The sequence below is a fragment of the Oncorhynchus masou genome, chromosome 6 (genome assembly GCF_036934945.1).
Source record: "Oncorhynchus masou masou isolate Uvic2021 chromosome 6, UVic_Omas_1.1, whole genome shotgun sequence".
Lineage (NCBI taxonomy): Eukaryota > Metazoa > Chordata > Actinopteri > Salmoniformes > Salmonidae > Oncorhynchus > Oncorhynchus masou.
In genome coordinates this window covers 20,076,867-20,365,224 of record NC_088217.1, presented here as the reverse complement: position 1 = coordinate 20,365,224, position 288,358 = coordinate 20,076,867, and the positions used below count along the sequence as shown (strand labels likewise).

The 288,358-nt window shown below is 44.8% G+C and overlaps 4 protein-coding genes and 1 pseudogene across 5 annotated transcripts in view; 2 read left to right on the top strand and 3 right to left on the bottom strand.

Moving 5' to 3' along the window:
* The window catches only part of LOC135541500 (ERC protein 2-like), a 76,912-nt gene extending 61,515 nt beyond the window's left edge, over positions 1-15,397 (bottom strand). Inside the window, exons 1-2 of the mRNA XM_064967817.1 lie at positions 15,331-15,397; positions 4,710-5,546 (exon numbers count right to left, since the gene is read on the bottom strand). Coding sequence (XP_064823889.1) covers positions 4,710-5,387 — 678 coding nt within the window. The 5' untranslated portion in view covers positions 5,388-5,546; positions 15,331-15,397. The remainder of the gene's footprint in view (positions 1-4,709; positions 5,547-15,330) is intronic.
* A 36,252-nt stretch (positions 15,398-51,649) lies between these two features.
* LOC135541487 (protein bassoon-like) lies at positions 51,650-220,553 on the bottom strand. Its single transcript, XM_064967797.1, is given in 13 exon segments — positions 51,650-55,138; positions 58,025-58,163; positions 58,281-58,336; positions 63,932-64,087; positions 64,977-65,091; positions 66,679-67,700; positions 68,092-70,201; positions 72,759-79,181; positions 81,663-82,499; positions 166,616-166,833; positions 166,836-167,922; positions 194,207-194,588; positions 220,282-220,553. Coding segments are annotated over 11 exon segments (12,570 nt in total). The 5' UTR covers positions 220,461-220,553; the 3' UTR covers positions 51,650-55,138; positions 58,025-58,163; positions 58,281-58,295.
* Positions 220,554-223,930: 3,377 nt separating this feature from the next.
* On the bottom strand, positions 223,931-241,569 carry LOC135541490 (ubiquitin carboxyl-terminal hydrolase BAP1-like). 2 transcript variants are annotated; one of them, XM_064967801.1, is made up of 17 exons: positions 241,339-241,568; positions 241,038-241,067; positions 240,873-240,927; positions 235,377-235,509; positions 233,642-233,761; positions 233,487-233,548; positions 232,020-232,162; positions 231,576-231,654; positions 231,359-231,482; positions 230,763-230,910; positions 230,348-230,520; positions 230,056-230,177; positions 229,431-229,903; positions 228,791-229,026; positions 225,435-225,527; positions 225,216-225,288; positions 223,931-224,906 (listed from the first exon to the last, which is right to left on the bottom strand). In XM_064967801.1, the coding sequence occupies exons 1-17, from the start codon at positions 241,373-241,375 to the stop codon at positions 224,773-224,775; spliced, it is 2,235 nt and encodes a 744-aa protein (XP_064823873.1). In that variant the 5' UTR covers positions 241,376-241,568; the 3' UTR covers positions 223,931-224,772. The 2 variants fall into 2 exon arrangements, with proteins under 2 accessions (XP_064823873.1, XP_064823874.1); XM_064967802.1 differs by lacking the exons at positions 223,931-224,906; positions 225,216-225,288; positions 225,435-225,527 and having other exon boundaries at positions 228,889-229,026; positions 229,405-229,903; positions 241,339-241,569.
* A 532-nt stretch (positions 241,570-242,101) lies between these two features.
* On the top strand, positions 242,102-275,973 carry LOC135541488 (helicase ARIP4-like). Its single transcript, XM_064967798.1, is given in 23 exon segments — positions 242,102-242,211; positions 246,708-246,877; positions 248,226-248,841; positions 252,493-252,626; positions 255,192-255,392; positions 255,871-256,106; positions 256,720-256,902; positions 257,065-257,198; positions 259,575-259,771; positions 260,240-260,582; positions 260,830-261,007; positions 263,238-263,462; positions 266,766-266,884; positions 267,078-267,202; positions 268,867-268,966; positions 269,391-269,596; positions 269,837-270,012; positions 270,172-270,368; positions 270,764-270,948; positions 271,390-271,479; positions 271,886-271,978; positions 272,172-272,827; positions 272,829-275,973. Coding segments are annotated over 22 exon segments (4,857 nt in total). The 5' UTR covers positions 242,102-242,211; positions 246,708-246,750; the 3' UTR covers positions 273,165-275,973.
* Positions 275,974-283,638: 7,665 nt separating this feature from the next.
* The window catches only part of LOC135541485 (ras association domain-containing protein 1-like), a 19,065-nt pseudogene continuing 14,345 nt past the window's right edge, over positions 283,639-288,358 (top strand).

Genomic DNA, 288,358 nt, shown 5'->3' with positions numbered 1-288,358 from the left:
CATGGAGCAGCCAGAGCCGTCAGTCAGCATGGAGCAGCCAGAGATGCCAGTCAGCATGGAGCAGCCAGAGCCGTCAGTCTGCCAGGATCCGTCAGTCTGCCAGGATCCACCAGTCAGCCAGACTCTTCCAGATCCGCCAGTCAGCCAGGATCTGCCGGAACCGCCAGCCAGCCAGGATCTGCCAGAGCCAACTACCTGCCTGAGCTTCCTCTCAGTGCCGAGCTTCCTCTCAGTCCCGAGCTGCCCCTCAGTCCCGAGCTGCCCCTCAGTCCCGAGCTGCCCTCAGTCCAGTGGGGCCCTTGGTGAGGGCTACTAGGCCAAGGTCGGTGGCGAGGGTCGCCTATCTAAGGACGCGAGGAAAATGGACTAAGACTTTGTTGGAGTGGGGTCCACGTCCCGCGCCGGAGCGTGGACAGACGCCCACCCGGACCCTCCCCTATGGGTTTAGGGGTGCGGCCGGGAGTCCGCACCTTGGGGGGGGGGGTCTGACTCTCCTTCACATGAAGAAAGCCGTTACACCTACCACACCCATGAACAGTGTAACCATCCTGCAACCACAACCACACAGGTACACACACACAGTAGATTAGTGGGCTCCATACAGACACACACATTCTCACAACCTGGGAGGAGGCTACAGGCTGGTTGGATCTAAGGAGCACTGAGGCTGAGCGAGGGGCCTAGCTGCTGGCCATTATAATGCAGAACTGCCGACAGGAAAGAGAACTGTTCCCCTGCTGTGAGACTAACATTGCCACTACAAATCTGTGTGTGTGTGGCTGTGTGTGTGAATGTATATATGTGTGCGTGCGTGTCTTCACGCGTGAGATGAGACGACTAACAAGATTACAGATCAGAGAAATATGGCAGTTTAGCAGGAACCAACAATCTCATCTGTGGAAACTGGTGTGTCTGGGCATAAACACAGCAGTGATATATCCACCATTTTGGGGATTGTGATGATGGTTGCTGACTGCCTGGCTCAGCAGCTCCGGCCCAGCTATAACAACACACACACACACACACACTGATGTTAAATAATGACCCAGAGTAGAGGCTAAATAATGACACGAAGTTGATGCTAAATAATGACCCCGAGTAGATGCTAAATAATGACAATGAGCTGATGCTAAATAATGACCATGAGCTGATGCTAAATAATGACCCTGAGCTGATGCTAAATAATGACCCTGAGCTGATGCTAAAATAATGATCAAAATGGTGAATGTTCAAAATGCTGTGGCCATAGCTGAGCTGAAGGTAATGATTACTGTAGATGCTAAGACCCACAGGGTGCTGCATGATTTGATGATAAGGTACCATTAGTAGAAAACTAGCATTTCAATGAAACAGATGTAGGCTAACTGTGAGTCGTTTGAGTGTGCTTGAATCGTGCGTTGAGTCATATGAGTGAGTTTTCTCCGCTACAACTCACGAATTCCACCGAAGTTGTTCCCTCTTCTTGTTCGGGCGGCGTTCGGCGGTCGTGTCACGTTCTGACCATAGTTCTGTTATTTTATTCTTTGTTTTAGTATGGTCAGGGAGTGAGTTGGGGTGGGCAGTCTGTGTTTGTTTTTCTATGTTGGTTTTTGTGTTGTCACGTTCTGACCATAGTTCTGTTATTTTATTCTTTGTTTTAGTATGGTCAGGGAGTGAGTTGGGGTGGGCAGTCTGTGTTTGTTTTTCTATGTTGGTTTTTGTGTTCGGCCTCGTATGGTTCTCAATCAGAAGCAGGTGTCGTTAGTTGTCTCTGATTGAGAATCATACTTAGGTAGCCTGGGTTTCACTTTTGGTTTGTGGGTGTTGGTTTCCATATGAGTGTTTGGGCCACACGATACTGTTTCGGTTTTGTAAATTCACGTCATCGTTTATTGTTTTGATTCAGTGTTCAGTGATTTCTTTAATTAAAGTCATCATGAACACTTACCACGCTGCGCTTTGGTCCGATCCTTACTCCTCCTCAGACGAAGAGGAGGAAATCCGTTACAGGTCGACGTCACCGGCTTTCTAGCTGCCAGTGATCCATGTTTCATTTTTCCTTTTGTTTTGTCTGTTTACACACCTGGTTCCCATCTCATGATTATGTTCCTTATTTAACCCTCTGGTTTCCCTTTCTGTTTTGTGCGTGATTGTCTTTCGTGTATTCCGGTGTGTTGTAGTTTGAGTCCTGTTTTGTCTTGTTTGGGATTTTGTTACGTTTTGGATTGAGTAAATCAGTGATTGTTACTCTTATCTGTGTCCTGCGCCTGACTCCGACGCTATCTTTTAGATCGACTCTGACAACAACGATGATGTAAGAAAGAACACATTGTATTTTCAGTATATAAATAATGTATAATATGTACTTTGGCTAATAGTGGGCTGCTAGAATAGACGGACTGAGCTAAAAGCAGACTGGATGTAATTTACTCTCTTCAGTCAGCAGCTCAACAAGTCTATTGGGCGAGGAATTCTTCCACCCTCCAGAACCATCGGACTGGAGGGGGGGGTTCTGTGTGTGAGTATGTGTTTGCCTTACAATACCCCAACCGTAACCCTGTGAATCAAAATACAAGTGAGCAATTACATTGGCAAGACACAGCTGCTTTTTATTAGCCAAACGCAATTCATTAATGTAGGCTAACTCTGTCTCCAGGGAGGGAGATATCATCCACAGCAATAAGAGCAACACTGTGTCAGAGAAGACAAACATTGAGAGGATTTACTCCACCTACACACACACACACACACACACACACATTGTAGATGTCACAAAATCTATAATTCATACACTGTATGTAGGCTCTGCCTCTTGTATGAGCTAAATCTATACATCATACGTGTCTTATCCCCTTATGTATACTCATATACTTTACTTCTCATGTGATAATGACAAAGTCACCACACACACCCTCAATGCACTGTATGAAAACAAGACATCCTGGATGTTAGATATACACTACATGGCCAAAAGTCGAATATTAATATGGAGTTGGTCACGCGTATGTTGCTATAACAGCCTCCACTCTTCTGGAAAGGCTTTCCTCTAGATGTTGGAACATTGCTGTGGGTACTTGCTTCCATTGAGCCACAAGAGCATTACTGAGGTCAGGTGCTGATGTTGGGCGATTAGGCCTTGCTCGCAGTCGGTGTTCCAATTCATCCCAAAGGTGTTCAATAGAATTGAGGTCTGGGCTCTGTGCAGGCCAGCCAAGTTCTTCCACACCGGTCTCAAAAAAACATTTCAGTATGGACCTCGCTTTGTGCATGCTGAAACAGGAAAGGGCCTTCCCCAAACTGTTGCCACAAAGTTGGAAGCACAGAATCATCTAGAACGTAATTGTATGCTGTAGCATTAAGATTTCCCTTCACTGGAACTAAGGAGCCTGAACCATGAAAAACAGCCACAGACCATTATTCCTCCTCCACCAAGCTTTACAGTTGGCACTATGCATTGGGCAGTGTTCTCCTGGCATCCGCCAAACACAGAATTGTCTGTCGGACTGCCAGATGGTGAAGCGTGATTCATCACTCCAGAGAATCCGTTTCCACTGCTCCAGAATCCAATGGCGGCGAACTGCCAGCCGAACCTTGGAATTGTGCATGGTGATCTTAGGCTTGTGTGCAGCTACTCAGCCATGGAAATCCATTTCATGAAGGCCCCGACGAACAGTTATTGTGCTGTCATTGCTTCCAGAGGCAATTTAGAACTCGATAGTGTCACAACCAACATACAGAGACACAGTGGGAAGGTACAGAGACCAATCAAATCAAATTTGGCTGTGGACATAGCCCTTACATCATCCATCTGTGGCTCAGTGGTGGCTGGTGTGCGGACTGTATAAGAATGTCTCATTGTAATAACTGAAATGGAATGAATGGAAAGATATCAAACACCACAAACACATGGAAACCATTCCATTCACATGGATACCATTCACATGGATACCATTCCATTCACTACATTCTAGCCATTATTATGAGCCAGTCCTCCTATATCTCCACCCACCAACCACCACTGTTGTTGCAAAATCCCTAAAATCAGCTGTGGCCGTACTGCAGCCTAGCAATCACTTGGGCACAATCTCTTGGGTACAATTTGGATAAAGCCTCCAGAAAAACAAACCAGGACGAACCAGGATGCTTTAACAAAGTGCAATTTTTTATATACTGTACAGTGTGTGGTGCGCTGCACTGAAACATAGAGTTGCGAAGTTGTACTTAATTATGATTTTACTACAGTAAGATAGATTATTTTAGAAGCTTCTTTCTGCATGCGTATCCACCTCGCTCCCCACCTCCATCCCTCCCATTCATTCTGAGAACTCCTCTAAAGGGAGGATGAGTGGGTTATGAAACATTTATGACCACCAACACCTCTTTCCAAAAAGGTTTCCACATGTATTAAATAAACATGACGGTGTGATAATTATTGGACATCAGGGAGTAGAGACAGAGAATATCTTGGGACAAAAAGAGAATAGTTAGAGTGATGAGACAGGAGCGAGAACAGGGAGAAACTGTGACAAGAAGGTAGAGAGATCCAGAAAAAAAAACATAGAGAGGGGACAGATGTCGGAGTGAGATGCAAAGGGAGATTGAGTTGTAGAAGTGCACACTGATCCTAGTACACACTATCAAGTGTGCACTTCCAACTACACACCACCAAGTGTATACTACCAAGAAGTAGCATAGGGGAGAGGAGGGGAGAAGGCATGTTGTGTTCTAACCTGGTTCTCCTCGTGAGTCACCCTCATCTGCTCCTTGAGGACGGAGGTACGCGCCGCCTCCTCCTTACGTATCATCCTCTCCTTCTTCAGCTCGGGGCTCCAGAAGCTCTTAATGCTGTTGGTGGACGAGCCCAGCTTGCTGTCCTTCAGGTCCAGCTCTCTCCTCAGCAGGTCATTCTCCCGCTGCATGTCCCGGAGTGTGGCCTGCATCTCCAGCAACTCCCCCCCACCACCCCTCACCGCCTGCCGCAGCAGGGCAGACGGCACCCCCTGGTGGTGGTGGTGGTGCTGCAGCATGGACAGGGAGCCTAGGTCACTGTAGGACAGCAGGTCAGTGTGGTGGCCCAGCCCCACCGTGGCAATGTTGGGGCTGCTGCCCATGCCCGTGACACGCCCCCCGTACATGGCCCGGTTGGAGGCACGCCCCAGCGTCATGGTGCCCTTGGGGTAGGTGGCGGTGGAGCCCACTCCCTCATGGTCGCTCAGATACATGGGCCCGGATGTGGCGTAGGCAGCGTTCAGCGACTGGATGTTCTCCATGGAGAGCGTCTTGCCCCCTCCACTGCTCCCACCCCCACTACTGGCCCTCCGGTGACCCAGCCTGGGGGACCTAGGCAGTCGTGGGGACCGTGCAGGGCTGCTCTCGATGTGGCCTACTGCTCGGGCACTGCCGTACATGTCCTGGGTGAGGGAGGTGTGGCCTGGGCTGGCCGGACGCACGCCACAGGGTCCTTACCAGGGGCGCGCTGCAACGATCACAGTGTACTCTCTCTCTGCAAGACACACAGGTGGCTCACTGCATGCCTGTGTGGGTGGAGGGCCTCAACGTCAACATATCTGTGGAAATGGGAGTAGAATTTGTCATCATAATGACAAGAAATCTGCTGCATATTTTGTGTTAGATAAAATAAAATAACTTCAAAAGCATATACAAAAACCATTCCTCTCTCTCTCACACACACACACACGCACACACACACAACCCCCCTGTAGGGTTTGGTGGGTGTGGTGTTGAAAAGAGCTGCTCTCCTCCTGTTCACATTGACAGCTGGGTGAGTGAGTCACCAGCCTGTGGCTCTGTGGGTTTATTTTACAGGAAGGGATTCCAATTCTAAGTGAACCCACTGGGAATCACAGCATCACCCTGGTTTCCCCTGGCCCAGGCACTCATCCCAGTCCTATTAGTGCTGACCCAGTCAGAAAGCAGAGAACACCTATCCTACTGTGCATAGTAGTACATAGTATAGCAACTATAGTATCATAAAGGCATAAAACCAGGTGCCATGCCCATCTGACACTCCGAGGCAAATTATATTCAACGAGGGGCTATGCGTTTTATGGAAAATAATGAACGACGTGGAAGGTGTGTTCCTCAAGGAACTGACCTTCCGTGGAGTTGCATTATTTTCCAGAGAACGCATAGAGCGCCGAGTTGATAATCCCTTTTATACCATGGCTATTTAACCTTTATTTAACTCGGCAAGTCAGTTAAGAACAAATTCTTATTTACAATGACGGCCTACCAAAACGCAAAAGGCCTCTCATATAAAAATATAGGACAAAACACACATCACGACAAGCGAGACAACACTACATAAAGAGAGACCTAAGACAACGACATAGCAAGGCAGCAGCAAATGACAACACAGCATGGTAGCAACACAACATGGCAGTAGCACAACACGGTAGCAGCACAAAACATGGTACAAACATTATTGGGCACAAACAGCACAAAGGGCAAGAAGGTAGAGACAACAAAACATTTTATTTTAAATGTAACCTTTATTTAACTAGCAAAGTCAGTAAAGAACATATTCTTATTTACAATGACAGCCTACTCCAAATCTGGATGACGCTGGGCCAATTGTCCCCTATGGGACTCCCAATCACGGCCAGATGTGATAAAGCCTGTATTCAAACCAGGTACTATAGTGACGCCTCTTGCACTGATATGCAGTGCCAAGGACCGCTGCCCCACTCGGGAGCCCCATCACGCAAAGCAGCCACAACTGTCAGCAAGAGTGTAAATGATTGAATCTTTGAATGAAGAGATTCAGATAAAACTGTCCAGTTTGAGTGTTTGTTGCAGCTTTAACACATTTGCCTCCAGAAATGTGTTCAACATCCACTGAAGTAGCTAGCAAGTTGACTAGATAGCTACAGTAGTTGCCGTGGTAACCAAACAAACAGTCCTACATTGCCATTTTGAAAATCGAATTCAACAATGCCAATAATGTTATGAATTTGACTTTTGTTGTCAAAAGCAACTCAAACATAGAACATGTAAGAATAAACTACAGGCAGGCATTGAATTCTACTGTGCGTTATATGAGAAATAATGCACACTCTAGAATGCCCCCTTCATGCCAATCAGAAATAAGTACTCAACAATGGCATGGTATAATTAAGCAATAAGGCCTGAGGGGGTGTGGTATATGGCCAATATACCACGGCTAAGGGTTGTTCTTCGGCTTGACACATCACAGAGTGCTAGGATACAGGTCTTAGCCGTGGTATATTGGCCATATATCACAAACCCTGAGATACCTTATTGCTATTATAAACTGGATACCGAAATAATGAGAGCAGTAAAAAAAAATGTTTTGTCATGCCCATGGTATACGGTCTGATATGCCATGGCTTTCAGCCAATCAGCATTCAGGGGTCGAACCACCCAGTTTAAAATAATATATAATACATGTCAATGAGCAGTCACCTTAGTGAGTGACTGGGTATCAGTTAGAGACTACATCCCCCAGAGTTGCGCACGCTTCCATTTCTTCTTCTGGAGCACTCAGCCGTATGTAATCTTATCCCTCACCTCAGGGTCATATTCACTAGACACCAAACGGAAGAAAATGGACTGAAACAGGGAGGGACTACCCTAATCTTGTTGAATAATAAACACCGGTATTCATTTTCCGTTGCAAACTGTTTTGCTACGGTTTGCACTAATGAACAGAAACCAGGGGAAGGCAGAATGCCTGCAAGTGTACCTCATCTTTTGTTCTAAAAATAAAGACAAATGGAGCTTCTGCTGTTGTATTAATGGCACATAATCAATGGGTAAAACAAATGTATTGTAATTGTCCATCTATAGACCTACATCATACAGCTGTGCTGTCATGGTATAGCTAAGGGCTCTATTCAGTCTCTAACGCTGAAGATCCACTTTATAGCACGATTGACAATTTAAGGCAATGTTCCCACGGTCACAGAGACTGCGTTCACGGTAAACGCTGCATATGCCGGCTCAATCGGAAATTACCTTTACATTTTTAGGCGGATCTTCCACGATACTTTGGCGATACGGATTTAATCCAGCCATTTAAATCTATGTTTCAAATGAATTGTAATTCCCACCTAGAAAACAGATTACAGAGCGGTGTGTGAACGTAATGCTTCCTACTGTAGGCTACTGCTAGTGTTTGCTGGACACACATTAGCATGCACAGAGCTCAATTCCATGTGGAGTCATTATACACCAGAGTCGTCAAAATGGCAGCCACGTTTCTGGACATCACATTTAGCTGAGTGGTTACCGCCTCCAGTATATGATCTTTGTCCCAAATGGTATTCCCTATATTGTGCACTACTTTTGACCAGAGCCCTATGTGCCCTGGTCAAAAGTAGTTCACTATATAGGGAATTGTTGCCATTTGGAATGCTCCCCCAGTGTTATCAAAGGGCTCTGGAGGTACAGGAAGCAAATAGGGTTCTGGTAGGAGAAAACCAAAGATGAATGGCTGTTTTAAGGGATGGTGGTGGTGCTTCTCTGTCTATGGGGATAACTGGGCTGTTTTAACTGATGATGGTGCTGTCTGTCTGTCTGTCTGTCTGTCTGTCTGTCTGTCTGTCTATGGGGATAACTGGGCTGTTTTAAGTGATGATGGTGCTGTCTGTCTGTCTGTTTGTCTATGGGGATAACTGGGCTGTTTTAAGTGATGATGGTGCTGTCTGTCTGTCTGTTTGTCTATGGGGATAACTGGGCTGTTTTAAGTGATTATGGTGCTGTCTGTCTGTCTGTGGGGATAACTGGGCTGTTTTAAGTGATGATGGTGCTGTCTGTCTGTCTGTCTGTCTGTCTGTCTGTGGGGACAACTTGTTCGTACAGAAACAATACATGTATTTGATCTCTGAAGGATTTACCAACATAATTGCAATTAGGGGGGGTAGCGTAATACTGTTTACACTACAGCGTGTTGGTCTGAGTGTGAATGTGTAAAATGGGCTCAAAACGTCTCCCTCTCTATACTTAGTATTTCTCCAATTCCATTCAACTGTTTTTGTTTTACACTGAACAAAATATAGACGCAACATGTAAAGTATTGGTCTCAGGTTTCATGAACTGAAATAAAAAATCCCAGAAAAGTTCCATATGCTCAAAAAGTCTCCCAAATGTTGTGCACAAATTTGTTCAGATCCCTGTTAGTGAGCATTTCTTCTTTGCCAAGATAATCCATCCACCTGACAGGTGTGGCATATCAAGAAGCTGATTAAACAGCATGATCATTACACAGGTGCACCTTCTGCTGGGGGAAATAAAATGCCACTCTAAAATGTGCAGTTTTGTCGCACAAAATCCCACAGATGTCTCAAGTTTTGAGGGAGCGTGAAATTGGTATTCTGACTGCAGGAATGTCCACCAGAGCTGTTGCCAGACAATTGAATGTTAATTTCTGTCCAACTGGCCTCACAACCGCAGACCAGGGGTGTTTCTCAAAATGTATACCATCGTGTTCCAGAGCACTCAAATTGGAGCATGAGACCATCGGAGCATGAGTCCAAATATGCGAAACGGAGCACGGAGGGCACTTCTCGAATGCGTGCTCCGTTTGTACAAATTTTGAAGCATGCATCGATGCAAGCTTCAACGGAAAGTATGCAATGAAATAGGATGCAACCAATTAAAAAATGAAGCACATTTTCTTGAAATCATTATTTGAGCTGAAGAGAGAGCAAATACACTCCTACTTCGGAATGAAATGCTGCATATTCACATCTCATATGTTGCCTGACTACAATATTGTATATTGATACGTTAATAAATACATGCTGTGTTCATTTTGGCATGGTTACCTGTCTACAATACCCACTGTAGTGTGTGTAGGTCGCAAGCCCATAGTAAGTCAATGAAGCTAACTGGCTAGCTACTACTGTTAGCTAGCCAGATAGCCACAACGAATTGTTAGCTAGCTACCCACAAATAATTGACATCTACCTTCGATAACATTGGTTTTAGGTCATTTTTGCCTGTTATACTATCTGGTTAGCTACATTATTACGATTCACATTTAGCTAGCTGATGGTTATGAAGTAAAACGTTTGCTTTGTGTATATTTTGTTTCATCTCTATTGCTACTGTCTTGGTTAGAAGAAGGAAGGTTCAGTAAATGGGTAAGTCCATAGTAAATCAATAGGGCTAATTGACTAGTCAAGAATAATTGTTAGCTAGCTACCCACGAAGAATTGACATCTACTGTACCTTGCATAACATTCGTTTTAGGTTATGTTTGCCTAGCTAGAGCTACAAGGATTTGCATAAATCCAGTTGATAATTATGAAGCAAAATGTTGGCTTTGTGTATATCTTGTTTGGTCTCTATCGTTGCCATTGTCTTAGCTGGAATAATGTTTGGCGAATGGGGAGAAGCAAGTGCTTCTCAAATGTAATGTGTTATCCGTTCTCCACACTCTCGTCCTGACAAGAACATACTCAAAATAACGTCCTCGGAGAATGCACTTGGCGCATGAGAGTGCGGAGCACCGTAGTATGTATATTGAAAAAAAAAACAGGTGTATGGCGTCGTGTTGATCAGCGGTTTGCTGATGTCAACGTTGTGAACAGACTGCCCAGTGGTACCTGTGGGTTATGGTATGTGCAGGCATAAGCTACGGACAACGAACACAATTGCATTTTATCAATGCCAATTTAAACGCATAGAGATGCCGTGATGAGATCCTGAGGCCCTTTGTGAGGCCCATTTTTTTTATTAGGTATGTGTATATCTGTATTCCCAGTCATGTGAAATTCTTATATTAGGGCCTTATGAATGTATTTTAATTGACTGATTTCCTTATATGAACTGTAACTCGGTAAAACCTTTGAAATGATTGCATATTGTGTTTATATTTTTCTTCAGTTTAGTTTGATGATCTTCTGGGAGGAAGTAATGATTATGTACATTTTGTGTACATGTTTGAATTTTATTAAGTTTTAGGTATCCAAAGTGGTAGTTATGTCTGTATGTAATCAGATTCTACAACTGAATATGAGAATATCTGTGTCCCGGGTAGAACCCTATTCCCTGTGTAGTCCACTACTTTTGACCAGAGCCCTGGTCAGGGGTGGTGCCCTATATGGGGAATGGTTAGGCATTTGGGACGTATCCTAAAATACCATTTTACAACAATCAAGTGTAACAGTATAACTTTAGACCGTCCCCTCGCCCATACCCGGGCGCAAACCAGGGCCCATCTGCACACATCAACAACAGTCACCCACAAAGCATCGTTACCCATCGCTCCACAAAAGCCACGGCCCTTGCAGAGCAAGGGGAACAACTACTTCAAGGTCTCAGAGCAAGTGACGTCACTGATTGAAACGCTATTTAGCGCGCACCGCTAACAAAGCTAGCCGTTTCACATCCGTTACACTCACCCCCCTTTTGACCTCCTCCTTTTCCGCAGCAACCAGTGATCCGGGTCACGGCACCAATGTAACAGTATAACTTTAGACCGTCCCCTCGCCCATACCCGGGCGCGAACCAGGGACCCTCTGCACACATCAACAACAGTCACCCACAAAGCATCGTTACCCATCGCTCCACAAAAGCCGCGGCCCCTGCAGAGCAAGGGGAACTACTACTTCAAGGTCTCAGAGCAAGTGACGTTACCGATTGAAACGCTATTTAGCCTGCACCGCTAACTAAGCTAGCCGTTTCACATCCGTTACACAAGCAGCAGCATCATCAGGATCTAGCACCATCAGTAGTCTTCTAAACACTTTAGTGTCGCACATTTCCAGCAACTTTCCCAAAATTCTCTGGTTTTCCAAAAATGCAGGGTTTCTGGAAATTTTGGGAAAGTTACTGGAATTTTGCAACACTTAGCCACTCCCAGTAGCACTCTCAGACTCTAGCCAATCATCTTTGAGCCACATGGTGGTTGTATGTAAGTGTTACGTAATGCAATGTTTTTAGATTTTAGATGTGTTATTGTTAGACCACTCATTTTACCTAATGTTAGGAGGCTGTGTGTTATACTCAGGCTCTTCAGTGTCAATCTAACATTGTATTTATTTGTACTTTTCTCCCAGTGCCAGTCTTTTTGTGCTATCATGCCAACTTAATGGAGTTGGCAAGAGCACAAACAGATCTGGGACCAGACTCATTTTGTTAGGCTCCAGTGTAAAAAGTGCAATATGTCTAAGAGCATTTTCCATTTTTCCTCCTCCCTCCCTCCCTCCCTCCCTCCCTCCCTCCCTCCCCCTCCCTCCCTCCCTCCCTCCCTCCCTCCCTCCCTCCCTCCCTCCCTCCCTCCCTCCCTCCCTCCCCCTATCTCCCTCCCTATCTCCCTCCCTATCTCCCTCCCTCCCTCCCTCCCTATAAAATTCTATTATCAAGTCAAACATTTAATTGGTTGTAGCTGTTCTTCATGGTCCCTCCCACTGCCCTTTCATTTTGATTTGATTGGTTGTATTATGACGGAGATGACTAAGATGTGGTTGTCCCACCTAGCTATCTTAAGATGAACTGTGAACTTAAGATGAACTGTAAGTTCCTCTGGATAAGTGTGTCTGCATTTAATTACTAAAATGTAAATGTATTATCAGAATAACTGGGTTGTTTTAAGGGATGGTGTTGTCTGTCTGTGATGATAACTGGGCTGTATTCTTCCTTCCGGGCCACACTTGCATCATCTTCTCAAAAGACATGGTTTCCATGGTGACTGCATTGTCTGGGCTTACAGCGATAAAGCACCTGGGTTGGCAGTCCTCTTACATCACGCTAACTTATGTTTGAAAAGGCAAGAAAAAATAGTATTGCTGTGAATTCCAGTGTGGGTGGATAGAGGAAGGAGAAAGGAAATGTGAGAGTGACTACAGATGGTCTGGTCACCTGTACCATTCACTCCTCCCTCCATGCCAGGGTAAGGGTGAGGACAAGATGGCCACTATCTTTACCGGAACCATTATGTGCCTGCCCTACAGCCAGACCTGACTTTGCCTATAGCACCACCTCTCCCTTTCAGAATCAGATAGTGATGTGATATGGCTGTATGTCTGTCTATGAAGTCCCACAAGGATATTGGAGGCAATGAAAGTATTTTACAGCCTGGTGTTTGGAAATTACAATGACCATAGGACTTGGCAAGACAGCAGAAACAGATATGGGTCCAGGCTAAGCATTTTGCGGACAAGATAGAAATATTGTAGAAATACCTGTGAGAAAATACATAAGTAGGCAATTACAACAACACGATGACAGACGTTTTCTGCAAAAATAAGCTTTAAAATGGGATGCAAGTGTTACAAATACAAAATGGCAGAGTGAATCAAATTTAATCCATTGGAAAGGGTGTAATATGTCAGCCTACATTAGCTGAGAGGACTGAAGCAGTTGTATTAGCAAAACAAGTTGCTTTTTCAGCAGCCAGTCCCTCAGAGGCTGTAGCTAATTAAGTTCAAACAAGTTATACAACATGCATATCAGGAGGCTGCCAATTCTTATCTTCAATTGGCTTCCAATGGCTACAATGTGTTTGTGAAGTCTGTAGTGGAAATGTTGGAAAAGCATCAAGAGCTGCATGTGGCCAGCTGGGTTCAAACCCCAGGTCTCCTGGGTGCAACAAGACTTTGCTATCCCACTGAGCTAAACGCCTGTCTTCTGTCTGTGAAGCCACATCAACACAGGAGCCTACAATCCTCTCCCATTAAAGCGGTCCGGGGTTGTGATGCTGAATCGAACCAACATCAGTGCTGAATCCACAAACAGCGTTAGCGCTAACTGCGGTGCTGTCCATGGTGCTGAACCAAGAGTCAAACACATTGCATATATTTGCATATGCAATCAACAAGCCAGACGATGATAATACTCTTAGCCTAATAAAGGCAGGTGTTATGTGGCAGAAAAGCGTAAGCAGCTGTGTTTGCGAGGGCCAAAATAACTACAAGCGAAGGACTGTGCAGAAGAAATTGTCGACCGAGATTCAGAGATGTGTCACGGAATCGGTCGCACATATGGGTGTTTCTGTGTAAATAAATAATGCTGCTTTTAGTTTTGGGGCTGTCTACATTTCTATAAGGCCATGTCATTTTCCTTTCATCAACCACGCGCAACCTTAGAAAATCTTTATTTTGGTGGCCTTTAAGGCATCAAAATCCACATAAGACCACAGCAGTCTCTCTCTAAATATCATTATAAATCACATACACACGCCAATGTGGCATCATTGTTCCAGTCACACATGTATGTAAATGGTGAATGTTTCATCCATCATGCATACTGTACCTTAGGCTAGAGTTTGAATACAAACATTCACACCTGGACATCATTTAAAATTTACTCAACATCGGCACAACACGTGCCGCACGAGGTCAGCTGCATAGGCTACAACTGTGCAGAATAATTACGTGGGGCAAATTATGTATATGGTCCACTAAGTAGGCTACATAATATTGAATGACCATCATCAAGCGTTACCATTGACAAGACACCAAACCCCACAATTGAAACCACTCCCCTTGCCTTTCATTATTGGTTGAGAGGATCAGATAGCAGAAAAACGTTTTTCCTAATGGCTGTCACCCTTGTCAGTTAGCCAACATGAAACGTCGATTTCTGAAGGGGGCTCATTAGTTTGAGGGGGGACATGTAGCTGTAGGGTTCTTCTCATATCGCTTTTAAAAAATTGTTGGAACATAAAACGATAATGTTTAGTAGCCTAATATCCTAAATGATATACAGTATCAATAAGATCCTGGTATCAATATTGCAAAATATTTCTAATTCATAATGACAGCATCTGTAAAATGCTTCCTCCTGAATTATTCTAACAAGGACATATATGACATAATGAAACCCTGGGGCATTACAGACGTTTAATATGTCGAATTGTCAGTGTTTAATATGTGATATTACGTGTTTCTCGGGACTATATACATTTTATCTAAATGCAATGTGATAATGTATGACAATTAGCCACTAGATGTATAAAACCGTATACATTACAGAGCACTGGGCCCTATTAAGATAAAATACGATTCTAACGCCCTCGAAATCCTTTATATTGAAAATTAAATAGACTTATATGCAATTCTTTCACTTTTCCTGGACACCGATTCTACTCGAAATGAGCCGACAAAAACAAATTAGATTTTCACCCGGATCGAATGAGTGAAATGGGCCTATACATGATAAAAACAGAGTGACTACAAATTACCTTGCCTACCGTACGTTTTTCCCATGCATGCATCTACAATACCTTCCAACGAAAGGATTGGGAGTGATTTTTTACGCACACATCGAAAAAAACTTCACTATTTACACATTTACTGAGACAGTACTGCTCTATATCATACATATCAGCATTGATCTTGAATAAATCAAATAGAAATGTACCTTTTCCTACAGTTAATTCCTCTCCATCACCTTTCAGAGACAGCAACTCCATTCACACCAGTCAAGCATCCTGCGCTGTCATTGGGCAGCGGACACGCGCTCTCTCTCGCTACCTACTACAGAGCAGCACAGTCTGATTTAAAGGGACAGTCAAAAGAGAGCAGAGTATTGAACCATCGAAACGTAACTGTAATCCCAATATAGAAATCTAATTTTTCAACTCACAAATTCATCAGACTTAATCATTAACCTCCCTGTGTTAGGCTTTCGTTGTGGGAAGGAGAGTCGGACCAAAATGCGGCATGTAGATTACATTCATGTTTAATGACAAACACACTAAACACAAACACTACAAAACAATAAACGTAATGAACGTAACGAAAACCGAAACAGCCCATACTTGTGTAAACTAACACAGAACAAGGACATCAGGACACTAAGGACAATCACCCAAGAAACACTCAAAGAATATTGCTGCTTAAATATGGTTCCCAATCAGAGACAATGATAAACACCTGCCTCTGATTGAGAACCACTCCAGACAGCCATAGACTATGCTAGATACCCCCACTAAGCCACAAACCCAATACCTAACAAAACCCCAAGACAAAACACACCACAATAAACCCATGTCACACCCTGGCCTGACCAAAATAATAAAGAAAACACAAAACACTAAGACCAGGGCGTGACAGAACCCCTCCCCCAAGGTGCGGACTCCCGGACGCACACCAAAAACCATAGGGGAGGGTCCGGGTGGGCGTCTGTCCATGGTGGCGGCTCTGATAGAATGGAGCCCACGTCCCGCGCCAAAGTCTTAGTCCCTCCTCCTCGCGTCCTAGGATAGTCCACCCTCGCCACCAACCATGGCCTAGTAGTCCTCACCCAGAACCCCACTGGACTGAGGGGCAGCTCGGGACTGAGGGATAGCTCGGGACTAAGGGGAAGCTCGGGACTGAGGGGTAGTTCGGAACTGAGGGGAAGCTCAGCACTGAGAGGAAGCTCAGCACTGAGAGGAAGATCAGGCAGGTGGTTGGATCTGGCAGATCCTGGCTGGCTGGCTGTTCTGGCAGATCCTGGGTGACTGGCGGATCTGGAAGGGTCTGGCTGACTGGCGGATCTGGAAGAGTCTGGCTGACTGGCAGATCTGGAAGAGTCTGGCTGACTGGCAGATCTGGAAGAGTCTGGCTGACTGGCAGATCTGGAAGAGTCTGGCTGACTGGCGGATCCTGGCTGACTGGCGGATCTGGAAGAGTCTGGCTGACTGGCGGATCTGGAAGAGTCTGGCTGACTGGCAGATCTGGAAGAGTCTGGCTGACTGGCAGATCTGGAAGAGTCTGGCTGACTGGCGGATCCTGGCAGACTGACGGATCTGGCTGCTCCATGCTGACTGGCGGCTCTGGCTGCTCCATGCTGACTGGCGGCTCTGGCTGCTCCATGCTGACTGGCGGCTCTGGCGGCTTCTTGCAGACTGACAGATCTGGCGGCTTCTTGCAGACTGGCAGCTCTGGCGGCTCCTTGCAGACTGGCAGCTCCTTGCAGACTGGCAGCTCCTTGTAGACTGGCAGCTCCTTGCAGACTGACAGCTCTAGCTGCTCCATGCGGACCGACAGCTCTGGCTGCTCCATGCAGACTGGCAGCTCTGGCTGCTCCATGCAGACTGACAGCTCTGGCTGCTCCATGCAGACTGAAAGCTCTGGCTGCTCCATGCAGGCGGGCAGCTCTGGCTGAGCTGAACAGGCATGAGACTCCAGCAGCGCTGTAGAGGAGGAAGGCTCTGGCAGCGCTGAACAGGCGGGAGACTCCGGGAGCGCTGGAGAGGAGGAAGGCTCGGGCAGCGCTGGAGAGGCGGGAGACTCCGGCAGCGCAGGAGAGGAGGAAGGCTCGGGCAGCGCTGGAGAGGCGAGGCGCACTGTAGGCCTGATGCGTGGTGCTGGCACTGGTGGTACTGGGCCGAGGACACGCACAGGAAGCCTGGTGCGGGGAGCTGCCACCGGAGGGCTGGTGTGTGGAGGTGGTACAGGGTAGACCGGACCGTGCAGGCGCACTGGAGCTCTTGAGCACCGAGCCTGCCCAACCTTACCTGGTTGAATACTCCCGGTCGCTCTGCCAGTGCGGCGAGGTGGAATAGCCCGCACTGGGCTATGTAGGCGAACCGGGGACACCGTGCGCAATGCTGGTGCCATGTAAGCCGGCCCAAGGAGACGCACTGGGGACCAGATGCGTAGAGCCGGCTTCATGGCATTTGGCTCGACGCTCAATCTAGCCCGGCCAATACGCGGAGCTGGAATATACCGCACCGGGCTATGCACCCGCAATGGAGACACCGTGCGCACCACAGCATAACACGGTGCCTGCCCGGTCTCTCTAGCCCCCCGGTAACCACAGGAAGTTGGAGTAGGTCTCCCACCTAGCGTTGCCATACTCCCTGTGAGCCCCCTCCCAAGAAATTTTTGGGGCTGACTGCCGGGCTTCCTTGCCAACCGTGTTCCCTCATAATGCCGGCTCCTCTCTCCGGCTGCCTCTGCTCTCCTGAGTGCCTCCACCTGTTCCCACGGGAGGCGATCTCTTCCAGCCAGAATTTCCTCTCATGTGTAGCAAACCTTGCCATCCAAAACATCCTCCCATGTCCATTCCTCATTTTGTTGCTCCTGCTGTCGCTGTTGCTTCTCCTGCGGCTCCTGCCTGTTGACACGCCGCTTGGTCCTGTTGTGGTGGGTGATTCTGTTACGGCTTTCATTGTGGGAAGGAGAGTCAGACCAAAATGCGGCGTGTAGATTACGATTCATGTTTAATGACAAACACACTAAACACAAACACTACAAAACAATAAACGTAATGAACGTAACGAAAACCGAAACAGCCTATACTTGTGTAAACTAACACAGAACAAGGACATCAGGACACTAAGGACAATCACCCACGAAACACTCAAAGAATATGGCTGCCTAAATATGGTTCCCAATCAGAGACAACGATAAACACCTGCCTCTGATTGAGAACCACTCCAGACAGCCATAGACTATGCTAGATACCCCCACTAAGCCACAAACCCAATACCTAACAAAACCCCAAGACAAAACACACCACAATAAACCTATGTCACACCCTGGCCTGACCAAAATAATAAAGAAAACACAAAATACTAAGACCAGGGCGTGACACCCTGCTTTTTATGGTCACCATCCTCACGGGTATAATATGGGGGGTGTAGGTTTAACAACTCATTTAGTTAATTGAGGAATTGTTTGGTAACTGGCTGGTGTAGTTTGCCAACCCCCACCATCCCCAATATTATCTAGTCTAATTTCACAGCCACTGTGCCATCAATCACCATTATGCACCATTAACTACTGTGTTCAACCAGAGATTACAGTTCATCCAGTGTCACGGTTTTCTTCTATCTCCTCCTCTGACGACGTGGTGTAGCAAGGATCGGACCAAAATGCAGCGTGGTAATTTGCATACATGTTTAATAACAAATAAACACGAACAATACAAAACCAAGAAACGTAACACGAAAACCGAAACAGCCTATTTTTTTTTAAATAATTTATTACATTCAATACCATTCATTCTTTACAACTAATAATTTTCATTCATACTTCAATAATGGTATTTTAATTTAACTAAACAAAAACCCCAAACAAAACCTCAGGGGAGCATCTTCCGTCATCCTACAAACTACCTTTCCCTATCTCCCCGTCCCTAATCTATCCCCTTACAAATCTAAATGACACCCAGACCTAAACCCCCCTTCCACCTCTCCCGGGCAGCATGCTGCCCCCACTTCCTCTCCTCCCTCTTCATCCTCCCCCTCAAATCTCCTTCCACCCTCCTCACTGTCCTTTCCATCCCCCAATCTCTCCCTGTCTTCACCATGTTCTGCCTGGCTTCCCACAGCCCCCGTTTAAAGAGACTCATGAGAAGCCAGAGCAGAAACCTGTCCCTATCCGTCCCTCTTGCTCTCCCTACACCTCTCTCTAACCTGGCCCACGTCAATACAAAATCCCCTCTTACCAAACCTAACAACAACCGTGCCCATAGTACTCCGGCAAAGGCACAGTCCCAAAAGACATGGCACACAGTCTCCTCCCTGCCACAAGAGGATCTTGGACAGGTGGGGGATTGCGCCAAACTATGCCGGTACATGATGGAACGTACCAGCAAGCACTTGTGGAGGCTCAACCAATTCAGGTCCTTGAGCCTGTTGTCCAGGCCCTGCGCCTGCACTCCGTCCCGGACCACTGCCGAGATGCCCACTATAGGCACCGGACTCCCTACCTGTCTGACCTCCTCGTACAGGTGCGTGTGATCTAAACCTACTCGGGCAACTTCAACCTCAGGGTGCGCACGCAACCACTTGGCCGCATGGCCAAAGTGCCACGGCAGCAGTTCCGCCCGAGGACCCGTGTTAGACCACACCATTACACTTCTCGCCTGATACGAGAAGAACACCCTCACGAGAGATAACCCCCCGGGCACATCCTGGCTGACTGGCGGTTCCGGCAGATCCTGGCTGACTGGCGGATCCTGGCTGAATGGCGGATCCTGGCTGAATGGCGGATCCTGGCTGAATGGCGGATCCTGGCTGAATGGTGGATCTGGAAGATCCTGGCTGACTGGCGGATCCAGAAGATCCTGGCTGACTGGCGGATCCTGGCTGACTGGCGGATCTGGAAGATCCTGGCTGACTGGCGGATCCTGGCTGACTGGCGCCTCTGGCTGCTCCATGCAGACTGGCAGCTCTGGCTGCTCCATGCAGACTGGCAGCTCTGGCTGCGTTGAACAGGCAGGAGACTCCAGCAGCGCTGTAGAGGAGGAAGGCTCTGGCAGCGCTAAACAGGCGGGAGACTCCGGCAGCGCTGGAGAGGAGGAAGGCTCTGGCAGCGCTAAACAGGTGGGAGACTCCGGCAGCGCTGGAGAGGAGGAAGGCTCTGGCAGCAATAAACAGGTGGGAGACTCCGGCAGCGCTGGAGAGGAGGAAGGCTCTGACAGCGCTAGACAGGCGGGAGACTCCAACAGCGCTGGAGAGGAGGAAGGCTCTGGCAGCGCTGGACAGGCGAAGCGCACTGAAGGCCTGGTGCGTTGTGCTGGCACTGGTGGTACTGGGCCGAGGACACACACAGGAAGCCTGGTGCGGGGAGCTGCCACCGGAGGGCTGATGCGTGGAGGTGGTACTGGATAGACCGGACCGTGAAGGCGCACTGGAGCTCTTGAGCACCGAGCCTGCCCAACCTTACCTGGCTCGATGCCCACTCTAGCCCGGCCGATACGAGGAGCTGGTATGTACCGCACCGGGCTATGCACCCGCACTGGAGACACCGTGCGCTCCACAGCATAACATGGTGCATGCCCGGTCTCTCTAGCCCCCCGGTAAGCACAGGAAGTTGGCGCAGGTCTCCTACCTGGCGTCGCCATACACCCTGTGAGCCACACTCCCCCCACAATAATTTTTGGGTGCTGACTCCTGGGCTTCCTTCCACGCCGCCACGTTCGTCTCGCCAACCTCATTCTCCTGTAACCTTCCTCGCACTGCTCCATCGAATCCCAGGCGGGCTCCGGCACTCTCCCTGGGTCGACCGACCACCTGTCTATCTCTTCCCAAGTAGTGTAGTCCAGATTCTGCTCCCATGTCCCAAAATCCTGACATCGCTGCCTCTCCTGCTCCGCGTAATGCCGCCTCTCTGTTTTCGCTGCCTCCACCTCTGCTTTGGGGCGGCGATATTCCCCAGCCTGTGCCCAGGGTCCTTTACCATCCAGGATATCCTCTCAAGTCCAGAAGTCCTGTGATCGCTGCTCCTCCTGCCGCTGCCTGTCACCACGCCGCTTGGTCCTGTTGTGGTGGGTGATTCTGTCGCGGTCTTCTTCTATCTCCTCCTCTGACGAGGTGTAGCAAGGATCGGACCAAAATGCAGCATGGTAATTTTCATACATGTTTAATAACGAACAAACACAAACAATACAAAACCAAGAAACGTGACACGAAAACCGAAACAGCCTATTTTTTATATATTTTTTTTAGAAAAAAATATTTATTACATTCAATACCATTCATTCTTTACGACTCATAATTTTCATTCATACTTCAATAATGGTATTTTAATTTAACCTCTTGAAACTCCCCATCCCGGATCCGGGATTGTGACTAAGCCTCAGGCTCATTAGCATAACGCAACGTTAACGATTTCTGAAAATCGCAAATAAAATTAAAATAATGCGTTTGCTCTCAAGCTTAGCCTTTTCTTAACAACACTGTCATCTCAGATTTTCAAAATATGCTTTTGAACCATAGAAATTGACTAATTTGTGTAAGAGTATGCAAAGCTAGCATAGCATTTTGTGTAGCATGTAGCACGCAACATTTTCACAAAAGCCAGATAACCAAATAAATAAAATCATTTACCTTTGAAGAGCTTCTGATGTTTTCAATGAGGAGACTCCCAGCCACATACCAAATGCGCAGTGTTTCCTGAAAGCGTCTGTGTGTAGGAGAAATCGTTCCGTTTTCTACATTGCGCCTGGCTACCGCGAACCGAAAATGCAGTCACCTACAACGTGAAACTTTTTCCGGATTAACATTACATGCAGTCACCTACAACGTGAAACTTTTCCGGATTAACTAAATCATAATATCTCCGCTGTCCTGGCGTCGTGAGGGAGTTTGTTCCACCATTGGGGGGCCAGAGCAGCGAACAGTTTTGACTGGGCTGAGACCTCAATGGTAGAAAGCAGGCCAGAGGTGGATGAACGCAGTGCATGTAGGGCCTGATCAGAGCCTGGAGGTACTGCGGTGGTTCCCCTCACAGCTCCGTAGGCAAGCACCATGGTCTTGTAACGTGAGAGAACTTGGGAAGGTTGAACACCAGACGGGCTGCGGCGTTCTGGATGAGTTGCAAACGTTTCTAGGTATTCCTTGAAGAGGGTGGGGTTTCAGGTGTCTGGAATCAATCCTCAAGGTGTTTTTTCACATATCTCTTCATTGACATGCAGTTCGTGGAAGCTTGCTTCTCTCTCTGTGCCCCATGGAAAAATACTGGCAGGTGACTTTTGCGCACCAATTTCGGCGCAGGACACCGGGCGGACACGTGGTAAATGTGGTCTCTTATGGTCAATCTTCCAACGATCTGCCTACAAATACGTCACAATGCTGCAGACACCTTGGGTTCACAGAAAGGCGACAGAAATGAGGCAGACTCATTCCTCTTGCGTTCACAGCCATATAAGGAGATCATGAAAGACAGAGCCTCAAAAATCCTTGTCATTTCCTGGATGCCAAGTCATCTTGGTTTTGCCTGAAGCTCACGTTAAAGGGCACGCACAGAGAAGATATTTGTATTTCTGGACACGTCAGAGTGTTTTCTTTCGAACAGTAGCAATTATATGCATAGTCGAGCATCTTTTTGTGACAAAATATCTTGTTTAAAACGGGAACGTTTTTCTTCCAAAAATGAAATAGCGCCACCATAAGTGTAAGAGGTTAACTAAACAACAACCCCAAACAAAACCTCAGGGGAGCATCTCCGTCCCCGTCATCTTACAAACTACCTTTCCCTATCTCCCCGTCCCTTACAACTCTAATGACACCCAGCCCTAAACCCCCTTCCACCTCTCCCGGGCAGCATGCTGCCCCCACTTCCTCTCCTCCCTCTTCATCCTCCCCCTCAAATCTCCTTCCACCCTCCTCACTATCCCTTTCACCCCCCAATCTCTCCCTGTTTTCACCATGTTCTGCCTGGCTTCCCACAGCCCCCGTTTAAAGAGACTCATGAGAAGCCAGAGCAGAAACCTGTCCCTATCCGTCCCTCTCGCTCTCCCTACACCTCTCTCTAACCTGGCCCACGTCAATACAAAATCCCCTCTTACCAAATCTAACAACACCCGTGCCCTGGCCCATACTACTCCGGCGAAGGCACAGTCCCAAAAGACATGGCGCACAGTCTCCTCCCTGCCACAAGAGGATCTTGGACAGGTGGAGGATTGCGCCAAACTATGCCGGTACATGATGGAACGTACCAGCAAGCACTTATGGAGGCTCAACCAATTCAGGTCCTTGAGCCTGTTGTCCAGGCCCCGCACCTGCACTCCCTCCCAGACCACTGCCGAGATGCTCACTACAGGCGCCGGACTCCCTGCCTGTCTGACCTCCTCGTACAGGTGCCTGTGTTCTAAACCTACTTGGGCAACTTCAACCTCAGGGTGTGCACGCAACCACTTGGCCGCATGTCCAAAGTGCCACGGCAGCTATTCCGCCTGAGGACCCGTGTTAGACCACACCATTACGCTTCTCGCCTGATACGAGAAGAACACCCGCAGGAGGTAACCGGACGGGTGTATCACTGGATGAGCAAGCTCCGTTAACAAGAAAGAAACAAAAATTGCATCCAGCTTGAGAGGGAGATGTGGTACCACCCTACCTCCCTCCCCGATGGGACAGAGCATGCGTGCCCTGGCGAACCACTCGTACCTGCCACTCCACATGAACTGAAACACAAGCCTCACTGGAGGCCTCCTCAGACAAGCCGGCAATGGGTAGATATACGCCAAATACAAAAGAGACGGCAACACATCCACCTTTAGGACCAGGACCTTGCACATAAAGACAAATACCTAGCCTTGCACATCGCTAGCTTCTTCTGTACCACTGCGATACCCATGTTCCAGTTCAGCGTCGCTGAGCCGGAGGTCTCAAAATGGACCCCGAGAATCCTCACGGCCCCCTCACAGAGAGATAACCCCCCGGGCACATCCGTTCTACCGCGCCATCTAATGTACGAATCCATCCTATGAACTTCTCCCCAAATCCTAATCGACCTAACACTCTGAATAGAAAAGATCTATTCAAGCGATCAAAAGCTTTCGCCTGATCTATCGCTGCTACCATTAAAGGCAGGCCTCTATTTTCAACCCAAGTGATGGAGTCCCTGATTAACTGTAGGTTCCATCTAATAGAGCGGCCCTCTACCCCGCACGTCTGATCCTCATGGACGATGTAGGGAAGGACTGTGCGCAACCGGTCTGCTAAAACCTTTGCAAGTAGCTTGTAATCTACGCACAGCATGGTCAACGGCCGCCAGTTGCCAAGGTCTGTTACTTCCCCCTTCTTATATAAAAGTGACAGCACACCAACAGCCATTGATCCCCCCCGGGACCCCCGTCTCAATGATGGCCTTCAAGACTTCGAGGACCACTGGTCCAAGTATAACCCAAAACTTGAGATAAAACTCAGCCGGCAGCCCATCCATCCCAGGCACCTTCCCTTTTCCCATCCTCCTCAGAGTGCTCTCAACCTCTTCTAGTGAGATCTGGGCCTCCATCACTTCTCTAATGTCCTCCGGCAACCGCCTGGACAAGTGTTCTAAAAACACATTTCCCTGCTCTACATCTATTTCCATTTCCTTAAATAAACCTTGGAAATGATCAGTTGTCACCCTGACCATTTCCTCTGGTTTTCTAACTATACTACCATTTTCTTCCCTAATGCCATGCATTACCTTCCTACTCTGTCTGGCCCTAACCGACTTAAAGAACATAGCAGAACAAGTCTCATTGTGTTCTAGAAAGCCACTATGCACACGCTCCAGGAAAGCTCCTGCCTTCCGCTCCTGCAACTCCCTGAGCTGCGCCTTTAGGGTTGCGGATCTCTCCCAGTCAAACGACCCGCCGAGGTTGCCTACCTCGTACTCGAGTTCATTTAACCTTTGGATACGATCCACCTCCCTCCTCTCCTCCCTTTTTTTCCTCTTACAATACCCTATTATAAAAGCCCTAATCCTCACCTTAACTAATTCCCACCACTCTAACACCCCCTCGCACATGGACCGGAGGCCTTCAAGCCTCCAAAAGAAACAAAAAAAAACGTCAACAAATGCCTGCTCCTCCAGCACCTACCGATCTAACTTCCAGTACCCCCTACCAAAGAGGCAGACTGGCGACCCCACCTGCAGGAGCATCCCGTCGTGATCTGAAAAGAAAACAGGCAACAGCCGCCCAGACAACTTACCCAAAGACCTGGGTACAAAAATATAGTCGAGCCTCCGCGCAACCCCCCTGGAGTTGCGCCATGTAGGACCGGCCATTTTCGGAGTAGTGTGCAGGCCACCATCAACCAGACCATGGCAAGCCATTAGCCCGGTGATGGCGCCTGCACTGCTATCCCCCCTATTTCTAAATCTATATTAAAATCCCCCCTATCACTAATTTCCTATTTGTGACACACAGGGGCACCAGACAGTCCACCATCTCCCTCCTGTCTGGCACCACCTGTGGCCCATACACCACCACTAATCTAAATTTACAATCCCTTATCGTGACATCCACCCCTATAACCCTCCCCTGCATCACCACAAATGAACCCTCCACTTTTACCTCCCTGTGCCCACACAAAATCCCTACCCCTGATGAGTGCACCCCCCCAATACCCCAAACCGACTCCCCCTTGTCCCACTCCCTCTTAAACCTACTAACATCCCCTCCATCCCTCAGGTGAACCTCCTGTAAAAAAACAAAAATCAAACCCCACACCCTCCAAATAACTAAAAACCACCCTCCTCTTAACAAAATCCCTTAAACCCCTTACATTTAAACGAACAAAAGTAAAATTAGACCCCATGAAAGAACAAAAAACAAACATGTAATACACTCAAATACTAAACCCAGACAGAAAAAAAAAACAGGAGACTCACCCGATGCTCCCCTGCTCCATATCTACCGGTGATTACACCATCCGTACTCCCGACGTCTCTTCCTCCATCTCGCCAACACAGGATGCAGGAATAGTGTTTGGCTCCGGGGTGCCCTGCACCCTGTGTCTACTCCCACACCCCTCCCCCTCCCCAGCGCTGCAGCTGGTTTGGAAAAAAATAGGGGAGGCTGAGTCCCCAAACAAAAAAACTCCCCACCTCCTCCTGTACCCAGTCCTGGGTCTTGTTAGGTGTGTCCCCACCCAACAGAAGTTGAGGGCCTGGGGAAACCAGCAGCAACCCAGATGTTTCTCCCACCCCCATCGCTCTCTTGGTCATCCCCTCTCTCTCACTGTCGGCCAATCGCACCCTCCTCTTCACTCTCTTCTTTGGTGATGGCGACAGTGGAGAGATACCACCCTTCCCCCCCACCAGCTCCTCCACCATACCCCTCATCTCTTCCACCAGGGCACTTTCACCCCCACTCCACTTGCTCTTCCACCGTCTCCTTCTCCACCACCCCTCCCTCGCTTTCTTCTCTCTCACGCTCATCCACTCGGTTGCCTTCTTCCGCCGCTTTCCTGGTTCTCCTACTCCCGTGCCTTCCGTTTCCTTCTCTCTTCCATCCTCCTCTTCTTGCTCCTCCTCCTTCCTTGCGGCCTTCCCCTCTGGACCTGTACTCTGGTCATGAGGCGTGCTTCCTTCCCCTCCTCTTCTTGCCCATCCCCCGCTCCTGCTCCCCCCCAGCCGCAGACGCGTATGACCTCTGACAAGCCAGGCACCCCCGCCACAGGTGTGCTGATGAGCCACACCCATGGCACGCCTTAGGCTTGTCACAATCCTTCGCCTCGTGCTCTCCAGATCCACAAAATCTGTATTGTCTTGTGCTGCACGAGGCGAAGATGTGGCCGTAGGCCATACAGCGCCTGCAAAATGGGGGCTGACGTGCATAAAACAACGTCCCCCTGTCAGCCCCTAGGGAGAACATAGCAGGAGGATGGAGGTAACCACCATGTCCCTTTGGGTTCTCCCTGAGGAGGGCCTGGAAGCCTCTCCCCCCATTCCAAAACCCAAGGGAGTCTTTGAGGTGCCTTGCTGAGGAGATATTATCCATGTATCTCCCCAGAAAGGCCCTCACCTCTTCGTCCTTCACGTATGGGTTGTAAATGTTGACAGTTACAACCCTAAAGTTGTTCCTCGCCAGGCTTGTTATTTCATAGTGGCTCATTGGCCTCTCACCTCCCACTGCTCTCGCCCTTCTCAGGATATCATCATGTTTCTCCTCTGTATTTAGTGCCACGTCGTATGCTCCCTCCAACGAGTTGCCTTGGAAGCAAAACACGTCCTTCACCGTCAGCTTTAGAATCCCCATCAAGATTATTCTTCCAAAAGTTTCCCATCCTAAAGGTTCCAACTACTTTTCCTCCCAAGCAAACCGAATCGTGTTGGCCAGCCCAATCCCAGGGACCGACCGTGTTGGTGGATTTTGCACCATCTCCGCAAGGAGAATGGGGCACCCGGCTCACGTTCTCTTCCAAAACCAGGAAAAAAGAAAATCCAAAGTGACTGAGCCTATACTGGTGCAAAATAACACAGTGACAGGAACAATCACCCACGAAACACTCAAAGAATATGGCTGCCTAAATATGGTTCCCAATCAGAGACAACGATAAACACCTGCCTCTGATTGAGAACCACTTCAGGCAACCATAGACTTTTCTAGATAACCCTACTACTTCACAATCCCAATACCTACAAAAACCCCAAGACAAAACACACCACATAATAATCCCATGTCACACCTTGGCCTGACCAAAATAATAAAGAAAACACAAAATACTAAGACCAGGGCGTGACAATCCAAGCTTGTCATCCCCTATAACTCTTATCATTTGTGTGCTGATTTTATGACCTTTTTTTTAGTGCGCTATATAGGGAATAGTGGGGCTCAGTGGGGAGGTGTGGGGAGGTGTAGGTATAGGGAGTATCCTCATTTCAGGAACATGCCTTTGGACGTAGGATTATCTTTTGTTCTTGAATGGAATAAAGCCATGTCCCTTGGGGGGAAACTTTTCAGTTGTTCTGGGAATGGATGGAGTTTGGATGAAGACAGATGTTTACCACCCACTGTAGCAGGGAGACCAGAGGGAGAGAAAATAGAACAGAAGAGAGTGATGCAGTGAAGAACAGGAATCTTCTCAAAGCAAGCCATGCCTGAAGCAGATAGAATTGTTCGGATAGGGTTATCTTTTTATTGTATTTACTTTTTTCATTTTAGTCATTTAGCAGATGCTCTTATCCAGAATGACTTACAGTTAGTGCATTCATCTTCAGATAAGTAGGTGGGACAACCACATCTTCAGATAGCTAGGTGGGACAACCACACCTTCAGATAGCAATGTGGGACAACCACATCTTCAGATAGCTAGGTGTAACAACCACATCTCCAGATAGCTAGGTGGGACAACCACATCTCCAGATAGCTAGGTGGGACAACCACATCTCCAGATAGCTAGGTGGGACAACCACACCTTCAGATAGCTAAATGGGACAACCACATCTTCAGATAGCTAGGTGGGACAACCACATCTTCAGATAGCCTAGGTGGGACTACCACATCTCCAGATAGCTAGGTGGGACAACCATATCTCCAGATAGCTAGGTGGGACAACAACATCTTCAGATAGTTAGGTGGGACAACCATACCTTCAGATAGCTAGATGGGACAACCACATCTTCAGATAGCTAGGTGGGACAACCACATCTTCAGATAGCTAGGTGGGACAACCACATCTTCAGATAGCTAGGTGGGACAACCACATCTCACATGTCTGGTGCTGGTTAAGTGTTCTTTTATTATTTATTATTATTTTGGGGGATTGGGTTGAGCGGGAGCTGCCCTCCCGTTGGGGTGGGACGGCCAAGAGACCTGAGGTGGCAGAACGGAGTGCTCAGGTTGGGATGTAGGGTTTGAGCATAGCCTGAAGGTAGGGAGGGTCAGTTCCTCTTGCTCCTTCATAAATAAGCACCCTGGTCTTGTAGTGAATGCGAGCTTCAACTGGAAGCTAGTGGAGGGTGCGGAGGAGCGAGGAGACATGAGAGAACTTGGGAAGGTTGAAAACCAGGTGTGCTGCTGCATTCTGGTTAAATTGCAGGGGTTTGATGGCACAAGCGGGGAGTTCAGCCAACAGCAAGTTGCAGTAGTCCAGATGGGAGATGACAAGTGTCTGGATTAGGACCTGCGCAGCTTCCTGTGTGATGTAGGTTCGTACTCAACGGATGTTGTAGTGCATGAACCTGCAGGAGCGTCACTGCTTTGATGTTTGCATAGAATGACAGAGTGTTGTCCAGGGTCACGGTTCTTTGCACTCTGGGAGGGCGACACTGTACAGTTGACAACCGTGATGGCGAGGTCTTTGAGCAGGCAGGCCTTCCCCGGGAGGAACAGCAGTTCTGTCTTGTCGAGGTTGAGCTTGAGGTGGGTCTACATCCAAGTTAAGATATCTGCCAGTCACATAGAGATGCATGTCGCCAACTGGGTGTCAGAAGGGGAAAGAAGAAAAGTAGTTGAGTGTCATCCGCACAGCAATTATATGAGAGACCATGTGAGGATATAACAGAGCCGAGTGTATAGAAAGAAGAGGAGAGGGCCTAGAACCGAGCCAAGGGGGACACCAGTAGTGAGAGTACATGGTGCAGACACAGATCCTTTCCACATCACCTGGTAGGAGCGGCGTGCCAGGTAGGATACAATCCAAGTTCATGGTGTCAAAGGCAGTGGATAGATCTAGAAGGATTAGAACAGAGGAGATAGAGTCAGCTTTGGCAGTGCAGAGAGCCGCCGTGACACAAAGAAGAGCAGTCTCGGTGACCCGTCTTGAAGCCTGACTGGTTAGGTTCAAGAAGATCATTTTGAGAGAGATAACGCGAAAGTGTTTTGGAAGAAAAAGAAAAAAGTGACACAGGTCTATAGTTTTTTGTGTGGTTCCTTGAGGAGGCACCGTATTACCTATATAGTGCACTACTTTTGACCAGGAACATTGGTGCCATTATGACACCGATGAATCACAATCAACACACAATACAATCGGGTTAGGTGGTTGTTAACGTGTGTGTATGCGAGGTGTAGCTATAGAATGGTGAAATAGGTGGTTCCTCTATGGGTCGGTGTTGGGTGTGTTACCTGGCTGTGGGGGTCTCCGTTCTATAACCCAGTGAATCAGCCAACGACTCTCTCTCTTAGAATCAAAGAGCCTTAGAGCCCTGCCTTCAGTGCCTTGGAATCATTAATCACATGATGGATTCTCCCATCATCATGGTGATGGCAGCCCAGGTTCCTTCATTCCTGTGTACAGCCAGCTCTGACTCGTAAATTAAGTGGCCATTGCCACGGCTACCCAGCACACTGTAAATCGATCTGAGATTTACATCGCACATCATGACATCACGATGAGGTGTGCATTCCACCCAAAGAAGAATAGCATCACTAAACCTTACAGCCTCTTCTGTGGATGTGAGTGATGTTAATGTTGAAAGAAAAAAATTCCCCTCAGTACAGCCCCACCCCTCTGTTATGACTCCTTGCTGTCCCCAGTCCACCTGGCCGTGCTGCTGCTCCAGTTTCAACTGAACCGCGGCCCTAGGACCATGCCCCAGGACTACTTGACATGATGACTCCTTGCTGTCCCCAGTCCACCTGGCCGTGCTGCTGCTCCAGTTTCAACTGTTCTGCCTTATTATTATTCGACCATGCTGGTCATTTATGAACATTTGAACATCTTGGCCATGTTCTGTTATAATCTCTACCCGGCACAGCCAGAAGAGGACTGGCCACCCCACATAGCCTGGTTCCTCTCTAGGTTTCTTCCTAGGTTTTGGCTTTTCTAGGGAGTTTTTCCTAGCCACCGTGCTTCTACACCTGCATTGCTTGCTGTTTGGGGTTTTAGGCTGGGTTTCTGTACAGCACTTTGAGATATCAGCTGATGTACGAAGGGCTATATAAATAAATTTGATTTGATTTGAAATTTGATTATAGACATGCACATGCTCGCAACTGTGCTGCAAACACTGATGATGAATGTGGGTGACAGGCTCAAGAGAGAAGATCATCAGAACCATTATGCACACACGAATGCGCACACATACATGCATGTACACACACATGGAGAGATACCTGTTCATTAATTACACATTCATTAATTCATTGTCCTGTTTCTATATAGTCAGGTCAGCTCCCCTCTATGCAGTGTGTGCATCCCAGATGGCACCCTATTCTCTATATAGTGCACTACTTTTGACCAGGGCCATAGGGCACTATATAGGAAAAAGTGTTCAATTTGGTACTCAGTGAGATTTTGCAGTGTACCCCTGATAATATTCAGTTATTTTTCCTTATCAACACATTACAGATGACTATCAACACATTGCAGAGGGCCATTGATCCCTCTTGCAGTCCAGACAGCAATGATTCCCATTTCCGAGGGGGTGGGGGGGGGGGCTCTTAAGAAAGTGTGGAAGAATGGGGAGAAGGGAGGGGGGTATTGATTATGCAGTCTAGAAGAATCTCACGCATGCCATGCACATTGGAATAGCCGGGGTCTGTGACTGGCAGGTTGGAGAGGAAAACCAGAGGGTGCATTCATTCATTTCTCTCTTCACCTTCCTTTTTCATTTGTCATCCCTTCCTTTTTACTTACTAATGTTAGTGTAACTGTAATTCATTTAGACATAATGCTGTGGGCTGATTCACAGTCTGTGGCTGATTCAATCTGCTCTCTGTTGGCCTCTGCTTGTTGACTGGGACACGCACCAGAACATCAACGACAGGTTCTTCTGAATACATTTTTCACAGAGCAATTCTCAGCAGGTTCTCTTGGGTCGAAATTATCTTTTAATTATTTTCAGTAATCAGTGATAATGAGGGGATAAACACTCAACTAATCACACATCTGAAAACTCATCTTCCTGGTTTCTCTTCTGCATCTGAAGCAAGCTGTTGTCATCCCCTGTCTCACTGTTGAAGAGGTGTGCTCTCCCGCTGTCTGAATTGTTTATTTGGGTTCCCATTAGCTTTTGCAGAAGCAGCAGCTACTGTTCCTGGGGTCCACAAAAAAAAACACAAAACATGACAAGTAACAAAACATTGATCCACTGATAGACATGGACATTCACACACATTTTAAATACAATGATATACAAACATTACAACTAAAAACAAATGTAAACAATACAATAAAACAATGGTGTGTGTTAGTGTCTGTGTCTCCCCTTACAGTCCCTGCCGTACATGAAATGTTGTTTCATATTTTTTTATGTTACTGTTTGCTGAGTAATTGGAAATGGAAGGATAGTTCTATGTGATCATGGCTTTGTATAAATCTGTGCGTTGCTGTGAATTTATTTTGGACTTGGGCACTGTAAAGAGACCCCTGGAAACCAGGAGAAATTGGCATGCATGTTGTGGATGTTAGTTCTGTATGTGCAGTTAAGGGCAAGCTGTGCTGCTCTGTTCTGAGCCAGCTGCAGCTTTGCTGAATCTTTTTTTGCTACACTTTTCTTTGCTGCACAGTAATTAAGATGGGACAAGACCTGAACAACTAATATGGTTGATTTTTGTGTCAAAAACACAGAACATACTTTTATAACAGACACACCCCTCCCCATATTTACAACAACTTTGCCAATATAACTGGACCATGATAATTGTACATCCATTGTCATACAGATGTTATAGGAGTTTAGCTTCCTCAAGGTTTGCAATGGTCATACCTGTCTTGTTTTGAACGCTTTGTACAAAATAATAAAATGCACTACAACAGGATATTTCTTAACGTAGCTCTTTATTAGCTAGATATAACTGTCATGTTCACTCGTCTCATACCATGATTAACTGACCATAGCCTCACCACCTGGGTGGTCTTAACCAATCATAAGCAGTAAAATGGACCAATTACAATTCAGTATGTTTACACATATTGATATCACACCACCCTTTATGCACAACTCCAGTAAGACCAGTGGCAAATCATTTGTGAAAATATAGAAGAGTAACGGCCCAAGGCAGCTGCCATGAGAGACACCACACTGTACATACAGTATCTGATGTTAGAGAACAAACCCTGGGTTCTATTGCATAAATAATTCTCCAACCATTTGATGGTAGGTGATGTAAAGCCAGAGCAAGTGAGTTTCTTCAATAACAATTTACGATCAGTAACATCAAAGGCTGCACTTAAATCTAACAATACAGCTCCAACTATCATCTTATTATCCTTGTATTTTAACCAATCATCTGTCATCTGAGTCAGTGCAGTACAAGTTGAGTGCCCCTCTCTTTATCCATTTTTAAAGTCAGTAGTTAACTTCCTTCCATGCCTGTGGGCACACACTCATTTAGGCTTAAAGATAAAGCAAATAAGGGTGACAATACAGTCTGCTACCATTCTCAATAGTTTCCCATCAATGTTGTCTATACCTGGTGGCTTATCATTATTAATGGATAACAATAGTTTTTCCACTTCTTCAACCCTAACTTGACCAATTTCAAAACAGCCATTTTTGTCTTTCATTATTAGATAATTTTTTTAAAAATATGATGGTTCACTGAAATAGTAATTGACATGATTGGCAATATCGAAAGGTTTCGTTATAAATGACCCATCAACTGACTCATATAATTTAAGCTACTCAAAAGTCTTTTTCCATTGTGTTTTATGTCATCTATTGTCACGTTCTGACCTTAGTTCTTTTGTTATGTCTTTGTTTTAGTATGGTCAGGGTGTGAGTTGGGTGGGTTGTCTATGTTCTTTTTTCTAAGATTTGGTATTTCTGTGTTTGTCCTGGTATGGTTCTCAATCAGAGGCAGCTGTCAATCGTTGTCCCTGATTGAGAACCATACTTATGCTTTCACCCTTGAGTTGTGAGTGATTATACACTGCTCAAAAAAATGACGGGCTGTAAAATAACACATCCTAGATCTGAATGAATAAAATATTCTTATTAAATACTTTTTTCTTTACATAGTTGAATGTGCTGACAACAAAATCACACAAAAATTATCAATGGAAATCAAATGTATCAACCTATGGAGGTCTGGATTACAGGCTGCACTACAGGCTGATCCAACTTTGATGTAATGTCCTTAAAACAAGTCAAAATGAGGCTCAGTAGTGTGTGTGGCCTCCACGTGCCTGTATGACCTCCCTACAACACCTGGGCATGCTCCTGATGAGGTGGCGGATGGTCTTCTGAGGGATCTCCTCCCAGACCTGGACTAAAGCATCCGCCAACTCCTGGACAGTCTGTGGTGCAACATGGCGTTGGTGGATAGAGTGAGACATGATGTCCCTGATGTGCTCAATTGGATTTAGGTCTGGGGAACGGGCGGGCCAGTCCATAGCATCAATGCCTTCCTCTTGCAGGAACTGCTGACACACTCCAGCCACATGAGGTCTATCATTGTCTTGCATTAGGAGGAACCCAGGGCCAACCGCACCAGCATATGGTCTCACAAGGGGTCTGAGGATCTCATCTCGGTACCTAATGGCAATCATGCTACCTCTGGCGAGCACATGGAGGGCTGTGCGGCCCTCCCAAAGAAATGCCACCCCACACCATGACTGATCCACCGCCAAACCGGTCATGCTGGAGGATGTTGCAGGCAGCAGAACGTTCTCCATGGCATCTCCAGACTCTGTCACGTCTGTCACATGTGCTCAGTGTGAACCTGCTTTCATCTGTGAAGAGCACAGGGCGCCAGTGGCGAATTTGCCAATCTTGGTGTTCTCTGGCAACTGCCAAACGTCCTGCACGGTGTTGGGCTGTAAGCACATTCCCCACCTGTGGACATCGGGCCCTCATACCACAGTCATTTTGCAGGCCTCTGGCAGTGCTCCTCCAGCTCCTCCTTGCACAACGGCAGAGGTAGCGGTTCTGCTGCTGGGTTGTTGCCCTCCTACGGCCTCCTCCACGTCTCCTGATGTACTGGCCTGTCTCCTGGTAACGCCTCCATGCTCTGGACACTACGCTGACAGACACAGCAAACCTTCTTGCCACAGCTCGCATTGATGTGCCATCCTGGATGAGCTGCACTACCTGAGCCACTTGTGTGGGTTGTAGACTCCGTCTCATGCTACCACTAGAGTGAAAGCACCGCCAGCATTCAAAAGTGACCAAAACATCAGCCAGGAAGCATAGGAACTGAGAAGTGGTCTGTGGTCACCACCTGCAGAACCACTCCTTTAGTGGAGGTGTCTTGCTAATTGCCTATAATTTACACCTGTTGTCTATTTCATTTGCACAACACAAATAATAATAACACAGGTCCTCACCTTCTTCCACTGACGACCGTTACATCTATCTTGGTTTGGTGATATTTCTTCTTCTTTTTGTTAAGTTTAGTCACAACATTTCTGTTTACGGTATGTCAACCAATCAGCTGAGCAGCCAGACTTGCCACCTCTTTTGCATAATTTCTTTGAACCATAAAATTGTTCAATTCATCATCAATCAAGGGAGCTCTAACAGTTCTCACAGTTAATTTCTTAACAGGTGCATGGTTGTCAACAATTGGTTTGAATCAATTTACATATACTTTGAGTAGTGCATCTGGATTCATTTTCTCATACACATCAAACCAACATACATGTTTTACATCTTCAACAAAAGAGTCCTGAGAACATTTTGTATGATATCTTACAAATGACTTTAGGCCCAACCTTTGGCACTTTGGCTTTCCTTGTTATTGCCACAATGTTATCGTAACTATAGTCAATGGGAACTGATATTGCTTTGTAGCAAAGCTCTGCAGCATTAGTGAACATATTATCAATACAAGTGGATGTCACAGATCCGACACTATTGGTATACACTCTAGTTGGTTGAGCTATAACCTGGGACATATTACAGGCATTAGTCAGAGTTAGAAGTTTCTCTTGACAGGACAGCTAGTTGCTAACCAGTCAATGTTTAGGTTACCCAGAAAATAGACCTCTCTGTTAACATCACACACACTATCAAACATTGCAGACATACAATATTATCCAAATACTGACTGCTAGCACTTGGTGGCCTATAGAAGCACCCCAAAATGTCTCTGGCCATATAAAGCAACACCTCTCCCACAGGTATTCCTGTATTTTCTGCAGATGTTATATCCCTGTATTGCTATTGCTGTATCATCAAAGGAATTATCTAAATGAGTTTCAGAGATGGCCAGTATATCAAATCAGATTTGAGGAAGTTATTGATTTCATGAACCCTATTTCTAAAGCTACATACATTAATCTGGGCTATTCTTGTCCCTTTCCTGGGTAACTTATCGGAGATAGACATAAAAAAATAAGTAAAATAAAAACATTGTTTAGCTACACTTGTGTGTGTGAGAGATGTTGGGCTGAAGCTACTGACCATCACTCTTTTCAGGCTTTTGGGAGGGAGGGTGGATAATGAGGTTATCATAGTGGATGTAAGCAATGTCCCACGCTCTCTGGCAGCTTTCATAGTTGGGATAAGTTCTTTCCGCCTCTGGCGCTCAGCTTCAGAGAAGTCCTTGTTGAGAAAGATGTTGGTTCCTCTCAAGTTCTTGGCTCTGTCCAGAATAGCCATTTTGTCCTTGAATCTTAGGAACTGGACCACTATTGGCCTGGGTCTGTCACCTGGGCTGGTTACAGGTTTTCCAGACATATGGGCGTGCTCCACCTCAATCTGCAGGTTTTCGGTGATCATTTTTCTCACTTCCTCCTCAGACTCCATCCAGGTTTCATGTGTCAACCTGTCTCAGAGCATTTCTTATTATGTACGTAAATCTGAGAAATTCCATTTAGTATGATATGTTAAGTTTCGTATAATATAATATTAGTATAATATCGTATAATATGTATTAATTTGTGGATGTCCATCACCCATTTCGTATGATATGTACAAACTATTTTATGTTACCAATTTGCAAAACTTAATAATATATGTTACAAATTTGCAAAACGTATGATATATTACGAATTCTATCTAGGTGGCTAACATTAGCTTGCTAGGCTAGATGTTAGGGTTAGGGTTCAGGGTTAAGGTTAAGTTTAGGAGTTAGATTAAAACACGCTAAGGTCGATGCCAGCACCCCCAAGGAAATCTATTAGCATATTACAAAAATCCCCATACAAATACATCAATTTAAACTAGAGATATCTGTTTTGTGTCTCAATCCACCACATCCACCTATGTAACACTTCTGCAGCTGCATTGAAAGGTGAAAAGTGCTAGAACGGTGATTGTCTGACCATAAGACATCCCAAAATCGGTCTTCTCATAAAATCATATGTAGCGTCCGAACGGTTTGGCCTGCTGTTAAGGGAATTTTTATCAATGATGACTAATTATGTATACATTTCAATCAGGACTGACTAATCCGAATACTATTATGTTACTGCACATGTACTAATCAGAATACTAAATGTTACTGTATATGTATGAGTTTCCTTTCTTGATACCAGTACTGAAAATAATGTGTGTGTGAACGTGGGCAAAAGTTAGAACAATGACTGCCTGTTCCTTGGTACAAATGAATCAGACTGGCTAGAGTGCTTATCTACACAAGAAAACCTTGACTCGTAAATTATATTAAATTGGTAGGGAGACGGATGTGGGAAGGCTGGAGAGACAGCCTTTGTACTGGAACGGATATGGCACGGATTGGGGCTGGAACTAAGGACTTCATTTTCAGTTTATAACCTGTGGTAACCTGTATTGTGGCAGTACTCTCTTGATTAAAGGCTGATACTTGACTTTTAAGACCGGGCTCTGTCCATTCCTATAAAATAAGGGTCTTACAAATTCTTATGAATTGACTGAGTGTTTCATTTTAATTGGGAATTAAAACAGAGGAATTAAATTCCTTCAACACCTACAAACTATGACCCCTCTATGGAAAGATGACACTCTCACAAACACAACACATTAGCACTACAGACAGAATGAGTCAGAACACAACACATTATCACTACAGACAGTGAGACAGAACACAAAGCATCATCACTACAGACAGAGCGAGTCAGAACACAAAGCATCATCACTACAGACAGGGTGAGTCAGAACCCAACACATCATCACTACAGACAGGGTGAGTCAGAACACAAAGCATCATCACTACAGACAAGGTGAGTCAGAACACAAAGCATCATCACTACAGACAGGGTGAGTCAGAACACAAAGCATCATCACTACAGACAGGGTGAGTCAGAACACAAAGCATCATCACTACAGACAGGGTGAGTCAGAACACAAAGCATCATCACTACAGACAAGGTGAGTCAGAACACAAAGCATCATCACTACAGACAGGGTGAGTCAGAACACAAAGCATCATCACTAAAGACAGGGTGAGTCAGAACCCAACACATCATCACTACAGACAGGGTGAGTCAGAAAACAAAGCATCATCACTACAGACAGGGTGAGTCAGAACCCAACACATCATCACTACAGACAGGGTGAGTCAGAACCCAACACATCATCACTACAGACAGTGTGAGTCAGAACACAAAGCATCATCACTACAGACAAGGTGAGTCAGAACACAAAGCATCATCACTACAGACAGGGTGAGTCAGAACACAAAGCATCATCACTACAGACAGGGTGAGTCAGAACACAAAGCATCATAACTACAGACAGGGTGAGTCAGAACACAAAGCATCATCACTACAGACAGGGTGAGTCAGAACACAAAGCATCATCACTAAAGACAGGGTAAGTCAGAACACAAAGCATCATCACTAAAGACAGGGTGAGTCAGAACACAAAGCATCATCACTACAGACAGGGTGAGTCAGAACCCAACACATCATCACTACAGACAGGGTGAGTCAGAACACAAAGCATCATCACTACAGACAGGGTGAGTCAGAACCCAACACATCATCACTACAGACAGGGTGAGTCAGAACACAAAGCATCATCACTACAGACAGGGTGAGTCAGAACCCAACACATCATCACTACAGACAGGGTGAGTCAGAACACAACACATCATCCACTGGGGTTAGCAGCACAGAGCAGAGGGGCTGGTGAGTAACGGATGTGGGCCTGACTGTGTCCCTTGGGTTTCAGGAACGGGCTATGATGACTCAAACATCACAAAGGCATGTCATCAACTTACAATATGTGGGTCAAACTTCTAGGGCTAGAAGATTTAACACTGATTGAGCCATTTGGCCGAGCCATTTGGCCATTCCATTATTCTGCCCAATCAGGGTTCAAACCAAGGTCTCCTGCACAGGACAAGACTGTTTGCTCATTTGTTTGGTAAGAGATGGAGGTATCATCTTTCAAAGGTGCCCGGTGTCCTATATAGGGTTGTACCAAGGCATGTACGCTCCACCACTGCTATGGTCATTGTCAATGTGGTTCCCTGGACCACAACTCGACCAACAGTCACCACCACCATCAAGATAACACCTGAAACCCCACCTCTTCAAGGAATACCTAGGATAAGATAAGTAATCCTTCTCACCACCCCCCCCCCCTTAATGATTTAGATGCACTATTGTAAAGTGGCTGTTCCACTGGATGTCAGAAGGTGAATTCACCAATTTGTAAGTCGCTCTGGATAAGAGCGTCTGCTAAATGACTTAAATGTAAATGTAAATGTAAATAACTCACCATGTTGACAATTTTTTTATCCAGCAAGTATAAGTGAGTAGTGCAGGGTTCCCCGAACTTGGTTCTTGGGACCACAAAGGCGTGCACCTTTTGGTTTGTTCCCTAACACTACACAACTGGTTCAAATGATCCAAGTTTGATGATTAGTTTATTATTTTAATCAGCTGTGTAGTGCTAGGTCAAAAACCAAAATGTGCACACCTTGGGTTCTGAGGACCAAGTTCGGGGAACCCTGCACTACTCACTTATACTTGCTGGATAAAAATATTGTCAACATGGTGAGTTATCTTGATGGTGGTGGTGATTGTTGGTCGAGTTGTGGTCCAGGGAACCACATTGACAATGACCATAGCAGTGGTGGAGCGGACATGTCTTGGTACAGCCTTACAGTGCCTTGCGAAAGTATTCGGCCCCCTTGAACTTTGCGACCTTTTGCCACATTTCAGGCTTCAAACATAAAGATATAAAACTGTATTTTTTTGTGAAGAATCAACAACAAGTGGGACACAATCATGAAGTGGAACGACATTTATTGGATATTTCAAACTGTTTTAACAAATCAAAAACTGAATAATTGGGCGTGCAAAATTATTCAGCCCCTTTACTTTCAGTGCAGCAAACTCTCTCCAGAAGTTCAGTGAGGATCTCTGAATGATCCAATGTTGACCTAAATGACTAATGATGATAAATACAATCCACCTGTGTGTAATCAAGTCTCCGTATAAATGCACCTGCACTGTGATAGTCTCAGAGGTCTGTTAAAAGCGCAGAGAGCATCATGAAGAACAAGGAACACACCAGGCAGGTCTGAGATACTGTTGTGAAGAAGTTTAAAGCCGGATTTGGATACAAAAAGATTTCCCAAGCTTTAAACATCCCAAGGAGCACTGTGCAAGCGATAATATTGAAATGGAAGGAGTATCAGACCACTGCAAATCTACCAAGACCTGGCCGTCCCTCTAAACTTTCAGCTCATACAAGGAGAAGACTGATCAGAGATGCAGCCAAGAGGCCCATGATCACTCTGAATGAACTGCAGAGATCTACAGCTGAGGTGGGAGACTCTGTCCATAGGACAACAATCAGTCGTATATTGCACAAATCTGGCCTTTATGGAAGAGTGGCAAGAAGAAAGCCATTTCTTAAAGATATCCATAAAAAGTGTCATTTAAAGTTTGCCACACGCCACCTGGGAGACACACCAAACATGTGGAAGAAGGTGCTCTGGTCAGATAAAACCAAAATTGAACTTTTTGGCAACAATGCAAAACGTTATGTTTGGCGTAAAAGCAACACAGCTCATCACAATGAACACACCATCCCCACTGTCAAACATGGTGGTGGCAGCATCATGGTTTGGGCCTGCTGTTCTTCAGCAGGGACAGGGAAGATGGTTAAAATTGATGGGAAGATGGATGGAGCCAAATACAGGACCATTCTGGAAGAAAACCTGATGGAGTCTGCAAAAGACCTGAGACTGGGACGGAGATTTGTCTTCCAACAAGACAATGATCCAAAACATAAAGCAAAATCTACAATGGAATGGTTCAAAAATAAACATATCCAGGTGTTAGAATGGCCAAGTCAAAGTCCAGACCTGAATCCAATCGAGAATCTGTGGAAAGAACTGAAAACTGCTGTTCACAAATGCTCTCCATCCAACCTCACTGAGCTCGAGCTGTTTTGCAAGGATGAATGGGAAAAAATTTCAGTCTCTCGATGTGCAAAACTGATAGAGACATACCCCAAGCGACTTACAGCTGTATTCGCAGCAAAAGGTGACGCTACAAAGTATTAACTTAACGGGGCTGAATAATTTTGCACGCCCAATTTTTCAGTTTTTGATTTGTTAAAAAAGTTTGAAATATCCAATAAATGTTGTTCCACTTCATGATTGTGTCCCACTTGTTTTTGATTCTTCACAAAAAAATACAGTTTTATATCTTTATGTTTGAAGCCTGAAATGTGGCAAAAGGTCGCAAAGTTCAAGGGGGCCGAATACTTTTGCAAGGCACTGTATATAGGACACCGGGGATCAACATCCTGGGGCTACAGCATTGTAGGGAGTATTGGAGTGTGTCTGTTTACATTCAACAATATGGATGACTAGTTTTAACATCCTTATTAACTTGGCTCTTCAGATTACAACCCAATAGATATTTTTAAATATTGAAAGTATATAAAAAACTATATATAAGATGTTTTAATATACACTGCTCAAAAAAATAAAGGGAACACTAAAATAACACATCCTAGATCCGAATGAATGAAATATTCTTATTAAATACTTTTTTCTTTACATGGTTGAATGTGCTGACAACAAAATCACACAACAAATATCAATGGAAATCAAATTTATCAACCCATGGAGGTCTGGATTTGAAGTCACACTCAAAATTAAAGTGGAAAACTACACTACAGGCTGATCCAACTTTGATGTAATGTCCTTAAAACAAGTTAAAATGAGGCTCAGTAGTGTGTGTGGCCTCCACGTGCCTGTATGACCTCCTTACAACACCTGGGCATGCTAACTCCTGGACAGTCTGTGGTGCAACGTGGTGTTGGTGGATGCAGCGAGACATGATGTCCCTGATGTGCTCAATTGGATTCAGGTCTGGGGAACGGGCGGGCCAGTCCATAGCATCAATGCCTTCCTCTTGCAGGAACTGCTGACACACTCCAGCCACATGAGGTCTAGCATTGTCTTGCATTAGGAGGAACCCAGGGCCAACCGCACCAGCATATGGTCTCACGAGGGGTCTGAGGATCTCATCTCGGAACATAATGGCAGTCAAGCTACCTCTGGCGAGCACATGGAGGGCTGTGCGGCCCCCCAAAGAAATGCCACACCATGACTGACCCACCGCGAAACCGGTCATGCTGGAGGATGTTGCAGGCAGCAGAACGTTCTCCACGGCGTCTCCAGACTCTGTCACGTCTGTCACATGTGCTCAGTGTGAACCTGGTTTCATCTGTGAAGAGCACAGGGCGCCAGTGGCGAATTTGCCAATCTTGGTGTTCTCTGGCAAATGCCAAACGTCCTGCACGGTGTTGGGCTGTAAGCACAACCCCCACCTGTGGACATCGGGCCCTCATACCACCCTCATGGAGTCTGTTTCTGACCGTTTGAGCAGACACATGCATATTTGTGGCCTGCTGGAAGTCATTTTGCAGGCCTCTGGCAGTGCTCCTCCTGCTCCTCCTTGCACAAAGGCAGAGGTAGCGGTCCTGCTGCTGGGTTGTTGCCCTCCTACGGCCTCCTCCACGTCTCCTACATTTACATCTCCTGATGTACTGGCCTGTCTCCTGGTAGCACCTTCATGCTCTGGACACTACGCTAACAGACACAGCAAACCTTCTTGCCACAGCTCGCATTGATGTGCCATCCTGGATGAGCTGCACTACCTGAGCCACTTGTGTGGGTTGTGGACTCCGTCTCATGCTACCACTAGAGTGAAAGCACCGCCATCATTCAAAAGTGACCAAAACATCAGCCAGGAAGCATAGGAACTGAGAAGTGGTCTGTGGTCACCACCTGCAGAACCACTCCTTTATTGGGGGTGTCTTGCTAATTACCTATAATTTCCACCTGCTGTCTATTACATTTGCACAACAGCATGTGAAATTTATTGTCAATCAGTGTTGCTTCCTAAGTGGACAGTTTGATTTCACAGAAGTGTGATTGACTTGGAGTTACATTGTGTTGTTTAAATGTTCCCTTTATTTTTTTGAGCAGTGTATTTTAGATGCAAAAAAATACTTTACATAATGAGCTCACCTACATCGAGGTCAACATAGAACTGGGTTGTTTCTGGCTCCACTTGTAATCCTGTAACCGACCAGACGGGGCCAGTCTTGGTCTGTGGCTTGTGATTGTGGTTACCATAGTTACCAGCGCAGCGTTTTCGTTCACACCCACAGCTACACAGGATCTGTAGACTGGTTCATGTTCATTCACCTGAGTGACTTGAGAGTAGCTGGGGAAAAATGGTGTTGTGGAAAATGGTAAAGGAGGGGAGTGGACACACAAAGTAGTATGAAAGAGAAGAGAAGAAAATAGTAGAGAAGAGAGAACAGTTGAGACACAGGGGACAGTAGGACTGTACTGAAGACACTATAAGAGGCTGCTGCCACTCGGACCGATGTCATTGACGTCCAGAACAGAGACTGTGATGGTTGCCTTGGAACTGACCATATGGACGACAGGGTTGCAGGTCACCGCCAATAGACAGGTCTGACTCAAAGAGGGGCAGGACTCCATGACCACATTATAGGTGGTTTTGATGATGTCCCTGTCCCTGGATTCACAGAATCTAGTTCAATCCAGTACAGGCTTAACTGAATGACAACAGAGACAAAATGTAACATGGAATTTGATTGAATAGTTTGGGGTATGTATGGCCTTATTTCCGAGGAATGCTCATCAGAGCCAGGTGTGGATGACAGGTTGCTGGGCAGCTGGTGTCACTACTTCCGCCAAAGTCGGTTCCTCTCCTTGTTCGGGCTGCGTTCGACGGTCGACGTCACCAATATTCTAGCAATCGCCGATCCGCCTTTCATTTTCCATTTGTTTTGTCCTGTTTTCACGCACACCTGGTTTACATTCCCTCATTACTTGATGTGCATATAACCCTCTGTTCCCCCTAAGTCTGTGTGTGGAATTGTTTGTTGTAAAGTGTTTGTGCACTTCAGACTGGTTTGCGACGGGTTATTTCAACCCGTTTTTGTTGTTCTGGGTGCAGTTTGTATTGCCTCATTAAACTGCTCCGGGAGTTACCCATTTCTGCTCTCCTGCGCCTGACTTTCCTGCAGACAGTTACGCACCTCTTACAGCTGGCATCGAAAAAAATGATTTGATGAAACATTGAATTTGGTTTTTACTGCTATAGTCGATAGAAACGCTTTGAATAACACATTCATAAACAGACAGTCAGAAAATGTACAATAAGGAAAAAGGTGTCTGTCTGTCCTATATCTGAGAGATATTAGAAAAATATTTGTTTTTTGTTTGGCCACTTTATTTTTTAGCACATTTTACATTTTACAGCCTAGTACTGGTTACCGTTAGACAAATTCGAGCAGATCATTATTCATGTTCCTGAGAGTTTACCCTGTCGATATTGGTGACATATTAGTTTGTAGTTCCAACGGTTCAGTCTGGACAGTCTGTTTTGTGGAAGACCTCTATGAAATGAGGACGTCCGCGAAAGAGAGTTCAGACAAAGCTTGTGGATGTCATAAAGCTAAACAATCGACACTGTCGTGTTCGCGAGAGTCTCCCCTTTCAATATTGGTGACATATTAGTTTGTAGCTCACACTTTTCAGGTTTTAAAGACAATTTCATGACAATTTTCCTGTCCTGATGCTCTCATGTGTCGAAAAAGGACGCTTTCACAAATCTCATGTTATTGGAATAGGCACAAACTTTATATCGGCGGAGAAATAGGATTGAGCTGCATCCATTACAAGATAAAGTTATGTCAAACTCTAGCCTTAACACACGGGGGGCTATTCAATATTCAAAATATCCACTCTAGGGGGTGTGATATGCTTACTGTGACGAGCCATTCAGACCAGCCTTCCTGATTGAACTTTTGCAAACTACATGACCCTGACTATCAACACTCAATGGAAAGTATAGTTCAAATTACAACTGGATTTGATGTTGTTGACCCTGCATGATGTGTTCTTAACGTTGATATTCGGTACTGTTATAGAGTGGCCACTTTGCACAGGATTAAATGATGAATAAAAAGGAGGGATAGGACATGCTTACCTTACTTCACTCAGTAACATCACGCGTGGACAGAAGTGAGGTTGTTACTCTGGTTGATGGTAAAGCCTAAGGTGTAGTTGGAAGGACTATGTAGTCGTATGTCAGCACAGACATTTGACAAAACATGAACACTTGTGACCAAAGCGAATGGCCCACTATTCTCCTGGATAGAAACGAACTGGCATCGGTTCCTAGAAGGAAAAAAGATGGGGGAATCGGGAGGCAGCAATGGAATGAGAGATTATTTGGGGCGGCAGGTAGCCTAGTGGTTAGGGTGTTGGACTAGTGACCGAAAGGTTGCAAGATCGAATCCTCGAGCTGACAAGGTAAAAATCTGTTGTTCTGGCCCTGAACAAGGCAGTTAACCCACTGTTCCCCAGTAGGCCATCATTGACTTGCCTCGTTAAATAAAGGTAAAATAAAATTATGAGAGATTGCCATGACTAATGCAGGCACTTTGTCTCTTGATCTCCATTTCTCTGATATCAGCAGTATGTTGCATTCACAATTATCACTAGATTAGTGAAAGACAAAAGAACACTTGCTCTCTCCCTAGATATGGTTCCTGCACAAACCCAGGGCCCTGTGGCATTAACAGTCAGAAAACAGGTTTGTTTGAGCAATGACAGAGACAATTGATCCAACCCAACCTCAGGTTTTGTATTGGATTTACTGTACTGTAAAATAATCAGTAACCAGGAAAATGTAGCTCAGTTGCAGTTGAGAAACCACAGTTGGAAACGGACTTTCTTTCATTTCAAAATGACAATGTTTATCAACACTGGCTTTTGAACTGTAGAATGAAAGAAAACACATCGAACACACCTCCATCCTCCTCCATCCTCCTCCTCCATCCTCCTCCATCCTCCTCCATCCACCTCCATCCCCCTCCATCCCCTTCCATCCTCCTCCATCCACCTCCATCCTCCTCCATCCTCCTCCATCCACCTCCATCCTCCTCCATCCTCCTCCATCCACCTCCATCCTCCTCCATCCTCCTCCATCCACCTCCATCCTCAGCAGACAAACAGAGATCTTTCCACTGGCTGTCTTGACTGTTCTGTCTAGACAGTGACAAGCCAACACAGCCTCTATGAGTAAAGCCCTGTCTTATCAGAACAGTCTCTTAAAAATATCTGGGATCTGGGATTTTTTCTCTTAACCCACTGAGTCTCTCTCCTAATCCTTCTGTCTCTGTTCACCTAAAGCACAGGCAGATGAAAACTACCAAGTGAAGGCTGTTGTAAAGTCAATTGAACTTACAAATCAAATCAAATCAAATGTTATTTGTCACATACACATGGTTAGCAGATGTTAATGCGAGTGTAGCGAAATGCTTGTGCTTCCAGTTCCGACAATGCAGTAATAACCAAAAAGTAATCTAACTAACAATTCCAAAATTAATTTCTTATACACAGAGTAAGGGGATAAAGAATATGTACATAAAGATATAAATGAGTGATGGTGCAGAGCAGCATAGGCAAGATACAGTAGATGGTATCGAGTACAGTATATACATATGAGATGAGTATGTAAACAAAGTGGCATAGTTAAAGTGGCTAGTGATACATGTATTACATAAGGATGCAGTAGATGATAGAGTACAGTATATACGTATACATATGAGATGAATAATGTAGGGTATGTAAACATTATATTAGGTAGCATTGTTTAAAGTGGCTAGTGATATATTTTACATCCTTTCCCATCAATTCCCATTATTGATGTGGCTGGAATTGAGTCAGTGTGTTGGCAGCAGCCACTCAATGTTAGTGGTTGCTGTTTAACAGTCTGATGGCCTTGAGATAGAAGCTGTTTTTCAGTCTCTCGGTCCCAGCTTTGATGCACCTGTACTGACCTCGCCTTCTGGATGATAGCGGGGTGAACAGGCAGTGGCTCGGGTGGGTGTTGTCCTTGATGATCTTTGTGGCCTTCCTGTAACATCGGGTGGTGTAGGTGTCCTGGAGGGCAGGAAGTTTGCCCCCGGTGATACGTTGTGCAGACCTCACTACCCTCTGGAGAGCCTTACGGTTGTGGGCGGAGCAGTTGCCGTACCAGGCGGTGATACAGCCCGCCAGGATGCTCTCGATTGTGCATCTGTAGAAGTTTGTGAGTGCTTTTGGTGACAAGCCGAATTTCTTCAGCCTCCTTAGGTTGAAGAGGCGCTGCTGCGCCTTCTTCATGATGCTGTCTGTGTGAGTGGACCAACTCAGTTTGTCTGTGATGTGTATGCCGAGGAACTTAAAACTTACTACCCTCTCCACTACTGTTCCATCGATGTGGATAGGGGGGTGTTCCCTCTGCTGTTTCCTGAAGTCCACAATCATCTCCTTAGTTTTGTTGACGTTGAGTGTGAGGTTATTGTCCTGACACCACACTCCGAGGGCCCTCACCTCCTCCCTATAGGCCGTCTCGTCGTTGTTGGTAATCAAGCCTACCACTGTTGTGTCGTCTGCAAACTTGATGATTGAGTTGGAGGTGTGCGTGGCCGCGCAGTTGTGGGTTAACAGGGAGTACAGGAGAGGGCTCAGAACGCACCCTTGTGGGGCCCCAGTGTTGAGGATCAGCGGGGTGGAGATGTTGTTGCCTACCCTCACCACCTGGGGGCGGCCCGTCAGGAAGTCCAGTACCCAATTGCACAGGGCGGGGTCGAGACCCAGGGTCTCGAGCTTGATGACGAGCTTGGGGGGTACTATGGTGTTGAATGCCGAGCTGTAGTCGATGAACAGCATTCTCACATAGGTATTCCTCTTGTCCAGATGGGTTAGGGCAGTGTGCAGTGTGGTTGAGATTGCGTCGTCTGTGGACCTATTTGGGCGGTAAGCAAATTGGAGTGGGTCTAGGGTGTCAGGTAGGGTGGAGGTGATATGGTCCTTGACTAGTCTCTCAAAGCACTTCATGATGACGGAAGTGAGTGCTACGGGGCGGTAGTCGTTTAGCTCAGTTACCTTAGCTTTCTTGGGAACAGGAACAATGGTGGCCCTCTTGAAGCATGTGGGAACAGCAGACTGGTATAGGAATTGATTGAATATGTCCGTAAACACACCAGCCAGCTGGTCTGCGCATGCTCTGAGGGCGCGGCTGGGGATGCCGTCTGGGCCTGCAGCCTTGCGAGGGTTAACACGTTTAAATGTTTTACTCACCTCGGCTGCAGTGAAGGAGAGACCGCATGTTTCAGTTGCAAGCAGTGTCAGTGGCACTGTATTGTCCTCAAAGCGGGCAAAAATGTTATTTAGTCTGCCTGGGAGCAAGACATCCTGGTCCGTGACTGAGCTGGATTTATTCTTATAGTCCGTGATTGACTGTAGACCCTGCCACATACCTCTTGTGTCTGAGCCGTTGAATTGAGATTCTACTTTGTCTCTATACTGACGCTTAGCTTGTTTGATAGCCTTACGGAGGGAATAGCTGCACTGTTTGTATTCAGTCATATTACCAGTCACCTTGCCCTGATTAAAAGCAGTGGTTCTCGCTTTCAGTTTCACACGAATGCTGCCATCAATCCACGGTTTCTGGTTAGGGAATGTTTTAATCATTGCTATGGGGACGACATCTTCAACGCACGTTCTAATGAACTCGCACACCGAATCAGCGTATTCGTCAAGGTTGTTGCCTAACGCAATACGAAACATGTCCCAGTCCACGTGATGGAAGCAGTCTTGGAGTGTGGAATCAGCTTGGTCAGACCAGCGTTGGACAGACCTCAGCGTGGGAGCTTCTTGTTTTAGTTTCTGTCTGTAGGCAGGTATCAGCAAAATGGAGTCGTGGTCAGCTTTTCCGAAAGGGGGGCGGGGCAGGGCCTTATATGCGTTGCGGAAGTTAGAATAACAGTGATCCAAGGTTTTGCCAGCCCTGGTGGCGCAATCGATATGCTGATACATTTTAGGGAGTCTTGTTTTCAGATTAGCCTTGTTAAAATCCCCAGCTACAATAAATGCAGCCTCTGGATGTATAGATTCCAGTTTGCAAAGAGTCGAATAAAGTTCGTTCAGAGCCATCGATGTGTCTGCTTGGAGGGAATATATACGCATTTGATTGTGAGGAATTCTAAATCAGGTGAACAGAAGGATTTGAGTTCCTGTATGTTTCTGTGATCACACCACGTCTCGTTAGCCATAAGGCATACGCCCCCGCCCCTCTTCTTTCCAGAAAGGTGTTTGTTTCTGTCGCCGCGATGCGTGGAGAAACCCGCTGGCTGCACCGCCACCGAGAGCGTCTCTCCAGTGAGCCATGTTTCCGTGAAGCAAAGAACGTTACAGTCTCTGATGTCCCTCTGGAATGCTACCCTTGCTCGGATTTCATCAACCTTGTTGTCAAGAGAATGGACATTGGCAACAAGAATGCTAGGAAGTGGGGCACGACGTGCCCGTCTACGTAGTCTGACCAGAAGACCGCCTCGTTTCCCTCTTTTACGAAGTCGTTTTTTTGGGTGGCCGGTTGGGATCCATTCCGTTGTCCTGGTTGAAAGGCAGAACACAGGATCCGCTTCGCGAAAGTCATATTCTTGGTCGTACTGATGGTGAGTTGACGCTGATCTTATATTCAGTATTCAGTAGTTCTTCTCGACTGTATGTAATGAAACCTAAGATGACCTGGGGTACTAATGTAAGAAATAACACATAAAAAAAAAAAAAAAAAAAACTGCATAGTTTCCTAGGAACGCAAAGCGAGGCGGCCATCTCTGTCGGCGCCGGAAGTACTGTTGCAGCCAAGTAGAGTTGCAAAGCTACCTTTAATTTAGCTAATTTACCGGAATTGTTGGTCATTTAGATTTGAATAACATAACAAAAATGTGTATTCATATATATATAGTATTCCTTTTTATATCTGTGTCCATATTGTCCATTTGTTTCTTGTGGTTTCTTGTGGACCATATGGTTCAAGAGAAAATAGCCAAAATAATGGGGGAAAAGCATCTAATCAACATGGCATTATTTTCATTGAACTCTGCAACTCTTCCACAAATTTTACAACATAGACATTGACACAGTAAAATAAACAAGTGTGTCAAAAAATATATAAAGTATATTTCATGCTGAAACCCTCATATTAAACACTAATGGTATTAATTAACTTAATGGGATATATTTTGGATAAAGTTACAATTTTGTCATTGCAATGTTATTTTTTATATAATCTTATTTGATTATCTAATATATTCTACATGTGGTAAGGCTACACAAAGGGACAGATATAATTACCGCCCCTATGGTTGCAAAGAGTACACTAATAATCGGGAAGCAAGTACAGGGAGTGAATTTAATGAATAAACAAACATGGAACAAAACAAGAAACACAAGTAGTGTACAAACATATAAAGAGAACCAGAGTCAATAATGCTAAGGGGATTGACAGATATAGGGGAGTTAATCAGGAAGATGGTGGAGTCCAGGTGATTGTCATGAGGCGCAGGTGCGCATAATGATGGTGGCAGGTGTGCGTAATGATGACACAACTGGAGTAAAACGATGGTGGCAGGTGTATGTAACTGGCGGGAAAAACGTGTCAGTACTCCCTCCATGACGCCCGAACTTCGCCAACCAGAGGAACGGTCCCGAGGACCAGGAGTGGGCCAGTCGCTTCTGCTGACGCGCGGGAACCTATAGAGCCGGCTGAGGCACAGGGAGCCTGGCGAGCCGGTCAGAGGCGCGGGGAGCCTGGCCAGCCGGGCCAGATGGTTGTGGCCTGGAAGCCTGAAGATCCTGCCGAGGCAGGCATCTCCGGTTGCTTCGGCAGCAGCAGATGGAACTGACGTTGTTGGCAACCATTTCAGTCAGGTAGGCAGTCAGGGAGTCATTCAGGCAGTCAGTCAGACAGGCAGTCATTCAGGCAGTCAGTCCGTCAGTCTGGCAGGCAGTCACACCTGCTCCCTCTCTGGCACACAATGGCGCCAGGCTGCCCATCATTACGCACACCTGTCATCATAATTACGTGCATTGGCGCTCATTGGACTCACCAGGACTCCTTCACTTTGTTGATTGCCCCTTCTATATCTGTCTGTTCCTCAGCTTGTTCCCCGTGTCAGCATTATTGTCATTGTGTTTTCCACTGTCCAGACGCTGCCCTTGTTTGTTTCTTGTCCATTGTTTATTAAATGTTCACTCCCTGTACTTGCTTCTCGTCTCCCGGCGCCTGTCCTCACACAGTCAGTCAGGCAGGCAGAGAGCAAGGAAATACAGTACAGTGGATGACAAATAAATAACTACGAGAGATTCTTGATTTTCTCTTTATTATTTTTCCTGATTGGAAAGAAATTGCAGGGTCAATATTTTCATTAATCACATGACATGACATGATGCACCAAAATGTTACTCTATCTGTTTACAGGAATACACTGAATAGAACACAAGGTTTCACAATGGATACACAACTGACGTTTCGCCCATTGCACTTACAACAGTGAATGACTTGAGTTAAGACTTTTTCTGGATTTTTTTGTTGCATTTTCAATTAGCTTTTTCCTCTTATTTCAATCTCTTTTTAAAAAATGGATCATTTCTCATCAACTTTGAAACTTCCCGATAGAATGACAATAGAATGCCTGGATAAACTTTTACCATGGAGGTATTTCTCCTTGTTTTACAAACACAATATGTATAGAAACTCTACACAGACTGAATATGTATCTGAATACAAGTTTATTCCAATGTTGCCAACAGTCAATACGAGCCAGCCAGATACACTATGCTTATTTCATCATTATATTCATAATCATGATATTTAATTATAATAAATATGATTTTATACACAAAAGCACAAAAGTTGGCAGCAAGTACGGTGTGGGAATGCACAAGATGACCGTACTATGAACTCTGTATAGAAGAATCCATCTGTATTTACAGTGAGAATGTGTGTTTGTGTGTCTGTCTGTCTGTCCATTTGGACAGCTACAGTCAGTGAAGGCTGTCTGGTCTCATGCTTCTCTTATCGACCACAACGTCTCCATAAAGATGGTGAGCTCGCAGCTATCTATACCAAGGTCCCTTATTGGATTCACCCTGCACTCTCATTTATATTATTACCGTGAGATAACACATTTGTTTTACCTCTCCTTGAAATCAATAACACATATGCTATTTGTGTTATATTTCTGTCTTTACATACCAGTCAAGCTTGTGCTTTAATTATAACATGCCCTGATTGGATGAATGATTGACTTGGGCTCAGCAGAATGTTGTGTTTCTCTGACCTGATTGACAGTACTGTGGTACCCTCTAGATTCCCTCTAGACTAGCCTTGGATATGGAAGGTTCAGTGGTCCACTGATTGAGTTCTAGACTGTTCATTTAAGGGTGAATCCTAACTTCAACTTAAAATGCAATGCATGACTAAGTGGAGGTTAGGATTTCTCCCATTTGTTCCTCCAACTACTAATGATACCTTGATGTTGTTCTTTGTATGCAACTTTTAGTGGCTTCAAAGCACATCAAGTTGTTTCCCTCATAATCTATTACTACATGATGCCATTCCTAATACAGAGAGACATAAGGAACCATTCTATTTGTTGTACAGTCTGAACAACCAATCAGATACCTGAAATGAATCCTCCACCCTTCAGGTTATACACTGACAGCCGATGCGCACACTGAATGACATTTTATAATGAGAATTCCTGACCAACCGCCTCACAGGTTTGTAAAGCAGCACGGACTGGACAGCTGAACACACCATGGCACAGTGGGGCCCTGGTCAAGCCACACACACACCAGGACTGAATGAGAGCATACAAACAGCCGGACAAAGCCAAGCAAATCATGCTTCAAGCATTAAGATGGACATTCATGACTGACAGTCTACACAGTCGACCCTTTGGCAACAAGTCCCCCCATATGGGGAGTAATGGGGTACTATAAAACATGCCACGAAAATAAAAGTCTACATTCAATAGTTAAATATTCAGATCCATAAATACAATTAGCAAAGTACAAATATGTTCATAACGGTTTTTGATGTCTTTCAGTTCACAATGTTGTTGGATTCTGGTGAGTAACATTGGTCATTATGGTATTAAACTTTGTTTTTTGTCTGTTCCAGTTTCAAAATTAATCATTGCATAGAACATTTGAAATGATGATTGCTTCCAGCCACTCCTGCATGTGTGTGTGTTTGCTTGATTGCATGTATGTCTCTGTGTGAGTAAGTGTAAACATAGAGATTTAGGTGTGTATGTGTAGTTGTGCAACTCTCTCTGACATATTGCTGATGTTTATCAACATGTTTCAGATATTCCCATCCATGAATTTAAACAACATTAACACCAATGTGCTGTATATCATTTTTTCCATGCTATTGCTTTAAATCAACCAGAAAATTATTAAAAAATGTAAGATAATAAATAAGAAAACAATAGACCATAAAATATAAATAGATTTACCAAACAAAAACAAAAACAGAAGTCACATGAATATAAGTCAATAAAAACACTAATTAATAATTTACATTATCAGTGTTCTCGATAGATTTATGTACATACAAAAGTATACAGTTGTGCAAAACAAAATTAAGAAAGGTATGACATGGACTTTTCAAAACATATGAGGTATACAAGTAAAAAATATGTACCGAATAAGGCTCTTCTTTTCAGAATAATATCAGGCAAAAATGATAAGAAATTAAACAAGATGAAAATACTTTTTATATATATAAAAAAAAAAAATCCCAAAGTGCTCTGGGATTGACAAGTGATGGCTTTGCGATGGCTAAAAGACAGCCATGGTCACGCTTGCTTGCGTTCCATCTGGTCCTCTCTCCTGTGTGGATCTCACATTCTATTGGTGGGCACACTGGTAGCTTCTCCTCTCTTTATCCTACTCGTCTAGTAATGCCTGGTGAACCCTCTTCTGGACGTAGTGGTGAAAAAGTGTTAAGAAGATATGGGTTTCTTTTTTTGATTATTATTGTGCATGCATTCCAGTGTCCACATGTACATGTTGCATTCTGTAGACATCATATCATCACAACATGTGGAGGAGAAATAAAAACACATTCAAAGAAAGGGTCATCGTTCCCTGGAATGTAGAGATCATAGAAACCAAGCATTCAACTGGTTCATAACCAGGGCATTGTTTTTTTGTCTGTCGCCATTTGTTTGTCTTGCCTTGCCTTCTCCAGTGTAGTAGTCAGTGTCATAATTGGCAGAGGTCTCTTTGGTACTAGTAAAACCTATGAGCTGTGTATCTATCTCCCTCCTCCACTGTGTTATAATGGTGATGGTGTTATAAGGCCCTCTGACCACAAAAGTGTAGAGTCGTGAATGATTCTGGTCAGATGTGGACTCCTCAGAGTCTGCATTACAAATGCCACCCTATTCCCTATATAGTGCACTACTTTTGACCAGATGTGACATTTCCTTCTACAATGGCTCCCATCTGGCCTTGTCTTAGAATCACAGAACCACAGCGAGTGATGGGAGAGCTCTGATGAAACTCAGTGTGCTCTCCAAGATGACAGAGATTTAGGTGAAGAAGCAGCATCCTCCGTTGTTGTCCTTCTGAGCTGAGCGATGCGGAAGCCAAGCCTACGGTGTGACAGCTCCCTGTTCTGTTCCTGGATCAGGTGTTATTTCTCTCAGTAAGCAGAGAGACAAACAGGGAGGTGAGACAGACAGGATTGTATCTTCGCTCTCTCTTCGCTCTCTGTCTCATTCCCTCTCCTACAAGAGCTGTGAGGGAGGCTATCGTTGGCATTCTGCTGGTGCATCTGAAAACATGAAGTCAAAGTTTAGTGTCTCTCACCTAGAGATAATTTTTTACTGAATTTTGGGAAAGTTACCGGAATTTTAAAACCCTACGAGATCAATATACACAGCATTTATACGGTCTGTGTTGCATTAGGATCCAATGTCACAGACATTTGAATAATATGACAAACAGGCAAAATGCAGTACACAGAGACAGACTGTAAAATGTGTGCATTATTGTCTCATAGTTAGTGCTGAAAGATTTTGGGACATGATTACACCTACAGGGGGAAGAGGAGAGCTGTAGTACTGTACTACTTGAGGGATAACTACCTACATGTGCACACACACCTACACACAGAGACACAAGGACACACATACACACACAATTCCATTCTCATTCCTTACACATGGCCCAGCAGAGCAGAATCCCCTAGAGAGAGAAGGAGAAAGAGACAGGGATAGAGAGCGAGAAATAGAAATAGAGACTGATAAAAAAAAAGAAAGATATTGAGAGAGAGAGAGAGAGAGAGAGAGAGAGAGAGAGAGAGAGAGAGAGAGAGAGAGAGAAAATAACCACTGAGCCAGAGATTATGCACCCTGGAGGGTTACCCAGTGGCCAACACCCTAGTGCCAGGCTGTAATTACCATGGGAACCAATCCCACACCCATATCCCAGTGAATTCTGTGAAAATTATCTATAATAATGTTTTCTTAAAAAAAGTAATATTGATATGAGATCAATGTAGTACAGCATCTACACTTTGAAAGCGGTGCATTTTAAAATAGGGCTATAAATACAATCTCTGCAATATGACTGATTAGAAAGGTTTGACTGTACTGTAGCTAATTTACTGAGTTCTGTAACCTTCTCGTCACAGGCTAGATACACTATACCTCATGTGACTGTATAGCAATAGGCCACATCCACCATGAGCCGACACCTCATTAAAACAGACCACATCCCCTATCTAAGACCTCACAACGGTCCCAAGACGGCCACGGTGAGTGCTTCCAGTTCCACTACACCCCCTACATGTCACTATGTCCCAAGCCCCTCCACTAGGGCGGTGGCAGCCAATCAGAGCCCTGCTGGGATTGTCAGTAATCCTCAGGGCTGAGTAGGCTTACCTGTTGGTCAGAGAGGCACTGAGAAGGTTTTATCTCTAGATCCCTGCACTGGATCTCTCACCCCTACCACACACATCCCCTCACCCCCTTCACACACACTAGAGATGTGAGGAACCCGGCGTCATGGCCTATGATATCAAACCAAGAGTCAACCCAACCTAGGCAGACCCTATAATAACTGCACTAGCACAATGACAGACACAGTAGTGTTCATAGGTAGAAAGCGGGGCCCAAATAGCATCATGTGACAGTCATGATGTGTTTTAAATGGGTCCCAATAAAAATGCATTCAAATCTGTTGTGTTTAGAAAACAATTTAACTGTGCTGCTTTCTGTGTTAGCCCATTCTACAATGTAATGAGGGATTTTTATAGTGTAATGAGTCATCATTCTGTGGGCCCCAGTTTGTGTGTGTGTGTGCGTGCGTGCGCGTGTGTGAGTGTGCATGTAATCCCACGGCTAGTCTGCTTATCCATTGGCTAATTTTATTTCTTCTCCCCAATTTCATGGTAACCAATTGGTAGTAGTTACAGTCTTGTCTCATTGCTGCAACTCCAGTACGGACCCGGGAGAGGCGAAGATCGAAAGCCATGCGTCCTCCGAAACACAGCCCAACCTAGCGCGATGAGACAAGGATATCCCTGCCGGCCAAACCCTCCCTAACCAGGACGACGCTGGGCCAATTGTGCGTCGCCCCATGCACCTCTGGTGGCCTCTGGTGGCACAGCTAGCACTGCGATGCAGTGCCTTAGACCACTGCGCCACCCGGGAGGCCCTCCATTGGCTAATTAATAGTGCTCTGTGCCTGACCCAGTAAAATGAACATGTGTGTGGAGGAGTGAAAGGGTACACTGGACCTATCCTGGGCTCTGACCTCTAACCTGGACTAACCTCTGGGCACAAACCTGGACTAACCTCTGGGCACAAACCTGGACTAACCTCTGGGCACAAACCTGGACTAACCTCTGGGCACATACCTGGACTAACCTGTGACCTTTAACCTGGACTAACCTCCGGGCTCTATCCGCTAACCTCTGACCTCTATCCTTGACTCTAACCTCCGACCACTCCAACAGTGAGAGAACATGGACACAGTCATTTCCGTTTACTTGACTTGACACAGCAGAGAACCAATTCAATGAAAAAGTGCTATTTAAGAGATAGAACAAATTTGGCACCAATGTGTCGGAGGAAACACTGTACACCTGGCGACTGGTCAGCGTGCACTGCGCCCGGCCCGCCACAGGAGTTGCTAGTGCGCGATGAGACAAGGATATCCCTGCCGGCCAAACCCTCCCTAACCAGGACGACGCTGGGCCAATTGTGCGTCGCCCCATGGACCTCTGGTGGCACAGCGATGCAGTGCCTTAGACCACTGCGCCACCCGGGAGGCCCTCCATTGGTTACTCATGCTTCTATATGATGCAGACATGGATCTATATTAATCTATGCAAATATCCATCTGCTACAACGCTTCATCCATTCATCCACCGCAGTGTGGGGCTGTTGCCCAAATGGCACATTGAAGATGCAACCTCTGTATCCTTAACTGCATTAAACTTAACTATTGATGATAGTATTAATACTTTGAGGGGTGAGCTTTTAACTTTGAAAAAGATTAACGCTATTTAAATATTTAATCTACACTCATATACATGATGAAAATATGAAGAGTAAAGTGCAGATTATCACAAATATGGTCAACATTTTTCTCCAACGACAAGACACACCGCCCCAATGTGTAAAGACATGTATTCATTTCATGAGATACTCACTGATGCACTCAGGTACCCTCCTTCTCCTCCTCCTTCTCCGCTTCATTGTGATAGTGAAATGTATAAAATGCCGAAAACAGTTTCATAGATTTTTGTAGTACCAAGCCTCCAATCCCCCTCCATCGCAACTCCTCATACCCTGCAAGACAAACACAAGCTTCCCCTCACACCTGGGACTTCCACAACACACAAACAAAGTGTCAACTACTTAAACCTTACATCTATGAAGAATCACAAAGAAATCCATTGCATTTACCCTCCTTTCTTCCATTCACCAAAATGAAGTGAACTTCTTCCCAAGGCCAGAAATAGCTGTGTAAAAGAAGTAGAGAATAGATAGGGTGAGAGGGAAAAAATATTTAGTACAGTATAGAAAGTTAGGACATGAGTCCTTTTCACAGAATATCATATTTAGTACAGTATAGAAAGTTAGGACATGAGTCCTTTTCACAGAATATCATATTTAGTACAGTATAGAAAGTTAGGACATGAGTCCTTTTCACAGAATATCATATTTAGTACAGTATAGAAAGTTAGGACATGAGTCCTTTTCACAGAATATCATATTTAGTACAGTATAGAATGTTAATATATTAGTACTTTTCACAGAATATTGTGTAGAATGGGTGTATATAAAATAAAGGGTCCATTTTGTATTATCTTCTATCACTAAGAAAGAACATCAACGACTGTCACACACACACCCCATACTGTCATGTCTTGTTATGTCTGTTCCTGTCCTTTCTCTTCACTCTGTCTCTCTCTGCTGGTCTTTTTAGGTTACCTTCTCTGTCTCTCATTCTTCAGCTGTTCTACATCTCCCCTAACTAGCTCATTCACTCTTTCTCACCTGTTCTCTCTTCCCCCTCTGATTAGGTCTCTATTTCTCTCTCTGTTCCTGCTACTTTCAGTGTCTGATTATTGTTTGTGTTTTTGATGCCAGAAGCAAGCTGTCGTCTCGTTTGCTTCCACCTTGTCCTATCCTGTCGGAGTCTGCCTGGCAGGTGCATCCTGCACTATACTACGTTCTTTTTGTTCCATTGTCAACGTTGGAAGAGGATTTATGCCATTCCTGTTTTTTCATTAAAGAACTCTGTTTTCTGTTAAAACCGCTTTTGGGTCTTCACTCAAGCACATAACAGAAGAATCAGACCAAGAATGGACCCAGCGGCTTCCCTTTTCACTCCGCCGTCGAGATCCAGGGAGCGATGCTAGGCAGACACGAGGAGGAATTGTCTGCTGCTCGACATGCCGTTGAGACCCTGGCCGTCCAAGTCTCCGACCTCACAAGACAGGTTCACCAACTCCACCTCGATCCACCGCCCACTTCCAGGGTTTCCAGTCTCCGGAGCCCAGGATCAACAACCCGCCCTGTTACTCTGGGGAGCCCACTGAGTGCTCATTCCTCACTCAGTGTGATGTGGTGTTCTCTCTCCAGCCCAACACTTACTCCAGGAGCGCAGCCCGCATTTCATTTCTCTCCTTACCGGACGGGCGCGTGAGTGGGGCACGGCAATCTGGGAGGCGAGGGCTGAGTGTATTAACCAGTTTCAGGACTTCAAGGAGGAGATGATACGGGTTTTTGACCGTTCTGTTTTTGGGGAGGAGGCTTCCAGGGCCCTGTCTTCCCTATGTCAGGGGAATCGATCCATAACGGATTATTCTATTGAGTTTCGCACTCTCGCTGCCTCTAGTGACTGGAACGAGCCGGCTTTGCTCGCTGTTTTCTGGAGGGTCTCCTCGTCGAGGTTAAGGATGAGATCCTCTCCCGGGAGGTTCCTTCCAGTCTGGACTCCTTAATAGCCCTCGCTATTCGCATGAGAGCGACGGTTTGATCTTCGTCGCCGAGCTCGTGGAAAGGAGCTCGCATCACTGCCACCTGCCGCATCACTGCCACCCTCCTCCGCCGGCTCGGATGCTGAGCCTATGCAGCTGGGGGTATCCGCATCTCGGCCAAGGAGAAGGAACGGAGAATCACCAATCGCCTCTGTCTCTACTGCGGCTCCGCTGGTCATTTTGTCACCTCATGTCCAGTAAAAGCCAGAGCTCATCAGTAAGGGGAGGGCTACTGGTGAGCGCAACAATCACGCACTACCTTTCCGGTCCATCTCCGCTGGCCCGGTTCATCTGCTTCCTGCAGTGCCTTGATAGACTCTGGGGCGGAGGGCTGTTTTATGGACGAGACCTGGGCTCGGGAACATGACATTCCTCTCAGACAGTTAGGGAGCCCACGGCCTTGTTCGCTTTAGATGGTAGTTCTCTCCCCAAGATTCAGCGTGAGACGCTGCCTTTAACCCTCACTGTCTCTGGTAATCATAGCGAAACCATTTCTTTTTTAATTTTTCGTTCACCTTTTACACCTGTTGTTTTGGGTCATCCCTGGCTAGTGCGCCATAACCCTTCTATTAATTGGTCTAGTAATACTATCCTATCCTGGAATGTTTCTTGTCATGTGACCTGTTTAATGTCTGCTATCCCTCCTGTTTCCTCTGTCTCTTCTTCACAGGAGGAGCCTGGCGATTTGACAGGGGTGCCGGAGGAGTATCACGATCTGCGCACGGTGTTCAGTCGTTCCAAGGCCACTTCTCTCCCTCCACACCGGTCATATGACTGTAGTATTGATCTCCTTCCGGGAACTACTCCCCCGGGTAGATTATACTCTCTGTCGGCTCCCGAACGTAAGGCTCTCGAGGATTATTTGTCGGTTTCGCTCGACGCCGGTACCATAGTCTCCTCCTCCTCTCCCGCCGGAGCGGGGTTTTTTTTTGTTCAGAAGAAGGACGGGTCCCTGCGCCCATGCGTGGATTATCGAGGGCTGAATGACATAACAGTTAAGAATCGTTATCCGCTTCCTCTTATGTCTTCAGCCTTCGAGATCCTGCAGGGAGCCAGGTTTTTCACCAAGTTGGACCTTCGTAACGCCTACCATCTCGTGCGCATCAGGGAGGGGGACGAGTGGAAGACGGCGTTTAACACTCCGTTAGGGCACTTTGAATACCGGGTTCTTCCTTTCGGCCTCGTTAACGCTCCAGCTGTCTTTCAGGCACTAGTTAACGACGTCCTGAGAGACATGCTGAACATTTTTGTTTTCGTTTACATGGACGATATCCTGATTTTTTCACCGTCTCTCTCGATTCATGTTCAGCACGTGCGGGTCCTCCAGCGCCTTTTGGAGAACTGTCATTATGTGAAGGCTGAGAAGTGCACTTTTCATGCCGCCTCTGTCCCTTTTCTCGGTTCCGTTATTTCCGCTGAGGGCATTAAGATGGATCCCGCTAAGGTCCAGGCTGTCATTGATTGGCCCGTTCCTAAGTCACGCGTCGAGCTGCAGCGCTTTCTGGGCTTCGCTAATTTCTATCGTCGTTTCATCCGTAATTTCGGTCAGGTGGCAGCTCCCCTCACAGCCCTTACTTCTGTTAAGACGTGCTTTAAGTGGTCCGTTTCCGCCCAGGGAGCTTTTGATCTTCTTAAGAATCGTTTTACATCCGCACCTATTCTTGTTACACCTGACATCTCTAGTCAGTTTGTTGTTGAGGTTGACGCGTCAGAGGTGGGCGTGGGAGCCATTCTTTCTCAGCGCTCTTGACGGCAAGGTCCATCCTTGCGCGTTTTTCTCTCATCGCTTATCGCCGTCAGAACGTAACTATGATATTGGTAATCGTGCTCGCCATCCGCTTAGCCCTAGGCGAATGGCGACAGTGGTTGGAGGGGGCGACCGTTCCTTTTGTCGTTTGGACTGACCATAGGAACCTTGAGTACATCCGTTCAGCCAAACGACTTAATGCGCGTCAGGCTCGTGGGGCTCTGTTTTTCGCTCGTTTCGAGTTTGTTATTTCTTATCGTCCGGGCTCAAAAACACCAAGCCTGATGCTTTATCTCGTCTCTTCAGTTCTTCTGAGGTCTCCACCGACCCCGAGGGGATTCTCCCTGAAGGGCGTGTTGTCGGGTTGACTGTCTGGGGAATTGAGAGGCAGGTAAAGGGCTCACACTCCGTCGCCGCGAGCTTGTCCTAGGAACCTTCTGTTCTTCCCGTTCCTACTCGTCCGGCCGTTCTTCAGTGGGCCCACTCTGCCAAGTTAGCCGGCCACCCCGGCGTTCTCGCTGCCAGCGTTTCTGGTGGCCCACTCGGGAACACGCGCGCCGATTTGTCGCCGCTTGTTCGGTCTGCGCGCAGACTAAATCTGGGAACTCTCCTCCTGCCGGGGTCTCAGACCGCTTCCCATTCCCTCTCGACCGTGGTCTCACATTTTAGATTTCATCACCGGACTGCCTTCATCAGCGGAGAAGACAGTTATTCTTACGGTTGTCGATAGATTCTCTAAGGCGGCTCATTTCATTCCTCTCGCTAAGCTCCCTTCTGCTAAGGAGACGGCTCAGATCATTATCGAGAATGTTTTCCGAATTCATGGCCTTCCGTCTGACGTTTTCCGACAGAGGCCCGCAGTTCACGTCTCAATTTTGGAGGGAGTTTTGCCGTCTGATTGGGGCTTCCGTCAGTCTCTCGTCCGGCTTTCATCCCCAGTCTAACGGTCAAGCCGAACGGGCCAATCAGACTGTTGGTCGCATTTTTACGCAGTCTTTCTTTTCGTAACCCTGCGTCTTGGTCAGAACAGCTCCCTGGGCAGAGTACGCCCACAACTCGCTCCTCGTCTGCTACCGGTCTATCTCCTTTTCAGAGTAGCCTCGGGTACCAGCCTCCGCTGTTCTCATCTCAGCTCGCCGAGTCCTGCGTCCCCTCCGCTCAGGCTTTTGTCCAGCGTTGCGAGCACACCTGGAAGGGGGTCAGGTCGGCACTTTGCCGTAATAGGGCGCAGACTGTGAGGGCCGCTAATAAGCGTAGGACCAAGAGTCCTAGATATTGTTGCGGTCAGAGAGTATGGCTCTCCACTCAGAACCTTCCCCTTAAGACAGCTTCTCGCAAGTTGGCCCCTTTCATTGGTCCGTTCCGTATTTCCCAGGTCATTAATCCTGTCGCAGTGCGACTTTTCTCCCGCTATCTTCGTCGCGTTCACCCGGTCTTCCATGTCTCCTGTGTTAAGCCCGTTCTTCGCGCCCCCGCTCGTCCCTCCCCCCCCATCCTTGTCGAGGGCGCACCCATCTACAGGGTTCGTAAGATTTTGGACATGCGCCCTCGGGGCCGTGGTCATCAGTACCTAGTGGATTGGGAGGGGTACGGTCCTGAGGAGAGGAGTTGGGTTCCCTCTCGGGACGTGCTGGACCGTTTGCTGATCGATGATTTCCTCCGTTGCCGCCAGGTTTCCTCCTCGAGTGCGCCAGGAGGCGCTCGGTGAGTGGGGGGGGGTACTGTCATGTCTTGTTATGTCTGTTCCTGTCCTTTCTCTTCACTCTGTCTCTCTCTGCTGGTCTTTTTAGGTTACCTTCTCTGTCTCTCATTCTTCAGCTGTTCTACATCTCCCCTAACTAGCTCATTCACTCTTTCTCACCTGTTCTCTCTTCCCTCTGATTAGGTCTCTATTTCTCTCTCTGTTCCTGCTACTTTCAGTGTCTGATTATTGTTTGTGTTTTTGATGCCAGAAGCAAGCTGTCGTCTCGTTTGCTTCCACCTTGTCCTATCCTGTCGGAGTCTGCCTGGCAGGTGCATCCTGCACTATACTACGTTCTTTTTGTTCCATTGTCAACGTTGGAAGAGGATTTATGCCATTCCTGTTTTTTCATTAAAGAACTCTGTTTTCTGTTAAAACCGCTTTTGGGTCTTCACTCAAGCACATAACACATACAGAATAAAAGTAATTGTTAAACAGTAATTCCTTCCACATCAGACACTGTATGCGTCCCAAATGGCACCCTACTCCCTATATGGTGCACTTCTTTTGATCAGGATCCATAGGTAGTGCCCTATATGGAAATAGGGTGCCATTCCCAGTGTTCAGGTTCTCAGGGCTTTACCATCTCCCAGTTTCCCCGCCTGTTCAGCTGCGCCTCCCGCCCCTCCCAGGATATTGGTGAGAACGTTGACGCCCTCTGCTGGGGGCTGACCTGCCGCTGCACTGCCGATCCCACCAGGCCGGCTACCTATCCCTCCAGGGGGGGTTGCTTTAGAGCCTGCAGAGGAACAACAACCGCACTATCAGATGGCACTGTTTGGGTAGTATATACTTTTCTGTTTGAGTAGCATGTCATTCTCTGTTTGGGTAGCATGTCATTCTCTGTTTTGGTAGCATATCATTCTCTGTTTGGGTAGCATGTCATTCTCTGTTTGGGTAGCATGTCATTCTCTGTTTAGGTAGTATGTCATGTCTGTTTGGGTAGCATGTCATTCTCTGTTTGGGTAGTATGTCATTCTCTGTTTGGGTAGCATGTCATGTCTGTTTGGGTAGCATGTCATTCTCTGTTTGGGTAGCATGTCATTCTCTGTTTAGATAGCATGTCATGTCTGTTTGGGTAGCATGTCATTCTCTGTTTGGGTAGTATGTCATTCTCTGTTTGGGTAGTATGTCATTCTCTATTTGGGTAGCATGTCATGTCTGTTTGGGTAGCACGGCATTCGCTGTTTGGGTAGCACATCATTCTCTGTTTGGGTAGCACGTCATTCTCTGTTTGGGTAGCACGTCAGTCTCTGTTTGGGTAGCACGTCAGTCTCTGTTTGGGTAGTACATCAGTCTCTGTTTGGGTAGCACGTCAGTCTCTGTTTGGGTAGCACGTCAGTCTCTGTTTGGGTAGCACGTCTGTCTCTGTTTGGGTAGCACGTCAGTCTCTGTTTGGGTAGCACGTCAGTCTCTGTTTGGGTAGCACGTCAGTCTCTGTTTGGGTAGCACGTCAGTCTCTGTTTGGGGAGCACGTCATTCTCTGTTTGGGTAGCATGTCATTCTCTGTTTAGGTAGTATGTCATTCTCTGTTTGGGTAGTATGTCATGTCTGTTTGGGTTTGAGAGAGTCTAAAGACAGTCATGTATTAATGCAGTGTTAGACTGCGAGGGAGGTGTCAGTCTCACCGATGCCTGTGAGGGGTGGTGTAGCTGTCTTGGGTGGCTGTGCTGCTGCTGCCCCCCCAATTGTTGCTGCAGGTTTCATCCCCCCAATAGCTGCTGCAGGTGTGGCAGAAGTCACCTTTTGCAGAACAGAAAGAGTGGGGAACAAAATTGTTACTGTCCAGCTGTTCACCAATGTCATGACGTTGGCCTGGGGGTAGGTTTATGACAGTCATAAATACCTCTCCCCACCTTTTTCCTCTCTCTACCCTACTGAGGTTACATTTGCAAAACCCTTGGTTAACATAGAGATTCTGGGAACATCAGAAGGTGGGGGGAAATTAACTTTATTTTGGTAATCCGACCAATGGAACATATGCGGTGGTACTTAATGAATATGATGTCAGTTCGGTTGTCATCTGAGACATTCTCATCAATGATAAGATGACAAACTCTACAGTGGAAAGTCTACACATCAGAGTTATCGGATTCACATGGAATTGTTGTTCAATTTAAATGTTTGAATATGAAATTATTCGCGATGAGATGAAATGTGATTTTAGCTTCTAAAATGTGAGATTTGGGTTTTCATAAGATTGAGCAGAGCCCTATCAGTGGCCTGCCCCTGTGAAGGGACATGGGCTATAAAGCTTTTCAAACACGCCCTCCTCTCTCTTCCTATATAAGCCCTTGATGACAATATAACCTCCTATTCCGAGGATGTAGGACGACGGTCCTATGTCAGAATGGTTCAGATAATAACTATAGAACGAAGCCAAAATCAGCGTGAGCTTTGGTTGCGAATGGTTTGAACTTTGAACTCTTATTCACTACAGAAGTGATACCTCCTAGCCGTTGAGTTAGCAACAGCAGATGCAACGAGGGTTAGGAAGGAACAGACAGAGTATCCCGTCTATCACCCAACGACTTTATTAAAGCGTATCCAATTGACAACCAGAGACATTCTTCAAAGGACCCGGTTTGGCAACACGGCCTTCCATCTACCACCAACCTACCGAAGCGCAGCTCAGAGTAAATATTTATTGCATTTTCCTTTTCCAAATGGGCAGTAATTTAGAATGCATCAGATACTGTATTTACGATAGCACAGCTTCTCCCTGTGTCCCTCAGTCTTCCTGCTCTTTCACTCAAACCCAACCCTTTTCCTTTGTGTAACAAGCTGTCATATCTGTTCCGCCCGCTAGGGACGTTTTCCTTTATGACGTAATTTGTAATCAAGTTATGATTTAATTATGTGTATGTGTAATTCTGTGTGATTAGTTAGGTATTTAGTAAATAAATAATTAAACCCAATTTTGTATTGCTGATTCAAATTGTTAGCCAGGGTTCGAGCAGAAGAATGTACAACTTTCAGATGAGACTGAATTAAGATGACAATTAATATTGACTGCTATTGATGTAAAATATTACTAGGTCTCTAAAAGTTTATTCGGAAGATAACAGCTCTATAAATATTATTTTGTGGTGCCCGACTCTCTAGTTAATTACATTTACATGATTAGCTCAATCAGGTATTATTAATTACGGAGAAATTATTTTATAGAATAGCATGTCATATCACTTAATCCGGCATAACCAAAGACACGACACCAAGAAGTGACAAATAAGAGGGGAAAATGACATAGGCCCAGTAATTTCATGAGTATTGCCAGGATACACAATTCAATTTATCTTGAAATACCAAACCCATCTCAGGTGTACTCACGGCTGTGGTTGTTGGCTGGCCTGTGGTAGGTCCGGCTGGCTGCCGGCCTTGGGCCGGAGTCTGGCCAGGTTTAGCCTGCTGTTGTGCTGGCCCTGGTCCTGCTATGGGTCCTGGGCCTGCAGTGGCTGGAGTGGCCTGAGGGCCCCCGGCTATGTTCTGGGAAGGCTGGCTCTGCTGTGGAGGCTGCTGCTGCTGGGTACGCTGCTGCTGCTGGGCCGGTTGGCCCCCTTCTGGCCCTTGGGATCCAGGCTGTCTGCCTGACAGGGGCTGTTGCTGCTGCCCGCCTGGACCCCCCTGGGGCTGTTGCTGCTGCCCACCTGGACCCCCCTGGGGCTGTTGCTGCTGCCCGCCTGGACCCCCCTGGGGCTGTTGCTGCTGCCCGCCTGGACTCCCCTGGGGCTGTTGCTGCTGCCCGCCTGGACCACCCTGGGGCTGTTGCCCCAGACCCTGCTTGGCCCCTGCAGAAGGAACCCCTTCCTGTCTCCTGGAGGACGTGCCTGGCGGCTTCTGACCCCTGCCACTGGTGCCCTCGCGGTGGTGGCCGGAGGCCGGGTCACGAGAGGAGTAGTCTCCAGAGTCCCGGTCCCGGTAGCCATCCCGGGAGGAGCGTGGTTCCGAGCCTCCCCTCTTCTGGTTGGAGGAGGAACCACGGCCCTCAGAGCGGGCGGATTGGTCTTTGGGGTGTGTTCTGGAGGAGCGGCTGGACGTCCGAGGCTCCTCGCCGGAGTGGCGGGAAGTGGAATGCCTTCCCGAGCTGCCGCCGCTGGTGCCTTGGTGACCACGGTGGTCGCGGGATGATGTGGACGAGGGGTGGCGAGGTTGGTTGTTGTACTCGTCCTGAGGCCACAGGTCCTGTTCTTCGGGAGGCTCATCATAGTCATGGTAGGTGTGCTTCACATTGGCGCCGGTCTGTTGCCTACCAGTGGAGATGTGCCCTGCGCTCCCATGGTGTCTGGAGCGGTTGGAGCGAGCCTCCCTTGGCTTCTCAAACCAGTCCGTCTCCTCCTGACCCAGATGATAGGCTTTTTGAACAACAAAGATTATCATCAGTCAGTTTACTTTTGCTTTATGATGTGTAGAGAGGAAAAGGAGAGAGAGACATACAGTCTGAACTGAAGCCATGCAGACGAAAGACAAAAAGACGGGCCCAAAGTCTCAAAAACATGGAAAGTCTTTCAAAGTCAAACAAAAAACAGCAAACAACAAAATCACAAAAAAGAAAAATGTTTCAGCAGGCAAAACGAAAAAAAGAAAACAGGCATATGTGGTTTCATGCATTGGGCACAACATTCACAGTCACCAAACAGAATGAAGCCATCATGCTACTCTGAAGAATCTTGGCATGCAGACTCTTTCCAGCAGACAGAAAGACAAGAGGAAGTCAGGCAGTTAGTGGCATTCAGCACCAGTTACCTTCACTGTCCGACACAGCAGCGTGCTGATCGTCTACGAGATATGGGTCATCTGGCTTGTACACGTGGCTCCTGGGCAGGTCCTTCATGTGGTGGTCCTGGACATCCGGCAGGGAGTGGCTGGAACCATACTGGTTCCTCACGTCATGGGGGTCCACTGGTACCCCTGTTCCACCTCGTCCGACCCCCACAGGCTTCCCCATGGGGCTGAGTGGGCTCTCCTCCTCTGAGTTATGGGTGCGCAGTCCGGGCCGTCCACCACCGCCTCTCTGAGACCGCTCCATGGCTTCCCTCTCGTAGGACTTGCTCCTGGAGGAGTCCCTGGAGGAGATCTTGTCCATGCCATAGCCAGTAGACCGGGACCTCCCCGAGCCGTACATCCGGTCCTCCTCTTCCAGGGCTTCCCGGCTTCCCGGGTGGCCACCATAGTACTTCCGTTGGTCGTAGCCGCTCTTCTTCACCCCGGACCGAGACACCACAGTGCAGCTGCCGCCGGTGGAGGTGGTCATGGTGTAAGAGGCCAGGTCGGACTCCACGTCCCGTGCCTCCTCGATGGGGGAGAACTTGGAGATCTTCTGCTCCATGCCCTGCTTTCTGTGCTTGCTGCGCTTACCGGAGGAGACAACTGCGGGAGCCAGGTTCTTGGATGGGTGTTTCTGGGTCCCTGGGCGTGTTGTGCTAGGGTGTTTATTATAGTCGTCATAGTAATAAGAAGATCCCCCACCACCTATAGTGGTGCTGGTCCGGGGGTCCACAGAGCCCTGCTGGTGGTAGCCTGTGGGGCCAGTAGACATGTACGGGTCCGCAGGCTCATTGCCATAGCCAGTTTGGTGCGCAGGGCCATTCTCACCATAGCGTCCTGCAACAGGATGTCCCAGAACGTCAACAGACGAGCCTGTGTTCTCTTTGGTCAGCTCGCTGATGTCGTCGATCATGACATAGTTCCTGGGGATGTTCTGCTCCAGGTTTGTGGTGTAGAGGCCGTCTGCAGCATAGGACGACGTGGGGCTATCCACACCGTGTGTAAGGACTGGTTCCGGGGGGCGGTACTGCCCATAGACATTGGGCATGGTGTTGGAGGCATAGACTGAGCCAAAGCCAGTGTCTGGAGCTGATGTGGCCACCGACACAGCAGGGTTACTGATCACCTCGTAGTTGGTGGGCAACTTCTGTTCCAGGTCAGCCAAGGAGGTCTGATGAGGCCTCTGGTGGACCATGAGGATCTCAGCCTGCGGCAGGAAGGACATGCCCTGGCCAGAATATGGGCTCTGGCCTGGGTAGGGGAGGTTCTGGCCCGGGATAGAGGGGTTGGGAGGCTGGAAACCCTGGTGGCCATGCTGCTGCATGCCCAGGTCTGTCGGGTAGGAAGTCTGGCCGTAGCCCCCATGGGCTGGGTAGCTTGGCTGAGTCTGGTAGCCTGGGCCTTGGGGTGGGTGGGGCTGGAAGGTGCCTGGCTGGGGCTGTGAGGCTATAGGGTATTGGGGGGGCTGGAAACCGATCTGTTGGTAAGCAGCGGTTGGCTGCTGTGTGGGCGTGGGCTGGCTCTGTGGGTACTGATAGGCCATGTAGGAGGAGGTGGGCGGGTACTGGGAGGCTGGGCCGAGGTCGTTGGGGAACTGGCTCAGCGGCGCCGTGCTGGGCCTCGTCAGCAGACCATTACCGTCGAACGTTCCCGTGGCCGCCACCATCCTCAGGTTATTGAGCTCGGTGTCTGACATGTAGTCGCGGGCGTCGCCCATGCAGCGCATGTAGGCCAGCTCCCTCCTCTCCCTCTCCTTCACCAGGGTCTCCTTGCGCTGATGGATGCCTAGTTCCAGGTACCGCAGCTTGGCGTCAATCTCCTTCTCCTCGTCCTCTAGCTCTTGCTGCTGCTTGCGGAGCTTGGTGGACTCTTGCTCCACGGCCTTCAGTTCGCTCAGCAGGCCGGCCTTGGTGACCCCCTGGGCAGGCCTGGGCAGCACCCTCTGGGGCTGCATCCCCGGGGAGCTGCTGTACATGTGGGACATGGCTGGGGTGACGATGGGGAGAGGGCTCTCCTCTGGAGGTGGGCTGGGTAGGGTCCTCTTCACCTTTCTCATCAGAGAGTTCTGCTGCTGCTGCAGGGTGGCCATCTGGAGAGAGAGGCAGAGAAACACCATCAGGATAACACTCACATAACATTGAACAGAATGCATGCATGGAAATCAGACTGCACTAAAGTAGATTCTAGTCCAGTCCCCTATTCTAATCAATATACCTTGATTCCCCTATTCTAATCAATATACCTTGATTCCCCTATTCTAATCAATATACATTGATTCCCCTATTCTAATCAATATACCTTGATTCCCCTATTCTAATCAATATACCTTGATTCCCCTATTCTAATCAATATACCTTGATTCCCCTATTCTAATCAATATACCTTGATTCCCCTATTCTAATCAATATACCTTGATTCCCCTATTCTAATCAATATACCTTGATTCCCCTATTCTAATCAATATACCTTGATTCCCCTATTCTAATTATACCTTGATTCCCCTATTCTAATCAATATACCTTGATTCCCCTAATCAATATACCTTGATTCCCCTATTCTAATCAATATACCTTGATTCCCCTATTCTAATCAATATACCTTGATTCCCCTATTCTAATCAATATACCTTGATTCCCTATTCTAATCAATATACCTTGATTCCCCTATTCTAATCAATATACCTTGATTCCCCTATTCTAATCAATATACCTTGATTCCCCTATTCTAATCAATATACCTTGATTCCCCTATTCTAATCAATATACCTTGATTCCCCTATTCTAATCAATATACCTTATTCTAATCATTCTAATCAATATACCTTGATTCCCCTATTCTAATCAATATACCTTGATTCCCCTATTCTAATCAATATACCTTGATTCCCCTATTCTAATCAATATACCTTGATTCCCCTATTCTAATCAATATACCTTGATTCCCCTATTCTAATCAATATACCTTGATTCCCCTATTCTAATCAATATACCTTAATTCCCCTATTCTAATCAATATACCTTGATTCCCCTATTCTAATCATTATACTTTGATTCCCATATTCTAATCATTATACCTTGATACTTTTGATCATTTCTATAGCTTAATTCAGAAAATGGCAATGTTACAGACTAATTTAGCATCAATGTAGCCCTTTCCTGCAATAAAATGACCTAGTGCGTGGAATGTTATTAATATTTGTCATAATCTCATAATTAATCAACATTATTTAAAAAAACAGTTTTTGTTATATTTCAGTCTGCTGTGACATATATAAAGTGTAATTTTGGGATGTAAACTCAAAATGGAATACATTTCTCTATATCTGACATGGTACAGATGTCTTCTTTAATTGAATCCTATTACCATGTGTGAGGTGTATACATTTGTTTCAGTAGATGTGTTTAAGACTACCAAGAAAATTCTGTGTGACCCTGATTTAGCTCACTGCAGTAAAATTAAGGTAAAATTTATAAATTGTATGTTTAGATTTGTGTGGGTCCATTCAACAATACTTTCATCATAAACAATATGTTTGTTATTAAAATGTACTCCCCAAAAGATGAGTGCTACAACCATGAAGAATGATGTCTAAGTGAGAGAGAATGGGCAACTTGGGAGCAATTCTCAGCATAAATAATTCATATGAATAATTTTTAGAGCATTAGAAGTTTCTAATCATAACATAGTCATACACGTTATCATAAAAAATAATCGTCCTTCATCCTGATCACTTATCTAGAAATCGTATGTCAACAACAAACAAAGAGTAATGATAAACATTCAAACATGGCTAGATTTCTTCTTTCTACTTACAGTTTAGGAGTTGTGTAGACCCATAGTGAATGTATTAAGTATCCGTGAGAATGTCATTTTATTCAAATGTTGATGTATGGCCAGCACAAATAAAACAAGAAATAAATGTAAAAATCCTCTTATGATTCTTATGTGTGCCTGTTCATCGGACAGCCCTCACACTGAGTACAGAAGGATCTGACTTTACTTTGAACAGCTGCTAACATGCCGGAAGACAGCAGGGCTGTACCAGGATGCCTCCACATTATGTCTCCCCCTGGCATTTCTAAGGGCTTTGCCAGATATAGCAGGGAAAGAATAAAGGAGAAAGAAAGGAAGGGGGTGTGTTTACACGTGCGTGTGTGTATGTGTGTGTGTGTGTGTGTGCGTGTACGTGTATGTGTGTGTGAGAGAGAGAGAAGAGACGGAGAGAAAAAGCAGACTGAAAAGGCAAAGGAGAAAAAAGAAAGGGATATCAGAGAAAGCTATGGAGTGAGAAAAAGAGAGGATGGTATAATGGAGTAGAGGGAAAGCTTGCCTAGTGCCTAGCATGGACAGCTGCTCTCCTGAGAACATTCTATTGCGTCCTTCGATGCCAAACCCTGTGTGATGCATCTGTGCTCTCACACAAGACTATCTAGTCTATTCAGTATCACACTCTCTTCAGTACATACTTTCTCTGCTCTCTACTGTATATAGCATAGTCATGAAAAAATGTCTCCCGTATTGTTCTTTCCTTAATAACTTACACTAACTATTTATTTTCATATCAGGTCACAATATGATTTACTCTTTGTTAATGTGTAACTTATTGAAGTGAAAGAGAAACAGTAATAATGTAACTTATTACATACCTGACTGTTGGAGAGGGCCTGCTGATGGTAAGGGGAGAACCTGTTCTTGGCAGGGTCTTCTGAGGTGGGGCTGAGGGGTTTGGGGTCCGACATGGAGCGCTGCACACTCTTGATAGGTCTGGGGAGGCTCTGGTGACGCTGAGGAGACTCTGCAGCTTTCTGCTGGGGCGTGACGTGCGCCTTGTTGAGCTTCTCCTGGGAGGCGAAGGTGGTTTCCATCATCCGATGGGGCGACAGCGGGGACACAGGGGAGTACAGCACCTGGGGAGACTTGGGAGGCTGGCGAGACGGGGACTCGTTCTGCTGCTGGATTTGGTAGTTGATTTCCAGAGGGTCGGGTTTCCTCCTTTCGAACTTAGCCACCCCTTGGGGAGGAGGTGGGGTGGAGCCCACCATCTGCATAGAGGTGGAATATGGGCTGATGGTGGTAGGGACGCTGAGCTGAGGGGCCACCACCCCCTGAGACTGGGCCTCCGGTTCTGTCTGACAGGCCAAGCTCTCACCCGTATGGGTTCTCTCTGGTGCAGAGATGTAGTGAAGCAGCTCCACCTTATTTGTCTCAGCCGCAGTGATGTGGATTGCAGGTGAGATCCTGCCCAACTGGTCGGCCTCAGTCTGGCATGAGGAGTCGTTGGTGGTCTGAATGGCTATGCTGGAGGAGGACACTTTGGCGGTTCCATCGGATTTGACCTCGCCGCTAGAATCTGAATGTTTGGATAAGCGTGATCTCCTGCGCCTAACCGGTTGCTCCCAAGCTGCCTGATCCTCGTCATCTGTCTGGACACTGCAGTCGGCGATCCGCCTGGTTCTCCTGCCCCTGCGGTTCATGTACCTGTCCTCACCCTCTTCATCGTCCGTCTGCACGCAGCTATCTGCAATCCTCCTCACCAGCTCCTCCTCCGATCCATCCCGAAGAGGAGGCATAGAGTTTTGCTTCTTCATGATCCTGGACCCCAACTGATTCTCACTGTTTTTCAAGGACATCTCAGAGGCAGAGCTTGGTATGGGCCTTGGGGTCACCATTGCTTGGACCACCTGCCCTTCCATGTGGGGTTGCCAGAACTGTACACTTTGGCCGTCCTGTTGAATCACCCTACCACTCTGGTCACAGATGATGAAACCTTGAGGAGTTCCTCCTCCTCCTCCACCTCCGACTACTACCCCTTGTATGGCACCTTGAGGGGTTATTCCTCCGACTACTACCCCTTGTATGGCACCTTGAGGGGTTATTCCTCCGACTACTACCCCTTGTATGGCACCTTGAGTGGACGCGGCCGCAGCTGATGCCTCCACCACTGCAGTCTTCTGCCTCTTCTGCTCCTCCAACTGCTGCTGGAGCTGCTGCTGTAGCGACTGGATCTGGTCCAGTTGCATCCTCTGCTGGGATAGCTGTTCCCTCTGCATGACCAGCTGGGTCTCCCTCTCTGATTGTTGCTGATGCAGGACATGCTGTTTGATGGTCTGCAGCTCCTGAATCTCGCGCTGCACCAGCATTTGTTCTTTCTCCCTGTGCCTCTGGAGCTCCATGCGGTCTCGCTCTAGTTCCTCATGCAGGCGCATCTGCCGAAGTTTCTCCAGCTCCACACGCTCTCGCTCCATCTGCAGCATCTGCTCCTGTTGCTGTCTCAAACGCTTCTCTACCTTTTCCAGCTCTGGGTCGACCAAAGTGGTGATGGTGGTGCTGGCTGCTGCAGTAGAAGCAATCTGGCGAATGGTCTGCAGATGGGGCTGCACTAGAGCCTGTGGAGCAGGCTGAGTTACAGGCTGGGACTGGGTTTGAGTCAGAAATGATGCTTGAGTTTGAGTTGCTATTTGTTGTTGCATTTGAGATTGCATTTGTTGCTGTATTTGGGACTGTATTTGTTGCTGTTTTTGTTGCTGCATTTGGACTTGCATTTGAGTTTGAGTATGGGGGTGTGTCGTAACATTCTGCGCTTGGATTTGAGTTTGGGGGGTCTGTTGGTTTGCAGGGACTACTGCAGACTGAATTGGCATTGCAGTAGTTTGTCCACCCATATGAGAAATTGGCTGGGCCAGTGGTAAGGTTGCAGCCGTGTGCACAGAGACGGCTGCAGAAGGCTTCCCAAGGTAGACAGGAGCTTCTTGGGTGGAGGTGCTCGTGGCAGGTACACTTCCAGGAACACCAGCCGTTGTAGGGAACTGGTTGGGAGGATGGTAACCGTAATGTCCCTGTGTGGACAGAGGCATCTTTGGGGTCATATGAGGCAACCTGGTGAGGCTCGCCAGTGGTACAGCGGTCACGCCTGCAGGGTAAGGTCGGTATATTCCTTGTGGCATAGGTTGCAGAACAGAGGAGGGCTGGGTGGTTATTGGCAAGGTAGAGGCTATTGGGGTGTTGATGGTGGAATATGTCATACCGTCAGCTCCCCTCATTGCAGATGGATATAAGGCCCGTATGCTTGCTTGGCTGGCATTGATCAGATTGGTTAGGGCTTGGCCGTGTGCAGTGGGCCTCCCATCAGGGCCATAGAGTAGGTTGGCTCGGATTGATGCTAAGCTTTGCTGTAGGTTGAGCCTGGCTGCAGGCCCTGCTCCACTTCCAGAACCATACTGCATCATCTCAGGGTTGCTGTACCGTTGACCGAACTGGTCCATAGAGTTCAGAGCTGCACACATTCGGCTGATCTCCCTGGCAGTGGTGGCACTATACTGTGCCAGGTTGGCGTCCAGTAAACCGGCCTGACCATAGCCATAGTCTTGGTTGATGTTGGACATGGAGCCGTACCTTCGCAGGGGCAAGGGAGGACCTGCAACATCTCCTTGATGACTTAAGTCTGTGTAGGATCCGTATTGTGCACCCATGCCAAGATATCCTCCTTCGTAGGCCTGATTCATGGTCCTCAGATCCACTGCCAGGTCCCCAGGGTCAGTCCTCTGATAGTACTGAAGACCTGTATTAGACAGGTTGGTGTCAGACATGGAAGGTTGAAGCCTGCCTGCAAGGGGTATAGGGTATAGAGGGACTCCCTGCATCGGTTTACGCTCCTCTGGTGCTCCTTGCATGCTTGCTGCCTGGTAGCCATTATTACCAGGTGGTGGTTGTTGTTGTTGTTGTTGCTGTTGTTGTGGCTGTTGTTGTTGTTTCTGCTGGCCTACACTGTAGTGTGGGGCAGGGGGTGGAAGAGTGACTTGGGAAGATTCAGTGGTAGAATTTTTCTGAGTTACGTTACCTGCACAGCTACCAGCAAAGGGTAGCTTGTAAACAACATCACAACAAGCCACTTGGTTCTCTGGTTTCTGTATCTGTCCACCAGTGAGATCCAGGACCTGGGGAGGAGGAAGCTCTTTGACCAGCTGAGTCACAGTGGTCATCTGAGACGCATTGCTATCTTCCAGTTGGACCATCATGACATGGGGCTTTCCCGTAGACAGGTTCATAACTGTGGGCTTGTTCTTCAACTCCAAGGCAAGCCCACTCTGACCATAGTCATGATGATTGTTAGAGGGAGGTAGAACTATAGACGCTGGCGGCATGGGAGATACTCTAGGAATCACACTGACCACAGGCTGGGCACTGCCACTGCTCGTCTGGCTAACCACCAGGTCTTTCTTCAGCAACAGCGGCTGGACCTGGTTCGCTAGGTTATAGCGAGCAAAGGAAGACTGCTGGTGCTGCTGGAGCTGCTGCTCGAGGAGCTGTTGTTGCTGTAGGAGCTTCTGCTGCTGCATCTGGAGCTGCTGCTGCTGGATGCCCAGATCCTCCAGGCACGCATCAATCTTAGGAATGGACGGGTCAGTAATGGGTGGCTTAGTTTGTGTAAGACACATTGCTGACCCAACGCCTTGCCCCAGATCCATACGGTTCTGCAGCGGATCTCTGTAAATCACTGGATGCCCCTTCGGCTGAGATATAAACATTGAGGCTGCCACGGTGACGCTGACTGTTGTTGGAGTGGACGCCGAAACATGCGGCTGCTCTTGTGCATTCAGGTTCATGGCAGCATTCAGTGGCTGCACCGATTTGTGATGGTTGTGGGGTTGTTCAGCATTGAGGGAATACCTTCTTGTATCAGTTGCCAGAGATGTTAGATCCATGCCCTGGTCTGTCATGATGATTGGGGCGGCCTTCATTGGTGCTTTCAGGTCTACTACTGATGCAGGTCTAGTCGGACGCATTTGCATTTGGCCCTGCTCTACGATCCTAGAGGTACCTGGGACATTGGAGATCCTACATAGGGAGATATTTTCCATTGATATTGACCCACGACTGTATGTGGTAGCTGTGGTTGTCATTGTCATGCTTATACCAATATTAACCCTCTCTGCATTTTGGGGCCTCTGTAAACCACGTTGAGGGGATTGTTGCAATAGATGCATTTGTGGGGACGTTGGAGAGCTTGTTGAAGGAATATATTGCTGACACATGGGTTGACGGATAGCCTGTGTTGGCGAGGACAGGGGAGAAGTGGAGGAGTTTACAGTCAGAGGCCTGGCAGGACTGGTGGTGGTCTTAGAGCCCAGCGTTATCCCCATTACTGGTGAGTCGGAGGAGGACTGTTGTCTTGCAAGGCATGGCGATGCTGTTCTTCGAGGCATCTGGGCTCCATGTTGTTGCGATGGTACTGGGGAGGTTGCGCCACCAGCGCCAGGCTGAGAATCTTGTGGGGACACCCCAGGCCCTGTAGGTTGTAGGGACAGGGAATGAGTGGGACTCTGTGAGGGAGAGGGGGAAGGGGAAACAGGAGGACTGGGGCCTTTGAAATAGGAGAAGAGGGAGGATGCGATGGAGGGCGCTCCAGGGTCAGGAGGAGGCGCCCCCTGTGCTGGCCCCTGAGGACCTGGTCTTCCAGCCACTGGGGGGATAACACCCCCTATTTTGGCAGTCTGCGTCCTCATCCGGTCTTGGGTTTCTTTCGATAGATGCTGTGTCACACTGATTCCTGGTGGGACCCCTTCTCCAGCCCCACGTGGGTCGTTTGGGGAGAAGGAAACAGGTGCAGAGATTTGTGTGGGACTGGAGCCAGGGGTTAGAGGTGCTCCAGTGCCTAGATGTTGTTTGCTGCTAGGCTGAGGTGCTCCAGCCTGTTGCCTTTGTGGATTTCCTTGTGGTTGGCCTGGTCTTCCTGGCTGTCTCTGCTGCAGCATCTCTGCTTTCCTCATCATTTCTTCATATACCTCCTCTGCACTTTTCAGTGTCTTGTCCAACGGTGAAGTGGCAGTATGTTTTTCAGTGGGGGAGTAGAGAGACATGAAGGTGGGTAGGTTGTGGTGGCTTCCTGACTTGTAGAGCTTGGAGCTCATCATTTCAAAGCTCTCGGCTTCTGAGTCCATGGAAGGGGAATACTCTGAGCAGGAGGATCTGTGGAGCTCCTCCATCTCCGCTGCCTGTCTCAACTCCTCTGTCGGGGAGGCATCCTCGATGGGCGAGAGGTTGCTGGGGGGAGTCTTGGATCTCTCTCTACGTCTCTGGGCCCTTAGCTCCTCTTTGTCCCTCTTGGTTTTCCTGGCTGTACTGCGGATCCTCTGCAGGTCCAGATCTTTCATTTTCTCCTGCTCTCTCAGAAGCTCCTCCTCTTCTCTCAGCTCATCTTCCTCGGATGAGTCCTCGATGGTGGGCAGGAGTGGGCCGTGGGAGCGGTGGCGAGCCTTCCTCTGCTGCTTGGCTTCCTCCAGTCTCTGCCTGCGGCTGGGGCTGCTGTCACTGTCATCCTCCATGGAGGACAAGGAGGTAGGGGACGTGCCAGATGTGTAACTGGGAGTTGTGGCAGGAAGGGTGGATGAATACTCCCCCCTCGACCGCTCCTCTGGTGATCCAGTCAGACTCTCCATCTCCAGCTCTGGCTCTCTGAGGTCATGCTCTGAATTGTTCAGCTCAATGGTCTTAAACCGCCGCAGGCCTCCTTGGGAAGCCATCATACCTTCGTCGTCTTCGTCATCTACCCCCTTGGTGTCCTCCTCAAAACTACTGGAATGGTGGGTGAAGCTGCGTCGTTTCTCCTTCCCCAAATCCTTTTTGTTTTTCGTTTTCTGGTAGCCGTACTCTTCCTCCTCCTCCATCTCATCCTCGTCAGCGCTCATTTCCATGATCTTCCTCCTCATGAACTCCTCATCTGTCATTTCTTTATGGGACTTCTTCTGCCTGGGCGGTAAGGGGGACAGACCACTCTCGCTGCTGTCCTCCACATAGTCGTGGCGCAGCTTGCAGCTGAGATCGTCCGACACCTCCCCGTCAGAGTTGTTCTCCCCGCCCTGGTCTGTAGCGGTCTTGGACCTGGACTCTAGCAGTGGCCGCATGAAGCTCTCTAGCTTAGTGATCTCAGAGGGGCTGGAGAGGCTACGTTCACTCAGCTTTAACCCCGGATCCTCACGGATATGGCCTGTGATCTCGCCCACGGAGCCAGAGATCCCATCTGAGGAGTATCCCGTGTCACTGAGGCTCTGCGTGCTGGACTTGTTGGAATCCTAAAGGAAAGAGAGAAACAAGAGAGACAAGTCAGAGGCCAGTATTAGCATCAGTCCTGTTGCCCCCTGACTGAAATAATTTATGTAGCAAAAAGTCTATTACAGGCAACAGTGCACCCTTTCTTTCCTATCGTTTCACCTAACTCATCGGCAGAGTTACTTTATTTCACAGATGATAGGGGTTGGGATAAAAGTACTGGAGTTTTTACAGGCTGTATTATTATTCTGGCAAGACATGAGAATAATTACATTGAAAATAATTCAGTCATCAAAGCACAGGCAAATACAGTTGAAGTTGGACGTTTACATACACTTAGGTTGGAGTCATTAAAACTGTTTTTTCAACAACTCCATAACTTTCTTGTAAACAAACTATAGTTTTGGTAAGTCACTTAGGACATCTACTAGTCATTTTTCTAACAATTGTTTACAGACAGATTATTTCACTGTATCACAATTCCAGTGGGTCAGAAGTTTACATACACTAAGTTGACTGGGCCTTTAAAGAGCTTGGAAAAATCCAGAAAATAATGTCATGGTTTTAGAAGCTTCTGATAGGCTAATTGACATCATTTGAGTCAATTGGAGGTGTACCTGTGGATGTATTTCAAGGCCTACCTTCAAACTCAATGCCTTTTTGCTTGACATCATGGGAAAATCAAAAGAAATCAGCCAAGACCTCATAAAAAAATTGTAGACCTCCACAGGTCTGGTTCATCCTTGTGAGCAATTCCCAAACACCTGAAAGTACCACATTCATCTGTACAAACAATAGTACGCAAGTACAAACACCATGGGACCACGCAGCGGTCATACCACTCAGGAAAGAGACGCATTCTGTCTCCTATAGATGAACTAACTTTGATGCGAAAAAGTGCAAATCAATCCCAGAACAACAGCAAAAAACCTTGTGAAGATGCTGGAGGAAACAGGTACAAAAGTATCTATATCCACAGTAAAACGAGTCCTATATCGACATAACCTGAAAGGCCGCTCAGCAAGGAAGAAGCCACTGCTCCAAAACCACCATAAAAAGCCAGACTACAGTTTGCAACTGCACATTTTTGGAGAAATGTCCTCTGGTCTGATGAAACAAAAATAGAACTGTTTGGCCATAATGACCATCGTAATGTTTGGAGGAAAAAGGGGGAGGCTTGGAAGCCGAAGAACACCATCCCAACCGTGAAGCACGGAGTGGCAGCATCATGTTGTGGGGGTGCTTTGCTGCTGAAGGGACTGGTGCACGTCACAAAATAGATGACATCATGAGGGTGGAAAATTATGTGGACATATTTAAGCAACATCTCAAAACATCAGTCAGGAAGTTAATGCTTGGTCACAAATGGGTCTTCCAAATGGACAATGACCCCAAGCATACTTCCAAAGTTGTGACAAAATAGCTTAAGGACAACAAAGTCAAGGTATTAGAGTGGCCATCACAAAGCCCTGACCTCAATCCTATAGAAGATTTGTGGGCAGAACTGAAAAAGAGTGTGTGAGCAAGGAGGTCTACAAACCTGACTCAGCTACACCAGCTCTGTCAGGAGGAATGGGCCAAATTCACCCAACTTATTGTGGGAAGCTTATTGAAGGCTACCTGAAACGTTTGACCCAAGTTAAACAATTTATAGGCAATGCTACTAAATACTAATTGAGTGTATGTAAACTTCTGACCTAATAGTAGAGTGATTTTTTCCCCCAGCTTTTATTTCTTTCATCACAGTGAAATGTGATGAAAGAAATAAAAGCAGAAAAAAAATCACTCTACTATTATTCTGACATTTCACATTCTTAAAATAATGTGGTGATCCTAACTGACCGCAGACAGGGAATTTTTACTAGGATTAAATGTCAGGAATTGTGAAAAACTGAGTTTCAATGTATTTGGCTTTGGTGTATGTAAACTTCTGACTTCAACTATATATAACAGATAATGTAATTAACGTTATTAAAGCTCATGCAACTATATCAGATAATGTAATGAATGTTATTAAAGCACAGGCAACAATTACAGACAATGAAATGCACACAAATATGACTGTAAAAAGGGTAAGATAAAAAGTGACAAAAACAGTTAATTCAGTTAAGAACAAATTCTTATTTTCAATGACGGCCTAGGAACAGTGGGTTTAACTGCCCTGTTCAGGGGCAGAACGACAGATTTGTACCTTGTCAGCTCGGGGATATGAACTTGCAACCTTTCGGTTACTAGTCCAACGCTCTAACCACTAGGCGGATCATACAGGTAATGCAGATCAAACAGGCTTAACATTATGATCGAACTAATAAAAACACCAAGAAAAGATACCAAAGATGATGCATGGTAAACGGCTGATGCTTGGGGATAGAGATGACAAGGAGAAGGGGGATGAGAATGATATAATGATCATAGTGATGATGACGGTGACAACAACGATGACGAGTATGACGATTACTAAAATGAGGTAAATTAAATTCCGGTGGTAAATCAAGAAGAATTACGGTGGTGAAGATGCTGAAGTTGAAAAGTTGCAGGGAGCTCACGTCATGGTGTTTTGACTTCTGTGAATCTTCAAAGGGTTTCTTCTTTTCATCGTGTGATGTGGTGATGGCTTCAGGTGCTCCCTTCTTGGGCGAGGCTTTGGCTTCATTTTCCTTATGAGCTTTGGGGACGACTTTAGTTTTATCCTGGCCCTGCTGCTGTTTACCGGCCTGCTTGTTGGGTTTAGGTTGAGTTGGTGAACTCTTAGTAGGAGAGGGTGCACCCTTGGTAGGGGTGGATGCAAATTTAACAGGGGAGGGCTGGGCAGAACCCTTGCTCTGGGCAGTGAGTCCTGTCTGTTTGGCAGGGGAGGGTGTGCCCTTAGCAGGGGTGTATGCTGTTTTAGCAGAGGACAGTGCACCCTTGGCTGGGGAGGGCTGGGCAGTACCCTTACTCTGGGCAGTGGGTCCTATCTTTTTGGCAGGGGAGGGTGTGCCCTTAGCAGGGGTGGATGCTGTTTTAGTGGGGGTGGGTGCACCCTTGGCAGGGGAGTGTGCACTCTTACCTGGGAAGGGTTGTACCTTGGCAGGGGAGGGTTGGGCAGGCCCCTTGCTCTGTTTGGCAGGGGAGAAAGGAGGGCCACTTACTTGGGCACCCAGTGGTTTTTGTTGCTGTTGAGGATCAGTGGGCCATAGCCCATCCTGCTGATTGGGCCCTCTCTGCTGAGGCTGTTGTTGATTGGCTGGAGCTGAGTGCCGTGGGGATCCCATTGGCTGAGGAACAGGAAGAGGAGCATCTCCCAGGGCCCCAGACAAAGCTCTCTGGGTCTGGCAGTTCAGGCAGAGCCATTCTTTATTCTGAAACACAGACAGAACAAAAAGAGGCCTTTAGAAAACTGCAATGTACAGGATTGTATCAAAACAAACATTGTCGGTTGACTGCAAACTGAAGATTATTCTATAATGATCATTCAAAAAGGGACAATAACAATGTCAGTCAAAGAACATTTACAATCAAGAAACAATTAATAAAACATAGTCAGGAAGAAACATTCAACAAACAGCCTCACACATACCACAGTGACACATAATGTGGTAGAAGTGGGATGGTGGGAGCTGAGAAGAGGTGCCTTACTTGTCCAACACGGTGAGTCTGCTTGAGTAACATTAAGGTAAGACAGGACAGGAATAGTACTATCGTTGTCTGCACTACAGCGGTCTGCACTACCTGCTGTCTGCACTACCGCTGCGCTCACAGCAGCACTTAAAAATTAAGCATGTCCTCTTAACTGAAATAATATAAAAACACAACTCTCCAATAAATCAGCCTCGTAGAAGGTTTAAGCCGCTAATATACACCAACGCTACATCCCAAATAGCACCCTATTCCCTATACAGTGCACTATATAGGGAATACAGTGCACTATATGGTGCACTCTATAGGAAATACAGTGGAATTTTGAACACCACTATTTTTCTTTCATCTGGAACAGTCATTCGGATTCCCATGTAAAATAGACTTTAGAGTGACCCATAATATATATATATCACCCATAATATTTTTGGAGGATAGGAACACTCAACATTTTTCTCATGGCTAACTACCAGAAAGTTTAAAAAGATAGGCTGAGTGGGCGAGAAGCTTATATTCATGAGCTTGCCTTGACTGACAGCTCTTTGTCAAGCAACTTGAATGCAGTGAGCAGTGTTGCAGTAAAATCATCTCAAGCTAATTTGGAGATACACAAAGCAATGATGTCCATTTTTTAAAATACATTTCCCGTTTAGTATGTCTCTTGATGCGGTTCACAGCAGCAGTGATGGATGTGTAGACAGAAGAACTGCTGTCAGAGTTTTGGATGACCTTTCACCCTATTTTGTTCCATGCTGGCTGAAGACCTAGCTAGCCAGTAACTAGTTAACACCAGATAGATGAAGACCGAGCTAGCCAGTAACTAGCTAACACCAGACACAGATGAAGACCTAGCAAGCCAGTAACTAGCTAACACCAGACACAGATGAAGACCTAGCAAGCCAGTAATTAGTTAACACCAGACACAGATGAAAGGGGAAGCATAAGTATATTTGCCAGAGATAAATAGTGTAAACTATTATATTTGCTAACACCCTACAGTCACATTTTGGCACCAGTAGAGTAGCTACACAAAACATACAAATGTATGTGGAAATTAGTGGATTCAGCTACTTCAGCCACACCCTTTGCTGTATAAAATCAAGCACACAGCAATGAAATCTCCAGAAACAAACATTGGCAGTAGAATGGCTTTACTGAAGAGTTCAGTGACTTTCAACGTGGCACCGTCATAGGATGCCACCTTTCCAACAAGTCAGTTCATCACATTTCTGCCCTGCTAGAGCTGCCCGGGTCAACTGTAAGTGCTATTATTGTGAAGTGGAAATGTCTAGGAGCAACAACAGCTCAGCCGTGAAGTGGTATGCCACCACCAGCTCACAGAACGGGACTTCTGACTGCTGAAGCATGTAGCGCGTAAAAATTGTCTGTCCTCAGTTGCAACACTCACTACCGAGTTCCAAACTGCCTCTGGAAGCAACGTCAGCACAAAAACTATTTGTTGGGAGCTTCATGAAATGGATTGGCCAAGCAGTCGCACACAAGCCTAAGATCACCATGCGAAATGCCAAGCATTGGCTGGAGGGGTGTATAGCTTGCCACCATTGGAATCTAGAGCAGTGGAAACTCGTTCTCTGGAGTGATGAATCAAGCTTCACCATCTGGCAGTCCGATGGACGAATCTGGGTTTGGCGTATGCCAGAAAAACACTACCTGCCCCAATACATGATGCCAACTGTAAATTTAGTGGATGAGGAATAATGGTTTGGGCTGTGACCCTTAGTTCCAGTAAAGGGAAATCTTAACGCTATATCATATAATGACATTCTAGATGATTCTGTGCTTCCAAATTTGTGGCAACAGTTTGGGGAAGGCCCTTTCCTGTTTCAGCATGACTATCCCCCTGTCCACAAAGCAAGGTCCATACAGAAATGGTTTGTTGACATCAGTGTGGAATAACTTGAATAGCCTGCACAGAGCCCAGACCTCAACCCCATCGAACACCTTTGGGATGGATTAGAACGCAGACTGCAAGCCAGGCCTAATTAACCAACATCAGTGCCAGACCTAACTAATGCTCTTGTGGGTGAATGGACACAAGTACCAGCAAGCGATGTTCCAACGTCTAGTGGAGAGCCTTCCCAGAAGAGTGGAGGTTGTTATAGCAGCAAAGGGGGGACAAACTCCATATTAATGCCCATGATTTTGGAATGAGATGTTCCACGAGCAGGTGTCCACATACACTACATGACCAAAAGTATCTAGCTATATAAACCATGCCCCACTGCAAACATGTCTTCTCCGATGTTGGTAAGAAGGTGGTACTTATTAAAATTAGAGTTAGGGTGATGTCACCCGATACCATTAATAATCTCACCTCATTAATCCAAGTGTTTGAAAAGGGGTGAGGGACCAGTATCTTTTGATCAACATTTCTCAATGTAGAAGCAAGTGTCATTTTTCATAGATCGATCTGGTTTCATCCAAATATCATCCAATTTCATGAAAAACATGATTTTGGCTGTTGGTGTTCAGGATCTGAACTAGGGTTGAACACTTTCCTGGTATTTTACAAATGTTCCATCTCGAGAATAAATCCCTTTTCTCTCGGGTAACTGTAAGAAACATATTAAACTCATGTAATAACGCATTCACTGACTGTTGTCTGCCTGTGGCCTAACCATGCAATTGTGGCTTGCACACTGTGTCATAACCCTACCCTCCCCCTGTTCTTCTGTAGATACTAATCGCACTGGTAAAACCCTGTACGGGTGGCTGATTGAGATAACACATATACTGAACATATATACTGAAATTCCTAAAACACAAACACTCGACCTCCTTCGGGATGGGCTCCAAAGACAAAGAACTCTGTCAAGAACCAATGGGATACGGACACCAGGCTGGAGGGGACTGTCTATCACCTACAAGCAACCTACCAGAAACCAGGACTACCAGAATCTACCTACGACATTTCAATGTATTTAAGGGTCTGCATATCATGTTTCGGTCTCTTTTTCCGAAAGTTCCATAAGAGCTGGACGAAGGAGCCGTGCGCACATTTTGCCAAACATCATTACACATTGAATAAACGGTCTTTTATTATACCTTATCCGCCTTGTCCAGAGTCTCAACTTGATCTCATTTCCCATATACTTATTCATCAACATAACCCGGTATTTCCCGCCAAAACCAAAACCTGTAGTGTCGGTCAAAGGCATCATAAAGCATATAAATAAGTCTGGATTTGATTAGAGCTTTGATCAGCATGAAAATGCCAACCCGATGCTACCTGAACCTGATGAGCCCTGCATTGACATTTAATGAGCCCAAGCCAGAATGATTGACGTTATCCAATAGGCCTACAGATATGATATGCTGCACATTACCCACAACAGAAAAACAGAAAAGCCCATAGATGTAGCTAGCTATACGCTCTCTTGGGTAAATAAACTAGCTCCATCCAGTAGGCTAATCTTGTTGCGTGTGAACTGTATTACTGTACTGTGGTAATGTGGTATTAACGTCATTACATATACACGCCGCCAGGGGGTGTATGACTTGAGTACCGAGGGGTATTCTCTTATTATTTCACCTTTATTTAACCAGGTAGTCCAGTTGAGAACAAGTTCTCATTTACAACTGCGACATGGCCAAGATAAAGCAAAGCAGTTCGACACATACAACACAGAGTTACACATGGAATAAACAAACGTACAGTCAATAACACAATAGAAAAGTGTATATACAATATGTGCAAATGAAGTAGGATTGGGGAGGTAAGGAAATAGGCCATAGTGGCGAAATAATTGCAATTTAGCAAATTAAACACTGGTGTCATTGCTAGAGTATTGGAATGCACTCAAATACACACGTTGAGTGCAGCTGCGACTGCCTGCCTGTTACACCATGCTCAAGGGTTAGTAGTAAAGTAATCGGTGGACAAAGAGATGCTCCCTCACGCCTTCCAAAGCATGAATAGTTCCATGGGTTACTACATGCACTGTATTGTGTGGACTGGAATTACGCACATCGTTCAAACCATGATAAAGCAGAAGAGAACGTGCGATTACTAGGCAGCACATACGGCCTTCGCTAGTATAGGCTAGCGAATTTGATTTTGAAATATAATAGGGCCTATTTGTATAATTAGTAGGCTAACTATATACCTTCCATAATATTTCCCCTAATGTTATTAACCTACCTCATATTTCTTGCTTCAGTCCTTCCTCGCTTTCAACAGTTAAAATACGTTTCGTTATCCTCATCTTCATCATTCTAATGTCATCCTTGTTTAATATAGGACTGGAATTAGATGCAGGAGGCTTTCACTTTTCTTCGCGAAGATTGAATGATTTTAGATTTAAATGAATAACTGTTATAGCCTACCGCCATCGCATGTTCACTCTTCTTTCAAACTACCCTGAGTTATGTTGGCTGCTGTATTTAACGTTCAGCAACAACAACAAAATGTTTGCGTTCCTCTTAGAATAGGCTATTGTTATAAGAAATGCAAACCATAATAATGTCCTGCAAGCTATTATAGTCAATATTTTCCTGCATGGGAATCCAAAGAGCTAAGGAACGTTAATAAGGAAGCCAGCAGAGCACCGTAATGAACACGTTGGAAGACATTGAACTGGTTTTAAGCGCAAGGCGATGCAGGTGTTAATTTGTAAAGGACCACAGGAGGTAGCTGGGTCCAGGGGCAGGCAAAAGGTCATGCACAGAGGTTCCAAACAGGCAGGGAAAAGGCTAGTAACGTCGTTCGGGAAATCAGGTAATACGTTTGTTATGTACCCCAGTTTCTGTGTTGTGGTTTTGTTTGAATGTGTGTGTTTCAGGATGGCTTCCTGAAATTCCCCCAAGCAGCTAATTGGAGCTGACCCCGCCCCCTCGTCAGGATACAGCTGTATCCCATTACAGACTTCTCTCCAGCTGTACAAACCAGTGTTCTGTTGCTCAGAAGAGAGATGATTAGTGTGTCCTGTGTTGGTAAGCGAGTTGAGGGTGATTACCTGTGTTGGTTGTTTCTCAAACAGATTTGGTATGTACTATGTTAGTTGTTGCTGAGAGAGCTGATGGTTATGTTCTGTGTTAGTTTGTTGCTCAGTCAGAGAGCTTATTTGGTGTCCTGTGTTTTTTGTTGTAATATTCTGTTTCATTTGCTCACAGGGGGGGAAGGTACCTCGGGAGTGCTTAGGCAAGAGACATGCGGGTATACATAACCCGTTGTATTTACTATCTATACACTCTAGGCAAGACCTGGGCGGACCACCCCCTATATTTTGGTTGGCGCACCAGGTGGTCCTAAGGTAGGTAGGAGAGGGGGCTTTGACATTTTACTTTCTTTGCTTTGGTTCCGTCCAGCCCCTCTTCCCCAACATTACCGTGTGACGGAATAAATTCCCTGTGAACAGTACCCATCTCTTCCTTTGTCATCCTTACTCGCACCTAGAGTCCCATACCTCTTTCACTCCACGGGGAGTGGAGTTATAGCCGAGTGTTGCGTTCCCTCTTCCTAGCGGCGTACGTAACGTTGATAACAGGAAATCTGATAGGCTAAAACACAGGCAGTGACTAGGCAAAGGTGTCGTTTGTGAGGCAGGCAAAACGATCATACACGGGAGGCTTAGATCACAAGGGGGGAACCCGCGCTCCGAATAGACGTGTCACAAAACAGGCAATACTTCGCAAAGAACAGAACTAGTTTGTGTGTGTGATAATGACATACAGGTGATTGTTCACACAATGTTATGTGTTTGAGAGCGTGAGCTGCGTTCAGGGGATCTATCTACGTGTTTGAGAGTGAGTTGGAAGCCGACGTTACAAGCACAGGTGATTGCGCAAGAGACCGGCTATACATTAGATGCTTATTATGCATAACCCATCAATTAGCTAAATATAAGGCTAATACTGCATTAAATGTATGCCTATATACTTTACGTATCAATCTAGAAGAGTTGATGGAGTGTTCGCGCGTGTACTGATTCAAAGCAACAATATTCGAGTGCTCGGCAGTAAAGTAGCTATTTCGGGTATTTGTACTTTTAATATTTACATTTGACTCCTTTTACTTCACTACTGTACATTCCCTAAGAAAATATTGTATTTTTTTCTCCATATATTTGACACCCAAAAGTAGGCTAGTTGTTACATTTTGAAAGCTTAGCAGGTTAGGAAAATAGTCATTCACGCACTTATCAACCGAACATCCCTGGTCATCCTTACGGCCTCTGATCTGGCAGACTCACTAAACACAAATGCTTTGTTTGTAAATTATGTCTGAGTGTTGGCGTGTGCCCCTGGCTTTCAGTAAATAAAAACATTTAAATGGTGCCATCTGGTTTGCTTAATATAAGGAATTTGAAATTATTTAATTTTTACTGTTGATTAAGTATATTTTAAACCAAATACTAGACCTTTACTGGGTGACGACGTCATTTTCTATTATGGTATCTTTACTTTTACTCAAGTATGACAGTTGGGTACTTTTCCAACACTGGTGATAGGACGTTTTAATACTCTGCAGCTGCAATAAAATAAAGCATCTTTACAATTAAACAAGTTGATTCCAGAAAACCAGATGGAGACGGGCAAATTAGACGCGCATTCGGTCTTTATATTACGTTAGCATAGGCTATGCTGCATAAAATGTAGGCCTACCTGTCACAAGAAAAAAAAAGTTACCATGATGAGAAGTCTACATGCATTGTGAACTGCGCTCAATACTGAGATGGAGTGTCTGTCCCCACCCTGAGTGTTGATTCATCATGCAGAGGCCGTAGGGCAACCATTTTTAGACATATCATTTTACAGTTACATTTCACGCCATGCTGTTCAAATACATTTATTATAATTTACAGGTTTCTTGCAATTATTTATCCTGGAAAAGGGGAGTGGTTTTGGGTGGGAAATCCTAGTAAATCTTGGTAACAGGTTCCCTCCTTTCAACCCTAATCTGAGTTTCTTCCGAGTGTGATAATTTGCCTCAGATTAAAACCGACAGGCATTGGATTAAGTATACGCTCAACAAAAATGTTCCTTCCTACATTTTGAACCAAATATCTATGACCTTTAAAGTCGGATTAGGTATTTCAAGCATGGCAGTAGCTGCAGTGTGGCCCTTGACAGGATAGGTCAGAGCTGGCTAAAGGACACAGTCAAACCCCTGTAGCTGTACATTTCAAAAGGCTGTCTAAATCAAGTCTTTCATCTGTATGAGAAGACTTAATCACCAGACATTGTTAAGCGCTTTGAAGCACATGAGATGACGCCACTGTATGAATACAAATCAGTACTATTGTTATTAGTGGTGAGACAGAGACCCAACTGCAAGTAGTTCCACAGTCAACTGTTCAGATGTAATCCTTCATGGAGCAGATGACACTCATCAACAGTTACACACAGACTGTCACCCCTCACATTCAATCAACAAAAGGTACATAAAAAAATGAAACCCTATCCCTATATAATGTACTACTTTTGACAGGATTCTTATAGGCCCTGGTCAAAAGTAGTTCACTACAGGCAATTTTGGATGTAACCCGAGAGTTAGACACAGGCACCCATCCCTCACATTCATACTTCCCACCACAGATTATGTCAACACTCGTTCTGAGAAAAAGGGTGTAAACCTATCAAAGACAATATTAGCAGAAACACATTCCATTTCAGATCACAGGAGCTGATCAATGAGACGGATCTGACGTTTCCATATTAGGACAGCTTCAGTCTTAGCAGTTGTTTTATTCTCAGACCAATGGAAAATAAAAATGCTTCTATTACCGGTTATGAGAATTGAAAAGGGACATGGTGGGACCATGTTTGTAGCCCATTGCCTGCATTCAAATGGTCTCAGTAGAAACGCTGATCTAGGATCAAGCCTAGATCAGGCCTAGGCATGGAGAAATGGTGTCTGTGTACTGTAGTCGTCATTTCTTCACTCAAAGGTAATAATATAACCCGATAAACACCTCTATAGACAATTACCATCTGTACCATAAATCATATCCTGTATATGGTGTCCATAGGAGGACAGCATCCTTTATTGTTATGCCTTCTTTAACCTCTGAGGAGGAAATTAAGACTACAACAACATATTAGAAAATCATCCCACAGCATAAAGCTCATAAAGGAAAGCACAACACAGGTGTTAATAACGTCATAGAGGACATCTCTGCTACAGTACGCTTCCATAATTCATTGCAGAACATTTTAGATTACATTATTTCACCAACGCTAGATTACATTATTGTAAACTCATTTGAAAAGCATCTTATTTTTAGAATGTAATATTTCAAATGCATTCGGTGTGTAGTAGCAGCATGAGAAAAAACAACCTGCTGAATGTCTGCAACTATAATATGGCAATACAACTCAACAAAAAGTGAGCTACTCTTCTTGTAATGTCTTTAAGCCTGAACTAGTCTCACTCAATTGGTCAGCTGCTCAATTAAATTCTGGGTCCATACATGTTAAGAGAAAATATGAAGAGATGCTAGAACAAGAAGTGGAAATGGAATGAGGAGCTCTACCCTATCTCTTTGCAAGCTACGGGCCGAATGTACCATCCCCTTCAGAAATTCGAACAACGCTATTACCTGCAAAATCGTAATTTTTTCAAATAACCAGTGACAAAAAACCCAAACATCAGAATTACTGCTGCTTGTTATCCCACGCATCCCATTCCAATCCCAACAGATTCTATGCTACCAGTTATGTTTAAGTAGATCTGTCCACGAGAGATTCCTCTACTTGTAACCTGCTCACTGCACAGCGAACCTTTTCAACTGTCAAAACAATAACATTCTATATGCATGCCAACCAAAAGGTTCCCCAGTGAACATCCGTTGCTGCAGCGCACCATAATTATGAGTTAGCTAGCTAGCTAGATAGTTGGCTAGACAGCACAAAATGACAAGTACATCTTTTTTTTTCCAACACCAAAACTGAACAAACGAGTTACACTATATATACACAGAAGTATGTGGACACCCCTCTCTCTTTTCTCATTCTCCTACAGAGCACCATATGGGATTTCTCTGACATACATTATTAAATTAAGGTTGATTCAATGGAAAAGATAGATCTGTATACCTAACAATATGGAAAAATCCAGATGATAATGACATAATACATTTACATTTAAGTCATTTGGCAGACGCTCTTATCCAGAGCGACTTACAAATTGGTGAATTCACCTTATGACATCAGTGGAACAGCCACTTTACAATAGTGCATCTAAATCATTTAAGGGGGGGGGGTGAGAAGGATTAATACACTATAATACACTATATATACAAATGTATGTGGAAACCCTTTCAAATTAGTGGATTCTGACATTTCAGCCACACCCATTGCTGACAGGTGTATAAAATCAAGCACATAGCCATGCAATCTCCATAGACAAACATTGACAGCAGAATGGCCTTACTGAAGAAGTCAGTGACTTCATATGATGCCACCGTCCTCGGATGCCACCTTTCCAAGGAGTCAGTTCGTCAAATTTCTGCCCTGCTGGAGCTGCCCTGGTCAACTGTAAGTGCTGTTATTGTGAAGTGGAAACGTCTAGGAGCAACAACGGCTCAGTCGCCAAGTGGTAGGCCACACAAGCTCACAGAACGGGATCGCCTAGAGAGAGCTGAAGTGCTTAGCTCGCAAAAATCATCTGTCCTCAGTTGCAACACTCGAGTTCCAAACTGCCTCTTGAAGCAACGTCAGCGTAAGAACTGTTTGTCGGGAGCTTCGTGAATTGGGTTTCCATGGGCGAGCAGTTGCACACAAGCCTAAGATCACCATGCGCAATGCCAAGTATCAGCTGGAGTGGTGTATAGCTCGCCACCATTGGAATCTGGAGCAGTGGAAACGCATTCTCTGGAGTGATGAATCACGCATCACCATCTGGCAGTCCTGGATTTGGCGGATGCCAGGAGAACGCTACCTGTCCAAATGCATACTGCCAACTGTAAATTTTGGTGGAGAGGGAATAATGGTCTGGGGCTGTTTTTCATGGTTTGGTCCCGGTCCCTTAGTTCCAGTGAAGGGAAATCTTAACGCTACAGCATACATTGACATTCTAGATGATTCTGTGCTCCCAACTTTGTGGCAACAGATTGGGGAAAGCCCTTTCCTGTTTCAGCATGACTACCCCCCTGTCCACAAAGCGAGGTCCATGCATAAATAGTTTGTTGAGATGTGGAAGAACTTTACTGGCCTACATAGAGCCCCGACCTCAACCCCATCGAACGCCTTTGGGATGAATTGGAACGCAGACTGCGAGCCAGACCTAATCGCCCAACATCAGTGCTCAACCTCACAAATGCTCTTGTGGCTGAATGGAAGCAAGTCCCCGCAGCAATGTTCCAACATCTAGTGGAAAGCCTTAGGCTGTTATAGCAACAAAGGGGGGACCTACTCCATATTATTGCCCATGATTTTTGAATGAGATTCGACGAGCAGATTTATTATCCATTTGCTCTGGTGGTGTGAGCTACATTTGGCTAGCATAGCAAATATAAAATAAAATGTTATTTGTCACATGCACCAAATACAACAGGTATAGACCTCATGGTGAAATGCTTACTTACAAGCCCTTAACCAACAATGCAGTTCAAGAAATAGAAATATATATTTTTTTAACTAAATAAACAAAGTTTAAAAAAAAGTCAAAGTAACACAATAAAATAACAATAATAAGGCTATATACAGAGGCTATATACAGGGGCTACTGGTACCGAGTCAATGTACTGAGATTGGTCGAGGTAATTTGTACATGGTAGCGGTAAAGTGACTATGCTTAGATATCTAAGGACCTATCATGGTCCAAACACACCAACAATCGTTAAGAGGGCACGACAATACCTTTTCCCCCTCAGGAGCTGAAAAAGATTTTGTATGGGCCCTCAGATCCTTAAAGTTCTACAGCTGCACCATTGAGAGCAGCGTGACTTGCTGCATCACCGCTTGGTATGGCAACTGCTTGGCATTCGATCGCAAGGCACTACGGAGGGTAGTAGGTATGACCCTGTACATCACTAGAGATGAGCTCCCTGCCATCCAGGACCTCCATACTAGGAGTTGTCAGGGGAAGACCCTAAAAATTGTCAAAGACTCCAGCCACCCAAGACATAGAATGTTCTCTCTGCTACCGCACGGCAAGCGGTACCGGAGCACCAAGTCTGCGACCAAAAGGCTCCTAAACAGCAGCCATAACACTGCTGAACAGTTAATCAAATGGTTACCTGGAATATTTGCATTGACCCCTTTTTTTTGCACTGACTCTCTTGCATTGTTGGGGAATTGTTAGATTACAGGTTTGATATTACTGCACTGAACTAGAAGCACAAGCATTTCGCTACTCTCGCATTAACATCTGCTAACCATGTGTATGTGACCAATAAAATTTGATTTGGCTCCATCCACGCTCACTGGACTCTACCCACACACTCACACATACTAAATCAACAATCCAACACGCACATACACACACACACTACATATGCTCACACACACACACACACACAATACATACAGGCACAGTTTCACACTCTGTTTACTATCTATCCTGATTGCCTAGCCACTTCTACATGTACATATTACCTCAATCACCTCAACTACCTCATACCCCTGCACATTGACTTGGTACCGGTACTCCTTGTATACAGCCTCATTATTGTTATTTTATTGTGTTACTATGTCCTTTTTTTATAAAATAAAAATAAATAATTGTAAATTGTCTTACTTTTAACTCTGCATTGTTGGAAAAGGGCTCGTGAGTAGGCATTTCACAGTAAAGTCTACAGCTGTTGTATTCCACGCCTGTGACAAATTTAATTAAATTCGATCTCAACAAAATATAAACAATGTGTGAGGATTAGCTAATCCTGTTTCAGCATAGAAATGACAAGCCACATGTACAAGCGCATTGGACATGCCCACGAGGCCAACACTGATCACATCATATAGTATTGTCTGCTTTGCAGGCCATAAATAAGCTCAAATCCACTGTAAGCAATGGAACCAAAAGGATAGAACACAGATAGCAGAGGCAAGGGAGAAATACCCTGACCGTGCAAGGACACACACCCTAATCAAATTACACTTGAAGGTAGCATGCCAACCACTAGAGGACAGTGAGTGTCGCAGAATGAAACAAAAAGATGCTTACAGTACTCAAATATTGATAAATTCATGATAGACAGGAGACACTACTTAGACTTAGGGGGGATGACATCACATCACTGTGGCTACAGAACCCACCTTCAGCTCACCTGTGCTACAGTCACACCCCTTTCACCACCTTCTACGCCACCGACAGTATAACTCAGTGGGTGATTTGAGTCAGTTTAGCAGAATGAAATACCCAAAAGTTCTGTGAGTGCTAGATTGACTCAGTTCACACAGTCTGCTCTGCTGGCTGCTGAGGTTTATACGGAGAAGGAGGAGGTCAGTGAGTGTAGCAGAAGGGTGAGTGTGTTGAGGTTGATGCAGAGAAGGAGGCGGTCAGTGAGTATGTTGAAGTTGATGCAGAGAATGAGGTCAGTGAGTAGCAGAGGGGTGAGTGTGTAGCTCATGTGAGCTAGTTGACAGGTGAGTGCTAGGCTCTTTCTCAATTCATCCTTCCTCGATTGCTGTGATCTCCTTCTCAAAACCCATTGGAGAAGAAGGTTAGAGGGGAGGGACCTTTAACCTTCTCCTCCAATACAGTTGTGATACAATACAGGTGAGGAGATGGGATGTGAGTAATCAAGGAAAGACAAAGTGAGACAAAGCTCTAGTAGCCATCGTGTGGTGATGTCACCCACCCTGAAACATAAATTACTGTTATCTTAGCCCAACCAAGATCATGGTTTTTGTATCAGCTTCAAACCTGTGCAATACACAATGAGAGTGACAATACACAATACACAATACACAATGAGAGTGACAACCAAATAAAACAGACAAACAGGGAATGTTCAATGACCAAAAAATACGCTAAACTTAAAAATGCAAAAATCACTCCATTTTCCTGGTTGCTAAAATTCTAATTTCAGTTTATGTGACAAAACAAGCAGTCATTGTGTACATAATCATTGTGCCATCTAAAGTTCAACTGGAAAAATATTTTCCATAATCAAAAATATTGTATTTTCAGTTGTTGGAAGCTGGTGTACAAACCAAAAGTAAAAGATGACACCATTTACTTTTACTTCACACATTCCTAAAGAAAATAATGTACTTTTGACTCCATACATTTTCCATGATACCCAAAAGTACTTGTTACATTTTGAATGATGCAAGCAGTAAAATTTGATTTAAAAAACAGATTAAAAAAAAAAACTTATGAAGAGCGGGGACTGTGAAGCAACACAACCATTGGCACAGACACATGCATGCACACATGGATTTAGTAATGTAGATATGTGGTAGTGGTAGAGTAGGGGCCTGAGGGCACACAGTGTGTTGTGAATATATTGTAATGTTTTAAAATTGTATAAACTGCCTTCATTTTGTGGACCCCAGAGGAAGAGCAGCTGCTGCTTTGGCAGAAGCTAATGGGGATCCATAATAAATACAAATGTTTAGCATGACAGGAAAATGGTTCAATTCCCACACTTATCAAGAAAACATCCCTAGTCATCTCTACTGCCTCTGATCTGGCAGAGTCACTAAACACAAATGCTTAATTTGTAAATTATATCTGACTGTTGGAGTGTGCCCCTGGCTATCCGTTAATAAATAATAAAAAAACACAGAAATTGTTCTGTCTGGTTTGCTTAAAATAAGGAATTTTAAATGATTAAATACTTTTACATTTGACACTTAAGTATATTTATAGAGTTAAGAAATAGAGTTAAGAAAATATTTACTAAATAAACTAAGGTGATAAAATAATTAAAGATGTAATAAAAAAGTAACACCAGGAAATTACACAACAATAACGAGACTATATACAGGGGTTACTGGTACAGAGTCAATGTGTGGGGGGTACAGGTTAGTCAAAGTAATTTGTAAAGGGACTATGCATAGATAATAAACAGCGAGTAGCAGCCGAGTAAAAATGTAAATAGTCCAGGTAGCCATTTGATTAAACGTTCAGCAGTTTTATGGCTTGGGGGTAGAAGCTGTTAAGGAGACTTTTAGTCCTAGATTTGGCGCTCCGGTAGCGCTTGTGGTGCGGTAGCAGAGAGAACAGTCTATGATTTGTGTGACTGGACTCTTTGACAATTTTTTGGGGCCTTCCTCTGACACCGCCCAGTCTATAGGATGGCAGGAAGCTTGGCCACAGTGCTGTACTGGGCCATACGCACTACCCTCTGGAGCGCCTTACGATCAGATGCTGAGCAGTTGCTATACAAGGCGATGATGCAACCTCTGCTGCGCCGATCCTCAACACAGGGGCCCCACAAGGATGCGTTCTCAGCCCCCTCCTGTACTCCCTGCTCACCCATGACTGAGTGGCCACACACGTCTCCAACTCAATCATCAGGTTTGTTGACGACACAACAGTGGTAGGCCTGATTGCTAATCACGACGAGACAGCCTACAGGGAGGAGGTGAGAGCCCTGGTGGAGATGTGCCAGGAAAATAAACTCCTCCAAAGTCAACAAAATAAATGAGCTGATAGTGGACTACAGGAGACAGCAGAGAGAGAAGGTCAAAAGCTTCACTGACGACCAAAAGTGGTCTCTTCACACAGACAGTGTGGTGTAGAATGCGCAACAGTGCCTCTTCAACCTCAGGATGCCGAATCAATTCGGCTTGGCCCCTAAGACCCTCACAAACGTCTACAGATGCACCATTGAGAGCATTCTATCGGCCTGTATCACCGCCTGGTACAGCAATTGTACCATCCGCTACCGCAGGGCTCTCCAGAGGGTGGTGCGGTCATCCAAATGCTTCATCGGGGGCACACTGGCTGCCCGACAGGACATCTACAGCACCACGTGTCATATGAAGGCCAAGAAGATCATCAAGGACCCCAGCCACCCAAGCCACGGCCTGTTCACCCAGCTACCATCTAGAAAGGAGGAGACAGTACAGAGGCATCAAGCTGGGACCGAGGGACTGATAAACAGCTTCTATCTCCAGGCCATCAGACTGTTAAACAGTCATCACTAGCCAGCCTCCGGCCGGTACACTTTCCAGAACTGTAGACACGGTCACTAACCGGCTACCACCGTGTACTCTACCCTGCACCTCAGATACTGCTTTTCCCTATGTACACAGTCATTGAAGACTGGTCACTTTAATACTGTTTACATACTGTTTTACCCACCTTATTTGTATATACTGTATTGTAGTCAAGGCTCATCCTATATAACTACTACTGGACACACCTTTCTATTCATATACTGTCCATACTGTCTGCAGTGCATTTGGAAAGTATTCAGACCTCTTGACCTTTTCCACATTTTGTTACATTACAGCGTTAATCTAAAATGGATGAAATACTTATTTTTTCTTATCAATCTACACACAATATCCCATAATGACAAAGCGGAAACAGGTTTTTAGAAAAGTGTGCACATTTATTTAAAAAACTAAAACAGAAATACCTCATTTATATAAGTATTCAGACCCTTTGTTATGAGACTCGAAATTGAGCTCAGGTGCATCCTGTTTCCATTGAACATCCTTCAGATTTTTATACAACTTGATTGGAGTACACCTGTGGTAAATTCAATTGATTGGACATAATTTGGAAAGGCAAACACCTGTCTATATAAGGTCCCACAGTTGACAGTGAATGTCAGAGCAAAAACCAAGGTCGAAGGAATTGGCCATAGAGCTCAGAGACAGGATTGTGTCGAGTGACAGTCTGTGGAAGGGTACCAAAAAATGTCTGCAGCATTGAAGGTCCCCAAGAAAACAGTGGCCTCCATCAGTTTTACATGGAAGAATACTCACACCTGTGTTAACGAGAGAATCGCTGACATGATGTCAGCTGGTCCTTTTGTGGAAGGGCTGAAATTCAGTGGAAATGTTTTTTGATTCAGTTCATTTGCATGGCAAAGAAGGACTTTGCAATTAATTGTCACGCACTGACCGTAGAGATCTTTTTATTCTCTATGTTTGGCTGGTCAGGGTGTGACTTGGGTGGGAAACTCTATGTTCTTTATTTCTATGTTTTGGCTGGGTATGGTTCTCAATCAGTGTCACAACTTCTGCTGAAGTTGGTCCCTCTCCTTGTTAGGGCGGCGTTCGGCGGTCAACGTCACCGGCTTTCTAGTCACCACCGATCCATGTTTCATTTTCGTTTTGTTTTGTCTTATTCATACACACCAGGTTTCCATTCTATTAATTAATGTTCCTTATTTAACCCTCTGGTTTCCCTCTCTATTTTGTGCGTTACTGTTTGTCATGTGGGTTTGTTCTTTTGTCCTGTGAAATATTGTGTTTTCCTTGTTGGAACATTACTTATATTTTGAGTAAATTCTGATTATTACTCATATCTGTGTCCTGCACCTGACTCCACATCTTTCCATTCACCAACAACCTCACAATCAGGGACAGCTGTCTATCGTTGTTTCTGATTGGGAATCATACTTAGGCAGCCTGCTGTGCCACCTTAGTTTTGTGGGATGTTGTTTTTATACAGCTCTGTGTAGCCTACTGAACATTACGTTAGTTTTCCTTTTGTTGTTTTTTAGGTGTGCATTCTTAATAAAGACAAAATGTACGCCTACCACGCTGTACCTTGGTCCGACCATTTCGACGAGCGTAACATTAATTGCAACTCATCTGATCACTCTTCATAACATTCTGGAGTATGTGCAAATTGCCATCATTGTGTCATTCTCAAAACCTTTGGCCATGACTGTATATAAAGTGGGGCAAAAAAGTATTTAGTCAGTCACCAATTGTGCAAGTTCTCCCACTTAAAAAGATGAGAGAGGCCTGTAATTTTCATCATAGGTACACTTCAACTATGACAGACAAAATGTGGAAAAAAAATCCAGAAAATCACATTGTAGAATTTTTAATGATTTTATTTGCAAATTATGGTGGAAAATAAGTATTTGGTCAATAACAAAAGTTTATCTCAATACTTTGTTATATACGCTTTGTTTGCAATGACTTCACAAGGTTTTCATACACTGTTGCTGGTATTTTGGCCCATTCCTCCATGCAGATCTCCTCTAGAGCAGTTATGTTTTGGGGCTGTTGCTGGGCAACACGGACTTTCAACTCCCTCCAAAGATTTTCTATGGGGTTGAGATCTGGAGACTGGCTAGGCCACTCCAAGACCTTGAAATGCTTCTTACAAAGCAACTCCTTCGTTGCCCGGCGGTGTGTTTGGGATCATTGTCATGCTGAAAGACCCAGCCACATTTCATCTTCAATGCCCTTGCTGATGGAAGGAGGTTTTCACTCAAAATCTCACGATACATGGCGCCATTCATTCTTTCCTTTACACGGATCAGTCGTCCTGGTCCCTTTGCAGAAAAACAGCCCCAAAGCATGATGTTTCCACCCACATGCTTCACAGTAGGTATGGTGTTCTTTGGATGCAACTCAGCATTCTTTGTCCTCCAAACACGACGAGTTGAGTTTTTTCCAAAAAGTTATATTTTGGTTTCATCTGACCATATGACATTCTCCCAATCTTCTTCTGGATCATCCAAACGCTCTCTAGCAAACTTCAGACGGGTCTGGACATATACTGGCTTAAGCAGGGAGACAGATCTGGCACTGCAGGATTTGAGACCCTGGCAGCGTAGTGTGTTACTGATGGTAGGCTTTGTTACTTTGGTCCCAGCTTTCTGCAGGTCATTCACTAGCTCTCCCGTGTGGTTGTGGGATTTCTTCTCACCGTTCTTGTGATCATTTTGACCCCACGGGGTGAGATCAACCGTGGAGCCCCAGATCGAGGGAGATTATCAGTGGTCTTGTATGTCTTCCATTTCCTAATAATTGCTCCCACAGTTGATTTCTTCAAACCAAGCTGCTTACCTATTGCAGATTCAGTCTTCCCAGCCTGGTGCAGGTCTACAATTTTGTTTCTGGTGTCCTTTGACAGCTCTTTGGTCTTGGTCATAGTGGAGTTTGGAGTGTGACTGTTTGAGGTTGTGGACAGGTGTCTTTTATACTGATAACAAGTTCAAACAAGTGCCATTAATACAGGTAACTTGGAGGACAGAGGAGCCTCTTAAAGAAGAAGTTACAAATTAAAAATCCTACAATGTGATTTTCTGGATTTTTTTTCTCATTTTGTCTGTCATAGTTGAAGTGTACCTATGATGAAAATTACAGGCCTCTCTCATCTTTTTAAGTGGGAGAACTTGCACACTTGGTGGCTGACTAAATACTTTTTTGCCCCACTGTATATATTTTTATTTTATTTTATTTCACCTTTATTTAACCAGGTAGGCAAGTTGAGAACTCATTTACAATATCGACCTGGCCAAGATAAAGCAAAGCAGTTCGACACATACAACAACACAGAGTTACACATGGAGTAAAACAAACATACAGTCAATAATACAGTAGAAAATAAGTCTATATACGATGTGAGTAAATGAGGTGAGATAAGGGAGGTAAAGGCAAAAAAAAGGCCATGGTGGAGAAGTAAATACAATATAGCAAGTAAAACACTGGAATGGTAGATTTGCAGTGGAAGAATGTGCAAAGTAGAAATAAATATAATGGGGTGCAAAGGAGCAAAATAAATAAATACAGTAGGGGAAGAGGTAGTTGTTTGGGCTAAATTATAGATGGGCTATGTACAGGTGCAGTAATCGGTGAGCTGCTCTGACAGCTGGTGCTTAAAGCTAGTGAGGGAGATAAGTGTTTCCAGTTTCAGAGATTTTTGAAGTTCGTTCCAGTCATTGGTGGGTGCTGCTATGGTGACCAACGAGCTGAGATAAGGGGGGACTTTACCTAGCAGGGTCTTGTAGATGACCTGGAGCCAGTGGGTTTGGCGACGAATATGAAGCGAGGGCCAGCCAACGAGAGTGTACAGGTCGCAGTGGTGGGTAGTATATGGGGCTTTGGTGACAAAACGGATGACACTATGATTGACTGCATCCAATTTATTGAGTAGGGTATTGGAGGCTATTTTGTAAATGACATCACCGAAGTCGAGGATTGGTAGGATGGTCAGTTTTACAAGGGTATGTTTGGCAGCATTTTTATTTATTTATTTATTTATTTCACCTTTATTTAACCAGGTAGGCAAGTTGAGAACAAGTTCTCATTTACAATTGCGACCTGGCCAAGATAAAGCAAAGCAGTTCGACACATACAACGACACAGAGTTACACATGGAGTAAAACAAACATACAGTCAATAATACAGTATAAACAAGTCTATATACGATGTGAGCAAATGAGGTGAGATAAGGGCGGTAAAGACAAAAAAGGCCATGGTGGCAAAGTAAATACAATATAGCAAGTAAAACATTGGAATGTTAGATTTGCAATGGAAGAATGTGCAAAGTAGAAATAAAAATAATGGGGTGCAAAGGAGCAAAATAAATAAATAAATTAAATACAGTAGGGAGAGAGGTAGTTGTTTGGGCTAAATTATAGGTGGGCTATGTACAGGTGCAGTAATATGTGAGCTGCTCTGACAGTTGGTGCTTAAAGCTAGTGAGGGAGATAAGTGTTTCCAGTTTCAGAGATTTTTGTAGTTCGTTCCAGTCATTGGCAGCAGAGAACTGGAAGGAGAGGCGGCCAAAGAAAGAATTGGTTTTGGGGGTGACTAGAGAGATATACCTGCTGGAGCGTGTGCTACAGGTGGGAGATTCTATGGTGACCAGCGAGATGAGATAAGGGGGGACTTTACCTAGCAGGGTCTTGTAGATGACATGGAGCCAGTGGGTTTGGCGACGAGTATGAAGCGAGGGCCAGCCAACGAGAGCGTACAGGTCAAAATGGTGGGTAGTATATGGGGCTTTGGTGACAAAACGGATTGCACTGTGATAGACTGCATCCAATTTGTTGAGTAGGGTATTGGAGGCTATTTTGTAAATGACATCGCCAAAGTCGAGGATTGGTAGGATGGTCAGTTTTACAAGGGTATGTTTGGCAGAATGAGTGAAGGATGCTTTGTTGCGAAATAGGAAGCCAATTCTAGATTTAACTTTGGATTGGAGATGTTTGATATGGGTCTGGAAGGAGAGTTTACAGTCTCAAATCAAATCAAATCAAATTTATTTGTCACATACACATGGTTAGCAGATGTTAATGCGAGTGTAGCGAAATGCTTGTGCTTCTAGTTCCGACAATGCAGTAATAACCAACAAGTAATCTAACTAACAATTCCTAAACTACTGTCTTATACACAGTGTAAGGGGATAAAGAATATGTACATAAGGATATATGAATGAGTGATGGTACAGAGCAGCATAGGCAAGATACAGTAGATGGTATCGAGTACAGTATATACATATGAGATGAGTATGTAAACAAAGTGGCATAGTTAAAGTGGCTAGTGATACATGTATTACATAAGGATGCAGTCGATGATATAGAGTACAGTATATACGTATGCATATGAGAATAATAATGTAGGGTAAGTAACATTATATAAGGTAGCATTGTTTAAAGTGGTTAGTGATATATTTACATAATTTTCCATCAATTCCCATTATTAAAGTGGCTGGAGTTGAGTCAGTGTCAGTGTGTTGGCAGCAGCCACTCAATGTTAGTGGTGGCTGTTTAACAGTCTGATGGCCTTGAGATAGAAACTGTTTTTCAGTCTCTCGGTCCCAGCTTTGATGCACCTGTACTGACCTCGCCTTCTGGATGATAGCGGGGTGAACAGGCAGTGGCTTGGGTGGTTGATGTCCTTGATGATCTTTATGGCCTTCCTGTAACATCGGGTGGTGTAGGTGTCCTGGAGGGCAGGTAGTTTGCCCCGGTGATGCGTTGTGCAGACCTCACTACCCTCTGGAGAGCCTTACGGTTGAGGGCGGAGCAGTTGCCGTACCAGGCGGTGATACAGCCCGCCAGGATGCTCTCGATTGTGCATCTGTAGAAGTTTGTGAGTGCTTTTGGTGACAAGCCAAATTTCTTCAGCCTCCTGAGGTTGAAGAGGCGCTGCTGCGCCTTCTTCACGATGCTGTCTGTGTGAGTGGACCAATTCAGTTTGTCTGTGATGTGTATGCCGAGGAACTTAAAACTTGCTACTCTCTCCACTACTGTTCCATCGATGTGGATAGGAGGGTGTTCCCTCTGCTGTTTCCTGAAGTCCACAATCATCTCCTTAGTTTTGTTGACGTTAAGTGTGAGGTTATTTTCCTGACACCACACTCCGAGGGCCCTCACCTCCTCCCTGTAGGCCGTCTCGTCGCTGTTGGTAATCAAGCCTACCACTGTTGTGTCGTCTGCAAACTTGATGATTGAGTTGGAGGCGTGCGTGGCCACGCAGTCGTGGGTGAACAGGGAGTACAGGAGAGGGCTCAGAACGCACCCTTGTGGGGCCCCAGTGTTGAGGATCAGCGGGGAGGAGATGTCGTTACCTACCCTCACCACCTGGGGGCGGCCCGTCAGGAAGTCCAGTACCCAGTTGCACAGGGCGGGGTCGAGACCCAGGGTCTCGAGCTTGATGACGAGCTTGGAGGGTACTATGGTGTTGAATGCCGAGCTGTAGTCGATGAACAGCATTCTCACATAGGTATTCCTCTTGTCCAGATGGGTTAGGGCAGTGTGCAGTGTGGTTGAGATTGCATTGTCTGTGGACCTATTTGGGCGGTAAGCAAATTGGAGTGGGTCTAGGGTGTCAGGTAGGGTGGAGGTGATATGGTCCTTGACTAACCAGACACCTAAGTATTTGTAGTTGTCCACGTAATCTAAGTCAGAGCCATCCAGAGTAGTGATGTTGGACAGGCGGGTAGGTGCAGGTAGCGATCGGTTGAAGAGCATGCATTTAGTTTTACTTGTATTTAAGAGCAATTGGAGGCCACGGAAGGAGAGTTGTATGGCATTGAAGCTTGCCTGGAGGGTTGTTAACACAGTGTCCAAAGAAGGGCCAGAAGTATACAGAATGGTGTCATCTGCGTAGAGGTGGATCAGAGACTCACCAGCAACAAGAGCGACCTCATTGATGTATACAGAGAAGAGAGTCGGTCCAAGAATTGAACCCGGTGACACCCCCATAGAGACTGCCAGAGGTCCGGACAGCAGACCTTCCAATTTGACACACTGAACTCTTATCAGAGAAGTAGTTGGTGAACCAGGCGAGGCAATCATTTGAGAAACCAAGGCTGTCGAGTCTGCCGATGAGGATGTGGTGATTGACAGAGTTGAAAGCCTTGGCCAGATCAATGAATACGGCTGCACAGTAATGTTTCTTATCGATGGCGGTTAACCTCTTGAAACTCTAGGGGCGCTATATCATTTTTGGATAAAAAGACGTTCCCGTTTTAAGCGCAATATTTTGTCACAAAAAGATGCTCGACTATGCATATAATTGGTAGCTTTGGAAAGAAAACACTCTGACGTTTCCAGAACTGCAAAGATATTTTCTGTGCGTGCCCTAGAACGTGAGCTGCAGGCAAAAACAAGATGAAACGGCATCCAGGAAATGAGCAGGATTTTTGAGGCTCCGTTTTCCATTGTCTCCTTATATGGCTGTGAATGCGAGAGGAATGAGTCTGCCCTTTCTGTCGTTTCCCCAAGGTGTCTGCAGCATTGTGACGTATTTGTAGGCATATCATTGGAAGATTGACCATAAGAGACCACATTTACCAGGTGTCCGCCCGGTGTCCTGCGCCGAAATTGGTGCGCAAACCTCAGCTGCAAGTATTTTTCCATGGAATTCAGAGAAGAAAGCAGGCTTCCACGAACGATATATCAATGAAGAGATATGTGAAAAAACACCTTGAGGATTGATTCCAAACAACGTTTGCCATGTTTCGGTCGATATTATGGAGTTAATTCGGAAAAAGTTTGACGTTGTTGGTGACTGAATTTTCGGTTCGTTTCGGTAGCCAAATGTGATGTACAAAACGGAGTGATTTCTCCTACACAAAGATGCTTTCAGGAAAAACTGAACATTTGCTATGTAACTGAGAGTCTCCTCATTGAAAACATCCGAAGCTCTTCACAGGTAAATTATTTTATTTATTTGGTTATCTGGTTTTTGTGAAAATGTTGCGTGCTAAATGCTACTCAAAATGCTAAGCTAGCTTAGCATACTCTTACACAAATTAGTGATGACAGTGTTGTTAAGAAAAGGCTAAGCTTTAGAGCAGGCGCATTATTTTCATTTTATTTGCGATTTTCAGAAATCGTTAACGTTACATTATGCTAATGAGCTTGAGGCTATAACTGTATACAGGTTTTTTTCATAGCCAAACGTGAACAAAACGGAGCGATTTGTCCTACACAAATAATATTTTTTTTTGCTATCTAACTGAGAGTCTCCTCATTGAAAACATCTGAAGTTCTTCAAAGGTAAATGATTTTATTTGAATGATTTTATTGTTTTTGTGAAAATGTTGCTGGCTGAATTCTAGGCTTATAGCTATGTTAGCAATCAATACTCTTACACAAATGCTTGTTTAGCTATGGTTGAAAAGCATATTTTGAAAATCTGAGATGACAGTGTTGTTAACAAAAGTCTAAGCTTGAGAGCAAATATATTTATTTCATTTCATTTGCGATTTTCATGAATAGTTAATGTTGCGTTATGCTAATGAGCTTGAGGCTATAAATAGAATCCCGGATCCGGGATTGCGCGACGCAACAGGTTAAGATATCGTTTAGGACCTTGAGCGTGGCTGAGGTGCACCCATGACCAGCTCTGAAACCAGATTGCATAGCAGAGAAGGTATGGTGAGATTCGAAATGGTCAGTAATCTGTTTATTGACTTGGCTTTCGAAGACTTTAGAAAGGCATGGTAGGATAGATATAGGTCTGTAGCAGTTTGGGTCAAGAGTGTCCCCCCCTTTGAAGAGGGGGATGACCTCAGCTGCTTTCCAATCTTTGGGAATCTCAGACGACATGAAAGAGAGGTTGAACAGGCTAGTAATAGGGGTGGCAACCATTTCGGCAGATAATTTTAGAAAGAAAGGGTCCAGATTGTCTAGCCCGGCTGATTTGTAGGGTCCAGATTTTGCAGCTCTTTCAGAACATCAGCTGAACGGATTTGGGAGAAGGAGAAATGGGGAAGGCTTGGGCGAGTTGCTGTGGTGGGTGCAGTGCCGTTGACTGGGGTAGCAGTAGCCAGGTGGAAAGCATGGCCAGCCGTAGAAAAATGCTTCTTGAAATTCTCAATTATGGTGGATTTATCAGTGGTGACAGTGTTTCCTATCTTCAGTGCAGTGGGCAGCTGGGAGGAGGTGTTCTTATTCTCCATGGACTTTACAGTGTCCTATAACTTTTTTGAGTTAGTGTTGCAGGAAGCAAATTTCTGCTTGAAAAAGCTAGCCTTGGCTTTTCTAACTGCCTGTGTATATTGGTTTCTAGCTTCCCTGAAAAGTTGCATATCACGGGGGCTGTTCGATGCTAATGTAGAACGCCATAGGATATTTTTGTGTTGGTTAAGGGCAGTCAGGTCTGGAGAGAACCAAGGGCTATATCTGTTCCTGGTTCTAAATGTCTTGAATGGGGCATGCTTATTTAAGATGGTAAGGAAGGCATTTAAAAAAAACAGACACCCTCTACTAACGGGATGAGGTCAATATCCTTCCAGGATACCCGGGCCAGGTCAATTAGAAAGGCCTGCTCGCTGAAGTGTTTCAGGGAGCGTTTGACAGTGATGAGTGGAGGTCGCTTGACCGCTGACCCATTACGGATGCAGGCAATGAGGCAGTGATCGCTGAGATCTTGGTTGAAAACAGCAGAGGTGTATTTAGAGGGCAAGTTGGTTAGGATGATATCTATGAGGGTGCCCGTGTTAACAGCTTTGGGGCGGTACCTGGTAGGTTCATTTATAATTTGTGTGAGATTGAGGGCATCAAGTTTAGATTGTAGGATGGCTGGGATGTTAAGCATGTTCCAGTTTACGTCACCTAGCAGCACAAGCTCTGAAGATAGATGGGGGGAAGAGGGTGGTCTATTGCAGGCAGCAACGGTGAGAGACTTGTTTTTAGAGAGTTGGATTTTTAAAAGTAGATGTTCAAATTGTTTGGGGACAGACCTGGATAGTAGATTGCAACACCGCCACCTTTGGCCATTCTATCTTGTCTGAAAATGTGGTAGTTAGGGATGGAGATTTCAAAGTTTTTGGTGGTCTTCCTAAGCCAGGATTCAGACATCCGGGTTGGCAGAGTTTGCTAAAGCAGTGAATAAAACAAACGTAGGGAGGAGGCTTCTAATGTTAAAATGCATGAAACCAAGGCTATTACGGTTACAGAAGTCATCAAAAGAGAGCGCCTGGGGAATAGGAGTGGAGCTAGGCACTGCAGGGCCTGGATTCACCTCTACATCACCAGAGGAACAGAGGAGGAGTAGGATAAGGGTACGGCTAAAAGCTATGAGATTTGGTCGTCTAGGACATCCGGAACAGAGCGTAAAAGGAGGTTTCTGGGGGCGATAAAATAGCTTCAAGGTATAATGTACAGAAAAAGGTATGGTAGGATGTGAATACAGTGGAGGTAAACCTAGGCATTAGTGATGATGAGAGATATATTGTATCTAGAAACATAATTGAAACCAAGTGATGTCATCGCATGTGTGGGTGGTGGAACTGAAAGGTTAAATAAGGTATAATGAGCAGGGCTAGAGGCTCTACAGTGAAATAATCCAATAAACACTAACCAGAACAGCAATGGACAAGGCATATTGACATTAAGGAGAGACATGCTTAGTCGAGTGATCATAAGGGTCCAGTGAGTAGTGAGGTTGGTTGGGGTCACGGCGATTCAGACAGCTAGCCGGGCCATGGGTAGCAAGCTAGCAGAGGATGGAGGTCTGTTTTTAGCCACCTTGTGCGTTTCCGTCGGTAGATTAGTGGGGTTCCGTGTGGTAGAGGGGACCAATCCAATTGGCAAAATAAATATAGTGACCCAAGAAAATTGTCCGATAGACCTATTCAGATAGCAGCCGATAAGACAGCTAACGATTAGCGGGCCGCAGATGGGTGTTCAGGTAACGTCGTGACAGAGGGCCCAGATTGGATAACTCCCTCAGGCAGATAACGTTGGTCGTCCAGTCGTGAAGGCCCGGTGGGGCTCCGCGTTGGCAGTAAAGCGGGTCCGGATAGGTGATTGTAGCCCAGGAGTGGCTGATGGAACTCTTCAGCTGGCAAGCCCCGGAATAATTGATATTTGCCCCGGGACCGACGTAAGCAATAGTAATTTGGATAGCCGCTAGCTTGCTGTAAGAGCCAGGTGTAAATGTCTAGAGCTTGCGGTAGAAATTCAGGGGTTATGGGGAGAAAATAGGTCCTGTATGCTCTGGTCTGAGTCGCGTTGTACAAAACTGGCGATAGCTTTACGAGCAAAAGGATAGCTGATGACCACCAACCGTGGTTAGCTAAATACTAACGTTAGCCAGTAAACTGGCTAGCTTCTATTGTGGATTTCAGATTTGAGGTGAATAATACTATATATATGTTCCAGAATTTGGCATTGGTCTTTCTGATATTTCTTAATTTCTTTATTTTTACTTTTGGATTATGTGAGTATAGTTTTGTATAGTTGTATTATTCCTGCATTGTTAGAGCTATAAACATAAGCATTTTGCTGCACCTGCAAATCTATTTACGCAACCAATAAACTTTGATTTGATTTGTTCTGTAAATGTGCAGGTCTCGGGCTGTAGGTGCATGAACAGTAATTATTAATATGTTAGAGTTGTACTGATCTTAGATCTGTAAGGCAATCTCGATTTTGTGTGTGTGTTTGCTTATTGTGTTCTCCAGTCTGGGTTTATTAGTACACCTGCGTGCCCTCAGGTGGAGCTGCTCTGGTCTGGTTGTGTAACATTATAATGGTGCAGAAACACTGAAGTGAACCTAAGCAACAAAAAAACACATACACATACACACACACACACTCATACACACACAAACACACCACTCTCTCAAACACACCCAGCACACCTGTCCAACCTCACACATAGAGTAGACAGATACCAATATAAATAAAAGGCCAATCTAACTAGATGAAAAGGAATGAAGAAGGAATTATGTTCAGAGATGACTGCACACAACACATAATGCAGAGTGCATCCATCTTCTTACCAATCAGACTGTAGTTGACCATAAAACAATAATGGCACAAACCACCTACCCAGCTAGCACAGTGGATCTGAGCCAATTCCAGCTGAGAGTCAGACTCGGCCAGCGCCATGTGGCCCGAGTCTGGGCACTATTACTTATGGCTAGGATGTGGGGATTGAGCTTTGGCCGATTCCGGTGTGAGTTATCTGGCCCAAATGTATTACTTAGGACTTGGGCCAATTCCAGTGAGAGTTATCTGGCCCAAATGTATTACTTGGGGCTCGAGCCGACTTGGGCTACTCTCTGCTTTATATAATTAACATTTAATTAGTTACTTATTTTTCCATATTTATCTCTTGTTTCTGTGATCAAAGAATACAATTAACATTTAAATGAAATCTCTCTTTGTGCAAGGCAATTGATAAGCATGAAAAACTTTGTGGATAGAACCTCCCGAGTGGCACAGCGGTCTAAGACACTGCATCGCAGTGCAAACTGCGTTGCTACAGATGCTGGTTCGAAACCTGTGCCGGCCGCGACCGGTAGACCCATGAGGCAACCCACAATTGGCCCAGTGTCGTCCAAGTTAGGGGAAGGTTTGGCCGGCCGGGATGTCCTTGTCCCATCGCGCTGTAGCATCTCCTGTGGCTGGCTAGGTGCATGCATGCATGACACCGTCGCCAGGTGTGTGGTGTTTCCTTCAACACAAAACTTTTTTTGTAGATGAGTATAATTTCTATGTATAAAATGTATAATAGTAATATTTTAAATTACTAAATCAGGCAAAGTTGGCTCAATTCCATTAGACGGAAACGGCCCTATGTACTTGGGCTGATTCTGGGCAGTCATTCATTTTGATTCCAGGCCGAGTCCGATACCCGATTTATGTATGATTAGGCCTAGCCTGTATGAAAATATCACCCAGAAGAGTTTTTCTTACAAACTATATCATCCGATATCCTCATTATGTACTAGTAGATGAGGCTGTTCCAAACCAATAAGTCAACTATACATCTTAGTCATTAGTGGAATACACTCTTAGAGAAAAAGGGTCTATCAAGAACCTAAAAGGGTTATTTGGCTGTCCTCATAGGAGAACCCAAATACATAATTTAGACATGACATCGTTTGGAACCAATAGATATGTGAAAATAAGCACTACATCAGCATAATGCTGCTTCCATCTACCATATGTACAGTGTCCATATTCAGACACCTCCCTGTTACTGGATAATCAGTCCATTAGCAGGACTGAAACTGAGGCTGTCCTAATATGGACACCGTACATTTGGCTTCCATCAGATCTGCTCCCCAGCTCTACTGATTTTCCAGTAAGGTTCAGTAAGGAGGTTCAGTCACCAGCGAGACATAGCGGAGCAAGAAGAGAGAGATTTTTTATCTAAGTGGGCAGTTGGAAAATGACATTTTCTCCAGCTGGGAAGGAGATAGAAAAGGAAGTTGTCAAAGGTTTGGCAAGAGAGAGGGAAAAAAAGAGAGTCTGTACTTTTCAAGGACAAAGCTAGCTTTTCCCTGCACACGACTCTTGTGATATTGGAGGTCCATTAGACACGCACAACAATAGGCACCAAGCCTGAGCAATCAACACATCCAAACACAGAGTCTGCACCCGAAAAGGCATCATATTCCCTCTGTACACTTTGAAAAAAGGGTTCCAAAAGGGTTCTTTGGCTGTCCCCATAGGACGGTGTTTTCCAACCCTGGTCCCTGAGTACCCCCAACGGTACACATTTTTATTGTAACCCTGGACAAGCACACCTGATTCAACTAATCATCAAGCCCTCAATGAGTTGAATGAGGTGTGTTTGTCAAGGGCTACATGAAACTGTGTACTGTTGGTACTGGAGGACCAGGGTTGGGAAACATTGCCATAGGATAACTATTTTTGGTTCCAGGTAGAACTCAATCGGATTCTACCTGGAACCAAAAAAGTTATAAAAAAAGGTTCTTGTATGGGGACAGTCGAAGAACCCTTTTAGGTTTTAGATGGCTCCTTTTTTTCTAAGAGTATAGAGCACAGGCTCTGGTCAAAAGGGATATCTAGTCAGTTGCAAAATTGAATGCATTCAACTGAAATGTGTCTTCTGCATTTACCCCAACCCCTCAATCAGAGGTGTGGGGGGCTGCCTTAATCGTCGGCGCCCAGGGAGCAGTTGTTGATCGGGGTTAACTGCCTTGCTTAAGAGCAGAATGCCAGATTTTTACACCTTCCTGGCTCTGAGATTCGAACCGGCAATCTTTCGATTAACAGCCCAATGCTCTTAACTGCTAGGCTACCTGCAGCACCCGACATAGGAAATAGGGTGCCATTTTGGATGCAACCCATGGGCACACAAATAAACGGCCCAACAACACCAAAGGAGAGAGATGGAGGGGCTATATTTTATATCTCTGTGTTACATAAGCAGACAGCAGAGAGTATCTCTACCCATAGCTCTCTGTGAGCCAGATAATGCCTTCGCTAATTCTGCCCAAATCCTGCACAACTTAGTTGGCTGTTGAAGCGAGACAGCAAGGGAGCGTGGAGCATGGCATGGAAACAGACGAAACACACTTTGTTTTTCTCTCCCTCAAGTGCTTTACTGAGGAGCTAAATATAAACAGGTGCAGCCAGGGCTCTCAGAACTAACCATCTGTGCAGTTTGCTTGTACATGGAAAAAGCTCAATGAGATGGAATATGTGGAATATGATCTGAGTGTATGTGCATGTTTGTTGCGTTTGTGTGTGTGTGTGTTGGTGTGGATGCGTGTTTGGTTTGTCTTGGTGTGGGTGTGTGTTGGGTTTATGTTGGTTGGGTTGGGTTTGTGTTGGTGTGGGTTGGGTTTGTTTTGTGTGGGTGTGTGTTGGATTTGTATGGGTGTGTGTTGTGTTTGTGTTGGGTTGGTGTGTATTGGGTTTGTGTGGGTGTGTGTTGGGTTTGTATGGGTGTGTGTTGGGTTTGTGTTGGTGTGTGTTGGGTTGGTGTGGGTGTGTGTTGGGTTTGTGTGGATGTGTGTTGGGTTTGTGTGGGTGTGTGTTGGATTTGTATGGGTGTGTGTTGGATTTGTGTTGTGTTGGTGTGTGTTGGGTTTGTGTTGTGTTGGTGTGTGTTGGGTTTGTGTGAGTGCGTGTGGGATTTGTGTTGGTGTGTGTTGGGTGTGTGTTGGGTTTGTGTTGTGTTGGTGTGTGTGTGTTGGGTTTGTGTTGTGTTGGTGTGTGTTGGGTTTGTGTGAGTGCGTGTGGGATTTGTGTTGGTGTGTGTTGGGTTTGTGTTGTGTTGGGTTTGTGTGAGTGCGTGTGGGATTTGTGTTGGTGTGTGTTGGGTTTGTGTTGTGTTGGTGTGTGTTGGGTTTGTGGGAGGAGGAAGTAGACAGAAAAAAGGGAAGAGTAAAAAGACAAACAAATTCCATATTTTGTATAATATTATAACCTCAAGGGCCCAGACACATACTGTTAGACGAACCCAGACATGCATATTCAGTCTCATTAAACCATCCTAACACAGTAACAAACCACACACACACGCAATCATACATAGTCCCCCCCCCCCCCCACCCCCAGTGTCACACAGACATCTGGAGGAGTTGGCCTGAAGGGGGAGAGCAATAGAGGCAAACATCACACAGGCCCTGGTCCCTGTGGACTCCTATGTCAGCTGGAAGACCCCATCCATTAACTACAGGCTTATCACTGGCTGACACCCAAACAGCAGGAAGATGTTAATGTAAATGCTAATAAGGGAATGCTATTAAGAATTTCTGCAGCTCGCTTCCTGTCACACGTTTTTGCAGCCCAACATGCCCCTCTCGTGTTCCTTTACTGATTCGGTGTAATGTCACTGTGTAGGAAAGAGAGAGATGAGAGAGAGGGGGGTGGGGGTTAAAGAGAGAGAGGGAGAGAGGGAATGGAGATTTCAAGAGAGAGAGAGAATGAGAGAGGGGAGGGGAAGAGAGAGAAAAAAGAGGGATAGGGAGAGAGAGGGAAGGAGGAGAGGGAGAGAAAGAGGGAGAGAGAGAGAAGTGGATAAAGCGAGAGAGAGAGAGAGAGAGAGAGAGAGAGAGAGGAGGATAGAGAGAAACCAGAAGACTGGGAAGGGAGAATTATTCATGTTGAGTGCTTTGGCTTTTAAAGCAGCCACCCCCATCTCTCTCTCTCTCTCTCTCTCTCTCTCAATTTCAATTCAATTCAAGGGCTTTATTGGCATGGGAAACATGTATTAGCATTGCCAAAGCAAGTGAGGTAGATAATATATAAAGTTAATATATAAAGTGAAATAAACAATAAAAATGAACAGTAAACATCACACATACAGAAGTTTCAAAACAATAAAGACATTACAAATGTCATATTATATATATATACACAGTGTTTTAACAATGTACAAATGGTAAAGGACACAAGATAAAATAAATAAGCATAGATATGGGTTGTATTTACAATGGTGTGTGTTCTTTACTGGTTGCCCTTTTCTGGTGGCAACAGGTCACAAATCTTGCTGCTGTGATGGCACACTGTGGAATTTCATCCAGTAGATATGGGAGTTTTTCAAAATTGGATTTGTTTTAGAAATCTTTGTGGATCTGTGTAATCTGAGGGAAATATGTCTCTCTAATATGGTCATACATTGGGCAGGAGGTTAGGAAGGGCAGCTGTTTCCACCTCATTTTGTGGGCAGTGAGCACATAGCCTGTCTTCTCTTGAGAGCCATGTCTGCCTACGGCGGCCTTTCTCAATAGCAAGGCTATGCTCACTGAGTCTGTACATAGTCAAAGCTTTCCTTAATTTTGGGTCAGTCACAGTGGTCAGGTATTCTGCCGCTGTGTACTCTCTGTGTAGGGCCAAATAGCATTCTAGTTTGCTCTGTTTTTTTTGTTAATTCTTTCCAATGTGTCAAGTAATTATCTTTTTGTTTTCTCATGATTTGGTTGGGTCTAATTGTGCTGCTCTCCTGGGGCTCTGTAGGGTGTGTTTGTGTTTGTGTTTGTGAACAGAGCCCCAGGACCAGCTTGCTTAGGGGACTCTTCTCCAGGTTCATCTCTCTGTAGGTGATGGCTTTGTTGTGGAAGGTTTAGGAATCGCTTCCTTTTAGGTGGTTATAGAATTTAACGGCTCTTTTCTGGATTTTGATAATTAGTGGGTATCGGCCTAATTCTGCTCTGCATGCATTATTTGGTGTTCTACGTTGTACACGGAGGATATTTTTGCAGAATTCTGCGTGCAGAGTCTCAATTTGGTGTTTGTCCCATTTTGTGAAGTCTTTGTTGGTGAGCGGACCCCAGACCTCACAACCATAAAGGGCAATGGGCTCTATGACTGATTCAAGTATTTTTAGCCAAATCCTAATTGGTATGTTGAAATTTATGTTCCTTTTGATGGCATAGAATGCCCTTCTTGCCTTGTCTCTCAGATCGTTCACAGCTTTGTGGAAGTTACCTGTTGTGCTGATGTTCAGTGTCTCTTTCTATCCCTATACACTCTCTCTCTACCCCTTTGTCCTCTTTCTCTCTATCCATTTCATTCAATTCAAAGGGGGCTTTATTGGCATGGGAAACATATGTTTACATTGCCACAGCAAGTGAAATAGATAATTAACGAGTGAAATAAACAATCAGAAATTAACTTGATTGTTTATTTCACTCTTGTTTATTATTTATTTCACTTGCTTTGGCAATGTGTTTCCCATGCCAATAAAGCCTTTGAATTTTATTGAATTGAGTTTTCATAGGAATAGAGATATTTCAAATGTCATATTATGGCCTTGTAAAGTGTTGTAACAATGTGCAAATAGTTAAACTACAGAAGGGAAAATAATTAAACATAAATATAGGTTGTTTTTACAATGGTGTTTGTTCTTCACTGGTTTTCCTTTTCTTGTGGCAACAATCAAAATTGGATTTGTTTTATAATTCTTTGTGGTTCTGTGTAATCTGAGGGAAATATGTGTCTTTAATATAATCATACATTTGAAAAGGGTTTAGGAAGTGCAGCTCAGTTTCCACCTCATTTTGTGGGCAGTGTGCACATTGCCTGTCTTCTCTCAATAGCAAGGCTATGCTCACTGAGTGTCACGTCTACTCCCACTCCCCCTCTCCGGTGCTCGCCGGCCCTGGCCCTGTGTACCCCGAGCCAGACTGAAGGCTACGGTGGAATGGAATTTGTATTTGTGGTCCTGGCAACTGGACCTTTTCTGGAACACATTTATTTTTGTCTTACTGAAATGTATTCAGGGCCCAGATCTGAAAGAATCTGTTCAGAAGATCTAGGTGCTGCTGTAGGCCCTTCTTTGTTGGGGACAGAAGCACAAGATCATCAGCAAACAGTAGACAGATTCTAGTAGATTCTAGTAGTGTGAGGCTGGGTGCTGCAGACTGTTCTAGTTCCATTGGCAATTTGTTGATACAGTGCCTTGCGAAAGTATTCGGCCCCCTTGAACTTTGCGACCTTTGCCACATTTCAGGCTTCAAACATAAAGATATAAAACTGTATTTTTTTGTGAAGAATCAACAACAAGTGGGACACAATCATGAAGTGGAACGACATTTATTGGATATTTCAAACTTTTTTAACAAATCAAAAACTGAAAAATTGGGCATGCAAAATTATTCAGCCCCTTTACTTTCAGTGCAGCAAACTCTCTCCAGAAGTTCAGTGAGGATCTCTGAATGATTCAATGATGACCTAAATGACTTCTTCACAAAAAAATACAGTTTTATATCTTTATGTTTGAAGCCTGAAATGTGGCAAAAGGTCGCAAAGTTCAAGGGGGCCGAATACTTTCGCAAGGCACTGTATATATAAACTCAGCAAAAAAAGAAACGTCCTCTCACTGTCAACTGCGTTTATTTTCAGCAAACTTAACAAAAAAATAAATATGTGTATGAACATAACAAGTATCAACAACTGAGACAAACTGAACAAGATTCACAGACATGTGAAATGGAATAATGTGTCCCTGAACAAAGGGGGGGTCAAAATCAAAAGTAACAATCAGTATCTGGTGTGGCCACCAGCTGCATTAAGTACTGCAGTGCATCTCCTCCTCATGGACTGCACCAGATTTGCCCGTTTTGCTGTGAGATGTTACCCCACTCTTCCACCAAGGCACCTGCAAGTTTCCAGACATTTCTGGGGTCCCAGACGTGCTCAATGGGATTGAGATCCGGGCTCTTCGCTGACCATGGCAGAACACTGACATTCCTGTCTTGCAGGAAATCACACACAGAACGAGCAGTATGGCTGGTGGCATTGTCATGCTGGAGGGTCATTTCAGGAGGAGCCTGCAGGAAGGGTACCACATGAGGGAGGGGGATGTCTTCCCTGTAACGCACAGCATTGAGATTAACTGCAATGACAACAAGCTCAGTCCGATGATGCTGTGACACACTGCCCCAGACCATGATGGACCCTCCACCTCCGAATCAATCTCGCTCCAGAGTACAGGCCTCTGTGTAATGCTCATTCCTTCAATGATAAACGTGAATCTGACCATCGCACCTGGTGAGACAAAACCGCGACTCGTCAGAGAAAAGCACTTTTTGCCAGTCCTGTCAGGTCCGTTGCTGGACCTGACAGGACTGGCAAAAAGTGCTTTTCTCTGACTCTGGGTTTATGCCCATAGGTGAAGTTGCCAGTGATGTCTGGTGAGAACCTGCCTTACAACAGGCCTACAAGCCCTCAGTCCAGCCTCTCTCAGCCTATTGCGGACAGTCTGAGCACTGACGGAGGGATTGTGCATTCCTGGTGTAACTCGGGCAGTTGTTGTTGCCATCCTGTACCTGTTCCGCAGGTGTGATGTAATTTGTAATTTATTGCCCTGGCCACATCTGCAGTCCTCATGCCTCCTTGCAGCATGCATATGGCACATTCAAACAGATGAGCAGGGACCCTGGGCATCTTTCTTTTTTTTTCTTTTTTACTATTTTCTACATTGTAGAATACTAGTGAAGATATCAAAACTATGAAATAGCACAAATGGAATCATGTAGTAACCAACATTTTTAAACAAATCAAAATATATTTTATATTTGAGATTCTTCCAAATAGCCACCCTTTGCTTTGATGACAGCTTTGCCCACTCTTGGCATTCTCTCAACCGGCTTCATGAGGTAGTCAGCTGGAATGCATTTCAGTTAACAGGTGTGCCTTGTTAAAAGTTAATTTGTGGGATTTCTATCCTTTTTAATGCGTTTGAGCCAATCAGTTCTGTTGTGACAAGGTAGGGGTGGTATACAGAAGATAGTCCTATTTGGTAAAACACCAAGTCCATATTATGGCAAGAACAGCTCAAATAAGTAAAGAGAAACGACAGTCCCATCACTACTTTAAGACATGAAGGTCAGTCAGAGCTTTGAAAGTTTCTTCCAAGTGCAGTCACAAAAACCATCAAGCACTACGATGAAACTGGCTCTCATGAGGACCGCCACAGGAAAGGAAGACACAGAGTTACCTCTGCTGCAGAGGATAAGTTCATTAGAGTTAAACTGCACCTCAGATTGCAGCCCAAATTCTTCACAGAGTTCAAGTAACAGACACATCTCAACATCAACTGTTCAGAGGAGACTGTGTGAATCAGGCCTTTATGGTCGAATTGCTGCAAAGAAACCACTACTAAAGGACACCAATAAGAAGAGAGACTTGCTTTGGCCAAGAAACACCAGCAATGGACATTAGACCAGTGAAATCTGTCCTGTGGTCTGATGAGTTCAAATTTGAGATTTTTGGTTCCAACCCGTGTCTTTGTGAGACGCAGTGGAGATGAATGGATGATCTCTGCATGTGTGGTTCCCACCGTGAAGTATGGAGGAGGTGTGATGGTGTGGGGGTGCTTTGATGGTGACCCTGTCGGTGATTTATTTAAAATTCAAGGCACAGTTAACCAGCACGGCTACCACAGCATTCTGCAGCGATACCTCATCCCATTTGCACCTAGTGGGGCTATCATTTGTTTTTCAACAGGACAATGACCCAAAGCACACCTCCAGGCTGTGTAAAGACTATTTGACCAAGAAGGAAAGTGATGGAGTGCTGCATCAGATGACCTAGCCTCCACAATCACCTGACCTCAACCTAATTGAGATGGTTTGGGATGAGTTGGACCGCAGTGAAGGAAAAGCAGAAAGTCTGGATAAGACTAACATCAGCCAGTAACAACCTCATAATGTAAGCAAGAGTAGGATGATTATAAAGTCAGTAATGTAAGGATAACAATAGGTCACTAGGTAACTTCTCCCATAGGATAGGATGCTTTGTTGCTACAGAAAGTCTGTGTCAGTGAATAATGGCCTTCGTTTACAGAACGAAGCGGCAAACTGAGACAAACACACACACGCACAAACTCCCTAGTATCTCTCTCTTTCTCTGGTGTGAGATGGGTCAGGTAGGTCACTCACTACCGTCCTCTTTTCCCATTGTCTCCAAAAGACGCAGGCACACACACACACACACACACACACACACACACACACACACACACACACACACACACACACACACACACACACACACACACACACACACACACACACACACACACACACACACACACACACACACACACACACACACACACACCATACACACCTCCATAGACAGAGCAGAATAACACAGATGGTGCTGTCTGTCATACTGGGTGTTAGATCCACTTCAAAGAACAACACAGGCAGTCCTAGGCAGCCCCTCTCTACATACATTCCACCAGTTCACAAAGCATGATGACTGACTGACTGGCTCACTGACTGACTGACTGGCTGACTCGAGAATGTTGAAAATAAAAATAAAAGAGAGCTGCACACTCTTGGAGCTCAGATGCAAAAATTTAATACCAACGTTTCGACAGCCAAGCTGTCTTCATCAGGGTATAATCACAAACACTGCGGGATGACTCGTTTATATAGTGTCAAAGGACACAGGTGTCTGTAATCATGGCCAGGAGTGGCCTAATATCATTGGTTAAAATATTAAAATGTCATACAAAGAACAGCATACAAACAAATGGATAGCATACGATCATAGATTCATTTGACTATCCAAGTTTACACACAATTACAATGGCAAAGTCACAAAACAAAGCGCGAATTAAAAGTACGTATCTCAGAGCACCGTAGCACCATTAGGTGTAAAAACTTGACTTATCCAGTTGCGGCCCACTTCTTGGAGGCAGGCCACTCGATTTCGTCTCTGCGTTATATTGGCATCGAACATGTCACCCTCCCTAGGAGAGGGGGTGACCTTGATAATTTATTGTTAAAACGAGAGGCTGCCTGGATCTTTAATTTAAAGACCCTTGCACCCTTCGGTCTCAACGTAGACTTTGATCTGAAGCCATTCTTGTGATTATTGTGACTTTGCCATTGTAATTGTGTGTAAACTTGTATAGTCAAATTAATCTATGATCGTATGCTATCCATTTGTTTGTATGCTGTTCTTTGTATGACATTTTAATATTTGATTATTAACCAATGATATTAGGCCACTCCTGGCCATGATTACAGACACCTGTGTCCTTTGACACTATATAAACGAGTCATCCCGCAATGTTTATGATTATACCCTGATGAAGACAGCTTGGCTGTCGAAACGTTGGTATTAAATTTTTGCATCTGAGCTCCAAGAGTGTGCGGCTCTCTTTTATTTTTATTTTCAAGTTTCTACTCCGCTAGCCAGCACCTCGTCTTTATAGGTGTGCGTTTCTCTTTCTTTTTCTTCTGACTCGAAAATGTAACAGAGTCATCAGACACATTTGTGTTGTTTGATAAGTAGCTTCACCGGGGCTATTCAACAGATCCATCCCATTATTACTTTAGCCCTTTGATGAATTCTAAAATATCTGCACATAAATCCCTGACAAAATTCGACGTTCAGTGCCAAATTGACAGATACTATAGTGGATGTCTGTAGTGTGGTTTCTAACGTTTTGGTAGCTTTTTTTAGTGCCTATGTGGCATGTTGATAATTGTTTCCACACATGAAATTGACTCTGGCGTCTGAACAGTTTAAGCTACAAAATATTATGACCCTTCTGTTTTCCTCTCTCATGCTCACAAGGACTATTAAAGACAATAGGGAAGGAGAAGACTACAGAAGGCTATGGGAGTAGAGTACAGAGGGCTATAGGAGTAGAATACAGAGGGCTATAAGAGTTGAGTACAGAAGGCTACAGGAGTTGAGTACAGAAGGCTATATGAGTAGAGTACATAAGCTTATAGGAGTAGAGTACAGAAGGCTATAGGAGTAGAGTACAGAGGGCTATAGGAGTAGAGTACAGAGGGCTATAGGAGTAGAGTACAGAAGGCTATAGGAGTAGAGTACAGAAGGCTATAGGAGTAGAGTACAGAAGGCTATAGGAGTAGAGTACAGTACAGAGGGCTATAGGAGTAGAGTACAGAAGGCTATAGGAGTAGAGTACAGAGGGTTATAGGAGTAGAGTACAGAAGGCTATGGGAGAAGAGTACAGAAGGCTATAGGAGTAGAGTACAGAGGGCTATAAGAGTAGAGCACAGAAGGCTATAGGAGTAGAGTACAGAAGGCTATAGGAGTAGAGTACAGAGGGCTATAAGAGTAGAGTACAGAAGGCTATAGGAGTAGAGTACAGAAGGCTATAGGAGTAGAGTACAGTACAGAGGGCTATAGGAGTAGAGTACAGAGGGCTATAGGAGTAGAGTACAGAAGGCTATGGGAGTAGAGTACAGAAGGCTATAGGAAAATAGCACAGAATGCTACAGGAGTAGAGTACAGAGGGTTATAGGAGTAGAGTACAGTACAGAATGCTATAGGAGTAGAGTACAGAAGGCTATAGGAGTAGAGTACAGAAGGCTATAGGAGTAGAGTACAGAAGGCTATAGGAGTAGAGTACAGTACAGAAGGCTATAGGAGTAGAGTACAGAGGGCTATAGGAGTAGAGTACAGAAGGCTATGGGAGTACAGTACAGAAGGCTATAGGAGTAGAGCACAGTACAGAAGGCTATAGGAGTAGAGTACAGAGGGCTATAGGAGTAGAGTACAGAAGGCTATAGGAGTAGAGTACAGTACAGAGGGCTATAGGAGTAGAGTACAGAAGGCTATGGGAGTAGAGTACAGAAGGCTATAGGAAAATAGTACAGAATGCTACAGGAGTAGAGTACAGAGGGTTATAGGAGTAGAGTACAGTACAGAAGGCTGTAGGAAAATAGTACAGTAGGCTATAGGAGTAGAGTACAGAAGGCTATAGGAAAATAGTACAGTAGGCTATAGGAGTAGAGTACAGAGGGTTATAGGAGTAGAGTACAGAAGGCTATAGGATTAGAGTACAGAAGGCTATATGAGTAGAGTACATAAGCTTATAGGAGTAGAGTACAGAAGGCTATGTGAGAAGAGTACAGAAGGCTATAGGAGTAGAGTACAGAGGGCTATAAGAGTAGAGCACAGAAGGCTATAGGAGTAGAGTACAGAAGGCTATAGGAGTAGAGTACAGTACAGAGGGCTATAGGAGTAGAGTACAGAAGGCTATGGGAGTAGAGTACAGAAGGCTATAGGAAAATAGTACAGAAGGCTACAGGAGTAGAGTACAGAGGGTTATAGGAGTAGAGTACAGTACAGAAGGCTATAGGAGTAGAGTACAGAGGGCTATAGGAGTAGAGTACCAGAAGGCTATAGGAGTAGAGTACAGTACAGAATGCTATAGGAGTAGAGTACAGAGGGCTATAGGAGTAGAGTACAGAAGGCTATAGGAGTAGAGTACAGAAGGCTATAGGAGTAGAGTACAGTACAGAAGGCTATAGGAGTAGAGTACAGAGGGCTATAGGAGTAGAGTACAGAAGGCTATGGGAGTACAGTACAGAAGGCTATAGGAGTAGAGCACAGTACAGAAGGCTATAGGAGTAGAGTACAGAGGGCTATAGGAGTAGAGTACAGAAGGCTGTAGGAAAATAGTACAGTAGGCTATAGGAGTAGAGTACAGAGGGTTATAGGAGTAGAGTACAGAGGGTTATAGGAGTAGAGTACAGGGGGCTGTAGGAGTAGAGTACAGAAGGCTAGTAGAGTACAGAGGGCTATAGGAGGAGGCTATAGGAGTTTTAACACCTGTCACCTATGGAGGGAGCCAGAGACAACACTTTCTCATCTGAAACATTGACAGGGAAATGGAAGCAGGCAGGCAGAGTGCAGACTGGGAAGTACACACACCCATAACACCAACACACCAACATGAATGAACAGACAGAAGCATACACAAAGACACACACACAGATGATCACAAATACACATACACAAATCATTACAGACACACACAGAGAGCCACATACGCATGCACACATTCACACACATCATCACTGCATTGCTTGTCGACACATTCTCACATAGAAAGAAAGAAACAAACTTGGACACAAACACTGGGATATACAGCCTCATTACACACCTGGGACGGTGACACACCTGGGACAGTCACACACCTGGGACGGTGACACACCTGGGACAGTCACACACCTGGGACAGTCACACACCTAAGACAGCCACACACCAAGGACAGTCACACACCTGAGATAGTCACACACCTGGGATGGTGACACACCTGGGACGGTAACACACCTGGGACAGTCACACACCTGGGACAGTGACACACCTGGGACAGTGACACACCTGGGACAGTGACACACCTTGGAAGAGGAAAATATGGGCACATGCACACAGGGCCATTCAATCAAACATATATATATATATATATATATATACACTACACACATAATGCAGCCAGTCACATATGCTCTCACATATAATGTGTGTGTTTGACATTTATACAGATTCTGTGCAAATCAACATATCTTCATAATGCCTAGAGAAGCCTATCACTTTGATATAATAACCCGACCCAGACCTGCACAGAATTTGGTCATAGGGCTCTGGTCAAAAGTATTACACTATACTGTGTAGGGAATAGGGTGCCATTAGGGACCATCAGGCTACTGTACTCCTGGGAGATAACCAGTTCACAGCAGGACCTTCTCTCCCACATGCTCTCTACTGGGCGTTGGGACACACACTGGGACCATGAAATGTCAGCCACCATTAAATGTCACAACACAGTGGTGGCCCGGTGGCCAGGAATATCTCAGGTGCTCATTATCAATATGTATCATCTCTCTCTCTTTTCACACCTCTGGCCCTGCTCCTCATATCTTTCCGTCACTTGTCACTCACAAAATCACTACCTTGGCAGCTAAAAATCACCACTGAAACAGCTTTGTTCATGATTCATCTGTACTGAGACTGGGGCTGTCCTGACATGGACACCGTACTCATGAGTACAATAGGCCCTCTATAAAGAGTAGCTCTGAGAGGAGGACAAAGCGTTGGTGTGTGTACCAAATGGAACCCTATTTCCTATGTAAGGGGCCAAGGTCAAAAGTAGTGTATTACACCATTTGGGACGCACCCTTGGTCAGAGGACCACGTCTGACCCTTCCTGTCCTAACCTTCACCGTTAAAGCAACAACAGCTGAGATGAAGTACCTAGTGTATGATGATGAGTAAACAAGAAAGATGGAGGTCATAATTAATGCACAGCGTAGTAGCTGGCCAGGATAATGATGCTGCTCAGCAGAGGAGAAGCATCCAGCTGAGAATGAATGGTTGAAGAGTGAAGGTTAGTGTGGCCCAGTGTCACTGTTAATTATTAACGTCAGCAGAGCAGGGGACCCCACTGCCAGCCAGGTGAGAATGGGGTTAGCTTGAGGTGACTGGGGAAATGTGTCTAACACACACACACCTGGATGTAAGCGTACATACACATGGGCGAACGAACGCACACACACACACACAGAGCGGGCTCAGCAAACAGAGAGATCCTATCACTACTCTTTCTTCACCATAGTAGTAATAGTAGTAGTAGTAGTAGTATTAATAGTAGTAGTAGTAGTAGTAGTAATAGTAGTAGTAGTACCAGTATTAATAGTAGTAGTAGTATTAATAGTCGTAATAGTAGCAGTAGTAGTAGTAGTATTAATTGTAGTAATACTAGTAACAGTAGTAATAGTAGTAGTATTAATAGTAGTGATAGTAGTAATAGTAATGCAATAGAAGTAGTAGTAACAGTAATAGTAGTAGTAGTAATAATAGTAGTAGCAGTAGTAATAATTGTAATAGTAATTGTAGTAGTAGTCAACGTAATAGTAGTAGTAGTAGTATTAATAGTAGTAGCAGTAACAGTAGTAACTGTAGTAATATTAGTGTCAATAGGGGCGGCAGCGTAGCCTAGTGGTTGGACTAGTAACCTAAAGGTTGCAAGTTCAAATCCCAGAGCTGACAAGGTACACATCTGTCGTTCCGCCCCTAGTTCCTAGTGCCTTGTTCAAATAAGAATTTGTTCTTAAGTGACTTGCCTCGTTAAATAAAGGTAAAATAAATAAGTAATAGTAGTAATAGTAAGTAGAAATAAGAGTAGTAATAGAAATAAGAGTAGTAAGAGTATTAATAGTAGCAAAATAAGTCAACGTAGTAATAGTAGTAGTATTAATAGAAGTAACAGTAGTGATAGTAGTAGTAGTAACAGTAGTGATAGTAGTAGTAGTAATAGAAGTAACAGTAGTGATAGTAGTAGTAGCATTAATAGAAGTAAGTAATAGTGTGATTAGTATTAATAGTAGTAATAGAAATAATAGTAGTAATATAGGTAGTTGTAATGCTAGTAGTATTAGTAGTAATATGTGTAGTAGTAGTAATATAGGTAGTTGTAATGATAGTAGTAATAGCAGTACTATCAATAGTAGTAATAGTATTAACAGTTGTAAGGATTGTAGTATTAATAGTAGTAACATTGGTAATAGTAGTAGTATTAATAGTGGTAATAAACGTAATAGTAGTAGTATTAAGAGTATTAATAGTAGTAGTAATAGTAGTAGTATTAATAGTAGCAATGGTAGTAGTGTTAATAGTAGTAATAGTAGTAATAGTAGTAGTAATAGTAGTAGTATAGCAGTAATAGTAGTAGTACTAATAGTAGTAATTGTAGTAATGGTATTGTAGTTGTAGTCGTAGTATAAGTAATAGTAGTAGTAGTAATAGTAATGCAGTAGTAGTAGTAGAAGTAACAGTAGTAATAATAGTAATAGTGGTAGAATAATAATAATAATAGTAGTAGCAGTAGTAGTCAGTAACACCCTTACAGCACACCTGTGTGTGTGTGTGTGTGTGTGTGTGTGTGTGTGTGTGTGTGTGTGTGTGTGTGTGTGTGTGTGTGTGTGTGTGTGTGTGTGTGTGTGTGTGTGTGTGTGTGTGTGTGTGTGTGTGTGTGTGTGTGTGTGTGTGTGTGAGATATGTGTGAGAGAGAGAGCATAGGGCTTCACCCTACAGCCCAGGTCAGGCTACTCTACACCCCATCACTAGTACAGCTCAGGTCAGGCCGAGTCAGCAGGTATATGGGTCAATCCCCTGGGACTCCTTCAATGAGGGTCACATGACCAGGTCTGCAGGATTAGAGAGGAAATTAAGGATCATCTACAGACCGAGCCAGAGGGACTGAGCCACAGCTACTGCCAGGACGAGACATACAGCGCAACAGACCAGATACTGTACAACGCTCATTGTATGTGTACCACAGTACATGGCCAGATCTATTTGGCAAGGCAGGTGATTTGATACATTGATGCAATGATATGAGGGGTTAGAATGATGTTTGATTTCAGTTCAATGTGTTCTGGTCTAAGCGGGCAGATGAAAGTTGATATTTATCATCTGGCTCTATGTTGCCAGTGGACAGGATCCTCCCATTCAATTCTCCACGGGCCTGAGAGCTGAAAGAGTAGCACTGCTCCACCTCCACACCTGCAGTTTCAAATGACTCTCACACAGAGAGAAAAAGACACCACTATTTAACACAGAACTCTCTAATATTGAAACCATTCACATTTGTATTAATTTACTTTAGCTCAATGTGTAGAGTTGGTAGAGCATGGTGGCTCAGTTGGTAGAGCATGGTGGCTCAGTTGGTAGAGCATGGTGCCTCAGTTGGTAGAGCATGGTGTCTCAGTTGGTAGAGCTTGGTGGCTCAGTTGGTAGAGCATGGTGCCTCAGTTGGTAGAGCATGGTGCCTCAGTTGGTAGAGCATGGTGGCTCAGTTGGTAGAGCTTGGTGGCTCAGTTGGTAGAGCATGGTGCCTCAGTTGGTAGAGCATGGTGGCTCAGTTGGTAGAGCTTGGTGGCTCAGTTGGTAGAGCTTGGTGGCTCAGTTGGTAGAGCATGGTGGCTCAGTTGGTAGAGCATGGTGGCTCAGTTGGTAGAGCATGGTGGCTCAGTTGGTAGAGCATGGTGGCTCAGTTGGTAGAGCATGGTGCCTCAGTTGGTAGAGCATGGTGGCTCAGTTGGTAGAGCTTGGTGGCTCAGTTGGTAGAGCATGGTGGCTCAGTTGGTAGAGCATGGTGGCTCAGTTGGTAGAGCATGGTGGCTCAATTGGTAGAGCATGGTGGCTCAGTTGGTAGAGCATGGTGCCTCAGTTGGTAGAGCATGGTGGCTCAGTTGGTAGAGCATGATGGCTCAGTTGGTAGAGCATGGTGGCTCAGTTGGTAGAGCATGGTGGCTCAGTTGGTAGAGCATGGTGGCTCAGTTGGTAGAGCATGGTGGAACATGGTGGCTCAGTTGGTAGAGAATGGTGCTTGCAGTGCCAGGGTTGTGGGTTAGATTCCCACTGGGACCACCCATAAGAAAATGTATGCACACACTACTATAATTCACTTTGGATAAAAGTGTCTGCTGAATGGTATTAATCATTTAGCATTGCAAATGCATGGTGTTAATGTGCCTGTGTTGTAAACAAAGGAAACTGTTCATTAACCATCTCCATTAGGGAAATGCAGCAGGAGTACTGTGCACAAACAACTCAATTACCCAGGTGTTTAGGGTGTGGGATCATCTGACAGCACTTCCTGTTTCTCCACTAACCAGGATGATAGAATGGAAGAAGGAATATTACGATGGTTACATAAGTGTTTACTGTATCAATCCCGATCTGGACAGATAATATGTCAGCAAGGCAGGCCCATATTCACAAAGTATCTTAAAGTAGGAGTTCTGTTCTAAGATTACATGGACAGGGGGACCTGATCCTAGTGGACCTGATCCTAGATCAGCGCTCAGTTTTATGAATACAGACTCTGAGTGGACCCTCCTCAAATAAGGTTTTCGTGGACACAAACTCTCCATGGATCAACAGTTATCTAATGTTTGCTCATCTGATGTTAGCTAATGTTAGCTGTCAGATGTATTAGCAAGCTCATTTGCACACCATAAACTCAGTTAAACTCGCCATGAAATGCTCTTCAACCGATCACTGCCCGCACCTGCCCGCCCATCCAGCATCACCACTCTGGACGGCTCTGACTTAGAATATGTGGATAACTACAAATACCTAGGTGTCTGGTTAGACTGTAAACTCTCCTTCTAGACTCACATCAAACATCTCCAATCAAAAGTTAAATCTAGAATTGGCTTCCTATTTCGCAAAAAAGCATCCTTCACTCATGCTGCCAAACATAAAACTGACCATCCTACCGATCCTCGGCTTCGGGCAATGTCATTTACAAAATAGCCTCCAACACTCTACTCAACAAAAAGGATGCAGTCTATCACAGTGCCATCCGATTTGTCACCAAAGCCCCAAAGCCCCCCCAAAGCCCCAAAGCCCCTCTGTCTCAGCCTCCAGTATTTATGCTGCAGTAGTTTATGTGTCGGGGGGCTGGGGTCGGTTTGTTATATCTGGAGTACTTCTCCTGTCCAATTCGGTGTCCTGTGTGAATCTAAGTGTGCGTTCTCTAATTCTCTCCTTCTCTCTCTCTCAGGACCTGAGCCCTAGGACCATGCCCCAGGACTACCTGACATGATGACTCCTTGCTGTCCCCAGTCCACCTGGCCGTGCTGCTGCTCCAGTTTCAACTGTTCTACCTTATTATTATTTGACCATGCTGGTCATTTATAAACATTTGAACATCTTGGCCATGTTCTGTTATAAACTCCACCCGGCACAGCCGGAAGAGGACTGGCCACCCCACATATGCTCTCTCTAATTCTCTTTCTTTCTCTCTCTCGGAGGACCTGAGCCCTAGGACCATGCCCAGGACTACCTGACATGATGACTCCTTGCTGTCCCCAGTCCACCTGGCCGTGCTGCTGCTCCAGTTTCAACTGTTCTGCCTTATTATTATTCGACCATGCTGGTCATTTATGAACATTTGAACATCTTGGCCATGTTCTGTTATAATCTCTACCCGGCACAGCCAGAAGAGGACTGGCCACCCCACATAGCCTGGTTCCTCTCTGGGTTTCTTCCTAGGTTTTGGCCTTTCTAGGGAGTTTTTCCTAACCACCGTGCTTCTACACCTGCATTGCTTGCTGTTTGGGGTTTTAGGCTGGGTTTCTGTACAGCACTTTGAGATATCAGCTGATGTACGAAGGGCTATATAAATAAATTTGATTTGATATACTACCCACCACTGCGACCTGTACTCTCTCGTTGGCTGGCCCTCGCTTCACTCTCGTCGCCAAACCCACTGGCTCCAGGTCATCTACAAGTCTCTGCAAGGAAAAGCCCCGCATTATCTCAGCTCACTGGTCACCATAACAGCACCCACTCGTAGCATGCGCTCCAGCAGGTATATCTCACTGGTCACCCCCAAAGTCAATTCGTACTTTAGCCGCCTTTCCTTCCAGTTCTCTGCTTCCAATGACTGGAACGAACTTCAAAAATCACTGGAGCTGAAGACTCATATCTCCCTCACTAGCTTTAAGCACCAGCTGTCAGAGCAGCTCACAGATCACTGCACCTGAACATAGCCAATCTGTAAACAGCCCACCCAACTACCTCATCCCCATACTGTATTTATTTATTTATTTATTTTACTCCTTTGCATTCCAGTAGCTCTACTTGCACATTCATCTTCTGCACATCTACCATTCCAGTGTTTAATTGATATACTGTAATTACTTTGCCACCATGGACCTATTTATTGTCTTAAAACTTCTTATGGCTGGGGGCAGTATTGAGTAGCTTGGATGAATAAGGTGCCCAGAGGTGCCCAGAGTACACTGCCTGCGACTCAGTCCCAGAAGCTAAGATATGTATGTTATTAGTATATTTGGATAGGAAACACTCTGAAGTTTCTAAAACTGTTTGAATGATGTCTGTGAGTATAACATAACTCATATGGCAGGCAAAACCTGAGAAAAATCCAACCAGGAAGTGGGAAATCTGAGGTTTGTAGTTTTTCAACTCATTCCCTATTGAAGATACAGTGGGATATTGGTCATGTTGCACTTCCTATGGCTTCCACTAGATGTCAACCGTCTTTAGAACCTTGTTTGATGCTTCTACTGTGAAGGACGGGGGAATGAGAGGGGAATGAGTCAGAGGTCTGCCAGAGAGCCACGAGCTGGTGACGCTCGTTCATGTGAGAGCGAGCTCTGTTCCATTGCATTTCTACAGACAAAGGAATTCTCCGGTTGGAACATTATTGAAGATTTATGTTAAAAACATCCTCAAGATTGATTCTATACATCGTTTGACATGTTTCTACGGACTATAATGGAACCTTTTGACTTTTCATCTGCTCGTCTGCTCGCGCGTCATGAATTTGGATTACTGGGCTGAACTCGCTAACAAAAAGGAGGTATTTGGACATAAATTATGAACTTTATCAAACAAATCAAACTTTTATTGTGGAACTGGGATTCTTGTGAGTACATTCTGATGAAGATCATCAAAGGTAAGTGATTATTTATAATGCTATTTCTGACTTCTGTTGACTACACAACATGGTGGATATCTGATTGGCTTGTTTTTGTCTCTGAGAGCTGTACTCAGATTATTGCATGGTTTGCTTTTTTGAAATCTGACACAGCAGTTGCATTAAGGAGAAGTTTATCTAAAGTTCCATGTATAACACTTGTATTTTCATCAACATTTATGATGAGTATTTCTGTAAATTGATGTGGCTCTCTGCAAAATCTCTGGTTGTTTTTGGAACTACTGAACATAACGCGACGATGTATACTGAGATTTTTGGAAATAAATATGAACTTTATCAAACAAAACATACATGTATGGTGTAACATGAAGTCCTATGAGTGTCATCTGATGAAGATCATCAAAGGTTAGTGATTCATTTATCTCTATTTCTGCTTTTTGTGACTCTTCTCTTTGGCTGGAAAAATGGCTGTGTTTTTTTGTGAATAGGCACTCACCTAACATAATCGTTTGTGGTGCTCTCGCCGTAAAGCCTATTTGAAATCGGACACGGTGGTGGGATTAACAAGAAGTGTATCTTTAAAATGGTGTAAAATACTTGTATGTTTTAGGAATTTTAATTATGAGATTATGAGAACACCTACCCGTAGCACGTGCTCCAGCAGGTATATCTCACTGGTGATCCCCAAAGTCAACACCTCTTTGGCCACCTTTCCTTCCAGTTCTCTGCTGCCAATGACTGGAACGAATTTCAAAAATTGCTGAAGTTGGAGACTTAAATCTCCCTCACTAACTTCAAGCATCAGCTATCTGAGCAGCTTACCGGTCACTGCTGCTGTACACAGCCCATCTTAATAGCCCATCGAATCGACCTTCCTCATCCCATATTGTTTTTATTTACTTTTTTTGCTCTTTGCACACCAGTATTTCTACTTGCACATCATCATCTGCACATCTATCACTTCAGTGTTAATTTGCTAAATTGTAAGTACTTCGCTACTATTGCCAATTTATTGCCTTAACTACTCATGCCATTTGCACACACTGTACACACATAGACTTTTTCTATTGTGTTATTGACTGTATGTTTGTTTATTCCATGTGTAACTCTGTTTGGTTGTTTTTGTTGCACTGCTTTGCTTTATCTTGGTCAGGTCGCAGTTGTAAATGAGAACTTGTTCACAACTGGCCTACCTGGTTAAATAAAGGTGAAATAAAATAAAATAAAAAACTAGGGCACGAGTTGTCATCCAGAGAGACATCAGAGATTGTAACATTCTCTGTTTCACGGAAACATGGCTCACTCGGGATATGTTGTCAGAGTCGGTACAGCCACCCGGTTTCTTCATGCATCACGCCGACAGAAGCAAACATCTCTCTGGTAAGAAGAAGGGTGGGGGCGTATGCCTTATGATTAATGATTCATGATTTAATCACAACAACATACATGAACTCAAGTCCTTTTGTTCACCTGACCTAGAATTCCTTACAATCAAATGACGACCGCATTATCTTCCAAGAGAATTCTCTTCGATTATAGTCACAGCCGTGTATATCTCCCCCCCAAGCTAATACCGCATCGGCCCTGAAAGAACTTCACTGGACCCTGTGTCACGTTGGCATGAAGGATCGAGAGACAGACGCGGGAATGAGTAATAGGGTTTGTATTACACCCAAATTACGGTGTGCCGTGTAAAGGCACAGGGACGAAGACCAAACAAACACTACAAAAACACAGGGTTGAAACCCAAACAAAAGAGTGAAGAGTACCTAGAATAAATAACACACGTGCACAATGATTAACACACGGGACAAGACCCGTAATCATCTGTGCAATCCACAATGGCATGGAAGCCCAAAACACACAGCACAGGTACTCACACGCACCAATGGAAAAAGTAACAATAATCAACAAGACAATGGTGAACCAAGGGCACACTTATACAATTAGTAATCACTGGGAATAGGGGCCAGGTGTGCGTAATGAATGTTCCGGAGGGATCCGTGACACTATGTAAACTGGAAACCATACATCCCAAGGCTGTATTTATTGTAGCTGGAGATTTTAACAAAGCGAATCTGAGAACAAGACTTCCTAAATTCTATCAGCATATCGAATGCGCGACACGGGCTGGTAGCATTCTGGATCATTGCTACTCTAACTTCCGCGACACATACAAAGCCCTCCCCGTCCCCGGCTTTGACAAATCTGACAATGACTCCATTTTGTTGCTCCCAACATATAGACAGAAACTAAAACAGGAAACGCCCATGCTCAAGTCTGTCCAACGCCGGTCTGACCAATCGGATTCCACGCTTCAAGATTGCTTTGATCACGTGGACTGGGATATGTTCCGGATAGCCTCAGACAACAACATTGATGTATACGCTGACTCGATGAGCGAGCTAATTAGCAAGTGCATCAGAGATGTTGTACCCACTGTGACTATTATAACCTTTCCTAACCAGAAACCGTGGTTTGATGGCAGTATTCGCGCAAAACTGAAAGCGTGAACCATCGCTTTTTATCATGGCAAGGCGACTGGAAACATGACCGAATACAAACAGTGCAGCTATTCCCGCTGCAAGGTAATCGAACAAGCAAAGCATCAGTATAAGAGACAAAGTAGAGTCGCAATTCAACGGCTCAAACACGAGACGTATGTGGCAGGGTCTACAGTCAATCACGGATTACAAAAAGAAAACCAACCCCATCACGGACATTGATGTCTTGCTCCCCAACAAATTAAACAACTTCTTTGCTTGCTTTGAGGACAATACAGTGCCACTGACACGGCCCATCTACCAAAGCCTGTGGGCTCTCCTTCTCCATGGTCAACGTGAGTAAAACATTTAAACTAGTTAACACTCGCAAGACTGCTGGCCCAGACGACATCCCTAGCCATGTCCTCAGAGCATTCACAGACCAGCTGGCTGGTGTGTTTACAGACACACCAGCCAGTCTGGTGTCCCCACATGCTTCAAAATGGCCACCATTGTTCCTGTTCCCAAGAAAGCTAAGGTAACTGAACTAAATGACTATCGCCCCGTTGCACTCACTTCTGTCATCATGAAGTGCTTTGAGAGACTAGTCAAGGATTTGAGAGACTAGTCAAGGACCTCCACCCTACCTGATACCCTGGGTCTCAACCCTGCCCTGTGCAACTGGGTCATGGACTTTCTGACGGGCAGCCCCCAGGTGGTGAAGGTAGGAAACAACATCTCCACCCCACTGTTCCTCAAAACCAGGGCCCACAAGGGTGCGTTCTCAGCCCTCTTCTGTACACCCTGTTCACCCATGACTGTGTGGTCATGCACACTTCCAACTCAATCATCAAGTTTGCAGATGGCACTACAATGGTAGGCTTGATTACCAACAATGACGAGACAGCCTACAGGGAGGAGGTGAGGGGCCTGGGAGTGTGGTGTCAGGAAAACAACCTCTCACTCAATGTCAACAAAACAAAGGAGATGATCATGTACTTCAGGAAACAGCAGAGGGAGCACCCCCACATTTGTGTATATAAGGCAGTTGTAAATTTGTTAGATTACTTGTTAGATATTACTGTCACGCCCTGGTCGAAGTATTTTGTGTTTTTCTTCATTTATTTGGTCAGGCCAGGATGTGGCAAGGGTTTGTGTATTGTGGTGTGTTTTGTCTTGGGGTTTTGTTAGGTATTGGGTTTGTGGCTTAGTGGGGGTAACTAGCATAGTCTATGGCTGTCTGGAGTGGTTCTCAATCAGAGGCAGGTGTTTATCATTGTCTCTGATTGGGAACCATATTTAGGCAGCCATATTCTTTGAGTGTTTCGTGGGTGATTGTTCCTGTCTCTGTGTTTGTTGTCACCAGATAGGCTGTTTAGGTTTTCACATTACGTTTGTTGTTTTGTATTGTTCGTGTTTATTCGTTCATTAAACATGTATGAAAATTACCACGCCGCATTTTGGTCCGATCCTTGCTACAAATCTTCGTCAGAGGAGGAGTTAGAAGAAAAGCGTAACAGAATCACCCACCCCAACAGGACCAAGCGGTGTGGTAACGGACAGCAGCAACGACACAAGACTCTTGGACATGGGAGGAAATCCTCGACGGGAGAGGACCCTGGGCTAAACCAGGGGAGTGTAGCCGCCCCAAGGAGCAGCAAAAATAGGAATGGACATGGGAGGAGGAACTGGACGGTAAAGGACCCTGGGATCAGCCTGGAGAATATCGCCGCCCCAAGGAAGAACTGGAGGCGGTGAAAGCGGAGAGGCGCTGGTATGAGGAGGCAGCACGGCGACGCGGATGGAAGCCGGAGAGTCAGCCCCAAAGATTTCTTGGGGGGGGCGCACAGGGAGTATGTCGACGCTAGGTAGGAGACCTACGCCAACTTCCTGTGGTTACCGGGGGGCTAGAGAGACCGGGCAGGCACCGTGTTATGCTGTGGTGCGCACGGTGTCTCCAGTGCAGGTGCATAGCACGGTGCGGTATATTCCAGCTACGCGTATCGCCCAGGCTAGGTTGAGCGCCGAGCCGCCAGTCAGCATGGAGCAGCCAGAGCCGCCAGTCAGCCAGACTCTTCCAGATCCGCCAGTCAGCCAGACTCTTCCAGATCCGCCAGTCAGCCAGACACTTCCAGATCCGCCAGTCAGCCAGACTCTTCCAGATCCGCCAGTCAGCCAGACTCTTCCAGATCCGCCAGTCAGCCAGACTCTTCCAGATCCGCCAGTCAGCCAGACTCTTCCAGATCCGCCAGTCAGCCAGACTCTTCCAGATCCGCCAGTCAGCCAGACTCTTCCAGATCCGCCAGTCAGCCAGACTCTTCCAGATCCGCCAGTCAGCCAGACTCTTCCAGATCCGCCAGTCAGCCAGACTCTTCCAGATCCGCCAGTCAGCCAGACTCTTCCAGAACCGCCAGCCAGCCAGGATCTGCCAGATCCAACTACCTGCCTGAGCTTCCTCTCAGTGCTGAGCTTCCTCTCAGTGCCGAGCTTCCCCTCAGTGCCGAGCTTCCCCTCAGTGCCGAGCTTCCCCTCAGTGCCGAGCTTCCCCTCAGTGCCGAGCTTCCCCTCAGTCCCGAGCTACCCCTCAGTCCCGAGCTGCATAGTCACTTCACTCCTACCTACATGTACAAATGACCTCTAACCTGTACCTCCACACACTGACTAGGTACCGGTACCCCCTGTATATAGCCTTGTTATTGTTATGTTATTGTGTTACTTTTTACAATTTTTTACATAAGAAAATATTGACCAAATAAACTAAACTCTTCTTGAACGGCACTGTTGATTAAGGGCTTGTAAGTAAGCATTTCACGGTAAGTTCTACACTTGTTGTATTCGGCGCATGTGACAAATAAAGTTTGATTTGATTTCACCCAATAGATATGGGAGTTTATCAACATTGGGTTTGTTTTCAAATTCTTTGTGGGTTTGTGTAATCTGAGGGAAATATGTGTCTCTAATATGGTCCTACATTTGGCTGGTTAGGAAGTGCAGTTCAGTTTCCAACTCATTTTGTGGGCAGTGTGCACATAGCCTGTCTTCTCTTGAAAGCCAGGTCTGCCTACGAATACTTGTCTCAATAGCAAGGCGAAGCTCACGGAGTCTGTAAATAGTCAAAGCTTTCCCTGTTGAGTATAGGGGGCAGTATTTTGATGTTTGGATGAAAAACGTAACCAAATGAAACTGCCTATTTCTCAGGCCCAGAATCTAGAATATGCATATAATTGTCAGATTAGGATAGAAAACACTCTAAAGTTTCCAAAACTGTCAAAATATTGTCTGTGAGTATAACAGAACTGATATTGCAGGTGAAAACCTGAGGAAAATCCAACCTGGAAGTGCTGTTTTTCCTGAAAGCTCTCTGTTCTATTGCCTGCCTTCGCTCCATTTAAAGGGATATCAACAAGATTAATTTTCCTATGGCTTCCACATGTTGTGAACAGTCTTTAGACATAGTTTCAGGCTTTTATTTTGAAAAATGAGCGAGAAAGATCACATTGCATCATTGGATTGCTGGGTGCCAGAAGCATTTTGCATGTGCCAACAGAGTGGAGCAGACATTTTCTCTCTCTCTCCTATTGAAGACGCTATCGTCCGGTTGAAATATTATCGATTATATATTGTAAAAACAACCTGAGGGTTGATTACAAAAAACATTTCACAGGTTCCTACGAACTTTACGGATACTATTTGGAATTTTCGTCTGCCCAGTCGTGAACGCTCGAGCCTGTGGATTTCTGAACATGACGCGCCAACCAAATGGAGGTATTTTGGATATACAAATAATCTTTATTGAACAAAAGGAACATTTATTGTGTAACTGGGAGTCTCGTGAGTGCAAACATCCGAAGATCATCAAATGTAAGCGATTAATTTTACTGCCTTTCTGACTTCCGTGACCAATCTACTTGGCTGCTAGCTGTTTGTAATGTTTTGTCTGCTGAGAGAGATATCCTTACATAAACGCTTGGTATGCATTCGCCAAAATGCTTTTTTGAAATCTGACACGCCAGGTGGATTAACAACAAGCTAAGCTGTGTTTTACTATATTGCACTTGTGATTTCATGAAAATTAAATATTTTTAGTAATTTAATTTGAATATGGCACTCTGCAATTCAGCGGATATTGACAAAATGATCCCGCTAACGGGATGTGTGAATCAAGAAGTTCTAAAGTGCCTCCCGGGTGGCGCAGTGGTTAAGGGCACTGTACTGCAGCACCAGCTGTGCCATCAGAGACTCTGGGTTTGCGCCCAGGCTCTGTCGTAACCGTCCGCGACCGGGAGGTCCGTGGGGCGACGCACAATTGGCCTAGCGTCGTCCGGGTTAGGGAGGGCTTGGCTGGTAGGGATGTCCTTGTCTCATCGCACACCAGCAACTCCTGTGGCGGGATAGGTGCAGTGCGCGCTAACCAAGGTTGCCAGGTACACGGTGTTTCCTCTGGCACATTGATGCAGCTGGCTTCCGGGTTGGATGTGCGCTGTGTTAAGAAGCGATGAGACAAGATAGTAGCCACTACAACAATTGGATACCACAAAATTGGGGAGAAAAAGAGGTAAAAAAAATAAAAAAAGGAAGTTCTTAAGTTTGGATCAGTCCCAGTGTTACGCCCTGACCATAAAGAGCTTTTTATTTTCTATGTTGGTTAGGTAGGGGTGTGACTAGGGTGGGTCATCTAGGTAATTATATTTCTATGTTGGCCTGGTATGGTTCCCAATCAGAGGCAGCTGTTTATCGTTGTCTCTGATTGGGGATCATATTTAGGCAGCCATTTCTCCTTTGTGGGATCTTGACTATGTATAGTTTCCTGTAAACACAATAGCAGCTTCACATTTCGTTTAGCATTTATTGTTTTCTTTGAGTTTCACTTCATAATAAAGAGGATGGAACCATCCCACGCTGCATCTTGGTCCACTCATTGTAACGATCGTGACACCCATTTCCTTTTGAATTGCTTAGGGGACTCTTCTTCAGGTTAATCTCTCTGTAGGTGATGGATTTGTTATGGAATGTTTGGGAATCCCTTCCTTTTAGGTGGTTGTAGAATTTAATGGCTCTTTTCTGGATTTTGATCATTAGCGGATATCGGCCTAATTCTGCTCTGCAAGCATTATTTGGTGTTTTATGTTGTACTCAGGATATTTTTGCAGAATTCTGCATGCAGAGCCTCCATTTGGTGTTTGTCCAATTTTGTGAATTCTTAGTTGGTGAGCAGAAGTCACAACCATAAGGGGCAATGGGTTTTATAACTGATTCAAGTATTTTTAGTCTTTTTAGATCCTAATTGGTATGTCAAATTGTATGTTCCTTTGATGGCATAGAAGGCCCTCCTTCCCTTGTTTCTAAGATTGTTCGACACTTTGTGGAAGTTTTCTGTGGTGCTGATGTTTAGGCTGAGGTAAGTATAGTTGTTTTGTGTGCTCTAGGGCAATGGTGTCTAGATTAAATTTGCATTTGTGGTCCTGCCAACTGGACCTTTTTTGGAACACCATTATTTTTGGCTTACTAACATTTACTGTCAGGGCCGAGGTCTGACAGAATCTGTGCAGAAGATCTAGGTGCTGCTGGAGGCCCTCCTTGGTTGGAGAAAGAAGCACCAGATCATCAGCAAACCGTAGACAGATTCTAGTAGTGTGAGGGTGGGTGCTGCAGACTGTTCTAGTGACCTCGCAAATTCATTCATATATATGTTGAAGAGGGTGGGGCTTAAGCTGATTCCCTGGTTCACCAAACGGCCCTGTGGAAAGAAATGTGTGTTTTTTGCCACACTTGTTGTTTGTGTACATGGATTTTATAATGTCATATGTTTTTCCCCCAACACCACTTTCTATCTATTGGTATAGCAGACCCTTATGCCAAATTGAGTCAAAAGCTTTTTGGAAATCAACAAAGAATGAGAAGACTTTGCCTTTGTTTTGTTCTTTGTCAATTAGGGTGTGCAGGGTGAATACGTGGTCTGTCGTACGGTAATTGATAACTCTTCGTGCTGCTGTTTGTTTAATGTTTTCCATTTTCCCAGAAGTGGCTTTAGTCTATGGATTCTTCAATTACATTGAGCTGATTTCTGATGTGCTGTTCCTTCTTTTTCCATAGTGTATTTCTGTTTTAGTGATTCACCATAGTGAAGGCGATGCTCAGGTTTTCTGGGTCTCCATGTTTTTGGTTGGACAGGCTTCTCCATTTCTTTCTTAGGGTTTTGCATTCTTCATCAAACCATTTGTCATTGTTGATCATTTTATTAGGTTTTCTCCTTGAAACATTTCAATTTACCTAATTGTTTTTTGGTAGATTTCCACACTACTTTCCTTCCATCTATAGTATTTCTTAATATTATTCAGTTCCTTTGACTTTGATGCCTCATGATTGAGTATTGCTTTGTTCAAGTAGACTGAGATTTTGCTGTGGTCTGATAGGGGTGTCAGTGGGCTGACTGTGAATGATCTGAGAGACTCTGTTGTATACAGTACTACTGCCAAGAGATGAGCTATAGGTGTACCTACCATAGGAGTCCTCTTGAAGCCTACTATTGACTATGTACATACCCAGCGTGCGACAGAGCTGCAGGAGTTGTGGAGGAGGGAATGCTGCCACCTCCAGGTAGGTGTTTGTCCCCCTGTGTGCTTAGGGTGTGAGGTTCTTGTGCAAGTCTGGCATTTAGGTCGCCACAGACTAGTACATGTCCCTGGGCCTGGAAATGATTGATTTCCCCCTCCAGGATGGAGAAGCTGTCTTCATTAAAGTATGGGGATTCTAGTGAGGGAATATAGGTAGCAAACAGGAGGCCATTTTCTATGAGATCATTTCATTTTGAATTTCTATCCAAATGTAAAATGTTAATGTTTTGATTAATTTAATAGAGTGAGGTCTTTATACAAATTAGCATACCCCCTGAGTCTCTTCCCTGTTTCAAACCTGGTAGTTTGGTGGAAGGAACTACCAGCTATCTGTAACCTAGAGGGCAACCAGTGGGTACATCTGCTCTATATCATGTTTCTTGTAGGATGACAATATCTGTATTTCTGATTGCTTTGGTGAAGTCCAGGTTCCTGCTCTTTAGGCCAAAGGCAGATGACCTCAGGCCATGGACATTCCAGGATGAGATAGTGAAGGCTTTGTGCCCCATAAAGTGTCCAATGTTGTTAGTCATGTGGTTTGGCCTTAGACCAATTAGTGTGAGCAGAGCCTACTGAGCATCTGGTACATGCCGTTGGCTTGGGCTAGTGTAAGAGAGGAGGTTGGGCCTGTTTGCCTGCTCACGGCCTGGGTGTATGTGTGAATTTCATGCTGAGGCCCTGTTTGCGGGAGTGGGGGGCATGGGCTGGGCAGGAGGGGCATAGGTTTGATCTGAGGGGGCCTATATGAGGTGTGGGCATGGTTGGTTTGGGGGGGTATTGATTGGTGGGGGTGTGGATGTGACTGGTGTTGTTGTGGTCTGGATGTAGGTCCTCTCAGCGTGGGTCCTTTATGTGAAGGTCTGGGAGAGTGTATGGCTGGTCTGGGCGAGGTGTCTGTTGATCTGTTACTCCTGTGTGAGGTGTTTGGGCTGCGGTGGAGGGTGATGTCATTTAGGGTCCTGGCGAAGGTGGGCACTGCTGCCTTGTAGAGGTGGACCTGGTCGTAAAGGCTATTCAAGTCCAGGGTAGAGTAGTGGGCCAGGTAAATATTTGTTTTTGTGGCACAGTCACGGAAAATACTTGCGCTTATCTGCTGAATGGTAGCATGGTGGAAGTATTTTCATTGTATCAGGGGGACGATAACCACTTGTGCGTTGGCGGGAAAAAATAAGCTTTTTCAATCACTTCTTTTAGTGCTGTGGCCACCCTTTCCTGCTGTGCTCTCAGGTTGTTTGTGCCTGTGAGTATTATTATGTGGCTGGGTGACCCTAGTTTATCCTCAGACAGAAGGTCTAGGGCGCGTGTTTGGGAAAAAGTTTATTTTCTTGTATATATTTCCCATTTGAGTACATAAGGAGTACAATCTGTGTGGCTTGTGTATGTCCTCAGTGGGTGTGAGGGGGTTGTCAGGAGGGCTGTCAGGGTGGCTGACATGGGGGGTGCTCAGAGGGGGTGGGATCCCCTGAGCTTGGGGTTTTTCCATTTTGTCTGTCCTGCTGTGATGACGAGGCTATGGTCAGGGTCTTGAGTGGACTGTTCTGCTGTGGTTTCGAGACTTTGGTCAGGATCTGGGGTGGGCTGTTCTGCTGGCTTCTCTGCGGGGGTGGCCAGCTCTCTAATGGGTTGTTCTCTGTCACATGTCATCTTTCTCACCTTCTCCTCCAGCACTCTCACCTTCTCCTCTAGTGCTCTGTTCTTCCCCTGCTCCTGCTCTTTCTCCTGTTGATGTGGTCTCACCACAGTCCAGAGTGCAGACATGTTTCTCTCCACCTTCAGCTCTGGTTGAGAGGGTGTTGTTGTGCTGGACTATTTTTTTTGTGCTGGAGTCTGTTCACCTGCTGTTCTCTCTCTCTCTCTCTCTCTCTCTCTCTCTCTCTCTCTCTCTCTCTCTCTCTCTCTCTCTCTCTCTCTCTCTCTCTCTCTGTTTTCCGTTCTCTCATTAGACTACAACATAGATTAATACTGGTCACGTGCTCAAACACACACACACACACACACACACACACACACACACACACACACACACACACACACACACACACACACACACACACACACACACACACACACACACACACACACACACAGAACACACCCATATTGTACCACTCAGTTGCTTGCCAAGATCCTACATTTAGATTTTTGTTTCTATTTCATGCTCTTAGTATTAAGGTTAATCTGTCAAGTCTGCTAATTTTCAGGGAGTATTTTGAGGATGAATTACAGGGTTTATTTCCCCCCTGCCACAGAGCCAGGCAGCACACACAGACACATACGCAGGTCAGCACAGATTAGTGATGGGGACATCTCACATGTCTTATGTTCTGGATTACTCTGAAATATGTCAGTACCTATAATGAATGAATTAAATAGATTTCCTTCCAAAAAATATATATAATTAGGGATGTTAAAAAGCAGCTTTTCTCTTTGACCCTGCTAGGCCTGTTAGGAAACAATGGCATGGCGTGAGCGTATATCAGTCAAAAACTGCTGATTTGCCAGCTCAGCCAATGAGATGTGCATGCACTTGGATATTCAAATTGGCACCAACTCCATGTGGGGCAGGGCTGCATGTACTGGCTAACAGGCTTGCTTTGTTTTACCTATTAGGCAGCTTAATTAACCAAGTCAAATAGTGTGAATGGATTCAGAATTTGGAAAAGCATTAACTACTAGGGCACTTTACTATAACAGCAATGAATACGGACTGAATATTTTGCAAACCTGAGTCGTTTCCGTCCATTGCTTTGTCACTATTCCTGATATTGTTATAGCTATGTAACTAGCTAGCTAGCTGTGATTGCTAGCAGCTAAGCAAACTACTACTGCTGCCTATATCAGTCAACAACTGCTAACTAGGTTTCCACTGGGCATCTAACTTTTAGCTACAAACCACAGGATTTGAAAAAGAAGTGACTGGTGAGATAGTTGGATAGGTTATGTCCTTTTTGCTAACACCAGCTGTGGATTGCGTGCCTTGCTAGCTACCTTGTGTGTTATGTGCACTTCGGAGCCTGTGTCTCCCGTAGTCTCCACCCACCCAGAGAATAAAAAATAAAAAATAGGAAAAAGCTGCTGGACCAATGACATATGGGTCTGTCTCAGCCAAAGAGGATGATGTCATGTTCCAAATTCATTTCAAGCATTTTTGGTATGTGGACATCTGCTCATCAAAAATCATGTGCATTAATATAGAGTTGGTCCCCCCTTTGCCGCTATAACAGTCTCCACTCTTCTGGGAAGGCTTTCCACGAGATGTGGTTAGAGCGTTGGACCAGTTTCCGAAAGGTTTCTGGATTGAATCCCCGAGCTGACAAGGTAAACATCTGTTGTTCTGACCCTGAACTGTTCCACGGTAGGCTGTCATTGTAAATCATAATTTAATTTTAACTGACTTGCCTAGTTAAATAAAGATTTTTAAGAAGAATAGTTGGAGTAGGATGATTGCAGAGCACCCTGCCTCAGACTGTCAGGATGTTATTTTATAGCTCACAAACTATATCGCTGTGATGATTTCTTTTATTCATTCTTGTCACTCGCTTTTGTCTCCCATGATCTATTCAGCTGTGAGGAGAACCATCCTACTTCAGTTTGAACTTGCCCTGCAGTTACGATTTAGACATTGGGACCACATATGCATTTTCCTGTTATCTTTTCTTTGTGGGTTCTGTCTTACACAGTGTAGAGTTGAAGAACACCCACTTCAGATACATATGCATGTTTGAGCATCTTTATCCATTATTGCCTCTCAATTTTGTCTCCCATGATCTATTCAGAAAGTCATGCAGTTCGAGCCAGCCCTGCCGTCACTATTTAGACCAGGGATGGGTAACTTTGGTAGGGGACCAGTGGCAACCTGTCATTCAGGGCAGGTGGGGCTCCCAACATTTTTACCTAAAAATACATTAAATTATTTTGTTTGTTTGTTGTTGTTTGGGTTGCCTGTTTTGCATGTTATTTTTGCATTAATAGTTGTCACATACCATTCACTCCATTCCAGCCATTATTATGAGCTGACCTCCACTCAGCAGCCTCCACTGGTGTGTGTATAACAAAGACTCTCAAAGACACTGCTTGACATTCATAATAAAACGTTTGACCACTTGTTGCCAGCACTTTTACATGTGATGATGCTCTCAGAAGGGAGTGATGTCTCTCAACAATGAGAGCAAACTCATGGGTCTGCGACCAAAATGGCACCATATTCCCTATATAGTGCACTACTTTTGACCAGGGCCCAAGGGTTTACAGTTGGAACAGGTTGCCATGTTCAGAGGTCTAGAGGAAGATATCAAGGAGATGTATTCATCTGACTGAACATTGGATAAAGAGAGTGTGGTATTAACAAAAGTCCTGTGGTCAATATAAAACTCTAAAACACATTTAACACACTGAGACGGAAAGACATCAATCTCTCAGCAACATTACACTAATAGAGCAGTACTGTACCGACAGTCATTGGTGGAAGAAGGTGAGGACCAAGGTGAAGCCGGTACCGGCATTTTATTAAATATAACTGAACACTAGATAACAAAGTCCCAACCGAAACAGCTTTTGGTGCAGACACACACTGTCAACATGTCAATACCTCTCACAAAGATAACACAGTGATGCAGTCAATCTCTCCTCTACTTTGCGCACAGGAGAAATTGACATGCATGTCACACACTAATGTTAACTCCCTGTGTACATTTAAGGGTTCTCAATCAGAGACAACGACAGACAGCTGTCCCTTGGTTCTGGGCCAAAAACAAAGAAATTTCCCGCCTAAGTATTTTGTCCCTTTCTTTGTATTGGGTCAGGCTTGGCATGGAGTTTTTGTATTGTGGTGTGTTTTGTCTTGGGGTTTTGGTGTACATGTACTTTGGGATTGTAGCTAAACTAGGGGTTGTAAGACTTGGCTTTGGAGTGGTTCTCAATCAGAGGCAAATCGTTGTCTCTGATTGGGAACCATATTTAGCAGCATATTCTTTAGTTTGTCGGACATTGTCCTCTTCTTGATGTCTTGTGCTGTGTTAGTTGACACCAGTTTAGGCTGTTTCGGTTTTCATTTTCGTTTATTTGTTTTGTAGTGTTTTGTTTGATTCGTGTTACGTTTGTTTTATTAAACATGGATCACAATAGACACGCTGCAGTTTGGTCCGACTCTCCTTCACCATATGAAAACCGTGACAGAAATACAAAAACATAGAAAAGGAACATAGAACGCCCACCCTAGTCACACCCTGGCCTAACTAAAATAGAGAATAAAAAGCCTCTCTATGGCCAGGGCGTGACAAGTACACATTAGATCCACAACAGTAATCTAAGAAAAGACTGATGTTCTGACCTTCCAGACACATGGACTAAGTGGACTGAATGGAAAAACTGGCTTCAATTTAGATATGAAGAGCCAGAATGGTGGTCCTTTGGGCTAATCTACTGGAATATCCTAGATCCAGGGCCTTGGGACTGACACAAGAGGCAAAGGGAGTTCTGAATGCTCTAATTAGAACTAACATGTGGGCTATTGGAGCCAACTGCATCCAAGATGGTGGCTCTGTTGGTTTGAGGGAGATGTGCTCATAACCAATATTAGCTGTGAGATCAGATTGGACACAGGGGACCTGTGTAAGGGTTCAAAGCCTGTGATCCAGGAAGCTAACAGCAGGTACCAAAATACAGCACTCCTCAGCGGGCAAAGCGTGTCAAAATCATTTCTTTCAGTTTCTGGTTGTGTTAGAAAAAAGGATTCCAAAAGGGCTCATCGGCTGTCCCCATAGGAAACCCATTCTGATTTCAGGGTTCCATGTACAATCCTTGTGTAAAGGGTTGTACATGGAACTAAAAATAATTCTTCAAAGGGTTCTCCTATGGGAACAGCCGAATAATAATGTTAGGTTCTAGATAGCACATTTTGTTCCAAGAGTGTAATGACATAATTCTAACCATTTTCGACCAGTTCTGACTGCTGGGTCTGTCCAGCTGGCATTGATGCATCATCAGTACTGTAGCTACAGCGGTATCTCTATTAAACCTGCACCAAAAAAAGCCCTGTGATCTCACTAATCACTATTAATATTTAATCTTCCTCTAAAAAAAGCATGCAGAACCCAAGCCTTCAAACAGAAGAGCAGGCTTAGCGACATCGCCTACCTGAGGGAGCACACTGAATGGGTTGGGTAAGGTGTTATGAAATGTAATGTAGTATTTTACACGGTTTATAACTGTATTGTGTTGCTGGACCCCAGGAAAAATAGCTGCTGCCTTGGCAGGAACTAATGGGGATCCATAATATATACAAATTCCTCCCTCTTTCTAAACCTATATTGAATATTACAGTAAGAGAGACAAAACGACTTCATCATAAAGCTCATTGACAATACATCAAGTCACACAATGATGTATTGTCAATATTCCGGTCCAGCCCTCTGAACACTGAGACACTGCCAGCATCCCAAATGGCACCCTATTCCCTATATAGGGCACTACCTTTGACCCATAGCCCTATAGTCGTGGTCTAAATTAGTGTACTATAAAGGGAATAGGGTGCCATTGGGACAAATCCTCTAGCCCTGTGAAGATAAAAAGGCCTCACAATAATAAAGAATGATTGACTTATACTCCTGTCCCAGGACTGAGCTCTGTGGTCTGCCTCTGTCCCACTGTGGGAGAGATGCACTGCAAATGGAGCTGTAGTGCTCCTACTAATGGGAGTTGTGGGTGATACAGTAGGCCCGTAGACCAGTAGACCAGTACTTCTGGTTGAGTGATGCTATAGAGTGCTCTGGACTCACAGCCAGGATTAAGGGGTTTCATATCCCATCTGTATCTCTCTCTCTCTCTCTCTCTCTGCACACTCTTCCTCATCTCCTCCTTTCTCTCTATAATAATACTAGCATTAGTGGGTGTACAGTTGTAGAACAGTGCAGGAGGAAGAGTGCGGGTGAAATGATGTGAAGAGACAAGGGGACCTAACGGAGGGGTGGGGGGAGGGCTCTGACAGTGGGAAGATACACAGCATGGCCAGGGGCCGCTGGAGCTTGTTAGCACAGCCACCAGGCCTTGCCAATGATGAGTTGTGAAGATGTGATTAAGCCAACGCCAAGATTCCTTATAGGCTACCGAACCTTCTTCAGATAGATAGATAGAGAGAGGGAGAGAGAGGCTGTCGAAGGCAGACCTGGCTCTCAAGAGAAGACAGGCTATGTACACACTGAGAAAAACACTCAAACAAACAAAACTATGGTTAAACATCAATTAAAAACAAAGCATCAAACCTTCCTCCACAGTAACTAAACACAAAAGCCTCTGAATACCGATATACTCATAAACAGCCCAATGTAGTTAACAAATGTGTAATAAGCAAACTCAACCCTCAGTCTTGCTGCCAACATCCCCTCCAGCATTCCCACCACATCCACAGACCCCTGTCCCCGAATACTGTTCTTTCGTGTCTTCCAAATTGCTAATGCCCCTGACACAAAGTTAAGCAAGAGAACTACACCATTTCAACTAAACGTGTACTTTAGCCCAAATATAAACTCTTGGGAAGAGAAAACCTCTCCGATAGCTGAGAACCAACTAGTGATCAGGTCAATCATCCAGACTAACCTGGGACACTGTAAGATCAGATGTGCCAGAGTTTCAGACTCAACACAGAATGGACACCCCTCCCCAACAGTAGGGTCCAGGTGTACCAGATACATGTTGGTGGCTATGGCTCCATGTATTATCCTCCATTGAAGGTCAGCTGTCCTCTTTTCAATAGGCAGTTCATATAAAGACAGCCAACAGCCTTTTGGGGAGGCACCTGGACCAAACACACCCACCCACCTCGTCGATTTGACCCTTTCCAGGGAAGCAGCACGGGACACTTTTACACAGATTTTGTAATGGCCTTCTTTCTCATGGCCTTGAACTCCTCCAGCTCCAGGTAGGAAAGCAGCATCCCCACCCCTCCTCGAATGCCCCCGCCGCAGCACTAACATTCAGTGCAGGTAACATAATCCAGACACTCCGTCCACCGATCAGATTGGAAGTGTCAGTGAAGTAATGGCAAGAAATCGCAGAACCGCCTAGACCTTCCTGAGTAGACGAGATGATCGGATCCCTGCTCTTTCTCCCAGCTCCTCCAACGATCTGCTCCTGCTCCGCATCAGATGACCCAGCTTGGTACACTCCACACCTAACAGGCATGAACGTAGGCTGGCTGAACCCATAAAAACCTTAATCCAATGTTGTCCAGACCAGAAGAAATTGACAAGGGTCCTCTGAAGCTCTCTTATCGGGTGGCTGTAAAATCATTAGTCTGTGCCACAGGGTAGAGGCGGCTAGATTATTGGCTACCAGCACCCTTCCCCTATAAGACACCTGGGGTAGCATCCATTTCCACCTTGACAATCTGGCACACACTTTCTCCACTACACCCTGCCAGTACTTTTTCTGAAAGACATTGGAGCCTAGAAAACCCCCCAAAGTCTCCATCCCATCTCTGCCCCACTGATTCCCCGATGGTAACCGTGGAGCAGGCCCTTTCTGAAGCTGACCTTGTTTTTCCCTTTCCTACTGTGAAAGACATTTGCGGTTGATATATTATCGATTATATACACTGCTCAAAAAAATAAAGGGGACACTTAAACAACACAATGTAACTCCAAGTCAATCACACTTCTGTGAAATCAAACTGTCCACTTAGGAAGCAACACTGATTGACAATAAATTTCACATGCTGTTGTCCCTCCCTCCCTCCCTCCCTCCCTCCCCCTCCCTCCCTCCCCCTCCCTCCCTCCCTCCCTCCCTCCCTCCCTCCCTCCCTCCCTCCCTCCCTCCCTCCCTGTCCCTGTCTGTCTGTCTGTCTGTCTGTCTGTCTGTCTGTCTGTCTGTCTGCCTCCCAACACTAAGGCCTCAGAGCAGAGTGGGGGGATGGTGTTTATGCTACTCCAAAACCAGAAAACATCTGTGCTGGGTGCCATATTAATCCACACATGAAGCTGTCAAAGCTGTTTGACACCTCCACTTCCTGTTGTCACCTCCACTTCAAATCACCTTTGGAACAGAGGTGGGCAGGATTACGTAAAGAAAAAACTAAATGGATTTAAGGTGACTGGTTGAAATGGACCAAACATAATAAAATGTATCACCGTGCTGTTGGAACCACCTTAATTATTCATGTACTGTATGTACAGAATACTACACAAACACACAGTGCCGCCACAATCTAACTCACTCATCAGACAAATTCATTGTTTCAGCATTGTAGCCCTGCTTAATCATTTTACAAGGCTTACTCTAGACAGTATTCTCAGATGACATGTATTTTTGTGGGTGGATCTTTACAATAGTTTGTTGAGGTTAAGCACCATGCTCAAGGGGATAGCAATATTCCCTTAACAAGGATTACGCCATCAACACCCTGGCCTATTAGGTCACTCTTCATCAGGGCTTTCTAACCCTGTTACTGGAGAGCTATCATCCTGTAGGTTTTCACTACAACCCTTACCTAGAACACCTGATTCTAATGATTAGCTGGTTTATAAGATTAATCAGGTCAGTTACAACTGGACGGTAGCTCTCCAGGATCAGGGTTGTAGTGAAAACCTGAAAGGGTACCTCCAGGATCAGGAGGGATCAGGGTTGTAGCGAAAACCTCAGGAGGGTAGCAGGATCAGGAGGGTTCCAGGAACAGGGCTGGAGAGAGACCTACAGGAGGGTAGCTCTCCAGGATCAGGGTTGTAGCGAAAACCTGCAGGAGGGTAGCTCTCCAGCTCTGGAGAGAGAACCTATAGGAGGGTAGCAGGAACAGGGTTGGAGAGAAAACCTACAGGAGGGTAGCACTCCAGGAACAGGGCTGTAGTGAAAACCTACAGGAGGGTAGCTCTCCCGGAACAGGGTTGGAGAGCCCTGCTCTACATCATCCTCCTCATTGCCCTTTCTCCTCCAATTCATCTCTCTCTCTCTTTCAGTGAAACATGGAAAGAGGAGAGGACTGGAGATTATATTCCCAGACAAACAGCAACAGAAAGCTACAAAGAAACAAAGGAATAGCAAGATGGAGACAGAGATAAACAGAGACAACCAGGCACAACAATGCAGTGATAAGATTGTGATATGCAGGGTCGTATTCCCTAGACACCAAACGGAAGAAGACGGACCGAAACGGGGAAGGACTACCTGGAATGTCCAATAAGAAACTGTAATTTTAGTTGCAAAACATTTTGCTACGTTGTGCACTAATGAACACAACCCAGGCCAGGGACACAGTCTACTAGACCAAGGACTTGAAATAGAAGACCGCATTTCCACAGGATGTCCATGGGACGTGCGCGTTGCGGTCAGTATTTTTCATGCTGCTGGTGGAAGCTGGAGGTCAGACAGACAAATTTGGGATGAAAATATTTTCTGTAGCATCGCAGAGTATTTGGAAACAGTGGTCTTTCAGATTTGAATGTGTTAGACCTACTGTATTCACAGCAGATCTTTGTGACATTATTCACACTCTTAGAATTCGCTGCTACAAGTTCAGTAGCCGACCTCTCCTCTCCTCGTTGGGCATGCAGATCAAATGTGCCTAGTGTATGTGTGGTCTCAATGAAATAAAGTAGGCAGCCTATGCATGGGCAGAGAAGCACGTGACAGTTACCTTTCCAAGGAAATCAAATTAAATATGATTACACTATAGTTTACTACAGTGTCTGTCAATAAATAGTGATAATGAAAAGAAGTGGAGGGCGCTCAACCAACGTGAGTCGGGTTGCAATCAAAATGTTTTAGCATCATTGAAAAGGATAGGCACAACGCGCACATAGGCGAGTGAATGTTGCACCTTTTCATTTTCAATAAATGTTGATTACCCTTTTATTTGTCTTACCTGCAAATCATTCGCCTAAAAGGTAGGCTATATCCTATATGCAAAGCGTTGCTCAAGAGAAACACCCAAGTGTCCACTCTCATCATTCTTGCTACTTCAAGTTCAGCAGCCATACATGGAGATCAGGTCCGCGTGTGGTCGCAATTAAAGAGAATATGCTCGGCCATGGTTTTCCAAACCCTACTTCTTAAGTTATTTTTGTGGATTTTGATGTTGCCTATAGGGCTCAAAATTGCTGGGAACATGGCTGGCAAGTGAACTGCGTCACAAATGCCTAAAATAACCCTTGAGGTTGGGTTCGGGACCAGAGAGTTGGACAGAAAGCCAAGCGGGTGTGGACGGGTGCAGTATGAAGAAATCTGTCCGGCACAGACTTCTACCATGTAATGTTATTAATAGTGTATAGTTAAGATGTAAGCTAATAACAGCACTGATGAAATATGTTTCCATTAATGTTATCGGTGTTTGTCCCAAATGGCACCATGGGCTCTGGACAAAAGTAGTGTACTACTCTTTACTTCCGGCGCCGACAGAGATGGCCGCCTCGCTTCGCTTTCTTAGGAAACTATGCAGTTTTTTGTTTTTTTTACGTGTTATTTCTTACATTAGTACCCCAGGTCATCTTAGGTTTCATTACATAGAGTTGAGAAGAACTACTGAATATAAGATCAGCGTCAACTCACCATCAGTACGACCAAGAATATGACTTTCGCGAAGCGGATCCTGTGTTCTGCCTTTCAACCAGGACAACGGAATGGATCACAGCCGGCGACCGAAAAAAACGACTTCATAAAAGAGGGAAACGAGGCGGTCTTCTGGTCAGACTACAGAGACGGGCACATCGTGCCCCACTTCCTAGCATTCTTCTCGCCAATGTCCAGTCTCTTGACAACAAGGTTGATGAAATCCGAGCAAGGGTAGCATTCCAGAGGGACATCAGAGACTGTAACGTTCTTTGCTTCACGGAAACATGGCTCACTGGAGAGACGCTCTCGGATGCGGTGCAGCCAGCGGGTTTCTCCACACATCGCGCCGACAGAAACAAACACCTTTCTGGTAAGAAGAGTGGTGGGGGCGTATGCCTTATGGCTAACGAGACGTGGTGTGATCACAGAAACATACAGGAACTCAAATCCTTCTGTTCACCTGATTTAGAATTCCTCACAATCAAATGTAGACCGCATTATCTACCAAGAGAATTCTCTTCGATTATAATCACAGCCGTATATATTCCCCCCCAAGCAGACACATCGATGGCTCTGAACAAACTTTATTTGACTCTTTGCAAACTGGAATCCACACATCCTGAGGCTGCATTCATTGTTGCTGGGGATTTTAACAAGGCTAATCTGAAAACAAGACTCCCTAAAATGTATCAGCATATCGATTGCGCCACCAGGGCTGGCAAAACTTTGGATCACTGTTATTCTAACTTCCGCGACGTATATAAGGCCCTGCCCCGCCCCCCTTTCGGAAAAGCTGACCACGACTCCATTTTGCTGATCCCTGCCTACAGACAAAAACTAAAACAAGAAGCTCCCACGCTGAGGTCTGTCCAACGCTGGTCCGACCAAGCTGATTCCACACTCCAAGACTGCTTCCATCACGTGGACTGGGACATGTTTCGTATTGCATCAGGCAACAACCTTGACGAATACGCTGATTCGGTGTGCGAGTTCATTAGAACGTGCGTTGAAGATGTCGTTCCCCCTGCAACGATTAAAACATTCCCTAACCAGAAACTGCGGATTGATGGCAGCATTCGCGTGAAACTGAAAGCGCGAACCACTGCTTTTAATCAGAGCAAGGTGACTGGTAACATGACCGAATACAAACAGTGCAACTATTCCCTCCGTAGGGCTATCAAACAAGCTAAGCGTCAGTATAGAGACAAAGTAGAATCTCAATTCAACGGCTCAGACACAAGAGGTATGTGGCAGGGTCTACAGTCAATCACGGACTACAAGAAGAAATCCAGCCCAGTCATGGACCAGGAATTCTTGCTCCCAGGCAGACTAAATACCTTTTTTGCCCGCTTTGAGGACAATACAGTGCCACTGACACGGCCTGCAACGGAAACATGCGGTCTCTCCTTCACTGCAGCCGAGGTGAGTAAAACATTTAAACGTGTTAACCCTCGCAAGGCTGCAGGCCCAGACGGCATCCCCAGCCTCAGAGCATGCGCAGACCAGCTGGCTGGTGTGTCTATACCAGTCTGCTGTTCCCACATGCTTCAAGAGGGCCACCATTGTTCCTGTTCCCAAGAAAGCTAAGGTAACTGAGCTAAATGACTACCGCCCCGTAGCACTCACTTCCGTCATCATGAAGTGCCTTGAGAGACTAGTCAAGGACCATATCACCTCCACCCTACCTGACACCCTAGACCCACTCCAATTTGCTTACCGCCCAAATAGGTCCACAGACGACGCAATCTCAACCACACTGCCCACTGCCCTAACCCATCTGGACAAGAGGAATACCTATGTGAGAATGCTGTTCATCGACTACAGCTCGGCATTTAACACCATAGTACCCTCCAAGCTCGTCATCAAGCTCGAGACCCTGGGTCTCGACCCCGCCCTGTGCAACTGGGTACTGGACTTCCTGACGGGCCGCCCCCAGGTGGTGAGGGTAGGTAACAACATCTCCTCCCCGCTGATCCTCAACACTGGGGCCCCACAAGGGTGCGTTCTGAGCCCTCTCCTGTACTCCCTGTTCACCCACAACTGCGCGGCAACGCACGCCTCCAACTGAATCATCAAGTTTGCGGACGACACAACAGTGGTAGGCTTGATTACCAACAACGACGAGACGGCCTACAGGGAGGAGGTGAGGGCCCTCGGAGTGTGGTGTCAGGACAATAACCTCACACTCAACGTCAACAAAACTAAGGAGATGATTGTGGACTTCAGGAAACAGCAGAGGGAACACCCCCCTATCCACATCGATGGAACAGTAGTGGAGAGGGTTGTAAGTTTTAAGTTCCTCGGCATACACATCACAGACAAACTAAATTGGTACACTCACACAGACAGCATCGTGAAGAAGGCGCAGCAGCGCCTCTTCAACCTCAGGAGGCTGAAGAAAGTTGGCTTGTCACCAAAAACACTCACAAACTTCTACAGATGCACAATCGAGAGCATCCTGGCGGGCTGTATCACCGCCTGGTAAGGCAACTGTTCCGCCCACAACCGTAAGGCTCTCCAGAGGGTAGTGAGGTCTGCACAACGTATCACCGGGGGCAAACTACCTGCCCTCCAGGACACCTACACCACCCGATGTTACAGGAAGGCCATAAAGATCATTAAGGACAACACCCACCCAAGCCACTGCCTGTTCACCCCGCTATCATCCAGAAGGCGAGGTCAGTACAGGTGCATCAAAGCTGGGACCGAGAGACTGAAAAACAGCTTCTATCTCAAGGCCATCAGACTGTTAAACAGCAACCACTAACATTGAGTGGCTGCTGCAAACACACTGACTCAACTCCAGCCACTTCAATAATGGGAATTGATGGGAAAGGATGTAAAATATATCACTAGCCACTTTAAACAATGCTACCTAGTATAATGTTTACATACCCTACATTATTCATCTCATATGTATACGTATATACTGTACTCTATATCATCTACTGCATCTGTATGTAATACATGTATCACTAGCCACTTTAACTATGCCACTTTGTTTACATACTCATCTCATATGTATATACTGTACTCGATACCATCTACTGTATCTTGCCTATGCTGCTCTGCACCATCACTCATTCATATTTTTATGTACATAGTCTTTATCCCCTTACACTGTGTATAAGATATTAGTTTTGGAATTGTTAGTTAGATTACTTGTTGGTTATTACTGCATTGTCGGAACTGGAAGCACAAGCATTTCGCTACACTCGCATTAACATCTGCTAACCATGTGTATGTGACAAATAAAATTTGATTTGATTTATAGGGAATGGGGTGCCATTCTGGATGCCAGCTTGGTCTTATCACAACAGGAGTTATGCATGCCAGCAAGGCCTATGGTCCCAGAGCGGAGATAGTATGACTTCATGCTCATCTTTTTCAATTGGCACAGCAGAACCAGGAAGGTGAGCTCTCTGTGGGAACTGCTATGACGACAACACAGCCTCCTGTGTTTGTGTTCTTTGTGTGTGTGTGTGTGTGTGTGTGTGTGTGTGTGTGTGTGTGTGTGTGTGTGTGTGTGTGTGTGTGTGTGTGTGTGTGTGTGTGTGTGTGTGTGTGTGTGTCTGAGTGTGTTCTTTGTGTGTGTGTGTGTCGTTGTGTATATGTGTGCGCGCATGCATGTGTGTGTTGGTGAAGGTGTGTGCATATGTGTACGTGTGTGTGCCTCACGGGAATGATGGAAACACACTATATCATCAACCCCCCATTTGCATCCCAAATGAAACCCTATATAGTGCACTACTTTTGATCAGAGCCCCTAAAGGAGTGCACTTAATAGGAAATAGGCTCTAGCCTCTTGGTCTTTTCTTTCAATGTGTCACGTTCTGACCTTAGTTCTTTTGTTATGTCTTTGTTTTAGTATGGTCAGGGCTTGAGTTGGGTGGGTTATCTTTGTTAGTTTTTCTATGATTTGCTATTTCTGTGTTTGGCCTGGTATGGTTCTCAATCAGAGGCAGCTGTCAATCGTTGTCCCTGATTGAGAACCATATTTAGGGAGCCTGTTTTCTATTGTGTTTCGTGGGTGATTGTTTTCTGTTGTGTGTCTGCACCAGCCAGAACTGTTTTTGGGTGTTACGTTATTGTTTTTGTTCAGTGTTCAAGTTATTAAAAGATATGGACACATACCATGCTACACCTTGGTCCTCTTCTTCCACCAACAACGGCCGTTACACAATGGCTATTGTCTTTGGTGGCTTTTCTCCCACTTCTAATGGAGACTCTTCGGGTAGGAGGGTGTTGGGGGAATATGTAAAACAAAAAAAGTACAGGTGTTTCTGCAGGAGATGCATAGTGATGTGGTGAATGAAGTCGATTGGTGGAAAGGGGCAAATGTGTTGAGCCATGGGACAAATTTGAGTGCAGGGGTGGTGTTTTTTGTACAAGGTCTGTCGGTAAAAATGTGCTCCTCAAAGGAGGTGTGTAGGGGTAGGCTGCTTGTAGTAAAAGCAGAAATTAATAACATGGGTTTTGACTTTATAAATGTGTATGCGCCTAACACAGGGAGAGAGAGGGGGGTTCTATATGGGTGTCTTAGACAGGAACACTCACAGGTAGCGCCTGAGGAGACGCTGGTGGTCAGCGGGGACTGGAACTATACAATGGATTTTACGAAAGACAGAAATGGGGCAGAGCCTCATTCAGGGTCAGTTAGAGTGAAGGGACATCATTAATCAGTTCGAACTAGTGGATGTTTGGAGAACTAGATATCCTGACAAAAGACAGTAAACATGGGTGAAGGTATTTGGGTCTAGGGTGAGTGCAGCCCGGCTAGATCGGTTTTACATGTCCAGGAATCAGAGCAATAGGCTGTTGGGCGCTACCATTCTCCTCGGTGGGTTTTTCCGATCACCACATGGCTCGGCTGTCTGTTTCACCAGGGCCTCAGCAGGAATCCTATTGGAAGTTTAATGTAAAGCTCTTACAAGATGCCACCTTTTGCTCAGGTTGCAAGTTCAAATCCCCGAGCTGACAAGGTACAAAATCTGTCATTCTGCCCCTGAACAGGCAGTTAACCCACTGTTCCTAGGCCATCATTGAAAATAAGAATTTGTTCTTAACTGACTTGCCTGGTTAAATAAAGGTAAAAAAAAAAAAAAAAAAAAAGTTTACAGATTTTTGGGAAAGGTGGGGGCAGCAAAGAGAGTCTGAGTTTCTGAGTCAATGGTGGGATGGGGGAAAGTCCAAAATATGGCTTTTCTGTCAGCAGTATACAGCCCTCTCATCCTCAGAGGATTGGAGAATATTGGAGGAACTCGAGCATAGTATTAGTGAGATGGAGGTAGAGATGGTGGGGCAAGGCAATGTAGACCACTAGGGTAATTTAGCTGAATTATGTAGGAACTGTCAGGACCCGGTTACGAACCTGGGTCTCCGGAGTGAGAAACAGTCACTTAACCAACTGAGCCACGAATAGACAGCAGAACCCAGAAGATGAGGCAGACACAGCAGTACTTAAGACGGTGTATTTCATAAAGAAAAAATCCTAAAATAAAAAATGGCAAATCCAAAAGGTGGTAGGTAAAACACAAAAAGACCTAAAAAGAAACTCACCAAAACTAAACAAAAACAAAAAACTACAAGAACTTCACCCGGAATCGACAAGAGCACACAGAACACTAGGGCAGGGTGCCAACATACAAACACAGAGCACAGAACTGAGGGAAACAAAGGGTTTAAATACAATCAGGGGAAACGAGACACAGGTGCAAACAATAATGGGGATCAAGGGAAAAACACAGGGACAAAAAGCACAATGGGGACATCTACTGACAAACAACTGGAACAACCCTGGCCAAATCCTGACAGGAACCTGGGCAGTTTTTCCAGGTTAAAGCAAAGGAATGATTGGAAGAGCTAGGTTCTCCATGCTCAAGGAGATGGACCCTCCCAGCTGTCTGATGGGCGAGTGAACTCTGTGGTGGGTAGATGCGGGAGCCGACTGTTGAGTTTTATACTGAGTTATATAGGGCAGAACTGTGTGATCCGGTCTTGTTGGCAGAACTTCCTAAGCTCTCTCCGGCAAAGAAGGATGAAATGGACTTTCCTCTGTTGTCCCATGAACTAGCAGAGGCCGTAACACAGATGTCCCCCGGCCACGCACCGGGGTTCGATGGACTCCCAGTGGAGTTTTATTTAAAAAATTCTGGGGAGTAATTGGACTGGACTTCTTTTACGTGTTCTGTGAATTCGTTGGGGTAGGAGAGTTGCTGATGGGACCCTCAATCTCAGCCAACTTGTTCTTAATCAGGGACATGTTGGACTTGTCGAGAGGTTCTAATGTGAACTTGGGACTGGTCTCTCTAGATCAAGAGAAGGCTTTTGATAGAGTGGACCATGAGTATCTGTTTAATGTGATGCCTGGGTTTGGAAAAAGGTTTTTGACTTGTGTGAAGATGTTGTATGTTGGGGTGTCATGTATGGTCAAGGAGGGAGTGGGGCTCAGTAGGCCAGTCTGGTGAGATGGATGCCCCCTATCGGGGCAGTTATATACACCAGGCATTGAGCCTTTTTTGGGCCTGCTACGCAGGAGACTACAGGGAGTATACTGGACGGGCATGGGTGTGTTGACAGGCATAGCAGTGTCAGCGTATGCAGATGAGGTTCCTGTGATGGTCAGGGATGGGCAGGATATGCAGGCACAAGAGACTAGTCTGAAGGTGTACAAGGGACCTTCGTCAGCTAAGTTAAACTGGGGCAAGAACAAAGCTCTAGAATGTGGGGCATGGGGGGTGCCCCACCTCTGCTTCCAGCGGGTTTGCAGTGGGGTTGTGAAGGGCTTAACAATTTGGGGGTGTACCAGGGCTCGGAGAGGTGGGTCAGGAAGAACTGGGAGTGGCTGTCACAGGCAGTGGTGTCAAGACTGGCCAGGTGGAGGTGGCTCCTGTCCCAAGTCTCATATAGAGGGAGGGTGCTGATAATCAACAAGCTGGTGGCATCTTCCCTGTGGCATAAACTGGCTGTCCTCAACCCCTCCACCGGTCTGCTCACTGACCTGCAACAAAAGCTTGTGGACTTTTTTTGGTTGGGCCATCACTGGCTGAGGGTGGCAGTGTTGTACATCTCTGTTCACGAAGGAGGACAGGGCCTGGTGGAACTGGAGAGCAGGATGGCTGATTTCCGACTAAAGGCGGTGCAGAGACTGCTGTACCATACTGATGTCGGCTGGAGGGAACCAGCATGCACGCTGCCGAGGAGAGCTGGCAGATTAGAGTTGTACCGGCAGCTGTTCCTCATGAAGCTGGAGAGGCTGAGTACAGCAGGCCTCTCTGATTTTTACTATGCAGTGCTGAGGGCCTGGCAGCTGCTAAGGCCCACAGGAGAAGGGGCTGTGGAGCCTGGGCTGTAGGTGTGGGAGGAGCCTATCTTCCACAACCCAGCCATCCCTTTGAGATTGGTTCAGTAGGCCACCCTGCAGAGGCGACTGATGGCAGCGGGTTTACTAAGGCTGGGTGACCTGAGACTGCTGGGTGGAAAACCTCGGAAGTCCTGGCACGACAAACAGGAATAACGTCTCTTAGGCTGCTGAAGATATTCCTGGAGGAGGTCCAGGGGGCACTGTCTGAGCCGATAAGGGGGGTGTTTGAGCAGCCAAAGGGGGAGGGGACACCAATGTTTCCGCCACTGCAAGTGAAGGCAGAGATTGAGGACTGGCAAGGGGGTCTGGAGGATTTGTTAGATTTTAACACTCTGAGCCTGGGGGAGTTTGAGGGGGTGGGAGGTAAAGCCCTCTACAACCTCTGCATTAAGGTGAGGAACATTAGGAGCCTAACAGGAGTGAAGACACATCAGTGCCAGGGGGTATGTTGGGCGGAGAGTATGGTGGGTTTTAGATGGAGGGGGCTCTACAAACTCCCAGTACCAAAGAGGTCAGGGAACCTCCAGTGGAGGATTCTACATGGAGTCCTGGCCACTAACAGCTGGTTGGCAAGGATTGAACCGGGAGTCGTAGAAGTGGTGAGGTTTTGGTTACTTTGATGTGTGGTGTTGTTTTGTGGTGTTGTGGTGTAGAGGGCAAGGTGAGTATGGTACATATATGCAGTACTGCAGTACAGGAGGTTTTCTGGTGTCTTGTTTTATCAGCTGGGCACTCCTGTGTGTTTTGGTGAGGGAGTGAGATTTTAATGAAATGAGAATGTTTCATTAAAGAAAGACAAAAGGGAAAGTCAAAAGAAAAACTCTCAAAATAGGAAGAAAGAGACAGTGAGAGAGAGGGAGGGAAAGAGGAAGAAAAACAGAGAGCGGGAGCAAAATAGGAAGAAAGAGACAGTGAGAGAGAGGGAGGGAAAGAGGAAGAAAAACACCTGGGAAGAAAGAGACAGTAGACCATTCAAATTTGCTCTATCACAGCTGGGCACTCCTGTGTGTTTTGGTGAGGGAGAGAGAGAGTGATAGAGGAAGAAAAATAAAGAGAGGGAGCAAAATAGGAAGAAAGAGAGAGTGAGAGAGAGGGAGGGAAAGAGGAAGAAAAACAGAGAGCGGGAGCAAAATAGGAAGAAAGAGAGAGAGTGTGTGTGTGTGTGTGTGTGTGTGTGTGTGTGTGTGTGTGTGTGTGTGTGTGTGTGTGTGTGTGTGTGTGTGTGTGTGTGTGTGTGTGTGTGTGTGTGTGTGTGTGTGTGTGTGTGTGTGTGTGTGTGTGTGTGTGTGAGAGATGCAGTTTCACTAGCGTCAAGGAATTTATTTTGGTCTCTTTCAACATCTCCCCTGGTGTGTTGGGTGCACAGTGATCATGGGGCATATGATGTATTTCAACCAATGACAAGAGTGCTTGGGGTTTTGTATCTAGCTATGACGACTTAGTCTAATTATGTGTGATGACACTCCCTGCAGGTCACTATCTCTATTTCTGTCCATCTCGGACCATTAGATAGACCATTTGCAAGGTAACCTATGGGGCTTGGCTAACACTGCTATTTAAGAACTGCTTCTATCCATTCTGCTTGGAGATAAAACTTGTTTTGATATCAGTGGTGGCTGGTGGGCAGATATGTTGGAGGAGGGGCTCGTGGCAATGGCTGGAATGAAATAAAAATAATGGTATCAAACACATCGAAACCATGATTGATGTGTTTGATACCTTTCCATCCATTCCATTTCATCCACTGCGATGAGCCCGTCCTCCTACATATCAGACCACCAGCCTAATGTAAAAGTAAAATGTAGACAATGTATATCAAGATGAAACGTACAGCATCAGAGGGGGCCATTTTTTTTATATTTTCTCAAATACTGTTGGTCCATCAACGCTTGAATAGAGCGTAGTTCACACCCCGGATTTTGATGCCAACACAGTTGCTACAGTCCCATTAGTTTTTATTGCAACCTCGTTTGAATGCCGTGGTTACGCAAAATTGTGTATGAACACCGTTAGGTGCTGCAGAGTAAATGAACAGCACAGAACACCTTGACTTAATCAGCTCCTTTGTCAGGGCTCCTCTGTTTCTCTCCATGTCCCATCAAGGCCCCTGAGTGGCCCTTGTGATATCCAGGTAGAGACCCTGTCCAGACTGGCTGTAGACAATAGCCATATTCCAATATCCGCACCTGTCGAGAACACTACTGACTTAAACAATGCTATAAACATGCATTGTAAAGTGGTATGCTAGTATGATCATTGGCTGCAGCCTGGAAGGCTGACTGAGTCAGGGATTACTGCCTCTTTGCCCGCCAGATTGATTTGCCTCTTGGAGTCCAGGGATTATGGCTGTGTAAAAGGGTCTGGGAATGGCAGGAACCGACGACAATATCCTACTGCTCACACACACACACACACACACACACACACACACACACACACACACACACACACACACACACACACACACACACACACACACACACACACACACACACACACACACACACACACACACACACACACACACACACACACAGGCCTTGTGTGACACCAGGGATCAAACACAGCACTCTCCCTGTTCCACATTTCATACACTATTAATAATGTTCTCCGTGCCTAAATTATTGATTAGTTATATTTTCTATTCCTCTCTCTGCACTTTGTGTACTGTTCTATGAAGGATCTAGTCCCCTCACTAACGACCCACTCAGGGCACATTTCTCTCTGTGGCTTTTCCAGGGCTGCGTTTCAAATGACATCCTATTCCCAATATAGTGCACTACTTTTGAACAGGGCCCAAAAGTGGTGCACCCCCCTCCCACACACACGGTCAAACACACATACACACCACCAACTCCTAGCAGACCCAGATGTAAATTAGACAGTGTGCTCACACATCAGTAGAAAAACTATCCTATTTACAACCAGAAGGACAATGAGATATTTGTCTCTAATCTACTGTGAAAAGCAACATGGGGGAAGTAACACACACACACACACACACACACACACACACACACGGACATCGTATTCACTAGAGACCTGCAGGAATCCCACAGCTCTGATGGATGTGAATCACCCAGGCTACTGTAACATTACATCCCTCTCTCTCTCATACTCATTATCTGACTCTCACTTGATTTCTCTCTCCCTCCATCTCTCACTTTTATGCTGTATCTCTCTGTCGCTTTCTCTCTCCCCCCTTTCTCTCCATCTCACTTTCATGTTCTCTCCCCTCTCCCTTTCTCTCCATCTCACTTTCATGTTCTCTCCCCCCACCCTTTCTCTCCATCTCACTTTCATGTTCTCTCCCCCCACCCTTTCTCTCCATCTCACTTTCATGTTCTCTCTCACATTGCTTTCTCTCCCTCTCTTCTCAGCAAACTGTACAGATGGAAATGGAAGCTGAGGCTTCATTTGATATACGGTATGGCACAGTCTGTCTATTCAAAGGCAATGTATTATGCATTATGGTTCTCATGGGCTAAGAGGCATTGTGATTCCATAAATAATACCACATTTTCTACCCTAAAGATATCCTGGTTTTTCATCAAAAACCATGGTCCCATAATTCCTTTCCCCTCTGTTATTTGTACAGTCAACTCAGCCAATACATGCAGTAGCTCCTAGCTAAAACACAGATAGGCCCACACATAGGGTTAGCAAAAGTACTGCACTATATAGTAAATAGGGTGACATTTGGAATGCACCTTATGTGCCTGTCCAGGGCTATAATCACTGGCCCCTATCCTAGATCCACACACAAACCTTCCATTGACATCATGTATTATTTTCATGAATCTATGGGTTTACGTGCCCATCTCAACTTAAGTGCTGAACGTGGATTGGCTAGTGGAGATGTTCGGTGGGTGGTGCTGAATGTGGATTGGCTAGCGGAGTTGTTCGGTGAGTGGTGCTGAATGTGGAGCTGTTCGGTGGGTGGTGCTGAATGTGGATTGGCTAGCGGGAGCTGTCCAGGGGGTTGCTGCTGAATACACTCAGAAACACCCTGCCAGGAGAGAAAGGGTGATAGCTACACATAGGCTCACACTGCCGGTCATAAATAACCCCACAGTAGTATGGACCTCCTTTCCCCCTCTCCACTTCTGGTTCTCTCCTCCTTTCCCTACGCATTAGGCCTATTATAGCAGCTCACAACCACACCCACAAGAGGGAGGGGGGGGGGGGTACTTCAATACAGGCATTGTAATGTGATGTTTCACTATAGAGAGAACAAGAACAAGAACAGAACAAGAAGCCTAGTATGTGGATGCAGGCTTCACACTGCTGTCCGTCCATAGAGTTAAATAACTACAGTGCAGCTCCTTCTGAGATTGAAACAAGTCCTGCTGAGACTGGGGCTGTCCTAATATGGACACCATACACACAACACACCAGCGAGACATCTCATCACATCACTCTAAAACTTCCTGCTCTCTTTGGACATCTCATAAAACTCTTTGGTAGCTTGGCTCATTCCGCTGCGTCTGTATCCACCCAAGCATGAAAGCAACGCCTGACAAACGATAGCGCTGTGTTTCCATAGCAATCTATCCATCTATGAATGGCCTGTGCCACTGCTGGTGACAGCCAGATGCCGAGGAAGACAAGGCAGGCCAATTAAAAGCCCAACACCAGCCACCAACCCTGTTGTTACTGCCATCATTCAATTGGGCCTGATTTGCATAATTAAGCTGGGTGATTGGCCTGAAAACTTAACAAGAGTCTGTTCTAACCAGCAGTGTTAAGTACCATTGGAGAGAATAAAGGGGTGAGTCACTCACACTGACCTGTGGATCCCCATAGGAGAACATCAGAACATATTTCATTATGACACATTGATATTAATGAATGAGTCATCTTTTAATCAGGAAAGATCAACCCCAATTTAGGTTGTATTGGCCATGTCTGTATCCCTAATGGGATACGATTCCCCATGGGCCCTGGTCAAAAGTAGTGAACTACATAATGAATATGGTGCCATTTGGGATGCAGCTAAATCTCTCTATTCACCACAGGAGGGACTGCTGTGATACTAACAGGTGAGATCAGTCATAGGTTTTCACTTCTGTAGCGACATTAACTGGTGAGATCAATCATAGGGGTTCACTTCTGTAGCGACATTAACTGGTGAGATCAGTCATAGGTTTTCACTTCTGTAGCGACATTAACTGGTGAGATCAGTCACAGGACATTCTGGAGTGACACCAACTGGTGAGATCAGTCACAGGACATTCTGGAGTGACACTAACTGGTGAGATCAGTCACAGGACATTCTGGAGTGACACCAACTGGTGAGATCAGTCACAGGACATTCTGGAGTGACACCAACTGGTGAGATCAGTCACAGGACATTCTGGAGTGACACCAACTGGTGAGATCAGTCACGAAGACAAACAGAAAGACAGACAGACAGGAAGCAGCATATATTTTTTGTACCTTTATTTAACTAGGCAAGTCAGTTAATTTAAGAACAAATTCTTATTTTCAATGACGGCCTAGGAACAGTGGGTTAACTGCCTGTTCAGGGGCAGAACGACAGATTTGTACCTTGTCAGCTCGGGGGTTTGAGCTTGCAACCTTCAGGTTGCTAGTCCAACACTCGGCTACCCTGCCGCCCCGGCAAGAGCATTCAGTGTGGTGTGCTGGCTGCCAACCCCTGGACCAGAGCAGACAGAGACTGAGGCTTAAACTCAATTAATCGTTCCTTGATTCCTTGCATCCTCCTTCTCAAATGTGTTTTGAAAAGGAGGATAGGAGAGAGGAAGCAACGAAAGGAAACAAGGAAAGGTGAATTGAGAACGAGCCTGAATGTCCAACAAACCTGATGTATTTTATGTTTCCTTTTCAAGTCCAAAGCTTTAGCAAAACGCAGGTCTGGGAAAGACCAAGAAAGACCAGGGTAGCCAGAGGAAGACATTCTAATGCACTATGACAAGGCATTTTTTCAGGAACCCATCCATAAACCATTCTATCAGCTATTTTATCACAGGGCAGTTGACCCACTTTTATCACAGGGGGCACTTGGCCCACTTTTATCACAGGGTTCACTTGGCCCACTTTTATCACAGGGGGCACTTGGCCCACTTTTATCACAGGGTGCACTTGGCCCACTTTTATCACAGGGGGCACTTAGTCCACTTTTATCAGAGGGTGCACTTGACCCACTTTTATCACAGGGGGCACTTGGCCCACTTTTATCACAGGGTTCACTTGGCCCACTTTTATCACAGGGGCACTTGGCCCACTTTTATCACAGGCATCACTTGGCCCACTTTTATCACAGGGTTCACTTGGCCCACTTTTATCACAGGGTTAACTTGGCCCACTTTTATCACAGGGTTCACTTGGCCCACTTTTATCACAGGGTGCACTTGGCCCACTTTTATCACAGGCATCACTTGGCCCACTTTTATCACAGGGGGCACTTAGTCCACTTTTATCAGAGGGTGTACTTGGCCCACTTTTATCACAGGCATCACTTGGCCCACTTTTATCACAGGGGGCACTTAGTCCACTTTTATCAGAGGGTGCACTTGGCCCACTTTTATCACAGGGCACTTGGCCCACTTTTATCACAGGGCGTACTTGGCCCACTTTTATCACAGGGCGCACTTGGCCCACTTTTATCACAGGGCGCACTTGGCCCACTTTTATCACAGGGGGCACTTGGCCCACTTTTATCACAGGCGTCACTTGGCCCACTTTTATCACAGGCGTCACTTGGCCCACTTTTATCACAGGGGGTACTTGGCCCACTTTTATCAAGCGGGGAACTTGGCCCACTTTTATCACGCGGGGCCCTTGGCCCACTTTTATCACAGGCATCACTTGGCCCACTTTTATCACAGGGGGCACTTGGCCCACTTTTATCACAGGGCGCACTTGGCCCACTTTTATCACAGGGCGCACTTGGCCCACGTTTATCACAGGGTGCACTTGGCCCACTTTTATAACAGGGCACTTTGCCCACTTGTATCACATTTTTCAGACCCTGATGGAATCCACCCACATACTTCACACAAAGCCACAAAACTCTCTCTCTCTTTTTGTCTCTCTCGATTTCTCATACACACACACGCATGTGGGCTATACTCGGCCTTGTCTCAGGATGGTAAGTTGGTGGTTGAAGATATCCCTCTAGTGATGTGGGGCTGTGGGTGGGGTTATATCCTGCCTATTTGGCCCTGTCTCCTGTCTCCTGCTTTATCCAGTGTCATGTGTGAATTTAAGTATGCTCTCTCTAATTCTCTTTCTCTCTCTCTCTTTCTTTCTTTCTTTCTTTCTTTCTTTCTTTCTTTCTTTCTTTCTTTCTTTCTTTCTTTCTTTCTTTCTTTCTCTCGGAGGACATGAGCCCTAAGACCATGCCTCAGGACAACATGGCCTGATGACTCCTTGCTGTCCCCAGTCCACCTGGCCGTTCTGCTGCTCCAGTCTCAACTGTTCTGCCTGCGGCTATGGAACCCTGACCTGTTCACCGGACGTGCTACCTGTCCCAGACCTGCTGTTTTCAACTCTCTAGAGACAGCAGGAGAGGTAGAGATACTTTTAATGATCGGCTATGAAAAGCCAAATGATATTTACTCCTGTGGTGCTGACCTGTTGCACCCTCAACAACCACTGTGACTATTATTATTTGACCCTGCTGGTCATCTATGAACATTTGAACATCTTGGCCATGTTCTGTTATAATCTCCACCCGGCACAGCCAGAAGAGGACTGGCCACCCCTCATAACCTGCTTCGTCTTTAGGTTTCTTCCTAGGTTTTGCCTTTCTAGGGAGTTTTTCCAAGCCACCGTGCTTCTACACCTGCATTGCTTGCTGTTTGGGGGTTTAGGCTGGGTTTTTGTACAGCACTTTGTGATATCAGCTGATGTAAGAAGGGCTTTATAAATACATTTGATTATTTGATTGATTGATTGATGAACTCTTGCAAACACACACACACACAGAGACAAACACACACACACACACACACACACACACACACACACACACACACACACACACACAGAGAGAGAGAGAGAAGCCACAACCAACTGTCAGAAGACTGATCTATAGAGATTAGAGATTAGAGTGGCCTTACCTCCAGGTGCGGTGCAGGGTTGAATCCACACAGGTTGCAGACCTGGGCGTGGCACTGGGTACAGGTGTTGTAGTTGGGTGGTTGGGCAGTCACGCCCACATTCAGACTTGTCTTACACAGGGGACAGCAGGCACCTTTATCCTGCTGCTGTTGCTGCTGCTGGGGAGGTGCATGGGGTCCCTGTTGGGGTGCATGGGGTCCCTGTTGGGGTGCATGGATCCCTGTTGGGGTGCATGGGATCCCTGTTGGGGTGCATGGGGTCCCTGTTGGGGTGCATGGGATCCCTGTTGGGGTGCATGTGATCCCTGTTGGGGTGCATGGGATCCCTGTTGGGATGCATGGGGTCCCTGTTGGGGTGCATGGGGTCCCTGTTGGGGTGCATGGGTTCCCTGTTGGGGTGCATGGGGGCCCTGTTGGGGTGCATGGGATCCCTGTTGGGGTGCATGGGTTCCCTGTTGGGGTGCATGGGGTCCCTGTTGGAGTGCATGGGGTCCCCGTTGGGGTGCATGGGGGCCCTGTTGGGGTGCATGGGGGCCCTGTTGGCCTGGATGTGGTCCTGGTGGTTTCCCTGCCCCAGCTGCAGGTTCTTGGGGTCCAGCTGGTTTAGGGGCAGGTTTGGGGGGATGTTGCTGATGCTGGGGCGGGGTGGGTACCGGGTCCACTGATATGAGGGTGCTGGCCTGGTTGAGGAGGGACGCACCGAAGCCACCAAAGCCTCCAAACAGCTTTCCAAAGGTCTGCTCAGGAGCGGCGGCCGGGGGCGGGGGCTGGCGGGATGGGGAGCTCCCTGCGCTGCGGGTGTGGTCCTGGCGGAGGGGCAGGGGCTGGTGGGCGGGAGAGCCACGGAGGTCAGGCTGGGACGGGGCTTTGGCCATGCCTGGGAGAGGAATGGCTCCTGGGGGGAGACGAGCCCCACCCTGACTCTGGGCTGGAACTGGACCCACTGGACCTCTTTGCTGTTGAGGGGTCTGGCCTGGGCCTGGACCAGTCTGTCTGTTAGGGCCTGGTGGGGGCTGGGCTTGTGTCGGAGCCTGGTGCTGGGTTAGAGGCTGTGCCTGAGGTGGGGCTTGGGACTGGGGCTGAGGTTGGACCTGGGGCTGGGGTTGGACCTGGGGCTGAGGTTGGGCCTGGGGCTGGGGTTGGACCTGGGGCTGGGGTGGGGGCTGAGTTTGAGGTTCAGAGATGGGCTCTAGTTTGGCTTGGTGGGACGGAGAGTGGATCTGCTGCTGGCTCTTGGAGCGAGGTGTCTCCATGTCCATTCCCAAAGCTCTCTGCATCTGGCAGTTCAGACACAGCCACTCCTGGACCTATGGCAGCATTAAAGAAGAAATAAAACAAGAGTATTAACAATATACTATACATACTCCACCAACTGAATTCACTCAAATCAATTGAGCAGTGACTGACTGGTTTTACTAACAAAAATACTTCATAGACAATCAATGGAACAAATTGCTTATAAATCATATGTAAAATATACATTGAGCAAGAGAACTGGGACCGAATAACGTATCAAGTATCTCAGAGTATGAGTGTTGATCTAAGGTCAGGTTCCCATTGTCTGTAAAATGTTATTAATTGCGATCTAAAAGGCAAAACTGATCCTAAATGAGCACTCCTACTCTGAGACGTTTCAAACATATGGCACCTGGTGTTGACTTGCCTCACTAGGAGCATCTTGTTAGTAAACAGGAGTGATAAATGATGATATTTGCAGTTCACAGACACATGGGATAAACTGAGCTAGGGGCTCCTTCAATAAAACAAGACGGATCCCCCTGATTATCCAGGCTTTACAACTCTAACTCCTTTCCTTCCATATCTCTCCTCGTCTACCTCTCGACCAGTCATCATCCTCTCTCACGTTATTGTGTTTTGGTCTTACTGTCCTCCTTTCTCTCTTTGCCTTTCATGTCTTCATCCCTTTTAACCATCTCTGTCCCTGCCCACTCTTTCTCCATCCTATTACACTCTCTATCTCCCTCTATATCTCCCTCTCATTCTACTACCCTCTTTATCTCCCTCTCATCTTACTACCCTCTATATCTCCCTCTTTATCTCTCTCTCATCCTACTACCCTCTATATCTCCTTCTCATCCTACTACCCTCTATATCTTCCTCTTTATCTTCCTCTATATCTCCCTCTATATCTCCCTCTCATCCTATTACCCTCTCTCTCCCTTTGTATCACCCTCTATCTCTCCCTCTTTCCCCCATCCTATCTCCTTCATATCTTTCCCTCTCTTTATTTTGCTGCCGGGTGGCGCAGCGGTCTAAGGCACTGCATCTCAGTGCTAGAGGCATCACTACAGACCCTGGTTTGATTCCAGGCTGTATCAAAACAGGTCGTGATTGGGAGTCTCATAGGGCGGCACACAATTGGCCCAGCATTGTCCGGGTTAGGGTTTGGCTGGGGTAGGCCATCATTTAAATAAGAATTTGTTCTTAAACGACTTGCCTAGTTAAATAAGTGTTACATAAATAAATATCCTATCCTATATCTCTCCCCATCTCCAACGCTTTCTACCTCTATCTTTCCTTCTCCCCTTCTCTCCGTCTATCTCAGGCAGATACTGTAAGAAGAATGGAGTGACGCCCCCCTTCTCCCCCTCCCCTCTCCCCTCTCCCTGTCTCCGCCTATCTCAGGCAAATACTGTAAGAGGGTGAGTGAGAGTGAGAGTGAGAGTGAGAGTCAGAGTGAGAGTCAGAGTGAGAGTGAGAGTCAGAGTAAGAGTCAGAGTAAGAGTGAGAGTGGTGGCCTGGCCCATAGACCTGGTTGATAATTATCATTATGGTGATTTGACAGCTGCTGCCACAAACACACACACACAGCCACCATTAGTGTCATGGGGCGGCAGGGTAGCCTAGTGGTTAGAGCGTTGGATTAGTAACCGGAAGGTTGCAAGTTCAAACCCCCGAGCTGATAAGGTACAAATCTGTCATTCTGTCCCTGAACAGGCAGTTAACCTGTCATTGAAAATAAGAATTTGTTCTTAACTGACTTGCCTAGTTAAATAAAGGTAAAATAAATAAAAATGGCTATTACAGAATGAATGCCATTAGGAGAGGATGGAAGAGGAACAGGGACATGGAGGGTGTGGTCTTCACCTCTGACTGACCTTTGGAACTAAGTGACACAGGTCCAAGTGGCCCTAGGTAGTTTCACTCACCAACCATATGTTTACAGACAGACACACACAACCCCAACACTCTCTGGGTTGGGAAAGAAAGGCGTAGTCATCCCAGACATTCTTGTTTCATTTCAAAACACAAGTTGAGAGGACATAATTTTCAGGCTACATCTTTAATTTAATGTCCGTTTATGGTCTGTGTGTTTCTGTGTGTCAGTCAGTCAGTCACTCTGACAGTCTATCAGTGTGTGTGTGCATGTGTGCGTGCGTGTGCCTGCACGTGCATGTGTCTGTATCAGTCATTCAGTCAGAGCAGTATTCCAGACCCTGTCTTTAGTCCCCTATAGTTTCTCTGAGCTGAAAGTGACAACGCCAGAGTTTGAACTCTCAATCAACCAGAAGGGAAGGGTAGGAGGCGGGGTTACACCCCTGGGACACTGGGCGTGCTCAGAACAACCGTGGGCTGCAGGGAAAATGTATCTAGAAAAAAAACAAGCCAGGGCCTTGATCAAATCAAGTCTTTATCATCGGGCCCAGAGAGCAATCTCACTCACTCACTCACTCACTCACTCACTCACCATAGCTTCAGACAATCATGTTAATCTGATGATCTCTAATCAATGAAATCTGATCTTTCACAGAGAGCCAGCATTTATTTACCAATCTCTCCCTGTTTCTGATATTGGTATTACACTGGGTTGAACTACACTCCAATGTTTTTTGTAAGAAGATACTTTCACAAGCTTTTTTTAAAACTACGTACTTTTCTATACCATTCTTATAGCGGTTCACCATTTTGTTGCCCCCTTTCCCTCTGCATTGGTGTCAGAAGTCTGGTTGCCTTATCATGTGATACAGTCTTCCCAGCCTGGTGCAGGTCTACAATTTTGTTTCTGGTGTCCTTTGACAGCTCTTTGGTCTTGGCCATAGTGGAGTTTGGAATGTGACTGTTTGAGGTTGTGGACAGGTGTCTTTTATACTGATAACAAGTTCAAACAGGTGCCATTAATACAGGTAACGAGTGGAGGACAGAGGTGCCTCTTAAAGAAGAAGTTACAGGTCTGTGAGAGCGGGGGGGGTGTGTGTGTGTGCGTGCGTGCGTGCGTGCGTGTGTAGGCGTGGGTGTGTGTGTGTGTGTGTGTGTGTGTAGGCGTGGGTGTGTGTGTGTGTGTGTGGGCGTGTGTGTTAGATCCTACCATTGATTGAAACACAAATTACACAGCAGCGCTTCAGGCATCGCTGCTTTATGGAAAGAGAGAGAAAGCATACGTCTGTGTGCACGTACATATGGAAACAGAATCTTTTAGCAGTGAGGAGCCTGCAGAGAGCTGGATCTATACAAATCTATTACAGGGATAGACCACAGCACTCCCACATATCATACTAAACACACACTGACTAAATGCCATATGTCAAAGGTCCATAGCAGCCATTTTTATCTAAATAACAAATCATTTATGGGTAACAATTAAAGTGCCTTACTGTGATTGCTATTTTGTACCATTTTAAATTTTAACAAAGAGAAATTTAGCAAGCACGAATGCAGCTAGGACTGTCTGGGAGTGGTCTGAGTGGGGAGGGGGAACTGAAAACTAGCTGTTATTGGCAGAGATGTTTGTAACTCTCTTTGTTATTGTCTATTAAATAATTTACCGTCTGGTGAAGTCAAAAGGCAGTCCAAAACTCCATCCCTCCAAAACAGGTGGAAATTTCAGGCAGTATTTTCAAACAGCTCTTACAATAAAAGGGCATAATCGTAATTTTCACAATTTCATGGTATTATTCCAACCTCACACTGTGGAAATACATATAAAACACATGAAATCACATTTTTGACTGCACTGGGCTTTTAATCAAGTCTAATCAGGATGTTTTTTGTTGGCTGCCATGTCGGTCTAATGCTAGACATAATCTGCCAGCCACACTCTCTTATAAATAGAAAGATACACTGGCTACATCTAAAATCACACCATATTTCCTACATTGTGCTCTACTTTTGTCCAGAGCCGATGTGCAAAACCTTTGACTGATCCTTGGACCAGATATATAATCAAGCAGGCAGACAAACATACTGGACATGTCTGAAATGGCACCCTATTCCCGACATAGACTACTACTTTTTACCAGAGTAGTTCACTACATACAGTTGAAGTCGGAAGTTTACATACACTTAGGTTGGAGTTATTCAAAATCGTTGTTCAACCACTGCACAAATTTCTTGTTAACAATCTATAGTTTTGGCAGGTCAGTTAGAACATCTACTTTATGCATGACACAAGTCATTTTTCCAACAATTGTTTACAGACAGATTATTTCACTTATAATTCATTGTATCACATTTCCAGTGGGTCGGAAGTTTACATACACTAAGTTGACTGTGCCTTTAAACAGCTTGGAAAATTCCAGAAAATTATGTCATGGCTTTAGAAGCCTCTGATAGGCTAATTGACACCATTTGAGTCAAATGGAGGTGTATCTGTGGATGCATTTCAAGAGCTACCTTCAAACTCAATGCCTCTTTGCTTGACATCATGGGACAATCAAAAGAAATCAGCCAAGACATAAGAAAAAAATTGTAGACCTCCACAAGTCTGGTTCATCCTTGGGAGCAATTTCTAAACGCCTGAAGGTACCACATTTATCTGTACAAACAATAGTACACAAGTATAAATACCATGGGATCACGCAGCCGCCATACCGCTCAGGAAGGAGACGCGTTCTGTCTCCTAGAAATGAACGTACTTTGGTGCAAAAAGTGCAAATCAATCCCAGAACAACAGTAAAGGACCTTGTGAAGATGCTGGAGGAAACAGGTACAAAAGTATCTATATCCACAGTAAAACGAGTCCTATATTTATTTTACCTTTATTTTACTAGGCAAGTCAGTTAGGAACAAATTCTTATTTTCAATGACGGCCTAGGAACAGTGGGTTAACTGCCTGTTCAGGGGCAGAACATCAACATAACCTGAAAGGCTGCTCAGCAAGGAAGAATCCACTGCTCCAAAACCGCCATAAAAAAGCCAGACTACGGTTTGCAACTACACATGAGGACAAAGATTGTACTTTTTCGAGAAATGTCCTCTGGTCTGATGAAACAAAAATAGAACTGTTTGGCCATAATGACCATCGTTATGTTTGGAAGAAAAAGGAGGAGGCTTGCAAGCCGAAGAACACCATCCCAACTGTGAAGCACGGGGGTGGCAGCATCATGTTGTGAGGGTGCTTTGCTGCAGGAGGGACTGGTGAACTTCACAAAATAGATGGCATCATGAGGCAGGAAAATGATGTGGATATATTGAAGCAACATCTCAAGATATCAGTCAGGAAGTTAAATCTTGGTTGTAAATGGGTCTTCCAAATGGACAATGACCCAAGCATACTTCCAAACTTGTGGCAAAATGACTTAAGGACAACAAAGTCAAGGTATTGGAGTGGCCATCACAAAGCCCTGACCTCAATCCTATAGAAAATTTGTGGGCAGAACTGAAAACAATGTGTGCAAGCAAGGAGGCTTACAAACCTGACTCAGTTACACCAGCTCTGTCAGGAGGAATGGGCCAAAAATCACCCAACTTATTATGGGAAGCTTGTGGAAGGCTACCTGAAATGTTTGACTGAGGTTAAACAATTTAAAAGGCAATGCTACCAAGTTCTAGTTGAGTGTATGTAAACATCTGACCCACTGGGAATGTGATGAAAGAAATAAAAGCTGAAATAAATCATTCTCTCTACTATTTTCTGACATTTCACATTTTAACATAAAGTGGTGATCCTAACTGACCTAAGAGAGGGAATTTTTACTAGGATTAAATGTCAAGAATTGTGAAAAACTGAGTTTAAATGTATTTGACTAACTGAATTCAACTGTAGGTAATAGGGTGACATTTGGGACGCCGCCACCGTCAAACACAGTGCTACTGTGAGTAACGTTTGAGCAGACAGAGACAGAGACAGACAAAGCCGTAGACAGATGGAGAAGCCATGCCCTGCAGACCAGTCTTCTGCAGTCTCACCAAGCTGCAGCAGGCTAGGCTACATGGAGCTGCTGAGGACTGCAGTTTAGGGAGAAAGGATGATTTCAACTGCAGTTGTTTATTAACTAAAACAGGGCCAAGTGACATCAAAAGGACTGTAGGCAACACACACTCAAATGAATGAAGACACACACAAACACACATACACACACACACAGACACACACTTTCTCCAAAAGGCATTTGGCTCATTACTAAATGTTGCTTGGCTGGAATTACAGTTATCTAAAGCAGAAACCTTCAGCGGTTAGAAGAAATATGATCATACACGTCCTAAAGGGGATTAGTGGAAACCTCTTGGTGTTGTGAAAACCACATCTCAATGTTGTGCTGCAGTAAATGACAGGCTGTCATAGGCCCACCAGAGGCTCCCACAGGACAAGCATCAAATGGAATAATACACACTCTGTATTATTACATTATTATTATAATCTCACACTCTGTGAGTATTCTGCTCAGTGATGGCTGGTGGCACTTTAAGTCGGAGAATGGGCTCATAGTAATGGCTGGAATGGAATGGATTGAATGGTATCAAACATGCATACATCCTCCCCTCACCAGCCTCCACTGCTGCTCAGTGTTCTACACCAATGTTTCTCAACCTTGGTCATGTTATGTTGCTGACCTGTCCATGAGCTGGTTAACTGACACTAATTAAAAGGGGGAATCTGGGATTCAAACCACAACAAAGGATCACCCCACAACTTTTTGGGTATAGAGCTGAAGGATGGGGTTGGAGAAATGTAATGACTCTCAAATTCATAGATGGAGATATGGACTGACCATCCATGAGATGAAAACAATAGTTTTAAGTCAGTTCTACAGTGCTAGTTGTAACCTAATGCAAGTGCCAAACGGTCCCCAAAGGAGGAAAAAACACAGCTTTCCTGTGCCTAGTATAAAGAAAGTTGAGAAACCCTGTGCTTACCAGAGTGGAATATAATCTGCATCCCAAATGGTACTCTATTCCCTATATAACCCACTACTTTTTGAACAAGGCCCATAGGGAATAGAGTGACATTTAGGACGCAGGCATGGAACGTCTGCCCAAGTAATGCATGGACAGTTCCACTAGGTCAAGAAAGACATGGAATGTTCTATTCAGGTAAGGCATGCAAAATGTTGTCAACGTGAGGCTTGGGATGTGAAGAGATTCTTAAAAGTGTGTAACTCTCTACCAAGGTGAAGAATGGAACATTCTGCAAAGGTGACACCTGCATTCAAAGATGGAACACACACATACATGTGTGCACCCGCAATCACACTCACTCACATGCACACACAGAGACACGTGCACAAACACACACACTCCAGTCCCCTACCCTGGGCGACAGCTGTCACTCTGTCCCGTGACGGGCAGCCTGTTGTAAATCCATATGTTACCTGTCACTGAAATTTACATAACCAACTCAACCAACAGCCTCCTACAGAATATTATAATACTTTTTTTACCTTTATTTTAACAGGGAAAACATATTGAGACCTTGGTCTGTTTTACAAATGTGCTCTTTATATACAATATAAATATACACATTATACCCACACATATACACATTAAAATACAAAAACATGGGAAACACAAACATCATAAATCCCCCAGAAAAACAGTTACATTCCTCCACAAATAAGTCCCCAATAAATACTTTCAATTTGCCGGAATGGCACCAGAACATCAAGATAAAATCTATATTGAATTTTGTTCCAGCAATACAGTGCATTAAAACTAAAAGCAGATTTACCTAGCTCGGTGCAGACCCTAGGAACCTCACAAGTTAACCAATCCTATACATTTTAATTTTATTTAACCTCTATTTAACTAGGCAACTCAGGTGTCTATACATCAACAAGAAAGTTAGACAAGACAGAACTTTATGAAGTAGGGCGTTGTCATCAAAAATGAGTAATGTAGAGATTAGGGCTGTCACGGGACTGTGTTACCGTCAAACTGGCGGTCACAAGTCATGAAGACAGTCAAATTCCACATCACGCAAATTAGGCTTTTCCAAGCTCTGATGCTGCTGATGGTCATTAGTAGCCTACCAAACTTGCTAACTGCCTGGTACTCAGTACTCAATTGTCCCTCTAATCACTCTGATGCACATGTATTCAAAAATCTAATCAAACATTTCATGAGAGTCCATGAGCTCATGTTGCGCAACATTTCTATAGGTTATGCAATTCTGTGAGAAAACAGAGTGATGGCCTCTATTAAAAAGAGGAGGATCCCATCAGCTTCTCTAGGCTAGGCCTACTATATTTATTTCTCAACTTTCCTAATATTAAGCACATTCCGTCTCTTTAGCCTACCTGGCTGGCATGAAAATGAACCACGGGAAAATCGGGAAAAACTTTTTCTAATCATAGTCGCACACCTCATGTAGCGTTGCCCATTTTACTATTTTTTATTGAACCTTTATTTAACTAGGAAAGTCAGTTAAGAACAAATTCTTATTTACAATGACGGCTACCCTGGCCAAACTCTGCCCTAACCCGGACGACGCTGGGCCAATTGTGCACTGCACTATGGGACTCCTGATCACGGCCGGTTGTGATACAGCCTGAGATCGAACCAGATGCAGTGCCTTAGACCGCTGCACCACTCGGGAGGCCTGTGTTTTGATAAGGTTGGTGGCCAAATAACGTCTTAAGATTAAGCACATTTATCCATTTTACAAGGGGTGTAGAGCCTAACTGGCATACATAAGCAGCTTGTGAGTTTCACCATAAAAAAACACATAATAAAAGCATTACATGCATAATCACATATGCGGTCACTTTTGATAATGGTGTTTTCCCGCTAATGGAACATTCGTGCTTATAGCCCACTGCCGTATGCGCATTGCTACACTTATAATGTGAAGAAATTGCTTAATAGTTTATCAACATTTTAAACTAAACGTTCTGATCTGTTGCGTCAACCTCATTGCGTAAAAACTTTTTTCTGATGCTAGTGGTTGTTTTCCCAGACTATGTTTGGAATATTTATTTCTCACACAAAATAAGTAAACTTTTGTAATATATATATAATTTAGCCTTTATAGGCAAGTCAGCTTAGATCAAATTCTTATTTACAATGACGGCCTACCAGGAAACAGTGGGTTAACTGCCTTGTTCAGGGGCAGAATTACAGATTTCTACCTCGTCAGCACGAAGGTTCGAACCAGCAACCTTTCGGTTACTGGCCCAATGCTCTATGACATAGGCTAGTGCTTTTGCTGTTTGTTAGGCCTAATCATCTTGTTGGCTGATGAAAAGTAAATGTGGACAGTTCTTCCAATATCTTCAATATGCACCTCGGAATTGGATAAGGACATGTGCAGTTCCGTCCCCAATGTGTCTACACTTGTAGCCTGTGAGAAAGACCCAATAACATGATGGAGAGCCATGTGAGTGAGAGGTGCTTCTGGGAATGCAGCAATCAGGGAGAAGCGAATTATAATTATTATATTTGGCCACTTGCCACAAAAGGCATGGATTTTTTTAGGGGACATTACGGCCACAGAAAGGGGCTGACGCCGGTAAATTTGAGGCATTATCAAGTGCTTGTCAAATTGTGAAGGAGAGACTGATGAAGTGTGTACAGCCTGCGCAAAAAAACAAAGCAGAGCTCATGCCTTTCATGTGACTTTTTAAAATCACAATTAGAGTTGAATCATGTAGCCTTACAATATATTAACATCAAAACATATAGCCCAATGTTTGTAGAACAACTAAAGTTACATTATTAACTCTAAAATAGGAGTAACTATTTATTTTTTAATTATGGATCAGACCCTTTTTTCTAACCTAAAATGACAAACCCAAATCTAACTGCCTGTAGCTCAGGACCTGAAGCAAGGATATGCATATTCTTGTAACCATTTGAAAGAAAACACGTTGAAGTTTGTGGAAATGTGAAAGTAATGTAGGAGAATAACACATTAGATCTGGTAAAAGATCATCATCTTTGAAATGGTAGAGAAAGGTCACAATGCACTATTCCAGGTTAAGCACAATTTTGATTTTGGCCATTAAATGTGTTTGTGCAATGTTTTAGACTGATCTTATGAACCTATGCATTTCTGTTCAAATGGTGTATCAAGACTGCCCAAATTTGCTTAATTGGTTTATTAATACATAACTGTGCACTCTCCTCAAACAATAGCATGGTATTCGCTCACTGTAATAGCTACTGTAAATTGGACAATGCAGTTAGATTAACAAGAATTTAAGCTTTCTGCCCATATCAGATATGTCTATGTCATAGGAAATGTTCTTGTTACTTACAGCCTCATGCTAATCACATTAGCTTAAGTTTGCACAACCATTCCATGGGGGGATACCGATCCCGTAGAGCTTAACCGCTCAACAGCGCACGTGCGTACTCCCTCATCATTTGGAGAAAATATCCCTTCTATTTTACTCAGCTTTGTTCAATTGTATTCTTCGTTATATAAAATAATATATAATAATGCCACAGATTTCTAAGTGAATCTTGCCTGCTAAATGAGCTAGTGTAGCCCACAGCCATATGGCATAGCCAGAGGAGGACCTAACATAAGGACAACTCAGAGTATGGTACATATTTTCTTCATATCATGTTTCTTTAGACCTGTCTAAAATAAATAATGGATTTATTGTGAAGGTGTAGGCTATAGGTCTGCATCAGTGACTTGTAGGCTATGCGTTCAAGCCAGGAGATGCTAAATGTGCTTGTTAATTATCGGTCAAATACCGTGAGACTGGTTATTTGCTTGACCATCACCTGCTGACATAATTTTGTGGTCGCCACAGCCCTAGTAGAGATCTACGGGTAAATTAGCAAAGTCCAGCCACTCTTTTGATACAGGATGCAGTGATGAGTATCAAAATTATCACAAAACGAAGGGCATTATGGTAGATGGCATCCAAAATCTTAAGAGTAGTAGCAGCTGCACTTTGCTAAATAATAATATCAACATAATCAAGAAAATATAAATAGGTTGACTGAATAACATGCTTTCTACTGCTTAGAGAAAGGCATGATTTGTTTCAGTAGAAAAAGCCAACTTTAAATCTTAGCTTCTTAACCAGCTCATATATGTTTTTTTAAACATCAAATCCATTTCAATTCAAATGTCTAAGTATTTATATGCGGGAACATATTCGATTTGAAAAAATCTAATGAGTGAACATGTAGTTCATCTGAAACATTCTTACGAGAGTTTGAAAACAACATGCATTTCTTTTGCCTGCATTACGTTTTAAATCAGCAAGGGATTCCTGCATAGCTATAAAATATGACTGTAGTTCTGACGCAGCCAGATCAACAGTCAGGGGCAATAGCATACATAACAGTATCATCTGAATATTGATTAAGTTGACCGTTTTGTACAGATTGACCAATGGTGTTTATACAAATTGTGAAGAGAATAGGTCCCAAAATCGACCCCTGTGGTACACCTTTAAGTACTCCAAGAAATTCAGACTTCACCCTATCAATCACGATGGCCTGAGTTCTGTCACTAAGATAATCATGAAACCATGAAAAGGTGTTAGAGCTCAGGCCTATAAAATAGCATGATCAACATGATCAACAGTATCAAAAGCTTTTGACAGTTGTCGTGGAAATGTCCTGTATTACCAAATAATGAGAGAGCAAACCACACACAAGTCAGAGTTATATTATAAAGTCCATCTTTAATTATATGGGCTTCACCATATGTCACATTCTGACCTTAGTTCCTTTATTGTGTCTTTATGTTCGTTTGGTCAGGGCGTGAGTTGGGGTGGGTAGTCTATGTTCTATTTTCTATGTAGTATTTATGTGTTTTGCCTGGTATGGTTCTCAATCACAGGCAGGTGTCGTTTCTTTGTCTCTGATTGGAAATCATACTTAGGTAGCCTGTTTTCTCCATTTTAGTTGTGGGTGATTGTTTCTATCTCTGTGTCCTTACCAGACAGAACTGTTTCGTTTTCGTTCGTTCTCCTTGTTATTTTGCTTTTGGTGTTCAATGTTAATAAATTATCAACATGGACACGTACCACGCTGCATATTGGTCCGATCCTTCATACTCCTCATCAGAGGAAGACGAATTTCGTTACACCATAGCCCTTTTTGACTCTCAGATCAATTCAGTGTCTATAAATTAATTTTCTGAGAATTCTTACAAAACAGTTCTTAGTATCATTTATAGCCAAGACACACCCATCTCAACTCACATGACGAAAAACAGATCTTAGGAACATTACACAAAGACCCTTTTACTTGAACGAGGAGTATCCCATAGCTAGATAGCATTCGCTATAAATCATTGTTCAGTTTGCGCTCTTAGACAAGGTTCTAATCTCGTTCTTGGTACCACTTAGGACCAAAACATTACCTCATACAATGGCATATATCAATTGTCAATTCTAGATACTCCCATCTCAAATACACCTCCTCCTGGACAAGCTCACTGAGACAGTGAGCCTCTTAGGTCGTATACTAGATCAAGATAAGGGCAACCTCAGAGGGGACATACAATAGTTACAGACACATTCCCATAAAAGACCAGCCTCCATTATGTCCTCCTCCCCTTCTGATATTCTTCATAGCATCACATGGTTTAACAGATACATTGACATAAGAAGACAAGCCTGACCTCTCCCCTCTCTGGGCCCCTAGTGACTAAGCCCTGGGAGAAGAGATAACTGCAAACCGCCAACAGTATTATCCAAAAGAAGACATTCTAATGACATTCTTAACTCACATAAGCATTATTGTGAAAATAAAACATCTTATTTATGAATGTTACCTAACTCATTCTGATTCATCCCCAACACAGGTCCGCAAACAAAGCAGGACATTTCATTTTCGTGTCATTGACGAGATAATAAAAAACTAAAGTTGCTTGTAATAGTGGTTGCTGTAATAGTGCTATGCCCAGGCCTAAACCCTGGTTTACATTCTAAATACATTTCTCAGATAAAAAATAGCAAAGTTGTACATTTACCAAGGATTCAAGAATATTAGCTAGACAAGAAAGCCTTGAAATGGGCCGATAATTATTAAGATCATTACTATCCACTCCCTTATGGAGTGGCAGCACAAGAGCTGATTTTCATATTTTTTAAATATTTCCTGTTGAAAGGAGAGGACCCTTTCTACACTCCACATAGCAGAACCATTTGAAAAACCCTATTTGGTTCCAGGTAGAACCCTTCTAGTTCCAGGTATAACCCTTTCCACAGAGGGTTCTACCTGGAACCAAAAACGGTATTCCTGTAGGGAGCGCCAAAGAACCCTTTCGGAAGCCTTTTTCTAAGAGTGTACAATGCCTGAAAAAAATAAGAAATAGGCTGTTCCAAATGACGCACATAGGGCTCTGGTCAAACGTGGTGCTCTATATATGGAATAGGGTCCCATTTGGGATGCAGTCATAGACTGAAAGAAATTAAAAAGAAATGGCACAAGAAAAATAGTAAAAACATATTCAATGGTTCACAGAATATTATGGGGAACAAAAAAATACTTTCCCTTACATGCCATACCTGGTGGTTTTCTTTGTATTGTTGTGTCTGAAAAATTGAGTGTGTTGCATCTCGATGGGATGCTCAACCTATTTAGGCCAGTCTGCTGAATGGAACACACTCCCTCACAACACCTCAACTCTAGTCTGCTCTGGCTTATTATTGCTTGTAGGTTTTCAACATTCCGGTAACCCAAATTCCACAAATCCTGGTTAGAAGATTTTGCATTTCCTTCTTATTCCCTCCTGATTTTGAGAATCTTCCAAATGTGATTTCTGGAAAAAACCTGGGAATTTGGGTAACGTTTTTTCAACCCTTGTGGGTAGGTTTGATTTAAAAAAAAAAATGAATTGCATATTAGATAGACATGCGCTACAGTATGAATGTCTTGATATCTTGAATTTACTGTAAAATTCCCTGATGCAACGAGACATGTGTGTACCCAATCGATAATGAGTTATTATAACTTATAAATACGATGTTTACTGTGGTTGGTGTTTAATGGAATTAGGACATGTGGGCCTCTTGGAGAGATAGTAGCAGAAATCCTTGAGCCTCGGGATAGGAGGGTTTAGAGTGCATCCGAAATGGTTCCCTATTCCCATATGGGCCCTGGTCAAATGTAGTGTACTATGAAGGGAATCGGGTACCATTTAGGATGCAAGACATTCTCAGTGCTGCAGCTAACCCAGTTCTTAGACCAGGCAGTTTTTGAAATAAACTTCCAGCCAAAAGTCAGCAGGCTCGCTCTCCAGCTGGTTTTGATTGTTTGCCTAAATCATTAATGTATTTTTTATTAAATCATGATGGTTCCATGTCCGCTCCTTATGTGAATTCTCTGAAATCAGCCCCCATGGCTTCACAATATGGTTTAACCACGTCCGATTTTTATCGACTTATTCTCTCATTTCATTTCCGCCTTCCTGTCGGTCCTCTCTCTTTCTTAGCTTTGTTAATTTTATTGTCTCCAGGCTATTCTGTGCCTCAATTCCATTCAGTTTAATTGTAATGGCTTTAATAATCCCAAAAAAACAGTTATTAATGCCAATCCAAAGATATCATGCGATAGAAGCCCTCAAAAAAGGGACAACTATTTTGTATCTTTCTCATCATGTCTATCCTATCTCTCGGGTCTCTCACTCTTTTCTGTTGCCCCCCCCCCCCTCGGTCTATCCATTTCTCTCTATCCCCCTCTCCTCTTTATATATATTTCCCCCTCTCAACTCTCCCACTCTCTCTTGTACTGTGAAGTAATTTCAAGAAGAGATAGCGAGAAAGGGGGAGAGAGAAGGGTAGGGAGAGAGACTAAGAGAGTGAGAAGGGGGAGAGAGAGAGAGAGGGGGGGAGAAAGCGGGGGAGAGAGAGGGGGAGAGAAAAGCACAGGGGGAGAGAGAGGGGGGAGAGAGAGGGGGAAGAAAGAGAGAAGGAAAGCAGATCCTTCCCTACATGATGGTTGGTAAGAGACCACTGGAGTGTTTGTGCCACTTTCTCGTTCCCTCCGGCTCTCCATCTCTCAATTTAATTTCAATTTAAGGGCTTTATTGGCATGGGAAACATACGTTAACATTTCCAAAGCAAGTGAAATAGATAATAAACAAAAGTGAAATAAACAACAAAAATGATCAGTAAACATTACACCCACAGAAGTTCCAGAATAAATACATTTCAAATGTCATATTACATCTATATACAGTGTTGTAACGATGTGCAAATAGTTCAAGTACAAAAGGGAAAATAAATCAACATGAATATGGATTGTATTTACAATGCTGTTTGTTCTTCACTGGTTTCACTTTTTTTGAGTCAACAGGTCACACATATTACTGCAATGATCATGATATTTCACCTAATAGATATGGGAGTTTATCAAAATTGGATTTGTTTTCAAAGTCTTTGTGGGTCTATGTAATCTGATGGAAATATGTGTCTCTAATCTAATTATACATTTGGCAAGAGGTTAGGTAGTGCAGCTCATTTTTCACCTCATTTTGTGGGTAGTGTGCACATAGCCAGTCTTCTCTTGATAGCCAGTTCTGCCTATGGTGGCCTCTCTTAATAGCAAGGCTATGTTCACTGAGTCTGTACATACAGTGCATTTAGAAAGTATTCAGACCCCTTGACTTTTTCCACATTTTTTGTTTGCTACGGAAAAATAAAATGTACGTAAGTATTCGAACCTCAGTACTTTATTGAAGCATCTTTGGCAGCAATTATAGCCTCAAGTATTCTTGGGAATGACGCTACAAGCTTGGCACACCTGTATTTGGGGAATTTCTCCCATTTTTCTCTGCAAATCCTCTCAAGGTCTGTCATATTGGACTTGAGCTTCACTGCACAGCTATTTTCAGGTCTCCAGAGATGTTCGATTGGGTTCAAGTCCAGGCTCTGCCTGGGCCACTAAAGGACATTCAGAGACTTGTCCCGAAGCCACTCCTGCATTGTCTTGGCTGTGTGCTTAGGGTCGTTGTCCTGTTGGTAGGTGAACCTTCACCCCAGTCTGAGGTCCTGAGCAATCTGGAGCAGGTTTTCATCAAGGATCTCTCTGTATTTTCCACCATTCATCTTTCCCTCAATCCTGACTAGCCTCCCAGTCCCTGCCGCTGAAAAACATCCCCACAGTATGATGCTGACACTACCATGTTTCCTCCAGATGTGACACTTGGCATTCAGGCCAAAGGGTTAAAATCTTGGTTTCATCAGACCAGAGAATGTTGTTTCTCATGGTCTGAGAGTCTTTGTATGCCTTTTGGCAAACTCCAAGCGGGCTGTCATTTGCCTATTACTGAGGAGTGGCTTTCGAATAGTGGGGAAAGATATACAGATAGGTTTTGGTGGTATTTACAATGTTGTTTGTTCTCTACTGGTTACCCTTTTCTCATGGCAACAAGCCACACATCTTGCTGCTGTTATTGCACATTGTGGTAATTCGCCCAACAGATATGGGAGTTTATCAGTGTTGGATTTGTTTTCAAATTCTTTGTTGGTCTCTGTGATCTGTTGGAAATATGGCTCTCTAACGTGGTCATACAGTACATTCAGAAAGTATTCAGACCCCTTCACTTTTTCCACACTTTGTTACGTCTAAAATTGATTCAATTGTGTTTTTTCCTCATCAATCTACACACAATACCTAATAATGACAAAGCAAAAACAGATTTTTAGAAACCCCGGACCTCACAGCCATAGAGGGCATTAGGTTCTACAACTTATTGAAGTATTTTTAGCCAGATCCAAATTGGAAGGTCAAATTTGATGTTCCTTTTGATGGCATAGAAGGCCCTTCTTGCCTTCTCTCTTAGATTGTTCACAGCCATGTGGAAATTACCTGGGGTGTTAATGTTTAGGCCAAGGTAGGCATCATTCTTTGGTTCTAGGGCAACAGTGTCTAGATAGAATTTGTATTTATTGTCCTGGCAACTGGACCTTTTTTGAAAACCCATTATTTTTGTATTACTGAGATATACTGTCAGAGCCCAAGTATGACAGAATCTTTGCAGAAGATGTAGGTGCACTCCTTGGTTGGGGACAGAAGCACATGATCATCAGCAAACAGCATACATTTGATTTCTGAGTCCATTAGGGTGAGGCAGGGTGCTGCAGACTGTTCTAGTGCCCTCACTAATTCATTGATATATATGTTGAAAAGGGTTGGGCTCAAGCTGCATTCCCGTCTCATCCCGCGGCCCTGAGGAAAGAAATCTGTATGTTTATTGCCGATTTTAAACTTGTTGTTAATGTCCATAGATTTTATAATGTCATGTTTTTCCTTCACCACCTTATAAATTTGTATAGCAGACCCTCATGCCAAATTGAGTTAAGCTTTTATTGAAATGAGCAATATACAAGAAGTCTTTGCTTTTGTTTGTGTTTATTTGTTTGTCAATAAATGTGTGCAGGGTGTATACATGTCTGTCGTATGGTATTTTGACATTTGCAAATTTGACATTTGCTCAGGACATAGTTTTTACTGAGGAAATGTTGGAGTCTGCTGTTGATGATACTGCAGAGGATTTTTCTGAGATTGCTGTTGACACAGATTGCACTGTAATTATTAGGGTCCAATTTGTCTCCAGTTTTGAGGATTGGGGTGACCAGACCTTATTTCCAAATATTGTGGATCAAAGCTGATTTTGTGGCCTGTATTTTTTACCATTTAATTTAGGATACCAGCAACACCACAGGCCTTTTTAGGTTGGAGGGTTTGTATTTTGTCCTGTAGCTCATCCAATGTAATTGGAGAATTCAGTGGGTTCTGGTAGTCTATAATAGCTGACTCTACGTTTGGTAAATTATCATGTATAGAAGGTAGGAAATATAGGAAACAGCATCTCTACTCCGCTGATCCTCAACACTGGGGCCCCAAGAGTGCGTTCTCAGTCCTCTCCTGTACTCCCTGTTCACCCACAACTGCATGGCCAAGCACGCCTCCAACTCATTAAGTTTTCAGATGACACTACAGTGGAAGGCTAGATTTTTTCCCCACTTTTATTTAACCGCGACCTGGCCAAAATAAAGCAAAACAGTGCGACACAAACAACAACACAGAGTTACAAATGGAATAAACAAACATACAGTCAATAACACAATAAAAAAAGTATATCTACAGTGTGTGCAAATGAGGTAAGGGAGGTAAGGCAATAAATAGGCCATAGTGGCGAAATAATTACAATTTAGCAATTAAACACTGGAGTGATAGATTACCAACAATGATGAGACATCCTACAGGGAGGAGGTGAGGGCCCTCGTAGTGTGGTGTCAGGAAAATACCCTCTCACGCAATGTCAGCAAAACAAAAGAGATGATCGTGGACTTCAGCAAACAGAAAAGGGAGCCCCCCCTCCCAATGCACATTAACAGGACAGCAGTGGATAAGGTGGAAAGTTTTAAGTTCTTCAGTGTACATACAGTGCCTTGCAAAGGATTCGGCCCCCTTGAACTTTGCGACCTTTTGCCACATTTCAGGCTTCAAACATAAAGATATAAAACTGTATTTTTTTGTGAAGAATCAAAAACAAGTGGGACACAATCATGAAGTGGAACGACATTTATTGAATATTTCAAACTTTTTTAACAAATCAAAAACTGAAAAATTGGGCGTGCAAAATTATTCAGCCCCTTTACTTTCAGTGCAGCAAACTCTCTCCAGAAGTTCAGTGAGGATCTCTGAATGATCCAATGTTGACCTAAATGACTAATGATGATAAATACAATCCACCTGTGTGTAATCAAGTCTCCGTATAAATGCACCTGCACTGTGATAGTCTCAGAGGTCCGTTAAAAGCGCAGAGAGCATCATGAAGAACAAGAAACACACCAGGCAGGTCCGAGATACTGTTGTGAAGAAGTTTAAAGCCGGATTTGGATACAAAAAGATTTCCCAAGCTTTAAAAATCCCAAGGAGCACTGTGCAAGCGATAATATTGAAATGGAAGGAGTATCAGACCACTGCAAATCTACCAAGACCTGGCCATCCCTCTAAACTTTCAGCTCATACAAGGAGAAGACTGATCAGAGATGCAGCCAAGAGGCCCATGATCACTCTGGAAGAACTGCAGAGATCTACAGCTGAGGTGGGAGACTCTGTCCATAGGACAACAATCAGTCGTATATTGCACAAATCTGGCCTTTATGGAAGAGTGGCAAGAAGAAAGCCATTTCTTAAAGATATCCATAAAAAGTGTTGTTTAAAGTTTGCCACAAGCCACCTAGGAGACACACCAAACATGTGGAAGAAGGTGCTCTGGTCTGATGAAACCAAAAGTCTCCACAGTCTCTATCATTGACCCAAGCCCTGCTCAGATAATCTCTACCATTGTGTTACTGAGTTGTCGTAGTGCTGCAGCAAATGTACATTGTCCAAGGGCTTTGCAGCTCATCCGGCACTATCAGTCCAAACATAACTATCACTGTCATGTCTACCTCGGATAAGACTCCCAGTAAAGCAATAAAAACAATCGAGAATTCCAGAAAAGTTCTATAAACAGCCCACAGCCCATATGTAGCCTAAGAAAAAAGGTTCATGAAATCGATAACTTGCTAGTAACTGACAACATTCATATACTATCTCTGAAACTCACATAATACATTTGATGATAAAGTGGTAGGAATACATGAATCCAACATCTTCAGAAGAGACAGGCATGTCAATGGGGGCAATATTGCTATATTCAGAGCCACATTCCTGTAAAGTTTTGAAAGGATCTCATGTTAAATATTGTTGAAGTAATATGGCTACAGGTTCACCTGCTTGACTTAAAGCCCATTCTTGTGGGAAGCTGCTATAGACCAGGTGCTAACAGTCAGTATCTGGATAATATGTGTGAAATGCTTAATAATGTAAGTGATATCAAAGTATATTTTCTGGGTGATTTAAATATTGACTGGCTTTCATCAAGCTGCCCACTCAAGAAAAAGCTTCAAACTGTAACCAGTACCTGCAACCTGGTTCAGGTTATCAGTCAACCTACCAGGGTATTTACAAACAGCACAGGAATGAAATAATCAACATGTATTGATCACATCTTAACTAATGCGGCAGAAATCTGCTCGAAAGCAGTATCCACATCCATCAGATGTAGGGATCAACATAGTAGCTATAACTAGGAAAACCAAAGTTCCAAAGACTCGGTCTAATATAGTGTATAAGAGGTCATACGAGACATTTGCAGTGATTCCTATTTTGAAGATGTTCAGAATACTTGCTAGTCTGTGGTGTGTAATGAGGAACAACCAGACGCTGCTGGTCTGTGGTGTGTAATGAGGAACAACCAGACGCTGCTGGTCTGTGGTGTGTAATGAGGAACAACCAGACGCTGCATGGTTGACATGTGTAATGAGGAACAACCAGACTGCTGCTGGTCTGTGGTGTGTAATGAGGAACAAGCATGCACTGCCTGTTAAGAAAATGACTGTAAAAGACTGTTAAATCCCTGTGGATAGATAACCAGTATGATTGAGGTGTGATGAGGCAAAAGGAATGGCAACAACCAGAGTCTGGTCTGTGGTGTGAATGAGGAAACATACAGTAAATTGAGAAATCATGTGAATAAACTTAACAAAAGCATGAATTAAGAGAAACTGTACTGTGAAAAAAAATAAATGGCAGGTAGATAGTGGTTGATTGAGAGGGATGAGGCAAAAGGAATGGCAAATAAGTGGTTGCACAGCCGATTGGCAAACATACAGTAAATGGTTAGAATAAACTTGGCAAAAAGGGAGCCTGTAGTGGTTAAAGAGGGGAGGCAGGTAGCCTAGTGGCAGGTAGCCTAGTGGTTAGAGAGGGGTGGCAGGTAGCCTAGTGGTTAGAGAGGGGAGGCAGGTAGCCTAGTGGTTAGAGAGGGGAGGCAGGTAGCCTAGTGGTTAGAGAGGGGTGGCAGGTAGCCTAGTGGTTAGAGAGGGGAGGCAGGTAGCCTAGTGGTTAGAGAGGGGTGGCAGGTAGCCTAGTGGTTAGAGAGGGGAGGCAGGTAGCCTAGTGGTTAGAGAGGGGTGGCAGGTAGCCTAGTGGTTAGAGAGGGGTGGCAGGTAGCCTAGTGGTTAGAGAGGGGTGGCAGGTAGCCTAGTGGTTAGAGAGGGGAGGCAGGTAGCCTAGTGGTTAGAGAGGGGTGGCAGGTAGCCTAGTGGTTAGAGAGGGGAGGCAGGTAGCCTAGTGGTTAGAGAGGGGTGGCAGGTAGCCTAGTGGTTAGAGAGGGGTGGCAGGTAGCCTAGTGGTTAGAGAGGGGAGGCAGGTAGCCTAGTGGTTAGAGAGGGGTGGCAGGTAGCTTAGTGGTTAGAGAGGGGTGGCAGGTAGCCTAGTGGTTAGAGAGGGGAGGCAGGTAGACTAGTGGTTAAAGAGGGGAGGCAGGTAGCCTAGTGGTTAGAGATGGGTGGCAGGTAGCCTAGTGGTTAAATAGGGGAGGCAGGTAGCCTAGTGGTTAGAGTGGGGAGGCAGGTAGCCTAGTGGTTAGAGAGGGGAGGCAGGTAGCCTAGTGGTTAGAGAGGGGGCAGGTAGCTTAGTGGTTAGAGAGGGGTGGCAGGTAGCCTAGTGGTTAGAGAGGGGAGGCAGGTAGACTAGTGGTTAGAGAGGGGTAGCCTAGGCAGGTAGCCTAGTGGTTAAAGAGGGGTGGCTGGTAGCCTAGTGGTTAGAGAGGGTGGCAGGTAGCCTAGTGGTTAGAGAGGGGAGGCAGGTAGCCTAGTGGTTAAAGAGGGGAGGCAGGTAGCCTAGTGGTTAGAGAGGGGAGGCAGGTAGCCTAGTGGTTAGAGAGGGGAGGCAGGTAGCCTAGTGGTTAGAGAGGGGAGGCAGGTAGCCTAGTGGTTAGAGAGGGGAGGCAGGTAGCCTAGTGGTTAGAGAGGGGAGGCAGGTAGCCTAGTGGTTAGAGAGGGGAGGCAGGTAGCCTAGTGGTTAGAGAGGGGAGGCGGGTAGACTAGTGGTTAGAGACAGGTGACAGGTGTATAAAATCAAGCACACCACCATGCAATCTCCATAGACAAACAGTGGCTTTAGAATGGCCTTACTAAAGAGCTTGGTGACTTTCAACGTGGCACCATCATAGGATGCCACCTTTCCAACAAGTCAGTTCGTCAAATTTTTGCCCAACTGTGCTGTTAATGTGAAATGGAAACGTCTAGGAGCTACAATGGCTCAGCCGCGAAGTTGTAGGACACACAAGCTCACAGAACACCAATTGCTGAAGCAAGTAAAAACCATCTGTCCTTGGTTGCAACACTGACTACCGAGTAACAAACTGCCTCTGAAAGCAATATCAGCACAAGAACTGTTTGTCGGGAGCCTCATGAAATGGGTTTCCATGGCACATAAGCTTAAGATCACCATGTGTAATGCCAAGCGTTGACTGGAATGGTGTAAAGCTCACTGCCATTTGACTCTGGAGCCGTGGAAATGTGTTCTCTGGAGTGATGAATCACGCTTCACCATCTGGGACTGTTTTTCATGGTTCAGGCCCTTTAGTTCCAGTGAAGCTAAATCTTAACGCTACAGCATACATTGTTGACAATTCTGTGCTTCCAACTTTGTGGCAACAGTTTGGGGAAACTCAACAAGGTCTGATTTCATTATTACTTGTCACGGATCCCTCCGGAACATTCATCACACACACCTGTCAACCTATTCCCACTGATTAGTATTTGTATATATGTGCCCTTTTGTTTCCATTGGGCTGTCGATTATTGTTACATTGTCCGTTGTGCGTACCTGTGCTGTGTGTTTTGGGCTTTCGTGCCCTTGTGGATTGCGCAGATGATTACGGGTCTCGTCCCGTGTCATTGTGCGCGTGTGTTATTTATTCGAGGTACTCTCGCTCTTTTGTTTGGGTTTCTACCCTGTGTTTGGTGTAATGTTTGTTTGGTCTTCGTCCTCGTGCCTGCCTTTACACGGCACGCCGTATTTATTCGAGGTACTCCACGCTCTTTTGTTTGGGTTTCTACCCTGTGTTTGGTGTAATGTTTGTTTGGTCTTCGTCCGTGTGTTTTGTATATCTTCGTCCCCGTGCCTTTACACGGCATCCGGGAATTTGGGTGTAATAAAAACCCTTATTATTATTTGACCATGCTGGTAATTTATGAACATTTGAACATCTTGGCCATGTTCTGTTATAATCGCCACCCGGCACAGCCAGAAGAGGAAGGGCCACCTCTCATAGCCTGGTTCCTCTTTAGGTTTCTTCCTAGGTTTTTGCCTTTCCAGGGAGTTTTTCCGAGCCACCGTGCTTCTACACCTGCATTGCTTGCTGTTTGGTGTTTTAGGCTGGGTTTCTGTACAGCACTTTGATATATTAGCTGATGTAAGAAGGGCTATATAAATACATTTGATTACATTTTTACATTTTTTATTTTATTTTTTTGAGGTATACAATCTTCCAAGCTCTGCAGATTATGCTTCAAAAAGACAGGCATTAGATTATTATTTTGGTACTGTCCATATGTAAAGTTGAAGTCAGAAGTTTAAAACCCGTTTTTCAACCACTACACAAATTTCTTGTTAAAACCTCTTGGTGTTAGGGGGCAGTATTTTAATTTTTGGAGAAAAAAAAGTTCCCGTTATAAACAGGATATTTTGTCAGGAAAAGATGCTAGAATATGCATATAATTGACAGCTTTGGATAGAAAACACGTTTCCAAAACTGTAAAGATATTGTCTGTGAGTATAACAGAACTGATGTTGCAGGCGAAAGCCTGAGAAAAATCCAATCCGGAAGTGCCCCAGGTTTTGAAAGCGCTGCGTTCCAATGACTCCTTATTCAGCTGTGAATGTACCATCAACAAGCTTACGCTTTCTACGTACTCCCCAAGGAGTCTACAGCATTGTGACGTAGTTTTACGCAGTTCTGTTGAAGAATAGCCGTAGGCGGCCACATTGCGTAAGTGGTCACATGGTGGCTCCGAGAGAGATTCTCACGTAAAATACAGAGGTCGCCATTACTCCAATCGGTCCTAGTGAAAAACGAATTGTCCCGACGGATATATTATCGAATAGATATTAGAAAAACACCTTGAGGATGGATTCTAAACAACGTTTGCCATGTTTCTGTCAATATTATGGAGCTAATTTGGAATATTTGTCAGCGTTGTGGTGACCGCAATTTCCGGGCGATTTCTCAACCAAACGTGAAGAACAACCGGAGCTATTTTGCCTACAAAAATAATCTTTTGGGAAAAAATTAACTTTGGCTGTCTACCTGGGAGTCTAGTGAGTGAAAACTTACGAAGTTCATCAAAGGTAAACAATTTAATTTGATTGCTTTTCTGATTTCCGTGATAAGGTTGCCTGCTGCTAGCAAGGCATAATGCTATGCTAGGCTATGATAAACAAATGCTTGTCTAGCGTTGGCTGTAAAGTATATTTTGAAAATCTGAGATGACAGGGTGATTAACAAAAGGCTAAGCTGTGTTCCAATATATTTCACTTGTGATTTTCATGAATAGGAATATTTTCTAGGAAGATTTATGTCCGTTGTGTTATGCTAATTAGTGTCAGATGATGACAACGGTCCCGTTCACGGAATGTGTCACTACAGGTTAACAAACTATAGTTTTGGCAAGTCGGTTAGGACATCTACTTTGTGTATGACCCAAGTCATTTTTCCAACAATTGTTTACAGACAGATTATTTCACTGTAACACAATTCCAGTGGGTCAGAAGTTTACATACACTAAGTTGACTGTGACTTTAAACAGTTTGGAAAAATCCAGAAAATTATGTCATGGCTTTAGAAGCTTCTGATATGCTAATTGACATCATTTGAGTCAATTGGAGGTGTACCTGTGGATGTATTTCAAGGCCTACCTTCAAAGTCAGTGCCTCTTTGCTTGACATCATGGGAAAATCTCAGAAAAGTCTGGTTCATCCTTGGGAGCAATCAATCTTCAAAAGCCTGAAGGTACCACGTTCATCTGTACAAACAATAATAAACACCATGGGACCACGCAGTGCAAATCAATCCCAGAACAACAGTAAAGGACCTTGTGAAGATGCTGGAGGAAACAGGTAAAAAGTATCTATATCCACAGTAAAGTATATCCACGAGTCCTATATCGACAAACCTGAAAGGCCGCTCAGCAAGGAGGAAGCCACTGCTTCAAAACCGCCATAAAAAGGCCAGACTACGGTTTGCAATTGCACATTGGGACAAATATCGTACTTTTTGAAGAAATGTCCTCTGGTCTGATGAAACCAAAATAGTACTGTTTGGCCATAATGACCATCATTATGTTTGGAGAAAAAAAGGGGGAGGCTTGCAAGCCGAAGAACACCATCCCAACCGTGAAACACGAAGTCGCTCTGGATAAGAGCGTCTGCTAAATGACTTAAATGTAAATGTAATGTGGCAGCATCATGTTGTGGGGGTGCTTTGCTGCAGGAGGGACTGGTGAACTTCACAGGATAGATGGCATCATGAGGTAGGAAAATTATGTGGATATATTGAAGCAACATCTCAAGACATCCGTCAGGAAGTTAAAGCTTGGTCCCAAATGGGTCTTCCAAATGGACAATAACCCCAAGCATACTTCCAAAGTTGTGACAAAATGGCTTAAGGACAACAATGTCAAGTTATTGGAGTGGCCATCACAAAGCCCTGACCTCAATCCTATAGAAAATGTGTGAGCAGAACTGAAAAAGCATGTGCGAGCAAGGGGACCTACAAACCTGACTCAGTTACACCAGCTACTACCAAACACTAATTGAGTGTATGTAAACTTCTGACCCACTGGGAATGTAATGAAAGAAATAAAAGCTGAAATAAATCATTCTCTCTACTATTATTCTGACATTTCACATTCTTAAAATAAAGTGGTGATCCTAACTGACCTAAGAGAGGGAATTTTTACTATGATTAAATGTCAGAAATTGTGAAACTGAGTAACACATATACAGTTGAAGTCGGAAGTTCACATAAACCTTAGCCAAATACATATAAACTCAGTTTTCATAAAAAAACACAGCGGGGACTGTGAAAGGACACAGGCACAGACACACACACACACACACACACACACACACACACACACACGGATTTTGTGTTGTAGATATGTGGTAGTAGAGTAGTGGCATGAGGGCACACACTTAATGTGTTGTAAAATCTGTTGTGAAATGTATTGTAGTGTTTATAAAAGTTTACAACTGCCTTCATTTTGTTGGACCCCAGGAAGAGTAGCTAATGGGGATCCATAACAAATACAAATACAAACCACATTCTATGACCATGACCACATTGTATAAACCTGACTACATTGTACAAACCTAACCACATTCTCTATTCCTGATGTCCTAACCAGTTCAAACGTATCATACAATGTCAAATATACTGATATACATACAGTGGCCATATTAGGACAGCCTTCGTGTCAGTGGGAGCTGATTCAGTCTCAGAAAGAAAACTGAAGATATCCTAATATGGACACTGTATAAACAAACAAACTCATCAGTAGGCACAGTAGCACATGATCCACTGTTTGTTCCTACCTCGGTGAGGTGCGGGTTGGGGTTGAAGCCACACTGGTTGCACACCATGGATCGGCACTGGGTGCAGGTGCTGCAGTTTGGCTGGTTGTCTTCCGTGGTGCCTGTCAGGTCAGCTGTCTTACAGACGGGGCACAGCTTGCTGCTGGGCATGGGGGCAATCTGGGGCACAGAGTAGGGGGAGGTGGGGGTGATGGCGGGGGACACCGACGGGGAACGTCCCATCCTGCTACTACCCACGTCCACCTGGAGGTTCTTACGGGCGGCGTGGCCCTGGCCCTGCTGCTCCCCCTGGGATGCCAGGCGGTCCCCTGTACCAGGCCCAGTCTGGACCCCCGCCTTGGGGCTGGATCCAGGGTCTGGCTGGGGGGGTCTTCCAGAGATGCTGTGGATGACAGATATGTGGTAGACTCTTGTGAGAGGATGTTGTTACATCTCAGAACAGCATGGCTTTAAGGCTGGGGCTTTGAAGCAGAGCTTTACAAATAGGACAATACACTTTCAAATCAAAGTTTTGTCAGATGTTTTCAGACCTCTAAAGTAGTCTAATGTCAAAATGAAACCACATCACATGACATTGATTGTGTAGATGCAACTATACTGCCCTACAGAGCAAAAAGGCAGTAACTGCTCATTTGGTCGACAATTAGTTAATGTCATTTTTGCTACATTAAATACATGCTTAGTCAAGTGGACATGTATCCTGCCTCTATTGTATTGTGTTTTGGAGAAAATGGGGGGTCATGTTTAGCAGTAACTGCATAAAGTTACTGTGAAAAAAGGTAAATAAAAGCCATATTTATCAGTTCCATGCTATGAGCAGTTACTGCCTTTTTGCTAGGTAGAGCAGTATATGCCTCAAGCACAAATACACAACCATGTATTGCGATGAATCTTGAATGAAAGGGTTTACAAGTGGGACATTTGCTTTGCCCAATGCCAAAATGGGTACATGAAAAAAGAAGAGTGGGTGAGTTGGAAAAATAAACGGTTTTATCTTGATGAGATAAGGATAGAACAGGATTTTCAAAGAGCTGATAATTTTTCTTCCTTTCTGTTTCACTTCGTCCTCCTCCTCACCCACACTTTCAGCCTTCTGACCGTGGAAAAGACATAGGCTGTGTCTCAAATGGCACCCTATTCCCTATATAGTGCACTGCTTTTGACCAGGGCCCGATATAGGGAATAAGGTTCTATTTGACACAGACAATTTCCTCACAGTAAAGTTACTCTGGGAGGTGGCAGTAGGTAACTAAAGAAACACTCACCCTCTCAAATCATACACACACGTACACGCACCTTTCTAACCCCACTGTCCGCTGAAGAGCTGAGCTGAGCATGCATACCTGTAGTGGTCTGTGTTCAGTTCATATGGTATAGACATGGTAGTGGTCTGTGTTCAGTTCATAGGCCTCCTGGGCCATATACAGCGTTCCTCACTAAGTTCCCTGAATTCCTATCGGACCTTGTAGTGAGAGCAGATAATATTCAAATTTCTGGTGATTTTAATATTCACATGGAAAAGTCCACAGGCCCACTCCAAAAGGCTTTCGGAGCCATCATCGACTCAGTGGGTTTTGTCCAACATGTCTCTGGACCTACTCACTGTCACAGTCATACTCTGGACCTAGTTTTGTCCCATGGAATAAATGTTGTGGATCTTAATGTTTTTCCTCATAATCCTGGACTATCGGACCACCATTTTATTACGTTTGCAATCGCAACAAATAATCTGCTCAGACCCCAAACAAGAAGCATCAAAGTCGTGCTATAAATTCTCAGACAACACAAAGATTCCTTGATGCCCTTCCAGACTCTCTCTGCCTACCCAAGGATGTCAGAGGGAAGAAATCAGTTAACCACCTAACTGAGGAACTGTTAAGGGAATTTTTATCAATAATGACTAATTATATATACATTTCAATCAGGACTGACTAATCAGAATACTATTATGTCACTGTATATGTATGAATTTTCTTTCGTAATCCTAGTACTGAATATAATGTGTGTAAATATAATCAAGAATTAGAACAATGACTGTCTGTTCCTTGGTAGAAATGAATGAACTATATCTTCAGACTGGCTAGAATGCTTATCTACACAGGAAGACCTTGACTCAGTCATAAATTGTATTAAATTGGTAGGGAGACGATGTGGGAAGGCTTGAGATACTGCCTTTGTACCAGGGTGGGAGAAGAGACGGGACAGTTCAAAAACTAATGATGTCATTTCTAGTTTATAACCTGTGGTAAACTGTATCGTGTTCAGTACTCTCGTGAATAAAAGCTGCTGTTTGACTTTAAGACTGGGCTCAGTCCATTTTTATAGTAGTAAGGGTCATACATATCCTTATGAATTGACAGAGTGTTTGATTTTAATTGGGTGTTAAAACAGAGTTATTTAATTCCTGTAACAGGAACTCAATTTAATCTTGCGCAATACCCTAGATGCTGTTGCACCCCTAAAAACTAAAAACATTTGTCATAAGAAACTAGCTCCCTGGTATACAGAAAATACCCGACCTCTGAAGCAAGCTTCCAGACAAAATGGAATGGAAATGGCGCCACACCAGTCTGGAAGTCTTCCGACTAGCTTGGAAAGACAGTACCGTGCAGTATTGAAGAGCCCTCACTGCTGCTCAATCATCCTATTTTTCCAACTTATTAATTGAGGAAAATAAGAACAATCCGAAATTTATTTTTGATACTGTCGCAAATATAACTAAAAAGCAGCATTCCTCAAGAGAGAATGGCTTTCACTTCAGCAGTAATAAATTCATGAACTTCTTTGAGGAAAACTTCATGATTATTAGAAAGCAAATTACGGACTCCTCTTTAAATCTGTGTATTCCTTCAAAGCACAGTTGTCCTGAGTCTGCACAACTCTGCCAGGACCTAGGATCAAGAGAGATGCTCAAGTGTTTTAGTACTATATCTCTTGACACAATGAAGGAAATAATCATGGCCTCAACCTTCAAGCAGCATACTGGACCATATTCCAACTGAACTACTGAAAGAGCTGCTTCCTGTGCTTGGCCCTCCTATGTTGAACATAATAAACGGCTCTCTATCCACCGGATGTGTACCAAACTCACTAAAAATGGCAGTAATAAAGCCTCTCTTGAAAAAGCCAAACCTTGACCCAGAAAATATAAAAAACTATCGGCCTATATCGAATCTTCCATTCCTCTCAATATTTTTAGAAAAAGCTGTTGCGCAGCAACTCACTGCCTTCCTGAAGACAAACAATGTGTACGAAATGCTTCAGTCTGGTTTTAGACCCCAGTGTGGCATTGAGACTGCACTTGTGAAGGTGGTAAATTACCTTTTAATGGCATCAGACCGAGGCTCTGTATCTGCCCTCGTGCTCCTACACCTTAGTGCTGCTTTTGATACCACCGATCACCACATTCTTTTGGAGAGATTGGAAACCCAAATTGGTCTCCACGGACAAGTTCTGGCCTGGTTTAGATCTTATCTGTCGGAAAGATATCAGTTTGTCTCTGTGAATGGTTTGTCCTCTGACAAATCAACTGTAAATTTCAGTGTTCCTCAAGTTTCTGTTTTAGGACCACTATTGTTTTCACTATATATTTTACCTCTTGGCGATGTCATTCGAAAACATAATGTTAACTTTCACTGCTATGCGGAAGACACACAGCTGTACATTTCAATGAAACATGATGAAGCCCCAAAATTGCCCTCGCTAGAAGCCTGTGTTTCAGACATAAGGAAGTGGGTGGCTGCAAACGTTTTACTTTTAAACTCGGACAAAACAGGGATGCTTGTTCTATGACCCAAGAAACAAAGATATCTTCTGTTGAATCTGACAATTAATCTTGATGGTTGTACAGTCGTCTCAAATAAAACTGTGAAGGACCTTGGCGTTACTCTAGATCCTGATCTCTCTTTTGACAAACATATCAAGACTGTTTCAAGGACAGCTTTTTACCATCTACATAACATTGCAAAAATCAGAAACTTTCTGTCCAAAAATTATGCAGAAAAATGTATCCATGCTTTTGTTACTTCTAGGTTAGACTACTGCAATGCTCTACTTTCCGGCTACCCGGATAAAGCACTAACTAAACTTCAGTTAGTGCTAAATACAGCTGCTAGAATTCTGACTAGAACCATATTACTCCAGTGCTAGCCTCCCTACACTGGCTTCCTGTTAAGGCAAGGGCTGATTTCAAGGTTTTACTGCTAACCTATAAAGCATTACATGGGCTTGCTCCTACCTATCTTTCCAATTTGGTCCTGCCGTACATACCTACATGTATGCTACGGTCACAAGACGCAGGCCTCCTAATTGTCCCTAGAATTTCTAAGCAAACAGCTGGAGGCAGGGCTTTCTCCTATAGAGCTCCATTTTTATGGAATGGTCTGCCTACCCATGTGAGAGACGCAAACTCGGTCTCAACCTTTAAGTCTTTACTTTAAGACTCATCTCTTCAGTGGGTCATGTGATTGAGTGTAGTCTGGCCCAGGAGTGTGAAGGTGAACGGAAAGGCTCTGGAGCAACGAACCGCCCTTGCTGTCTCTGCCTGGCCGGTTCCCCTCTCTCCACTGGGATTCTCTGCCTCTAACCCTATTACAGGAGCTGAGTCACTGGCTTACTGGTGCTCTTCCATGCCATCCCTAGGAGGGGTGCGTCACTTGAGTGGGTTGAGTCACTGACGTGATCTTCCTGTCTGGGTTGGCGCCCCCCCTTGGGTTGTGCCGTGGCGGAGATCTTTGTGGGCTATACTCGGCCTTGTCTCAGGATGGTAAGTTTACATTTACATTTAAGTCATTTAGCAGACGCTCTTATCCAGAGCGACTTACAAATTGGTGAATTCACCTTCTGAAGTTGATGGTTGAAGATATCCCTCTAGTGGTGTGGGGGCTGTGCTTTGGCAAAGTGGGTGGGGTTATATCCTGCCTGTTTGGCCCTGTCCGGGGGTATCATCAGATGGGGCCACAGTGTCTCCTGACCCCTCCTGTCTCAGCCTTCAGTATTTATGCTGCAGTAGTTTGTGTCGGGGGGCTAGGTTCAGTCTGTTATATCTGGAGTATTTCTCCTGTCTTATCCGGTGTCCTGTGTGAATTTAAGTATGCTCTCTCTCATTCTCTCTTTCTTTCTCTTTCTACCATGTCTCGGGACTGGCATGATGACTCCTTGCTGTCCCCAGGCCACCTGGCCGTGCTACTGCTCCAGTTTCAACTGTTCTGCCTGCGGCTATGGAACACTGACCTGTTCACCGGACGTGCTACCTGTCCCAGTCCTGCTGTTTTCAACTCTCTAGAGACAGCAGGAGCAGTAGAGATACTCTTCATGATCGGCTATGAAAGGCCAACTGACATTTATTCCTGAGGTGCTGACTTGCTGCACCCTCGACAACTACTGTGATTATTATTATTTGACCATGCTGGTCATTTATGAACATTTTAACATCTTGGCCATGTTCTGTTATAATCTCGCCCTGGCACAGCCAGAAGAGAACTGGCCACCCCTCATAGCCTGGTTCCTTTCTAGGTTTCTTTCTAGGTTTTGGCCTTTCTATGGAGTTTTTCCTAGCCACCGTGCTTCTACACCTGCATTGCTTGCTGTTTGGGGTTTTAGGCTGGGTTTCTGTACAGAACTTTGAGATATCAGCTGATGTAAGAAGGGCTATATACATACATTTGATTTGATATGAAATAGATGGTAGTGGTCTGTGGTCAGTTCATATGGATTAGACATGGTAGTGGTCTGTGTTCAGTTCATATGGAATAGACATGGTAGTGGTCTGTGTTCAGTTCATATGGAATAGACATGGTAGTGGTCTGTGTTCAGTTCATATGGAATAGACATGGTAGTGGTCTGTGTTCAGTTCATATGGTAGTGTCTGCTGGCTTATGCAAGGTTTAGGATGCAAACTGGTGAGGGCCCAAAAAGGTGACACTTCTTTTTATGTTGCACTGAAACATGCAAAACATCCCTGCTAGGAGGAAATGCAGGTTTTTAACTAATTAAACAACAAAGAATATGATCTACGTGATCAGTCTCTGTGTGTAAAATAAAAAGTGATTCATGTGAACCTAACTCACAGCTAGAAAATGTAAAGAAAGCCATCCAATGTTATTTGTTGCCTAGACTTTACTGCAAATGACACTCAAGTCCAGAGAAAAAACAATACACTAATATTGCAATTAGCCATGACAGCCTTTATAATAGAACACTTGTGATCACACACACATCTAAATATTGCACTTGGGGGAAAAAAACATCTTAAAGTAGAAACAGAATGAAAAACAGGCTTTCTATTTTTGCTCTATTATAGTGGCCACTATAGTAGACATCGATCAAGTGCACAAGGCTACATGAGTGCAAAAATAACATTCAATGAGTAAAGAATTCAATAATCCCCCTCCCTCACACACACACACATGTGTTACTGTCAAGTTCAACACAAAAGCAATATCTTTGGGCTAGAGTGCAGGTTATTACATTGTACACTTCCTGCCTGTTGACATCTGTTCTACAATGTGCCAGCAGCAGAGCATGAGACCCTTTGCTGGCATAATTGATCTCTTTCAGGCAGAGTACACCTGGCATACCCCTTTTATCCACTGTATTGAACAAGTGAGAAAGAGGGAAAGTGTGTGGTGTTCCTTTCACCTCTATAGTGTCATCCAGCTTAGAAACAGAATAAACTAAAAATAATTCTGTATTTATTTCAGATGTATCTGTTATATTTTAAACAATAAGGCACCTTGGTGGTTTGTGGTATATGGCCAATATTCCATGGCTAAGGGCTGTAACCAGGCACTCCGCATTGTGCCGTGCATAAGAACAGCCCTAAGCCGTGGTATATTGTCCATATACCATAAACCCCTGAGGTGCCGTATAGCTTAAATATAACACAGATACATGTGCATGTGAGGTTTCAAATAATAATGTTACTACTACTAGCTTGCTCTCTCCCTGCTTCTCCTGAACATGTTTATCTGATAGAGCTAGTTAATCCTTTTTGGTACCAGGTAGAACCCTTTTGGGTTCCATGTAGAACCCTTTCCACAGAGGGTTCTACATGGAAACCCAAAAGGAACCCAAAATGGTTCTACTTGGAACCAAAAGGGTAACCAACAAGGGTTCTTCAAAAGGGTTCTTCCTATGGGGACCCCCCCCCATGTACCTTATAGCTATTAAAACTGGTTAACAACGTAATAAAACCAGTCAACAGGTAATATTGACTCATACCTGTGGTATACGGTCTGATGTACCATGGCTTGCTATCTTGCTGTCTGTCTCATGCTGTACCGATCATCAACATGAACGAGACTGAATTCTGTTGAATTGTCAACTGGTCTAAATTCTTGTTAGGAAGATATTGCTGTTCAGAATGACATGTTTATGACTGTTGATGTTCACAGGAATCTCCAAATGCTATGTTGAACGAGCACCACGGATGGAGGAGGTGGAGGAACACAAACAGCTTCTTTCTACCAAACATACATGAACAACTGCTACATCTGAAATAAATACAGAATTATTTTAGTTTATTCTGTTTGTTTTTTTATGCTGGATGTGAGTAATTTAGCAGGTCTATAGTATAATGTATTTTTTTGAAATGCTCATTAAATATGTATTCAGTCAAAACTCACTTATTTTACGTTTGCTAAAGTAATGTATGTTTTGTACTGCTACTTTTTACATGCTGAAACAGTGTCATTAGTTTTGAGCTGGACTATGATCGAGGAAATGTCTACTGTAAATGTCTACTACACTTTTTAAAAAGTTGATGAATGAAATTAGCACCGTTTCTAATAGTTTGTTGCTATTGTCTGGTGAGGAAGTGGGCAATATGGAATACATTGGAGGAGAAAGGGAGAATTAATGAGAAATCAGAACTTGGACAATGTCAGGGAATAAGTAGGATAAATGTACATCCTATCAATGGCAAAAGAAACGGTGCAGATGTAGCCTTAAGATAACATTAGATATGTTGAACATCTTGGCCATGTTCTGTTATAATCTCCACCCAGCACAGCCAGAAGAGAACTGACCACCCCTCATAGCCTGGTTCCTCTCTGATAACATTAGATATGTTGAACATCTTGGGCATGTTCTGTTATAATCTCCACCCAGCACAGCCAGAAGAGGACTGGCCACCCCACATAGCCTGGTTCCTCTCTGATAACATTAGATATGTTGAACATCTTGCCAATGTTCTGTTATAATCTCCACCCAGCACAGCCAGAAGAGAACTGACCACCCCTCATAGCCTGGTTCCTCTCTAGGTTTCTTCCTAGGTTTTTGCCTTTCTAGGGATTTTTCCTAGCCACCGTGCTTCTACACCTGCATTGCTTGCTGTTTGGGGTTTTAGGCTGGGTTTCAGTACAGCACTTTGATATATCATCTGATGTAAGAAGGGCTATATAAATACATTTGATTTGATATGTGCATGTTATTTACTGTACAGACGGCTAGCCAGCTCTTTTCAAAACATTGGATTACCAACTCAACGTCTGAGTTTGCACCACATTTTGACATGGAAGAAATATACTACCAAACATACAATGTTGATCCCAGACATTTTCCATACGCACAAGAAGCTTATTTATCTCAAATGTTGTGCAGCCTGGTCCTTCCTCCGCTGCCTCCGTAACAGTTTATAAATTCCTTTTAAGAAAACATTTTAATTCAGCCGTTGATTATCTTTATGTTACGTGTGTGCATGTTGGGTAGTGGTGGATTGTCTTTATGTTACGTGTGAGCATGTTAGGTAGTGGTGGATTGTCTTTATGTTACGTGTGTGCATGTTAGGTAGTGGTGGATTGTCTTTATGTTACGTGTGTGCATGTTAGGTAGTAGTGGATTGTCTTTATGTTACGTGTGTGCATGTTAGGTAGTGGTGGATTGTCTTTATGTTACGTGTGAGCATGTTAGGTAGTGGTGGATTGTCTTTATGTTACGTGTGTGCATGTTAGGTAGTGGTGGATTGTCTTTATGTTACGTGTGTGCATGTTAGGTAGTGGTGGATTGTCTTTATGTTACTGTGAGCATGTTAGGTAGTGGTGGATTGTCTTTATGTTACGTGTGTGCATGTTAGGTAGTGGTGGATTGTCTTTATGTTACGTGTGTGCATGTTAGGTAGTGGTGGATTGTCTTTATGTTACGTGTGTGCATGTTAGGTAGTGGTGGATTGTCTTTATGTTACGTGTGGTGCATGTTAGGTAGTGGTGGATTGTCTTTATGTTACGTGTGTGCATGTTAGGTAGTGGTGGATTGTCTTTATGTTACGTGTGTGCATGTTAGGTAGTGGTGGATTGTCTTTATGTTACGTGTGAGCATGTTAGGTAGTGGTGGATTGTCTTTATGTTACGTGTGTGCATGTTAGGTAGTGGTGGATTGTCTTTATGTTACGTGTGAGCATGTTAGGTAGTGGTGGATTGTCTTTATGTTATATTGTGTGCATGTTAGGTAGTGGTGGATTATCTTTATGTTACGTGTGAGCATGTTAGGTAGTGGTGGATTGTCTTTATGTTACGTGTGAGCATGTTAGGTAGTGGTGGATTGTCTTTATGTTACGTGTGTGCATGTTAGGTAGTGGTGGATTGTCTTTATGTTACGTGTGTGCATGTTAGGTAGTGGTGGATTGTCTTTATGTTACGTGTGAGCATGTTAGGTAGTGGTGGATTGTCTTTATGTTATATTGTGTGCATGTTAGGTAGTGGTGGATTATCTTTATGTTATTGTCGTGTGTGCATGTTAGGTAGTGGTGGATTGTCTTTATGTTACGTGTGTGCATGTTAGGTAGTGGTGGATTGTCTTTATGTTACGTGTGTGCATGTTAGGTAGTGGTGGATTGTCTTTATGTTACGTGTGTGCATGTTAGGTAGTGGTGGATTGTCTTTATGTTACGTGTGAGCATGTTAGGTAGTGGTGGATTGTCTTTATGTTACGTGTGAGCATGTTAGGTAGTAGTGGATTGTCTTTATGTTACGTGTGAGCATGTTAGGTAGTGGGGGATTGGCTTTATGTTACGTGTGAGCATGTTAGGTAGTGGTGGATTGTCTTTATGTTACGTGTGTGCATGTTAGGTAGTGGTGGATTATCTTTATGTTACGTGTGAGCATGTTAGGTAGTGGTGGATAATCTTTATGTTACGTGTGTGCATGTTAGGTAGTGGTGGATTGTCTTTATGTTACGTGTGTGCATGTTAGGTAGTGGTGGATTGTCTTTATGTTACGTGTGTGCATGTTAGGTAGTGGTGGATTGTCTTTATGTTACGTGTGTGCATGTTAGGTAGTGGTGGATTGTCTTTATGTTACGTGTGTGCATGTTAGGTAGTGGTGGATTGTCTTTATGTTACGTGTGTGCATGTTAGGTAGTGGTGGATTGTCTTTATGTTACGTGTGTGCATGTTAGGTAGTGGTGGATTGTCTTTATGTTACGTGTGTGCATGTTAGGTAGTGGTGGATTGTCTTTATGTTACGTGTGTGCATGTTAGGTAGTGGTGGATTGTCTTTATGTTACGTGTGTGCATGTTAGGTAGTGGTGTGGTGGATTGTCTTTATGTTACGTGTGAGCATGTTAGGTAGTGGTGGATTGTCTTTATGTTACGTGTGTGCATGTTAGGTAGTGGTGGATTGTCTTTATGTTACGTGTGTGCATGTTAGGTAGTGGTGGATTGTCTTTATGTTACGTGTGTGCATGTTAGGTAGTGGTGGATTGTCTTTATGTTACGTGTTACGTGTGTGCATGTTAGGTAGTGGTGGATAATCTTTATGTTACGTGTGTGCATGTTAGGTAGTGGTGGATTGTCTTTATGTTACGTGTGTGCATGTTAGGTAGTGGTGGATTGTCTTTATGTTACGTGTGTGCATGTTAGGTAGTGGTGGATTGTCTTTATGTTACGTGTGAGCATGTTAGGTAGTAGTGGATTATCTTTATGTTACGTGTGTGCATGTTAGGTAGTGGTGGATTGTCTTTATGTTACGTGTGTGCATGTTAGGTAGTGGTGGATTGTCTTTATGTTACGTGTGTGCATGTTAGGTAGTGGTGGATTATCTTTATGTTACGTGTGAGCATGTTAGGTAGTGGTGGATTGTCTTTATGTTACGTGTGTGCATGTTAGGTAGTGGTGGATTATCTTTATGTTACGTGTGTGCATGTTAGGTAGTAGTGGATTATCTTTATGTTACGTGTGTGCATGTTAGGTAGTGGTGGATTGTCTTTATGTTACGTGTGAGCATGTTAGGTAGTAGTGGATTATCTTTATGTTACGTGTGAGCATGTTAGGTAGTGGTGGATTGTCTTTATGTTACGTGTGAGCATGTTAGGTAGTGGTGGATTGTCTTTATGTTACGTGTGAGCATGTTAGGTAGTGGTGGATTGTCTTTATGTTACGTGTGTGCATGTTAGGTAGTGGTGGATTGTCTTTATGTTACGTGTGTGCATGTTAGGTAGTGGTGGATTGTCTTTATGTTACGTGTGAGCATGTTAGGTAGTAGTGGATTGTCTTTATGTTACATGTTAGGTAGTAGCATGTTAGGTAGTTAGGTGGATTGTCTTTATGTTACGTGTGTGCATGTTAGGTAGTGGTGGATTGTCTTTATGTTACGTGTGTGCATGTTAGGTAGTGGTGGATTATCTTTATGTTACGTGTGAGCATGTTAGGTAGTGGTGGATTGTCTTTATGTTACGTGTGTGCATGTTAGGTAGTGGTGGATTGTCTTTATGTTACGTGTGTGCATGTTAGGTAGTGGTGGATTGTCTTTATGTTACGTGTGAGCATGTTAGGTAGTGGTGGATTGTCTTTATGTTACGTGTGAGCATGTTAGGTAGTGGTGGATTGTCTTTATGTTACGTGTGTGCATGTTAGGTAGTGGTGGATTGTCTTTATGTTACGTGTGTGCATGTTAGGTAGTGGTGGATTGTCTTTATGTTACGTGTGTGCATGTTAGGTAGTGGTGGATTGTCTTTATGTTACGTGTGTGCATGTTAGGTAGTGGTGGATTGTCTTTATGTTACGTGTGAGCATGTTAGGTAGTGGTGGATTGTCTTTATGTTACGTGTGTGCATGTTAGGTAGTGGTGGATTGTCTTTATGTTACGTGTGTAGCATGTTAGGTAGTGTGGATTATCTTTATGTTACGTGTGAGCATGTTAGGTAGTGGTGGATTGTCTTTATGTTACGTGTGAGCATGTTAGGTAGTGGTGGATTATCTTTATGTTACGTGTGTACATGTTAGGTAGTGGTGGATTGTCTTTATGTTACGTGTGTGCATGTTAGGTAGTGGTGGATTATCTTTATGTTACGTGTGTACATGTTAGGTAGTGGTGGATTATCTTTATGTTACGTGTGTGCATGTTAGGTAGTGGTGGATTGTCTTTATGTTACGTGTGTACATGTTAGGTAGTGGTGGATTGTCTTTATGTTACGTGTAGTTAGGTAGTGGTGGATTGTCTTTATGTTACGTGTGAGCATGTTAGGTAGTGGTGGATTGTCTTTATGTTACGTGTGAGCATGTTAGGTAGTGGTGGATTGTCTTTATGTTACGTGTGAGCATGTTAGGTAGTGGTGGATTGTCTTTATGTTACGTGTGGTAGCATGTTAGGTAGTGGTGGATTGTCTTTATGTTACGTGTGTACATGTTAGGTAGTTGTGTATTGTCTTTATGTTACGTGTGAGCATGTTAGGTAGTGGTGGATTGTCTTTATGTTACGTGTGAGCATGTTAGGTAGTAGTGGATAATCTTTATGTTACGTGTGTGCATGTTAGGTAGTAGTGGATTATCTTTATGTTACGTGCGTGCATGTTAGGTAGTGGGGGATTGTCTTTATGTTACGTGTGAGCATGTTAGGTAGTGGGGGATTGTCTTTATGTTACGTGTGAGCATGTTAGGTAGTGGGGGATTGTCTTTATGTTACGTGTGTGCATGTTAGGTAGTGGTGGATAATCTTTATGTTACGTGTGAGCATGTTAGGTAGTGGTGGATTGTCTTTATGTTACGTGTGAGCATGTTAGGTAGTGGTGGATTGTCTTTATGTTACGTGTGAGCATGTTAGGTAGTGGTGGATTGTCTTTATGTTACGTGTGAGCATGTTAGGTAGTGGTGGATTGTCTTTATGTTACGTGTGAGCATGATAGGTAGTGGTGGATTGTCTTTATGTTACGTGTGAGCATGTTAGGTAGTGGTGGATTGTCTTTATGTTACGTGTGTGCATGTTAGGTAGTGGTGGATTGTCTTTATGTTACGTGTGAGCATGTTAGGTAGTGGTGGATTGTCTTTATGTTACGTGTGTGCATGTTAGGTAGTGGTGGATTGTCTTTATGTTACGTGTGAGCATGTTAGGTAGTGGTGGATTGTCTTTATGTTACGTGTGTGCATGTTAGGTAGTGGTGTATTTTCTTTTCTTTACTTGGCACCCTGTGGTTTTGGGTTGTTTTGTATAATGTCCTGCGCCATGTGTTGTGTTGGGCTTATTATTTTGGTGTGCAAGAGCACTTTACTCAGTTACTGTCTCTCTCTCTGCGTCTGATTCCTGCACCCACCTCGTCCTGCGTGACACAAATTGTCACGAGTCCGACCAGCATTTCGCTACACTCGCATTAACATCTGCTAACCATGCATATGTGACAAATAAAATTTGATTTGATTTGGGTGGTTCCCTTTCCCGGGCGGGTGGCGCTCGGCGGTCGTCGTCACCGGCCTATTAGCTGCCACTGATTGTCTTTCCTCCCCCTCCTTGTATATTTAGTGGTAGCACCTGTTTATGTTTAATTAGTTTGTCTTTATTAGACAGCCGGCCCGCCTGGTTGTTGTCCGGGATTATTTCAGTGTAACCTTCGGCTCTGTTGTAGAGGTACGTGTTAGTGCCTGGTCGTGATTTTTTCCGTTGTACATTTTGATTCCCTGTGTTTGGGAACGTAACTATTGTGAGCACCCTGTGGTGCGTTGGTGCTATTAAAGACACACAGCATTGAACTCTCTGTCTCCTGCATTTGACTCCACACCCACGACACCCGGAGCATTACACAAATACATTTAAACTCAGTTTTTCACAACTCCTGACATTTAATCAGAGTACAAATTCTCTGTCTTAGGTCAGTTAAGATCACCACTTTATTTTAAGAATGTGAAATGTCAGAATAATAGTAGAGAGTGATTTATTTCAGCTTTTATGTCTTTCATCACATTCCCAGTGGGTCAGAAGTTTACATACACTAAAATAGTATTTGGTAGCATTGCCTTTAAACTGTTTAATTTGGGTCAAACATTTTGGGTAGCCTTTCACAAGCTTCCCACAATAAGTTTGGAGAATGTTGACCCTTTCTTCCTGACAGAGCTGATGTAACTGAGTCAGGTTTGTAGGTCCCCTTGCTCGCACATGCTTTTTCAGTTCTGCCCACAAATGTTCTATAGGATTGAGGTCAGGGCTTTGTGATGGCCACTCAAATACCTTGACTTTGTTGTCCTTAAGCCATTTCGGAACAACTTTGGAAGTATGCTTGGGATCATTGTCCATTTGGAAGACCCATTTGCAACCAAGCTTTAACTTCCTGACTGATGTCTTGAGATGTTGCTTCAATATATCCATAATATTTCATTCTTCATGATGCCATCTATTTTTTGAAGTGCACCAGTCCCACCTGCAGCAAAGCAAAGCGCCCCCACAACATGATGCTACCACTCAAGGTATTGGAGTGGCCATCACAAACCCCTGACCTCAATCCTATAGAACATTTGTGGGCAGAACTGAAAAAGTGTGTACGAGCAAGGGGACCTACAGACCTGACTCAGTTACACCAGCTCTGTCAGGAGAAATGGGACAAAATTCGCCCAACTTATTGTGGGAAGCTTGTGGAAGGCTACCCAAAACGTTTGACCCAAGTTAAACAATTTAAAGGCAATGTTACCAAATACTTATTCAGTGTATGTAAACTTCTGACCCACTGGAAATGTGATGAAAGAAAACCAAGCTGAAATAAATAATTCTCTCTACTATTATTCTGACATTTCACATTCTTAAAATAAAGTGGCGATCCTAACTGACCTAAGAAATTAGGGAATTTGTACTCTGATAAAATGTCAGGAATTGTGAAAAACGTTTAAATATATTTGGCTAAGGGGTATGTAAACTTCCGACTTCATGTGTCATGTGTTGCTGCCATGTCTCTCTCTTGACGGAGGGGAGAGGAAAGGAGAGACGAGGAGAGGTGTCACGACTTCCGCCAAAGTCGGTTCCTCTCCTTCTCGGGCAGCGTTCGGCGGTCAACGTCACCGGTATTCTAGCCATCGCCGATCCACCTTTCATTTTCCATTTGTTTTGTCTTGTTTTCCGTCACACCTGGTTTACATTCCCTCATTACTTGTCGTGTATTTAACCCCCTGTTCCTCCCATGTCTGTGTGTGAAATTGCTTGTTGTAAAGTGCTTGTGCACTCTGACTGGTTCGCGACGGGTTATTTTGTACCCATATTTTGTTGTTCTGGGTGCCGTTGGTTTTGCATATTAAACTGCACCGGTTATTACCCAGTTCTGCTCTCCTGAGCCTGACTTCCCTGCAGCCAGTCCACGCACCCCTTACAAGAGGAGGAGCGGAGAGAAGAGAAATTAAAAAATGAAAAGTGACGAGATGGGAAAAACGATGGTTTATCATATGTCTGCAGCACTAATAACTTCTCTTTTGTCTCTGTCATTCTGGCCTGTAGACACCCACGGCCAGCCCATGGATTAGCCACAGCAATTAAAATAGAAATCATAGCTTTTTGCTTTCTGTCACAACAACAACGCTACGCAGGCCTTGTTTTGTCGCTCACATCTTCTTCAAAGGCCAGTAGTCAGTACTCTGCTCGGCAGCCAGCCACCACTTCCAGGGTGGGAGAAGGAGATGGAAATGAGGGAAGAGAGAATTAAAATAGAATTGTTTGTGACAGTGAGTCACTGAAGATGGTCTGAGCAGAGTAGAGTAGAGCAGCTGGTTGTGAAGCAGCACAAATCACCCAGTTCCTCTCTTTGTCTCTCTCTCTTCAGGAATCATTCTGTTCACCTAAGACCTGTTCACAGAAACACTAGCACTATAAAGGCTTGGCAAAAACTGTCCTTAAAAGTCTTCCTGGCGGTGTGCCATTTCCGCAATAGAATCTGTATTAATGAGCCAAATGAATTGAGCTGAGCTAGGCTCCTGGTTACATCAAATACAAATCTATGAAATTAATTACTTCCTTATTAGAAAACCGCAAGCATTTCGTTCTACATTGGGCAAAGTGATGGATATCTCAGTTGTAATCACAACTGCTCTGTTTCTATGACAGAAAGAAACACTTGTTATTATAGTGTTGAGTGGTCATTATGGTGATTGTCACGGCCGTTGAAAGAAGTGGACCAAGGTGCAGCGTGGTGAGCGTACATGTTCTCTTTATTAGAAAAAGACCCAGAACAAAACAATAAACACTACAAAACAAACCGTGAAGCTTAAGGCTATGTGCCATAAACAAAGTCAACTTCCCACAAAGACAGGTGGGAAAAAGGGCTACCTAAGTATGGTTCTCAATCAGAGACAACAATAGACAGCTGTCCCTGATTGAGAACCCTACCCAGCCAAAACATAGAAATACAAATAATAGAACATAGAATACCCACCCCAAAGTCCCACCCTGACCAAACCAAATAGAGACATAAAAAGGATCTCTAAGGTCAGGGCGTGACAGTACCCCCCCCCCCCAAAGGTGCGGACTCTGGCCGCAAAACCTGAACCTATAGGGGAGGGTCTGGGTAGGCATCTATCCGTGGTGGCGGCTCAGGTGCGGGACGCAGACCCCGCTCCACCACTGGCTCACCCCACTTTGGTGGCACCTCTGGTGCGGGGGACCCAGACTGGGGACCCTCGTAGAGGGCCCTGGACTGGAGACAGTCGCTGGGGGCTCCCGGACTGGAGACCATTGCTGGGGACTCCCGGACTGGAGACACCGTCGCTGGAGGCTCCGGACTGGGGACCGTCGTTGTAGGCTTCGTGGCATGACTCTTCATTGGAGGCTTCGTGCCATGGATCATCACTGGAACCAAATTAACAAAGCCTACCATCAGTAACACACTACGCCGCCAGGGACTCAAATCCTGCAGTGCCAGACGTGTCCCCCTGCTTAAGCCAGTACATGTCCAGGCCTGTCTGAAGTTTGCTAGAGAGCATTTGGATGATCCAGAAGAAGATTGGGAGAATGTCATATGGTCAGATGAAACCAAAATATAACTTTTTGGTAAAAACTCAACTCGTCGTGTTTGGAGGACAAAGAATGCTGAGTTGCATCCAAAGAACACCATACCTACTGTGAAGCATTGGGGTGAAAACATCTTGCTTTGGGTCTGTTTTTCTGCAAAGGGACCAGGACGACTGATCCGTGTAAAGGAAAGAATGAATGGGGCCATGTATCGTGAGATTTTGAGTGAAAACCTCCTTCCATTAGCAAGGGCATTGAAGATGAAACGTGGCTGGGTCTTTCAGCATGACAATGATCCCAAACACACCGCCCGGGCAACGAAGGAGTGGCTTCGTAGAAGCATTTCAAGGTCCTGGAGTGGCCTAACCAGTCTCCAGATCTCAACATCATAGAAAATCTTTGGAGGGAGTTGAAAGTCCGTGTTGCCCAACAACAGCACCAAAGCATCACTGCTCTAGATGAGATCTGCATGGAGGAATGGGCCAAAATACCAGCAACAGTGTGTGAAAACCTTGTGAAGACTTACAGAAAGCGTTTGACCTCTGTCATTGCCAACAAAGGGTATATAACAAAGTATTGAGATAAACTTTTGTTATTGACCAAATACTTATTTTCCACCATAATTTGCAAATATATTCATTGAAAATCCTATAATGTGATTTTCTGGATTTTTATTTCTCATGTTGTCTGTCATAGTTGAAGTGTACCTATGATGAAAATTACAGGCCTCTCTCATCTTTTTAAGTGGGAGGACTTGCACAATAGGTGGCTGACTAAATACTTTTTTGCCCCACTGTAAGTATGGTTCTCAATCAGAGACAATGATAGACAGCTGTCCCTGACTGAGAACCCTATCCGGCCAAAACCTATAAATATAAATAATAGAAAACAGAATACCCACCGCAAATCACACCCTGACCAAACAAAATAGAGACGTAAAAAGGATATCTAAGGTCAGGGCGTGACAGTGATACTGAACATCATTCATAAGTGTTCAACTCATGGCAATCAGTATCTGCATTCTATACTTTTCAACTGAACTGTCTTCCTAACAAACAACAACAGTTTTGGAAAAGGGTTAGATATAGGAGTATTTAAAAGTTGTTTTGGGATATTTCACTGTTAAAAAAAATTGTTATGCTTATAAAAAAGCTTGTAGAATGGAATCCTATGTGCTCCTTAGAAAGCCCAAACCTCAGGCATCAAACACACACACACAGGTATTAAACCAAAGGGCACAAATCCACGGAAGGTATAGCAGCGCTTCTCAGCCAGTGAATAGCACTCTGTTGACAGGGCTAGTGTTAGGGCCAGTGAATAACACTCTGTTGACAGGGTTAGGGCCAGTGAATAACACTCTGTTGACAGTGTTAGGGCCAGTGAATAGCACTCTGTTGACAGGGCTAGTGTTAGGGCCAGTGAATAACACTATGTTGACAGGGTTAGGGCCAGTGAAAAACACTCTGTTGACAGGGTTAGGGCCAGTGAATAACACTCTGTTGACAGGGTTAGGGTGAGGGCCAGTGAATAACACTGTTGACAGGGTTAGGGCCAGTGAATAACACTCTGTTGACAGGGTTAGGGTCAGTGAATAACACTCTGTTGACAGGGTTAGGGTTAGGGCCAGTGAATAACACTCTGTTGACAGGGTTAGGGCCAGTGAATAACACTCTGTTGACAGGGTTAGGGTTAGGGCCAGTGAATAACACTGTTGACAGGGTTAGGGCCAGTGAATAACACTCTGTTGACAGGGTTAGGGCCAGTGAATAACACTCTGTTGACAGGGTTAGGGCCAGTGAATAGCACTCTGTTGACAGGGTTAGGGCCAGTGAATAACACTCTGTTGACAGGGTTAGGGTGAGGGCCAGTGAATAACACTCTGTTGACAGGGTTAGGGCCAGTGAATAACACTCTGTTGACAAGGTTAGGGTTAGGGCCAGTGAATAACACTGTTGACAGGGTTAGGGCCAGTGAATAACACTCTGTTGACAGGGTTAGGGCCAGAGAATAGCACTCTGTTGACAGGGTTAGGGCCAGTGAATAGCACTCTATTGACAGGGTTAGGGCCAATGAATAGCACTCTGTTGACAGGGTTAGGGCCAGTGAATAACACTCTGTTGACAGGGTTAGGGCCAGTGAATAACACTCTGTTGGCAGGGTTAGGGCCAGGGAATAGCACTCTGTTGACATGGTTAGGGCCAGTGAATAACACTCTGTTGACAGGGTTAGGGCCAGGGAATAGCACTCTGTTGACAGGGTTAGGGCCAGTGAATAACACTCTGTTGACAGGGTTAGGGCCAGTGAATAACACTCTGTTGACAGGGTTAGGGCCAGGGAATAGCACTCTGTTGACAGGGTTAGGGCCAGTGAATAACACTCTGTTGACAGGGTTAGGGCCAGGGAATAGCACTCTGTTGACAGGGTTAGGGTTAGGGCCAGTGAATAACACTCTGTTGACAGGGTTAGGGCCAGGGAATAGCACTCTGTTGACAGGGTTAGGGCCAGTGAATAGCACTCTGTTGACAGGGTTAGGGCCAGTGAATAGCACTCTATTGACAGGGTTAGGGCCAATGAATAGCACTCTGTTGACAGGGTTAGGGCCAGTGAATAGCACTCTGTTGACAGGGTTAGGGCCAATGAATAGCACTCTGTTGACAGGGATAGGGCCAGTGAATAGCACTCTATTGACAGGGTTAGGGCCAATGAATAGCACTCTGTTGACAGGGTTAGGGCCAGTGAATAGCACTCTGTTGACAGGGTTAGGGCCAATGAATAGCACTCTGTTGACAGGGTTAGGGCCAGTGAATAGCACTCTGTTGGCAGAGTTAGAGTTAGGGCCAGTCTAAACCACTCACGTATACCAAATACCAATGTCACTGACGATCAAATGATCAGCATTGCTTACCTACACAGGTCAACAGTGCAACTGCAGAAGGTCTACAACTATTGACAGTATACTATATAAAACAACAGCTATATTCTCAGTCATTACAAATGAAACTACTTAGTGTATACTCTCAGTGCAGACACAGGGCCTAGCTGCTACATTCAGCACACAGAGCTTCTCTCAGAAGAGACAGAGATTCTGTCACAAATGGCACCCTATTCCATAGTGTACTTCGTTTTACCTAGCCCTATGGGCCCTGATCAAAACTAGTGCACTATATAGGGACAGGGTGCCATTTGGGATGAACACACAGACAGAGCTGACCTCAGAACAGACACTGGGTTGTTCTCACTAATGACTCTTCATGTGAGGCCTTTTAACTGTGAATTATTCTAATCTATACTTAATATACAGTATACTGAACTAAATGGACAGGCAATGAGTGTTTCCTTTATGAACATGGTAGGTGGCAGTGAATTCAATATGTCAGCAGTAGAGGAAGATTGTGCTGGAATTGCATCCTAAATGGCACCATTTTCCCTTATAGTACACTACCTTAGACCAGGGCCCATAGTCATACTGTAGTTGAGTGCCACAACTTATTTGTACTTATCTGTAGAAAATATCATTGGTTAATTGGTTTGACTTGATGATATATACCTGGGGCAATTGATATTCAGGAGAATGGACATTTACAGAATGTTCAGACATAAATCAAATCAAAGTTTATTCGTCACGTGCGCCGAATACAACAGTGAACAGTGCTTACTTACAGGCTCTAACCAACAGTGCAAAAAGGTATTAGGTGAACAAAAGGTAACTAAAGAAAAAACAACAACAGTAAAAAGACTGAAAAATAACAAAATAACAGTATAACTATAGCGAGGCTATATACAGTAGCGAGGCTATATACAGTAGCGAGGCTATATAGAGTAGCGAGGCTATAACAGTAGTGAGGCTATATACAGTAGCGAGGCTATAACAGTAGCGAGGCTATATACAGTAGCGAGGCTATAACAGTAGCGAGGCTATATACAGCGAGGCTATATACAGTAGTGAGGCTATATACAGTAGCGAGGCTATATACAGTAGTGAGGCTATAACAGTAGCGAGGCTATATACAGTAGTGAGGCTATAACAGTAGTGAGGCTATATACAGTAGCGAGGCTATAACAGTAGCGAGGCTATATACAGTAGCGAGGCTATAACAGTAGTGAGGCTATATACAGTAGCGAGGCTATAACAGTACTGAGGCTATATACAGTAGCGAGGCTATAACAGTAGCGAGGCTATATACAGTAGCGAGGCTATAACAGTAGTGAGGCTATATACAGTAGCGAGGCTATAACAGTAGCGAGGCTATATACAGTAGCGAGGCTATAACAGTAGCGAGGCTATATACAGTAGCGAGGCTATAACAGTAGCGAGGCTATATACAGTAGCGAGGCTATAACAGTAGCGAGGCTATATACAGCGAGGCTATATACAGTAGTGAGGCTATATACAGTAGCGAGGCTATATACAGTAGCGAGGCTATATACAGTAGCGAGGCTATATACAGTAGCGAGGCTATATACAGCGAGGCTATATACAGCGAGGCTATATACAGCGAGGCTATATACAGTAGTGAGGCTATATACAGTAGTGAGGCTATAACAGTAGCGAGGCTATATACAGTAGCAGTAGCGAGGCTATAACAGTAGCGAGGCTATAACAGTATACAGCGAGGCTATATACAGTAGTGAGGCTAAATACAGTAGCGAGGCTATAACAGTAGCAGGTATATACAGCGTAGTGGCTATATACAGTAGCGAGGCTATAACAGTAGCGAGGCTATATACAGGCTATAACAGTAGCGAGGCTATAACAGTAGCTATATACAGTAGCGCTATATACAGTAGCGAGGCTATATAGCAGTATAACAGTAGGCTATAAGGGTAGCGAGTCTATATACAGTAGCGAGGCTATAACAGTAGCGAGGCTATATACAGTAGCGAGGCTATAACAGTAGCGAGGCTATATACAGTAGCGAGGCTATAAGAGTAGAGAGTCTATATACAGTAGCGAGGCTATAACAGTAGCGAGGTTATATACAGTAGCGAGGCTATAACAGTAGTGAGGCTATATACAGTAGCGAGGCTATATTCAGTAGTGAGGCTATAACAGTAACGAGGCTATATACAGTAGCGAGGCTATATACAGTAGCGAGGCTATAACAGTAGCGAGGCTATATACAGTAGCGAGGCTATAACAGTAGTGAGGCTATATACAGGCACCGGTTAGTTGGGCTGATTGAGGTAGTATGTACATGTAGATAATGTATGGTGTAGATCAAATATGACTGTCAGATAGACATATACAGAATAGGAGATTGTGTGTGCTCTATTCATTCAATGTATATCTATGCAATTGCAGATACAGCCCTGCCATTAGTTGAAGGCAGGCAATCCAATAGTTAAAAAAAATGTGTCACTTCCTAAGAAATAGTTTTAAAAAGGGGGATCTGTATTCAAATATTATCCCTGTTCTGCTGCATACTGCAATCTATCTATTCTCCCGTGTGCTTTATCCACCCTCATCATGTCTGATGAAGACCAATGGGGAAAACATTGTCAATAAAGCTTAGATGTAAAGACAGCGAGTCCATGGCTCAGTCACCACACATGGCCAGTGGTCCAAATGGCCCCCCAATTCCTTCCTATATTCCCTGTGGGCCCTGGTCAAAAGTAGTGGACCACAAAGGGAATAGGATGCTATTGAGACAGGGCCAGCGTCTATCTGTTCCCTTTGGATTTGGGTCTCCCTGTTTAAGGCAGTTGTCAGGAATATGAGGCTACGATAGCAGTGAGCCTTTAAACCACCTACTGGGTTTTTAAATGAGACATCACAGTGGGTTTCTATCTTCTCTCTCCCTCTCTCTTCTCTCTCCAGAGAGACAGCGACACACATCTATGTTGCAGTTTCGCATCAATTCATTTGCATGGGCTATTGGCCCGAGATTCACTATATGACCAAAAATATGTGGACACCTGATTGAATATCTCATTCCAAAATCATGGCCATTAATATAGAGTTGGTCCCCACTCTGCTGCTATAACAGCCTCCACTCTTCTGGGAGGACTTTCCACTAGATGTTGGAACATTGCTGCGGGGACTTGCTTCCATCAGCCACAAGAGCATTAGTGAGGTTGGGCACTGATGTTGGGTGATTAGGCCTGGCTCGCAGTCGGCATTCCAATTCATCCCAAAAGTGTTTGATAGGATTGAGGTCAGGGCTCTGTGCAGGCCAGTCAAGTTCTTCCACAACGATTTTTATGTATGGACCTTGCTTTGTGCACGGGGGCATTGTCATGCTTAAACAGGAAAGGTCCTTCCCAAACTGTGTCCAGTTGCTAGTTGCCAGTTGGAAGCACATAATTGTCTTGAATGTCATTGTATGCTGTAGCGTTAAGATTTCCCTACACTGGAACTAAGTGGCCATGAAAAACAGCCCCAGACTCCACCAAACTTTACAGTTGGAACAATGCATTCGGGCAGTTAGGGTTCTCCTGGCATCCGCCAAACCCAGATTCATCCGTCGGACTGCCAAATGGTGAAGCATGATTCATCACTCCAGAGAATGTGTTTCCACTGCTCCAGAGTTCAATGGCAGCCAGCTTTACACCACTCCAGCCGATGCTTGGCATTGCAGATGGTGATCTTAGGATTGTGTACGGCTGCTCGGGCCATGGTAACCCATTTCATGAAACACCCGACGAACAGTTATTGTGCTGACATTGCTTCCAGGGGCAGTTTGGAACTTGGTAGTGAGTGTTGCAGCCGAGGACAGACGATTGTTACGCTCTACGCGCTTCTGCACTTGATGGTCTCGTTCTGTGAGCTTCTGTGGCCTATCACCTTGCGGCTGAGCTGTTGTTGCTCTTAGACGTTTCCACTTCACAATAACAACACTTACAGTTGGCCGGGGCAGCTCTAGCAGGGCAAACATTTTACAAACTGACTTGTTGGAAAGGTAGCATCCTATGACCATGCCACGTACAGGCCAATCTACTGCCAATGTTTGTACATGGAGATGGCATGGCTGTGTGCTCGATTTTATACACCAGTCAGCAACGAGTGTAGCTGAAATAGCCGAATCCACTAATTTGAATGGGTGTCCATATACCTTTGTATATACAGTGTATCATCATAAAACATAGCTGGAGAAAATGTAGAGCGAACAGAACCAAGCGTCAACCCATCTGTGCTCGTCACCGCTTGGTGATGTGTGAGATACCACCACCATCCAGCAAGTTGGAAAGACACTGACACGTGAGGAATCAATATTATATTGCACATGTAAAAATAGAACCTGAGTGACAAATCCTTGTCACTCATTGTCATGCCAAACGGACAAGAATAGTCCTGCATACATACTGTAACACACAGAAAATACATGCCTTCACACTATACAACAGAGAACCTTTTTCAGCAGACATACAGGCTGTCAGAGGTAAGCTACACACTGGATGAGGTTACGTCCTAATTGGCACCCTATTCACTATATAGGGCTCTAGTCAAAAGTAGTGCACTATGTAGGGAGTAGGGTGCCATTTGGGACGATAACACAGTAAAAGCAGGCAGCTGTATGTGAGTATTCTGGTCTCCTCCTCAGTTTATCATCCAGTCACATTGATGCTAGGGACCATCCATCTGTAGGTAATCTACACATACAAACTTACCACAGACAGGTCTTCATCTCAGCATTCTCTGTGTGTGTGTGTTACAATTGAATAATGAGTTGCAAATTCATATTAACAGCAAACACACCATAGGAGGCTACACTGTACAACTTACTAAAGGCCACGTGGGGAGGGAAAGCACTATTCTTCACGTGGGGCATATGATTCACTAAAATTCCGAGTTGTTGTAACATTAACATTAATCATGAATGTAGCTTGTAAACTCGAGTTTTCACAATCCACTTCATTGTCTCGTTCGTGGTAAAATATTGATGTTTCATCAACGATATGGTGTTCCAACAGCACATGCGACCATTTACAATGTGTGGCGATACAAATGATTCAGAGGCTACCGGGAACACACGTTGTCTCCCTATGCTTCCATCCCCTCACCCTGCCTCTATAGAATATTAGCCTAATAAACGTTGTTCTTTTTCTATTGGAATAATCTCGATAGGCTATGTGATGATGGATAGTATGCTATTTTTTAAACTCGAGTGAGTAACGGTCGCCTATTAGACGGGCAATTATCAGGCGACTTTGGTCATTGGTGGGAAATAATTGGTCTCATGGATAGCCCATTATCGATATTCTCTGAATCTACGTCACGTGAGAAGACCACTACGGTCACAGCAGTTGTTTATCGTCACAAGTCACGCCCATCGTGGAATCAAAGCGTAAAAATGAATGGAATTGCTTATCAGCTAAATACAGGTACATGTTTTAGATAGTATCGCTCGTAAAGAAAACGTAAAATAATATGAACAAGGTGTTTCGGTCCATTTTTACAAAGAGATGGCCCCTCTAGTCTAGCTTCAATGGCCCACACTCACTGTGCGAGGGCGGGCGTGGAATCTTCATCAATGAAAATGTTCAGTTTGGTGGCTACAATACGCACGCTGTAAATTACACAGTTTAGAGCTGTGGCCATTCACGATTTAAAATGTCTACTTCCCCTTTATAGCTTATACAATAGCCTTTATCTTACCCGCATGTTAACGTGAGGTTTTTGCTATTGTATGCATGCATCACATTTGTAAATGTAGCCTATATTCTAAACATACCCTACATTGTAACCAAAATATTAAAACTAGGAATCATCAGGAATCATCAGTATGTGTTACGGCGATATTGTAAATTAATAATTAAAACACCAGCTGTATTTTCTCCAGATTCTGAAAAACGGTCACTATAGGCTAGGCTACATGACATCCGCCACGATAAATAAATATCCTCGAAATGTCACGGTTCTGCAGAGAACTGTCCTAGATTGTAGCCTACCTGTTAATCCCCGGGCCGGGTCCGGCCCCTGTACCTCCTGTTGGCGCACCATTGCTGGGCTTGATGAGCTGTCCAGAGCCCGCTGGTGCTGAAATGGAAGATGGAGCACTCGCAGAAGGAACAGTGGAGCCGGGCTGTCCCGGCTGGCCCTCTCCCTCGATGCTGCCTTCATTTCCCATCGTCTCGGGAGATGATTAGGAGGAGAGAAACGATGTAGCAGAGGTTTCTACAGTTAGAATAAAAACTCATAGACAACTCAACGCTGCTCTCCTTCCGCCATCATCACCTACAATTCAGTTTCCTGCACGGAGCTCGCGCACTGGCAGAAAGGGTAGGACGCGTGCTGACGCAAACGGGAGAGCGCTCGTGCGGGCGCGTGCCCTAAATCCTAATATGTCTCAGCTGCCTAAATAGATCCTAGTAGGAGGCATAGGGGTCACGCAGTGCCCGAGGAGGGGGCAAGACACTTGAACCCACCGAACCACTATGACAACAGACCCTTTTCCAATATTGAGGAAATTTGATCCATGTGACCTGTTATTCATCTCCATTTTCTAAGGCATGTGTAGACCTAGTGTTTGTTATAGACCTACTGTATGCTCCATGGAGAGGGTTGTCAGTGGTGCTAACCAGGTTGTACTGAGAATGAATATCTGAGAATGAAAATGAGTAACCACTAGACAGCAGAAAATACATCTTCAATGAAGCCTGCACGTTCTCTTTCTCTTAAAAGGGTACATTCTCAAAGGGCACTAGACAGAGGATGGATTCCAAAGGGCACCCTATTCCCTATTTAGTGCACTACTTTTGACCAGGGCCCATTGAGCTCTGATCAAAAGTAGTGCACTATATAGAGATCCTACTCTATATAGAGTAGGATGCTATACGTGATGTAGACAGACTCCCTGTCCCCTTCCCCTGTCAGTCCTCTCTGGCCACTGTGTATCGGTGAGGACTGAGGAGTCACCTGATCAGACTATTGACCAGACGCTGTGCTCTGCAGGACCCAAGGGAATAAACATATCTCATTTCCTCTCTAGCCCAGGCTACTCCATCATTGACAGGGCTATCTATAATCTCTCCCCTCAGCACCATTAATACTTCTGTGAAAAGCCAGTCAATGGTTCATTTTGGACCAAATGTGATGAAAGGGATTGGCAGATAGATAGGTTCACTGACACAAAGACAATGATGGATGTGTGGTTGTTGTAAGAAATGGTTAGTGTTTCTGTGTGATCAGCACTGGTGTGCATGTACCTCTGCCATGGAAATGTTAAATGAGCTTGTCAAGTCATAATTCATTCAAATGTTTTATCTTCCCTGTAACGTTTCAGGAAATGGACAAACGGGCACATTTTATGAACTGAATGAACACGTATTACAAAACATCAGAAGCTATTTTGAATTAATCTCCTTGGTCCTAAAGTCATTAAATGTTCAGATGTTCGAAGTACATTCAGGGGAGTTACTACGTTCAATTCAGCTCATCTCCCTGGTGTTGTGCCAGTGACATTGAGTTATGAGGGAACATTTTTGTTGTTACACAATCTAATATTAGATCATGTTGTTGTGTTGTGTATTTAAAGAAAAGTGTATTGAACCGGCAGAACAACATTTTTAATTGGGGCATATGGGACGAAATTACTTGGTTAAGGTTAGGCTGAGGAACAAGGTTTAGGTTAAAATGAGGTATAATGTCAATGAGAATAAGGTTAGGGTTAAGGAAAGGCATGAAAGTTAGCATTGGGTTAGCATACTGTCGTCCACCTCCATTCATTTTCTGCCAGTTAAATATACACTGCCTAAAAGAAAAAGATAACATCCTTTCTAAATGCCTGGACCAACGTGGTCATGTCACTGCACTGTTGGCCCTGAGTGAGTGTGCTGGAATATCTACATAGGCGTACAGAGGCCCATTATCAGCAACCATCACTCCTGTGTTCTAATGGCACGTTGTGTTAGCTATTCCAAGTTTATCATTTTAAAATGCTAATAGATCATTAGAAAACCCTTTCGCAATTATGTTAGCACAGCTGAAAACTGTTGTCCTGATTAAAGAAGCAATACAACTGTCCTTTTTTAGACTAGTTGAGTATCTGCGGTATCAACAAGTGGGTTCGATTACAAGCTCAAAATGGCCAGAAACAATTAACTTTCATCTGAAACTCATCAGTCTATTCTTGTTCTGAGAAATGAAGGCTATTCCATGCGAGAAATTCTTCAGAAACTGAAGATCTCATACAACGCTGTGTTCTACTCCCTTCATAAAACAGCACAAACTGACTCTAACCTGAATAGAAAGAGGAATGGGAGGCCCCAGTGCACAACTGAGCAAGAGGACAAGTACATTAGAGTATCTAGTTTGAGAAACAGATGCCTCACAAGTCCTCAACTGACTAGCAGCTTCATTAAATAGTACCCGCAAAACACCAGTCTCAACGTCAACAGTGAAGAGGCGACTCCGGGATGGTGGCCTTCGAGGCAGATTTGCAAAGAAAAAGCCATATTTCAGACTGGCCAATAAAAATTAAATATGAAGATGGGCAAAAGAACAGACACTGGACAGAGGAACTGATGGTTGCTGATAATGGGCCTTTGTAGATATTCCATTTAAATTAAATTAAATAAAAAGCTATTTACAGCTTCAAAAGTTATTTACAACAATGTCTACACTGTATTTCGGATCAATTTTATGTTATTTTAATGGACAACAAAATGTTTATTTAAAAAAAAGGACATTTCTAAGTGACCCCAAACTTTTGAATGGTAGTGTATGATACTATTGGTCAATGTGCCTAAAAGTATCCAACCTGGCACTGCATTGGAAGGAATCCATGTGGTGCGAAGCCTTGCTGACGGTGGAGAAGTCTTGACTATATAACTGTCCGTGACAAAAACAAAACAAAAAGTTCAGCAGCACTCATCCTGTAATCACAGCTACACCTAGTGGACATCGGCAGAAACTGCACAAAACGCCTGCTTGGCGTTTTTTCTCTCAACAAGCATTACTCACTCGCCCCATCGCGCAGTTTTGACTGAATGGGGTACAGCTTTTGTCAGACTTTACGTAGCGGGTTATAATTTACCATAGCAGGTTGGAATAATTAATGCAGCAGGTTAGGATAATTAGATTAAGAAAAGCGTTACATTTCAACTTCTGATGTTAATTTGAAAAAAGCTTCTAGCCATAACCCTCTAGCACTGACTGGCGCATAGCATAGCGCAGCAACAAAGGCTCTTCTCCATTGTGGCCCTGCTGTTGTAACTGTCTCGACTGTTCTCCGCCACGTTGTCTTGAGCCTCCCCTCTGGTGTCCAATGGACAGCTATTCTTGGAATAGAGTCTGTGTTCTTTCATAGAAACGTGTCCTATCCAGCTCCAGTGGAGTCTCACCATGTATAAAGCGATTCAAGTTATGAAACAAATGCACTGTCAAAGCCAGGCCCCAGTGATTTTTCAGCTCACCAAATATGACCTAGACATCCACCTATGACATGATGAGTGAGGTCCATAGTGCTTTTGTTGAGTTTATTGTAGTTATTAATGTGACTAGGATAACAATTTTTTATTTCTTTAAAACACTTCCATTACTACTAATGCTGAGCAGACAGATACATACTGTTTGTACAAAAACACACTGACAATGCTCTCCAATGATCAGAATCTTAATTGAGATTTACAGATAAAACATTAAATGAGTAGATCTCATCTATACAGTTACAGGACCTCCAAAGAGATTTAGATTAAGTCCCAAATGGCACCCCATTCCCTAGTGCACTACTTTTACCAGAGCCCTTGGGCCCTAAAAGTAGTGCACTATAGGAAATAGGGTGCCATCCGGGATACAACCACATACAGTACTGCAAAAGCATGATACAAGCAAGCAAATAGTGGTGAACCAGCCCTGCTTGCCAGGAATGAGGATTATATCACGTGACATGATCAGACTAACTCCCAGACTTCCAAGCAGCTTTCTGTGTCCCTCACAGCCAGTTGAGTCACCCCTGGGGTGCGTTCATTAGGCCTCCAATGGAATGGCAATCCGGAATTGCAAATGCTTATTTTCCTATTGCAAAACATTTTCTGCCCTAATGAACATGACCCAGTACACAGTGTGATGGCATAGACAAAGGTCATTTTAACATGGAGACTAGGTGTTCATCCCAAATGTCATCCTATTCCCTATATGGTGCACTATTTTGACCATGGCCCATAGGGTAGTGCATTATATAGGAATAAGGTGCCATTTGGGACTCTAACATGCATTTTTTTTATGTTACAGGAAAGCATAACGTTACATCATTTGGTTCAGCTAATCAACAGATGGTCCATTGGATGAAAAAAATGGAAAAAACACTGACACAAAAATACAACATGAATGAGTAATTTTCTCCCTGAAGTCCCAGGACAGTGTCGCGAGTGCAACAAGGGTTTTTGCCTTTTCTCTGCCATGATTGGTGCAGAGGGAACCCAAGTGAGCACTTCCTGGGGTTACTGGCGCTTGGCCTTGTAGGGTCGCGAGCGTTTCCTGCGGTCTGGTTTCCTCTGTTTGTGTAAACGTCCGATGCTCACTCCCTGGCGACGACGCACAGAGATATTCTGCTCAACCAGACTGGCCAACATGCCTGCAGACAGAAAGCTGATCAGAGGAGAAATGACAATGACTGAACTCCATTGATTTGATTTAAAAGAGATTCCTGTAAAATTGCCTGAGATTTCCTGCATGAAAACCCTTGTCAGAGAAGAAAAAGCATAATTTATTAACTACTCTCAACCAGCATGGGTCTCAGACTGCACAGCAGGCAGTAGGGGTGAAATATAGAGATGTGCCATGAGTTAATATGAGTGAAAGGAGAGAGGGAGGTAGAGAAAAAGACAGAATGTGCATGAAAACCCACCTAGGTTGCTATACCAAAGGAAAGAGGTGGCCTTACCTTCCTGTGCCAGCATGGATATGAAGGTGCAGATGAACTCGTCATAATTATGGGTCCTCCTCTGGTCATCAATCTGGTCAAAACATGGGTGAACATTGAGATTGGCACACCAACATACAAAACCCACACACAAAATGCATAACACAAACACGCCCACATAGATTTGGAGGTCTGTGATTAAATGTTTTAATGGCTCTGCTTTAGAGCAACTACAATAACCTTGTATTTTTTCCTCTTCTCCACCTCCTCCTTTAGAAACACTTCATAGTTGGCGATGTCAGCCTCCACACACTTGAGCAGAGCAAGCAGCTCCTGCAGGAAACAAGTGAGAAACAACAAATTGTGACACACTCGCTCTCAATTCAGTTAAATTCAAGGGCTTTATTGGCATGCCAATTATATGTTAACATTGCCAAAGCAAGTGAAGTAGATAAAAGTGAAATAAAACAATTAAAATGAACAGTAAACATTACACTCAGAAGTTTCAAAAGAATAAAGACATTTCAAATGTCATATTATTAGCAAATAGTTCAAGTACAAAAGGGAAAATAAATAAACATGGGTGTATTTACAATGGTGTTTGTTCTTCACTTGTTGCCCTTTTGTGGCAACCGGTCATAAATCTTGTGGTATTTCACCCAGTAGATATGGAAGTTTATCAAAATTGGGTTTGTTTTCGAATTCTTTGTGTGTCTGTGTAATCTGAGGGAAATATGTGTCTCTAATATGGTCTTACATTTGGCAGGCGGTTAGGAAGTGCAGCTCAGTTTCCACCTCATTTTGTGGGCAGTGTGCACATAGCCTTTCTTCTCTTGAGAGCCAGGTCTGTCTATTGCAGCCTTTTTCAATAGCAAGGCTATGCTCACTGAGTCTGTACGTAGTCAAAGCATTCCTTAAGTTTGGGTCAGTCACAGTGGTCAGGTATTCTTCCACTGTACTCTCTGTTTAGGGCCAAATAGCATTGTAGTTTGCTCTGTTTTTGTTAATTCTTTCCAATGTGTCAAGTAATTATCTTTTGGTTCTCATGATTTGGTTGGATCTAACTGTGTTGCTGTCCTGAGGCTCTGTGGGGTCTGTTTGTGTTTGTGAACAGAGACCCAGGACCAGCTTGCTTAGGGGACTCTTCTCCAGGTTCATCTCTCTGTAGGTAATGGCTTTGTTATGGAAGGTTTACATTGTACGCTGGGGATATTTTTGCAGAATTCTTCATGGAGTCTCTCAATTTGGTTGGTCCCTTTCTTGGTTGGTGAGCGGATCTATAACTGTATTTTTAGCCAGATCCTATTTGGTATGTCAAATTTTATGTTCCCTTTGATGGCATAGAAAGACAATGTCACTGATATGCTTCCATCTAGACACCGTTGCCCTAGAGCGCCAAAATGATGCATACCTCGGCCTAAATATCAGCGTCACAACGAGCTGTTGCCTTGTCGCTCAGATCGTTCACAGCTTTGTGAACGAGCTGTGGCGCTGATGTTAAAGCCGAGGTATGTATAGTTTTTTTGTGCGCGCTGGGGCAATGGTGTCTAGATGGTATTTGTGGTCCTGGGAACTGGACCTTTTTTTTATTTCATTTCATTTATTTTAACTCTTTTCTAAAATTATAGAAGAATACTTTAGACATCAAAACTATGAAATAGCACATATGGAATCATGTAGTAACCAAAAAAAAGTGTTATATATTTTGAGATTCTTCAAAGTAGCCATGCTTTGCATTGATTAAAGATTTCTACACTTCCGCATTCTCTCAACCAGCTTCACCTGGAATGCCTTTCCAACAGTCTTGAGTTCCCACATATGCTGAGCACTTTTGGTTCCCAAGCCATCTCAATTGGGTTGAGATGATTTAATGCATTTGAATGCATTCCAGGTTAAGCTGGTTGAGATAATGCTAAGTGTGTGCAAAGCTGTCATCAAGGCAAAGGGTGGGTACTTTGAAGAAACTCAAATATTTTGATTTGTTTAACACTTTTTTTGCTTACTACATGATTCTGTTTTATTTCATAATTTTGATGTCTTCACTATTATTCTACAATGTAGAAAACAGTAAAAAACAGTGTCCAAACTTGACTAGTACTAATTATATAAACTCAGTCCCTTTTTCAGGACCCTGTCTTTCAATAATAATTAAAATAACTTCACAGATCTTCATTGTAAAGGGTTTAAACGCGGTTTCCCATGCTTGTTCAATGAACCATAATCAATGAACATGCATCTGTTTGAAGAGTTGATAAGACACAACCAATTTACAGACGGTAGGCAATTAAGGTCACAGTTATGAAAACTTAGGACACTAAAGAGGTCTTTCTACTGACTCTGAAAAACACCAAAAGAAAGATGCCCAGGGTCCCTGCCCATCTGCGTGAACATGCCTTAGGCATGCTGCAAGGAGGCATGAGGACTGCAGATGAGCCCAGGGCAATACATTGCACTGTCCGTACTGTGAGACGCCCAATACAGCGCTACAGGGAGACAGGATGGACAGCTGATCGTCCTCCCAGTGGCAGACCACGTGTAACAACACCTGCACAGGATCGGTACATCTGAACATTACACCTGCGGGACAGGTACAGGATGGCAACAACAACTGCCCGAGTTACATCAGGAATGCACAATCCCTCCATCAGTGCTCAGTCTGTCCGCAATAGGCTGAGAGAGGCTGGACTGAGGGCTCGTAGGCCTGTTGTAAGGCAGGTCCTTACAAGACATCACTGGCAACAACGTCGCCTATGGGCACAAACCCACCGTCGCTGGACCAGACAGGACTGGCAAAAAGTGCTCTTCACTGACAAGGGGTCTCACCAGGGGTGATGGTCGGATTCGCATTTATCATTGAAGGAATGCGCGTTACACCAAGGCCTGTACTCTGGAGCGAGATCGAATTGGAGGTGGAGGGTCCGTCATGGTCTGGGGCGGTGTGTCACAGCATCATCGGACTGAGCTTGTTGTCATTGTAGGCAATCTCAACGTTGTGCGTTACAGGGAAGACACCCTCCTCCCTCATGTGGTACCCTTCCTGCAGGCTCATCCTGATATGACAATGTCACCAGCCAGCCATACTGCTCGTTCTGTGTGTGATTTCCTGCAAGACAGGAATGTCAGTGTTCTGCCATGGCCAGCGAGCCCGGATCTCAATCCCATTGAGCATGTCTGGGACCTGTTGGATCGGAGGGTGAGGGCTAGGGCCATTCCCCCCAGAAATGTCTGGGAACTTGTAGTTGCCTTGGTGGAAGAGTGGGGTAACATCTCACAGCAAGAACTGGCAAATCTGGAGCAGTCCATGAGGAGGAGATGCACAGCAGTGCTTAATGCAGCTGGTGGCCACATCAGACACTTATTTTTGATTTTGACCCTCCCTTTGTTCAGGGACACATTATTCAATTTCTGTTAGTCACATGTCTGTGGAACTTGTTCAGTTTATGTCATGTCTCAGTTGTTGAATCTTGTTTTGTTCATACAAATATTTACACATGTTAAGTTTGCTGGAAATAAACAGTTAACAGTGAGAGAACATTTCTTTTTTTTCTGAGTTTATATCGCCAGATATGTTTCTAAGAAAGAGGGAAAGGACTTACTTTAGGAGAGTATTTTTCCCCAGATGGCTTGTTGCTTCCAACAGTTTCTGTGGAGATGACCTTTTCCATGCTTGGTTTGACCTCTGTTGCATCTCTGATCTCTTCCTCTTTCACCTCCACCGATGGTCCCTCCATCCCCTCCTCCTTCACTCCATCCCCCTCTACTGCTGGATTGCTACCTTGCTCTTTTACCTTCTCTGGAGCGCCTGCCTTCTTCTCTTCAAGAGCTGTATCAGCTGTACAGGCAAGAAACAGACCTATTTAGCAGCTATAAACCAGACCTGGGTTCAAATACGCTTAAAATCTTTCAAATACTTTGAGTGTTTGCTTTAGCCTGCCTGGAATGCAATTAAGCACAGATAGTCTTAAAATAATTCAAATAGTGCTTGAACCCAGGTCTGGTTCCAACTCAGTGATATCGTCTTCCATATGCATCTCAAGAGCGGTGTGACTCTGGTATTAGATTAGTATAATCCAGGTATTAATATGGATAATGTAATTAGGTCTGAAGGTAAACAGATGCTTTTGAAATGTAATTTACGATGATCTTAATCAAGTGCCCATGTTCGCTTCCCCACAGGTCCAATATCTCAATTTCAATCGCTCTCACCCACCCACGCACACACCCGTCCTTCCTCACCGGGTGGTGGTACAGTGTATATAACCCCATCCTCCTGTAGGTGCAGCAGCGCGGTGCTGACGGAGGGCCCCAGCTCTCTGACGGCCCGGTTCTGTCTGGCATCCAGCCTCAGCAGACCCTCATCCTCCCCAAACAACACCCGGGACAGGTGGGATGCCACAGGGCTGGAGGGCCGCGTGGCCGCCTGGGAGCGGGCCGGGGAGCGCAGTGGTGAGTTGAAGGCGCTGCCGATCTCCGAGGCGGTGTCGGTGCTCTCGTTGCTGGGTGTGGGCGAGGGCTGGGAGGCGGCTGTGATCACGATGCCCCCAGTGCGGCCCTCCGTACGGACGGAGAGGGGCGTGGCCAGAGAGTCCTTCCTCTGGACTTCCTTCTTGAGTTTCTCGGCCAGGACGCCGAGTGCCAGCTTGGTCTCTACGCCGCTGCCTCCCCCGACACGGCCTGTACGGGAACGCAGCACCCCTTTACGCCTGAACCTAGACACACAAATACACGGACAAATGCACAAACATAACCAATACATTTCAAGCACTCCAATTGCTTGGAAGAGAACATTTTGATCCTAGATCAGCCCTCCTACACTGAGACGCTTTGTGAATACAGGCCCATGTGATGTGAAGGAGCTGACCTGGTTGGTGTGCCAAGCTCTTCCTCCTCTTCATCCTCATAGTCATCGTCATCAGAGTAGGGGGGCTGGGGCGCACCGGGCACCCGGGGACGACCCACCCCTGTCGCAAGGTCCTCATCCTCCTGTCAGAGAACAATCAGCGACCTTGCCAAGGCAAACATACAGTATTGGCTTCGAGTCAAATCCTAACTTGAGATAGGAGTATGTAAGTCAAGACTGTTGTAAAAATCATCATGCATTAGAGATTTGTATGGAAATGTTGAGTTGTCACATCAAAACCCGTCCCCCCGACCTGCATGGGGGACTTGGCGTAGTTGTGGTTGTCCAAGAAGGCTGGTAGGCGAGGGACGATGGGGCTGGTGATAGGCTGGGAGGTCACCGCTCCCCCCAATGGGGCAGCTGGCTTCCCCATGGCTTTCCCCTTGCCTGAGGAGCTCGGGACCAATTGGGACTGGGCTGCTGTGTCTGCACAACAGGGGAACACATGGTCAGAGTCCATGAATGTCAATGTACCAGTTGAAGAACATCATACCCTGCAACAGGTAGCATCCCAAATGACACCCTATTCCATATATTGTGCATTACTTTTGACAGGGCCCTGGGCAAAGGTAGTGGACAATAAAGGCAATAGGGTGACTCATAAGACTCACATTCTCATGTCTATAAAGATAATCAACATTGGGGAGGTTCAGAGCTGAATTTAATACTTGTGGGAGGAGTCTGCTCAGCCCCCTGTGATGTAACAGGTTGAGTGTCCGCCTCTTCTTTTTTGATAGTAGGGGGTGTGTCGTCTGAGGGGGAGGAGTCTGGCTTCTTCCTGTCCTGTACAAGCTCTGGCTGGGTGACCCGGATCAGCTGGGGAACAGGTCACACTCATATCAAGTCAATCAGACAGACATTGTGCATGTCTGTATATCTGTGTGTATGCGTCTATGGGTGCATTCATTTTAGCTAACCAAGGGCACCAGGCAAGCTAATGCACCCACAGACACATATAAACAGATATACAGACACGCACAGTCTCACTGGGCGGTATCAGTGGGCTCCGTTGTGTGTCCAGATCTACTGTAGCCACTCCAGAACCGTTTGATAGTTATAATTTCACACACACTTTAATCATTTTACAGGCACTCTTACCCAGAGCAATGAAGGTTAAGTGCCTTACTCAAGGGCACATTGACAGATTTGTTTTACCTAGTCGGCTCAGGGATATAAACCTTTCGGTTACTGGACCAACACTCTGAACCGCTAGGCTCCCTGCCACCATGCGCTCACACACGCACACACCCCTGTGTCTCCTGACCTGCTGTAGACCCTCCAGTACCATCTGTCTGTTCCTCTTCAGGATCTCCAGTTTTGACTCATACTTCACCCTGCGGTCCGGAACCACTGCCATCAGGTTGAAGCGGATATCATGGTAGGGCTCTCTGGGAGGGGCGAGAAAAGTGTGTGTGAGAGAGAGCTAGAGTCTGAACATCTCATTCAGTGTTACTGAGGCAGGAGATTGGCCCCTGACTCACCCAGCCGTGGCCAAGCCAATCCTCTCCATAATGACCCGCCGTGCCTTATCCGTCCACTCCTCCTCCTCTCCCCATGGCCCTGAGAGAAAATTAAAGTGTTTACAATTGACCCCCCCTCTAAAAACTGCTTTATAGAGCCCATGAGGTCACTGGAATGTACACCTAGTGTCTGTCCCAAATGGCACCCTATGCCCTATATAATGCACAAATTGACCCTAGCCCTAGCAGAACTGGCCAAGAGTAGTGCACTATACCTGGAATAGGGTAGCATTTGGGAAACAGCCATTGTAGTCTAACAGTAGTCCTCAGGCGTTATATTGTTATATTATAAAGCCACGCTGTAGATTAGAGAAGTCAAGGTGCTTTGAAGGCGCCAGGCTGTCTCAACGTGAGTTAGTGGTACAATGCTGCTTCTCTAAGTCCATCACAGTTTGCAGTTCTTACCGTGGTCAATGGGGTACGCCTTGAGGCCGTCTAGCTCAAACAAGCGGTCTTTGATGGGCACGTAGCTGACAAAGTGGAATGCTTCCATGGTCCGCACGGCGCTAATCCCGTTCTGCTTTTCCGGCAGGTGCCTGGGCTCCGGTCTCCATGGAAAGAGAAGGAAGAGGTGTGAGAATTGGACAGAGCTGAACGTCACTGGTAGCCCTTTCCATTCACTGCCCGCAACCTTGTTCTGTACACCTCCAAAACAAAGGTCATGTGGTTTGGTAAGAAGATTGCTCCTCTCCCCATAGGTGTGATTACTACCTTTGAGGGTTTTGAGCTTGAGGTAGTCACATCATACAAGTATTTGGGAGTATGGCTAGACGGTACACTGTCCTTCTCTCGGCACATATCAAAGCTGCAGGGTAAAGTTAAATCTAGACCTGGTTCCCTCAATCATCTGCCAAACTAACCCTGATTCAGATGACCATCCTACCCATGCTAGATTACAGAGACATAATTTATAGATCAGCAGGTAAGGGTGCTCGCAAGCAGCTAGATGTTCTTTACCATTCGGCCATCAGATTTGCCACCAATGCTCCTTATAGGACACATCACTGCACTCTATACTCCTCTGTAAACTGGTCATCTCTATATACCCGTCGCAAGACCTACCGGATGATGCTTATTTATAAAACCCTCTTAGGCCTCACTCCCCCCATCTGAGATATCTACTGCAGCCCTCATTCTCCACACAAAACATCCATTCTGCCAGTCACATTCTGTTAAAGGTCCCCAAAGCACACACATCCCTGGGTCGCTCATCTTTTCAGTTCGCTGCAGCTAGCGACTGGAACGAGCTGCAGCAAACACTCAAACTGGACAGTTGTATCTCAATCTCTTCATTCAAAGACTCAATCATGGACACTTACTGACAGTTGTGGCTGCTTTGCGTGATGTATTGTTGTCTCTACCTTCTTGCCCTTGGTGCTGTTGTCTGTGCCCAATAATGTTTGTACCTTGTGCTGCTGCCATGTTGTGTTACTAACATGTTGTCATGTGTTGCTGCCATGCTATGTTGTTGTCTTAGGTCTATATAGTGGTGTGTTTTGTCCTAGATTTTTATTATTATTCTTTTAATCCCAGCCCCCGTAGGAGGCCTTCTGCCTTTTGGTAGGCCGTCATTGTAAATACGAATTTGTTCTTAACTGACTGACCTAGTTAAATAGAAAAATAAATGCAATACCAGTCAATCATGGTGGCAGTGCCACATTTGTATACAGCAGGGTTCTATTCGTCAGTGCACAGCATAGCAAAACATTTTGCAATGAAAGATGAAAACAATCGTTTCTTATTGGACAAGTTCAGGTAGGTCATTTCCTGTTTCAGTCTTTTCTTACGTGCCTAGTGAATAAAACCTAGTACTAGACCCAGAATGAAGGGGCATACACAATAGGGAGGGACAGGTGCAACAGTGCCTCCTACCTGGCATGGCTGTTGTGTGCTTTAGCCAGCTCTGGGGCATTTCCAATGGCGTAGCCTTTACTCTGAAAGAACATAAAATGCCATCATGTAAAATTGATTAATCACGACACCACAGTAAAAATTGGAGAGAGGTGTGTGGTGTGTGTACACCTCACCTCTGGGCCGAAGCCTTTAGTGAAAGTCTTCATGCGACTGAGGGTAGTGCCCAACTCAACCCCACTACAGTTCAGGAGCACACTCAGAAGTGCATGGGTGGCGCAGGAGTTTGGGATCAGCTGGACACAAAAATAATAACTGAAAGTAACTCAATGGCATAAAAAGAAAAACAATGCCTTCCTAGGACACCGTCGGCACAGCAGGAAATGACGGAATGCACCACTTTCTGACAACAATATACAGCATCATCGGAAAGTATTCATACCCCTTGACAAGTCCACATTTTGTTACAGCCTTACTCTAAAAAAAATATATATTTTTTATTATCCTCAGCAATCTACACACAATACCCCATAAATCCAAAGCGAAAACATTTTTACTAATTTATACAAAATTTCAAAAAACATTTCAGAGCCTTTGCTATGAGACTCAAAATTGAGCTCAGGTGCATATTGTTTCCACTGATCATCCTTTAGATATACAACTTGATTTGAGTACACATGTTGTAAATTCAATATGATTTGGAAAGGAACACACCAGTCTATATAAAACGTCCTACAGATCACAGTGAATATAAAAGGAAAAACCAAGCCATGGAAGTCAAAGGAATTGTCCGTAAAGTGCAGAGACCGTACTGTGTCAAGGCACAGATCTGGGGAAGGGTACCAGAACATTTCTGCAGTCCTGAAGGTCCCCAAGAACACAATGTCCTCCATCATTCTTCCTCGAGCTAGCGGTCTGGCCAAACTGAGCAATTTGGGAGAAGGGCCTTAGTCAGGGAGGTGACCAAGAATGGGATGGTCACTGAAAGAGCTCCAGAGTTCCTCTGTGGAGATGGGAGAACCTTCCAGAAGGACAACCATCTATGCAGAACTCCACCAATCAGGCCTTTATGGTAGAGTGGCCAGATGGAAGCCATGCCTCAGTAAAAGGCACCTAACTCACTTGGAGTTTGCCAACAGGCACCTAAAGACTCTCAGACCATGAGAAACAAGATTCTCTGGTCTGATGAAACTAAGATTGAACGTCACTTCTGGAGGAAACCTGGCACCATCCCTACGGTGAAGTATGGTGGTGGCAGTATCATGCTGTGGGGATGTTTTCCAGCAGCAGGGACAGTGAGACTAGTCAGGATTGAGGCAAAGATGAACGGAGAAAAGTACAGAGAGATCCTTTAAGAAAACCTGGCTTTGGGACAAGTCTCTGAATGTCCTTGAGTGGCCCAGCCAGAGCCTGGACTTGAACCCAATCGAACATCTTTGGAGAGACCTGAAAATAGCTGTGTCGCAACACTCCCCATCCAACCTGGCAGAGCTTGAGAGGATCTGCAGAGAAGAATGGGAGAAACTCCCCAAATACAGGTGCGCCAAGCTTGTAGCGTCATACCCAAGAAGACTGGAGGCTGTAATCGCTGCCAAAGGTGCTTCAACAAAGCACTGAGTAAAGGGTATGAATACTTATGTAAGTTTTTTTTTAAATAAATTACCAAAAATGTCTAAAATTTTCCTGTTCCTGTTTCTGCTTTGTCATTATGGGTTATTGTGTGTAGATTGATGAGGAAAACATTTTGTTTTATACATTTTAGAATAAGGCTGTAACCTACCAAAATGTGGAAAAAGTCAGGGGGTCTGATAACTTCCCGAAAGCACTGTAGCCTCCATGCATTCAAATATGTATTAAGGCAAACTGACTGCCCTGAACCGTAGAGTGTAGTCAAGGATTAAACAGACTCACCTGGTGGGCAAAGAACATGTCATTAACAATGTCATCATCAATGACAGAGGTCTCATCCACCAAAGTGGAGACTTTCCTCCTAGACCTTCGCTCCTCGATCCACTTGAACAGGAAGATGAAGCCATACACAGGGCTGGGGGGGGGGGGGTGATAGGAGTTAGTCAACAGACAGCGGTCCACAGATTTGGGTCTCTCACACAGTGGGGTTCATTTACATTAGTAAGGCTTTCAAAGAGGTTGTCAGTGTGAAATAGGGCTCTGGTCAAAAGTAGTGCACTATGTAGGGAATAGGTAGCCCTTGATCTTGAGTAAGTTCCATTACACATACCAATAATGCTACATTTACATGGTACACGGTAGACAGCAAACCAGATGTCTGTTTTCAATGACAGCATGACGGTAAATGCTGTCGAGGCTGGCAGTGAATGCTGGAGTTCAAATATCTGCCATAGCTTTGTTTTCTACCGGATGTTTGTTTACTGAAATCACCATAGCAACATACTGATTTTTATAACTGAACCAAGATAGACCACAGCCCGTTGTTTCAAATGGGAACAAATTAGTCATACTAGGCAGAAAAAGCAAAGAGCTGGTCAGAGCCAAGTACAAGCTGCCGTTGGGGAATGCCTACTTTGAAGTGCATGTGCGCAATAACTCAATTCACCTTTGCACTCCGAAACAAAAAATAAATAAAAATAGGGAACTTTAGCAAAGGGTCTACAAAATGTAAAGCAAAGTCTACAAAAAGTTGTCCTCTCTGTTCATAACAGATTCTAGTTTTGGGAAGAAAACTGTATGGAGAGCAAATGTTCCATTGATGAGAAAATTTGCAGGATGTCGGCCAAAAGCCATCTCGTTCCAGCTTCTCCAACTGCGGGACACTTCGCTTCCTCTCACTATTTGGTAGTGAGTGGAAACGCCAAGAGGATGCTTCACATCTATACATCCGGTGAAATATGTCTCACTGCTCTATCTGTGCCGGATTGCTTATGCAGTCACCCTATTTCTTGCCCCGCTATGCTGACTTGTATGACGGTTTTTGCATCCCACATCTAAACACAGCATAAGTCATTGTACAAACGCATCTTCTGTACAAGTGAGTTTTGTTAAGATGCACAGTCTGAACAATTCATCCCAAAGGTGTTCGATGGAGTTGAGGTCAGGGCTCTGTGCAGGCCAATCAAGTTCTTCCACAGTGATCGACAAACCACTTCTGTATGGGCCACGCTATATGTAGGGGGGAATTGTCATTCTGAAAAAGGGAAAGGGCCTTCCCCAAACTGTTGCCACAAAGTTGGAAGCATAGAATCATCTAGAATGCCATTGCATGCTGTAGCATTAAGGTTTCCTTTCACTGGAACGAAGGGGCCTTGCCCAAACCATGAAAAACAGCCTCAGACCATTACTCATCCTCCACCAGATTTTACAGCTGGCACTATGCAATGGGGCAGGTAGCGTTTTCCTGGCATCCGCCAAAACCAAATTTGTTCGATGGACTGCCAAATGGTGAGGCATGATCCATCACTCCAGAGAACGCATTTCCACTGCTCCAGAGTCCAATGGTGGCGAGCTTAAAACCACTCCAGCCGAGGCTTGGCATTGCCCATGGTGATCTTAGGCTTGTGTGTGGCTGCTTGGCCATGGAAACCCCATTTCATGAAGCTACCGACAAACAGTTATTGTGCTGACGTTGCTTCCAGAGGCAGTTTGGAAATTGATAGTGAGTGTTGCAACAGAGGGCAGATGTTTATTACGCGCTACAGAACTCAGAGGTCCCGTTTTGTGATCTTGTGTGACCTACGACTTCACGGCTCCTAGACGTTTCCACTTCACAATAAGGGCACTTACAGTTTGACCGGGGCAGCTCTAGCAAGGCAGAAATTTGATGACCTGACTTGTTGGAAAGGTGGCATCCTACGAGGTTGCCACATTGAAAGTCACAGAGTTCTTCGGTTAGGACATTTATACTGCCAATGTTTGTCTATGGCAATTGCATGGCTGTGTGCATGATTTTATACACCTGAAATAACCGAATCCACTCATTTGCAGAGGTGTCCACATATATTTTAGTATATACAGTTGAAGTCGGAAGTTTACATACACCTTAACCAATTGCATTTAAACTCAGTTTCACAATTCCTGACATTTAATCCTAGTAAAAATGCCCCGTCTTAGGATCACCACTTTATTTTAAGAATGTGAAATGTCAGAATAATAGTGGAGAATTATTTCAGCTTTTATTTCTTTCATCACATTCCCAGTGGGTCAGAAGTTTACATACACTCAATTAGTATTTGGTAGCATTAACTTTAAATTGTTTTAACTTGGGTCAAACGTTTCAGGTAGCTTTCCACAAGCTTCCCACAATAAGTTGGGTAAATGTTGGCCCATTCCTCCTGACAGAGCTGGTGTAACTGAGTCAGGTTTGTAGGCCTCCTTGCTCACACACACTTTTTCAGTTCTGCCTACAAATTTTCTATAGGATTGAGGTCAGGGCTTTGTGATGGCCACTCCAATACCTTGACTTTGTTGTCCTTAAGCCATTTTGTCACCACTTTGGAAGTATACTTGGGGTCATTATCCATTTGGAAGACCCATTTGCGACCAAGCTTTAACTTCTTGACTGATGTCTTGAGATGTTGCTTAAATAGATCCACATAATTTTCCTACCTCATGAAGCCATCTATTTTGTGAAGCGCACCAGTCCCTCTTGCAGCAAAGCACCCCCACAACATGATGCTGCCACCTCCGTGCTTCACGGTTGGGATGATGTTCTTTGGCTTGCAAGCCCCCTTTTTCCTCCAAACATATCGATGGTCATTATGGCCAAACATTTATATTTTTGTTTCATCAGACCAGAGGACATTTCTCCAAAAAGTACAATCTTTGTCCCTATGTGCAGTTGCAAGCCATAGTCTGGATTTTTTTATGGCGGTTTTGGAGCAGTGGCTTCTTCCTTGCAGAGCGGCCTTTCAGGTTATGTCGATTTAGGACTCGTTTTTCTGTGGATATAGATACTTTTGTACCTGTTTCATCCAGCATCTTCACAAGGTCATTTGCTGTTGTTCTGGGATTGATTTGCACTTTTTGCACCAAAGTACATTCATCTCTAGGAGACAGAACGCATCTCCTTCCTGAGCGGTATGACGGCAGCGTGGTCCCATGGTGTTTATACTTGCGTACTATTGTTTGTACAGATGAACGTGGTACCTTCAGCCATTTGGAAATTGCTCCCAATGACGAACTAGACTTGTGAAGGTCTACAATTTTTTTTCTGAGGTCTTGGCTGATTTCTTTTGATTTTCCCATGATGTCAAGCAAAGAGGCACTGAGGACCAAAAAAGGCCGATACCGATTCATCGGCCACTTTTTATTCTTTACATATTTGTAATAATGACAATTACAACAAGAATGAATGAACACTTATTTTAGCTTAATATAATACATCAATAAAATCTATGTATTCTCAAATAATGAAACATGTTCACTTTGGTTTAAATAATGCAAAAACTAATTGTTGGAGAAGAAAGTAAAAGTGGAATATGTGCCATGTAAAAAAGCTAACGTTTAAGTTCCTTGCTCAGAACATATGAAAGCTGGTGGCTCCTTTTAACATGGGGTCTTCAATATTCCCAGGTAAGAAGTTTTAGTTTGTGGTTATTATAGGACTATTTCTCTCTATACCATTTGTATTTCATATACCTTTAACTATTGGATGTTCTAATAGGTACTTTAGTATTGTCAGCCTAATCTCGGGTGTTCATAGGCTTGAAGTCATAAACAGCACAATGCTGGAAGCAGAGCGAATTGCTGCTGGCGAATGCTCCTGCATTTGTGTGGTGTTTGAATGAGTGCTTACGAGCCTGCTGCTGCCTACCACCGCTCAGTCAGACTGCTCTTTCAAATCAGACTTAATCATAATAACACAAATACAAGCCTTAGGTCATTAATGATAACTTGTTCTCAACTAGCCTACCTGGTTAAATAAAGGTTAAATAAAATAAATGAATATGGTCAAATCCGGAAACTATCATTTCGAAAACAAAACGTTTATTTTTTTCTGTGAAATACGGAACCGTTCCGTATTTTATCTAACGGATGGCATCCCTAAGTCTAAATATTGCTGTATGTCATAATTATGTACAATTCTGGCAAATTAATTAGTTTTGTTAGATAGAAATGGTCTTCAGACAGTTCACAACGAGCCAGGTGGCCCAAACTGCTGCATATAACCTGACTCTGCTTGCACAGAATGCAAGAGAAGTGACACAATTTCCCTAGTTAAAAGAAACTTGTGTTACAAGGCAATATTAACTAAATATGCAGGTTTAAAAATATATACTTATGTATTGATTTTTAAGAAAGGCATTGATGTTTATGGTTAGGTACACATTGGTGCAATGACAGTGCTTTTTTTCGCGAATACGCTTGTTAAATCACCCATTTGGTGAAGTAGGCTGTGATTCAATGATAAATTAACAGGCACGGCATCGATTATATGCAACGCAGGACAAGCTAGATAAACTAGTAATATCATTAACCATGTGTAGTTAACTAGTGATTATGTTAAGATTGATTGTTTTTTATAAGATAAGTTTAATGCTAGTTAGCACCTTAACTTGGCTCCTTGCTGCACTCGCATAATAGGTAGTCAGCCTGCCACGCAGTCTCCTCGTGGAGTGCAATGTAATCGGCCATAATCGGTGTCCAAAAATGCTGATTACCGATTGTTATGAAAACTTGAAAATCGGCCCTAATTAAAATCGGCCATTCCGTTTAGTCGGTCGACCTCTAGTTTAAAGGCACAGTCAACTTATTGTATGTAAACTTCTGACCCACTGGAATTGTGATACAGTGATTTTGATAAGTGAAATAATCTGTCTAAACAATTGTTGGAAAAATTACTCGTGGCATGCAAAAAAACGATAAGTTTGTTAACAAGAATTTTGTGGAGTGGTTGAAAAACTTGTTTTAATTACTCCAACCTAAGTGTATGTAAACTTCCGACTTCAATTGTATAGTGTCTTTCATATTAGCAACAAATAACTTTCAAAAAATAAAACTATAAATTGAAACACCTTTATAGGGTTAGTGTTCCTACGCAGCAATGTTACAGCACGTGTTTACGGAATACAGAGGGACCACCTGTGTTAGCTATCTATCTAGATAACTCTGAAACACCTGTGTGTAATGGAAGAAGGCCGCCAGAAACGTGTTGTCACTGAAAAATACTGTTGACTATAATGTCAGTTAAAACACTGTGTATTTTGCATTTGTGAAATTAAAGTAGAGGGCTTTATGTTTCTATAAACGTACCACAACTGTGTATCAATTCACGTTTAAATGGAGTATTTGGCTGTTTTGGCAGACAGAGCCAGCCTACCTCTGAAAATAACATAAGGGTATAACGATAGGCTCCTTAAGAATACATCTTTGGCTAGAGAATAGGGTGCCATTTCAGATAGTGACAGTAGCCGGATTAGCATGACTCCATACCTTGGACACTTGCTTTGTAGGTCGTATATCTCCTCTACCTGGACCCCCTTCACACCTACATTATAAACACACATGCAAAACACACAAAGGGATGCTCAAAGTATGTGCTGTTCAAACTTATCTAGTACATGTTACTTTAACAACCAGCCTGTCAAATCAACTCACCAAAATCCTCCACCAAGAGCGTGAACAGCCCTGCAAACACCATAGAAAACCCACACGTTAATGAAGCGTTTAACACTATGGCATCGACCATAGAGATTATTATTCTTCCTTGTGCAACTGGCTAAGGAACAATATAGCTATTAACGTTAGCTGTGGTAATGACATACGACTATAACGTTAATTGCTATTATTAAACGTGTTGATGTGTTTAGTGACAGTAAAACATAGATTATAAAACATTTCGATTACAGATTAGATTTGATAACGAATTGGTTAATGTTAGCTAGCGTTAGCTTCTTACCCGGGTCACTCTCGAGCTCCAGCCACCCTTTGTTCATTTTTGCATGTACACACAGTCAATCGATATTACATCTAGTCCGCCAGTCCATATTTATAGAATCACTACATATAGTTTATCCAATTAGCTAACGGAAGGAAGAAAAATGCACTTCTAAAACGTCGTAGCTAGTTGAGAGATAAACACAAAAGAATGACAGCTCGGACGCCTGAAATCTACGTAATTTAGATGCGACTTCGATAGAGTCGCGTTCAAGAGGGTTTCCACTAGATAGCCGACCTAAAATTGCTCTATTATACAAATTCGTGAAAACAAATGTGCTTTTTGGTCTTAATATAAGATCAGGGTCAGGTATACGGTTAACGGTGTGGTTAGGTTTAAAATCAGATACATTTTAGAAATAGACGGGGTTTTGACAAAAACAGTACAATGGGAAACTAGCCATAATATGACTTTGTGGCTGTGGTAACTAGTGACGACCGTCATTCAATCCATTTATCCAGCAGATGGCGCCATAATATACTTTCTCGTGGTGTGCATTTATAGGCAAATTACATAAATGCTCTAATTACTATGCTATTATCATTGAGTCAATTATTTCGTGTTGCTGAGTACAACACAAACTTAAATAAAATATGAATTTTGGGCCCTGCCTGAAAGCTGTTTTGGGCTGCTTTTAAACCGTTTTGGGGAATTCGAGTGTTCCTCCGGAACTATGTTCTGGCGTGTTGTTTTTCCATGCGTGCAGGGAACATTGTTACTGTTACCCTTGAAGAAACTGTGAGGGGGGAATCAAAAAATAGCTAGCTACACTGTTTATTAAAAAAAAGAGTAATCATTAACATATCGTCACTATTTCCTAAGGGAATGCAAAATGTAAGTACATAGTTTGGCACCTTTTTGTTTCGAATTTAACCTGTTTTTCAGTAACATAAGGGGCTTTCTAGATTAGCCATCCCCTGGACAATAGACGTTGGCTGAAAACAGCGATTTGTATGCTAACATGATGCTAGCTCACTAACAACAAGCTAGCTGCTCAATCACGCACGAACTAGCTGCTATCTGGCTGTATTTAGTACGACTTGTTTGTTCATATTCATAGAAATCGTTCAGATTTAGCTAGCTAACTAATTGTGGCAAAACAAAAGATAGTAGATAATCTGGTTATAGCTATCGCGGTAGCTAGTTTACCCAGCCTTAGAATAATACTGTCTTTTGAATGGGCACGGTAGCTAGTGCTAACGTTAGCTAACTAGCTATTTCTTAGCAGTGTTCCAACCCAGATTAGCGTTAAAAAAACAGTATCTGATTTGCTTGCTAATATTCGTAGATATATACATTTTTTATAATGTTGATGTTCGCTAACGAATAACATATTAAACGTTAGGAGGGTGGGTACAGAAAACAAGTAAGCCAGGTATCGGCTACCTATTTATGGCTGTTCGTCATAGCTACTTACAGAAGCTAGAGTTGGATACAATATTTTGCATTTATTTAGCATGTTTATGTAACACACTTCTATATGGCTCAGTAGTAGTGTGTGGGAGAGGAAGTTATGTTTTCTTAAATCTAAATTCAAATAACACACAATTATTGCCTTGGGATCATAGTTTGATATGCAGGAGGAGAGGTATTATTACATGCTGCTCAGTGTAGTGGCCATACAGTTGATATTTTGTAAGCAGCTGTGCAGGAATGTATAAATATTTTATGCTGGACATGCATGTATTATTGAAAACCTTATAATGTATCGGCTGACTATCTGGGTTCACCATGGATACAGATCACAAAGAAACTGAATGTTGAGATTCTTGAGTTTGAGAGGCAGGCGGCGATCTGTGATTCTGACTGTGTTCAATGCTGCAGCTTTCTTCCTCTGTCAGATTTGACACTATATTTTGTTTTTTAACACAAGGTTTTCACCTCCAGTGTTCTCTCAATCAGCTCTGGGCCCCTATCCACAAAGCTGGTCTATGATCAGTTTAGCCTTTTATATAATAATTTATGAACAGTGGGAATCTGATCCTAGATCAGCACTCCTACTGTGAGTCGCTCTTTTATTTAGTTTTTAACTTCATTTTACTAGGCAAGTCAGTTAAGAACAAATTCTTATTTTCAATGACTGCCTAGGAACAGTGGGTTAACTGCCTGTTCAGGGGCAGAACGACAGATTTTGTACATTGTCAACTCAGAGATTTGAACTTGCAACCTTTCGGTTACTAGTCCAATGCTCTAACCACTAGGCTAACCTGCCGAATACAGTCCCTGTTAGCCTACATAGAAAACCTGAATAACACAGCTAGTGAGATAGATATAGGCAATTCCACGTTAACATACTTATGATTTGACTCATTTGTCACTTTAAAATGCATGCAAACAAAAGCCACTGATTTTAAGTTTAACAAATCATACAACTTCTCTACTGTGTTGTCCAAACTTGTGAAACATAGACGTCTATGATTGGTTCAGATTCGGTCTGGTCAGGGCTGACACCAGATTTCAACTACTTTTCAGAATGCTTGTTACAGTACATTTACATTTAAGTCATTTAGCAGACGCTCTTATCCAGAGCGACTTACAAATTGGTGAATTCACCTTCTGACATCCAGTGGAACAGCCACTTTACAATAGTGCATCTAAATCATTAAGGGGGGGGGGGGGTAAATGGAATGAGGGTAGGTGACATTAATTACAAGAATTACAAGGCACAAAGCAATGTTTCTTAAACTTACTGAAGGCAAATCATTTATCCCCAACTAAATACAAGTGTTGATTTTAGTTGACAGGGGTCTTTACTTCAACATTGTGTTTCTAATATCTTAAATAAAATACATATTTAAGTAAAGTGTCATCTCTGCATTATACAAGCCTCCTTTTATGGTTTCTAGAAATATTTGCAAATGTATTGAAAATGAAATACAGAAATATCTCTGTTTATATGACTATTCACACCCTTGAGTCAATACATGTTAGAATCACCTTTGGCAGTGATTACAACTGCACACCTGGATTGTACAACATTTACACATTGCTCTTTTTAAAATTCTTAAATCTGGTTGTTGCTCATTTCTAGACAGCCATTTTCAAGTCTTGCCATTAATTTTCAAGCAGATTTAAGTCAACTGTAACTAGGCCACTCAGGAACATTCAGCGTCGTCTTGGTAAGCAACTCCAGTGTATATTTAGCCTTGTGTTTTAGGCTATTGCCCTGCTGAAAGGTACATTTGTCTGTTGGAAAGCAGACTGATCAAGGTTTTCCTCAAGGATGTTGCCTGTGCTTAGCTCTATTCCATTTATTTTTATCCCAAAAAAAGTCCCTTGTCCTTGCTGATGACAAGCATACCCATAACATGATGCAGCCACCACCAGACTTGAAAATATGTGGAGTGGTTACTCCTTGATGTGTTGTGTTGGATTTGCCTCCCAAACATAATGCTTTGTATTCAGGACATAAAGTTAATTTCTATGCCACATTTATTGCTGTTTTTTTAAATATATTGCAAACAGGATGCATGTTTTGAAATATTTTTATTCCATACAAGCTTTCTTTTCACTCTGTCATTTAGGTTAGGTATTGTTGAGTAACTACAATGTTGTTGATCAATCCTCTGTTTTCTCCTATCACAGCCATTAAACTCTAACTGTTTTAATAAAGTCACCATTGGCCTCAGTGAAATCCAAGAGCGGTTTCCAGGGTCTGTAGTGAGTTAGGAAGGACCCCTGTATCTTTGTACTAACTGAGTGTATTGCTACACTATCCAAAGTGTAATTAATTGACCTCACCATGCTCAAAGGGATATTCATTGTCTGCTTTTTATTTTATTTTTACCCATCTACCAATAGGTGCCCTTCTTTGCGAGCCATTGGAAAACCTCCCTGTTTTTTTGGTTGAACCTGTGTTAGAAATTCACTGCTTGACTGAGGGACCTTACAATTATTTGTATGTGTGGGGTACAGAGATCAGGTAGTCATTCAAAAATCATGTTAAATACTATTACGGCACACAGAGTGAGTCCATGCAACTTATGTGACTTGTTAATCAGCTTTTTACTCCTGAACTTATTTCGGCTTATCATGACGCTGGGTTTGAATACTTATTGCAGTGTTTCCCAAACTCTGTTCACGGGACTCCATGAGGTGCACGTTTTGTTTTTTGCTCGGGCACTACACAGACAATTCAAATAATCAAAGTTTAAAGATTAGTTGATTATTTGAATCAGCTGTGTAGTACTGGGGGCAAAACCAAAACGTGCACCCTTAGTGTTTCCAAACTCAGTCCTCGGGAACCCAAACTTATTGACTCAAGACATTTCAGCTTTTCCTTTTGAATTCATTTGTAAAAATGTTGAAAAACATAATTTCACTTTCACGTTATGGGGTATTGTGTGTAGGTCAGTGACACAAAATCTAAATGTAATCCATTTTAAATTCAGGTTATAACAAAATGTGGAAGAATTTAGGAGGTGTGAATTCTTTCTGAAGGCTCGGTAGTTTGCCCGTCAACTCTTATGACCAAGTATGAGCCTTGCCAAGTATGCTACTCCACACATTTATAAGAGACATGGCATAAAATATCTAATTTCTAGCTTTGCAGCACACTCTGCGTCTTTCATTAATAGGAGAAAGGTAGACTTAAAGTGCGTGAGAGAATGTCTGTCTTGCATGTGTGGGCGGGATCTGTGACACTCGGACCTGACACAGTCGTTTCATAACCATCTGAAGGAACCGTTTCGGACCTGCCCTGAGACTGTATGTAGGCTTTTGTATGTGAGTGAGGTGAGAGAAAGGGGCAGAGAGACCATGCTCTGTGTGTCTATTGGGTTAGCCTGTTCAAGGGAAGGCACAGCCTGAGTGGCGATGGCCAGTTATGTAACTTAGGTCTTATGTAATTGGCCAGCTCGCTCACGCTCTCTCTGTCTCTCGCTCACACACATAAATACACACACACACACAAGCTCCTTTTACTCTTTTCTCTCTGACTCTTTGCGAATGCAAGCTTTCGGAGAGGCAGAGTAAAATGATGACAGTTTATAATTCACTGTATTGTTCTATTGCAAGCACTTCTCTGTCTTAGATAACGAAAGTGAAAATGAAACCATGTGATTGATAACGATCTACTTGCTGATGTGATTTATGTTATCATGCTTTTGTTGTTTTTCCACATTTTCGTTCTATTTTCCAACCCCCAACAAGACAGCCCACTTCACAACAATAAACTCTGCACATTTTGCCAAGCTTAAAGAAAGTTCGCCAAAATTACATATTTGTTTCCTTACCCTGAATTGGCCTAGGTCACCTATCCCTTTAAATGGGGTCTCTGCTTTGTTGTTTGACATAATGGCTAAAGCGGTGTGTGCTCTATTTGATTGCAGGTACCCCAAGTGAGGATGTGTAGGTAATGCTCTGTGGGACGCCATGTCTGAAGAATCGATCTCAGGAAGTGACCTGGACCCCAGCGTTAACAGTGAAGAGGAGGATCTGGAAGAGGAGGAGATTGATGATGAGGGTGACAACGATGGGGATGATGAAGATGATGCAGTCGGTGAGTGGCGGGGAGAAGGTGTCACCTCCGTAGATTTGACTCTAGTTTATTACTCACAATTAATACATTCTAGAAGTCATTCTAATTCACTTTAAATACTATATCTGTTAAAGGTAGAGTAGGTGACACGTAAAGTAAACAGCACTTGTCCACTGTTGTGCTGCAGCTACCATGTTGCAGCAGAGCGAACCGTAGCCATCCACATTTGAAAATACTCTGTGCGAGTGCATCTTCTTGCATTGCGCTCAATATTCTCAGTTCATCCTGCTGCTCAGGGCAACGTCATATCGCAGAGTCTGTTTTAAAATGGTTGTACAGCAGTCTGACGCAAAACATCTTTATTTAAAATGTGAACTTATGTAGTCAACCAATCAATTACACAGTACGTGTCCCCAATGGCACCCTATTCCCTACTTTTGACCAGGCCTATGGTACCTGGTCAAAAGTAGTGCACTACAGAGGGAATAGAGTGCCATTTGGGGGACACAACAGTCAGGTAGTGAGCCAGGCACTCGGAGACAGTCTTCGGAGCCACCGTGTCCCACATTGTTACAGACGGACAGGTGTCAGCAACATGTTAGAACAGACAGAACCACAGCCAGGAGAATGCAGGTTCTGATGAATGCTGCTGGAATGAAACTTCCATCCTGGAGCTGCCTGCATCTGCTCTGAGCAACGCCTCCAAACTATGTGTTCAATCCCAAGAATGTGAGAGACTTCCAGGGGTAAGGAACACCAAGCAAGGCCCCACTAACTCTCACAGCCTGGCTGCCTAGAAGGATGGGAGACTAATGAAGACACTGGATGCATCCCAAATGGCACCCTATTCTCTTTCTAGTGCTGTACCTTTGACCAGGGCCCTAAGGGCTCTTGTAAAAAGTAGTGCACTATTAAGGAAAATAGGGTTCCATTTGGGACGCAAACACTGTATGTAACATGTCTTACTGGGTTCATACAGTAATAGCAATGAATGAACCATAGAGAAAATGATTATTTGGCTCATTAAAGAATACAAGAGTTAGGATTTAAGGACGATTTCCAAGACACATCATTAAGCCTGATCCTGGACTTAGAATGTTGTTCAATTGAGATTCTCCATTGAAAGTACCCCAGAAACTGATCAACCAATGCTTCTGTAAGGGAAAGGGGGATAATCAAGTCAGTTTTACAACTGAATGCATTCAACACCATTCAATAGTGTCCAAGGGGGATTGGAGAAAGTTCCCAACAAACAATGCTTTCCCAAAAGGGTTTGTCTATTTCTCTAACCCTATTGGCCAGTTTCCCAGACACTGATTTAATAATTAGTTGACTGATTGATGTCATTCTCTGCTCCTCTGTCCCACAGAGCGGCCAGAGAGTGGCCATGGCAGTACAGAGATGGAGACCCAGGGAGGGAGGGACTCCCCCTCAGCTACCTCACCCTCGGAAGAGCCTACCTCTGGGCCCCCTTCTCAGCCTTCCTCCAGGCCTTCCTCCCAGCCCAACTCGAGACCTGCGTCTCGATCCAAGCCCCTGTCTGGCGATGGCTCCCAGCCCCCATCCCGTCCTGAGAGCCCCAGTCAAGACAAGCCCTCTGTGGACAAAAAGCCCGCCTCCAGGCCTTCTTCTCAGCCCAACTCGAGACCTGCATCTCGCTCCCAGCCCCCGTCCCGTCCTGAGAGCCCCAGCCAGGACATCCCCCCTGCGGGCAAAAAGAAGAAACCAAGGGCCTCCAAGGCTTCAAAGTCCCAGGCCCCTTCGTCCGGTCCTGAGAGCCCCAGCCAGGACAAGACCTCTGTGGGCAAAAAGAAGAAACCAAGGGCCTCCAAGGCTTCAAAGTCCCAAGCCCCTTCGTCTGGTCCTGAGAGCCCCAGCCAGAACAAGCCCTCTGCGGGCAAAAAGAAGAAACCGAGGGTCTCCAAGTCTAAAGACCCTAAGCCTGCTAAGACCTCTAAACCAGCACACATGAGGAAGAACATCAGGTATTTGTTTGATAGGGCGGTGCCAATGTATAATGCACCCTCTTCTAACCTATCCCCCTCCTTTCCTCTGATCCTTCCTCCTTTCCTCTGATCCGTCCTCCTTTCCTCTGACCCGTCCTCCTTTCCTCTGTTCCGTCCTTCTCTCTTCTGGCCCGTCCTCCTCTCTTCTGACCCGCCCCCTCCGTCCTCCTCTCTTTTGACCCGCACCCCCCGTCCTCCTCTTCTGACCCATCCTCCTGTCTTCTGACCCGCCCCCCTCCGTCCTCCACTCTTCTGACCCGCCCCCCTCCGTCCTCCTCTCTTCTGACCCGCCCCCCTCCGTCCTCCTCTCTTCTGACCCGCCCCCTTCCGTCCTCCTCTGACCCGCCCCCTCCGTCCCTCTTCTGACCCACCCCCTCCGTCCTCCTCTCTTCTGACCCGCCCCCCTCGACCCGCCCCCCGTCCCTCTCTTCTGACCCTCTCCCCCCGTCCTTCTCTGACCCGCCCCCTCCGTCGTCCTGTCTTCTGACCCGCCCCCCTCCGTCCTCCTCTCTTCTGGCCCGCCCCTCTCCGTCCTCCTCTCTTCTGACCCGCCCCCCTCCGTCCTCCTTTCTTCTGACCCGCCCCCTTCCGTCCTCCTTTCTTCTGACCCGCTCCCCCGTCCTCCTCTTCTGACCCGCCCCCCTCCGTCCTCTTCTGACCCACCCCCCTCCGTCCTCTCTTCTGACCCGCCCCCCCTCCGTCCTCCTCTCTTCTGACCCGCCCCCCCTCCGTCCTCCTCTCTTCTGACCCGCCCCCCTCGTCCTCTCTTCTGACCCTCTCCCCCGTCCTTCTCTGACCCTCCCCCTCCGTCGTCCTGTCTTCTGACCCGCCCCCCTCCGTCCTCCTCTCTTCTGACCCGCCCCCCTCCGTCCTCCTGTCTTCTGACCCGCCCCCCTCCGTCGTCCTGTCTTCTGACCCGCCCCCTCCGTCCTCCTCTCTTCTGACCCGCCCCCTCCGTCCTCCTCTCTTCTGACCCGCCCCCTCCGTCGTCCTGTCTTCTGACCCACCCCCTCCGTCCTCCTCCTCCTCTCCTGACCCGCCCCCCCGTCCTCCTCTCTTCTGGCCCGCCCCTCTCCGTCCTCCTCTCTTCTGACCCACCCCCCTCTCCGTCCTCCTTTCTTCTGACCCGCCCCCTTCCGTCCTCCTTTCTTCTGACCCGCTCCCCCGTCCTCCTCTGACCCGCCCCCTCCGTCCTCTTCTGACCCACCCCCTTCCGTCCTCCTCTCTTCTGACCCGCCCCCCTCCGTCCTCCTCTCTTCTGACCCGCCCCCTCCGTCCTCCTCTGACCCGCCCCCTCCGTCCTCTCTTTTGACCCGCTCCCCCATCCTCCTCTGACCCGTCCCCCTCTGTTCTCTGGTCTGACCCGCCCCCCCCCCCTTCTCCTCTGACCCGCACTCCCCCCTTCTCCTCTGACCCGCACTCCCCCCTTCTCCTCTGACCCGTCCCCCTCTCCTCTGACCCGTCCCTCCCTCCCTTCTGATCCGTCTTCTTCCTCCTCTAACCTGTCCTCCTCTCCTTTAACCTGTCCACTGTCCTCATCTACTTTAACCAGTCTCCTGTGCTCTCCTCTAACCCGTCCTCCTCTCCTCTAACCTGTCCTCCTCTCCTCTAACCTGTCCACTGTCCTCATCTACTTTAACCAGTCTCCTGTGCTCTCCTCTAACCTGTCCTCCTCTCCTCTAACCTGTCCACTGTCCTCATCTACTTTAACCAGTCTCCTGTGCTCTCCTCTAACCTGTCCTCCTCTCCTCTAACCTGTCCACTGTCCTCATCTACTTTAACCAGTCTCCTGTGCTCTCGTCTAACAAGTCCTCTCCTTTAACCTGTCCTCCTCTCCTCTAACCTGTCCTCCTCTCCTTTAACCTGTCCTCCTCTCCTCTAACCCGTCCTCCTCTCCTCTAACAAGTCCTCCTCTCCTCTAACCCGTCCTCCTCTCCTCTAACAAGTCCTCCTCTCCTCTAACCCGTCCTCCTCTCCTCTAACCCGTCCTCCTCTCCTCTAACCCGTCCTCCTCTCCTCTAACAAGTCCTCCTCTCCTCTAACCCGTCCTCCTCTCCTCTAACCCGTCCTCCTCTCCTCTAACCCGTCCTCCTCTCGTCTAACAAGTCCTCCTCTAACCCGTCCTCCTCTCCTCTAACCCGTCCTCCTCTCGTCTAACAAGTCCTCCTCTAACCCGTCCTCCTCTCCTCTAACAAGTCCTCCTCTCCTCTAACCCGTCCTCCTCTCCTCTAACCCGTCCTCCTCTCCTCTAACCCGTCCTCCTCTCCTCTAACAAGTCCTCCTCTCCTCTAACCCGTCCTCCTCTCCTCTAACCCGTCCTCCTCTCCTCTAACCCGTCCTCCTCTCCTCTAACCCGTCCTCCTCTCCTCTAACCCGTCCTCCTCTCCTCTAACAAGTCCTCCTCTCCTCTAACCCGTCCTCCTCTCCTCTAACAAGTCCTCCTCTCCTCTAACCCGTCCTCCTCTCCTCTAACCCGTCCTCCTCTCCTCTAACCCGTCCTCCTCTCCTCTAACCCGTCCTCCTCTCCTCTAACCCGTCCTCCTCTCCTCTAACAAGTCCTCCTCTCCTCTAACCCGTCCTCCTCTCCTCTAACCCGTCCTCCTCTCCTCTAACAAGTCCTCCTCTCCTCTAACCCGTCCTCCTCTCCTCTAACCCGTCCTCCTCTCCTCTAACCCGTCCTCCTCTCCTCTAACCCGTCCTCCTCTCCTCTAACCCGTCCTCCTCTCCTCTAACAAGTCCTCCTCTCCTCTAACCCGTCCTCCTCTCTCCTCTAACCCGTCCTCCTCTCCTCTAACAAGTCCCCCCTCTCCTCTAACCCGTCCCTCCTCTCCTCTAACCCGTCCTCCTCTCCTCTAACCCGTCCTCCTCTCCTCTCTAACCCGTCCTCCTCTCCTCTAACCCGTCCTCCTCTCCTCTAACCCGTCCTCCTCTCCTCTAACAAGTCCTCCTCTCCTCTAACCCGTCCTCCTCTCCTCTAACCCGTCCTCCCTCTCCTCTAACCCGTCCCCTCCTCTCCTCTAACCCGTCCTCCTCTCCTCTAACCCGTCCTCCTCTCCTCTAACCCGTCCTCCTCTCCTCTAACCCGTCCTCCTCTCCTCTAACCCGTCCTCCTCTCCTCTAACCCGTCCTCCTCTCCTCTAACCCGTCCACTGTCCTCATCTACTTTAACCAGTCTCCTGTGCTCTCCTCTAACCCGTCCTCCTCTCCTCTAACCTGTCCTCCTCTCCTCTAACCCGTCCTCCTCTCCTCTAACCCGTCCACTGTCCTCATCTACTTTAACCAGTCTCCTGTGCTCTCCTCTAACCCGTCCTCCTCTCCTCTAACAAGTCCTCCTCTCCTCTAAACTGTCCTCCTCTCCTTTAACCTGTCCACTGTCCTCATCTACTTTAACCAGTCTCCTGTGCTCTCGTCTAACCTGTCCTCCTCTCCTCTAACCTGTCCTCCTCTCCTCTAACCTGTCCACTGTCCTCCTCTACTTTAACCAGTCTCCTGTGCTCTCGTCTAACAAGTCCTCCTCTAACCCGTCCTCCTCTCCTCTAACCTGTCCACTGTCCTCCTCTACTTTAACCAGTCTCCTGTGCTCTCGTCTAACAAGTCCTCCTCTAACCCGTCCTCCTCTCCTCCGAACAGGAAGCTGCTAAAGGAGCACCAGATGGAAGCAGTAACCAAGGCAGCCCAGCAGGAGGAGTTAGAGAGGCTGAGGCGTCTGGAGCAGCAGAGGAAGGACTATACAGCACCACCTGTCACAGATTGTCCTCCCCCAGGTGAGAGTTCTACCCCAAACCACCCTCTAGACAAAGAAAATACATTTGGGGGGGGGGGGGCTTCAATGAAAACGCTCTTCAGCGGAAGGGTGGGGGCCAGTCAATGTGACAGTCAATGTGTGTAGGACTAAGGGAGAAAGTAACCAAACCGAATCGTGCAATTTAGACAAATTTGTTGCGGCCTGTCTTTGCTGTATAAAATCGTTGTAAAGAATCTAGCTAGCTACAGTAGCCAACTAGCTAGCTAAAGTAGCAAGGCTAATTAAGGCCATTTAGAGGCGTCCTTGTCTACAACAACTCTATTGATATGAAACGGCCTACTTGTTGGTTGATCATTGTAGCCTAAGCCTTCTTATTTAGCCAACTTAATTTGGTTATTTAAATTACATTTACCATTGATTAGAAATCTCCCACTTCACTTGCTACACATGGAGCCAATAACTGTAGCGCCACTTCTACTGGTGCCTCTTTGTTATGGGGTGCACTCATAAACACTGTCAAACTGTTTTATTAAAATTTAGTTGGGGCAGAGGTCTGTGTGGGGTTGTGATTCTGAATGTCTAGATAGCTAGCAAGAAGCTGCAATGTGGGGAATTGTAGGTGGCACCGTTCAGCTAGTTTTATCTTGTTCTAGATACCATCTTTTGACTCATGTCACGTCTATGCTAATACGGCAAAAATTCACTAGCTAGCTAACCAACAACTGTAACAATATATTTGAATCAACAAGTGCTGATTATGCAAATGTATTTGGGTTTCCAGTAAACATTGGAGACAAAATATAGTTGATATATTGTCAACAATCTTAGCCAACCCCGTCTGTTTTGCCCCATAGTTGTGCATGTCGGTTTTCTTGCGAAACAACCAACCCACCTATGTCAAATAGATAATTTTAGTACATTTTAGACAAAGCCCCCGCAAAAAAATGTAATACTTTCTGAGGTACTGTGCTCATCCCTTCTCTTTCGATCTTTCACTTATACCCTGTCTACACTGCTCGCGTCACAAAATAAATGTAGGAATCTATGTTATTCAATTATTGCACCCACACTGCTCGCATGGGTGATTGAAAGACGAACTGTTGCCGGTTGTTGTTGTAATACTATGAAAGTTTAGATGCCAGTCACCATATAAGTTAAATGATGAAAAGGCCTGGAAGGAGGACAGATGACTCGAAACGATTTGGTTGACCATTTTTTTATGTGTGGATTAATTGTTGGAGTAGAGGACCTTGTGCATTTCAGGTAAAATAACAACCTAATGTTTATATCCCAGGACAAATTAGCTAAAAACGGCAAGCTAGCTAAATAGGACAAATTAGCTAGCAAGTGCAAGCTAAATTGCCATAAATGTTTAATGCTTTTCAACCTGTCCCCAAATTAATATCATTGGTTCAGAGTTTGTTTTGATATTTTAACCTGCGTGTCGTGATCACGTTTGGTGTAGGGCAGGGGTGTCAAAGTCAAATGGACGGAGGGCCAAATAAAAAATTTAGCTACAAGCCGAGGGCCGGACTGTTCGAATGTTCATTGAAAAATTTTTAAATGACGCATATAGTCTAGTGAACCTAATTGAACCTACTGAAAACCTAACAAATATATTCCAATATGATCAGATAAATAAAGCAATATTTTCTTATGGCTCTGTCAGTAATCTTTAATTTTCAACAGACACAAAAGACAAATTTCCTTTATATAAAAATCCCCATAACATGAACATTAAATGAAAGAAACCGGTATTCAAGGCACCATCAGTAGCCTATATTTTCTATTTTAGCAAAAGTGGGCTAAATTTACTTCAAAGAAAAAACAATAATAGCAATTTTCTATCATCCACTCAACTGAAATATTTTTAAAATATAATTGGATTGAAATACCTTGTGATTTGGCTTTTTTGAACAGAGCCTGTCGAGATTTGAGGCCTCGTTTTAATTCCTCTGCCTTTTGTAGCCTTTGTTCCATGTCCATATTCTTGTTTTTGTCCGCGTGTTTCGTTTCATAATGTCGTCTCAGATTATACTCTTTCAGTACCGCCACACTTTCTCCACACAGAAGACACACAGGTTTTCCAGCTACCTCCGTGAACATATACTCCGACTCCCACCTTGTTTGAAACCCCGGTTCTCAGTGTCCACCTTCCGTTTTGCCATTTTTGATGGGTATCTGAAAGTTAATTTTACTGTGATGCTGACGACTGCTGTGCCAATAAATATTGAAATGAAGCAGCCTACTGCTCGGTGCGTCACCGTTGCATTGTGGGAAATGTAGTATTGGTGCGTGTAAAAGATCTGCGGGCTGCCGGCTTGCTGCGGTCTGCGGGCCGGTTCTAATAATAAATCAAGATCATCCCAGGGGCCGTAAAAAACCTTCTCGCGGGCCGGATGTGGCCCGCGGGCCTTGACTCTGACATATGTGGTGTAGGGGGACAAAATAAATGTGTGCACAATGGCGCACACGCTCAGCCAGATTGGGTTCCGTGTTACCCGTATCCTACTCTGCCTGTCTGTGTCTCTCTCTCTTTCTTTCTCTCGTTGTTCTCAGTGCATTTCCCTCTCTCCTCCAATAGAATCGGTGTTGAGGCCTGGGGAGGAGGAGTGTCAAGGTCAGGGGTCGTTAGAGGCTGCTTTCCTAGCCAGGCAGGACGTTATCTGCCTGGACAGCAGTGACAGTAGTGAGGAGGAGGAGAAGCAGGAGGATGTCAAGCCACCAGCTATCCCCATTATCAGACTGGCTATCAGACCTGCTGTCAGACCTGCTATCAGAGATGGTAAGACTGTAGGAGGACTGCTCAAATAAAGGGAACAACCACAACTCTCTGGCTGTGTCACAAATTGAACCCCAAGACACTTGTGGAGATCTGAGACTATTCGATTGGTGTACATAATATGGTGTAACATCCCCATAGCCTATCTATCAGAAGGTAAGGCGGTGCTATTAACATATTTCTTAGACCTGTCCAATCCTTTCAGATCTCTAGAAGGGCAAAGAACGTTATAGGTAGGACCTTGAAGTTATAACGTTCCTTGGTTGGACTAACAGGAATATATATACACAGTAATTGGTTAGCTGTCAGGTTCCGAATGCTTAATGGCATGAACTATGAATATCAATTTTCCTGCTCGGAACTAATGATGCCTGCTGTCTTCCAGGACCACAGTGGAAATGAGTGTGTTATTTTGATGTTTTTAACTGTGTCGTTGTTTACCCGAATAATAAATACATCTAATCGATCAAATTCCTCCCAGACGTGATCGAGCTGAGCTCTGGGGACGACGACGCCCTGCAGATCAGCAGTGAGTCGGCCAATGAGGACGAGGACGAAGGTGTGGGGGGCACGGCGGAGAGCAGTGGCGCGCATATCAACGACTCGCTCAACCAACCAGATGCCCAGGGGAGGGTCCTAGTTAATATCAACCACCCCGCAGAGGAAGAAGACCTGTTCCTCGCCCCACAGCTGGCCCGGGCCGTCAAACCTCACCAGGTACGTTAACTAATGCACGCGTGCACACGTATACACACACTGCAGCACCCTGCTGAGGAAGAAGACCTGTTCCTTGCCCCACAACTGGCCCAGGCCGTCAAACTTCACCAGTTACTTTAACTAATGCACACACACACACACACACACACACACACACACAAAACTGCAGAGGAGGAAGACCTGTTCCTTGCCCCACAACTGGCCCAGGCCGTCAAACTTCACCAGTTACTTTAACTAATGCACGCACACACACACACACACAAACTGCAGAGGAGGAAGAACTGTTCCTCGTCCCACAACTGGCCCGGGCCATCAAACCTCACCAGTTACGTTAACGAGCTCACACACACACACGAACACACAAGCGCACCCACACACAGACTGCAGCACCCCACAGAGGAGAAAGACCTGTATCTCACCCCACAACTGGCACGTGACGTCAAACCTCACCAGGTACACTAACTCACTAACACTGCATGCGTTATTTAATTGAGTTCATTCTCTCTTCCTCCATCCCTCATCTCCTTCTCACTCCTTCCCCCACTTACCCCCCCCTCTCTCGCTCCATCTCTTTCCTCCCCCTTCTTTCCTACCTCTCTCCCTCCCTCCCCAGGTTGGTGGGATCCGGTTCCTCTATGATAACCTGGTGGAGTCTCTGGAGCGCTATAAGGGCAGCAGCGGGTTTGGCTGTATCCTGGCCCACAGCATGGGTCTGGGCAAGACCCTGCAGGTCATCTCCTTTATAGACATCCTGCTCAGACACACCGGGGCCCACACCGTACTGGCCATCGTCCCTGTGAGTAGACCGTTAAGGAGATGATGAGTGTGTCTCGCTCTCTTCTCTTGCTTTCTGTCTCTTTCTCCCATTGCTCTCTGTTCATCTCCCCTGTGTGTCTCTGTGTGTGTGTGTGTCTGTCTGTGAGCACAGCTGTGTCTTTATCTCTCTCTTTCTCCCCAGGTGAACACCCTTCAGAACTGGCTGGCAGAGTTTAACCTGTGGCTTCCCACCCAAGAGGCTCTTCCCCCTGATAGTGACCCTGCCATCGTCACAGGACGCACCTTCAGAGTCCACATCCTCAATGACGAGCACAAGTATGTGACATTTTATATAGTAAAGCTGACTAACACACTGCACTGTGTCAATTGTATACTGTCGTGTGTGTGTGTGTGTTCTGTCGTGTGTGTGTGTTCTGCCGTGTGTGTTCTGCCGTGTGTGTGTGTGTTCTGCCGTGTGTGTGTGTGTTCTGCCGTGTGTGTGTTCTGCCGTGTGTGTGTGCTGCCGTGTGCGTGTGTGTGCTGCCGTGTGCGTGTGTGTGCTGCCGTGTGCGTGTGTGTGCTGCCGTGTGCGTGTGTGTGCTGCCGTGTGTGTGTGTGTGCTGCCGTGTGTGTGCTGCCGTGTGTGTGCTGCCGTGTGTGTGTGTGCTGCCGTGTGTGTGTGTGCTGCCGTGTGTGTGTGTGTGTGTTCTGCCGTGTGTGTGTGTGTGTGTTCTGCCGTGTGTGTGTGTGTGTCTGCCGTGTGTGTGTGTGTGTGCTGCCGTGTGTGTGTGTGTGCTGCCGTGTGTGTGTGTGTGCTGCCGTGTGTGTGTGCTGCCGTGTGTGTGTGTGTGCTGCCGTGTGTGTGTGTGTGCTGCCGTGTGTGTGTGTGTGCTGCCGTGTGTGTGTGTGTGCTGCCGTGTGTGTGCTGCCGTGTGTGTGTGTGTTGCCGTGTGTGTGCTGTGCCGTGTGTGTGTGTGTGTGTGCTGCCGTGTGTGTGTGTGCTGCCGTGTGTGTTTGTGTGCTGCCGTGTGTGTTTGTGTGCTGCCGTGTGTGTTTGTGTGCTGCCGTGTGTGTGTGTGTGTGTGTGTGTGTTCTGCCGTGTGTGTTTGTGTGCTGCCGTGTGTGTGTGTGTTCTGCCGTGTGTGTGTTCTGCCGTGTGTGTGTGTGTGTGTTGCCGTGTGTGTGTGCTGCCGTGTGTGTTTGTGTGCTGCCGTGTGTGTTTGTGTGCTGCCGTGTGTGTTTGTGTGCTGCCGTGTGTGTTTGTGTGCTGCCGTGTGTGTTTGTGTGCTGCCGTGTGTGTGTGTGTGTGTTCTGCCGTGCGTGTGTGTGTTCTGCCGCGCGTGTGTGTGATCTGCCGCGCGTGTGTGTGTGTGTGTGTGATCTGCCGCGTGTGTGTGTGTGATCTGCCGCGCGTGTGTGTGCTTGTGTGTGTGTGTGTGTGTGCGTGTGCGTGTGAGTGAGATCTGCCGCGCGCGTGTGTGTGTGTGTGTGTGTGTGTGTGTGTGTGTGTGTGTGTGTGATCTGCCGTGCGTGTGTGTGATCTGCCGCGCGCGTGTGTGTGTGTGATCTGCCGTGTGTGTGTGTGTGATCTGGCGCGTGTGTGTGATCTGCCGCGTGTGTGTGTGATCTGCCGCGCGTGTGTGTGATCTGCCGCGCGCGTGTGTGTGATCTGCCGCGCGCGTGTGTGTGATCTGCCGCGCGTGCGTGTGTGTGATCTGCCGCGCGCGCGTGTGTGTGATCTGCCGCGCGCGTGTGCGTGATCTGCCGTGCGTGTGTGTGTGTGTGAGAGAGAGCGAGTGTGTGATCTGCCGCGTGTGTGTGATCTGCCGAGATCTGCCGCGCGTGTGTGATCTGCCGCGCGCGCGTGTGTGTTCTGCTACGTGTGTGTGTGTGATCTGCCGCGTGTGTTCTGCCGCTTTTGTGTGTGTGTTCTGCCGTGTGTTCTGCCATATGTGTGTGTGTGTATATATTTTATGTGTGTTCTGCCGTGTGTGTGTGTGTTCTGCCGTGTGTGTGTGTGTTCTGCCGGGTGTGTTCTGCCGGGTGTGTGTGTGTTCTGCCGCGTATGTGTGTGTGTGTGATCTGCCGCGCGCGTGTGTGTGTGTGAGATCTGCCGCGCGCGCGTGTGTGTGTGTGAGATCTGCCGCGCGTGTGTGTGTGATCTGCCGCGCGCGCGCGTGTGTGTGATCTGCCGAGCGCGCGCGTGTGTGTGATCTGCTGTGCGCGCGCGTGTGGTGTGTGTGATCTGCCGCGTGTGTGTGTGTGTTCTGCCGCGTTTGTGTGTGTGTGTGTGTATATTTTATGTGTGTTCTGCCGTGTGTATGTGTGTGTATGTGTGTGTGTGTTCTGCCGGGTGTGTTCTGTCGGGTGTGTTTGTGATCTGCCGCGTGTGTGTGTTCTGCTACGTGTGTGTGTGTGATCTGCCGCGTGTGTTCTGCCGCGTTTGTGTGTGTGTTCTGCCATATGTGTGTGTGTGTGTGTGTGTATATATTTTATGTGTGTTCTGCCGTGTGTGTGTGTGTTCTGTCGGGTGTGTGTGTGTTCTGCCGCGTATGTGTGATCTGCCGTGCGTGTGTGTGTGTGATCTGCCGTGTGTGTACTGCCGTGTGTAAGGTACAGCCATGAGGTACTTTATGACAGCCCTGACGTGTGCCTGTATGTGAGAGCATGTGTACGTAACAGTGCTTATGTATGATTGTGTGTGCCCTACAGAACCACGGTGGCTCGGGCTAAGGTAGTGCAGGACTGGTCCAGGGATGGAGGTGTCCTCCTGATGGGGTATGAGATGTACCGCCTGCTGTCCCTGAAGAAGAGCTTTGTGACAGGCAGGAAGAGGAAGTCCAAGAAGCCCCAGGGACCCGTCATCATCGACCTGGACGAAGAGGAGAGGCAGCAGGAGCTCATGAAAGGTAAGGGGTCAGTGGTTAGAGGTCGCTGCAGGGCCCACTATAGGTGTTCTGGGGACGGAGTAGTAATAGTTTCAGATTAGGAGTGCTGATCTAGGATCAGGTCCCACATGTCCAGCTAATATTATTTATTGTGATCCTAAAATGCTAAACTGACTCTGAGAAGCTTTCTGAATATGAGATAATGTATCACCAATATAAAGATACAATACTGTAGGCTGACAGCAGTTCACTAGACACTGGATGAGTAATGCCTTGTAAAAAACGCCATAAATGACCATATTAAAATGCCAAGGCTGATGAATTGCAATGACATTCTACTACTAATAATAGATCAGAGAACTTTATTATTTTATCCATTCATCATCATTTATGTTATTAGTTATGTTACTCTTTTCTTTCTCACACACCTACAAACACACACACATTCTCCTACCTTGTGTTTTACTCTCTCACTCCTCCTCCTCCTAGGTATGGAGAAGGCCCTGGCCAGGCCCGGTCCAGACGTGGTGATCTGTGATGAGGGCCACCGCATTAAGAACTGCCATGCCAGCACCTCGCAGGCCCTGAAGAACATCCGCTCCAGGCGACGTGTGGTCCTCACGGGATACCCCCTCCAGAACAACCTGATAGAGTACTGGTGCATGGTGGACTTTGTCAGGCCTGACTTCCTGGGCACCAGGCAGGAGTTCAGTAACATGTTCGAGAGGCCCATTCTGAACGGGCAGTGTGTGGACAGCACGCCGCAGGATGCCAGGGTGATGAGATATCGAAGTCACGTCCTCCATAGTCTGCTGGAGGGCTTCGTCCAGAGGTGAGAGCAGAGAAGAGTGCAGACTATTTTTTTTTTTATTCACCTACCTCTCCTCACCTTTTGCTTTTTATATCGCTCTTTCTGTCTCTCTCACTCTCTCTTTCTCGATTTCTCTATCCTCTCTCTGTCAAATATGGTTTCTCATCCTAAATCAACCCGTCACTCTTAGCCCCCACTCTCTCCTAGAGATCTGTGAAGGATTGCTTAGGTGTATATGCAGTCTGATAATAATCTGTGTCTGTCCCAGGCGAGGCCACGACGTACTGCGGGACCAGCTCCCCTCCAAGGAAGAGCATGTGATCATGGTGCGCCTGTCACCCCTGCAGAGGGCCCTTTACACTGAGTTTATGAACCGCTTCAGAGAGGCAGGCAACAGCGGCTGGCTGGGCCTTAACCCACTCAAGGCCTTCTGCGTCTGCTGCAAGGTGAGGCTAAGATTGCTGTACTGGTGCTGTGGGATTAGACAGAGACAGACAGGCATACCACAGACCACTCAAACTCAACTCTGGACCTCAAAGTCAGTTCCACTGCATTTTTTCAAATCAAATCAAAGTTTATTTGTGTCACGTGCGCCGAATACAACAGGTGTAAACCTTAATGCAAATAGTCTGGGTAACCATTGGTTACCTGTTCAGGAGTCTTATGGCTTGGGGGTAAAAACTGTTGAGAAGCCTTTTTTTCCTAGACTTGGCACTCCGGTACCGCTTGCCATGTGGTAGTACAGAGAACAGTCTATGACTGGGGTGGCTGGGGTCTTTGACAATTTTTAGGGCCTTCCTCTGACACCGCCTGGTGTAGAGGTCCTGGATGGCAGGCAGCTTTGCCCCAGTGATGTACTGGGCTGTATGCACAACCCCCTGAAGTGCCTTGCGGTCGGAGGCCAAACAATTGCCGTACCAGGCAGTGATGCAACCGGTCAGGATGTCAGGAAATCCAGGATCCAGTTGCAGAGGGAGGTGTTTAGTCCCAGGATCCTTAGCTTGGTGATGAGCTTTGAGGGTACTATGGTGTTGAACGCTGAGCTGTAGTCAATGAACAGTATTCTCACATAGGTGTTCCTTTTGTCCAGGTGGGAAAGGGCAGTGTGGAGTGCAATAGAGATTGCGTCATCTGTGGATCTGTTTGGGCGGTATGCAAATTGGAGTGGGTCTAGGGTTTCTGAGATAATGGTGTTGATGTGAGCCATTACCAGCCTTTCAAAGCACTTCATGGCTACGGACGTGAGTGCTACGGGTCTGTAGTTATTTAGGCAGGTTGCCTTTGTGTTCTTGGGCACAGGGACTATGGTGTTCTGCTTGAAGCATGTTGGTATTACAGACTCAATCAGGGACATATTGAAAATGTCAGTGAAGACACTTGCCAGTTGGTCAGCACATGCTCGGAGCACACGTCCTGGTAATCCTTCTGGCCCCGCAGCCTTGTGTATGTTGACCTGTTTAAAGGTCTTACTCACGTCGGCTATGGAGAGCGTGATCACACAGTCGCCTGGAACAGCTGATGCTCTCATGCATGCCTCAGTGATGCTTGCCTCGAAGAGAGCATAGAAGTGATTTAGCTTGTCTGGGAGGCTTGTCACTGGGCAGCTCGTGGCTGTGCTTCCCTTTGTAGTCTGTCATCGTTTGCAAGTCCTGCCACATCCGATGAGTGTCGGAGCCGGTGTAGTATGATTCAATCTTAGCCCTGTATTGATGCTTTGCCTGTTTGATGGTTCGTCGCAGGGCATAGCGGGATTTCTGGGTTAGAGTCCCGCATCTTGATAGCGGCAGCTTTACCCTTTAGCTCAGTGCGAATGATGCGTGGCTTCTGGTTGGGGTATGTGCGTACAGTCACTGTGGGGACGACGTCCTCAATGCACTTATTGATAAAGCCAGTGACTGGTGTGGTGTACTCCTCAATGTCATCGGAAGAATCCCGGAACATGTTCCAGTCTGTGATAGCAAAGCAGTCCTGTAGTTTAACATCTGCTTCATCTGACCATTTTTTCATAGACTGAGTCACTGGTGCTTCCTGCTTTAATTGTTTCTTGTGTCAGGAGGATAGAGTTGTGGTCGGATTTACCAAATGGAGGGAGAGCTTTGTACACGTCTCTGTGTGTGGAGTACAGGTGATCTAGATTTTTTTTCCCTCTGGTTGCACATTTAACATGCTGATAGAGATTTGGTAGAACTGATTTAAGTTTCCCTGCATTAAAGTCTCCGGTCACTAGGAGCGCCGCTTCTGGGTGAGTGGTTTCCTGTTTGCTTATTTCCTTATACAGCTGACTGAGTGCAGTCTTAGTGCCAGCATCTGTCTGTGGTGGTAAATTAACAGCTACGAAAAGTATAGCTGAGAACTCTCTAGGCAAGTAGTGTGGCCTGCAGTTTATCACAATATACTCAACTTCAGGCCGAGCAAAATCTAGAGACTGCCTTAGATTTCGTGCACCAGCTGTTGTTTACAAAGAAGAGACTGATTTAGTGGGTGCAATTAATTATTAGGTAGAACAGAAAACCAGCAGGCTGCGGACCTCATAGGGTAAGAGTTGAGTAACTCTGCAATAGACCATAGTGACGATGGGGTACTGCTGTGGGTTAGTTAGCATAGCCAGGAATTACACCCCGATCTTAACCTGGAATCAGTAACATTATTAAAGTCAGTCCATTGATGTGTGCGTAGATCTGGAACCACCCTGACGTGCTGTACGAGACCCTTCAGAAGGAGAACCTAGCCAACGAGCAGGACCTAGACCTGGATGACATCACGGCGGCCGCCAACCCTCGCTGCCCCGGCGCCAGCCTGAAGGCCAAAGTTGCCGACTCAGCCAACAGCCGGCTCAACGTCGCCCTGCCCCCACTCAACCCCATCCAGGAGAGAGCCAATCAAGTCATCACCTACGAATGGGTACGTAACGCCACTCTCTCAACCCACAGGCTGGCATGGGTACGTATCACCACAACACCACTCTCTACCCACAGGCTGGCTGGGAACTTGTTAGATACTTCTCCTATGTTAGCCTGGGTCCTATTCATTAGTAAGAAAACGGGCCGAAACGGGTAGAAACCTATAGCCTACCTGAGTTTGTCCAATAAGAAATGCTTGTTTTCATGTTCAGTTGCAAAGCATTTTGCTGCGGTGTGCACTAATGAATACAACCCTGGTTAAACCAGACTGAATGCTGTTCTCATTATTGCATGAATTTCCACTGTAAGGATTCTGAAGTTATATTGTAAAACCTAGGGATGTAACAATTCACCAATACACATCGTTCCCCGGATTAAATGTTTAAGATATGAGCGCATTGGTACACGGGACCCCAAACCGATCCAAATGTAGCATTCATCGGTCAGAAAACCAATTCAAACGAATCGCCTGTTCATAATTTTTTGGGGCTGCTCAAATAACTTTCTACCTTCAGAAAATACCTCATCTTTTGTGACCACTGCTTCCTCTTCTTAAGGGTGGACAGGAGAAGTACTCCAGATATAACAAACTGACCCCAGCCCCGACGACATAAACTACTGCAGCATAAATACTGGAGGCTGAGACAGGAGGGGTCAGGAGACACTGTGGCCCCACCCGAGGACACCCCGGACAGGGCCAAACAGGAAGGATAAATGTAGCATTCATCGGTCAGAAAACCAATTCAAACGAAGTAAGCATGCCGTTATGGTGACAGTCATTGATCTACATGTCATTTTGCATGCCAAACAACCCCAGGCAATATTAGTAGCCAAGTCAAACTGCATGCTGTGCGCCCATCTGACACATCTACATGTCACAGGATAGCATTCAAATGTTTGTAAAATTGCTTGCACAATCTTAGTCTTGATTAGTTGAGTGACAACCGGTGTAATTTGATAGGTTATTTTTATATAATGCGCTTTGAAAATTGTGTTTTACCTGAATAAAAATAGCTTAAGCTACTGCCGGAGACACAACTCATCTGGCTATACATGCTGATCAGGGTTTACATTACATTTTATTTCCATTGTTCAGGTTCACCATCAGCAATAATTCTGCAAGTTTTACTTGAAGCAATCAGTATATGGTCATTTGTAGATATACAGGGTAAAGTTGATCATTTCATAACGAGGACAGCAATCACTTTTTCGACCCGCACTACACGGTCGAAGTGGCAGAAGAAGAGAATCTCACTAACCATTCGATTATTAGATGGGGGTGGAATTCAAAGTTGTGCTATATATTCATTGGCTATGTCATAGCTAAGTTTACAGATAAATGTTGATACATTACTTGCTGAAACACTTTTAATCTGCAAAAATGACATTCATTGGTGGGTGATGGTGGGGGGAGACAAAAAGCAAACATTGCCCCCCAACTGTTGGTAGATGCCAAGTTTCCCTTATGGCTCAGCTCATTGCCTACATCCACCATATACACTACCGTTCAAAAGTTTGGGGTCACTTAGAAATGTCCTTGTTTTTAAGACATTTTTTTTAAATTGTCCATTAAAATAACATCAAATTGATCAGAAATACAGTGTTGACATTGTTAATGTTGTAAATGACTGACTATTGTTTTTTTTAAATGGAATATCTACATAATGGGCCTCTGTACACCTGTTATCAACCATCACTCCTGTGTTCCAATGGCACTTTGTGTTAGCTAATCCAAGTTTATCATTTTAAAAGGATAATTGATCATTTATTAGATAACCCTTTTACAATTATGTTAGCACCTGTTCTGATTAAAGTAGCAATACAATTGGCCTTCTTTAGACTAGTTGAGTATCTGGAGCATCAGCATTTGTGGGTTCAATTACAGGCTCAAAATGGCCAGAAACAAAGGACTTTCTTCTGAAACTCATCAGTCTATTCTTGTTCTGAGAAACTGACACCTAACAAGTCCTCAACTGGCAGCTTCATTAAAAAGTACCCACAAAACACCAACTTGTGTTGGTTCAACAGTGAAGAGGCGACTCCAGGATGCAGAGTTCCAGTCTCTGTGTTCTTTTACCCATCTTAATCCTTTATTTTTATTGACCAGTCTGAGATATGGCTTTTTTTTTGCAACTCTGCCTAGAAGGCCAGCATCCTGGAGTCGCCTCTTCACTGTTGACGTTGAGACTGATGTTTTGTGGGTACTATTTATTGATGCTGCCAGTTGAGAACTTGTGAGGCGTCATTTTCTCAAACTAGACACTTTAATGTACTTGTCCTCTTGCTCAGTTGTGCACTTGGGCCTCCCACTCCTCTTTCTATTCTGGTTATTGCCAGTTTGCGCTGTTCTGTGAAGGGAACGTTGTACGAGGACATCAGAACAAGAATAGACTGACGACTTTCAGAAGAAAGTTATTTGTTTCTAGCCATTTTGAGCCTGTACTCAAACCCACAAATGCTGATGCTCCAGATACTCAACTAGTCTAAAGAAGTTTTATTTATTCTTTAATCAGAACAACAGTTTTCAGCTAAGCTAACATAATTGCAAAAGGGTTTTCTAATGATCAATTAGCTTTTTAAAATTATAAACTTGGATTAGCTAACAAAACGTGCCACTGGAACACAGGAGTGATGGTTGTTGATAGGTGTACAGAGGCCCATTATGTAGATATTCCATAAAAAAATCAATAGTCATTTACAACATTAATAATGTCTACACTGTATTTCTGATCAATTTGATGTTATTTTAATGGACCAAAAATGTATAATTCAAGTGCCTACCTCCTCATGCCTTTTGCACACATTGTATATAGACTCCCCTTTTTTTTCTACTGTGATATTGACTTGTTAATTGTTTACTCCATGTGTAAGTCTGTGTTGTCTGTTCATACTGCTATGCTTTATCTTGGCCAGGTCGCAGTTGTAAATGAGAACTTGTTCTCAACTAGCCTACCTGGTTAAATAAAGGTGAAATAAAAATAAATTAAAAAAGTGACCCCAAACTTTTGAACAGTATGGTGGATGTAGGCACCTGAGCTGAGCCACAAGGGAAACTGGGCACCACTACCAGTTGGGGGCAATGTTTGCTTTTTGAATGTGTTTATGAAACAAATGTTAGTGCATCGCATTGAACCTAATCTTTTCAAACAAAAAAGTATCGTTCCTGTATCATATCAGAGCCCATGTATCGAATCATCTTGAAAGGGAAAGATGCACATCTCTAGTAAAACCTAAGATGTCCTCGTTGGTGTGAAAGAATGACCTTCATTCACCCATCTCCTGTCCTGTATCTCTGTCACTCCAGGCCAAGGACATCATGAACAACTACCAGACTGGGGTTCTGGAGAACTCTGCCAAGATGCTGCTGCTCTTCCACCTGATTGACGAGAGTGTGAGCAGAGGAGACAAGATCCTGGTCTTCAGGTTGGACCTCTTCCTATGTTTGACATGGAACACTTCATCCAAACACTCCCTATGAGCATAGTCATACTTAGACTTTATTGTCCTTAGAGAGACTGGAAATGTGTGTTTTTGCTTTTCACCTCAAAGTATCCATGTGATACTAACTGACTTGAATGTATTTTTAATGTGTGTGTGTTTGACCTATGTCCATCAGTCAGAGCTTATCCACCCTGACGGTCATTGAAGGCTTCCTGTCCAGACGGCCGTTGCCAGCAGGCCGAGTCTCCCCCGACAACCAAGGCCAGAACCAGACCTGGGTCCGCAACATCAACTACTACAGTGAGTCATCATACACACACACACATGGCACAATCCTGTTCCCATGGCAACCACTACTACCCAGACCCTGTCATCATTATTTCCATGGCAACCCTTTGACTCGTAATTTGTGCTAGCTCAGCTGTGATTTGAACCCAGATCCCACTAATATACTCTGTTGTTCCAGGCTATTAGACTAGTTATCTTGTTTTCACAGCATCCTGTCCTGTGGAATATTTTGGCTTCAATCTGCTAACTGAACAAATATACTCTCACTTATGGTCTCTAATCTCAATCAGTCTTTCTGTGATTCCTCATATCCTATATAGGGATGCACGATATATCGGTGAACATATCGGAATCGGCCGATAGTAGCTAAAAATGCCAACATCGGTATCGGCCCGATGTCTAGTTTAACGCCGATGTTAAAAACCGGTGTCAAAGCTACCGTGTATACCTATATAACGTAATGATGCCATGTAAAATTTTGCGCTACACGTGCAGCACAGCATTCCTAACCTAGCCCACACAATGTCTGCTGTGTGGATCGAGCAGTCATTTGAAAGAGTAAGAAAATTTCAGCAAGACAACTCAAAGGCAAAAATCCATTAAAGCCAAGATAATGGAATTCATTACCCTTGACAATCAAACATTCACTGTCGTGGGTGATGTTGGCTTTCACCGACTGGTTGAGCACCGGTACATACTACCAAGTGCACTATTTTTCAGATGTTGCCCTACCGGAGTAATACAATAATAGCCTCACTGCTATTAGCTTCATGACATACATACTATTGAATGCCATTTGGGTCTTTGCGTGTCAAAAAAGATACAGTAGCACTGTCAAAGCTGTACAAAATAGTCTACAAACACAGGCCACGAACGATGTGTTTACAATACCACGTTGGTAATAAAGCATCATTTGTTGGACCGCAACTTCTGGGGTAGCTAGCTTTAGCTTGATACCTCGCTAGCACCAATACAACCAGGCCTGAAAACAATGACCCGTGTGTGTGTGTTAACTATTTAACTGTATTAGAGTGCTTAAAAGGCAGCTAAAATTTTAAATATCGGTATCGTATTAGGGCTTTTTTGGCAAGGAAAATATTGGATAAAATGTCATAGCGGTGCATCACTATCCTATTTCCTCGCCTCCTTCTCAACTGTCTTGTTAGGAAAGTTCCAGGGTCTCCATCAGATCTTCTTCTCCAATGGGTTTGGAAATGGAGGCAATAAGAGACAATGTGAGAAATTCATGAAAGATGAATTAAGAAAGAGTCATGCTTTTTCTCAGCCATCGATCTCTGGGTTAATTATTTAAATTTACTGCCCCCTACTGGATTGGCTACCACACTACACTAGATGCAGTGTAATGTGTCCCAAATGGCACCATATTCCCTAAATAGTGCACTACTTTTGGCCAGACCCCTATATGAGCCCTGTTCAAAAGTAGTGCACAACATAGGGAATAGAGTACCATTTGAGACATCACCTATTCCGAGCCACCGTGCTTCTACACCTGCATTGCTTGCTGTTTGGGGTTTTAGGCTGGGTTTCTGTACAGCACTTTGAGATATCAGCTGATGTACGAAGGGCTATATAAATACATTTGATTTGATTTGACCTATTTGTCTGGAATCGCCCCATGATGCTTATTTAGTGAATGTGTCGGTTGTCTCCCCCAGGGTTGGATGGGAGTACGTCTGCCTCCGAGAGAGAGAAACTCATCAACCAGTTCAACGACCCAGAGAACACCTCCACATGGGTCTTCCTCTTGTCAACAAGGTAATAGACTGTACAGACACACTGATACACACATATAGAAATGTAAGTGAAATTGCTGTGGTCTGATGAGCTCTGCCCCTTCTAATAATTATATTTCTGTGCTTATATATTCGTCACTCAAATACACAACAAACGCTGTGTTTACACAGGCAGCCCAATGATGATAATTTTTTCACTAATTTGTCTTTTGAACAATCAGATCAACTCTTTTGCCTATAATTGGACAAAATATCACAATTGGGCTGCCTGTGTAAACGCAGCCATATATACTCAATTAGACACACCCGTGCACACAAAGATATTTATTCACACACATTGGATATATCCCCCCCGCCCCCCACCCTTTACATACACTTTGATCAGCCATTCACTTACACAAACACACTTGCGCATGTTGTTAATAAGCCTGGGTTGTGACTTGCAGGGCGGGCTGCTTGGGAGTGAACCTAATCGGGGCCAACCGGGTGGTGGTATTTGACGCGTCGTGGAACCCGTGTCACGATGCCCAGGCGGTGTGTCGGGTGTACCGCTACGGCCAGAAGAAGCGCTGCCACATCTACCGCCTGGTCTGTGACTTCACCCTGGAGAAGAAGATCTACGACCGGCAGGTCTCCAAGCAGGGCATGTCTGGTAAGAGAGAGGGAGGGAGGGAGGGGGGGTGTGACGGTGATGATGCTCCTGTGTGTGTGACAGGGCATGTCTGGTAAGAGAGTGTAGTGTGTGTGGTTAAATATATTGAATGTGGGATGGCATGATATTGAAGTTGAAATGCAAATGGCGGCATAGTACAGGGGAATCTCAGGGGTCAGTAACACACTGTGATTGGCTATGTCCAGTGGTCAGTAACACACTGTGATTGGTTGTGTCCAGACCGCGTGGTGGACGACCTGAACCCAGTACTGACTTTCACCCGCAAGGAGGTGGAGTCGCTGCTGCACTTTGCAGAGGAGGAGCCTGACCCGGCCAAAGCCCCTCTGCAATCTCACGAAGAGATGGAGACGGTCATCAGCCAAGCCTGTCAGATCTACCCCCACCTCATCACTAAGGTACACACACAGATACACACTCACACGGTTTATTAGGTACTAGATTGGTGTACCTAGTAAACGGGCCACTAAATATTTATACACACCGTCATGTCATGGATACTGTATTAATATGGTACACACCCACACTAACATCCCTGTTGATCTGTACCCCACCAGGAACCCTTCCATCATGAGTCTCTGCTTGTAGACCGGAAGGAGTCCAAGCTTACTAAAGCAGAGAAGAGAGCTGCTAAGAAGAGCTATGAGGACGAGAAGCGTGCCTCTGTGCCCTATTCTCGCCCCTCCTACGCCCACTACTACCCAACCAGCGACCAGACACTCACCAACATCCCAGCCTTCAACCAGCGTAACTGGTGAGTCGTCCAATGAATTCGCTATCCTACCCCTATCCTACCCCTATCCTACAGCATCCCTAACCAATCCTTCAACAGCCTATCCGTACAAATGATCCTTCTAGCCTCCAAACTCAACCATGCCATCAGTCTAATTTTTTATTTTTTTACCTTTATTTAACCAGGCAAGTCAGTTAAGAACAAATTTTTATTTTCAATAACGGCCTAGGAACAGTGCCTGTTCAGGGGCAGAACGACAGATTTGTACCTTGTCGGCTCGGGGGTTTGAACTTGCAACCTTCCAGTTCCTAGTCCAACGCTCTAACCACTAGGCTACCCTGCCGCCCCAGTCTAGAAAACTGTCCCACATCAGACTGTGTAATGATATGATCCTCATGTGTTTTTGAATCACCTAGGCGTCCCATAGCTCGGGGTGATGAGAAGCCCATGGCCAGCGTCCGGCCCGTCCAGTCCACCCCCATCCCTATGATGCCTCGCATGGCGGGCATGGGCATGGCCGGCTCCAGCTCCGGGGTCAGCTTCCCGGTCAACTACCTGCAGAAGGCCGGTGTTTATGTCCAGAGGATCGTCACTACCACTGGTACAATACATATCCCTGCAGGGACAATAACATTTTAATTGAATTGGTACTGATAGACACTGATACTCTTGGTAAGGGTTCATTAGGGCACATACGTTCATTAGGGCACATCGTGTCAAAACGTTTTGTCACGTACAATGAAAATTAGCCTTTCTTATTGGACAAGGTCAGATGGTAATTCCCTGTTTCGGAGCGGTTTCTTCTGTTTTGGGCCTAATGAACACGACGGGTGAGGAATAACTCCTGGTCTTGGGTCAGGTGAAATGCTTTGGGGCTGCATTAGGATAGACCAGTGATATAGGAGCTACGTCCCAAATGACACCCTATTCCCTATAGGGTGTATACTACTTTTGACCAGGGCCTACAGAGAATAGGGTGTATTTGGGATACTCCCGTGGTATTGTTTGTAAATAATTTAACTCTTTCTGTTTGCCCCTTCAGATATAGTGATCCCTGGAGCCAACAGCACCACGGATGTCCAGGCACGTATCGGTGCAGGAGAGAGCATCCATGTGATCAAAGGGTCAAAAGGTGATAATAACATATACAGTAGAAGATGTACCTCCTATCTACCTGCATGTGTAGTTCAATTAAATCTCTACATACTCTAATTGGAATACTGTGCACACCTTGGAGAGTGGTTTACAATATCCACATGGACACCTGAATTCCCAGGTTGTTATCTCATTTATATAAAGGGCTCGGTACCTTAACCTAAGAATCAAAACTGACTGGTGCTTCCCTGCATGCTTATTTTTATGTTTCATACTTTGCCTTATTTTTTCCTGAATATTTGTATAGTTTTATTAACTAATGTCATGAGAGGAGAGCATTCAAGTAAGCATTTCATTGCATTGTGCACGCTTCTCTGTATCCTGTGCATATGACAAATCAAGTTTGAGTTGATATCCGCCATTAACTGCTGTCTTCCTCACAGGTACCTACATCAGGACCAATGACGGGAGGATTTTTGCCATCCGCTCAGGGAAACTCAGCAGAGCAGTGCAGGGAGGATCTGCTACTAACAGAGGTGCACTGTACATACACAAAGTACTTTACATTACATGATGAGGAATCCATGTGACAGGATATGACAAAACAACATGACTTGGTGTTCAGACTACATAGATAACCAGAGAGGACCTAGTACGGAGCCCTGCGGGACACCTGTGGTGAGACAAGATCAACAATAATGACTATTTTTACCCTCCTCTTTGCCACAGGTTCCCAGGCTTCCCTGCTCCACGCCATCGGTAACGGCTGTTTGTCTCCCATGGAGCGCCAGCAGCTGAGCCCCGACAGCGCATCGCGTCCCTCTACCCCCGAGAGCCCTGAGATTCTCAGAGAGCTCAGCCGCTACGCCGTCAACGTGGATACCGTCGCCATGGGCAATGAGCTGCCGTCGCCATCGGACATGGTTACAGGGGATGGAGAGGGAGGGAGCAGAACGCAGCAGTACAGTCAGAACACGGAGTCGGACCTCAGCCGGCAGCTCAGAGAGGACATCGGAATGAGCATCAGCGAGGCTCTGCGATGCTCCAAACGCAAGATGGCCGCAGCAGCGGGTGGACACAAGCAGGCGGGGGGCAAACGCAGCTCATCTGCAACCGGGTTCCCGGGTCTCTCCCTGGGTAGTGGAGGGCTCAGCTTCCCCCCCCTGAACCAGGCCCTGCTGGGGGGACACATGAGCCACCCGATGCTAATGGGAGGCAGCTCCTCGTCCCCGTTCCTCCAGTCAGCAGGACAGACTCTGGGAGACCTGCAGACCATGTTCCCCTCGGCAGGGGCGGATCTCCTCAGCCATGCCTCCTCAGCCACAGGAAACAATGGACACCTCCCCTCATCCTCCACCTCCTCCTTGTCCTCCACCTCTTTCTCCCTCCACCATTAACACCATGCCCATGTCCTCGGCCTCAACATCCTCCTCCTCCACACTTCCCCCCTTCCTGATGAACCCCAGCGTGACTGGTCTGCTGTCCCCAGGCTTCCCTCTGAACTACAGTCAGTCCCTCCTGCCTGAGCCCACGATGTACCCCAACACCCTGGGAGGAGGCCCGGCCAGCACTGGAGGAAGCTCCAGCTTCCTCTCCCACTACCCCTCTTCCCCCTCCAGCCTCCTGGGTGCAGCGCTCAGCCAGCCTGACTCCCACCATCTAGCCACGGAGAATGGTGGCAGCAGCTCGGACGATGATGTTATTGAGGTGACAGGACAATGAGCATTCTTAGACTCTGACAACTCCCCATCCCAGCTCTAACATGGCTAACCTTCATAGCCCCCCTACACACACACACACACACAGACTCTCCCATGAGCGAATGAGTGAGAGAGAATGAGTTGTACCTCATGTGCTAACCAAGACAGAGTAACAAATCCTTATGCTGAATATCTTACTGAAGAAGAGACTGAACATTTGCCCCGAGCCCCTGAGGTTGGTGAGGCTGAGCACTGGAGACCATGGATGGGAATGGATTGACGTTTTGTTGAGAGGGACCAGTTGAGATGAACATGGGGCTTCCAAGCACTCCCTCTCCGGCTATATCTTCTAGCATTGCCCGCCATCCCCTTATTAGACCCCCATGACGATCTCTGAGGCCAGTCAGGACACTGTCTGAACTGAGCTCACATCAGATGGAACGATGTAATCATCTGTTGGACCGTTTGCATAAAAAAAAAAAAAGTGCTTTTAGAGTCGTTAGCTGTTTGCTAGATATTGTAGCGTCCCCCTGTTGGAAAGGATGACAAGACAATACAGTATATGTGACCTGGATGTTTTGATTCTACTAATATTCTAAACTGATCTTGTTGATATTTTGTAAATGGTGGTTATAATCATTAGTTGTTTATACAGAGAGTTCAGACTGGGCCAGGGTTGAGTTAAACGTTCAAGGGGAAGGGTTGGATAGAGAGACAGTATGTTCTTATGATCAAGTTGTCATAATGACGGCGGCGCCCTTAGCTTGGTTGCGAGGCGGCCATTTCAGTTACTTTTATTTCAAAGAGAGACCTTAAAAGGTCAAATGAATGTACATCCATGTCAGCCTTTTGATAACACAGGGGGCTGACCTGGGTGGGTTCGGACAATGTGTTCTCATTTGTTCGTTTAGCCTTAAACGACACTAAGGGGTCTTTTTCTTGAATCTTAGCATTTACACCTTTAGTACACCCTTTCCCCTTCGTAACGACTTCAGACAGAACTACTGAGCATCCAGACAGGTTGGTGTCCAACTCAAGGGACAGGCTCCACTAGCTCTAGTCCAGAGCATTACGTGCAGCTTGTCAACACTCTGCAAGCTGCACGTAACACCCTGGACCAGAGCTACAAAAACACTAAAACACTTGCACTATACAAATAGGGATATGGATCATATACAGTCACAAACAGTTTATAGTTCTGGGCCCATATTTATCAAGTGTCTCAGTATGAGTGCTGATCTAGAATCAGGTCTCCTTGTCCATCTAATGTTTTCATTATGATCAAAAAGGCAAAACTAGCCCTAGATCAGCACTCTTTCTCTGAGACCTTTTTATGAGTACAGGCCCATAAAGCATCCATTGGAGCCATATGTTTACTCTGTAGCATGACTTGGGTGTATACATGCAGAAAGCGACAAACCCACAACCATTTAGCTACAGTAGTTAACAATGACTACAGTAACCCACCATGTGGCCATTTGTGTGGCATAGTTAAGCCAGCCCGTTGTGTGGGTATGGATGGATTGATGGCCTTACCCAATGAGAAGCTGAGGTAGCTAGGTGTATCCCTGACCGCACGGCAGACAGACAGTCCGTGTAAGTAGCTTCTCTCAGTAGTGTATCTCTGTAGCTCTACAGTGCTTTGGGTCTGTCTGTGCTGGTCTGTGCTGTTCTGTGGTTGGTTGATACGTTTTTCTTTCTGTGATGTCATCTCAAAATCATAACGTGAGGGGAATGGATCGGGCCTCCGGGTTATTTTTCTCCACTGGAATTGTACATGGAACTCAAGTTGGGCTACAGGAGCCAGGATAAATGTATGATATATATATATAAATATATATATATATATTACCCACGTTTGTGTGGAGTTTCAGTTTAGTCTCAACTCCCTATTCCACCTATTGGACTATTGGACTATAAAAGAATGGGGGATTCCACCACACACCCCTCACAACCTCAACTCTACCCTGCTTACTTACCTGTCCTTATCCTTACAGCCTGTTTCTAGTCGATCATGTATGTTGGATGTTTTCCTCCACCTCACCTCGCAACCTCCTTAACCTTTTTCTAGTTGGCCCGGTCTTGTGTCCATCAAATTATTCAGCCAATCATCCCAGTCTTTTTAATAGAGATGATTATTTCCTTGGAGGAAGAAGCCCCATCCTCCCTCCCAATCAGAATTGTTTTACTGTGCTTCTTTTTTGTTTGTTTTAAGTGTCATCATGAGGAGAACTCCATATCCATATGTTATTTTTAGTTTTTTTTAGTAGCAATGTTCTTTTTTTAACATCTTGATGTTGGCTCGCCTCTACTAGTTTGTCCTTTTATTTCAATGTATGAATTTACCAAAATTATTTATTTATAATGATCTAAATGAATTCATCTGTCTTTTTTTTGTACATTATACTCTCATTTTTTTATTCTCTTTTTATCCACATTGATCTTTTCACCAGTGTCTGTGAAAGAGCAGACCAGTGTCTGTGAAGGAGCAGACCAGTGTCTGTGAAAGAGCAGACCAGTGTCTGTGAAAGAGCAGACCAGTGTCTGTGAAAGAGCAGACCAGTGTCTGTGAAAGAGCAGACCAGTGTCTGTGAAAGAGCAGACCAGTGTCTGTGAAAGAGCAGACCAGTGTCTGTGAAAGAGCAGACCAGTGTCTGTGAAAGAGCAGACCAGTGTCTGTGAAAGAGCAGACCAGTGTCGCAAACTGACTGTGTGAGATCAGGAAGTCAGTCACCACATGTATCCAGCATAGAGGCGAGCATAAAATGATGACTGTGTTACTTTGTTAATATCATTTTAACAGTGAATAAAACACTTAACTTGCGTTATTACATCATTTTGATTGTGTATTACACTGACATGATGCTCTTTGCACAGATGTTTTTTGAACATATATTCACATGGAAACACAACTCAATATGCTAAATGTATTTTTATTGAAATTGCAAGAATTATGTTCAACTCAACCTTCAATTGCACTCTTGCAGCTGGGAGTCTGTGAAGGATAAAGGATTTGGATATGATGAAAAATGATGCGTATGTCCTTATAGTAAGACAGGTGCGGGAGTTACAGATTGGATGGAAGCAAATACTGCACAGCTTTTTGACACTACATTGCAGTCAGTCTTCCACATCAGTAAATATGACATCTTACGTATTTGGCTGGAATTTCATACCTGAGTGTTAAAATTTGTACAATATTAGCAGATATCTGGTCCTCTGGTTTCAAGACCTGCCATTTTGGGGGCACTGCACAAGTGTCAACTTTGGAGAAAATAAATGAATCGCAAGAAATGTGCATTGGTCCATTCAAGCCTAAAGGCAATGCAAAGAAAACAAAGCAGCAACATCATTATCAACAACCAATATCACCACTTCCTGAGTTTTAGACACAAAACCGACTGTCCTTTTCTCCTTGGCTCTCAGATACAAACTACTACTTTACATTACTAAATATTTCCAAAGACCACCCTCTGCTGGCCACCCAAAAGAACCGTGAAGGAGATGAAGAACTGAGGCCTGTCATGAAAAAACATCCCCAGAAAGGCAGGATCGGCAGCAACAGAGCTGTCTCATGGACGCTTGAAGTTAGTAAGTATACACTACTACACTACTGTGTAGTTGTCTGCCATACAACACTTTTCTACTAGGCCATGCTGACATGTGCTATCCAATTATATCCTTATTGGTGATTCCATACCACTTCTTTGCTCAAAGTAAAGTTAACACACAATTTGAAACAATTACCAAGCTATGAAATGCTCTTCCACTTTGACATTAAAACTAGTTCAGGAGTAGATGTGACCAAAACAATGTTGCACTAACGTAAGCCACTGATATTTTTGGGCACTAGGCAGAATGCATGTTGGTCCTCCAAAGAGCTCTACAGTAAAGCTTCTATTAATGCTTTAAAGGAGAAGTTCACCCATTTTTACATGTGGCCTTATCTTCTCTGTGCTTGTAGTTGATCCCCCAAACCGTTTTTTAAATATTTTGTTTCGTTACAGAGAAAATTGATTGTCACATTTAGCTGAGTCATCACATGCTATATGGACTACAATGCATAATGAAAATGTGTCTAAGCATGTTATAAACAGTTGCGGTGTGGGTAAAAGTACTGGGGAACCCAAGCCAGAAGAAAATGCCATTTTACAACCTATGTGTTGTGATAATTGCGTTGTTTTCTTTATAACCTGATCATTTGCCTTGCCACTGTGATAAATAGGCCTAAGGCAGGGACAATAAGAAGAAACAGTGGCAGAATAAATTGAACCGCACATTTTCTTCTATCACAAAACCGGAGAGCTACCTAGGTCCGGTAAAGTCCACAAAGCATATAACGGTTACATGACATACAGCAAGCAAGTTCATATTTACAATTTCAGACTACTAAAACAACTATTAATTTATAACCACGGAAAGTTACCGCAAGTCGGAAAGAAAACAGGAACAGCCTCCACTATTCCAGCACCATTTCAACTTCAACATTTCAACATAAAATCCCCAATGCTCACAGTGACAACTAAAAGATACAACAAAAAAAATTGGCCAATCAACATGAGCTAAATATGATGTGGCTGTCCATGGTTCTGATTTCTCTCCGTATGTGTGTGTGCAAGTAGAAAAAACATGTTAACCCTACTTGTAGAGAAACACCAATGTCATCCTCCTCTCTTTTATGTTGACGAAACAGTCTATGACTCTGGCATACAGTACAAACTTTTAGTTGTTGACCTAGGCTACCTGACTAAAATGCTTGCTCTCTAGTCTAACTTCCTTTCATGGGCAACAATGAACCAAATAGTTAACATAAGCCTACTACATCTAGCCACATTTTGAACTTCCATCCTCTTCAGACAGGGGCACAATGTATGAATTTATGGTTAGATCAGAATCACCGTTATAATGATTGGCCAGTATGGAGAAATAATTAAAACCATAAGTCCAAATCCCTATCTCCATTCATGGCTAATTTAGAAAAGGGCTCATTTTAGCTATTTAGCCATCGGATGACAACAACACAACAAGATGCAACAATTCAAGTTGCTTCTGTTAATGTCTTGTGCTCGGTGTGATGTGTTTGGAGTGAAGATAGATCCAAACTGGCTTCCCTTGACCCTTTCTTTTGGTGTGCAGGACCTTTCACAGTTGAGCTCACTCAGTTTAGCTCAACGCTAATTGGATATTATTTTATACTTTTTTTATCAAGGGACATTAAATGCTTACTGGCTTCCCTTGCATTCAATGCTGTGGGCGGCAATAGTGTCAAACTCTTTTTGACCAGACAACATCAGATGGGCTACACATACAGAGGGGGGCGCTGTTTGGCTCGCTCAGATACTTTCTCTGATGAGATACATTCAACCTCTTGCAAATTGAAGGAAAATTATGAAACACAGAGAGATTGGTTATAAAACACTCCAAACTACCTCATATTACAACAGAATCTCATTCTGGATAACGTCTCTGCACTCAATTTTTGTTTTCCACTGTTCTATGAATCCATATTTGCACATTTTAGTTGTTGTAAACTGCATTATTCATTGATTTATGTCACAGTGAAAAAAAAATGTGAGTTCATAAGCATTATTCAGATTGAGAGTGTGATGTAATATGAGTTGGTTTGGAGTGTTTTATTACATGCTTTAGACACTTTCATAATGCATTGTAGTCTACGGCAAAATCTGACAACCAATTTTTACTGTAACATAAAATCAAAAAATACATATTTGGGGGGGATCAACTACATGTAATGGATGTACACAAAATAGTCCATATTGGTGAAGTGAAATGAAAAAAATAACATGTTTCAAAAAAATCATTGCTATGAAGCCCCAAAATAAGTTCTGGTGCAACCAATTACCTTCAGAAGTCACATAATTAGTTAGATTGCACACAGGTGGACTTTATTTAAGTGTCACATGATCTGTCACATGATGTTGTCCGAAGAACCATCAAACAGGCAAAGCATCAATACAGGACTTAGATCAAATCGTACTACATCGGCTCTGACGCTCGTCATGTGGCAGGGCTTGCAAACTATCACAGACTACAAAGTGAAGCACAGCCTAAAGCTGCCCAGTGACACGAGCCTACCAGATGAGCTAAACTACTTCTATGCTTGCTTCGAGGGAAATAACACTGAAACATGCATGAGAGCACCAGCTGTTCCGCAAGACTGTGTGATCACTCTCTTCGCAGCTGATGTAAGAACTTTAAACAGGACAATATTCACAAGGCTGCAGGGCCAGACGGTTTATCAGGACGTGTACTCCGAGCATGCACTGACCAACTGGTAAGTGACTTCACTGACATTTTCAACCTCTCCCTGTCTAAGTCTATAATACCAACATGTTTCAAGCAGACCACCATAGTCCCTGTGCCCAAGAACACTAAGATAACCTGCATAAATGATTATCGACCCATAGCACTCACATCTGTAGCCATGAAGTGCTTTGAAAGGCTGGTCATGGCTCACATTAACACCATTATCCCAGAAACCCTAGACCCACTCAAATGTGCATACCACTCCAACAGATCCACAGATGATGCAATCTCTATTGCACTCCACACTACCCTTTCCCACCTGGACAAAAGGAACGACTACGTGAGAATGCTATTCATTGACTACAGCTCAGAGTTCAACACCATAGTGCCCTCAAAGCTCATGAATAAGCTAAGGACCCTGGGACTAAACACCTCCTTCTGTAAATTGTATCCTGGGCTTCCTGACGGGCTACCCCCAGGTGGTAAGGGTAGGTAACAACACATCCGCCACGCTGATTTTCAACACAGGGGCCCCTCAGGGGTGCGTGCTCAGTCCATTCCTGCACTGCCTGTTCACTCATGACTGCAACACCATCATTAACTTTTCCGATGACACAACAGTGGTAGGCCTGATCACTGACAATGACGAGACCACCTATAGGGAGGAGGTCAGAGACCTAACCATGTGGTCCCAGGACAACAACCTCTCCCTCAACGTGTTCAATACAAAGAAGATGATTGTGGACTATGATTTGGCATGGGTACTCAGTTCCTCTGTCACGTTCGCTGTCTTCAAACTCCCTATCATAAATGAGCCAAGGCACAGGGTGCATCTAATTCCACATCTTAAATCGAAGTGAAACCTTTCACAAAAAAAACAGGTAAATCAGAACGTGACGCAACCGTGGCACACACAAACACTCATGGAAAATAAATAATTACCCACAAACACAGGTGGAGAAAAAGGCTGCCTAAGTATGATTCCCAATCAGAGACAATGATAGACAGCTGCCTCTGATTGGGAACTATACCCGGCCAACAAAGAAATAGAAAACTAGAATTCCCACCCAAATCACACCCTGACCTAACCAAAGAGAGAAATAAAAAGGCCCTCTAAGGTCAGGGCGTGACATATTCAAAGTGTTCTACAGCGGCACCATTGAAAGCACTGGTTGCATCACTGCCTGGTATGGCAACTGCTCGGCCTCCGACCGCAAGGCACTACAGAGGGTAGTGCCAGAACAAAGGAGACGATTGTGGACTACAGGAAAAAGAGGACCGAGCACGTCCCGAATCTCATTGACGGGGCTGCAGTGGACCAGGTTGAGAGCTTCACGTTCCTTGGTGTCCATATCAACAACAAACTATCATGGTCCAAACACACCAAGACAGTGGTGAAGAGGGCATGACAAAAGCTATTCCCCCACAGGAATAGCGCCAACTGAAAAGAGTGCCAAGTCTAGGTCCAAGAGGCTTCTAAACAACTTCTATCCCCAAGCCATAAGACTCCTGGATAACTCATCAATTGGCTACCCAGACTATTTGCATTGCTCCCCCCCCCCTTTACACCATGCTGCTACTCTCTGTTGTTATCATCTATACATAGTCATGCTCTACCTACATGTACAAATTACCTCCCCCCGCACATTGACCCTGTACCTATACCCCCCTGTATATAGTCTCGCTATTGTTATTTTACTGCTGCTCTTTAATTACTTGTTCTTTTTATTTCTTATTCTGATCCATATTTTTTTAAACTGCATTGTTGGTTAGGGCTCGTAAGTAAGCATTTCACTGTAAGGTCTACCTACACCTGTTGTATTCCACGCATGTGACTAGTAAAATTTGAATTGAATTGAACATGAAGACACACTGCAACCAACTGTCTGTCTACTTACATGTGCTCACACCATGTGCTCTCTCGCTCAATCAATCAATCAAATTTCAATCAAATGTATTTATAAAGCCCTTTTTATGTCAGCATATTTCACAAAGTGCTATACTGAAACCCAGCCTAAAACCCCAAACAGCAAGCATTGCAGATGTAGAAACACAGTGGATAGGAAAAATGAAGAAACCTAGAGAGGAACCAGGCTCTGAGGTGTGGCCAGTCCTCTTCTGGCTGTGCCGGGTGGAGATTATAAGGGTACATGGCCATTTATGGCCAGATTGTTCTTCAAGATGTTCCAACGTTCATAGATGACCAGCAGGGTCAAATAATAATCACAGTGGTTGTAGAGGGTGCAAAAGGTCAGTACCTCAGAGTATATATCAGCTGGCTTTTCATAGCCGAGCATTCAGAGGTCAAGACAGCAGGTGCAGTAGAGAGTGAGAAAGTCGAAAAAGCAGGTCCAGGACAAGGTAGCACGTCCGGTGAACAGGTCAGGGTTCCCTAGCCGCAGGCAGAACAGTTGAAACTGGAGCAGCAGCACGACCGGGTGGACTGCGGACAGCCAGGAGTCATCAGGCCAGGTAGTCCTGAGGCATGATCCTAGGGCTCAGGTTTTCCGAGAGAGAGAATTAGAGGGAGCATACTTAAATTCACACAGGACACCAGATAAGACAGGAGAAATACACCAGATATAACAGACTGACCCTAGCCAACCGGCACATAGACTATTGCAGCATAGATACTGGAGACTGAGACAGAGGTGGGTCGGGGGACACTGTGGCCCCATCCGATAATACCCCCGGACAGGGCCAACCAGGCAGGATATAACCCCACTCACTTTGCCAAAGCACATTCCCCAAACCACTAGAGGGATATCAACAGACCACCAATTTACTACCCTGAGACAAGGCTGAGTACAGACCACGAAGATCTCCTCCACCGCATGAGCCCAAGGGGAGCTGGTGCGGTCTCTCTCTCTCTCTCTCTATCTTTCTCTCTCTCTTTCTCTCTCTCTCTCTCTCTGTTTGATTATACACTACTTGTATCTTAGTTTCTATTTCAACTGTGTACAAATGGACAGGAAGGAAACAAGCTGTTTGCCATCATTACCTTTTCCTCTTGCCTTCTATTTGATTTTTCAAGAATGAGAAAAAAACTGTTTAAACAACACAACACATCAAAAGGTAGGAATACACTTTCTTGTAATTCATGAAATGGTTTCGGTTCAGGATTTCCAATTGGGTCAATATTAATAATCCAACATATTTCTTGTGAATCAGTTTTGCATCCTGTTCATTAATGTTGGTTTACTCTGCAGAAAATAGCCTACTCTGATTGATTCATTGAAATGAGGGCATTAATTTCGGTTTTCAGCAGCCATAGCAAATCAGAATTGAAAAACAATTAAGTGTGTTTTTTTTCCAATGGGAGAGAAGTAGAGGATTCCTCCCACTATTGTGACCCATGGCCCAGTGTCAGACTCTCTCTCAGCCCAGTGTTTGTTATCTACTATGGGCCTCTTGGAGTCCCTCCCTTGGCCTTGATAAAGATGGGACTTCCTCTCTGAGTAAGGAAGAAGATCAAGGATGAACATAAACTCATGCTGGGCGCAAACCATAAACAGCAGGGAACATGATAGTGTATAGGCCAACCATGCAGATCACTATAGGGGGGGGGGTCTGCCTCCCCATAGCCCACACCTGCTGTTTATCACACATTCATCTTGTTCTATATATTGCCTTTAAAATTCATACAATATAGCCTAACGTCTCTGCTTACATCTCCACTGTGTGTTTTGGAGAACATGGCTCCATATTTCTAACCCGAGGATTCTCTTTGGGTGATTTCCAAAACATTGAACATGTTAATATTTAATCAGTCAGACAGCCAACTTCTCTATAGGGCATTTGGTGAATTGGAAATTACACACTGTCTTGGAATATCATATCTGATTAATATTTTAATATTAAAAATTACATACCTAGTCTAGTATTTTAATATCACATCTCATAAAATGGACTGTCTTACTTTCTCTCAGACCTTGCTGCTGATCGATTTCAGCACCTTCAGCGCTGGACAGCTTTCTATTGGCATGTATTTGCATGTACTTGCAACTTGTTTCATGTGAACAATTACATTTAAAAAAAACTTACAGGAATTTGTACCCTTTGGAAGTAGTAAATGTAGAAATATTCTGCTCTGTTTGATGGAGAAGAAGCTATCCGGGTAAACGGATGAGTGGGGAACGATATGAAACAGGACCGGATTCGGCATCAGTAATCTCTCGACGACAGTGTGCATGCGCAAACATTGATGAGATTGACAGTTTTAGGGGGAGAAAAAAACTACCCTAATACGTAACCAATGATGAGGAGGTGAACACAAAGAGAGGTGAGCAGACTTCCAAAATCATCTTTTACGAACGTAACGTTTGTGGTGCATCATGGTGGGTCGCGCGCGGTGTCACTAAAACTGGGTAGCCATCGGATTAAAACGGGTGGTTAACTGGTCGTTATTAGCATTGTCATCGAGAATAGTGATGTTCTGGAATGTATATATATCTATAGCCTAGTGTGAAATTGCGTTTAAAGAAACGATGTGATGACCTCAATAACATCTCCAATGGTAAATTACAATTTAACACCAATATACACTATAGGCTTTCCTTTTTATCCTATAGATTTTTTTAAAAACGGTTAAACATGGTCGAGTCTGTGTAACTAATTTGTAACCAATGTGGATAGTTGTTGCTGAGCTACACGTAGCGGTGGCCCAGTTGGCGAGGTTTGACCGTGCAGCGCCTGTTCTTATTCTTGTCAATACATTACGCTATAGGGGACACAATCGTTCCAACTCCAACAACTGCATTCCTAATATCAAAAATATTATAGTTGCACTTGACTTGGTCACAGCTAGGGGGTCGACCTTTGTCAGGGCTGCTCTTTTAGCTAAGATATATCACTTTCAATTCAGAGTGAAGGAAATCCTTTATTCTATTCCAGGAGTTATAGCCTAAATGAGCATACTGCACATGCTTGGAATAGCAATAGATAGGCAATTGTCATTCAACCTCTCAATTGTATGCATTCCCTAGTAGAATAGTGCCTTTTTGTCTACAGTCTGTATAGTCATGGATCATTTTTTCCTCATGTCAATCCCCGCTGAGTGCCTCTTTCCCAACAGTCACATGAATACAGGTGGCCTGTCATGTTTCTGTCATGTCAAAAGTTTCCATTGAATGTCTGAATTATCTTCCTCATTCGCTGTCACGTGAAAGCTATGCTCTCTGCTGTGCTCTCGTGCAAGATTAAACTAGTCAACTTGTCCCACATTTTATATATAATTTTATGAATCCTGGTTTTGGCCAACAAATATTAATCAAATTTTTTCCATTTGTAGGCTATATTTCATATGTAGCCAGAGCCAGCTGTATTCTATCAACTACTTTTCTTGCTGTTGAACTGTTAAACAGAATTTAAATCTTTCTCTAGTTTTGGTGGATGAAAATGAAGTCTGTGAATGGCATGGTGAAAGGAATGAGTGCAGTCAGCTGGTTCATCTTCTGTCTTTCTGTTCCAGGTATAGACAGCAGTCAGGATACTGGGATGTGATGAAGTCTGATTGTGATTAAAGAACTCCTGTAGAAAGATTTATTTTTAAAATTCCATCTGATTTAGAAAGCCTGGCTGGTCTGTGACAGAGCCTGAAGAGGACTCCAAGAACAGATGTTGTTCAGCTGACACCTGTTCTGGCACACTGCTCATCACGCCGAAGATAGCTTCACAGCCAACACTTTCTCTGCAAGATAGACATCATCTGACATGATCAAGGCTTAAAATACGGAGGCTGCGATGGTCCGTGGACGGATTAATAACAGCGAGACTAGGTTCGCTGCATGGACCAGGTGTAGGTGTAGTCCATGCTAACCATGGGCAGTGAGTCCCCACAGGCCATTGCCCAGCTTTTTGCATGGGTCAACGGGATCTCCAAGTGTGAGCTGATTGAGCTGAAAGATCTCAGCCTAAATGATCGCATTGAGCTGGCACCGGAACCACCAGCCACTCCGCCCCCAGCAGCACCCCTGACTCCCAGGCAGGTGAGAGATTCCCAGAGGTCCAGCCAGGTGGTCCAGCTGGTGGAGGACAGTGTGAGAGTTGAGGGGCCCTCGTTGTTCACAGGGCAGGGTGGGAACGGGACATGACTTCCAGCCTTGCAGCTACACCCAGATCACATGGTGCGACCTGTGTGGAGAATTCATCTAAGGCCTTTACAAACAGAGCCTGAGCTGTGCGAGTAAGTATCCAACCCAGTGTGTGTGTGTGTGTGTGTGTGTGTGTGCGCGTGCATGCGATCACTGTATGTGTGTTGGTTTGTGGGTATATACACTGAGTACACCAATCAGAACAGCCTCAATTAATTGGGGCATGGACTCTGCAAGGTGTCGAAAGTGTTCCACAGGGATGCTGGCCCATGTTGACTCCAATTCTTCCCACAGTTGTGTCAAAGTTGGCTGGATGTCCTTCGGGTGGTGGACCATTCTTGATACACACGGAAAACTGTTGAGTGTGAAAAACCCAGCAGTGTTGCAGTTCTTGACACAAATATGTGCACCTGGCATCTACTACCATACCTGTTCAAAAGGAACTTAAATATTTGGTCTTGCCCATTCACCCTCTGAATGGCACACCTACGCAATCCATGTCTCAATGGTCTCAAGGCTTAAAAATACTTCTTTAACTGGTCTCCCCCTTCATCTACACTGATTTTAAGTTTATTTAACCAGTTACATCGGTAAGGGATCATAGCTTTCACCTTGATTCACCTGATTAGTCTATGTCATGGAAAGAGAAGGTATTCTTAATATTTGTTATTCTCAGTGTATATGCGTGTGTGCAGCATGTCAATTTGTGTGAGAGTTGAGAGTCAGACATTCACACAAGCAGGAATAAATAAGCGTGTGAGCATGTTTTCTGAAGCAATCTCTTTTTCCTATAGTGTGATAGAGCCTTAAAATAATATTTCTCCCATATACTGTGTACTCCTCCCAATAGGATGTTTATTGATTGGGAATCAGATCTGTCTTATTGTATTTTAATAAAGATAATTAATCAGACTAATCTTTAGATGAAGTCGATTATTTCTCAAATATGTGAACTACTCCATGAGACAAACAGCCTGCTTTTTGGATTTGTTTTCTCATTCAATCAGGTGAGAGCTTGTCCCAGAGCACAACCCTATCAGCAGAAAACCTGGTGTTTTTTGAGCATAGGGGATAGCAGGAGCATGGGAACATTCTCGTCTTCTAAAATAACCTTTGGACTGCATGTTTTTCTGTGTTGTGTATTTTAAGTGAAGAAGGAAACTGCAACGGCCATCAAAAATATATGGCCAATCCCAAGTGGGCCCCTAGACCCTATGCACTTGTGGAGACCAGAGAAGATGTCACATGTGGTATCTTAAGCTTTCTTAAGACGAATGCACTAACTTTAAGTCTCTCTGGATAAGAGTGTCTGCTAAATGACTCAAATGTAAATGTAAAAATTGTAATAGCTCCCCCTTGCCCTCTGATAGGCTGGGGGAAGTTTCACAATGTTTCTTATAGCAATCAAGTCTTCTCAGATCTCCACAAGGGTGTATAGTCTAGTAATCCATTTGGGATAGAGCTCACTAGCTTTGCTATTTTGTTGTCCCACAGGAGACCTTTTGCCTTTTGGTAGGCCGTCATTGTAAATAAGAAGTTGTTCTTAACTGACTTGCCTAGTTAAATAAAAGGTTACATTTTTAATTTAAAAGAAAATATAAAAAAATAGCTTGTAATCATAAAACCCGGAAATTAGTTACCTCTGGTTCGTTCAGCCATCCCTATGGGAATTGTTTGGGGGAATGAATAGGGATTTGTAATAAACACAGAAATGAGGAGATCCTACGTTTTTGTTATGAGATAATATCAGTCAGTTAACATGACCTTTAGGAATTATGAAGCCTTTGTGTTTTTTATTTAAGTAATAATGCCCGAGAAGCTGGTGTTTGGAGGATATATTGGCACAGGTGTTGTTAGACCCGAGACAAAGACGAGGGCCGGCAAACCGTGCCAACATATCCTCCAAACATTGGCTTCAAGGCATTATCACTTTTATTCAACGGCTTACCAACATATTCAAATAATGATTAACATATTTTCATGAACTTTATTTTTATGAATTTATTCATACTATTTCATGTTTGCAAAATATATAGTCCCAACACAAATCTAAGTTTGCTACCCAAACCGGCTAGTCATTCGTTCTATCGGTTCGGTTCCCAAAAACTTGACTCGGTCGTTCAGCCTTTTTGTTCTATATCTATGGACGCAACCCAGATGTTTGTTCTACATGTTCCATTGCCATACTGGCTGGTAACGTTCTTATCTCTTGCTTGCTGGCTAGCCAACTATGGATAATTTAGTCACATCAAACAGTGCAGCCAGAATAACAAGAGTAGCTGCATTTGTTTAAGCAGTTTTCTAGTGACATTTATTTGGCTACATCCATAACAATGAGCTACTGTAACAGTACTCTTCTTGCGTTGTGTACAATCAGTCATCGACACGGAACTCCAACATGTAGCACCAGTCATGTAGCTTTATTCTGATAGGAACGGCACAAAATTGCACGTCATGCAATGCACATCTCACCATCCAACTCTGCACTCACGCACGCTGGTTTGGTGCTTGTTCACTGGGCTAGTTACCAAAATAATACAATTACAATATACAATATAATATCTTTAACAATGTACCTGATAGGAACGGCACAAAATTGCACGTCATGCAATGCACGTCTCACCATCCAACTCTGCACTCACGCACTGTACAAAATATATGAACCCCCCCCCCCCACCAGACAAAGTAAGTTGCTAGCTAGTACTGGCGGGAATTCTTTACAACAAAATGCACAACAAATATTCTCCAAAAACCGCTGCATCTTATATGTGATGTTCGAATAACATTTACAAACAATTTGATACAAATTGTACATTTAAATCATCACTTGAGAGTATAAAAATCACTTTTGATGTAC

Coding starts and splice junctions, on each gene's coding strand:
- LOC135541490 (XM_064967801.1), bottom strand. CDS start 241,375: ATGAACAAAGGGTGGCTGGAGCTCGAGAGTGACCCGG. Junction 240,928..241,037: donor GCTCTTGGTGGAGGATTTTG/GTGAGTTGATTT, acceptor TTTATAATGTAG/GTGTGAAGGGGGTCCAGGTA. Junction 230,178..230,347: donor ACGCCAAGTCCCCCATGCAG/GTCGGGGGGACG, acceptor GTTCTCTGACAG/GAGGATGAGGACCTTGCGAC.